This window comes from Phyllobates terribilis, unplaced genomic scaffold (genome assembly GCF_046119375.1).
Source record: "Phyllobates terribilis strain yellow unplaced genomic scaffold, ASM4611937v1 Scaffold_5__5_contigs__length_657084704, whole genome shotgun sequence".
Lineage (NCBI taxonomy): Eukaryota > Metazoa > Chordata > Amphibia > Anura > Dendrobatidae > Phyllobates > Phyllobates terribilis.
In genome coordinates, this window is record NW_027362765.1 from 549,389,987 (window position 1) to 549,678,344 (window position 288,358).

The 288,358-nt window shown below is 42.3% G+C and overlaps 1 protein-coding gene across 2 annotated transcripts; it reads right to left on the minus strand.

Annotated features, from left to right (window-relative positions):
- Positions 1-1,523: 1,523 nt before the first annotated feature.
- On the minus strand, positions 1,524-196,727 carry UNC5B (unc-5 netrin receptor B). Of its 2 annotated transcripts, XM_073685856.1 has the most exons (17): positions 196,501-196,727; positions 40,899-41,120; positions 39,254-39,397; positions 38,871-38,974; positions 36,126-36,306; positions 32,327-32,494; positions 32,038-32,202; positions 31,598-31,630; positions 24,225-24,419; positions 21,783-22,154; positions 20,101-20,188; positions 17,894-18,062; positions 16,492-16,725; positions 10,344-10,493; positions 8,455-8,619; positions 3,857-4,035; positions 1,524-3,087 (listed from the first exon to the last, which is right to left on the minus strand). In XM_073685856.1, the coding sequence occupies exons 1-17, from the start codon at positions 196,580-196,582 to the stop codon at positions 2,922-2,924; spliced, it is 2,817 nt and encodes a 938-aa protein (XP_073541957.1). In that variant the 5' UTR covers positions 196,583-196,727; the 3' UTR covers positions 1,524-2,921. The 2 variants fall into 2 exon arrangements, with proteins under 2 accessions (XP_073541957.1, XP_073541958.1); XM_073685857.1 differs by lacking the exon at positions 31,598-31,630.
- Positions 196,728-288,358: the final 91,631 nt, after the last annotated feature.

The following is a 288,358-nucleotide window of genomic DNA, read 5'->3' on the forward strand; positions in this document are numbered from 1 at the left end:
TTTCAAAAGAACAGGTTGTAAATTGCTAATTTTTTCTTATTTTTTTAATTACATTTTGGTTTTATGTAACTATTTTATTCTGCTAACCTTAAACCGAACCCTAGTACTAACACTAACTGAAGTCCTAACCCTAGTCATAAACCTAGTCAGTCAGAGTTAGAAAAAATACAGAGAGAACTTAGTTTCTACTTTTTCTTCAGGTCTCTGCCTTTTCTTTCACAAAGCTTCGAGCAAAGCTTTAGGTTAAGGGGAGCTTTGGGAGAGCACAGTGCAGCCTTTCTCATCTCTAGCGTGGCTATGAAGTGTGGAGCAGTCGAGGAGTCTAAGCTGGTGCGCTCTGAATAGGGTAACAGGCAGCAACTGAGATGACAGAGCAGAGTTCATCGCATTGAGAACTTTGTCACCTCGACAGCTACCTTTGTAGAGTGCAGCAGCCATTGACAAACTGCAGAATGACAAATTGATTTTTACTGCTGTACTCTGCATATGAACCTGTGGCACTGAACCACGTGGATTGCTCGCCATATCATTTTGCACCCTGGGTAACCACCTTGGTGGCCATCATACTCTATGCCACTGCTGATTGGTAAAAACGTTTATACTGACATCCAATCAGGCGCTATTAAAGTATAGATTAAACAAAGATCTATTGACATGATTCTTTTAACCACTAAAGTGCATAGTGTAAGATTAAGGGATATTAAGAAACCATCAGATTCTAGTTTAACTTCTTAAAACCGTAATAGAAGAACATTGGCTCCCCATAGTCTCTTAGTTGCTTGCAATTCTCCACATTGGCACCAAGGCATGACTCTCTAGAACTGGTTTATGACTGGACATTTGCGCTGATTATGCAATTTACAGTTTTACAAATCTTCTGGAAATGAAATCTATTGATTCGTCCTTAGTGGGCCAATAATATATATGGACCAAAATTCAATCACTTTCTAAAGTACTTCAGAATCCATCCAGCGATAAATGGTTTTACCTTATACTGCATGTCTCCAGTGTGGGCCATAGAGATAAGGAAAAGATCCTGATTTTTTTTTTTGTTTAAGAGAATATAATACATTATGCTACTGGTTACCTCCTTTCTACAACTGATCAACCATTTTTCAAGACTTAAATACAGCATGTAAAAAGAGGATACAAGGTGAATGAGAAATCCAACTTGAAGTATAAAAATAACACTTTTAATCCAATTCTCTTTACATTTTGTAGTGGTACATAAATGAGCATTTGCTACTTGAAAAATAGATTTCAAATCCAATAATGACATAGGTATGAGATTTTTTTTTTTTAAATAAAATGAAAACCAAAAGAGAAATACACAGAAGAAAATAAAGTGTATACTGAATTCCACAATTAAAATAAAAAAAAAGCTTGCTGTTGCTCCTAGGAGTCGGTTTTATTTAAAGACTTGTCCAAGATTTAAAAAAAAAGAAAAAAAAAAAAAAAAGGTCTCCGCATCGCTCTTGATCATGGGATGTGCTGGAAATTGCCGCTCACATTTTTTATTTAAAAAAAAATATATATCCATTGTTTCTAATTCTGGACAACCCCTTAATAATAGGTTTTCTAGGCTTAGAATAGAATGCACTCGTACACAGAGATATATTTTTTTTCCTACTTCGTATTATGACAGGGTTGAAGATTTGCCATTAAACAAGCAGCACAGAAAGAAAAAAGAAGCTTACATTCTCTTCCTGAGCTTGAGGGATGGACATAGTTACTATTGCTGGCCATGACTGTTACTGGAGCATTGAGTTTTGATGTTTCTGTATAGGAACAGATTCAATGGCATAATATGGCCTGGAAATGTGCTAAGTTGTACATCCAATTCTTTCATTGCTGTACTCTTTAATTGAACAAGCAATTTATCAATCAGAATATTTAGGAAACCAGACATAGAAGGAATACTTAGAAACGGCTGATCAGAAGGCTGGCCAACCAATGCCGCAACCTGGAACAAACTGATTTTCATCATTTAAAAGAAATTTGAATAAAACTGAAAAACTAAAAGTAACATTTCTAAGTGGCAGCCTTGGGTCACAGCATGTCGTATGCAACCACTGCTCTGTATCTGTTTTACACATCATTAATTAAATTGGAACTGGATTCATTTTCTCTGGTGGCCTCATATATTCCCTGAGCTGTGTGGGGTTTCTATTCAGATATCTAAAAAAAATAAAAGAATTATGGGACAACGAATATAGCAAGAAGTGGATGCGGAATATTTCCCAATGACATGTTGAACAATAATATACTGACAGTAGGCCCCATATGTTGATACAAGCCATTGAAACATATCTTGACTACAAGTTAGAAACTCCTACCAGAGCAAGATGCTGCGCCAGCCTCAGTCATACCCGCGGGTGCATACACTCAGAAATCTTACATATTAACATATAAAACAAAGACTCATCCAAAGATCTGGATAATAAATAAACTTGCGTTTCCTAAGAAACCTTTTGCCTCAGTAGTAAGGCTGTTCCAAGCTTGGACAGGATAGAAGCAGTTTGATCAGATTGTACATAACCTTTCAAGAAATACATATCATGTTTAAAGATGGAGGAAATGACAGCGCTTAAAACTACAAAGTCTTAAATGCGTAGAAAGGTAACATGAAAAGTGTCTGCCAGCAGTTATTATGGTAACGAAGATGATTTCCTTGTGTCTGCAATTTTGTAGGGTGTTATATGAAGGTATTTTGTTAGACACTTGGATGGCTTGTAAACAGTATGTAAGGATTTCTAAGGCTGGTTGTGATTAGACCATGAGAGTATTCAATCTCTCCAGTACACTGCTGCTGAGTCTTCCATCATAAACAAGGAAAGAAAATGTCTCTTGTTTTTTGACCAAAGACCTCTCGGCTGTTAACCAGTAATGACATCGCCAACAAATTGCAAGTCAAGAGATCATCAGCAATCACCCTCTGTTGCCATGACAAGCATCATCTCACTCTTGCCCATTTCTTCCAAGGCACTGGCAAGAGTGTTGAGATCACCATCGTCAAGGTGTAAGGCTTCCCATAAGTCCAGAATAACTCCTGTAGGACTGGCTTTGGTGGCAAAATAGTTTAGATATCTGGGGAGAAAAAAAAATACATGACAGGCCCATTTTTTTAAAAATGTTACCACTGTGCAATCAGAAACAGAAAATACGTGAAGTTTTGGTCAACAACCCAAAGGACTGTGGGAATCAGAAAAGAGAGTTGTAGATTTAAGTCTGAATTTTTCCAATTTACCACTACTAGTAAAGCGACCTCCAGTGTTCAGTGCTTGACCGAAATGTCATGCATGTTCTGTTTTCGACTGTACATGAATAAGCGATCTCATCTACTTCAAATAGTGCCTAGTTCCTTATCTTTGCTTTATCCATGGATCCCTACTCGAGCACCCAAATATCAGGAGTGCCGTATAACCACGTTTGGCATGCCCAATTATCTACAGGGTTCAATCTTATTTCCCATATATTAGACTTCCAACACAGCTTACAATATGGTCTCTTCTTACTTGCTGTGCAGAAGACATCTTCCCAGCTATATTGCCTTGCTACTGCACATACTCTGCTCCTTCCCTGACAAGCAGTGCAAAAAGCTATTTCTACTGGCTATGAGAAGAGAGACTAAACATACTTGTCCACCAGTAATGGGGACGGTGTATTTTTCTAATGGTAATCGATGAATGTGCACATTAGTTTACAATTTAAACACCATGTGGCATGAAACTATGTTACTAAATGGCATCACTCTTGGTGTAAATGGTACACAAGGTTTATATTTTATAACTATACAATATACCTGCAATGTAATGGTTGGACAACCCTTTAAAACCAAAAAGAATTGATGACATACCGATCCATGCTGAGTTTTTGTGCCAAAAGTCTCCAGTCGTTTCCTCTAGAGTTTGGAGCATCCAAACTGTTGCAGATTTTCTGTCTAATTGACATTGGGATTTTAAAGGCATATGGTCCAAGCTGGGTTGTTACATTACTTCCAGGATGTGAAAAAAAGGGATCAAATGATTTGGCATTCTGTTAAAATACAAACATGAAAGAAGCGATAAATATACAAACTTGTAAAATGTTTGGGCTATAACCATTCATTCAAGAGCAGAAAAAAATCCAGCTTCAAGGATCCTCTAAAAACATAACTTTATTGCATAAATATAAAAATGTGCGATAACAGCATAAATGTCACAATCCCCAGTGCGGGAGGAATATGGTCTAACAGATGAGTTTCAGACGGTAAGGTCTTTAGGCATTGCAACCATAGTGGATACAGGGTCATTTTCATCTTGAACATTTACAGCAAATGCCATACATGTCTGATAGATGTGGGTCACACCTTTGGGACCCTCATTCATCTCAAGAAGGAAGCATCGTCACATGCCAATGTCAGCAAAGAGGAGGCAGCGTATGCATGACTTTCTCCACTCAGATGTACAGAAGATTGACGAACCTAAATGAGCATGTTCGTGGGGGTTTTGGAGAAAGTGATCTTGATCTCCAATATCACCATTAGCATGCCAATTTAGATGGTTTGTCAAATAGACATGTAATTACTACATTGGCAGGAGGGATATGTGGTTTTTAAAGATACACTACATGGCATTCTAAGACACAATATTATCATGACTGATTCTCTTTCTCTTGTTGGCCGGTATAGACAAGAGACTGATGACAGATCTGTGCCAGCTTAAGTCAGGAATAGACTCCGAGCAGCCAAACTATTCTATCCACTACCGAGATGATCAATACATTTTGCAGCATGTGAAGATGATAAAAAGAACTCTCCACCTCCACAGTGATAGAAATAAGATAAATGTAGTCTATTGTGAGACATGATAGCTATATTCAGAATTCAAATGATTAAGTTCAATGATGCCCCTTATTTTAGCATAGGTCTTTCACTGAAGGTTCACGCACTGTCTTGCCAAAGTAATGATAGGTATAAAGTTTCAATGTTCAACAATAAGTTGTGTATTTTCTGTAACTACAGTATTTATTCCAAAAGCGCCTGTCCCTTAGTCTGCAGTGTACTCGGTTTAATGACAGGCAATCCACAGTCACTACATAATTGCTAGTCATTGAGAAACTTTACAACACTAATCTAAACCTGAATAATTAATGCTTTCTACAAATCACTATATTCAAAAAGACATTAAAAACTTATGGATGAAATTACCCTAAAGGAACACAGTTCAAAGCTAAGAATACAATCCAAGTAAATAAGCACGCACATAAATGAATAAAACAGAATAAAAATACCAAAACACGCATTTCTGTACGCAGCTTATTTATGGTTATTGCTACTGGCCCATACGGCAGCTGCATTTGTCGAAGAGTAAATGATAAACTCTTTCTCTATATAAGAATATTTCTAATCCCAGTAACTCCGAGTGTAAACCGCAGGTAAGCTCATAATACTACTGCAATAATATCACAAAGAAATATATACAAAGCACTGTATTTTTCTCAAGAACATTCACTTATTGAGCAGAAACAGTGTTGAGGTGTATAATGGTCGGGATAAGTAGGCCGATGTGGTCTTTTGGCCTGATGCACCATTCAGCCCAAATCAAACAAGAATTTAGAATTTAGGCCATAATGGAGCCTCACTTTTCAGTTATAGGCTCGACACCACACCTTCCTTTAGCTTTACCCAAGCTGACCCTCTTATGAGAAGCTATACGAGGATACCCTCTGCTCTATGGGTCCTGTATAAATGCCCAGGTTGTCTAGTGGATAATCGTATCACTGAATGATTTCACAATATACCGTAATTCTAGTAAGTTTTCCAATTCACACAACCACCACAGGCTATGGCTCTTACAATATGCAGACATCTGTTCTAATTAGGTGTTTCTTGGTAGTATGAAACTTTCTTAAAGGGAATCTGCAGACATCAAGTTAGGCTGGGTGCCCACGTAGCGTTTTTCAAGCGTTTATGCTGCGGAATTTCCGCAGCGGAAACGTTTGTAAAACGCTAGGTAATCCGCACCCCATGGTCCCCAAGGGGATTCCGCATGTTCTATGCACATGCTGCGGATTTTTCCGCAGCGTTTATGCTGCGTACAAAAATCCGCAGCATGTCATTTAATTTTGCGGAAGCGCAGCGGAACTCCCGCCATTGACTTGCATTGAGACGCATAGAAACCGCGACTCTACATTTGTACAAGCGGCTTCTATGCGTCTCTATGTGTGGATGGTACTCCGTTCTGGAGGAGAGAAGACTCTCATCCAGACCTGGGTACCATTGTACCTGTAAAAAAAGAATAAAATAACAAATAAAGTTATATTCACCTTTCCGAAGGCTTCTCTCTGAATGCCGGCATCGCTTGAGGACCTGCGGTGACGTCACAGTCATGTGACCGCAGGCCCTTCACCGCTCTGTCTCGCGATATGCCGGCAGCCAGGAACCAGCCAGGAAGCAGCGCTGCAGCCACGCCGGGGCCTCGGGGGTGAGTATAGCTTTATTTGTTTTAATTCTTACGGTTCACACTATATAAATCCATGCTGTTTGCATGGATTTATACAGTGTGACCTAGTTGTCAAGCACTTTCCAAGTGATGCTATCGCCTGGAAAGCGCTTGTCAATCTGCATGCGGAAACGCATGTGAATCCGCATGTGGATCCGCATGTATTCTGCAGGAAAAACGCATGTACAATCTGCATGTACAATCTGCATGCGTTTTTTCTGCCAGGGAGATGCAGAAATGCTGTAGAAATTTTCTGCTTCATTTCTGCATCGTGGGCACATAGCCTTATAGAGCAGGAGGAATGGGGTAGATTGTTATATAGTTTGGTAAGAAAAGATTCAGTATAACCTGTATCTATTTTCTTCATTTAATCCTCTGTTCTGTCTGGGATTTTCAGTCCAGTGGGCGATCTTATCAGTGACTGACAGCCTTGTATAAGTGTGGATACATAGATAGCGGTCAATCACTGATAGGAACGCCCACTGGACTGAAAATCTCAGACAGAGCAGAGGATTAAATGATTAAAACACAAGGTATACCGAGTCTTTTCTCACAGAACTAAGTATCAATTAATGCAGCTCCTTCTGAACTCCCCCCTACAAAAAAACAGAATACTCAAGAGAGCAACGGGAATAGGTGCAAAAACTGGACACTTGACATTTTGACAGGCTTTTTTAAACATTTAATGCTGCTTATTCGATAGTTTGGAAAAATGTCTAGAAAAGGGAGCACAGAGGAGAAGGTTAATAAAATGCACAAAATGTATTAACAGCATGCAACATGAAATGGCATAAGAAAGAGTAACTGGTCTAATGTGTAGCAAGATGTACTAAATCTATCGCACAGCATGTACCTATAAGATAAGTATGGAGCACTGTCATCCTGTCTGTTCCACTTTTATCTCTCCCTATTGTGCCTGTACAGTTGCAGTAACGCTTTTCCTTTACCCAAGTCAAACAATTATTTTGCTGATCCATCCTTGTATATGAATACTGTGACAAAGCAGAGGTTATTGTTGACACTCATCATCAGGAGCACATGACCAATCCATGTGCCCAGTACACCCTGAGTTATCTACTCTAACCAATCCATGTGCCCCGTTACACCCCTGACTTATGTACTCTGACCAATCCATGTGCCCAGTACACCCGAGTTATCTACTCTAACCAATCCATGTGCCCCGTTACACCCCTGACTTATGTACTTTGACCAATCCATGGCCCAGTACACCACTGAGTTATCTACTCTAACCAATCCATGTGCACCGTTACACCCCTGACTTATGTACTCTGACCAATCCATGTGCCCAGTACACCCGAGTTATTTACTCTAACCAATCCATGTGCACCGTTACACCCCTGACTTATGTACTTTGACCAATCCATGGCCCAGTACACCACTGAGTTATCTACTCTAACCAATCCATGTGCACCGTTACACCCCTGACTTATGTACTTTGACCAATCCATGTGCCCAGTACACCACTGAGTTATCTACTCTAACCAATCCATGTGCACCGTTACACCCCTGACTTATGTACTCTGACCAATCCATGTGCCCAGTACACCCTGAGTTATCTACTCTAACCAATCCATGTGCCCCATTACACCCCTGACTTATGTACTCTGACCAATCCATGTGCCCAGTACACCCGAGTTATCTACTCTAACCAATCCATGTGCACCGTTACACCCCTGACTTATGTACTCTGACCAATCCATGTGCCCAGTACACCCGAGTTATCTACTCTAACCAATCCATGTGCCCCGTTACACCCCTGACTTATGTACGCTAACCATTCCATGTGCCCAGTATACCCCTGAGTTATCTACTCTAACCTCCTATCCCACTTGTTACAGTGTATGTAGTGTAATTCATACCTGATACATGTTGACTTCTCAAGCTGATTCTTAGAAGAACACAGGAAAATAATATAAGAAATCATTATCAGACAGCAGTATCGTTTTCTCACCTCTTCCAGGTTAGTATGCAACTGGAATATTTGTCCTTCTCCTTCCACCTGCCTCACACAAATTTTGCATGTCAGCTCTGTGGAAGCCAAACTGTACCTTTCCAAAGTAAATGTACAATGCAACGACCGCTGACTTCCACTCCAAATGTGATAAAAGGGTATCTCCTGAAATAAGAAAACATGTTAGTTATACATACGATCTATATGGTAGATTCCTGACAATGCATTTTTCTAGATTCTAGCCATTGTGTGTCATGTCTTATGGCAGTTAAAAGATGACTATAATTAATTTCAGCATTAAAGATGTTGTCTCGCAAACAAAGTACATTTTAATTAATAGATCTTGGAATATTAATAAGTTCCACAATTGGATGTGTTAAAAAAAATATATTCCTGTGCTGAGTTAATCTTATAAACCTGCCCCTGCTATGTACTGTGTTATTTGCAGTGTCCGATGATGTGCAGCTGCTGCAGTTCTTGATCGCGCATACACAGCTCCCTAGATAGAGGAGGAAACAAAGTGAGTATACTCTCAGCAAGTATACTTTAAGGGACTCTCAACTGCATGTTTGCGTGAGGGAGCACATTTCCCGGCCTATTTTATTACAGGAGCGAGTGTTTCTTCTGTACCACCAGCCCTCTGAGCTCATCACAAAGCAAATCAGTGACAAAAGAGCTGAAGGAGTTCGTACGTCACTGGTTTGATTTCTAATGAGCTTACAGGACTGATGATGCAGCAAAACACTCCATTGACTCCTGTGATAAAACAAACACGAAGAGAAATGTGTTCCTTCACACAAACAAGCAGCTATGAATCCCTGCAGTGTTATCAATATACTCACATATGCTTCCTCCGCTTGTCAAGAAAGTGTATGTGCGATCATCAGCAGCAGCATCTCTATATGCTCAGACACAGCCATTAAACAGTACATAGTGGAGGCACATTTATAATATCATCTCCGCACAATATCATCTTTTAAACGCATCCAATTATGGAACTTTTTAACAATCCAAGATGTGTTAATTAAAGTTTACTTTCTTTGTGGAAAAACCTCTATAAGGGGTTGTCTAGGACTTGTATATTAATGACTATTCAAGTGAATTGAAGATAAAGTACACTACACTATTGCTCAATAAACAATACAGAGCTGCGGTGTTCCACTTTGTACATTACTTACATCTGACAACTATAAAAGCAGATATCAGCTGATTTGTGGGGGTGCCAAGTGTACGACCCCCACCGATTTGATATTGATGACCCATCTGATAGATGGGTCATTAATATGTACGTCCCAGAATACAGAGGATTTATGATACTGTGGGCATCACACAGTCACAATTTAACAATTTGCAGTCAAATTCAGTGACTGCAGACTTTTCTTTTGAGATCAGACAACCCCTTTATGAGCTGCCATGTATTAAAGCACCACTCCAGCGTTTTTTTTTTTTTTTTTTTACTAATTTTACCACTGGAATGGCGTCACTAATCTAAGTTCCCTGTCCTTAATAATAAACTTACCAGTCACTGTCTTTTTCTGTTATCAGCGCTGCTCCGGCCAGACTCCAGCAGTTTGTGAGCTGCCGAGTCCAATCCGGCAATCCAGAAGTCACAACTCAATGTAAGTCTATGTGAGCCAGAACGAGGTGCTCATAGACTGACGTTGAGAGCATGTGACCATTACTTCTGACTTCCGGTCAGTCAGAAGTAGCGGTCACAAGATGGCGGCGTTGGACTGGAGAGGCGCTGGGAAGAAGACAGCGGCTGGTAAATATAAGGTTAGGGTCAAGGAACTTCGTAGCAGCACTCCAGGGCTGAAATGAAAAATAACCCTGGAGTGGTGCTTTAACAGTTTTGGCCAATTATGCTTTATACCTTTACATCCACTTACCTGAAATTTTGCTAGTAATTTGCTTCTCCACAGTGAGTGAGGAATATCATGGATAGATAAACGCAAGTTGTGATAACTGTCTTTGAACATCAGTGGCTTTGGTTCCTCTACTAGATATCCTCCTAAGGTCTTCTCCAGCTCTAAAACCTCCTATACATGAACAAGGAATAGATTAAATGTCATTCAAAAATCCAAATACTGTACACTACCCCATAAATATTAGGTAATATTAATGGATGACAGTAGAAAAATAAGATTTCTACCTGGTCTGTACTTTTTATCTTATGTTTTTAACATTTCTAATGCATTTTTCTGTTTATAGAAACTCAGCAAACACAGAAATCATCAGTAAGGCTGTGTGCCCACGATGCGTTTTTTAAGCGTTTCCGCAGCGGCAATTCCGCTGCAGAAATGCTTAAAAAACGCTTGGTAGAAGGTCTGCCATGTTCCCCAATGATAATCTGCATGTGCTGTGCACATGATGCGGAAATTTCCGTTGCAGATTATCATTGTGGAAAAATACGCAGCACTACCAATTATTTTGTGTAAGTGCGGCGTTTTCGCCGCCATTGACTTGCATTGGAACGCATGGAATCTGCATCACTGCATCTACAGATTCCATGCGTTTCAATGTGCGGATGGTACCCGGGTTTGGAGAAGAGGAGACTCTCCTCTGGACCCGGGTACCATAGAATCTGTAAAAAAAAAAAGAAGAATAAAATAAAAAATATACATTATACTTACCTTCTGATGGCCCCCGGTATCTTTGTCTCGGCTTGCCGGTAGATTGTGGTGGACTCAAGGACCTGCCATGACGTCATTTAGTCATGTGACGGGTCACGCGACCGCTGACGTTGACAGGTCCTTTAGTCTACCGCGAGCTGCCGGCAAGCCGAGACGCATCGCATAAAGACACTGGGGGCCATCAGAAGGTAATATTTATTTTTTATTTTTAACCATTCTTTCGGTCACACTATATAAATTCATGCCGGTTGCATGGATTTATATAGTGTGACCAAGTTGTCAAGCACTTTCCAAGTGATGCTAAAATAGCTTGGAAAGCGCTTGACAACACACATGCGGAAATGCATGTGGAGAACGCTTCACATCCGCATGTCCCTGGCAGGAAAAACGCATGTACAATCCACATGTACAATCTCCATGCGTTTTTTCTGCCAGGGAGATGCAGAAACTCTCAGGAAAAATCCGGAGTATTTCCGCATCGTGGGCACATAGCTTAAATGACCATACATATTTTGGGCAAAAGTCTTTATTACATTTGTCTTTGTCATATGCCTGTTTTATTCTAAACCGTGAAACAAAGTCCTTTCCAGATAATTCCCTATGGTCCCAAAGTTCTCTAGTTTTTTAAGCTACTTAAAGGGGTTGTCCGTTTTAGCTTTGTTTTAACAAATTGTGCAACATTATTTTGCAGTCCTTAGTAATATGTTACAGGTTCTTCTCCTTTGTGAAGTGTTAGGGTATGTGCACACGTTCCTTTTTGGCAGCGCTTTGAAGGCAGCATACTTGTGTGTGTCCAAAGCGCTGCACGCCGGTGAATCCGCATGTGTTCATTGAACACATGTGGATTCACCGCGTTCTATACATTGCACTGGTAGAATTTCTCTTGCGGAGACTAGCAACTCTGCAAGAGAAATTAACATGTTGCGGTCTGTGAAGACGTGCCACATGTCCGTCTCCAGGGGTGAGCTGCAGGAGCACACAGACGCATAGTGGGCATGGGATTTCTTGAAATCCCATCCACTATGCTCTAACATCTGGCTGCAGCGGATTGCACGCAGCGCAAATGTGCTGCATCCAATACGCAGCGTTTACTGACCGTGTGCACATACCCTAATCCGCTTGTTAGTGCAGCTTTTCTAACAGACTGCTCAACACTCCTTTTCTTTTAATGGCAGTGAATGGAGGGGCATATGACCATACCTATCTGCTTCCTCCAAGTAACAAAATATCTTTCCCATGTCCAGTAATTTTCATTTTTCAGTTGAAGAAGCTCGTAAAAGCTTGGAAAAAAAACATGGAGTTGCACCTAAATTTGGTGTCTTGTCGCCTTCACGACAGTTTCTCCCAGCTCCATTAAAATGGGCAGTGCTGGGGTGGTAAGAAGGCATGACGCCACAGCTCATCTAATTCATGGCAAACTGTGGAGTCCCCTTTCCAGAAATCTCACTCCAGTACCGGACTCCAGTTCACCCCCTCATTAAGAGCAACGTCAGCAATGCTGGCCTTGATGAATTGGGCCCAAGGTCCTAAAGGCTTTATAGGATCCTTAAATGGAATCTGTCAGAAGTTTTTTTGCCACCTAATCTTAGAGCAGCAAATGTAGAAGCAGAGACACTGATTTCAACGATGTGTCAATTACTGAGCTGACTAAAGCAGTGATTTTTTGTCAAAACTACAGCAATCAGCAAGAGATGATCACTAAAAGACTAGTAAACCTGCCGCCATGTAGTCCTCTATATTCATGAGCTCTGTATAACCCCACCCCCTCCAATGATTGGCAGCTTTCTGCCTATGCACAGTGTACACAGAAAGCAGCCAATCAGTGGTTTGGGCAGCGTTATACAGAGCTCAGCATTCATAGAACTGCTAGCTCTGCAGCAGAGAAAACAGTTTTTTATCAAAACTGCAGCAAGTAGCCCTGTAAGTGGCACATCGCTGGAATCAAGGTTTCTGTCCCTTATGCTGCTCTCAGATGGGATAGCAACCTGGTGACAGATTCCCTTTAATTGATGGCCTTCCTTTAGGATTGGTGATCAATGTATGATCAGTGAAGGTCTGACCCCCAACAATCAGCGGAGATAAGGAACCATTGTACACATCAGTGTGGACTCATACAGAACCTCAAGTAAATGTAGTACCAGGTATGGAAATAAATAAAAAAAAAATCACTGTCAATGGGATTGACACTGCTTATTAACATACAAGTATATTTGTACACTTATTTAAAATAGAGTTATTTTATTAATTAAATATACATAAAATAAGTAGAATTCACATGATCTAAAAAATCATAGTGGGTTCAGCTGTATTAAATAGGGAATTCTCATTGGGGTTCAGGCTAAAATCCCTGCCTCAGGTATAGATTCATGCAAACAGCTAACTTGTCTATGGAGTGCAGTCTGTGTAATACTTAATAAGCGGACTACATACACAAATATTTTGGTACAAGCAGAGAGAAATGTTCCACTTAGACTTTGTTTTTTTCTCTTTAATTGAAACATCAAGGAATTGACCAACTTTAAGACCACCTTTTTATTTACTGCCCCCTGATTTTGCGACTCGAGAGTAGAGCGTGAAATGTTATTTCCAAAGTAATCAAAGTAAATACAAAGCTCCACTTCACATCAAAATAAATGACAAACAGAATAATTAAATATCATTTTCTTAACAAATATCAATTCAAAAAAATAAATTTGATAAAAAAAAAACAGTTTATTCCCTTAAAACGAGAACTGCAGAATATTATTAATCAGGATCTTAATTAGAAACCCTTAGAAGTAGCGCGCTCTACAGAGATGTCCTAGAATATGTAAAGAACAGACAACGCCAGCCGACTTTTACTTATTTATTCAAGTAATCTTTTCGTTAGTTTGTTTGCTTAAATTATCTGTTGAGATAATTAGGTCATTAGGAGGAAATTCACTTGCTTGTATGCAAAACTTGAGAAGTAGTAAAAATAATTACTTTTTTGCCCTTTAAACACTAAGGAAGGTAGCGGAGAACATTAATTACGGGGAAGCTACAAGGTTAGACAGCTATATGTTGCCTTAATACCAGACATTTGAATATTTAAAACTGTAAAATAAGGAAGGTTTTAATTACTGTGCTCTTTTTACTACTGAAAATAGTATTTGAGCTCAGCATTTCTAAAAGGTCCGCTAATTATCGTCCCAGTATCAGCCCATTCCTATGACTGATTTATACAGTTAATAACCAATTTTTGAGGTTACCAGAGTTTATTCCAAAGGCTATAAAAACATAAATGCTTTACATTATTAACCAGGACTGACTCCAGCTAATGTCACCTATTAATTTTCTAACTCATTCCCCATTAAGCCATTAAACATTTGTACTTTCCTCAGAACTGAAATACTTACGGGTAATTTTGATTGATCTTTAAAAAAAATTTGTCATCTTATTCTTAAAGTTATAGGGTTATTCCAATATTCAGAGCCGGATATTGTCAGTGAGTACTTAGAAAAACAAACACTTTTGCAATTTACAGCTCTGTTGCCTAGGAGACCGACCACTGCTGTTGTCTGGCTTGTAAGCACTGTGCTGAACTAGGGTGTAACAGCGCGCTCCAGCGATCCCGGCTAGCTCCAAAACAGTGTTTATAAGATCAAAAGAAAAGAGCTTGTAAGCACTGAGAATGTTTTGTTGTCTAGCAGCGGTGGTCGATCTCCAAGGCAACAAGCTGGAAACAAAAGAAAAGTGTTAATATCTGAAGAACGGCTAAAAATTTTAAAAAGCAGTAAATGTCAAAATTTCTTGTATTTACAAGAACTATGTGACAATCCCCATTTATGGAGATGAGAATAACCCTTTAATAAGACCTCCTTTCTGAAAAGACACTGGCGCAGCTGATTGCCAGAAGTTATAGATAACAGAACTCTGACGATCAGCTGAATCCGGTTATTTATTTAGCCTGCAGCTCCCACTGCAGGTGAAATAGCGCATTACCTGCTGCCTATTCCAGTGAATGTCTAAGCATGTAACGTATGGACATGTCCGGTGTGCTGGAGCTGCACTTATGGAGCCTTGGTTCAGGATAATGGGGCATATAACAGGAGATATCTCTATGAGACAATAGCTTAAAATAAACTGTGCACCTATTAACACAATTATTAGGGTACTGAATCACTAGCGTACACACAAATGATTTTAGGGGATTTTGGTAATCAGGAGACAGTGGCAAAGAGTGTCTCTCGCTGTGGTGAGCACACTGTGTGTGAATTACACAGGCAGTCTATGGATTTCCTTGGGATCGGTGTAATTCTTCATGTTCCAGGTGACAATGCAGTAGTGGAAAGACACAGGTTCTGTCGGGTCCCTAAAGTTTACAGCTGAGGTTCAAGTAATCTAACCGATGATCTTTTTTTTTTTGTGTTGGCACTTTCAAAAAGTGACAAAGCAGATAAACGCCTTTAAGGGAAACCTGTCAGCACATTTTGCTATTTAATGTGAGAGCAGCATAATGTAGAGAGCCTTATTCCAGGGATGTGTCAGTTACTGGGCTGCTTGATGTAGTTTCAATAAAATCAGTGTTTTATCAGCAGGAGATTATCACTAGAGGCCTAGTTGTCTCCTGCTCTGTGTAACCCAGCCCCCCACTAATTAACAGCTTTCTACCAATGTACAGAGAGCTGCCAATCAGTGGTGTGGGAGAGCTTAGCAGAAAAAAACGTGATTATTAACAAAGCTACACCAAGCCCAATAAGTGACTCATTGCTGGAATTGGGGTCTCTGCCCTTACATCATGCAGCTCTCAGATTACATAGGAAAAACCTGCTAACAGATTCCCTTTGGTCATTTTATGAATATTTGATTAAACATGTTGGGGACATGATTTTGTGGAACTCACTAATATATATCAGTATGACAGGTTCTCGCCCTATACTTGCCGCCTTCCATACAGACTGCACAGCTCTCCTGTCCATACAGTGGCTGCTAGCAGAGGAGCACGTGACCAGACCCGCCCACCTGTCTCCTCCAATTGTAAACCAGCTTTCAGATGAAGAGTTTTCTAATTGGAGGAGACTGGTGGGCGGGTCTGGTCACATGCTCCTCCGCTAGCAGCCACTGTATGGACAGGAGAGCTGTGCCATATGGGATGGAGGAGGAGAACCTGTAATACTTATATATTTGGAACTGGCACAAAATCATGTCCCCAAAACATTTACTAAAGATAAAGTGACAAAGCCGGGAAATGGAATCTGCTTCTCTAGAGCTACTGAATCATGGGGAAGGGACCATACAACATATTTGGCACATTTTAAAAAACTACGTTCACACAAACTAGAATGGATCAATAAATATTTTGAATAAATTTCTAGCTATAGCCAAAATAAATATTCCTAGTCAAGATAAAGAATGAAATCTGTAGCACAACACTGCAAGTTACCTTCAATGCATCTGGCGTGTCTTCTAAGCAGTACACCTTGAGATTGTATTCTAGAGACGTAGAGAGAATCGGTGCAAATATGGCCAGCTGGAGCCTCTTTATGGCAGATCTGGAATACGATTCTCCTACAAAGGCGTAGGTCCCCAACTGGTCTAGTAAGATGTGACAAGACTGGTTTTCCAGCTGACAATAACATGGAGTGTTCAGCGTCTCTTCATTTAACGTCACAACCTCCTGAAAAGAACAGTAATATGTTACTTATTTGTACACGGAAGGATTTGTTTCTTAAAAATCATCAGTTCAGCTGGTGAACATAAAAGCAATACAGAAAAAAACATTATTTCTTTCCACTGCTGTTTTTCAAAATGTATCACTAGAGGGCGCTATAGGATGCCACCATGCAGAAATAAGCCTATAAAGAAATCCTATGCCTATAGGGGAAGCACATTGGGAGAATTTATACATCGCAAACAACCTCTCGGCGTTAGTACAAGCAAATTACTGGAGAAGGAAATCAGATTAATATTAGGCTAAGCATGTATAGAATATGAACGTGCTCCTATGGATGAAGCACACACAGAGGATTACAGCACAATAGGTAAAAGGTTAAAGCCTGGATAAATCAATTCAGTTACATGATTCAACATGGACTAAATTCACAGCTTACAAAGCCGGGCAATGATCTCCCAGACAGGTTCACCAGGAGAGCTCATCTAATAGACCTTTCCAATCCGTAGCTCTCCAGCTGTTTCACGACCACGATTTCTAGCTATGGGGTCATGGTGGGACTTTTGTAACAGCTGGAGAGCCAGAGATCGGAGACAGCGAGCATAGGCCAAATGATTGAACATACAGTACGTACAGCTAACTGGCCTATTAGAGCTTAATGGGGCTGTCCGACAACAAAATACAACTTTTTTTAAGGCATCGATGGTTTTAAAATAATAAACAGAGGCATACTCAACGCAGGATGCTCTGGAGGTCTGCGCCTGTTCCAGAAGCAATGTTCAGAAGTTAGAAAGATTGGCTGCAGCGGTCAGGTGACTACAACAGTTTGTCATGTGAGAAATATCTAATGGTGCTCTCTTCTTGTCACTTGATCTGTGATTGGCTGCAGCAGTCCTGTGTGTTCCCGACTGAGCAGACATCACTTCCAGAAGTGGCACTAACTTCCGGAGTGTCTCGCACTGAATCTGCAGGGGCCCTGGATGGTATGCCTCGGTTTATTATTTTTTAAAAATTAATGCTTAAAAAAAAAATTGTGTGGGCCAGGCAACCCTCTTAACAGTGGTGGAATCTTAATGTATCTTTATTAGCAACTGTTTAGATTGAGAAATACGTAAAGCAAATGACAGACTCAAGTGTCCCCACACACCAAGGGTGGATGCCAAGACGTTCCTACCTCCCAGTTTCCTTGGTGAGACTGAGTCTTCAGCTGTAAGATCCAGTCTGATGTGGCTGTATCTGCACAATGAGGGATGGTCAGAATGACAGGTCGGCACAGCAGAAGTCCAGTGGGCCCGCAAGTCACTATAGGGCTTAGAACAGTCTGTGTCCCTTCCGAAGGCAGACTAGGAATAAAGAATGACCAATCAGAAGACTTTTTAAAAAAAAAAAACTTTCACATTAAAGGGATTGTCCACCACTGGACAGCCCCAGATTAATCAATTCAGGACCCCAATGAAAATAAAAACTGTCTATAGTCATCTCCCACAGTGGTGCCGTTCCAGCAATGTTGGCGCCGCTGTTCCCGGAGAGGTATGTGATATTGATGTGTGACGTACAGGTTGCAGCCAATCAGCGGCCTTTGTTTGGCTGCAGCTCATCAATATTCTAACAGAGTGGACGTATGCCCAGATGAAACAGTAAAGGCTGCAGCTAAACAGAGGCCACTGATTGGCTGCAGCCTGTACGTCACACATCAATATCACATACCTCTCCGGGAACAGCGGCGCCAACGTTGCTGGAACGGCACCACTGTGGGAGATGAGTATACACAGTTTTTATTTTATGTGAGATACTGAAATGATTGGGAAAAGCTTATTCAGTAGTAGACAATCCCTTTAAGTACCGCAGAATATTATCTTGCCGAAAATAATTGAATCTCAAAACAAAGACGAGTGCATGCATAGTGACTTAAAGGGGGAGGGGTCAGAACAAAGACGAGTGCATGCATAGTGACTTAAAGGGGGAGGGTCAGAACAAAGACGAGTGCATGCATAGTGACTTAAAGGGGGAGGGGTCAGAACAAAGACGAGTGCATGCATAGTGACTTAAAGGGGGAGGGGTCAGAACAAAGACGAGTGCATGCATAGTGACTTAAAGGGGGAGGGGTCAGAACAAAGACGAGTGCATGCATAGTGACTTAAAGGGGGAGGGGTCAGAACAAAGACGAGTGCATGCATAGTGACTTAAAGGGGGAGGGGTCAGAACAAAGACGAGTGCATGCATAGTGACTTAAAGGGGGAGGGTCAGAACAAAGACGAGTGCATGCATAGTGACTTAAAGGGGGAGGGTCAGAACAAAGACGAGTGCATGCATAGTGACTTAAAGGGGGAGGGGTCAGAACAAAGACGAGTGCATGCATAGTGACTTAAAGGGGGAGGGGTCAGAACAAAGACGAGTGCATGCATAGTGACTTAAAGGGGGAGGGGTCAGAACAAAGACGAGTGCATGCATAGTGACTTAAAGGGGGAGGGGTCAGAACAAAGACAAGTGCATGCATAGTGACTTAAAGGGGGAGGGGTCAGAACAAAGACGAGTGCATGCATAGTGACTTAAAGGGGGAGGGTCAGAACAAAGACGAGTGCATGCATAGTGACTTAAAGGGGGAGGGGTCAGAACAAAGACGAGTGCATGCATAGTGACTTAAAGGGGGAGGGGTCAGAACAAAGACGAGTGCATGCATAGTGACTTAAAGGGGGAGGGTCAGAACAAAGACGAGTGCATGCATAGTGACTTAAAGGGGGAGGGTCAGAACAAAGACGAGTGCATGCATAGTGACTTAAAGGGGGAGGGTCAGAACAAAGACGAGTGCATGCATAGTGACTTAAAGGGGGAGGGGTCAGAACAAAGACGAGTGCATGCATAGTGACTTAAAGGGGGAGGGTCAGAACAAAGACGAGTGCATGCATAGTGACTTAAAGGGGGAGGGGTCAGAACAAAGACGAGTGCATGCATAGTGACTTAAAGGGGGAGGGGTCAGAACAAAGACGAGTGCATGCATAGTGACTTAAAGGGGGAGGGGTCAGAACAAAGACGAGTGCATGCATAGTGACTTAAAGGAGGAGGGGTAAGTTTGGGTATCTGTGTAATACATGGACAGAAAGGGCCACAGCAAGAGCCACTTGCGAGAAAGCAAGGTATACGGCTGGGGATCAATAACATTTACTGAGCAAGCGGCCGTACAATTGTCACCTTCTGTAGGAATAAACAGAGCAGAATAATAAGTCCCAGACTGACTGCGGTTATACAGTGTGCAACTTCATGCAAAGCAAGAAATGTCCCTTGTAGGGATCCATGGAAATGTGTGTCAGCGATGGGTTGGATATTAGGGAACATTCATTTATATGTGGAGAAATAGATTTAAAAGGTAAAGTAAATACTTACACTGTGTTCTCTCTCTTATTAATCATTAAATACATTTCATAGTATTTTCCCTGTGGGATCGCTCCATGTGGAATCAGCAAGCTCACTCCTATCAAACAAGAAAAGCATTTATACAAAATATCCACGAGATGATAAAAATGCTAGAAAAGGGCAATTCATTGTGAACGCATGGACATTTACAGTTACCGTGGGCCAATCAACTTTTTGTTTTATGATATAGTTGTGTAAATTGCCTCTTCAGAGAGGAAGAGGACTTGAACTCTAGTGACACCTATTGGAAGTAGCAATCCTAGAAGTCAATATCGACCCTTTAACGAACCTTGCCATATGACTTCGGATAAAAGCCAAAGAATCAATTTTCAGACATGGTGTTTCGGGATACTGCCCCTCATCAGTGCAAAGTATGAGATCTGATTTGGCTAGGTGAGATCTTATAGGCATGCACAGCTATAAGCCCCCTCACACTGACATGCCAGGCCAGGAATGTCACTCTCCACAAGGAGAAACGTTACCCCTTAGATCTCATGACATAGATGTGAATGTTTAGGACAGACACTTGGTACATTTAGTTATTACGCACAGAAATGTCTTAAGACATCCCCAAATGTGTAGCCAAACTCCTTACCCAACAGAGTAAGGCTAAGTTCACATTACCATATTTTCAGTATGAATGATGTCCATGAAAAAAACTGACATGACATAGAAAGCACTAAGACCAATGTTCTCCAATGGGGCTGGTCAGATGAACGTTTTTTTTAACAGACTGAACCTGAGCAGTATGAACTATTCTCTTGCGTAAGTCGGTTGAGTCTCGATTATTCAAGTCTATGAGGGCGCAACAAAACAAAAAAAGCAGATCCCGTACACATCACCTGTATAGCATTCAGTTCATTCTAACATAGGAAACTGTATTTGCGTTTGTAAATGTTAATAACTGCAGATGTAAAAACCGGATGCTATTCAGATTGCAAATGAACCACCATAAGGATGAAAATTAGACGGCTTTTTTATACACTCGTGTGAACTCAGTCTAACGGTAAGGGTAGGTAAAGGTAAGTTCACACGAGCATATAAAAAACGGTTTTATCCAGAAAAATGGGACAATTTTTTTCTCACTTGTTATACATGAAAAAAAATCACTCATCTGTATGGCCCCCATTGAATAACATTATTGTCCGTTTTTTTCACTCGGATGGAAAACATGGTGGTGTGAACGAGCCCCAATAGTACTATATGCCATGTGCTTTTAAGACAGGCAGAGACTAAAAATACACAAGATCATGGAACAATATGGGCTATGCACATGCCACTGTTAGAAGCAGTAATTGCACATTTTATTCAACACAAGCGCCTTTCAGTGCCAATTATGTTGAAGTTCAATTTACACTAATGCCAATGTGCTGACATTTCTACAGCTTTTAAAGACCGTAATGGCACATACGTAAACAAGAAAAAAAACTTCCTGGATACGAGTGAAATTATCATGACAGGCGCCCGTTAGAAAACAATGTATTTTAAACAGGTGCTCCGCATGATCCGCAGAATAATGCCGTGCACTACAAATATGATTATTCACAATTCCCGCGACCTCCTGGGTCTTCAGCCGAATCAACCGCGTAACTTTAACAAACATTCAAAGCAGCTAAAAAATGCTTTAAATGTGCCTGAAAATGCCAACTTACCGGTGTTTGGGAAAGTCAGTCTACCCCCAAGGCTCCCAAATGTCCCCGTCACACTGTTACTAGAGTCACGCGGCAATGTCAGGAGATGTTGGCTACTGATAGTTTTATTCCTTGAGTTAATGATGTTGGTATCTGATGGGTATGTCCCGATGGGTTTAGGACCAAGCAAGTCATCGTGTATTCCAGGAGAAGTCCCAACCGGGGAAGAATTGAAGACTTTTATCTTTAGATTTGGTAGCGGATCTAACAAGGGAGAGTTGGTCATGGGAATTTTGTCGACAGAGTCTTGTAATGCGTACATATGGCCTCGATATATACCGGCGTTGGCCGTCAAATCTGGCTGCATTGACGGGTGTAATAAATGGGAGTTGTCTGCAAAAATAAATATTAGGCATCAGAATTGTGACAATTTTTGGTGTAGTATCACACTTGCATTTGCTCTTTTGTAGACAATATTGAATAATAAAAGATCTTTAGTCTATAGGTTTGCTGAATTTAGTAATACATGACAGTGATTGTGCAGAGTAAAGTAGGTAACATTATTTTGCCTACATTATGACTTAGAGCTCTCAAGCTGTATAGGTGTAATAGATTTTTATTATTTTTGGTCTCTTTAACCAAGGAGACAAGCAGGCTGTATCCATGAAGTCTAGACATGCTGTATGATACTATAAAATCTCGGATGAAGACCACACCGCTGTAAATGCAAACATTTCAGAGTTTTAGTTTTACAAACATCTAGTAAAACTTGCATAAGCCAATGCTATAATACTAGTAGTCTTACTTTTAATATAGTGGGGCCAATATAGTTTGTGCTTACTGCTGGATTGGCCATCAACATCCAAGCACACACATATATAACTACGTGTATACATAAGATTCTTCAACATTGAAATTGCAACCACAGGAAGGAAAAGTTGTTGAGTTATGACAATATAGGATGGATAGACACGTTACTGATATTAAAGAAAAAAAATGGAAGCATTTTCAAAGCATCTCAATTTATGCAGTACTGAGTATGAGCAGAAATCCCCGCATGTAGATGCCTTGGCTGCCATCAATGAGGTTATTAATGGTCATCTGAGGAATGTCCTGCTACACTGAATGCACTCTGGTAAATCATCAAAATCCCCTGCTAGCAGCTCCTTTTGCAAATTCCCGATCAATAACATCCTAGATCTGCTCCAGAGACGCTGCAGGCCATGGTAACATGTTTAGGCCACACAGTATGCTCACAGTAGCACGAGCAACATGTGGCCTGATACAATTTGAAGAAATGGCCAGACTGCTGTTTCCACCACCAAATCAGTGTAACACTGAGCTGTTCAAGTAACAGGAATTAAGACTAGAGGGGTCTGATTACCATACATTATGCTTTCACACACCATAATCCCAGAAGTAGGATGATGAAGGACTCTTCATTGACCTCACGCCACCACTCTCAAAGCCAATTTTTGTGCAGAACAAGATGGCAATGGTGGCTCGAATGGAGGTTTATCCTCTTTATCCTCTTCAGGTTTATCCTCTTCAGTGATGAGTTCCGCTTTTTTCTTGGATGCAATGATAGTTTGAGATTGGTCTGGAGAGCACATGTTAATGCCATGAAGATGCCTTCAAGGAACGTTACATCAGTCCTGCTCCCAGGATTATGGAGTGACGTGGCATAAATGCATGGTAGCTGGACCCTCTAGTATTCATTCCAGGTATTGTAACAGCTCGGTGTTAAATTAATTTGGAGGTGTAACTAATGGTAAATCCATTTTTTCAACATGACAACGCCAGGCCGCATGTTCCTCATGGTACTGTGAGCATCCTGGCTGAGACATGCTATCATGGCCTGCAGCATCTCTGGACTTGTCTCCCATCAAGCAGATCTGGGATGTCGTTGGTCTGAAATTTGCCAAGGGAGCTGCCAGCAGCAGATCTTGATGATTTGCCGAAGTGTATTCAGTGTAGCAGGACATTCTGCAAACAATCATTAATAATCTAATTGACAACATGCCAAGGTGTGCAAGTGTGGAGATTTCTGAATGTGGTGTTCATACTTTATGCTGTGTATAATCAAGATGTCTTGAAAATTTTATTTCCATTTTTTCAGCATTTGCATATCATTAATGTGTCTGTCTATCCGTACTATGACTCCCATAAGGCCACAACTTTTTCTTGCATATTGTTGCAACTTCAATGGTGAGGAGTGTATATGTATAATATAAATATAATTACACACACACATCAATATATATATATTGGAATGTCTCAGGGAGGTTCAGATGGTAATTACAGAAACATACAGTCAGTAATTACTATTCCCTGCATGGAATATTGCATTTATAAGCTTCATCTGTTTTGCTATTAAGACCATCTGCCAGCACCTCAGAATATGACGGTTAATGAGCATTCACAGTAGTGGATAGGTAATGGGGTCAAGTATATTAGCCATACCGTGCCTAGAAGTCTTGAAGTTCACGGGATGGAAGCCTCCTGTAAGAGCAGCCGAGGAATCTGTGATGTCTGTGTCAAAATCACGGCAGTTGCGCCTGTACACAACTATCCCGACAGCCATGAGGATAATAATGACGATGAAGATGGCAACGACCAGACCAGCATAGAGAGCTACATCTCCTGTCGAGTCCAACACTATTAAAGAGAAGAAAACATTGCTAAGCAATCTCTTAACTACAACTTATTAGATGTACAAGAGGCGACTGATTTTAACATTTGTGGTATAATATATCAAACTGTAAATAACAAAATCCTGCTTATTACTAATTTGTGGTCTACAATGTGATTTTGTAAGTTCCCTCTGGAACATTTATGAATGTGCAGGACCTTGAAACATCAGCATTTCGGTCTATTTACTAGGTAAAGACTTTGCAGTTAAAGGGGTTGTCTGGTAATGGACGGCAGTATGTGGGATGCTCAGTATCCACTGAATAAGCTTAGGGGTTAAGACAATAACTGAAAGTAAAAGTATACAATAATCTACTGTGCAAAAACCCAATAAAATCCTAAGTAGTTATTTGTACATGATTAATCAGCCATTACTTTTTATGTTTATTCATAGGCAACTTACAATTAGAAATTTAAAAGGGGCATATCAGCTCCTGATGGGGCTTTTATCTGTCCTACATAACTATAATGCCCTGGTCTCCCCAGCATCAGTTTTCAGTTCAGTTCTACCAACCATTTTCCTGAGCTAGTCCTTGTTCAAATGCTTTGTTATCTCCATATGAAAATATAGTGATTAACAGTGTTGACTTCAGAACAATGACAGCAGCAGAAGAATGGTCACTTAAGGTGATGTGCCCACCCCCCAACAACCAAGAAGTAAGGGGCCTGCAAAGCTGTGAGCTGCTTAACACACAACCTGAGAAAAACCCTTTAGCTAAGGCAAGTGAGGCCTATAGTTATTTAAATGTTAAGTTTGGTTATTTTGTGATATCCTGGATATGTATTTGATGCTCTCCTGGAGAAATTTTGGTAGGCCAGCCACTTCTTGGAAAGTGTTCCAAGTTTTTTGTGGTTAGTGGCTCTCAGTGTAGTTTGCTTGAGTCCCAGAGCCTAAGCAATGACTTGGTAACCAGACTGATTTCAATTTCAAGATTTCAATGACTGTTTTGCATCAGTAATTGAATCTCTTTAGAACGTGGCACGAGGTGCTATGTGTTAGAACTCTCCTGTTAGGTTTGTTCTATCTTGCTGGTCACATGACCTTTTTTGCCTATTTAATCCTGCTCCGCCCTCCTGGCCTTGCTGGACTTCATTGTAAATTCTACTCTTAAGTTAGCCTGGTGCTTAGTTACCTTTCTCAGTCAGTTTAGCTAGGTCTTCGGACCTTTATGTTCTATGTTGTGTGTTTGTCTTTTACTGCTACAATTTCTGCTAGGAGGTGTCCAACTTTATCCCAGTCCCTAGTTTTTGTAGGGATTCCTCCCTTGCATCTATAGGTCTTCGTTCAGACTAGCCGAGGACTTTAGAGGGTCTGATCACAGGATCAGGTTCCCCGTTACATCGTAGGGATCTAGCTTAGTTCAATTGTAGGGACAGATCTCTTTTCTTTCCTTAGTGCTTGTAGCAGATCATAACACTATGTTTTGAGACCTTCTAGTCTGCTTTACATTGTACTTTGTATCTATTGGGTTACCATTGTGTAATATTAAAAGTAGCTTGATGATCTGAAACATTCAAGTGTTACAAATATGCAAAAAAAAATAGAAGAAACTGTGAAGGGGCAAATATATCCCCCACCCCCAGCATTGTATGTTTCATAACATTTTTGTATATTACCCATTATTTCAACACAATTCAGTTCTATTACAGGAGAGAAAAGCACACAAGGCAGACGCAGACAATCCATCATGTGTGGAAGTCATCATATAGTGTCTTTCACAATATTCTCAGTTATCTGCATTCCCAACAAACACCCGTTGTCTTTTAGACATATTGAACATCCTTCTAGAATGTGTTTTAAGGACAATCATTCCTTCGGTAGATTTTATCAACATATAATCTGACTCATGCCTTGTTTTCTTCAGTGAGACACATTGCTGAATATTTCAATCACTTACTAGATTGAAACGGCAGCAGAGACTTATTCCATCGGCAATGCAGGTGAATTTTTTATTGTATATATGTTTATTGTACTATTTCCAAACCTCACTATCCTAGAGCAATGTATAATTGTTTTAAATAATTTATACAAGTGATTTAAATATTTTATGAAGTACTTTTAATTAATTGTTCCTCCGCAGACCCTGTTTATACAGCAATTTCATATAATGTTTGTAATAAACTGTGTACGGTGAGAAAGACGACGGGTAGCTTACATCATCCTGACAATGCAGTAACTAGTTTTATACCCCAAAAAGTTTTTCCGCTGTTGTTGCAATGCTCGACATGCAAGCTGCATTATGCTCATTAAACATACTGAACGTGCAAAATGATAATGTGATTTAAATTACACTTGCCCCTTATAATAATAGAGATGGCTATTTTTCTCAGCAAATGCAGTATTTTTATAGGAGATGTTAATCATGATTACTCATTGGAGAGCCCTTAATGTAAACCTGTCAGTGATCAGACTGATATAGTGTTGTTGGAAAATGTTCAGTATATGTTGTAACTTTGTAGTATACTATTGGAGGTGGTGACAGCCTTCATATTTGGCTGAGCACTCCTTCCATTAGCCTAAGGCTATTTTTAATTAGTCCTGGAACCTATATGCCAGTGATGGTGAACCTTTTAGAGACCGAGTGCCGAAACTGCAACCCAAAACCCACTTATTTATTACAAAGTGCCAACACGCAATTTAACTTGAATACTTAGTTTAGGAAAAACAACTCATACAGAGAGCAGGCAGGGGCAACAGAGAGCAAGGTGTATCAAATAATAATAATATTTTTTATTTATATAGCGCCAACATATTCCACAGCACTTTACAATTAAAGAGCAAGCAGGGGCAACAGCAAGCAGGCATATCAGAGAGCAAGCAAGGGCAACAAAGGGCAGGCAGGGGCAACAGAGAGCAAGCAAGTATATCAGAAAGCAGCCAGGGGAAACAGAACAGGCAGAGGCAACAGAAAGCAGGCAGGAGCAACAGACAGCCAGCAGGTGTATCAGAGAGCAATTAACCTACAGAGCGCACGGAGTACATTCCCACTCAAACAACAAAAAAATGTGTTGGTAATTAAAAACACATATTTATTCAATCATTTAAAATATACATGCAAAAAGGGGGTTTTACCAGGTAACTTACTACCTATAGTTATTTTTCTATGGGTGATTGTGTGACATTCATTGTCAAATTCTGTACACTTTATTATTCTCTATTTATTTGTTTGATACTACTTTATTTGCTTTATATATACCATTATACTGTGGGAACAAGGATTGAGTACTTTTGCGGCTCTGTTTTGTGATTTTCACCCCGAATGACCTACTATTTTTATATATGTATTTTTGTCCTTTTTGCATGTATATTTTAAATGATTGAATAAATATGTGTTTTTAATTACCAACACATTTTTTTGTTGTTTGAGTGGGAATGTACTCCGTGCTCTCTGTAGGTTAATTGATTCCATTTGGAGTTCCCAGTACACTATTTTCTAGATAGATTGTACAACACGGCCAGTTCGGTTCAATAGTTTATGTATCAGAGAGCAAGCAGGAGTATCAAAGAATGCAGGGGAAACAAAAAGCAGGCAGGGGTATCAGAGATCAGGTAGGGGAAACAGAGCAGGCAGGGACAACAGAAAGCAAAACGTGTATAGGAGAGCAGGCAGGGGCTACAGCAGGCAGGTAAAACAAAGTAGGCAAAGGCAAGGGAGAGCAGGCACGGGCAAGAGAACAAGCTGCGGCAACAGAGAGCAAGCAGGGGCAACAGAGAGCAATCAGGGGCAACAGAGAGCAGGCAGGGGCAACAGAGAGCAGGCAGGGGTATCTGTGAGTATGTGTATAGCACACAATGTATTTTCGTCAGTGTAGGAGGCGGATAGGATCAGAGGTCAGCCTGGAATAATCAGAGCAGCAGTAATAGGACACATTGTTATTAGTGATTATAAGCAGAGACTTAGACTATGTGCCCACGTAGCAGATTTGATGCAGAGCGTTTTTGCCTCTCTCTGGCAGAAAAAAAAGCATGCAGATTTACATGCGTTTTTTCTGCCAGAGAGAAGCGTTTTCGCATGCATTTTTTCAAGCATTTTGAGCATCACTTGGAAAGTGCTTGACAAGTTGGTCTCACAATATAAATCCATGCAACTGGCATGGATTTATAATGTGTGAACAACTGATGCTTTAAATGCAGCATCTATAGTAAAAAAAAAGAATTAAAACGTTAAAAATAAAAAAAAACCTGTATACTCAACTCTCCGGTCTCCTCCCGGCGGCGTCCTCTCTCCTTGGCGTCCCGCAGTGTACTGTCAGGACCTGCAATGACATCATTTAGTCAGCTGATGGTCACGCGACCATCACCTGACCGCCGAAGTCAGCGGTCGCATGACCATCAGGTGACTAAATGGCGTCACCGCAGGTCCTGACAGTACACTGCGGGACGCCAAGGAGAGAGGACGTGGCCGGGAGCAGACCGGGGGCCGCCGGAGAGGCGAATATACCGGTTTTGTTTATTTTTTACTTTTTTATTTCTTTTTTTCACCGCGTCGTAGCCGGGATGAAGAGGAGTTGTAGTCTCCTCTTCATCTCGGGTACCACACGCACCACGATTACGCTGCAAATTCGCGGCCATTGAATTTAATTGAAAAGCAGCAAATCCACATATACCTGCGGGTTTGCTGCGTTTCAATGTTCCTCAATGGCCGCGAATTTGCAGCGTAATCGCGGTAGAAATGGTCATGCTGCGTTTTGCAACGCAATGCGAATTCGGCGAGCAAATTAGCGCATCATGTGCACAGCACATCCGAATTCACATTGCTTTGCATGGCAGACTGTTTTACAAGCGTTTTCGCAGCCGTAAAAACGCTACGTGGGCACTTAACCTTAGTGTCTACTCTGAGCTGGCTGGTCGGTGCAGTGTGCGGATGAGAAATCTGATACTGCACCGATCAGTCAATGGAGCTTCAGACTCACTATTCACTAGCACTAGATCGCAGTTAGTAATCTCTAACAGGGCCGCTCCTGTCACTGCTGCTCTATGACACAAACAGCAGCTAATCTTGATGGTCCTTAGCTACTTGCTCCAGGAGATGAGTGTAGTTCCCAGCCCTGTGTGTGCTGACGTTCTTCTGCATCTGCAGCACAGGCTGAAAGCAAAGCAACTAACCGGGAGGAGGAGCAAGCAGAAGAGGGAATCTGTATCCGCACCACAGGGGAAGAGAAGGTAATGCTGCGTGCGTACACTGAGACGCAGGCACTGTACATTAAAAAAAAATAAACTTTCTTTAATAGAAACATGCAGCCCAAGAGATTTGATTCCCAGGCCCTGAATCAATGTGCCTACTGCTTAGTGATGCAGCTGGTGTACACTTCTCGCTGCACTCAGTGCACTGCCGAACTGCTCTGCTCCTTCAGCCCGGCGCAGAGCTCCCCCTGTAAGTGCTGAGGCGATGGAGCGTGTGCCCACAGGGAGGGCTCTGCGTGCCCTCTCTGGCACACGTGCCATAGGTTTGCCACCACTGCTATATGCCCTTTAAATTTACAGGCATTTAGCTCAGGGGAGGCATGTTTGATTATTATTAGGTTAGGGTCCCATTAAAGAAAGGTACGCCTTGTCATGGCTAGTGGGCTCTCAGGAATTGGCCAATGTGTGCACAAAGTACCCTCATTTTATAGAATATTCTATATAGCAGTAATGCAGTCCAAATGTCATATAATCAATGTCTGCATACATCTTAGCACTTACAGAGGCTGCTGTATTCTGTTGTGTGTATAGTGATCAGACTGATACATTGTTGTTGGAAAGATTCAATACAAATTGTAATTTGGTGACTTGTATGCACGGAGTTAGCTGCCATTTAAAGTGAATCTGTCAAGTCATTTTTGCGTACCATACTAATAGTATCCTGAACTAGGGCGTGGGCAGCCCTATCAGTATATATAACTTTCATTGCTGTATGTTGCCCCGTTGTGTTGCTGTAAGCTCTGGAAAATGTATAGTTGCGTGCCGGCATGTCAAGTGTAATTAAATGTGAAATGAATATTCACCCCTTCCACCGCCCATAATGCTGCCCATCCCTCTGCACCAGGTCAGGAGAGCCGATGGTCAGTCCAAGGATTGCGATACGATCCCCAGGCGAGTAATACGGCAGTCTGACTGAATCACTGTTGCGGCGCAGAGCGGTGGGTGGGATTATGGGTGGGGTGGAAGGGGTGAATATTCATTTCGCATGTACATACGGATGACTTGCCGACGTGCGACTATACAGTTTCCGGGGCTTACATCGACACAAAAGGGCAATGTACAACAATAGAAGTTACATATGCTGAAACGGCTGCTCAAGCCCTATTTCTGGATACTATTAGTATGGTACGCAAATGACCTGACACATTCCCTTTAAGTCCAATGGGTGGAGCGAGCATACAGAGAGCTGTCAATCACTGAGCGGGACCGCCCAATGGACTCAAACAGCGATCTATATAAATAAGAAGTTGCAGTAATAATATAGTAATATGCTAGCACTCTCTCCTCTGTATTACGCTGCTATACCTGTATACAGAGCAGCATGATCATCATGAAAGCTTTCCTTTATCGCAGCCTAAAGAATGTTTATATGCGCTCCATGGACTAGACATTTTACTGCCTATTATTGCACAAAGCAACAAAAATGCAGCAGCGGCAGATCTGCAGAATGGCGGTTGACCAAACAATTGTTCTGGAGGAGTGAGGCTATGTGGCTTTATTAGTTTTCCGGCTGCAGATGTGGCAGGTTTACACACAACATTTCAGAGACAGCAGCTGGTCACTCGAGCTAATGTCTGGAAAGTGAATTGAAATGACTGTCATTTGCTACAGCTCATCGTGATATCCTGTGTGATGGGTAGTTTTACGGAGGACTGCTGGAATCCTAAAATGGGACTGCATTACAAGGCATCAGCTACTGAGAATGAGATAACTGGCTGGCTTATTCTACATTTGTTCCTCTGGTTCCTACAACCTTGTTGAGTGCACTTTGATGAATATTGTTTTTCAGAACAGAATCACTGTTTCCTCTTGTGTTGTTGTGACAGATGTCCCCGACGGAGGAAAGCGTGAAATCACATGACCCCCAAATGTGGCGGATCCAACGAAGCCAAATCATGCAAAACAGGCAAAGCAAAATAAACAGGATGAGCAAAAATAAAAGTGATGAAATGAAACTTACAATGACTTTTTGGCTCACCTAACACTCTCTTGTCTGTGAGGAACAAAAAAACCAAAATGAAATTAGTGTTCGTGGTAAAAGATGGAGCGATTACAAAGGAAACAACGAGAAATGAGACAATTACAATAAAAATGGACACGATGATGGAACATCGAGAATGATTTTGACTGATTGAAATGATGCAAAAACTAAGGCAATATCCCATTTTGTCTTATATTAGCACATGATACAAGGCAAAAGCGGAATCATTATCTGAATAGTCAATAAGATGTTGTATAAACTCATTATAAACAGTATTAATGTACAGAATGGGTCATATTACTATTTATATGAGATTTGACAACTTACAAAATATTGGGGCATATATTGAGAGTAGAGATAAAAGATCACAACACCTGCTATATAATACATATGCCGATTATTATTTGTGGAACACTTACTCTGCATACACATGCCATCCGTGCAGTTTTTGGAGTCCAGCAGCATTCCACTGCAGTCTTTACCCCCATTCTTAGGAGTAGGCGCATTACATTCCCTGCTCCTCCAGTGAGTGCACTCAGTGCTGCAGGCTGACCACTTGCTCCACTCCGTCCATCCTCCGTCAACTGCAAACCACGCCATAGCAAAATATAGCAATAATTAAGTCTGGAGAAATGGATCCATAATATGCATGCATTTCGTATCATTATAGGTGGATGGCCACGTCACTATTACTTGAAGCACAAATACCTGGGCACATAGTGGTACAAGCCAATTTCTGGAATGGTTGACCGTCACAAAAAGCCCCGCCGTTTAAAGGGGTTGGATTTGTACACATTCTTGTCCTCTTTTGTATACCTCGTCCACAGGGGTTGTTGCATGGGGACCAATCTGACCAGGACGACCATCCTCCATTCACTAACGTAACAAAAAAAAAATCAGAGCTTTAACAGCAGCCATTTATACATCCAATTTTTAAGAGAGCTGAATAGTAGACTGATGGCTTATAAACATATCAACACGGATAACACGCAGAGGAGAACTCAGCAGAGAAAAATAATAGTCGTCTTAACTAATGACTTGAAAATATTTATAACCATCTGGTAAGCCAAGGTCCAGTCTAGAAAAATCTCTGCCACCCACCGTTGGCTGAGTAAAGTTGGCAGACAAAGCCTAATAACAGGTGCTATGGTTATTTAATTATAAGCAGATGTAATTAATTTACTACACTGAGAGATGCAAAGTGGTCTTTAGTTCTCTTTCCGCAGACATCTGCTACTTGAATTGCAAGCTTTTCTGTGCAGAAACATTAGCCATCAGTCAAATTATTATGATTTCCTTGGATAAAAAGTATGCATCTTGTCCCTAATTCATTTCAGCCTTGTCTCGTGTATTTTTCTGATTAATTTAACTATTACTGTTGTGGTTTTACATTTAATCACTAAGAAATATCTGTTTTCCAGCTCTTGCTGTCACTACAGCTAAAACCTACTGCAAACATCAATGCAAAACGATCAATTCTACATGTGATGACCGATATAAATGTAATGCAAGTCGCAGAATTAAACTTTTGCTCCAGTCAAATTGTGTATCTACTTTGCTCAATTAAAAGGAAGGAGGTGTCAAAAAAAGCTTGTTCATGTGCTCAATTGAACATCCAAATATAAAATAGTTGCCCTGATTATGAAAGAGGTTGCCCACTACTTTATCACTGATAACCTAGGATAGGTCATTAATGTCTGAGTGGCTGAGGTCCAACACCCGGCACCCCTGCCGATCAGCGGTTATCGGTGGCGTCTACCGGACGGAAGTTCTTACTTGAAGAGCAGCTCCGTCTACTTGTATTTGACAGGGCTTAGTACGGCACATCCGCCTCCTATTCAAATCAATAGGAGGCAGATGTGTAGGACCCTTCCGCGGCCACTACAAGTAAACAGGGCAGCTCGGCAAGTGATTACTTCTGGCCGGTAGACGCCACTAATATCAGCAGATCGGCAGGGCTGCCAGGTGTTGGACCCCAGCAGATCAGACATTGATGACCTATCATGAGGATAGGTCATCAATGTAAAAGTAGTGGACATTCTATTTAATGTCGATGTACACTGAAAAAATTATCGTGAACGAGCATTACATATAACTTTTGAAGAATTTATCAGGTGGGATTTGCCACGCCCCATCCATGCCATAATAATGATAATATTTTTATTTATATAGCGCCAACATATTCCGCAGCGCTTTACAATTAAGACAATATTGGCACTGTCCCCATTGGAGCTCACAATCTACATTCCCTTTTAGTATGTTTTTGGCGTGTGGGAGGAAACTAGAGAACCCGGAGGAAACCCACACAAACACGGGGAGAACATGCAAACGTCTTGCAGGAGTGTAGGAACAGTCAGAAGTTAAGGAGTATTTTTGGTAACTAATGTACCTCGAATGCACTTTGTGGAAGATATTGTCAAGCATCAACTCATACATGTGCAAAGCAAACATCCTCATATATTCTTATTCTAAAATAAGTCAATTTTAGGGGATATGGCTTCAGTAATGGTCATTGGAATTATTACATGTATTTGTACCATACATATGTATCACTGAAATAAAAGTAAAAAGTTGCTATACTGTGTGTCCAGCAATAAGTGTAATAAATAATGTTTTTCCTTCCAGAAAATTCACCTGAAGCACTGGAGATACTTATCTGCTGAGGAAATAGCCCCACCATGGCAGGTTGTTTTGGGTAATTGTTATATAAAATGAAACTGACTGCAGTTTTCAAGATTACGGACAAGGTGTATATCTGTGGCAGACATTTACAGATATTTATTAAGACATAAACCCCGGTTATACTGGAAACAAATCTGCTAAAAATGTCATACCTACTGAAAATCCTATACAAACCCGCTCAGCATTACACCATTCTTCTGTAAAATAGTCTATATAAGCGTTATCATTAGAATCCTCTTTCTGGTTCCCTAGCATACCTTCCAATTGTTCCTAATAGCAATTTCCTATTTTAGAAAGTGCTGGCATATTGCTAGTTTATGATCTGTGGGGGCCAACGTCTGTTTCTACCATCGATCCTACAAATGAAGGGAATGTAGTGCTGGATTTGCGATGAGTCCGCTGCACAGGCATATGGCCGAGAGTGCAGCTATGCAAGTTGAAATTAGATGGAGATGCAGCACTTTCTCCTGTTTATTCTCAGGATTGGTGGGGGTCAGACTGGTCAGACCCCCACTAATCGTGTAGTGATTGCATACCCTAACAATGTGCAACTACGTTATTAGATGAGAAAAAAAATATGGTGATGCACATTAATTTGTCCCGTAGACGTACATGGAAAAGCAGAGGGGCATATTGTGTGTCCAATGTACTACAACATGTTGCCTGAGCAAAGAGTCCCGGCTAGAAGAAAATGATATAAGGTCAATTATTTATTCTTCCAGCTCCAAGGTGAACACATGAATCACACTGTATGGATGTGGATGAGTAACTTGGAAACAGCGCAATAGGGTTTTATCAGACCATCACTGGTATAGGTAAATAGGATATGCTCACCTGCTTCAGTTGTGTGAGACACAATACAAACTGTATGTAGAACAACTTCTGCAGCCCCATGTCAAAATAACCAATAGTGGTCAATAGAGGAAGAATAGTTGGGATAATCTGCGCTACTGGTGAAGGTCCAATTGAAAATTTCACGAGCCTGATAAGGTGTAGAGAACTGGTTTTATTTTCCATGATTTTCGAAGTCATCCGACTTCAACAGGACAAAACCAGGGCAGGATACCCAGCAATCCTTTCTCTGCTGGCTGCACTGGATGTAGTATACAAGGATCTATAGGTGGACAGATGCCTTATCAAGTGAAACTGGGTTTCCACACATGAGTTGTGTCTGGACAGTTGTCTAATGCCTGAGCTGGACAAAACTGATGCTAAAGTTCCTGCCGGAGTTTCTTTAGCCAGGATAAAAAATGGCTGCATGCAACGTTTCTATTTGATGAGCTCAAGGACCAATTCTCCACAACGACTGATGTGCTGGGTAACTGAACGATCCCAGGTGGCTTCAGTATCCCTCTGATGTTTCTGCACCATGGTGGAGGGAAAAAACACTGGCAGCCTAATAGATAGAAAGGAGGCCTACGAGACAACCGATGGCCTAACTCCATACCTGTAATATTACTGCAGGTGACAATAGCCCTTCAGTTTTCTACGAATATCAGTCATAAATTGTCACTGGAAATCTCTTACAATGTTGTATCATCAGGAGATGCTATTGGGATGCTTTACCTTCCAAATATATTCTTCATTAGCATCTGTACACAATATTCAGGTACATTTCCATGAGTGTAGTACTACTCCATCTTACTTACCCCTGGGCTTCCCAAGTTCAGAAGGGTGGGTGCAAATGTGAACATAACTGTAGAATAACATGTTAATTGATTTTAATCAATAAGCAAAATCTGAAAAATAATTCCTACAAGTAGATGTCATGCTTACTATACACAATCACAATGACATTACCGCTGGGATTTTTCCCAGTACGTACCATAAACTATGACAGTTGCCGTGGTACTCCGCCGCTTAGCAACAATATTCTTAGCAACGCAGGTGTAGTTGGCAGTATCGGAAAGCCGGGCTTGCTTAATTATGAGGTTGTGGTCAATTGTTATGAGGAAATTAGTGTCTTGTGTAGGGTCAATAATGTCTTCATTTCTTAACCACTCCACCTAGTGAGAGAGAAGGGGAGGGGTGAGAAGATAAGAGATAGCGACATCCAAAGGACATATCATTAAAAAATGAACAACTTTCTGACCTCAGGATCAACAACAATTAGTCGTCTTTGAACCAGAATAGCAAGAAGATTATAGCAAATGCCTGAATACGTTACATTTCACAAAGCCATCCATATTAATCCGCTCTGGAAGCACCTCTGATCAGAGAAGCTAAGCATGATGATGTTGTGAGCAATAACACTAAAAACATAAAGCTGCCACAGAGATGGATGTTCATGGGGATGACGGCTATCCGTAAGCGGAAAAAGATGAAACCGGTAGGGAGGACGTGAAGCCAGAATCCCTAACCCCCAGCGAGGGTAACCCTAGACTCTCTTGGCCAGACATATCGGCCACTGCAGGGGAAATACTGCATTACATGGCGGCCAATCACGTGAAATAAAAGGAACCTATGGCATTGTACACACAGTGCGATCTGTGGACAGTACAGAATACAGGAGGAGAAGCGGAGAAGAAAGATATATAGGTTTGAAGGAGAAGACTCAGTTTAACTTTTTATTCATTGAAATCTCTGATGTATGTAGGAGCCCAGGGAGCTACTAGTGACTAACAGCTCTCTCTGCATGCACAGTCATACAAGGAAGACGGTCAATCACTTGTTGGACAGCCCACTTGACTCATATCCATACAAACACCAGGAATTTCAATAAAATAAATCAAGGTTTATTGAAACTTTTCCCACAATAATGTCTACCAATCCGATCAGCTCGGTCTGCTCTATAACATCCTGCCTGTATGTCAGATACCATTTTCAATATGACAGGTTCCCTTTAAAGCACCACTCTAGCACTTTTTTATTGCACCACCACAAATGTAATTCCCCTGCCTCATACTCACCTGCCGCCACCTTCATCGTTTTGCAGCATTGCTCCCGTTGGTCTTCGGCGAAAAGTGACCTGTCGGCAGCTCCAGTGTTTCAAGGAATAGCATGGGGGTCACTTTTCAATACAAGTCTACGAAAGCCTTGTTCGGGCCTCATTCTGGTTCTCAGACTTGCATTGAGAACTTGTAAGATAGCTTCCGGCCAATCAGAAGCTGCACTCACAAGATGGAGCCAAGGGACCAGAGTGTGGCCGAAAAACTTTGAAGACGCCGGAGGGCGACTATATAGCTAAGGGCAGGGGACTTACATTTAAAGCACCACTCCACCACTGGAAAAAAAAACGCAGGAGTGGTTGCTCTACGCAAGTTTACAGGGTGAAGTTTTCCACAGATTCTGTCATCTGATGATCACATTCAGATTCCTGCCATGATTTCCTCTGCAAATACACATCATATTTTACAACAGAAAAAAAACAAAACACCGTGTAACAATAAGTAAAATGCATGGATGGTCTGGATCCACTTGAGTGGCTTCCATTTTGGTAGGGGTCCCTGAAGAGAGGACACCTCCTATGACCTCTATCCATGTCTAATAGACATCCATGGTTCACTCTTTTAATTTGTATGGCAATTAGTACATTTCATTGGGCCCACAATCTAAATTCTCCATCAGTATGTATTTGGGATACTTATTCAGTATATATCATGACTTTCTTTAAAAATACACCTTAGACATTGAATCTAACGGTAGAAGGACATCCATTCCTGCCTTCATAACTGAACAGAAGAGGTCTGGTGTCACCGCCAAAGTTTGTCAAATATTAGGAAAAGAACAGGTGTGGAGGTTAAGTGTGTTATTAGCTGTCACATTAACAAATCCGAGACTCCATATAAACAAATCTGCTAAAAAGTAAAACCTGGCTCCCTTAATGTGTATGCATCCATCACACCACTAATGCATCCGCGAGGAAGGGACTAATTTATCTCCCTCCTTCTCTTGCCTGAAATCTACCTGCCAAAGCTTTGTAGGAGTTAGCCCCTGCTGGATACTAAAGCTGTCATGACTGTTTCTGGTGTGGCTGTTTTCGGTTCGACAGCTGAACATATTTTTCCTTTAGGAGATAATCAGTCTAAACTATCAGCAAATTATCTGCAAGTAGATTTAGAAACACTAGCAGTCTCAGATTTTCTAACTTGGTCGTCCGGTCACAAGATACCAATGACTTTTCCCTAGGGAATGTCATCATGATCAGATTGGTGAGGGTCCGACACTCGCCAATCCACTATTATAAGCTCCAGCAGTGGCCAAATGTAAGAACACAATGAAAGGAACAATGTGGCCAATACACACTGAATGAAGCTGTGCAGTGTATGAGCATATAATGAGCTGATTGGTGGGGTGCCAGGTGTTGGATGTCCACCGATCTGATCTTTATGACCTATTGTAAGGATAGGTCATCAATATCTTGTGTCTGGACCACCCTTTAAACATGATGCCATTCTGTACCTAGGATATAAATGCATGATTTCCAGTCAATCCAATCCAAAAATCAAGAAGTGGTCTCCAACCCTGGAGGTCAAGACCACTGACTGGGATTGAGTGATTATAGCTAAATGTCAGTACAATTGATCAAAATCATACAAAACTGCAGCATGTAACCCAAACGTAGACTTGCCTCAGCAGGTGGGATACCCTCCGGGGGACGGCACTGGAGTAACACCTCTTGTTCCAAGGGTACTTCTTTACCTAGAGGTTCTTGGTCAAAATTCTTTCTTAAGTCTGCGAACACAAAATGAAAAGTACAGTTATTAATAAAACAATACCAAAGATAATGTGAAGAAAAATATACATTTTCCTTTGAGAGAATATCACACTATACATTTCTACATGTCATCAGTAGAACTTACAAGTCACAGGCACTGCAGATAGAACTTACTATTAAAATGCACTTTTGCATAGCTCCACAAGATGGTGATCTTGTCATGACATCGGCAGAACACCAGTATTCCAGGGTAAGTCATTAACATTTATAGAAATCACTGTAGGGATGAAACTTACAGGCTATTCTGACGTAGGCTCTACGGCTCTTGGTAGTGCCTGCTGAACTCCATGCAACACATTGGCACCAGTAATCCTCCAAACCAAAGAGTTCTTCTACCTGCTGTCTGGAAACCTCGATCTGGACCTCCCGTACAACAAGGCCTGGTGATTAGAAAAACATATTAGAAATATCTGCTTACCGAAAAGGAAAACGTTCTCCTAAAAATACTACATTGCACAACATGAAGCGTCCAATATCTCAAACATTCAGATAAACAGTTGATAACAGCATAATTACAGAGGTCATGTGCATAGGTGATGTTCTAAAATTTGCCCAGGAGTAAGAAATCATCTGAAATAAAAAAAAAAATAGCTTTGAACTCCTCGCAGCTGTGGTGGTTCCGGACATTCCAGATGTGATGTTGTATATCAGTTATCTGAGCACTGCAGCCAATCACTTGCCTTTTGGGTCATGTGCTATGCATGCCAATGATTGGATGCAGCAGTCAGGTGAAAGATGGATTGTCTGGTAACAATGACGAACTGCTGCTCATGTTAGATTTATTTTACATTATTGCCTACTCTTGGGCAAATTTTAAAAAAATCCCAGAAAACCTCCCTTAAAGGGAATCTGTCACCCCCTATATCGCCGCCTATCAGCCTAGTTACCATTTTCACTCCCTCCGTGCGCTTTCCGTCCTCACCTCCCGATGCATGCGCAAAGCGTGGCTCTTATAGAGCACGCTTTGTTTCCTCCCAGCCGGGTTTGTGTGAGCACAGTGCCACAGTGCTCTATTGCGCAGGCGCCGGGGAGTCACTGTGACTTCCGCTCCAGTGACTTCCGGCGCATAACAAGAAGGTTTTCTGCGGCACTGTGCTCATACAAACCCGGCCGGGAGGAAACAAACCACGGTCTATAAGAGCCACGCTTTGCGCATGCGCCGGGAGGTGAGGAAGGAAAGCGCACATCACAGCGTCCTGTGACGTGCGGGGGAGGGACAGAAAATGGTAACTAGGCTGAAAGGCGGCGATTTAGGGGAATAATAATCAGATAGACGGGCATTGCTTGGCGTCCCTGTTGAAAACCAAAGAGATAAAACTTCTTTTCTCTGCAATCAGACCTCTACCATGGGCCATACAGGTATGTATAGATTTACTTTTCTATATCCTGTATCCCCATAGTAGCGGTCTGATATCTCCCAGAGGGTGACAGATTCCCTTTAAAGGTGGAGGATAAAATATGATTGTACTTCTTGGGTTTTCAGTCACCTGGGTACATATGCAAAAAGCCTAGTCAAAGAAGAGGACCGGACCTGTAGTATCAATCCTAAAAGTCAATATCGACCCCTGCACATGACTTAATAAGAAGCCAAATAAGACCCTCCATTTGCAGACATATGATTTGGGATATTTGCCCTTCATCAGTGCACAGCAGAAGAATTGATTTGGCTGTGTGAGAAATCAGTAAACAGTGGGACAAAGGGGCAAAGTTTCTACATGTGGAGAGTGCAAAGTCATCATAAAGAGGCTGATAGGTCATGCAATGCCCCCCTGGAGATTCTCACTACAACAAGTTAGCACTCTCTACCATAAGAAACTTTACCTTTTAGACCATCTGGGTGCATATGACACTTTGTATTCCAAAACGGTTGCTTAATGGTACCTGTTAACTCATCAACCCTTTCTTTAGTGATATGGTCATTTTGGTTCACCCACTCTCCATTGCACTTAAAGTAGATCTGTATGGCTGGGTTAGCTTTGCAGAGAAGTTCTACTGGCTTGTTCTTTACTATGTAGGCATCTTCTGGTTCCAAGAGAAAATGTGGTAACGATTCTGCAGGTGCTGACGGGAAAGAGTCTGGCAGTACATCACTATACTCAATTCCTGGAAGTAAAAGTAAATATGATTTAGAAAATAAATAATTTTCTAGCACACTAACCATGGCCTAGCCTCCTGAGATCATTGTATGTCACTTTAATGAGAAGCTATCATCAGAAAATGACCTATTATTTAAATCAGATTGTTGTGTTAAGTGTATTTTTTTATATCACAATCTTTATTTAAAAACAAAAACAAAATTAGTAACCATACAATTTTCCCAGTGGCCACTGGGGCTTTTTTAGACTTCTACTTCCTGTCCTTCCAGGAACAGTTTTCAGCAAGGACACGTTCACATGTAGTCATCCGTTAGAATGGATCCAGCAGGAATCGGTGCAGACAACTTTTTAGTCCATTTTTCAAAAACCGATCTTTGTTGGATCCGTTTTTTCTTAACACTTAAGTCTATGGACCACGGATCCATTAAATATCCATCTGTTGTCTTCCATTTCTAACGGATTCAGCAAGCAAAAACAAATTACTTCGAAATGGGAGAACAACGGAGAGCTTATTAATGCATCCGTCGTCCACAGACTTCAATTTTTTAAAAAATGGATCGATCAGAGATCAGGTTTTGAAAAACGTACAAAAAGTTGTGTCAGCGGATTCCAGCTCGATCCGTTCTAATGGATCATTACTGGACATGTGAACTTAGCCTGACACGGATTATACACAGCAGATAACACAGGATCCACCATCACAAAACGTACAATAGGTCATTTTTTGATGTTAGCTTCCCTTTTAGTGACAGCCCCACATTGTTCCCCAATAGAAAAAATGTAACAGACTTAACAAGCTAGAAATGATTGGATCATGTATTTTGTTTGTCTGAGCATGAGCAGAGACTTAAAGGGCATGTCCGGCTTAGGGTAAACTTTCAGTAATCAGTGCAGTTTGCCAAACCCGTAAATTACACAGTTAGGATTTTGCTTGCCAGTTTGAGTGGTCGTCTCGTCACCTGACTGCAAGTATGCCATTTGCAAACTTGCAGTCACATGCCTACTATATTCTCATCCACATTAACACCATATTGAGAAACAGATGAGAATGTAGTCGGCATTTAGCCGACAGTACGCAAATCCCATACTTTTGGTCACTGACGACAAATGCAACTTGCCGAATCCTATACACATAGTTAGGAGTCCGCAAGCTGCAGTGGCTGCCGGAAATTTCCCCAGGACTGGACAACTGCTTTGAAGAGGTTATGTGAGATTAGTAAAGAAAAAAGAAAGTTTCTTTCTATCAGTATTATTTGGAGTTGAGTTGCAATACCAGATACAACCCATTAAAAAAATGACTGCTTATTAATCTCTAATGCTTAGAAATTCAAGAGTCCCATCATCTTCAAATAATGCAGCAAGTATATGAAGTACTGATACCAACCAAGATACAAGGACAGAAAAACTATCTGAACTGATAAATAGTAAAAATAGTCAATATAAGTTAGATAGTAGGAAAAACAAGAAAACCAAGGCCAAATACCAAAATGGATTTTCTAGCCAAACACCATTCTCTTTCATGTCATTTTTAAGTCCAAAATCTTTAAGATGTTCAGCATAATTTTCTGCTCGATCTGACATTGGGCGTAGAAAGATGTAATGGCACAGTGGACGGCACTCTTATCAAGGCAACCTTTCGTCACTCCGCAAATATTGATGATCTATGCTTAGAATAAGCAGTAGCTTAATGTAAACCGTATACAGAGCAGAACACCACAGTGCCATCTCACTGTTTGTGGCTGCTCCCGGTACTGAAGATCAGCTCCACGTATTGACAGACGTGGTAACCCTTCAAGTAAAATAGTAGCCAAGTATGATTATTGAGGAGTGTCTGCCTGCAGGCCCATGTACAGGGAGGTTTACAAGTTTACCACAAACTGTTTTACTATTGTTCATCCACTGAACTCAATATAAAGAATTTTCAAACGATTTAAGTAAAAAAAAAAAAATTGTGTTGTGAGGTGATGCAGATTTTTTTTATTTTTAAGGCTTAATTTTCCATTTTTTAAAGACAATGAAAATAATAAAAACAACTAAAGAGTCATATCCATACATTCAGTACATACAGTACCACCTCGTACACAACAACTCACAATCATACCGGTCCCCATGCCCATCCTCCCTCCCCAAAATGTCATTAACACCTGAAGCAGACATATGATAGAACTACATATACAGAATTCTCTGCTGGGAATGCTATTGGACCGTTTCTGCTATTTCTATCCACCGTCCCCAGACCTTATTAAACTTCTAAGCACATCTCCTATTCATATAGAGGACTTTATGTAATGGAATATATTTATTGACTGATTGCAGCCAGTGGAGCATACAGGGGACGTCCATGGATTTCCATCCCATTAGAATTATTTTTCTAGCACAGAAAAACAAAAATATCATAGGACCCATCAATAAACTCATCTAGAATACCCAGCAGGCACACTTTAGGGGACAACACCCTAGAGAACTCAAAATATTCATGAATAAACAGAAGTAGCTTAGACTAGAATGGAAGAGTTTTGAACAGGACCAAATTGTGCAGAAAGAAGCTCACCACTTGACAATGAAAGCACAAATCATCCAGCGCCATCCCAAACCTCCTCAACCTTCCCGGAGTGTAGTAAACTCTGTTTAGAAACTTTGTCTGGATCAAACAGTCCCTAGCACTCACCACTGAAGAATAAAATGTGTCTTCCACCTGTCCCCGTGTCTCCACACTCAAGTCCGGTATATCCGCCACCTATTTCACATAATCCTTATCATAAAGCTTGACAACACAAGACTGGAGAAGAGAATATGCTTGTATTAGGGGTTTACGTAAAAGGTCCCCAAGAGCGCCTCCAATTTTGAAAAGCCTAGGGACACTGGCACTTTCCCAAACTGTGCATGCACTGCGTGATGACGTTGTATGTATAGGAACTTAGCCATATCAGGAAACCCATATCTAGTTTGGAGATCCTCAAAGGTAAGCAATTTGGAGGCATCTGAGAAAATATGAAAGACGAATTTGACACCATATCTTGCCCAGAGGACATCAGGCAAAGATTATAATGTGGAAGGGTGAGGATTAAACCAAAGCGGCACCCTAGGCGAAACTAGTGGTGTATCCGAGCCCCACAATATATTCTGTGCTTTTGCCCATATTCTATGTAGCATCGGCGTCTCTGCCTCCTGCCCGGCAGAGACGCCGTCCCCCTTACCGCCGCGGTCCTGCTCCGGCGTCTTCTGGCCTCCCTGCAGCTGCTGCTGGTGCACGCAGCTTCCCTGGCCCTGTGTTTAGGGCATGCTCTTGCCCTCTTAAAGGGGCCGCGCGCGCCGTCCTACAAAGTCCCCGGCCAATGGCCGGAGGACTTCCCCTATAAAAGGCACCTCCTCCAATATGGAGGTGCCCGTGCAAGGTTTTAGCTTTGTGTGTTAATCTCTGGTTCAGCCCTCAGGTCCCTTTGCCTGCCTGACTACCAGCCCAGTCTGCCAGTCTACTTCTGACTATCCGTCCAGCCAGACAGTCAGCTTACAGCTCCGTCTGCCAGTCTGTCTATGGGCTTGGCCAGTCCACTAATCCGGAGCCTTCACCTGCTACCTGTCTCCGCCAGCCAAGGACAGTCTCCAACCCGCCAGTCTGTCTATGGGCTAGGCTAGCCTGCCTACTTGGAGAACTTGCCTGTCACTTGCCGTGCCTGCCTGACAGCCTACCTAGAGGCTCCTGCCCGTCACTTGCCATGCCCGCCTGACAGCCTACCTAGAGAGTCCTGCCTGTCACTTGCCGTGACCGCCTGACAGCATACCTAGAGGCTCTTGCCTGTTACCTGCCGTGTCTACCTGTCAGCCTACCTGGAGGCTCCTGCTTGTTACCAGTCGTGTCTGCCAGTCCGTCTGTCCGGACCACCCGTCAGCCTGCTTGCCGTGCTCATCTGCTGTTCCGGTCAGTCCTTGCCATCTGACCCCGTGGGAGTCACCTGCTCTCTTACAAGGTCGTCCTCAGAGTAGCACCTGGTCCCTCTGCTCGGTCCCTCCCTGGTCATGGAGTCGATTGAGCCGTCGTACGACCTTGGTCGATCCGAGCTGATACCTAGTTACGCCCCTCTGGGTCCCTCCTTGCACCGCAGCACAGAGGTTACACCACTCGGATCCGTAACACTCTAGCTACTGTCTTTAGAGGGATTGGAGCTGATGACACTGCGTTATAGCTACAAAGTAGATTAGTTAACCCTTCAAAAGAACCCATCAACGCTCTTGCTAGTGCAGTGTTGGCATTGCTCATGTGAATGTCAATATCTATCCACCAATGGGAGTATACCAACTTAGCATCTAGGATGTAAAAGAATAAGTTAGGAGCAGCCAGGCCTCCATGATGCTTTGCGCTTGCAAACTAGATAACCTTATACTAGGGAACCACCCTTGCCTGTAAAAGCTACGCACCAAACTTTCCAAGATAACCGGGGAAGAATGAAATAAATATAAGAATTTCGGCAAATATATCATTTTAAAGAGATGTATGCACCCAGTAAGAGTTAGAGGTAGATGTTGCTTGGACTTGAGTTGCCTACCTGTCTCTGCTATTAGGGGATCAACGTTTAATGCATTAAATTGTTCTACTTTTTGATAATTTTTAATTATTTGGGGATTATTGCTTATCAGTCACTAGTACACAAACATCTTAAGTCTGGCTCAGACTACCGTATAAAAAATTATAGAGGGAAAAAAAACGATTTCTGCCAATTAACCTTCACGCCAGAAAATGACCCAAATTCATCCACCAGCCTTAGAAGGGAAGTCAGGAAATGACCGATAATACTAAGGTATTATCTGCATATAAGGAGACTTTCTGTTAAGGACACTCAGATTAAACCCTTGATGTCCCGAGCCTGCTGAATAGCCAGGGTCAATGGCCACTGAGAACAGCAGAGACAAGGGGCACTCCTGTCTAGTCCCTCTTCATAAAGGAAAAGGTTGCGATATATCCAAGTTAGTTTGATTTCTTACTCCTAGTAGAATAGTTTAATAGTTTAACCCAAGTACAAAAATTGGGACCAAACTGGAGGTGTGACAGTAGTGAATGCAAATATTGCCATTCAACAGAGTCAAAGGCTTTACATACATCCAAGGACATAACGAAACCGGGAATGGGATCATCACAGGCAGCTGCTATATTTAGGAATAACCGTTGAATATTAATGTCTGTCACTTTACCTGGAATTAATCCAGTTTGGTCAGGATGTATTAATGATGACAGAACCAGACTTAATCTCAAAGCAAGAATTTTAGCTAGAATTTTAATATCCTTGTTAAGCAACGAAATAAAGCGATAAGACATGGGGTCCTTCCCTGACTTCTCTGAGACCACTACCAGCACCTACCTCATAGTCAGGGAGCTCCTCTCACTTAAAAATTGTCTCATAGAGCTCAAACAAATGATCATATATTGTAAGCTTGTGAGCAGGACCCTCACTCCTTTTGGCATCTGTTGAGTTATGTGTTTTTCTGTAATGTCTTTAATATCTGTACAAGTCCCCTCTAAAATGTAAAGATAAGCGGATTATGTTGTCGCTATACAAATAAATTATGTTTAACCAAATCATAATCAGTCTTGTACCAATCCCCTACCAAACCATCAGTTCCAGGAGTTTTCCCAGAAGGTAGTGTTTTAATAGCATCCCCTGTCACTAATTGGGACCTCTAGTGCCTGTGATTGCTTATGAGACAAGCACCAAAGGGGAAGACCGGATAGAAAAGAGTTTACAACCTGGGAGACCAAGCGATGTTGTACGGCCCACAGAGCTGTCCAGAAGATGCAGCGCCATTCTTTCGATATTCAGATGTATTTGTGTCTTTCAGATGCAAATATATTTGAATCCTGTGGTGCTGAGACTGGGGCAGAACATCACGTGTCAGTCCCGGTGCGGACGTGCAGCAGCGTGATTTAGTCAGCACGCTGGTGACGTCATCACTCTGCTGCCGATGCTGCACAGGCTGAGGAGACGTCGGGCTGGTAAGCGCTCCATGGAGGAGCTGAAGAAACATGCTTTCATTTTAGATGAGGGGATCCGGGGGAGGGCACATAAAGGGGCAATGGAGGACATTTTGGGACAACTGGCAGATTGTGAAAGGGGGCATAGTATAGCGAGGGGCAGAGAGGACAATATGCAGAGAAGCACTGTTGGGGAGATAGGCAAAGGGGCAGATTGGGGTGATATTATGGAGAGGGGCAGTGTGGTGGTATATTATGGAGAAGGGCAGTGAGGGGGTATATTATGGAGATGGGGCAGTGAGGGGGTATATTATGGAGATGGGGCAGTGAGGGGATATATTATGAACATAGCCAGTGTGGTGTGTTTATTATGGAGAGGGGCAGTGTGGTGGGTATATTATGGAGAAGGGCAGTGAGGTAGCATATAATGGAAAGGGGCTGTGACGGTGAACATTGTGGACAGGGGCAGTTCGGGGGGTATATTATAGAGAGGGGCAGTACAGGGGAAACATTTTGTGCAGGAAGCACAATGAATGGCAATTTATTCAGCGGTGCAGCATAGGAAATATTTACATTTATGGGGCAGTATAATGATACTTTTATTTTTAAGGGCACAGTGTTGGGAAGTGCTGCTGAAGACAGAGAAGAGGGAAGTCTGCAGAGACGAGCTTTGAGCATGAAATCTCATCATGATGTCTGGAGAAGAAAAGAAGAGCGACTTCAATCAGAACAGATGTCACCTATAAGGTACCTGGATGTAAATATGTGCTACTGACTGTGTCTCGTCAGTACTGTGGTTCCTGTATTATGAGGATTTTGGCTGGTTTCTGCTCCAAAAACTCAGTTTAAGTTAGTGTGTGTTCACACGGTTTTCGTTTTTTTTTTTGCATAAACTCTAAAAATCCTTCTTAAATACTCAAATACTGCGGCCCTTGGGACTGATTCAGTATGGCAATTTGGCCCTTGGACCAAAAACTGTTGTGCACACCTGCTTTAACTACTAATGAGGTATGATCAGTAATTCCCATAGGCGTATAACTAACATCTTGAATTTAAGGTAAAAGATCGGGAGATGCATAGGCCAGATCTATCCTGGGAAAGGACTTATGTACAGTTAAATAATAAGAAAACATCTGTTTGTCTACATGCTTCCAACACTATAGTTCTGTTAATTGAAGAGCCAAACACCAGACATTTAAATGTATAGAAGCAGTGTCCGGACCACCTGTATGGTCTATAGTTGCATCAGGAATGGCATTAAAGTCACCCATTCATAACATAGGGCTAGCCGGAAGTGATGCAACCTTTTGGCTAGTGTGCAGTGTACCATAATATACCTTTCAAAATGATCCCATGCAACCTGTGTAATTTCAAATGGGAGGGATTTGGTCACTAGAACAGAAACACCACAAGCCACCCCCAACCCTGTCCCCTCCGTGAATAGTTACAACTGGCATGGTAACGTCTAGAAATCCAGGCTCGTTTTACTACTAGAATCTTCTGGACTGTGAGATGCATCTCCTCTAAGCAAATAATATGTGGCACTTGTTTCTTAACAAAATCCATTACAATGGCTGTTTTAACGTTGGAAGTAAGCTTTCTTATATTCCAGCTCAGCATTTTAAGAGTAGTCATCTCAAAACATCAAAAATGTATCTGACCCAGACATTACCACAGTCTGAGTGAAGGAAAGGAGGAAAACTGGAAAAGGACCAGAGGCCGAAACAATAACCATATACACAACCAAAACACATCAAACCATACAGAAAACCATATGTAATTATCAAAAATAACATCCCCCAACAAGTAACCTGGAATAACATTATTCCTGCTGTACTCTAACACTAATTAGCGTAGACCTAGACCCTAAACACTATCTGAGGAACTTGTCTTTAAGCAAAACCTGAGAACAAATATGAACTGAAAGTCCCAAATCTGTGACCTTAGAAATAAAGGTAAATAAGGTTAAAGTAGTTAGAATTTGGCAAGATAAACCTGATCAGTAAACCCACTGGAATACATAGTCCCGGCCAGTGGGCACGGCCTTGCTTCCATACACTTGTATTGAGCGAGGCCGTGCCCCATCCAGTGACGTGGATGGCCAGATGGCGCAGACTCGCTACATACAAATGTATGAAGCCGCAGCCACTGGCAGGGAGTGAGTATAACGCATACATACCCTCCGGTCCCGAGTCAGAAACTGGCGAATCCCCATAGCGCACAGTGCATGCGCTGGGGGGGATTCATAACTCTGGAGTCACATAGAGTGACTGCAGACTTATCAATTTGCACCAGACAACCCCTTTAAGTCTAATATATAGGCTGAGCTACTGTTAAACACGAGCAGGTGGCAGTGCTGCACAAGAATCCAGGAAATCCAACACAGAGAAAATGGCCTCTGAGAACTCTATAAACTCAGGACTGACAGTGAGGTCTTTTCTACTGTTCAAAACTCCACTGCAGCCCCTGGTCAGGAACACTCCCTGCAATGTTGAACCACTGAGGAATAGGGATTAGGGGAAGCACCAGGTCCTTCTTTAAACTGGGCTCCATGTGAGAGGCACTAATGGAGTCACTTCACCCAGCTTTTCCTGTGGATTCCTGACACCACACCTGGACTTCACCATCACCACCTTCCTTCACAATTCAGGGTAGCTCGGGAGCAGGGTAGGCCGCAGCACAAAAACACTGATCTGTGAGTAAGTATTAATCCAAAACTGATGCAGGATTTTGCTGAAGTTTAACTCTACTGATTCCTCAGTTCCAGTGAGAGATTACAGTCAGGATTGCAGGTTTCACTCAGGATGGAGGGTCAGGGAGATCAGGAGAGCAGAGAGATGCTTACTCTAAGGCAATTATCCGACCACACCCTGAGGTGATACTGATTTTTACACAATCAAATACCACACCCTTTCTGAGGAGGCTTGGTCCTTTTTTTATGTCTTGAAGACTTTATTTGGCTCTCCTCAGAAATATCTTTGGATTGTTAGTTCTCAGCACCATATCTCAGTCACATGGCCAATAATTACATGAGGCAATCTGGATATGATGACAGCTCTTTAAAAGGCAACCTAACAGGTTCTCTAGGTCTATCAAACTGCCCCATAATGATTTAGGGCCATGATCCAGCAATAAAATAATGGCCTTGATGAAACATACTGATACTTTTCCGGACTTATAAATAACAGTAACTGTTATTGTCATCACTCACACATGCATATTTTCCTGAACTAGTCGGATGGGACATTGATTTCACAATCTAGTCCTGCTCTAATCATGCTCCCAGGTTGAGATTTACATTTTCCCATCTGCAATCGCCTAAGACGACCATGTTGGAAATTTCAAGTATTCAAGTGACTGCACTTTCCCAAGGACAGACGCAGTGACGTTGGATGCATTCATGCGACTAAGCTCCTCCCTGGATATTCAGTGAACTGGATGATCTAGCTGATCGGCCTCATGCGCCTTCCCAAGGAGGAATGATGTTGCATGAATGTTCGAAATTGCCCACTTCATCTTCTTAGGCGATTACAGGTTGGAGAATGTCAATCATGACCTGGGGGCATGAATAGAGACTGTGAAGTCAATGCCCTGTTGGACTAATTGACGAGACTATGTATATGAGTGATGACAATAAAAGTCATTTTTGTGGAAATACAAAAAAAACTGTTTAGTTTACCACGATCATGGCGCAATTTGATAGTCCTGAACAACCTGCCACGTTCTCTCTAATTTTGACATAAAATAATTTTACTCAAATTTATTATAACAAGGTGCTCATACATAAAGCACATGTCCTTTTTCAATTCTTTGAAGGAGAAAATTGAGGCAAAAACAAAATAAACAATAACAGAATAAAAGAAATCCAAATAACATAAGATGGAAAATAAAAGCAATACTTGTTTAGATGTTCTACTAAAAAAAAGAATCATAATAAACGCAAAATCGCAAAAGGATGAGGGAGGCTTGCTGCCTCGTTTAAAATCCATTTAGGGAAAATTGACTTTTCATTTCCAGTTTTAACACTTCACTAAGAGAAAGCGGCAGGACATTTGTCATAATCCATTAACTGCTCTTTTGGAAACGATGAATTAAACTCCAGGCTAATTTCTTCATCTATCTGTGTCTTTCCTTCACTTGATGTCACCATATCTTGTACCATTGACTGGCGCAGAAATTTCATCCTGACTTCATTACAAGGACTATAATTTTCTCAGCAATCTCCCAATTGTATGGGGTCCCAAGGTAATTAGAATACAAAGTGAACTCCCACTGCCTTGGCTTAAGGGTAGTTGTTTCAGAATTGAAAATGAAGGGCATCCTGTGGCTGGGCATTTTAGGCTAGGTGGGTTACAAACAAGGAGGAAAAACGGTGGAAAATCAGTGGAAAAATCAGCCAGCAAACGTGCCAAGTTGCTGTTGGAAGTTGGCACGAAATTAAAGCAAATTACTAACCACATCTCTGTAAACGTTTGTGGAAAATGGGCTTCTGTTCCCCTCCACCTTTAAGTCGGATGAAATTCTTATTGCTTGCAGAAAATAAATCACAGGCCATTATGTATACCATGATTGTTACATTATTTATAAAGTGAACCTAATGTACTGAAACATAGGTGAAACGCTAACATCATTTGTATTGAGGAGCTACTAGATGCATAAAAAGTTGACACACTGAGACTACATTTGCAATGTTTGAGGTTGGTTGTACACCTCCTGCCATTTCATACACATTATGGCTGCAAATTATGGTCTGGTGAGGATGGCAGGAAAAATGACCATCAATTAAAATTAAATATAGTTTAAGGTATTATACATTTAGTACATGTACACAGCAGAATTGGATGGACCACTTATTTTATATTTTTTTTGCTACTGCTTCGTGTACTTGTGCTTTAGCCAGGGGCTACGCGATGAATAAGCGCTAGTTATCCAATGGCCATTTAAGTACATTTTCCTCTCATACAGAGATAATTTGTTTCCCTGATTTGGACACACAGGGACTGCTAAACAGATGGCAGTAATGCATTTGAAAATCTATTTAAGGCCCTAAGTAGGGGCTGCCTGCCTTGGAGACGCGGTTGGGTTTATTTAAACATTGGTTTTCAAGTCACAGCACTAAACACACACAATCAAAACTATTATATTGTCATTTTTACTTCTCTTACCATTAATGAAAATGATTTCTACACCAGTGACAGGACTTGTTTTTATGGTTATAATACAGTTTGATTAATATGCACAAACTCAGTAGTTAGTATTGTTGACATGCTGCGCTGGGGTCCGGAATATGAATCCAACCAAGGACAACAGTTGCAACGAGTGTGTAGGTTCTTCCCATGTTTGCCTGTCATCCCTATAGGTATTCTATCTTCCCAAGCTCCAAAAACATACTGATAGGTTACGGTAATTGTTTTCATCTGAAGTTTATACTTGTGAGTATGTTTGTATTTAAGGTCAGAGCACTCGATTGTAAACCCTATTCTTTACAACTCTGGATTATGTTGGGGCTAAACATGCAATAATAAATTAATAGAATTAAAAAAACTTCTGTTCAAGCAATAATTACTTTTGCACCCTAGGTTATTTCTTATTTCGATTTGGCCATAATGTAAGGAAGATTGATTCATATAAATATGGTACCGAACTAGTCAATTTACATAATTTAACTACAAAGCAATAATAATGTTTAAAAAAAAATCTTCCTTCTTATTAAAGTTTTATGCCGAACTGACAAGGTTTTTAATCTGTTAACATCAAAGATTTCATCAGTTTTTTTTCCAAACACGTGCCACTGGACAGGACTTTATTCACTGTAAAGCAAGGTTGTCAGCGCAATAGTTCTGATATTCAATATAACGTTTAGAGCAACCGGAATCATTCAATACCATTACAAGACAAGGCCTGCAAAGACTAACCGCTACCTGTGACCATAACATATTAAGAAACCTATTACAGCTACGTGGATGAATAGAAACCTATTAATACGCTCAATCAATGACCCAATCTAACTAATTTGACATTGCACATGTTTTATGAAAAATCCAAACCTACACGTGCTGAGAGTTCAGCTTACTTTGCTACTGTAATTCAGACAATAACGCCATCAACTTTGCCCCTTAGCTGCATACAAGAAGTTGGCATAATAAAGTATTATTCTGAAGGTTAGCTCAGCATAGCTTTTAATAATCGAACTTGGAAATCTACTGAGATGATCTCCAATAGTAATTCCTGATCGATGAAATTAAAATCACTGAATATGAATGAAATTCCCAATTTAAGGGAATTTTTGTCCACCTTTGTGTCTGCTGTTCCTGATGAGCTCAATCTCATCTGATTGGGTCTTTAAAGTGAGCTGGCAAATTCATCATTTATCTACTTGGCAAATCCTCGATCACTTAGCAATTTGACATCCACTATTTGTTACACTTAAAAAAAAGTAGAATCCTATCAGCCAAAACATACCTATGAGCTATTCACACAAAGCTGACCCACTGACAAATAAGCATTGAGTCTCTTACTAAAACACTTGTGGGGTCAGCATGCACGGTGTACTTAGAGTTTTATCTGTACTTCCTCTCTATTGGTCTTTAATTAATTCCATCTGTTAGTAGAAGGAGAAAGCTGCAAATTTCTCAAAACATCTCCATAATAAACTAAAAATCTGCTTATCTGCACTTGAAAAGATCTCAAGCTATAAATCTGCTTACAGGCTATAGAAGATACAAAACAGTGCTTAACTCGCCTCTGAATTCAGTCCAAACTGACAATATTTCTGTCCTTCACTGCTTAGCTTACCGTCATTATTGTTTTTCTAAGCTTACCATAGTATGCCAGATATTCACATCCAGATTTTGTGGTTGGATCCAAAGATTAAGAAAAAAAATGAAATATTTGACTTTGGCCATTCTCTCTCTTGCACATCCAAATTCTCATGTCACTTTTCTACACTATGGGGATGTTTGCATCTACAGTCACCTTTAGGGCTCGCTCTCTCATCAGATTTCCTAGTACGAATGCCATCTGTGGTTGTTCCGAGAATATCGGAGACATGTCCAATTTTTATATGACTGTCGGATCAAAATCGGCAACGCAAGTTTATGCGTCCATGAAAAACTGGACCACAGTCGGATAACATCTGAGTGCAGTTCAATTTTCACAAACTGTCAGAAAGGGGGTGGAGAAACTTTTTTTTTCCATCTGCGAGAGAAACTGATGACACAAGGACCAAACTCTGATCAAAATAATCAGTCTATTTTTCTTGTATGTGGAAAAATCAGAAGTGTGAATGAGCCCTTACAATAACTGTTCCAGTTATATTTTTAGGACTTGTATTCTTGGGTAACGTTGGTGGACTAATAAACCATTTCCTACACCGGCCACAGCGGTGCATCTTCGTTTCAATGTCATCACCCATCTGAAATTCACCGCTTTAAGAATTTACTTTCTAATTTTTTTTTGTCATGAAACAAAAAACAGATCCTAGTACATTTCCTAATTTTGGTATAGTTTTATATGTTTTGGTTGTCCCAAAAGAATAATAAACAATTCATGGGCCAACATTTACCCAATATATTATTTAGTTGGAGACTCCATTCAACTTTGTAAAAGTCTCTGGAGCGTTTCGGCAGCTTCTTTCACACTTTCTTCACTATATTGGTTTTTAGCAATTTTGTCCGTGAACTGCTGATGCTTCTAATACACTTTGAAACGTCAAGAGTTTGTAGCTTCATCCATCCATTCACTTTGCCTAAGAGGATTTCAATATAATAATGATAAGACTACTGGAAGAATTGTGCTCTTATAAGAACAGTTTAGGTGTCCTCTTTGGCGAAATATAGCAGTTTGCTCCCTTGCCATCAATGTATTTACCAGCATCTACGGTAACAATTCTTCAGCTATGAGGCTATGTCGACGCTAAGCCCCATCAAGATGAAAGCAATCCAGCCGGACACTCACCTGCTGAGCCCACAAGTGCTGATCATATGACAGATGCTTATGTGATTTCTATGTACAGAGATTTCTGTTCTGATAACCAAGAAATGCCTACAGTAGACTTCCGGTCATAATCGGACAGTGTTTTCTGCTGTTAGGACTGATCACCATTTATAAAAAACTCCTAAATATTTTCTTTTTTCTAACTTCTATTCGTGCTGGCATTATAGGATTTTTACTGTATTTGGCTTATAATGCAAGATACTCAATGGTTCCTATAATACTAGATACCCCATAGAGCAACGCTAATTATTTTCTTAGCATCCACCAGTCTACCGAATGGAACCGCACACTGATAAGTACCGGTTACGGTGCAGCTCCTCCCAAAATGTGGAGTACATCACTGTCAATCTATGTGCAATTCCCTCCATAGTACTGTGGTCTTCTCGAGTTTATTCATAACTTTTCCCATCTAGTGACACCCCAGCTATTTTTCAACCTCTGGCCATCTATCTCAGATGGACAATAGTTCCCGAAACCACTGTATCCATCTATCACTGTACACTGCAATTAAACGTACTTATAATTTTAGAAATATATCATACTATATAAATTCATAATATTTTAAGGCTTTTATGAACCATCAATAAGTCACTTTTGTTTCATTTTTTTCAATTACCGCAAAGTGTGAATTTTGACCCAAGGAAAGATTAGCACTGATACTTTTTTCCGCTACTGCCGTTGTAGATGTTACTTAATTGTGTATGACTGCTTGAAGAAAGACTCATTCCAAGACTGAAATGCGAGGTTTCAAACAAAACACAAAGAAAAAGAGAACTTTTTATGGAAGAAAGCCTCAGATGTAATTCCTGACGACAGCGCCATCTATAATCTATTTTGCCTATTAAATCAAGTTTGCTGTATTCAGGAACACCTGAAAGATTACAAACAGAAACACCATCCAACGCTTAGTGATAACTGAAAAAGCACCAACTCTATACTTATAAAATGTGTTTCTTTAGGAACACTAATTGAACTACACAAAAGTACTCCATTTCTGCTTCTTTTCCCAACGTTGTTTGTCTTTTTAGACAGGCACAGAAATGTAATATACATTTTTTCTGAGCTCGTCTGAAAAGACAGAGTGCTCCAAATAAGCCCAAAGTCAGCCCATTTGAACTCTATTTGTATCATTATAGATTTTAGGTATTTAAAATGTACTCCCAGATGTAATGCGCAAAAAGTGCCAATATATGGCAACCAATGAACAATATGGCAGTATGCACAGCCCCGGTAAAATGTATAATCATGTGAAATGGATCCCAAGCATACTTATGTGCACAAATCCTTGATCTAGTACATACCTTCATCTTTGGTCTAAACACAGCGGCAGGGACAGGGTGTGCTAATATTTTGATATAGTGCTGTAATTAGTTGGGAGTGTAATCGAGAAGCCATTGCTTGATAAACCGTTAAGGTGCAGAAAACTATTCGATCAACACAACTGATAAATAAGACCTGCTTTCCAAATGAATGAGCCATTTTTCATCTTCTTTGTTCTTTCCATAAATAAATACAAGTAAAAAAAAAAAATCGACCTCCTTGAATTACACCTAACTTTGCTTGACAAGACAGAACTGTTTAGATAAAATAGTGTGAGCTTTACGATTCTTCCCACTATGGATTTTTATTTTTCTTCCACATTAAGTGACAGACTAGCTTAGTTTGAAAAAAGGACCATAATTATTTTCCCTTGGCATATGGCCGAGGACGAATGTTCTACTAAATTAGTGTCAAGGTGAAGAGTAGCTGCAGCAGCTACATTTAGCTGAAGACAACACAGCTCCATCTCAGAACAAAACTGTCCTTTGGCATATTGGGGCTAGACTGCATTACACAATGACAATGATCACCACAAAGCTTTGTGCACCCATAAACAAGCTTTCTAGGTGTCTATCTTATTTCCAGAAATGAAATTGAACCTTGATGTACAATAGTGTTCAAAATAATAGCAGTCCAATATGACTAATCAGATTATTCACTGGGTTTGGTATAAATTATCTTACCACATGTCAAACAATTTACCAGTTGGTAATTCTATGGTAGATTCTAAGAAAACCAACAGACTCAGCATTCATGATCTGCATGTTTTTGCGTCTGTGTATTTGAATAATTAATTGAAAGGGGTGTGTTCAAGATAATAGAAATGTGGAGTTCAATTAATGGGGTCAATCCTTCTGTGAAGAAACAGGTGTGAATCAGGTAGCCCTTTTTTAAGGGTGAAGCCAGCACATGTTGTACATGCATTTACCCTTAAAAGCCTGAGAAATATGGGTTGTTCGAGACATTGTTCAAAAGAACAGCGTACTTTCATTAAAAAGTTTATTGGAGAGGGTAAAACTTATAAAGAAATGCAGACAATGATAGGCTGTTAAGCTAAAATCATCTCCAATGCTTTAAAATGGAAAGCAAAACCAGAGAGACTTGGTAGAAAACAGAAGACTACCATTCAAATGGATCGAAGAATAGCCAGAATGGCAAAGGCTCAGCCAATGATCAAAGACAGTTTCAAGTTACCTGTGAGTACTGAGACAGTTAGAAGATACCTGTGTGAAGCTAATCTCTTAGCAAGAAGTCCCCGCAAAAAAAAAAAAAAAAAAAAAGACATGTATTGAAGTGGATACAATTTGCCAACGAACACATCAACTGACCTAAAGAAAAATTTTGTGGACTGATGGAAGTAAAATTGTTCTTTTTGGGTCCAAGGGCCGCAGACAGTTTGTCAGATGACTGCCAAACTCTGCATTCAAGCCACAGTACACTCTGAAGCATGGTGGTGCAAGCATCAGGATATGGGCATGTTTCTTTTACTATGGTGCCGGACCTATTTACCGCATACCAGGGATCATGGACCAGTTTGCATATATTAAAATACTTGGAGATTATGGTGCCTTCTGCTGAAGAGGATATGTCCTTGAAATAAACACACCAGTAAACAAGTAAATTGCCTCTTCAGAGAAAGAGAGGACTTGTACTCTATAGCGCCACCTATTGGAAGTAGCAATCCTACTCATTTTTGCATATTAAATTTCCCAGAGGAGCATTGCATGGCGAATAAGCCTCCTTATCTTGACGTGCCAGAGCTGGTGTGTCACTCTCCATAAGGAGAAACGCTACCCCTTAGACCTCACTAAACAAGCAAAATATTGGTTCTAGTCCAACAAAATTTAGGTTATGGAGTGGCCAGCCCAATCCCCGGACCTTAATCCAATAGAACGCTTGTAGGGTGACAAGAAAAATGCCATTTCTGAGGCAAAACCAACAAATACCAAAAAATTGTGGGATGTAGTCAAAGCATCAACAGTTGACAGGTGCCAGAAGTTGGTTGACTCTATGCAACATATATGTGAAGCAAAAAAAAAACAACCTGTGGGTACACAACTAAATATTAGGTTAGTGATTCACAGGAATGCTAAATCTTCAAAAAAGAGAGTACATATTGTGAGTTTGTAAAGACAAATGCAAACACTGCTATTTTTTAGAACAGCCCAATGTTCATTTTTCTGTTATTCTCTGTAAATTAGTTAAACATTATATACATTTCTCTTCATGTTTTGAATTAGAAAACAGTGTGCAATGTTCCCAATGCTGGAAATAAATACTAGTATAAAGATTTTGTGTTTAAATCATGTTTTTGAACACACTGCTGTTATTTTGAACACTACTGTATGATTGTATCACATGATTAAATGGACAGGACATCACAATGTCCATACAGAGAAAGTAATCAGCAAGGGTATTCAGTATTAGATCTACTGTATGTAGCTTTAGTTTTGGGTTCCCAACATGAGGTATTGATCTTTGTAACAACCATTTCAGTTCTTTAGTAGGCTTTGCTGCATGGATTGATATGAATGAAAAATGGCGAAAAACAGGATGTACAGGCAACACCTTGAAGTATCAGTAGTATTGTAGCTAGTTGTGCCAAGTTAACTGTTTCTACCACAAAAATACATATATAATCTTGCTTTATTGCACTGCAAATTATGGAATGCAGAGTTCATATCTCAACTAAATTTGGTGCAAATTGTTTTGCAGGACCCAGTCCAGTAGCCTCGTCGTTAATCTGTGGTTGCTGGACCAGAGCCTTGAGAACCACCTCCTTCTTGATATCTCTTCTTTTGATTAGCAGACCTGGCGAGATGTCACATCTGTGTCATGCCACAACGAAGACATTGTGCCATGCCACCTAATGATAAGTAGAGTGAGGCTATGTGCCCACGATGCAGAAATGCTCCGGATTTTTCCTGAGCGTTTCTGCATCTCCCCTGGCAGAAAAAAACGCATGCAGATTGTACATGTGTTTTTCCTGCCAGGGAAATACGGATGTGAAGCGTTCTTCACATGCATTTCTGCATGCGGGTTGTCAAGAGCTTTCCAAGCGATTTTAGCATCACTTGGAAAGTGCTTGACAACTTGGTCACAAACGGCATGGATTTACAGTTATATGAAAAAGTTTGGGCACCCCTATTAATCTTAAGCTTAATGTTTTATAAAAATTGGTGTTTTTGCAGCAGCTATTTCAGTTTGATATATGTAATAACTGTTGGACACAGTAATGTTTCTGCCTTGAAATGAGGTTTATTGTACTAACAGAAAATGTGCAATCTGCATTCAAACAAAATTTGACAGGTGCATAAGTATGGGCACCTCACCAGAAAAGTGACATTAATATTTAATAGATCCTCCCTTTGCAAAAATAACAGCCTCTAGTCGCTTCCTGTAGCTTTTAATGATTTCCTGGATCCTGGATGAAGGTATTTTTCACCATTCCTCTTTACAAAACAATTCCAGTTCAGTTAAGTTTGATGGTCGCCGAGCATCGACAGCCCTCTTCAAATGATCCCACAGATGTCCAATGATATTCAGGTCTGGGGACTGGGATGGCCATTCCAGAACATTGTAATTGTTCCTCTGCATGAATGCCTGAGTAGATTTGGAGCGGTGTTTTGGATCATTGTCTTGCTGAAAGATCCATCCCCTGCGTAACTTCAACTTTGTCACTGATTCTTGAACATTATTGTCAAGAATCTGCTGATACTGAGTGGAATCCATGCGTCCCTCAACTTTAACAAGATTCCCCGTGCCGGCATTGGCCACACAGCCCCAAAGCATGATGGAACCTCCACCAAATTTTACTGTGGGTAGCAAGTGTTTTTCTTGGAATGCTGTGTTTTTTTGCCGCCATGCACAACGCCTTCTTGTATGACCAAACAACTCAATCTTGGTTTCATCAGTCCACAGGACCTTCTTCCAAAAAGTATTTGGCTTCTCCAAATGTGCTTTTGCATACCTCAGCCGACTCTGTTTGTGGCGTGCTTGCAGAAACGGCTTCTTTCGCATCACTCTCCCATACAGCTTCTCCTTGTGCAAAGTGCGTTGTATAGTTGACCGATGCACAGTGACACCATCTGCAGCAAGTTGATGCTGCAGCTCTCTAGAGGTGGTCTGAGGATTGCCCTTGACTGATCTCACCATTCTTCTTCTCTGCCTTTCTGATGTTTTTCTTGGCCTGCCACTTCTTGGCCTTAACAAGAACTGTCCCTGTGTTCTTCCATTTCTTTACTATGTTCCTCACAGTGGAAACTGACAGGTTAACCCCTTAAGCCCCGGAGCATTTTCCGTTTTTGCATTTTCGCTTTTGCTCCCCTTGTTCCCAGAGCCATAGCGTTTTTATTTTTTAGTCAATATGGCTGTGTGACGGCTTATTTTTTGTGGGACGAGTTGTACTTTTCAACGCCATTACAAGTTTTACCATATCCTGTACGGGAAAACGGGAAAAAAATTCCAAGTGCGGTAAAATTTCAAAAAAAGTGCAATACCACAGTTGTTTTTTATTTATTTTTTTTACCACGTTCACTGAATGCTAAAACTGACCTGCCCTTCTTATTCTACAGGTCATTACGAGTTCATAGACACCAAACATGTATAGGTTCTTTTATACTTAAGTGGTGAAAAAAAATTCCAAAATTTGGTAAAAAAAAATAGCGCCATTTTCTAAGACCCGTAGCGTCTCCATTTTTCGTGATCAGGGGCTGGTTGATGGCTTATTTTTTGCGCACCGGGCTGACGTTTTTATTGATAACATTTGGGGTAGATCCGATGTTTTGATCGCCCGTTATTGCATTTTATTGCAATTTTGCGGCGACCAAAAAACGTAATTCTGGCGTTTAGAATTTTTTTCTCGTTACGCCGTTTACCGATCGGATTAATTCTTTTTTTATATTGATAGATCGGGCGATTCTGAACGCGGCGATACCAAATATGTGTATGTAGGGGTTTTTTTTTTATATTTTATTTTGAATGGGGCGAAAGGGGGGTGATTTAAACTTTTATATTTTTTTATTTTTTTTTAAAAACTTTTTTTTTTTACTTTTTGCATGCTTCTATAGTCTCCATAGGAGACTAGAAGCAGCAACTATCCGATCGCCTCTGCTACATACAGGGGACGAGCAGGTCCCCTGCATGCAGCAGAAATGGTCCTGTGCTATGAGCGCCGACCACTAGGTGGCGCTCATAGCGACAAGATAATGACAACCACATGCGTCTGCTGCAGACCCTGGGTTGTCATGCCCACCCATCGGTGACCCGCGATCACGTGACGGGGTCGCCGGTGGGCGGGTCTTATGACGCGCTACCCGGAAGCGCGCGTTAAATGCCGCTGTTGGAGATTGACAGCGGCATTCAACATGTTAACAGCCGCGGGTGGATCGCGATTCCACCCGGGGCTGTTGCGGGCACATGTCAGCTGTAATGTGCTCGGTTCAGTGAGGGCTCAGCGCAGCAGCCCTCACTGAACGGGCAGTACGCAAATATGCGTACTAATACGGCACCAGTAGTTAAGGGGTTAAATCTCTGAGACAGCTTTTTGTATCCTTCCCCTGAACAACTATGTTGAATAATCTTTGTTTTCAGATCATTTGACAGTTGATTTGAGGAGCCCATGATGCCACTCTTCAGAGGAGATTCAAACAGGAGAACAACTTGCAAGTGGCCACTTTAAGTAGCTTTTCTCATGATTGCATACACCTGGCTATGAAGTTCAAAGCTCAATGAGGTTACAAAACCAAAAAAAGTGCTTTAATAAGTCAGTAAAAAGTAGGTAGGAGTATTTAAAACAAGAAAATGATAAGGGTGCCCATACTTATGCACCTGTCAAATTTTGTTTGAATGCAGATTGCACATTTTCTGTTAGTACAATAAACCTCATTTCAAGGCAGAAACATTACTGTGTCCAACAGGTATTACATATATCAAACTGAAATAGCTGTTGCAAAAACACCAATTTTTATAAAACATTAAGCTGAAGATTAATAGGGGTGCCCAAACTTTTTCATATAACTGTATATACTGTGACCTTAAAGAATGGTAAAAAATAAAAAAATAAATCTATACTTACCTTCCAATGGCCCCCACAGTCTTGCTTCGCTCCGTTCTCCCTTGCCGGCAGATCGCGGTACACTGAAGGACCTGCCGACGTCAGCATCGCGTGACCCGTCACATGACTATGACGCCAGCGCAGGTCCTTCAGTCCATCGCGAGCTGCCGGCAAGTGAAGACAAGGAGACCGGGGGAAGTCAGAAGGTAAATATAACATTTATTTTTTATTTTATTCTTTTTTTCACAGGTTCTATGGTACCCGGGTCCGGAGGAGAGTCTCTTCTCCTCCACACCCGGGTACCATCCGCACATTGAAACGCATGGAATGCGCATCTACATATACAGTGATGTGGAATCCATGCGTTCCAATTCAAGTCAATGGCGGCGAAAACGCAGCGCTTCCGCAAAATAATTGGTAGTGCTGCGTTTTTTTTCTGCAATGATAATCTGCAGTGGAAATTTCCGCAGCATGTGCACAGCACATGCAGATTATCATCGGGGAACATGGCAGGCCTTCCACCATGCGTTTTTTAAGCGTTTCTGCAGCGTTTTTGCCGCTGCGGAAACGCTTAAAAAACACATCGTGGGCACAAAGCCTTATGGATGCTAGAAAGTAGAAGGAGGTTCTAAGGGCTCCCGTCCAGTGGCCACAGATTAATTACATTGCAACTGGACTATTTCCTACGAATTGATTTGTGCCAACTCTAATCTCAACAGCTACAAAACAAATTACCGTAGGTTTATGTCTCATGCAGATGAGCACATAAATCGGAAGTGTGCTATCTGATTTTTGATCGTTGGATCGGATAGCACACGGACAACACACTGGCCCATGTTATTCAATAGAGAAGTTCAGATGAACGATTTTTCCCTCGTTCCGACTGTCCGTGAGGATATAGAATTGCAGCATGCACTATTCTCTTCCCACCTTAACATGAGACTCACCCATTCCAGTTTATGGATGTGTAAAAAAAAAAAATTTGGATTCCACATGGAACAGCCGTGTGTCATCCGATTTTTGCAGATACATTTCTATTAACCTAGGAAACTGTATTTTATCATGTTCATTTTTCTATGCAGAGGTGTGAAAACGGATGGCACACGGATATCTCACAGACGTAAAGAAATGGATGAATGGATGGCACACAGATGTGGCAGCACGGTGGTTCAGTGTTTAGCACTGCAGTCTTGCAGCACTGGGGTCCTGGGTTCAAATCCCACCAAGAGCAACATCTGCAATGAGTTTGTATGTCCTCCCCGTGTTTACATGGGTTTCCTCCGGGTTCTCCAGTTTCCTCCCACACACCAAAGACATACTGATAGGGAATTTAGATTTTGTGCCCCAATGGGGACAGTGATGATGATAACTGTAAAGTACTGCAAAATATGATGGCGCTATACAAGTAAGCATAATAAATAGTGAAAATTGTACGAATTTTCTGGATGAAACTTGGATGATTTTTTATACACTAGTCTGCAGCCGGCTTTAGCCAGTACCAGACTTGAATCATCATGGCCAATAAACATAAAATACTTCAGTAAGGCCGTTTTCACATGCTCAACACCAAGTATACACCAGAAGTCCCCTGACTCAGTTTGGGTCAGGAGACCCGCGGCTGATCTGGACATTGTGGTCTGTACTCGCACAGCGAATGTTAGACGTGTGAAACTGGCCTTAAGTTGTTATCATCAAGTGCCATTGTCATAAAAAGAGTGCCTGAACTTAAACCTGTTGGCCAAATGCAGTAGAACTATTTCTACACTGCAGAACTATGTTGCATGTATATAGGTATTGAATAGAGGCTACTACTACAAAGGGCAGATCATAAACTATCATCCAGCCATAACACTGGAGAATAGACGCCCTTTCCTACAGGTCACACTATAGACACAAGAGACAAGTTTTCCAATTGGGGGCAGCTAATGGCTAGATCCCAATGAATGAGGCCTTGTGCTAGTTCTTTCTGGAAAGGAATCCATTATTTCGCCAACAGAAAAAATGGAGGCTTGGCAGACATAATATATATCTAAGGTTATAGAACTAGAGCATAACACCGGTGACAAAAGAGCATTATTGTTTTACACAGATGTGGGAGAACACACATGTCATTTACCCACAGCGAGACCTCTACTATGAAACATTTAGGTCAATTTATCTAATATTAACTCTCTTATCGTAGGGGACTTTGGTTTTGTGATAGGCTTCCTTCCAACTTCATTAGCCGAGGCGTTCTATTTTAATCTAAAAATGAAAAGTAGAGATATTTCCCAGGATCCTTTGTGACCCACTGTCCCATTAATGAGATTGTGCGACCTCTGACATCTGACAGCCCGGTGACAGCGATGCTGCTCATTGTTCAGTCACACCTGGCTCTCTCTCTCCCTCCGTTCAGCATTTTCCAGCCTAATCTCAGTGCTGTTTAGGCTAGAGCTGACAGGCATCTCAGCCGATTACAGCCGCTTACATAGATAGACACAGATATATCGCTATGTTGAAGCTTGTTGTGACATCTGCCCCGGGTAAATTATTAAACTCATTTTTCCTGCACAATCTTATTTTTAACAATAATTATTTAGTAATCTCTATTTCAGCCGCAAGGCGCTGCAATTTGTTGTCCCGGAGTGTACACATGACCCTTCACGCAGAGTTACTCATGTTCCCATTGACAACAAATTACTCATAGTAAACCGATAAAGCCTTCCTGTATGCCGTAATACATAGCCAGCAAAACCAGCACACCCACCAGAACCAGTGTGGTGTGAGAGATGGAAAACAAGAGGCGCTCCCTATGTAACACCGGACAACGGGTGATGGTGAGCTGGAGGGTTGGTCGCTCGCCTGATCAGGTTGTGCGTGGCACAACTACGTAAAGAATGATGTATAGTCCAATCGTGGCAGCTCGTGGCTCCGGCCGCTGTACTCAAACCAAATGGAGAGAGGACATAAGTAAAGGAGGGAGGAGTGTGGTGGATACCAGGCGCTGCCTCTGACAAAGGTTAAGCCAGGTGATAAGTATCAAAAACTTCTAATTTATTGCAAAACGTTTCGGAGTAGAATCTACACCTGCCTCACGCCTGATGCATGCGTGTTGCAATAAATTGGTATCCACTGCACTCCTCTCTCCTTTACTTATATTGTTACACTTGTACTTGGCACGGCATGAAATATATTAGGACAGCAAGGGATCAGTCGGTTCTTAAAGCTGATATGCTGGAAACAGGAAAAATGGGCACTCCTAAGGTATTGAATGACTTTTCCAACTTGTGATGGCTAGACAACTGGATGAGAGGATCTCCAAAAGGGCTGCTATTGTGGTGTGCTCCAAAGGATGACAAATTGGTAAACTGGCGACAGGGCTCACTAATGCACATGGGGCATGAATGCTAACCCATCTGGTATGATTATACAAAAAAGCTACAGTAGTTAAATGGTCTATGACACAAAGGTGTCAGAAGACCCCATGCATCACAAATAATTGCATATGAGGCCGCATAGATGCAAACCAGGTTAAGTGCCCGTGTTGACCCTTATCTACTTCTGAAAGGGCCTACAATGGGGCATTTATAAGACACATTCTTCAATAGTCGAATGCCAAGAGATCAGCAAGTTTTCCCCTATTTGTGTGCTAACATCTTGGTGCAAAAACCTCAGGACACATTTGGAGGTCTTGGGAACTTTAAGCTCATGCTCCAATGGGCTACAGCAGTTTTGGTGGCCCCATGGCAGATTGTAATACTAGGAACAAACGCTATTTATAAATGACATACAGATCCATGAATAGGAGAGAAACATATGCATGTGTTCAATGTCACAAAAGACAGCAGACCAGTATTACTAGTATATACAAGTGTTTGTATAAGCTGGCCCAGCCAGGGGACGCCATAGATACAGTACTTATGTGAAACTTAAAAGAGGTTGTCGACTATTATAGAGAATGTCCCCATCGATTTAAAAGGTGGAAATAAGACTTTTTGTAAATACCTCCCGTGGTCATTGCTGCCTGTGAGCGGCACTATCGCTGACCGCTCTCCAGGCATCACGTGACCCTGGCTGCTGCCGGCTCTGACATCTGCTGATGTCATGTCAAGTTCCGGCTGCAGCCGGGTGTGACCCAGAGATGCGCTCCCCCTGATTGATGGGCTGCAGCCGGAATTTGACGTGACATCAGCGGATGTCAGAGTCGGCTGCAGCTGGGGTCACATGATGCCTGGAGAGAGGTCAGCGATAGCGCCGCTCACAGGAAGCAATGACCACGGGAGGTACTTACAAAAAGTCTTATTTCCACCTTTTAAATTGACGGGGGGCATTCTCTATAGTAGTGGACAACCTCTTTAATGTAACCATAAAGTCTATCACTGCTTTTTGATTGTGTACACCAAGGGTGGACATACCACTGGTGAAATTTGGGGTCCAGGGTGTAAGGGGGCCCACTTCTACCTCTAACGCAGGTTGAATTGCGAATTATGGTGAGCTATTGGACTTCCAAGTGATGACATTTTTGTCCTTGCACAGTGGCAGGAGATGCACAACAAGTAACATTTAATGTTGGGCTATATGACATTAATTTATAAAATGGCCAACCCTTTTAGCACATTGCTTTTTGAATGCACAATCATATTAGGTCATACACAGGGTCATAATAAGCAGTATTATGTTCCACTGTTCTATTTTCTGGTATCTACAGTTGAGCAGTTGATCGGCTTGAGTATTATTCTCCTACCAAGAAAACAAGAAAGACTTTATTATTTCTCATTTATGTTTAAAGAACAGGGACAAAAGATATAATAAATAACTGCTAGCAATCTTTGTTAGCGTCACCAACAGCAAGCTCACAAGCTTTGTATGTCCCTCTGGCTGGTGAAGGAGTAAATGAGTGCCATTAACCTATGCTCTCCAACGTTCACTGCCATAAATCTAATCAGCCTCTGTCCTGGCCCATGGCAGACACAGGGCTTCTCTATCCCTTATGCCTCATTATAGTATAAATAAATGACATACCTCTAAGACAAGAAAAGTCAGATTACTTTGTTAGTTTAGGTTCACGACCGCTAAACTATAGTAAGAGAAAAATGTCAACTATGACTGGTCATCAACCGCCACTTGTACAGGCGTAGTCGGAATATAATGCAATATGGCCAGAAATATATATGATTTTATGAAGCCATGAGGTCTCACAACAACCCGATGTCACAATGCTCCATTAGTAGAGGTGTGCTCACCATCACTGGCATGGCACTAGTGGAAACCGTAATTTCTTTGCCGATTCTGATCAAAAAGTGTGTATGGCAAAATATATATTTTAATTCTCCTACCAGGACACCAATATATGACTTAGACTAAACCTATCCTAACTCCCGTTACTTTAGGACAGCTGCAGGTCAGTGCAATTCTGCACATCATGTGCAAAAATGCTGAATTTTTTCCACTGCATTTTTTATGTAGTTGTCTGCACCAAAATATGCTTCTCTATTGCATTTTTGCTGCATTTCGATGGGTTTTCCTCCTCTACGATGTGTTTTTAGTGCAGATTTGACATAACATTTTTTTCAAGCGTTTTTAGTGGAGAATTGCTGGTATGCGTTACTTAAATTGCGTTTTCTACATTGTTTTCATCATGCTACCTCGAGAAAAAGCTACCAAAAAAACACAGTTTAACAGCATCTTTAGACGCAGACTGGTAAAGAGTTTTCATTAATTCACATCCATTTTGCCTGAACTGTTAAATGCTGAAGATTTTCTGCGCACAAAAAAAAACTCAGTGGAAAAACCGTGTTTGCACTATATGTGGGAACGTGGCTTTAGTGATCAAAGCCTAATGAACATATTTCCTAATCTGAAGGAAGTGATAAGCTGGATCTCTTAAAGGGGCTCTAGAGGAATGCATGAATAAAATGTAAAGTGCCTAAGCTCAGGATCTAATGTATTACAACGCAAAGCTCTCATCTAAGCCCCTGTTCACACTTAATTTCTGCAGTTCGCCCAGGGGATCAGTCCAAATCCCATTAAGTTAGTTAATTTGAACTCCGTTTGGGTCATTGCAGTTTATGGCTCAATCAATGGTGTGAACAGGCCCTTGCAGCAAACTCTACATGGGGTTGTCCAGCAGCCTGACACCCGTTCAGTCTGACACTGGCTGGGGAGATACGCTGCAGCATGCTGAACTGGCCAGATACACTGGCTCAACAAGTAGTGTGCATGTGTCCTATGAATTAGAAGTGAAAGAATGCAGAAATACCTGCCAGGTGTCCAACAGTTGCCTCAGCCCCTGGCCTGCCCACCACCAGCAGCCTTTCTATACACCCAAATGTCAGCTATGACATGAAAGTAGGCCACACCGCCCCTTACCTCATTCTAGACCATATATACCTGGAACCTAACACACTTGATCAGGGATGAGATGTAAATCGGTACTAATTTAAGTACACATTTGTAATTTCAATAGTCTCAATATGTTTCAAAGACTTGTCATACCTGAAGGAGGACTAATCAGCCTAAAATGTCTATTTTGATAAATTATTTGTATTCTTCTACTTATAAATCTAGTCATTTCTTTGTTATTCTAAAACATAAGATACAAAATTGAAACTTGGTGTTACTAGTTTGGGGTGTTTCCCTACACACTGTCCAATCAAGTGCAGATATTATCAGACATTGCAAGTGGACACCTCTTTATTAACTGGCCACACCCAGTTGTCATTTTGTTAAAAGTGTTGTCCAGGAGTATTATATTTTTTTTTAGTATGGGTTTAAAAACTAACAGAGGCAAGTACCTGCCTAGTCTACCCGGTGCCGGCTCAGATCAATCACTGATAGCTCCTGCCGGTGATTCAAATGCTCCACATCAACAGAGCAGCTCTTCTTCTTCCGGGCTGCTCTGTCGATCGGGCGTGACTGACGATGTCATGCTGATTGACAAACGGTTAGGCAACGGTTGCCTGCTGTCAATCAGCATCGGCAATCACACCCCATCAACAGAGCAGAGCAGAAGAGAAGCCTCTGTTGTGTCTGCATGACATCAGCGGAATCCACTGGATCACCGGCAGGAGCAGTCTGTGACCATTCTGTGCCGACAGAGATTGGTACCAGACACAACATGCAAGTTGTTAGAAGCTACCTGCCTTTTAGTTCTTAGACCAGTAGTAAAAAAAGTTATATAGTCCTGGATAACACATTTAATATTCTGGAGGAATAAGATAAGTACGTCACTATGCTGCGTTCTAAATTAAGATGCCCCAAATGTCTCATTTCATGGGGATCACAAGTTCTTAATAAAACTGAAATGTCGAGAGAGTGAACAAGTCTTCAATTAAAAAGGAATAAATAACTGAAGATGGACATATTGAATGACCAAACACCCTGAATGACCTCTTTATTAAAGAAGCTGAACAGTCCATTAACGGACAGATTAGAAGTGAAGGGCTCTTTGCTTCTAGACGTTTCTTAGATGTAACCTCCTCCATAGAGAGGATGAATAAGGAGGGATCATGGGGTGAACAAATAAAATTCAAATACAGACAAGTAAACAGAATAGAAGATTCATGCAGCTTTTTCTACTGTTCCAAGTGACTGGTACAATGTATGTTGTGCCAAGGGATAAGAAGTGGAGGCTGCTGGGTAAGCAGAGGCAATGGCTCACAACTAGCAGGGGAAGGCAACCACGCTGAGCACATTTATCATAAGCAATCAAAACATCCTTTCATACCGGTCCCAACACTTTCCAACTCCATGCCAGACAGGCCCACCCACTGCATGGGAACTAACTCGTATTGTCTCCTCTCAGCTGATAGTCCCAGTGGGGAGAAAGGAAAACGCCATTTATAGGAAGACCTCGTCTTTTATGCAGAAGCTCATTGTGAACACCAGGATTGATGGCGCTGGTTTTAAATAATGCCAGGTTATAGAATTCAAGGGAAGAAATGACAAAAGTTACACAGACTACTGGTTAAGTGGCATGTTTTATGGAGCATGAAGACAGAAAACTGGGACACAAAAAAAAGATGCAACATAATCTAGCATAGCTATAATACAGCAGACAAACATATCTTACCTGCTTTTCAGAAGATGTTATACTTATGTCTGTAGAAAATGTAGATTGGCTCATGTATAAAATATGGGAGAAGAATGGGACGATTTCCTATGCTAAATGCACTGAAAATTTGTTGGAATTTACAAAAACGATATTAAATGGTTTGTTCAATGTTTATTATGTGTTTTAGACACTTTGACAAGAGGACCTTGACCCATGGAAAATTGGTGCATATATGGCTCATGGTGTTGCATTTCATGCAACTATTGCTACAAATTTCTGGCAGAAAGTAAGCCAACTCATAGGTGGTGTGAACCTTGACATTGTACAGATGTGCCTAGTCTAAGTTTACACAGTCTACAAAGTAGACAATTTTCGTAAATCTCCCCCAATGTGCACGTTACCCAATCCAAGTAATGAATTTAGCGTGTATCAAACGTAGCATCTGTTCACACTAGCACCGTTGCTTCTGCTTGTAATATAAATTATAATACTGTGCCAGATTAGTCACACAATGATCCCCTCATCCAGCAGAACAATCACTGGGTTTGGGGAGCTGTACCCAGAGGGTGGCGGCATGCCTCACTTTCAACTGTATCTGTGTTTTCAGAACACAATGAAGTAGCGGGGGAGCGTTAGCTGTCTGAGGCTCCGCACATGACGTACGATGACATCACTACATTGTGCCTGCTGTGTCCAACCACAGACCAGAGCGGAGATCTGTTCCACTGATTGTGGAAACTGGGTTATATGAGCATTTTTCCTTATTTGCCAATGAGGTGAAGTGGATCCAAATTGATGGGAAAGGGAGCACTGTGGAGCATTATACTATGTTGGGAACATTCTGGGGCCATCATATTATGTGGAGGGCACTGTTGGAGAATCAATCTTTTTATGGATGATATACTGCAGGGACTGTGACGTGCAGGGGAGGTGGGGGGAGTATGAAAATAGGGCTAGTAGGCGGGCATTTCTTGGCGTCCGGGGACGCGAAGCTTAGCTTTTTTATTAAATTATTTCTGCTATTACACAGCAGCCAGACAACTAATATGGGCCATACAAGTAAGTATAGATTCACATTTCTATCACCTGTATGCCCATATTAGAGGTCTGAAAAGTCCCAGGGGGTGACAGATTCCCTTTAAACTGTGTGGGAGATCAAAGGGGCCTCAGTAGGGGCACTATATCTGAGTAGCGTACAAAAAGTAATTAACAGTGTTAAGAATATGGCTTAGCTTTAAAAAAAAATATTCTGTGCACTGTCACAATATCTGTCCCTATTTACCATCCTTCAAAGTTTGGAGATATGTTAGTCTAACAATAAGGGGGTTCGTGGAAGACCAATACTGGTGATGCAATTCAGTTGAGGACCTCCCTATTGCACACTGCTGTGTACAGGAGATGCACCAATATTGAAGCTGCTAATCAGGCCCGGCGCCAGCACCCGGGCAAGTGCCGGGGCCCTGAGCACTCGTCATCGGGCACCCCGACGCGCTATCAGACCCGTGAGCGGAGGAGGAGAGCGGTGTCAGTGCCCGCTCCCCCCCGCTTGCTCAGGGCCCCGGCAGCCGGCAAAATACTTACCTCTCCCCGTGCCTCCGCAGCAGCAGCAGCTCCGGTCTTTTCCGCGTCCTCTAACTGCGACGTCTCAGGTCAGAGGGCGCGGTGATGTCTTTCCACCACGCCCTCTCCTCAGTCGTCACAGCTCAGAGCGGGAAGTCGCCAACGACGCTGGAGTGCAGAGCTGAGCAGCGGCAGCAGGTGAGGAGAAGTGAGGGGAGTATTTGATTTTTTTTAACGTATGGAGGCATGGGGCATTAAAGGGGGGGGGGGTGACATACTTCATGGGGCATTAAAAGGGGTGGGGGGAGGTGACATCCTGCATGGTTGCATTAAAAAGGGGGGTGTGGCATCCTGTGCATGGGGAATTATAAGGGGGGTTGACATCCTGCATGGGGCATCATAAAGGGGGGGGTGACATCCTGCATAGGGCATTATAAGGGGGGTGACAATGCATATGGCATTATAAAGGGGGTGACATCCTGCATGGGCATTATAAGGGGGGTGGTGACATCTTGCATGGGGCATCATAAGGGAGGGGGGGGTGACATCCTGTATGGAGCATTATAAGGGAGGGGGGGTGACATCCTGCATAGGGCATTAAAAGGGGGGGGTGACATAATGCATGGGGCATTATAAGCAGGGGGGTGACATCCTGCATGGGCATTATAAGGGGGGGGGGTTGACATCCTGCAAGGGCACTATAAGGGGGGGGTGACATAATGCATGGGACATTATAAGGAGGGGTAGACATCCTGCATGGGGCATTATATGGGGGGGGACAGCCTGCGTGGGGCATTATGTGGGGGGAAAAGCCTGCATAAGGTATTATGTGGGGGGAGGGGGAACAGCCTGCATGAGGTACTATGTGGGGGGGGGGGACAGCCTGCATGTAGCATTAAATGGGGGCCAGTATTCTCTATGGAGCGTTATATGGGGGCCAGTATCCTGTATGGAGCATTATAAGGGGGCCAGTATCCTGTATGGAGCGATTCATCTGTTTCTGAGCTATTGTGGAATTTACAATAGATATCGGTCATGTAATGAAAGAAGTGAAACCCTTGGCCTTGTACTATATATATATTTCTCTGCAGTATCTGTGCATCATGAATCGTGGTGTGTGTTAAAGGGGCCCACTGAGGCTCTTTCGCCCAGGGCCCATGTGATGAAAGCCGGCCGGTGGGTGCAGCTCTCTGGCGCCCCCTTACCTCTCAGGTCAGTCAAGGTACTGCACCTAGAGAAAGTAGTGCCAGGTAGCTGCAACCAGCGCAGGGAACACGGTAGTGTGTTATCCCTTCAACGTCACTACACAGCACAACTCGCTAGCGCCCTCTTAGCCTCAGGTCAGTCAAGGAACTGCACCTAGGATAAGCGGTCGCCAGAGAGACTGTCCTGTAACCTACTGGGTATCGGGGCCCTCTGTAGTGAGGGCGGTATATATATCTTCCTTGGCCGCGCCAGGAATATATATATCTGAACCTCCGACCGTCACTACCAGCCTTCCCCAATCCCCAGTTGGTATGCTGCCACCAGTCCCTATTTTAGATATACGCCCAGTCCGTGAATGGGCCTATATCGGGTCAGGAACCAACCCTGGGTAGCGTTTTTGGCTTGAGCCGAGCTCACACGGACGTGCGTTCGTTATGCAGAATAAAAGGCAGGCCCACAATTACTTGAGGTAATTGATTATAATAATACACTAGATACACGATATACAACTAAATATACACAGGTATAAGGTCAGGCTAAACTATACAACAATGGAATACAACACACAGAATCACCACAGCATATCAGTTACCGGTTTCTTGATTTTCTTGTGACGCAGGGAGAGGATTCTGCGATCGCAGGCACGGTTCTTTGTTACAGGCTGAGGCCTACCACCGCATGGTCAAACTGCTCCTCCCCTTGGTGGCCTCAGCTGGTGCTCAGATGTTCAGCACACCACTCTTGGGTCAAGACTGACTTGTCTCTTGTCTGTCCTGCTATCTTACCTGCCCCGTCCCGCCCACTGCTGGTGAGGTCAGCTGGCTCAGTCTCCACCCTCAGGTCTAACTTCGATCAGAAGCCCAAATTCTATGGAACCCAATAACTTCTTCTGGGATGGTCTCATGATACCCCCAGGGGTTCCCATGGATTCGGGCCGCCGTAACCGACCTTTTGATATCAATTATGATACCATACGGTCCTCAGGAATGGCTCCGCGCTATATCTTGGCTTCCAGAGCACGTACAAACGTCTACCGCGGAGGCTTGTGTGCGCAATGGCTCCGGGACGCCGTGATATTTTTTTATTGGCCCATCCCACGCAACATGCGTGTACTTTTCATGTTTCTATATCTTATGCCTCCATGCTTGTGACAGACAAAGAAACTAGTCCTATGGGACAAATGGTCAGTTACAGATGGACGAAGCACCCCCCCCTGCTGGCTGTGTTTCCTCTCGAAGTCTTTGAAGCTCCTAGCATTCAAGTGTTAAGTAGGCTTCTTATCTTACAGGAGCCTGGATGGGGGGAAACTATCTAGTTGACGTTTTAACAGAAGGTCCCAAGGGTGGGGGCTGCTGAAGTGTGGCCATCCCTGGATATGATTTATCATTACCAAGATGGCGGCTACAGGTTCATCACACCTCCCCCTATACGAGGGCGCGAGGGGGTAGCACATTCCTGTGTTCCCCCGTGCGTCCTTCTGCACCCTCCCCTTGCCGGGATAACCCGTCAGCGTTACCGTGGTCACGGCCTCTTCTGTGGCGAATGGAGAAGTGGTACTGCTGGAGAGCGAGGCTCCAGCGTAGCAACCTGCCATTCGACCCAGAGACCGTGTGTAACCAGCTGAGGGGGTTGTGGTCCGTCTCCACGGTGAAATGGCTCCCGTACAAGTAGGGCTGCAGACGCTGCAGGGCCCATACAATTGCCAGGCATTCTTTTTCCACCGTGGAGTAAGCCACCTCCCGGGGCAGTAGCTTCCTGCTCAGGTACAAGACAGGATGTTCCTGGGCTGTCGTGTTGACCTGACTTAGCACAGCACCGAGGCCAAAGTCACTGGCGTCGGTCTGTACCACAAACAGCCGGTCGAAGTCGGCAGCTTGCAGTACAGGGGAGCTACTTAGGGCGGCCTTGAGTGCCCCGAAAGCTGTCTCGCAGGCGACTGTCCAGTCGACTGCGACGGGCAGCTTCTTCTTGGTGAGGTCCGTCAGGGGCTTGGCCAGGGTGCTATAGTGTGGGACGAACCTCCTATAGTACCCGGCGGTCCCCAAGAAGGACATCACCTGCTTTTTGGTCCTAGGAGTGGGCCAGGATGCGATGGCATCCACTTTCCCAGGTTCTGGCTTCAGAACCCCCCCGCCTACCCGGTGACCCAGGTAGAGGACCTCACTCATGCCCAGCTGGCATTTTTCCGGCTTGATGGTCAAGCCTGCCCGGTGGATCCGACCGAGCACCTGCCGCAGGTGCTCTAGGTGATCCTCCCAAGTGGGACTGAAGACTGCAATATCGTCCAAGTACGCAGCCGCGTACCCTTCAAGTCCCTCAAGCAGCGTATTGACCATCCGCTGAAAAGTGGCAGGGGCATTCTTCATGCCGAATGGCATCACTGTGGACTCGTACAGTCCAAAAGGGGTGATAAAGGCAGAGCGTTCCCTTGCCGCGGGGGTCAGAGGAATCTGCCAGTACCCCCGGCTCAGATCCATGATGGTCAGGTACTTAGCCCCGGCCATCCGATCGAGCAGGTCATCGATGCGTGGTATGGGGAACGCATCGGTGGCCGTTACAGCGTTGAGCCCCCGGTAGTCCACGCAGAACCGTGTAGTTCGGTCCTTCTTTGGTACGAGGACTACAGGCGAGGCCCACGCGCTGCTGGATGCCTGGATCACCCCCAGCTTCAGCATCTCGTCTATCTCTTGGCGCATGTTTCCCTGCACCTCGAAAGAGACCCGATATGCTGAACGCCGGATCGGCGGGTGATCGCCAGTGTCCACGTCGTGGACAGCCATCTCAGTCCTTCCGGGCAGGCTGCTGAACAGCCCCCGGAAGGGGTGCAGGGTGGTCCCCAGCTGGGACCGTTGGTCCTCCGTGAGCTGGTGGCCAACCCCCACATCCTCGATGGACCCACCCGCCTTGGCTTGGGTGAGCAGATCCAGGAGGGTTTCTACCTCTCCTTCCTCGGGAAGGTTGCACACTGGGTGGGCAGTCGCTTCCCGCTCATGATGAGCCTTCATCATGTTCACGTGGAAGGCCTTCCTCCTTCCACGGGCGTGATCCAGGGTGACCAGATAGGTGACGGCATTGAGTTTCTGGTGCACGAAGTAGGGACCTTCCCAGGCTGCCTGAAGCTTGTTCTGTGGTACGGGGACCAGTACCCACACCTTTTGACCCACCTGGTAGGTCCTCTCACAAGCATTCTGGTCGTACCACCGCTTCTGGTCGGCCTGGGCCTGGGCCATATTGTCCTGCACCAGCTTTGCCAAGGCCATCATCCTGTCCCGGTGGCGCACGACATACTCGATGACCGACACCTCGGGGGTGGCCAAATCCCCTTCCCATGCTTCCTTCACCAGAGCCAGGGGGCCCCGTACCCGTCGCCCGTACAGGAGCTCAAAGGGGGAGAACCCCGTTGAGGCCTGCGGAACCTCCCGGTAAGCAAATAGGAGGTGTGGGAGGTAACGCTCCCAGTCTCTCCCGTGGGAGTCGACCAACATCTTAAGCATCTGCTTTAAGGTGCCATTGAACCGCTCACACAGGCCATTAGTCTGTGGGTGATACGGGCTGGCCACCAGATGTTGCACCTGCATTTGCTTACAGAGGGACTCCATCAGCCGCGACATGAACTGGGTCCCTCGGTCGGTGAGCATTTCTTGGGGGAAACCCACTCTGGAGAAGATCTCCAGTAAGGCGGTAGCCACCTTGTCGGCCCGAATGGACGACAAAGCTACCGCTTCCGGGTACCGGGTGGCATAGTCCACTACCGTGAGTATGAAGCATTTCCCGGAGTGGCTGGGAGTGGACAGAGGTCCAATAAGATCCACAGCAACCCTCGAGAAAGGCTCTTCGATGATTGGCAGAGTTACCAGTGGGGCTTTGGGGCGCGGCCCCGCCTTCCCCACCCTCTGACAGGTGTCACACGAACGGCAGTAGGCACCCACCGCGGCTCCCATCCCAGGCCAGTAGAAATGCTGAGCTATCCTGGCCTTGGTTTTAGCGATCCCTAGGTGTCCGGCCATCGGAATCTCGTGTGCGATCCGCAACAATTCCGCCCTGAACAGATAGGGTACCACTAACTGTCGGTCCCTGGGCCACGCCTCCGGTGAGCCCTGCTGGACCGTTACCCGGTACAGCCGTCCCTGGTCCCAGACCACACGCTCGCAGTCTGACTCCATGGGAGGCTGTGCCGCCTGTTCCTTGAGAGCTTTCAGGCTGTCGTCTGCTTCCAACGCAGCCTGAAATTCCTGACTTGATGTGGCCAGAATCGACGAAACTGCCACATCCTCCGTCAGCCCCTCCGGGCATGTCACCTGGCCGCTGTCTGACCCGGCAGACACTTGGTCAGAAGTGGGGAAGCCGTCGGACCTCTGCAAGGCTCCTTGGGCTCCGGCGCTCCCACTCCTGGTGACAGCGGCTATGACCGCTGTGACCGTGGGTAGTGCCCGCTTCCCCTCTGTTTCTGACCAAGCCGCCCGATCAGGCAGGCTTCCTAGGCCTTTGGACATCTCGGATGTGGGGAACTCCTGCCCTGGGGTCTTACCTGGCGGCTCCTCTCTTGGGACACCCCCACCCCCCATGGCCTGTTCCTCCCCCTGCAGTGGGCCTATACTCAGCAGCCTGGATACCCCTGGGAGCCCTACACTGCCGGTAGCTGCCCCCCTCTCCATCCCTGAGCTTCCCTCTACAGAATCCTGCCCGCCCCCTCCCTCACCGGAGGACAAGAGGTCACGGCACGCCGGCTGAGCACCTCTGCGGGCATCCCCACACTCCCCACCTGCTTTCACTAACCCTGTTTGTGTTGTGTCTGTGCAGGTGTTACCCTCAGGTTTCACTCCCTCCTCCTCAGCAGGACGCACACTACATACAACATGGTTGGCATTAGCAGCAGACAAATCAATACACTCTTGGGGGGCCGAACTTGGGGGTTCAGAGGGTACATACTGCGATACTAGACGCCCCAAGTCGGTCCCTAATAAAACATTTGCGGGAATATTTGGCGTTACTCCCACCTCCCGCATCCCCCTCCCGGCACCCCAGTCCAAATACACCATGGCAACGGGAAGTGCCGGCTCCACGCCTCCAACCCCGGAGACGGAAAGAGTCTTTCCTGGTACCAAGTCCTGGGGGGACACCACCTCAGGCCGTACCAGTGTTCGTTCAGCGCCCGTGTCCCGCAGTCCCATGACCGCAGAACGGCCTATGGTGACGGGTTGGATGTTGTCCAGGGACCTACCACCACCCCCTCCCACACACAAAACATTGGGCGCTCTCTGGGACTGGGATGGGGTCTTTTGGCGCTGGGGACACTCAGCCCTAAAGTGTCCTGGTTTGTTGCATAGATGACAACGTCTTACGTCTGGTCCTTGCCTGGAGAGGGCAACAGGGGGATACACCCCTTGTGTTCTAGGGGCCGGGGAAACAGGGGCATGACTGGGCTTACCCCCTCTCCAGGTGCTGCTGGCAGACTTCTTCAGCTCAGGCGCCCTGTTATTGGCATACTCGTCTGCCAGGGCGGCTGTAGCAGAAGCCCCTGTTGGTTTTCGGTCACGGAGGAACTGTCGGAGGTCCTCTGGGCAGTTCCACAAGAACTGCTCCGTGACGAACAGTTCCTGGACCTCCTGGCGGGTAGTAAGCGCTAGACCCGAGGTCCAGTGCTCTGCGGCTCTCAACAGCGCCCGCATATGATCGGTCCAGGTGTCCTTGGGGCCACGCAGCAGGCTCCGGAACTTCTGGCGGTACGACTCGGGAGTGAGGTTGTACTGCCGGATCAGGGCCCGCTTGATGCAGTCGTAGTTCTGTACCTCCCCGGCAGGTAAGTCCCCCAAGGCATCCAGGGACTTACCCCTCAAACGGGGGGTCAGGTATCTGGCCCACTGATCCCGGGCCAGATGGTGCTGAAGACAGGTCCGTTCAAATGCCACCAGAAAGGAGTCCAGGTCCCCATCCTTCTCCAGTAGAGGGAAGTCCTCAGCTCGGACTTTGGACGACTTGGTCTCCTGATGGGTTGGTTGCTCTAGCGGAAGCCCCCGCTGGGCCAGGTCCAGTTGGTGCTGGCGCTCCGCAGCTCGCTCTGCACGCTCCGCAGCCTCCCGGCGCTCTGCAGCTTCACGCTCCGCAGCCTGCTCCGCAGCCCGCTCCGCAGCCCGCTCTGCACGCTCCTCCTCCGCTGCCTTCTCTGATGCTGCCAGGAGGGTTTTGTAGACGGCATCGCCATGAGACTGGAGACTTGCCATAGCCGCTTGTAAAAGGGCTTGTGATCTGGACAGGCTGGGCTGGGTAGGTGGTGGGCAGCCCACTGCGGGACCGTATACTGGGGACTGGCTCCCTGAGGTGCCCGGGCTGGACTCCTCCTCGCCATGAGTAACAATGTCCTCCCCTCCTGCCACACGGACCGTAGCATTAGCCTCTTGCAGGGTCTTGCTCCTGGTGCCGTCTGCCATCTTGGTAACCGACACCGCTGCAACCCTGAGTTTGCACACACCTTGTTATACTTTTAGCCTGACCGTCTAACGTTGGGCTGACCTTAAGACTCCAGCAGTGGAAGTTACCACTGGCAGTCTTTAGTGCCTGGGAGTAGGGGTCCCACAACACTATTATTCTGCAATCCCACCGCTCTGCCACCAATGTGATGAAAGCCGGCCGGTGGGTGCAGCTCTCTGGCGCCCCCTTACCTCTCAGGTCAGTCAAGGTACTGCACCTAGAGAAAGTAGTGCCAGGTAGCTGCAACCAGCGCAGGGAACACGGTAGTGTGTTATCCCTTCAACGTCACTACACAGCACAACTCGCTAGCGCCCTCTTAGCCTCAGGTCAGTCAAGGAACTGCACCTAGGATAAGCGGTCGCCAGAGAGACTGTCCTGTAACCTACTGGGTATCAGGGCCCTCTGTAGTGAGGGCGGTATATATATCTTCCTTGGCCGCGCCAGGAATATATATATCTGAACCTCCGACCGTCACTACCAGCCTTCCCCAATCCCCAGTTGGTATGCTGCCACCAGTCCCTATTTTAGATATACGCCCAGTCCGTGAATGGGCCTATATCGGGTCAGGAACCAACCCTGGGTAGCGTTTTTGGCTTGAGCCGAGCTCACACGGACGTGCGTTCGTTATGCAGAATAAAAGGCAGGCCCACAATTACTTGAGGTAATTGATTATAATAATACACTAGATACACGATATACAACTAAATATACACAGGTATAAGGTCAGGCTAAACTATACAACAATGGAATACAACACACAGAATCACCACAGCATATCAGTTACCGGTTTCTTGATTTTCTTGTGACGCAGGGAGAGGATTCTGCGATCGCAGGCACGGTTCTTTGTTACAGGCTGAGGCCTACCACCGCATGGTCAAACTGCTCCTCCCCTTGGTGGCCTCAGCTGGTGCTCAGATGTTCAGCACACCACTCTTGGGTCAAGACTGACTTGTCTCTTGTCTGTCCTGCTATCTTACCTGCCCCGTCCCGCCCACTGCTGGTGAGGTCAGCTGGCTCAGTCTCCACCCTCAGGTCTAACTTCGATCAGAAGCCCAAATTCTATGGAACCCTATAACTTCTTCTGGGATGGTCTCATGATACCCCCAGGGGTTCCCATGGATTCGGGCCGCCGTAACCGACCTTTTGATATCAATTATGATACCATACGGTCCTCAGGAATGGCTCCGCGCTATATCTTGGCTTCCAGAGCACGTACAAACGTCTACCGCGGAGGCTTGTGTGCGCAATGGCTCCGGGACGCCGTGATATTTTTTTATTGGCCCATCCCACGCAACATGCGTGTACTTTTCATGTTTCTATATCTTATGCCTCCATGCTTGTGACAGACAAAGAAACTAGTCCTATGGGACAAATGGTCAGTTACAGATGGACGAAGCACCCCCCCCTGCTGGCTGTGTTTCCTCTCGAAGTCTTTGAAGCTCCTAGCATTCAAGTGTTAAGTAGGCTTCTTATCTTACAGGAGCCTGGATGGGGGGAAACTATCTAGTTGACGTTTTAACAGAAGGTCCCAAGGGTGGGGGCTGCTGAAGTGTGGCCATCCCTGGATATGATTTATCATTACCAAGATGGCGGCTACAGGTTCATCACAGCCCACAAAAACCAGGAGCCGGCCCTGCTGCTAATTTACATTTCAGTAGGCAGTAAAAGAAAGAGGTGCATTCCTATAACATCTTACATCTCCCTAGGCTTCCCATCTTGGAAACCAGGTTGAAAGTCTGTTCAATTATAAGACCATTACTTATATTACTGAACCCATACTTCTAACCAAGCAGTTCATTATTATGCTGGTTTTCTATAAAGCAGCAACTTGTATTCCCTGCACAGCATATACTTAAATGAGAACATTAATATGAAAACAATCCTCTCTGAGTTGCAGTTTCTTATTGCAGATTTAAACATAATCCATCATTATAAGGAACAATCCCATTAAACGCAGCGTTCGGTGTGTGTGTTTTATAACAATCAGATTAGTGCCGCTGGGAAATAAGGTAGTGGAAAGGTAGAGACAGGGCAGGTCCTGATCATTAACTGTGAAAGTTATGCACAAACTAAACTAGGAGGAACTCCTTCTTAAACCATTTTTTTTTGCTGTAGGGGCTACAAAAACAGTTCTTCTGTCTGAGATCAGACAATGGAGCTGAAGTGAGCTCTTCAAACAAATTGGAGCTCTGAATGCCGTGTGACTTGGGGCTGTGCAAAGCCCATCCACATTTACAGATTTAATTTCACTGATAGTAAAAATGCAGTGCTTAAGAAATTCTCAATATCGTTTTCTTTATTAAATTTTCTAAACTTTTATTTTTAAACTTGAAGTTGGCACGCAGCGATTATGAAGACTAGTCTAAATGTAGGGTCATTTAGATGGTGCATTATATTACACTGTATATGAAAAGGATAGAAAAGAAATGCTCAAGGTTATACATCACTATCCCAATAATGCTGTCAAATAGATCATGACAGATACCTATGGCAAATAATAAGGTCCCCCAATTCTCCATCAGGTCTCCTGTACCTTCAGTGACAAGAATAAAGTGGTATCTCAGGAATATAAAAAATACTGGAACCCTTGAAGGAAAACTAAACCTGTAAGTGTGAATATTGCCCAATATGCTCCATAAAATGAACCAACACTTTTGGGTACAGTCCTCTTGGGGTGCCAACTGTGCTAATTTATTATTTCAGAGATGGGGAATTGATGAAATGCGTGCAAAGAAATAAATTAACTTTGCAAAAGGAAAAAATCAAAACGAGGAACCCAATCAGACTAGATCAAACTGACCTAAGTGTAGAGAATCAGAAGACTAAAGATGGTTATACATATTAAATGGATTATCCGAGCAGAAAGGAAAGTTTCCCAGGGGCTTGGATCTGTAAAAAATAAACTGATACTCTCCTACCGGCACCCACCTGGATCCAGTGCAGGCCACCCTGTGGTCTATCCTGAGACAAAAAGAGGTGTTGTCACCATTCCACCAGCAGCTTGATGCTGCAGCCTGCGATTGGTCGCAATAGTCATGTGCACAGGATTATTAGATTTTTTTCTGATGACAAGCTGTTCAAATCATTTGACCACTGCAGCCAATCACAGGCCACAGTAGTCATCTCTTCTTCTCAGTCCAGACCACAGATCAGACTGCGCTGGATCCAGGTGGGTGCCAGTACGCCCACAACTTTCAGACATCTGTCCTAATAGAAGCCATGAAGCTAGAGCAAAGGCATGGCACATTAAGACTTTGTAAGATCTTCAACACAAAGATCCCCTGTAGGGTTCTGCCAGAAATTACGCAACGTGAAAGTGTTCCCAAAATTACCCACCAGTATGTCCTTCGAATTCTGCTGAAGAATGATGAGCAACTGTCTGCCATTGACATCAATTGTTTTAAGTGTATACATGAAGACTAAAATCCAAGTCCATAATGCTGTTCTAAGCATACTCGTGTAGCTTTTTAAACGTAATTATATATGACACGCCATAATGCATTAGGGTCACAGAAAGTATTAATCTGCCTTGATGTTAAAAGGTGCTGTTAAATACTTTGGTTGTCGCTGGAAATGCAGAAACCCTGGCAGTGTATAAAAATTGCACACTATAATCTGCTCTGTCTGAATCCCGGATTACGGGAAACATCTGCTCTCCAGTGGCCTTTCTGCAGATGTTTACTGCCAGCGAAACACATCAAGGTAGACAACCTCAGAATAATGACTGCTTAATGATTCTTTCAGTGATAATTACGTGTAAAGTGGTTGAAAGTGATGGAGAAAAATAGCCCATGAGCGAGATCCCCGTTCAGCACTAACCATATGTCAGAGATATCTAGAGCTGATGCTTCAAGTAAAATCATTCTACTAAATGGAGGGATGTAGGTGCTATAAAGTAAACTAACAAAAATAACACATACTTTCTGCCCTGTTCATAGCCATAAAAGTAGTTTCTTCCTGAAAATAAATCATATTTGCAGATAGAGATGAATAACTTGCACCATTTCCTTTGAGGTGTACAACAGGACACAAGTCACATCTGACCTTACAGACTAGCTGCTCCATGTAGTCTTATTATTATTATTTTTTTTACATGGATAGTAATAATCTTTGCACCTGTTATGTTCACATTTTAAAAGTCCTTGTGAAATTCTACAAATATCTGCCTAAAAGCATTGATATGCTGAAAATACTCATCTGGGTTACACAAGGTCTCCGATGCTTACTGGGCCTTAACAAATAGAATGCATTACTCAAATGAAGCCATACATCGTAACTTCTCATTAATTTCCTGGAATTCATCTTGTAAATGTCATCTTTCTAGGTTCTTAAACAATTCATTACGTTTCTAACAATTGTTGGACTCAAAAGGACGTGACCTGCAAAATCTGTCCGTCGCTTTAATCTAAGCTTAGTACTTTAAGACTGTAGAACTGTAGAAGAGCAGCGAGAGTGAAATCCACGAGACGGCTCCAATATGCTGTTTGTACGGGAGAATGTGTCGAGGAATGATGACAAACAATTATCACACAGTCACAGACATTTCGTTGTGGTTTGTGTGGTTTTACCCCTCACAACAAATGTTAGGGACAGTTAGGCTGACCCCATCATCATTGGATTGTAGGCTTCAGCATGTTTATCTGACATACATCCAATGTATGTGGCCAGCTTTATGGGCTGATTGGATACTGTACTGAGGATAAGATTGAAAATAACAATCTTTTACTATCTCTACGAACATTCACTTTATCCACAAGGTTAAAAGGATTGTCAGGCATAAAATATCGATGACCTATTCCTATGATAGGTCATCAATGTCAAATCGGTAAGGTTTGACATCCGGAACCTGCACCCATCAGCTACTACTACTAGCTCCAGCGGTGGCTGATGGAAACATTAAATGGAGCATAACAGTACAGCTCTGTTCATTTTCTAGCTTGTGTTGCTAATAGCTGGAGATCAGCTCCTATTAACTGGAATGGGAGCTGTTCAGCAATACCCAGTAGTGGCCACCACACATTGGATGGAGCCGTACTGTTCAGTTCCATTCAATGTTTATATCTGACACCAGTGGAGCTAGTAATAACTGGTCATGGGGCTGGCGGGCGTCAGACCGCAACTGATCTAAGATTGAAAGTTCTTGTCCAGTTCATCCTAAGGGAAGAACTAGAATATAGATGGCAAACTAGGGTCAAAATATCTAACTGGTGGGGGGTCCTCGGTGTCGGACCACCACTGATCATATATATTTTTGACTTATCCAAAGCATGGTGATTCAGCATGTCACGGAGCATGTCATAGTTTTTCCAGTCTAAAGGTCACAGACCAACCAGCGGCATGATATGAATGCCGATCGGTAAACTATAACTGATCGGCGGCCGTTTGAAAGACTGTTTCCACAGGCAGACCAAAGTAAACGATGCGCACCAAGCGATCTATGCTAGATCTCTCAGGGGTTCTTGACAGCATGAGCCTTATTTATACAGGACAATGCACCTGCAAGATCTTTTATGATGCCCAAAAGATCATTTCAACCGATAAACAAGCCTTTTTCTCATTCATTGGGTTATCGGCAACATAATCATGAAATGGGAGCATTTTAAACAACACCCATTAAATCAGTTGACACAGTATGTGTTCTCAATCGTGGTTTCTTAGATTATGGATCATTAATACAGTGTGTGCAGAATTATTATGCAAGTAGGTATTTTGACCATATCATCATTTTTATACATATTTTCCAATTCCAAGCTGTATAATCTTGACTGCTTATTGGATGAAGCAGACCAGGTCATGTGTATTTGTGTAATGAGGGCCGGTGAGGTCTAAGATACAACATCCTTTATCGAGGTGTGCAGAATTATTAGGCTTGCTCTCCTCAGGGAAAATGGGCCAAAAAAGATTTAACTAACTCTCTTCCGGAGGTATGCAGGACTCTAGAAATTGCTAAGATATTGAGGCGTGATCACAGATCCAACAAAAGTTTTGTTGCAAATTGTCAACAAGGTCGCAAAAAACATGTTGAGATAAAAGGACACACATTAACGGTCAAAGATTTAAAAATAAAACCATGAAGTGCCCAGGAAGCCATTATCCTCCAGTGCTGTCATATTCTAGAACTGCAAGCTCCCTGGAATAACCAGAAGTACAAGGTGTTCAGTGCTCAGAGACATGGCCGAGGTAGGGAGGGCTGAAACCAGACCACCACTGAACAAGCTTTAGAAGGTGAAACGTTAAATATATGAAGACACGTTTTTCAAAGGTTTTATAGACTGAAGAGATGAGAATGACTCTTAATGGAACAGATAAGATAGGCCATTTCCTAGCCCAGTCTTAACATTTCAACTTATATGTCTTGTTCAGTGGTGGTCGGGTGGTGGACATTAGATAAAAGTCATCCGAACCCACCAATTTTGGCCAACCATTTTAATATATATGGGGTCCTCTCAACTCTTTTCCGACAGATGACGTCAAGAGAGAGATGTATTCGACCTGGTGAATTTCAATGCCCCAAACCTGTTTGGCACAGAGATAAGTGACTACAAGAAAAGCCATTCAGTGGCTTTCTCATAGAGAAAGCAGGAACGCTCGACCGAATTGGGTGTATAGGGAGGAGTCAGCAGAGATAGTTCTTGGCCATCAGTCATCTAATGTGTATTGTCAGCTTAAAGTGGGTCATAAAGGATATGGCAGGATAAAATCAAACCTGATCCATCCCATTCTCTACACCCAATCATAGGACCCTCAGACAGGTACAAGACATACAACTACCGTAATTATTCTATATATCCCAACAAATGGTTAACATATGTTGAGCTGCTGATATTAGAATGATCACAGCTACCAGCTCCAACCTCAGAACATGGGAATGTACAAAACCGCCAGGATTTTAATTACTTTGATACTAAATCCTAGGATGGGTGTCTCCAAAATAAACAGATTGGGGATGAAATCATATACAATGTGCATTATTGTTTCACCAAATATTTACACACCCTAAACAAGTAAAGACTCAGACTCATTGCTTTAGCACAATATACATGTTTTACACAAACAAAAATTTGTCATTATCGGTCCATAGTCCCATCATTATTTTCCTATCATTAAACATCCCGAAAACAAAGATTAGATAGAAAGCAGGTGTCGTCGGGCACTAGTGTATATTTGCACATTGCAGAATGTAGATATTGCAGAATATTGGTAAACATGAGAAGCGCTGTCTAGGAAGCACAGGTGTCACAGCATCTGTGTACATAAGCATTCACTAGTCTGAGGAAATATTACAATATTGTTGAGCAAGTATCTGTCAACATACAAGGCTTCAGACGTATGATATGTGTTATAGGCACCATCCTAATTAACATGTATTATATACGAATAATAAGGACAATGTCTCATAAGGAGACAATAGCAGCTTTTACAGGGTTTCCACCAATAGGTGGCAGTACAGAGGCAGTCTAACCATTTTCTCTGGTAATTTTGCCCTAAAGATTCCTTTCTTGCTGGACCTCCTCAAGAATAAACACAACCTTCAGGTGATGCTACTTTCTTTCCAGTGCATTTTTTCCGCAGGTGTCATCTGCACCAAACTGAACAATAGCAATTTTCTCTGATTATTGTGTTTTTTTCTGGATTTTCATCCATATTTTCCCCTTTTTAAGATGCATTTTTGATGCAGATTTGAAGCAGTGTTTTACATGTTTTTTTTTTTTGGGCAAGAACATTATAAAAGCAAATGCGTTTTTAAACGCATGTTTTTTTAGGATCCCCCATAGAAGTCTAGACAACTGTATATGCGCAGTGGGAACCATTTTTCATGAAATACACTTTGCTTAATACAATTAAACACAGTGGATTTTGTGCACACACAAAAAAAAAAAAAAACGCAGCAGATAAAACACAGATTTTAAGTGTAGGAACACGGTTGCAAAAAGCCGTTTCAACAGCTTTGAAAGTTATTTTACTTGTGCCACAATACAACAGCAAAAAACGTACAACAGTTAAAATTCCTAAAGGCATGACTACTGCCAGCACACACTAATATGGAAGTAAATGTCTGATTAAATCATAGGACTTTTAGAATCCTAAGTTCCTAACATTACTCAACCACATATATTCAAAAAAACTGTCTTTTCATTACAGAGGTTTTGCAGGCGGCTAGAAATGTTGTATCCGACTCATCTTGTATTATGACGAATCCTAATAGTGTGCAATATACATACTGTTAGGATTCCACTGCTTTCACTGGTCATCATGTGACCGTTCAGATGTGATTTGCTTATCTGTGATCACGTGCCAACTAACTCCTCTTCCAGCTTTTTTCAAGGTAAAGAAGTAAAAGAAGCATGAAGAGAAGCTAGACCACACATGATTACAAGTGTGCTCGTCCATGTGAGAATATACTGTATTAGGTTAGTGTTAGGCTTCTGTATGATGTAGTCCCTGTTGAAATATATACCCATAGTATTTTAGGTATTTTTCCATTTTCTGGATGCCACCATCATATCCATATGCCATCGTCCATTCCATTTAAGACTTCAAGTTTCCCAGATAACCTTTTGGTGGTGGTCATTGATGTATCTGTGTTGGTTTTCCATAACCCAATGGGTGTTGGATAGAAGAGCAGGAGAAGGCAGTGACTGACCAGTAGGGTCTTGCCATAGTTCTAACTGTAAGGGGAAAAGAAGGCACACATAGGGTATAACCTAATAAAGGAGGGTGATCTGACAACCAGTAGTTGGTTGTCACCTGGGAAGGTTGTGTAAGACACAACCACTGTAAGAATCTCAGATACCAGCTGCCGCGGCCCCATGGCTGGGGAACAAATCCACCAGAAGAACATTACCAAATAGAGTTAACAACACTTTGAAAGTTGGCTGCGCTGCTGGAAAAAAAAATCTGTTGCTACCGGAATTTTAAAGGTTCTTTATGCGTTTCGATGCTGTACTGGCAGCTTTCTCAAGTGAAAAAAAAAATAAGTGAAACCTACCGATACATTGAGGCATTTAAAGTCTAAAATGGAGGCCAAGAAGCATAAGGAACGCCCACTGAGGGGCTGATCGCTGATCTGGTTTGGTTCCAGCTATGCCTGACCATGGACAGCTCTAATTACACTTTTGACCTTTTAGCCCGTCCGGCCATTGCAACGCCACTTGAGTTTCTATGGATCCACTGTGCAACATGGGAGAGATGTGTGGCCAGGGCTACCTACAAGATAGGTCAGTGGCACTACTTGTGTCTGAATAATGGGAAAAAAGATGTACCATATTTTATTATTTTGTTTTGGTCACTTCTATGTTATCTTGGTCTGAAAGGCAATAGTAGCAGCCATTAGTGCATGGGGGCTGTCTCCTCAAAAGCATTCTCATACCCCTGCCCGTCTTTGCTCAGGCCCTTTAGTGGTTAATGCATGTACGAACCAGGAAGCTCAGAATAAAATGAGCTTATGCCTCTACCTACAATAAAAGATTCTTTATACCCTAGATTATATTTGTGTAGGAACCCTCCTATAGAAGTTAGAAAAGAAGCATTGTTCTAGTATGGATGCATTACCTAATCATGTATGCTGTGCAAACATTCAATGGTTTCAGCAGTAAAGCAGGCCAAGTTTGCAGCGTTGGCGTGTTATGGTGTGCGGCAGCTTTAAGGACATTATTTGTATTACTTGGGGGAATTCCTACAAGGATTTAACTCAGGAGCAATAGATACCTCCTTCTCGGCTCCCTGGATTACATGATCTCCACCCTTCTGAGGACTTCTCCAGGGAGCTCAGCAGCAGAGCCCTGAAGATGCTGGAGGAGATACCGGCAGCAGGATCTCAAAGTGGACGTAGAAACAGTGCAACACGTTGCTCAGCAATTACAGACCCAGGAAAAAAAATGTCAAGTCAATTTGCGCAGAATATCCTGGCATATGAAAGAGGATCTGAGAAATGCATAGACAGATGATGAACATCCTTTGACTCATCCTTTGGTTTTCAGATGCACAATGTAAACAAAGCCATTCTGTCATTAGCAACTTCCTGTTTGTGTCAGAGCCGGAATGAAACATTAGGGAAGTGGCATCATGTGACAACCATTAGTGGCTGCTGTCTTGTTTGCTGGAACACTGCCCTGTATCATTTCCATGTACTGTCTACAACCCACGTGTGATGAAGCTCTGAAAGCCGCAGAGGGATCAGAAAGGACAACTAGGTACTAATGGTAGTCAACTGCAGCTCTATGGTAGGCAAAAACTACAAGTCCCAGCATAAGTAATCAGCTGGAGGCTACTGCAAGCAGGAACTCTCTCTCCTCCCGGAGAAGACCGTGTTCGGACAGATGGGAGCCTTTTTATTTGGTGCTCACATTTAAAGGGGTTTTCCCACGAACAAAAGTTCATTTTAATCAATAGATCTTGGAATGATAATAACTTCCACAATTTGACGTGTTTAAATAAAATGTTCCTGTGCTGAGATAATCTTATAAATGTGTCCCTGCTGTGTACTGTGTAATGGCTGTGTCTGACCGTGCAGGAACATGGTCTGATCATGCCACATCTCCTGGGCAGGGGAGGAAGCAAAAGAGTATACAGACATTACAGCAGGGGATTGCAGATGATTCTTTTTGTGAGGTCAAACATTTCCCTGCCTATTTTTAAACAATGTTTTACCTCAAAGAAAGAATCATTTGTGATTCCATGATGTAATGTCTGTATAATCTCTTTTGCGTCCTTCCCTGCCCAGGAGCTGTGGTATGATCAGACCATGCTCCTGTACAGTCAGACACAGCCATTACACAGTACACAGCAGGGGCACATTTATAAGATTATCTCAGCACAGGAACATTTTATTTAAACACATCCAATTGTGGAACTTATTATCATTCCAAGATCTATTGATTAAAATGAACTTTTGTTTGTGAGAAAACCCTTTAAGGTCTTCACCAATGGGGCTTGACTCACGGAGTAATAATGCAGAGCAGCCTAAAGACACAGCCTCAGAGAATCCTTTGAGCAACGCCCCGTTGGTAAATACCATAAGAATTAGTACTACATAAAAAGGCCCATATCTATGTAACTCTATAGCGGATTAAAAAATAAATTGAATACTCAGGGGAGCATAGGAAAGAAAATAAGAGCACAAACTGGGTACTTTTGACTTGGTATTAGGTCCTCCTTAACTGGTGCTATTGGAAGCCATGATGACCTCCACACTCCTCTCAATGAGGGGAGTTTATTATTCCTACAAGGCCACGTTCAGTATTTGGTCAGTATTTTACATCAGTATTTGTAAGCCAAAACCAGGAGTGGAACAATCAGAGGAAAAGTATAATAGAAACACGTCACCACTTCTGTATTTATCACCCTCTCCTGGTTTTGGGATACAAATACTGATGGAAAATACTGACCAAATACTGAACATGTCAACATGGCCTGAAACGAAAAAATCTCACATTTAGGTCGAATTCAGATGGCAGAGATATTGGCCAGAGCCAAAAACAGGCTCAGTTTCATCAGTGTTTCTTTTATCAGAATTTCAGAGTTTGGACAGTGTGTCAGTTTTTGCCATAAAGTTTTGGCAGGTTCATCAGTTTTTTTTTGGATGAAAAAAAATGCTGAAGGTTTCTCAACCTTCTCCTAACAAAAAAAGTCCACGAAAAAAATGGATAGCACATGGATGGCATCTGAGTGCTGATTTTCTCATGAATCCATAGATTTTCTTTGGTGATTTTGATCTGAGAATCGGATCAGGATCGGACAGGTCTCTGGGATATTGCAGGGACCACTCAGTCCACAAAAATACATGGACATGTGAACAGCTCCATAGACTATAATAGGTAGGAGTTTTGTCTGTGAAGACAAGTGATACAACTTGTAAGAGAAAAACGGACGTCTGAATGAGCCCTAAAGCACACACCATGATTGTACAATAATTTGCCATTTTTTGGCCACTTAAACCTATCTTCTAAAAAAGTGACCCAGAGCTTGCCAAATGTTTAATATGCTCCAGAAATTGGAGTAAATTATAGAACAAATGTTGTTGCAAATTATTCTGGTGGAGTGTGATGGTGGCTTTCTTAATGAGTAAGGTGGCTTTTACTTCAGCTGACTTTTGATTAAAGGGAATCTGCCAGCACGTTTAAAATCAATGGAACTCCTGTGTAGCTGTCTTTCACTTTAATGGATCGCTCACACTGGCGAGTGGCATCCGATGATTCTGTCATGCGAGAGAATCGGATGCTATATACAAATGACCCTCGGCTCAAACTCTGCTGCGAGCGTGAGCCGACTGTCATTTACTGTGATCTGATTCTCTCACATGTGAAAATCAGGTACGGAGTAGATGGAGAACTTAATTGCTGGTGATTCTGCAGCTTCCGGTGAAATCATGTCGACAGAGTGGCTTCCTCTCTGCTGCTCTGCTCTGTTGACAGGGTGTCTCTGCGGATGTCATGCTGATTGACAGCCGGCTTCCTGCTGCATAACTGGATGAGCTGCTCTGCCGACCTGAAATGAAGCTGTTGACTCGCCGGCAGGAGCTGTCCGTGACTGCTCTGAGACGGCAGAGATCGTTGCTGGGCAGAACAGCGATGTTTTCAGTCCATTGACAATGCAGAGAACTGCCAACAGCCCCATTGACATCAATGGAACTGTGCAGAAAAAAAAAGTAACAGGACCCCCACTCATCATCTTGTGATGGTATTCCTTTTTTTTTTAAGCAAAATATATATTTTTTTAGAACAATTAATCCAAGATAAGTTATAACTTAAAGGTTCACCCGCTGGGTATCCTACCGATCATCACATGATATTTTCTAAGCAACAAAAGCATTTTTACAACAGCTATTCCAGGATAGGGGATAGCGTGCTATAATCAGAATACCCCTTTAACATACATGTCCATCCGTATAATATCAGCCATGCACATTGTTGCTCTGAAGCAGCTGCTTAGTTTGGGCTGGTTACTGGGAATAACTCTTATCTATGAAAAACAAGAGCGCAAATTATTGGAAAGCGAGGTTACAGATCATCACATTTACAGCTTTGTTCCGTTGCCAGGATAGTTTCATTAAAACTTTGTAACTCATTTCTGAGCTGTTCCTTAGAGGCAGAGAACAGCTCTGGCAAGTTCCAGTACTTATCAGCAGTGCTGCGAAGTTTTCCTCTCTTTTTATCTTGGTAAACATTTCCAGGTAATTAAATATGGTTTCAGCTCTGGAGTTTATTGACTCTCATGCAGGTTTTTGCTTACCTGGGGATCTACATAGCTTGGCGAATTTAACCAGAGGAAGATTACAATCAACTGAGTTCTGATACTATACTGGTCTTTTCAATATTCTAAGCATTTTCTACTTTTTAATTATACGTCATTTTGTTTTTATTAGATGGCCAATCTTAAACAATGGCATGCTCGTGTCCACTATTTACCACTTCATCCATTTTTAACCACTAGGTGTCTGAGTTAGACAACATTTATAAATGCATTTGAGGCTTTTTACGTTCGCCTTAAAGGGTTATTCTCATCTTCTTAAGTGGGTATAGTCAGATAGTGCTTGTAAATGCAAGCAATTTTTCAATTTACTACTATTTTAAGCTGTTCTTAACACTTTTCTGCAGAGCATGGACAGCACTTACAAGCTCTTTTCTAGCGAGCTTGTAAGCATTGTTTTGAAGCTGGCCAGGGTGACTGGAGCGATCTGCTCTCTAATTCTGGCCAGCTTCAGCACAGTGCTTACAGCAAGACAGCAGCGATGATCAATCTCTTATGCAATGAGCTGTAAATCAAAGAAAAATGTTAATATTTCAAGAACGACTGCAAATTTTAAGCAGTAAATTTCCAAAGTGCTTGTTTTTACAAGCACTATCAGACAACATCAATCTATGACGGTGAGAGTAATCATTTAACCACATTATGACAAGTTTTCACAATTGGGAAAGTAATCTGGGGACAAGATATGACCATATTCATATGTGTTAATCGAATGTATACTTGAATTTTAGAGAAAAAAGAATCAATTGAATAATCTCAATAGTAGGGATAACTAAGGCTCCTTTTACATGGGCAAATTTTCTAGCAGAAATGAACAATGATCAACAATGTAGCTGGGGACAGACCCGATAAAGTCTGTAAAGCGCTGTGGAATTAATGGTGCTATATAAGTGAGTAAAATACATAAATACAACACAAATACATAATTCAATCTGAGTTTGTTTAGCTCCATTTTCTTCGGCACTGTATGTGAACGATTAGTGTGCTTAATCGTTGGCATTCACTTCCTTTACTGTTGGCAGCACATCCCAGTTTCGAAGGAGTGATGCGCTACCAACAGACAATAAGTTTCATGTCCGCAAAAAGATGCCATCAAACAACAATTGTTTGGTTTGAGTAAAAGACATTTCTACATAGATCAATAGTCAGGAACAAACTCATCATGATTTATACACTTTGTCATGCTAGTGCAAGGCAAGAGGTCTTGGTGCATGATATTTCTCTATGGTGTGCCCTCTCAAGGGCTGCTGTAGATGTAACACCATAGCGGAGATTACCCTAGATTCTGTCACAATTTGTGCCCAAAAGCTGTTTTTCATGATTTGCTGCAAATTTATTATGTGTTTTAGGCATTTTCTGGACTTTGACAACGGTGGCATTGCTGAAATGGGGTCTCATCTAATGAAAAGAGTGACCTAAATGTGATACTGTACCCCCAAAAATGTGCCCAAATTTCGACACAAACATGCTAGGATCAGATGCTCAATTCATTCAGAGGTGCACGACCTTTATTGAATCAGGAGCATCCGACAAGTGGTGTGCGCCTTTCCACAAATCCTACTCTAGTCCCTGCTGGAGTAAAGTTTGTAGCGTAGCGAATGCCGCCACTTGTCATGAATTTGACGAGCGGAGGTTTGCTACGTCCCTGTTTCTCCCCAGCTCTGTCCACTTTGTTGGAGCTTGGTGAGTGAGAACGCCAAAAATTTTAGCTTCGAGTTGCGGCCAGTGCTGTGGAGTCAGAATCTGAGTCGTGGTGTCCATTTTGGTGGAGTTGGCATAAAATGGACTGACTCCTAAAATATATAATAAATTGGGTACAGCAGTTCAGTGCAGTATGTGCTGAATATGTATTCATAAGAATTTGGGAAAGTTATGAAATTGAAGGAATTGCTTCATCAGTCATTTACAGTGACTAAAAAATTACAAGCTGAGGATTTAACTACTGGCATTTTTATAAAGGAGTGGAAGAACTTGCAGTTTTGCCTGTCCCAAAGAGGAGGTTTAATCGCAGATGGCATTTCTGCTTCAATGAAACAGAGAGAAAATATTAGAAAATAAAATTCTTTTGGCAGCGATTTATGTGGACCCAATTCATCGTATATTGCTGGATGATCAACAGCTTACTAAAGGAAAAGAAGCTCTGATGGAGGTAGCAGCTACAGGACGGCCAAGAGCAAGAGGACTTGGGTCCTGCCAGTGCTACTTCTACCATGTCTTCAGTCTCATCAGAAGAGAAGTTTAATTGTGAAAAGTATTTGGACGACATGGAGCAGGCAAAACGTTGCCACAGGGGAAAAGATTCCACTCCCATAGGAAACAGATTGACCATATTTTGGCAAAATTTTTCACTTGCTCTCAAAGTAGAAGAGTTCAATCGTTCATCAAAACTGACTGTGCACGAGGTAATTCCTTCATACCCTGAAATTGTTAGAGATGTTACCCATGTGATTATTGCTTTGCCACCAACCCAAGTTAGTGTAGAGAGGTTGTTCTCCAGCCTTAAAATAATTAGGTCAGATTTGAGGTCATCTATGAAGGAGGATCTGATGGAGGCGATACCATTTCTCAGAACAAATTCATAGACTGCACAAATGTTATTCAGTATGTTTTTTATTGAAAACAGTTTTTTCACCACTTACTGCATAGTCTATTGCATATTTACAATTTATTAAACTTTTTTGTTCTAAAGTTGTATTTCATTAAATATATTTTATGTTCTATCTAAATAGCTTGATTATTGTATCACAAGGGTGATAAAAAGCCTGATGTTACCAGTTTACTACAGTAAATGTATCAGTTAAACATGAACCATGTATGAGGGAGTCGGAGTCAGGGAAATTGAGGAGTCGGAGTGGGAGGTTTGGCTTACCGACTCCACAGCGCCCTGGTTGCGGCAAAATATTGTGACTCTCCAGAGCTTTTTACGCCAGAATACTGAAAACTAGATAGTATTAATAACTACAAAACCAAATATTACAACCCTGGTTAGAGAAGGAAGTCCCAAAGCACAACCACAAAAAAAAAATAAAAAATACAAAACGTGCAAGGACCCAAAAATGCAAAAAATTTTTTTTTGCTTATTTTAACCATAAGTTAAAAAACTAAAAAGCGGAAATATATCACATCAAACACAAAGACGTATTGGTGGTTGAACTGACAAAGAAAGTCCCATAGTTTAAATGGCACGAATCACAGAAATAGAAAAGTTATATAAAGAATGCTTATAACAAAAAATAATAAATGATGATGAAAATATGTACAAAATCAGGTATGCATAGCATATAAATTGATTTGATTTGGAGTGCCACAGAAATGATAATCCCCTGGATAGAGGTCAGGAAGAGTACAAGCATTAGTAGCAGCAAAGCAGGAACGGCTCGGCCACCAAACACACCCGACACGCGTTTCGCAAATGCATCGTCTGTATTAATAAATATGCACAAGGGTATCTGTTTCTTTGAGTGTGTTCCTTTAGGGTTAGGAGCAGATTGTTATGCAGATCAAAAAAGCAATTCCCCAATATTCACAGTTGTCAACAACCTCTTTACAGGAATTATACACAGCAGAATATACGCAGTTTGCCCTGAAACGTGTTGGTGTAGTAATGATCAGGCAGCAGATGAGGCGACCACAGAATAAGAAACTAAATCCTTATTTAAAGTATTTAAAAAATGGCTATCGCTGAATATTATGACAGTAACTGTAATAAAACACATGGCCGCATTCAGGAATTAATAAAGTCTTGGTTGTATTTTCATTGACTACAAGGATCTTGCTTGGAACACTTGTGCCAATGTCAGCTGATTTTCTGTGTGGCCGGGATTGCTGTCTCAGCTTTTCATAGATATTGAAGTATTTTTTTAAGCCTTCGGGGATAAATGCCACATATTAAAAATAAAATATATATATAAAAGTCGTTAATATGAACAAGTAGCCGCTAAGAGAAGTATAACACATAAGACTGCTGTGGATTTCTAAGGTTATGCTCTCTTCTTCGCGCTGTAGTACTGCTCCCGGCCTAAGCCCATGGCCATTCTGTGATTAGCAGCCAGGTGCTGGCCTCTTTACTCCTCCTGAATTATAGATTGGGTGTAACGTTACTCTGCCACGGATGCCGACCTCCTCTGTCACTGGATAGTACTGAAGACATTGATGTGACAACAGATGCCACCTGTCACCCGTCGACAAAAGGAGAGATGTAAAGGAAAATGTTAAGATACAAAAACAGGCCCTTAGGGTATTCAGAGAGAGTAGACCTTTCAAGCAGCAGAATGCCTTCCGAAAGATCTGTCACAAGCACAAGGCAGCGTGTCATCTTCTGGCGTTCTTCAGCATGGTGAACATCTGATATTTCTGACGTAAGAGTAAGACTCCAGCAATGCACAGACAGCGCAGCTAAATGGAAGGCTCCCAATAGGTAAAATATTCACTATATATAGTGGAGAACTGACTAAATTACTATTTCCCAATCTCAAGAGATCATTAGAAAGCCTATTGAGCTTTGTACAACAGTCAAAAATAATCCGTTCCAATCCATTCATTTATACTGCAAGATTATCACGGATGAACGTTTCACAATAATGGTGCAGTCTAAATAGGCTGTTGTTCACCAGGTGAACGAGCAAAAGGCTTATTTATTGGGTGGAATGATCGTTTTGTGCCGCACAAAAGATGTTCGTTCTCGGCAGCACATTGTCCTGTGTAAACCTTGCTGCCGAGAACAATGAAAGCTCTATTACAGAGTGTGCATCTAAAGCAGGATCAGCTTGTTTAAACAGGTTATAAAATTAATTAATAACTGATCGATGGTCTTTTAGTGCCCCCTGGTCGGGTAATGTAAATGCACCTATAGTGCATAGTAGTGATACTCACTCCATTGTCGAGAATCTTAAAATAAACAGCAAAGACGCAATTAAGTAAGGAAGTAAGACCAAAGGTTAGTGCTCTGGATTTCCCGTCTAGTCACAAAGGGGACAATATTTTTAGAATTGTGTTTACTGTAGAAATATGTGGGGCACACTGACCACATTAGAGTGCCAGCTCATAGAGAACTCATTAAAGTAAGTTTAGGTGCAGGACCCTATGGAATAAATTGTATTAACCCACGCCAACCTTCATGGCTACATTGATTGGTAAGGGCCAAATCAGTTTATCCACAACCTATCTGAAGACATGTGCAAACTTAATACTTTCTCTTCCATCCTGATGAAATTAGATGAACAGGATTTCTCTACTCCAAAAAGTTAGTATTAGAAAAAGGAAATCTTCTGTCCGCTGATGACATGAGGGTGCAAAAAAAAAGCTGATGCAAGCTGGAAAGAGCCAGTGAAATAGAGCAGTAGAGATTATGGGAGCTAGCTCTTCTAGTCACTGGCTTCCCTTGAGAGCGATCGCTTCCTTCAGCGGACGGTGTGCAGGCTGCTGATGTAACGTAGAATCCTCATTAGATCAGTGGATGTATTCACTTTTGCAATATATACCATGCAAGGATGAGGCACTAAGGCAGAAGATAAGCAATTCTCCATATGGGTTATCTGGGAAACAGAACATCACTTTCCCTGCATTAGAGGAAGTGTCATATTTCCACCTTAAAAAAAATCCCCTGTATATAAATCCTTCAGTCATCATCAGCTAATAGAATCTGTCTTGGTATTACTGTTAGTCACCAAGCTGCCATTACAGATCCCATAGGCGTGGTCATCCGGCATACTGTGGTACTGCCCAGTTACACATCATTACACCCAGGGCTCACCTGCATGATTATCTATGCAGTATTAGGCAGTCTTCACGGGGCATATTAAAAGTCCCATTATCAAAATTTAGGCTGAGACTCTACAAATCAGTGCTGTGGAGTCAAAGTCAAACCTCCGACTCCTCAATTTCCATGACACCGACTCCAACTCAGACTCCCTCATACATGGCTCATGTTTAAGTGATAAATTTACTGTAGCACAGATTCATCTCAGCTAAAAGTCTAGACCCTTAGACCAGGAACAGGACAGACATTTATAGGACATTTCAGAACTTGCCCAAATTCTTATGAAAAAATGTTCCCCACAAACTGCATTGAACTACTGTACCCAATTTATTATATATTTTACGAGTCGGAGTTTGTCCATTTTATACCGACTGCGACTCCACGACTCCAACTCCACAGCCCTGTGCAAATACAAGTAGATCTCTCACCGGAGTCTTATAACATATAATCAATAATAAATTTACACATTGTGACAGAGTCAATGGTATGATCTATGAGAGGAGGTATGTGTCACACAGGTTGCTAGCCTATGTGAACTGAAACCAATGGACTTTCTGCCAGCATGTTATATGCTGGTGGGTTAACTCACTTAAAGGGCGTGGTTTTAGGGGAATGACATTGAGATGGGAGGGACGTCATTCCCGATACCTCCACCTCCGAGTGCGGCTGAGCAAAGTTTAAATGTTCAGTGCTGTTTTTTTTCTCTGAGTTGTGTTTGGAGAGGCAAGGTCTCCAGACTGGACAGCCATAGCTGAGGAGGGAGCTGAAGGCTGGACATAACTTGTGTTGGCGAACCGCACACACATATATAGACTGTGCTATAGTTTATCTTTTGTTTTGTTGTTTAGCCAAGTAAAGGCCCCGTCACACTTAGCGACGCTGCAACGATCCCGACAACGATACGACCTGTCAGGGATCGTTGCTGCATCGCTATGTGGTCGCTGGTGAGCTGTCAAACAGGCAGGCTCACCAACGATCAGGGGAGCAGCGACATCGTGGAAAGAATCTTTCCACGATGTCCAGCTCCTGGTTACCAGCCTGCTGAAGCAGGAGCAGGCTGGTAACCATGATAAACATCGGGTTACTAGGGGCACACGCGCACCTAGTAACCCGCTGTTTATCATGGTTACCACTCTGCTACGGTGAGCGGGAGGTTACCGCTCACTTTAGCAGGCTCGTAACCATGATAAACAAAGGGTTTCTAGGTGCGCGTGTGCCCCTAGTAACCCGATGTTTATCATGGTTACCAGCCTGATCGCTGCTCCCGCTGGTCACACACAGCGATGTGTGCTGACCAGCGGGAGGGCAACGACCAAAAAAATGGTCCAGGACACTTTGCAGCGATCAGCGACCTCACAGCAGGGGCCTGATCGCTGCAAAGTGTCACACATAGCGACATCTCTGGTGAGGTCGCTGTTGCGTCACCAAAACCGTGACACAGCAGCGATCTCGCTATGTGAGACGGGGGCTTATGGCCAAGCGTTTATTTTGCTGGACTGCAGAGCTTTATGCTGTTAATAAAGCCTGCAAAGAAAACCCGGGTTCCTGAGTCTACTTCTGGAAGTGGCCGAGCGAATCGTCCTACCACAACATCAAAAATATAACAGAAACAGATCACCAGCAAAGTTTTCAATAAGCTTTTAGAGGTTTACTGACTTTACAATTAAATGAAGTTTGGCTTTAAAATATGAATAATATGTCATCACTAATTCTGATAAAACGTGTAAAGTGTAACTGTGCTTTCCACTGACTTTACAGAATAGGCCATGGTAAGTTTGAACATGAGGGATGACTTATTGCAAAAAAATCATAAATTGTTGAAGTAAAGGAGTCATCTATGCAGCCAAGTGTCCATGTATGAAACTGTATGTGGAGAAGACAATACAAGAATATAGAAGGAGAATATCTAAACATCAGTTATCTTGCTGTTGGTGAAGATAAATCTTTGTGTTTGCCAAATCCATCTTGGAACCCAAGATGGTGATTTGGATAAAATATTACTCAGAATGCGAGCCAAGTGGATTTAACAATTAAATGCATTAAGCTAAAATGGTTTGAATGAGGACTTCACATTTATGGCAATCTTATAAATGTCCTGACAATATAACCATATACATGAGGGATAACACTATTTTTGGACACAGTTTTTCTCCCTACACTAGAAGCCTCAGCAGCTTCTCCTTTTCGCCTTGTTCCTTTCTGTTTTGTTTGCACCATCTTCTCATCTTTCCCCTCTCCATAGAATTTTATAGCAGCAGGTATAATTTGGTACATATAAACTGACAGAATTGTAGACAGATTTCAGCAGTTTTTGAGAGTGCAAAAGACAAAAAGTTATTGGCAAATGGGGTAGAGAGGAATTTTTTTCTCATACAATATGATACAAAAGTTTCTTATCTTCACTTGTACTAGTGATTTATGAAAAAAAAAGTATAGTTACTATTTCATTATTGATCACTGACACAACCCTTATTATATAGCAAGACAGCTACGATTTCAGAGAGCTATGATTCAGTAGAAACACACACATCTGATGGCAGACACATCTGTACTGCTTACCTGGAAGGAAACATTAGGAGAAGACATGGTCCCCAAAGAGGATCAGGATCAGATAAGAGATTTGAATGTTTATGGCCACAAATAGATTTAAGATGGCTATTTACAGGATAAGTGTCATCCAAGGGGGACATTTATCTTGCAAGTAACAAAGAGGGATCAGACATGTTTGTTCCTATTTTCCTTGACAACAGACAACTCCTTTGTGTATTAAAGCAGAAGACTTATGCTTGGTTTACATGGGCTGAATACGGCGGTTAAACGACTGCTGATCGGCAACATGCAAGCCACTTAGTGGCCTGTTTAGAGAGGCCCATCACACTTCCACGTGCACGGACGATTGCTGTTAGTGAGTGTATAAAACATCATGGCCTCGGCGCAATATGCCCTGTTCACACGACGGTGTGATGCTAAGAAAAAATTTTTTTAAGCTGGTTTAAAAATCATTTCACCCAATGAATGAGCACTCTGCTCGTTTGGCGGGTAACTTGGAACGTTTGCTCCAGGGTAAATGTGCCCGCTCACTTGACTGTGTGCCCCCAGCTACCACACAAGCCCAGTATAAGTGAATAATCTGATATTTTCTTGCTCCACAACAAAAGATTATAGGTGTCAGTGACATTTATGCCTTTTAATGACAAGACTTCAAACCTAAGCATTTTCCATTTTAATGTTAAATTTGAAATATTAATTAGATATTTTTGTCATGAGAAAGAAGTTCTTCATTTTACCCTTTAGTAGGCTACCTGTCATGTCCCAAAACTTGGGAATCAAAGTATTGTATTGTTGCTGTTGCATTGCTATGCATTAAGTTTGGCTTTTTAGCAGTTTGTCCTTCTTCTTTCCCTGTCTGCCTCCCTAGCTCTGATGTCAGTAACCTCCCCTTCTTCCTCATTCTCTGTAAGCCCAAAAAAGATTTTGATGGCACCTTCCCTTTAAGTCTTGCAGCTCTGGTTCAGAATAGTATTTTACCTACTGTAGCTGTTACAGCTACTGTAATTGTGCATACTACAATAATTCACTTAGAAAATAAACCTTCTGGAATCGTCATACATCCCTCTGCAGTCGAGTCAAGCTATCTGAAACGTTGGCAGGTGAATATAACACTGGTGAATGTGGACCCACTGTGCCACGGGCTGGGCTTACCCTGGAGGGGCGTGACTAGGTGCCTACCGGGTCTTCACATGAGCATCTCGTGGTGAGGTTAGGCTGGGCTGCTGGTACACACCCGGTGCAACCACAGTTCAGTCCCCGAGACTGCAGCAACTGACCAGAGGGTCAGAGGAACGGTTATGCGGTACAGGAGGACAGACAAAAACGTGACAATCAGAGGTCAGGGCAGGTAGCACAGGTTCAAGATACATGGCTGAGGTCAGGAGCAGAGAGGTCAAGTAAGACGGGTAGGAAAGCCGGTTCAGTAATGGGAGAAACGGAAACACACTAACGCAAACAAATGACTAGCAGGCTAGGAACAAACGTTCGTGCAGAGAGTGGTGGGTGGAGCTGCCTAATCTATTCAAAAAGGGGACAAAAAACGAACTTGGAAATTATAGGCCAGTAAGCTCAACCTCTACTGTGGGTAAAATCCTGGAGGGTTTCCTAAGAAATTCTATACTAGAGTATCTGAAGAAGAATAACCTCATGACCCAATATCAACATGGGTTTACGAGGGACCGTTCCTGTCAAACTAATCTGATCAGTTTTTATGAGGAGGCAAGTTCCGGACTGGACCAAGGAAATGCAGTGGATGTTGTGTATATGGACTTTTCAATAGCTTTTGATAAGGTTTCACACAAAAGGTTGATACATAAAATGAGAAGAATGGGGATAGGGGAAAATATATGTAAGTGGGTTAAGAACTGGCTCAGTGGTAGGAAACAAAGTGTGGTTATTAATGGAACACACTCAGACTGGGTCTCAGTTAACAGTGGGGTACCACAGGGGTCAGTATTGGGCCTGCTTCTTTTTAACATATTTATTAATGACCTTGTAGGGGGCATACAGAGTAGTATTTCAATATTTGCAGATGACACTAAACTCTGCAGGGTAATCAATACAGAGGAGAACAATTTTATATTACAGGAGGATCTATGTAAACTAGAAGCTTGGGCTGATAAATGGCAAATGAGCTTTAATGGGGATAAATGTAAGGTAATGCACTTGGGCAGAGGAAATAAAATGTATAATTATATGCTTAATTGTAAAACACTGGGCAAAACTGTCACTGAAAAAGACCTGGGTGTATTGGTGGACGAAAAGCTCACGTTTGGTGGCCAGCGTCAGGCAGCTGCTGCAAAGGCAAATAAAATAATGGGATGCATTAAAAGAGGCATAGATGCTCATGAGAAGAACATAATTTTACCTCTATACCAGTCACTAGTGCGACCACACTTAGAATACTGTGTACAGTTCTGATCTCCGGTGTATAAGAAAGACATAGCTGAACTAGAGAGGGTGCAGAGAAGAGCGACCAAGGTTATTAGAGGACTGGGGGGTCTGCAATACCAAGACAGGTTATTACACTTGGGGTTATTTACTTTGGAAAAAAGAAGGCTTAGGGGTGATCTTATTACTATGTACAAGTATATGAGGGGACAGTACAAAGACCTTTCTACTGATCTTTTTACTCTGAGGCCTGAGACGGGGACAAGGGGGCATCTTCTACGTCTGGAGGAAAGGAGGTTTAATCATAATCACAGACACGGATTCTTTACTGTAAGAGCAGTGAGACTATGGAACTCTCTGCCGCATGATGTTGTAATGAGTGATTCACTACTAAAATTTAAGAAGGGCATGGATGCCTTTCTTGAAAAGTAGAATATTACAGGTTATTTATACTAGATTCCTTGATAGGGTGTTGATCCAGGGAACTAGTCTGATTGTCGTATGGAGTCAGGAAGGAATTTTCTTCCCCAATGTGGAGCTTGGTGTTTGCCACATGGTTTTTTTTTGCCTTCCTCTGCATCAACATGTTAGGCTATGGGTTGAACTAGATGGACTTAGTCTTCCTTCAACCTTAAAAACTATGTTACTATGTTAATATGCTGACACAGGATAGGCCGGGGAATCTAATCTCTGCAGGACACAACAGGGCTAAATTCCTGCAGAGAACGTCCACGCACCCTAAGGCAATATGGAACCACCCTAAGATGCAGCAGTGCTGCAAGAGGCAAAACTCAGTGAGCCACGTGATGACCACATTGAGTAGGGCGACACCGAGGAGGCATACAGGTTAGCGGCGTGGCACTATCTGATGAGATCTTTTTGTGTGACTGCTGGTACATAGAGACAGCCATAGAAAGGGTTTCTCAAGTGCCCAACAGTCGCAGCCTAGTAATGGGGTCAAAATACTACTCTTTCTACATCAAATGAACTTAAAATGTCTATCTATCTAGATTTATAGATAGCATGCATACATACATATATATATATATATGTATGCATGCTATGTGTGTGTGTGTGTATATATATATATATATATATATATATATATATATATATATATATATATATATATATATATGCGCATATATATTTTTTTTAGGATTTCTTTTATTTTATTTCAAATATTAAAAAAAACAGTACCATGCTTCTGTAAAATAAAAAATATATATATTTAAAGTATATGCATCTTGGTATCAGTATCACAGACGCAATATGTGTTCTTGGAAAGATACATTCCACTTGGATGGACAACCTGTCAGACTTAGCAGGAGACCATATGTTTACCCCTTGGGGATTAGGCTGCTGTACAAGTCAGAATGATACAAAATAAGTGTACAGAGAAGGCAAAAAAATTACGTGTAGACCTTTACAATAACTTCCTCCTGTGAACAAAAGTTCCTGTTAAAAAAGAAAAGTAGTAGTCACATTCATGACATCATAGCCTCTAGCAGATGTGACAGGTTCCAGCACTATTCATCCAGCCAGCTGGCATGCTCAGTATGACTACAGAATATATTAGCAAGTAAAATGAGCTCCTTCTCACTTCCACGGTCTTACCACAATATGACTGGAGCAGTGCCGTGTGGATACAGGAAGGATTGAGTTTCCCATATGCATTTCGCAACCAAACTGTACAACAAAGAACACAATGGAATAATAAAGGAGACTGTCGTGAGTTTGTGAACACCATCCGTCTGAAAAGGTTGGAAGGTGAATGTGCTTTGTGTAAGGCCATGTGATGTATGCAATAGATCACACAGCCAAATTCAATGTCAATCTGTCTGGTAGTCGGCTCGCACTGTATTTAATCATTGTCTATGGGTTTTGTCTGAAACCATTTACATTAAGAGCTGAATGGAAGGAAACTTGAACAATTTCCAATTCTTAACCCATTCCCGACCCGTGTCACACAATTTGTGACATGGAAAACAGTTCGTTCCCGACCCATGTCACAGCGTCTGTGACATGGAGGGAAAGAGCCCCTGCAGCGCCTGCGAGCGGGGTCGCTCAGGTGTCACAGTTGCTACTGCAACTGGACATCCTGAAGTCGACCCCCCGGGGGGTGGATTAACCCCCCCGTGCCTGGGACCCCTCCGATTGGCTGTTTCATTTTCACTTTTAGTGAAACTGCCAATCGGTATGAATTAAATATTTCACCAATGAAAATTGGTGTAATATTTAAATCTGGGCATTGCCTGATGCTTACAGCATCAGCCATTGGCTGGGGGGAGTGTCACCTCTGTTCCCCCCCCCCCCCCAGATCTGATTGGGGGGCTAGCGTCACATGGATACTAGCCCCAATCAGATATGGAGGGATGGCTGAAACCTCCCAGCACCTTCCCAACCCTAGATCGTCTGCTGTGGACCCCCTGCTGTGGACCCCCTGCTGTGGACCCTGTGGATCGCGTCTGCCGCCGCCACCGCTGATCCCCGATGCTGCCGGCCTCCTACCCCCCCTTGCTGCTGCCGGCTCCTGCCCCAGTGATCACCCCCCTTGCTGCTGCTTCTGGCTCCTCCATCTCCTCAGCCCCCTCCTACGTCTGACCGCCCCATACGTCTGACCGCCCCCTACGTCTGACCGCCCCCTACGCCTGACCGCCCCCTACGCCTGACCCCCCCCTACGCCTGACCGCCCCCTACGCCTGACCGCCCCCTACTCCTGACCGGCCCCTACGCCTGACCGGCCCCTACGCCTGACCGCCCCCACACGTGACTGCAGAAGGTTACACCAAGCACACACACGTACACTCACACTATAAGGGCCCCGTCACACTAAGCGATGCAGCAGCGATCCCGACAACGATACGACCTGTCAGGGATCGTTGCTGCATCGCTAATACATCGCTGGTGAGCTGTCAAACAGGCAGGCTCACCAGCGATCAGGGGAGCAGCGATATCGTGGAAAGAATCGTTCCACGATGTCCTGCTCCCGTTACCAGCCTGCTGCAAGCAGGAGCAGGCTGGTAACTATGGTAAACATCGGGTTACTAAGTGCGCGTGTGCCCCTAGTAACCCGCTGTTTACCATGGATACCACTCTGCTACGGTGCGCGGGAGCCTCCGTGCACCGCAGCAGAGTGGTATCCATGGTAAACAGCGGGTTACTAAGTGCGCGCGTGCCCCTAGTAACCCGATGTTTACCATAGTTACCAGCCAGATCGTTGGTCCCGCTGGTCACACACAGCGATGTGTGCTGGCCAGCGGGAGGCCAACGACCAAAAAATGGTCCAGGACACTTTGCAACGATCAGCGACCTCACAGCAGGGGCCTGATCGTTGCAAAGTGTCACACACAGCGACATCGCTGGTGAGGTCGCTGGTGAGTCACCAAAACCGTGACTCAGCAGCGATATCGCTATGTGAGACGGGGGCTTAATAAAGTTTTGATTTTTTTTTTTTTTTTTTTACACACGCACAAAGCACACAAAATGTCCCGCCCGTCCCGCTCATCCCAGTCTAGGGCGTACTCAGCTGAGGAGGCTATGTCAGGTTGGTGTGTGTGTGTGTTGTAGTGTATGAGATTGTGTGTGTGTGTGTGTGTGGTGTATGCACTACAATATACCACACCGCACACCAACCTGACATGCACTACACAATGGTGTCCGCTAACAAATTGGAACCCTTTGCGTTTGGAGAGTCCCTGTGTGCCCAAACATTGGAGCTCACCAACAAGTGACCCCATTTTGGAAACTAGACCCCCCAAGGCACCTATCTAGATGCATAGTGAGCACTTGGAACCCCCAGGTGCTTCACAAATTGATTCATAAAAATGAAAAAGTGGAAAAAAAAACACTTTTTTGATTTTTACGGATTAATTTGTGAAGGATCTGGGGGTTCCAAGTGCTCACTATGCATCTAGATAGGTGCCTTGGGGGGTATAGTTTCCAAAATGGGGTCACTTGTAGGTGAGCTCCAATGTTTGGGCACACAGCTGCTCTCCAAACGGGACATGGTGTCCGCAAACAAATTGAATGGAAAATCGGCTCAAATTGTTAGCGGACACCATGTTGCGTTTGGAGAGCCCCTAATGTGCCTAAAAAGTGGAGCTCCCCCACAAGTGACCCCATTTTGGAAACTAGACCCCCCAAGGCACCTATCTAGATGCATAGTGAGCACTTGGAACCCCCAGGTGCTTCACAAAATGATCTGTGAAAACAAAAAAGCACTTTTTTTTTCACAAAAATTTTCTTTTAGCCTAAATTTTTTAATTTTCACATGGGTAACAGGATAAAATGCATCCTAAAATGTGTTGGTCAATTTCTCCTGAGTACACTGATACCTCATATGTGGTCATAAACCACTGTTTGGGCGCATGGCAGGGCTCAGAAAAGAAGGAGCGCAATTTGACTTTTGGAGCTAATTTTCCATTCAAAAAGTAAAATGGCGCTCCTTCCCTTCTGAGCCCTGCCGTGTGCCCAAACAGTGGTTTATGACCACATATGAGGTATCAGTGTACTCAGGAGAAATTGATCAACAAATTTTAGGATGCATTTTATCCTGTTACCCATGTGAAAATTAAACAATTTAGGCTAAAAGAAAATTTTTGTTAGAAAAATAAAAATGTTCATTTTTTTCTTCCATGTGGCTTTAGTTCCTGTGATGCACCTGAAGGGTTAATAATCTTCTTGAATGTAGTTTTGAGTAGCTTGAGGGGTGCAGTTTTTGGAATGGTGTCACTTTTGGGTGTTTTCTGTCATGTACACCCCTCAAAGGGACTTCAAATGTGATGTGGTCACTAAAAAAAATGGCTTTGCAAATTTTGCTGGAAAAAAGAAAATTTGCTGATGAACTTTGAACCCTTCTAACTTCCTACCAAAAATTTTTTTTTTTCCAAAATTGTGCTGATGTAAAGTAGACATGTGGGAAATGTTATTTATTAACTATTTTGTGTCACATCACTCTCTAGTTTAGCAGAATAAAAATTCAAAATTTGAAAATTGCAAAATTTTCAAAATTTTTCCCATATTTTTGATTTTTTCACAAATAAACGCAAATATTATCGACCTAAATTTAATACTAACATGAAGCGCAATATGTCACGAAAAAACAATCTCAGAATCGCTAGGATCCGTTGAAGTGTTCCAGAGTTTTTACTTCGTAAAGGGACACTGGTCAGAATTGACAAAAATGCCAAGGTCTTTAGGGTCAAAATAGGCTGGGTCCTGAAGGGGTTAACTTCTGCTTTTCTTCTTTTACCAAGCAATGCCAATACACACATGATCAAGCAATGTCAGGTATAGCTATCTACATGGTCAGAGGTGAACGCTCTCAATACATTATTTCTGGTGTTTTCTGAAAGTTCTACAGTAGGTGAGATGCAAGTCAGTTATCCTCAGTAACAGATCATTTACCAAATCGCTCACTATTTAGATAGTTGCTCAATTCTTCAACTCAACATTCTGCTAATGCACCAAAATTCTCCAGGGAACCATTTTTACATTTTTGTGACTGTCTGTAAATACGGAGAACACCACATGAAAGCACTAATGGAGTCCATTTAAACGCTATGTGTCACTGCAGTCTGTGGCTCCATCACAGGTTCTGTCTGATTCCCCGAAAACTCGCCTGGAATCACTGCATGAACTACATTATGGCCACAATTCCAGACCTAATTGCAGTTCTCATGACCTTAACTAACAGCACCAGACGCATATATGATGCCGTTAGTTCAGGTCACGAGACCCGAAGTTGGGCTGGGACTTATCGTTTGGATTGGAACATAGAGCCAATCTAACAGTGCTCACTGTTAAGCCTCCATATATGTATATACTTGATTTATTTTGCACTTATATGGCCAAACAACAAAATGCAGTAAAAATAAATATATATTACTTATGTGTATTTACACATATAAGAAACCTGTACCATGTACATGCCTACAGCACCATAAAGGCAACACATATCAAAAGAAAGAAGTGAAAGGCAAATATCAGAGATAAAACCACACCTTTATTACCACATCAAAAATGAAATACACAAAAAATATTAGTATAGAGACAACACATCGCAAGAATACAGCAAATGGGATGGGAGAACACCTGGATGAAAATGAACACCCTGCACTTTCAATGTCTACCACAAGATGGCATTACATAACCAAATATGCAAAAAAAAAAAAAACGCATCAAAATATTTGTGTTCTGTGAAGAGAAACTGTATAGCAAATAAAGTAAAGCCAAAGGGCACAAGTCAATGACTGAATCCACAAACATATGGATAAGATTCCCAAGAGCTGATAACACTAGTAAAAAAGATTGTAAACGCCCCTTGAAGCAGCCACATAAGCAAGTGTTACCACAGTTATACAGTCAATGTGACTGAGGTATCAGGAAACCACAGCACCCAATGTGTGTTTCGCTTGAAAACCTTCATCTGGGGGTGGTTGGATGCTGGTATGTAGGATATGTAACCAGCAGCTGACCAATGAGAGACAAAGTACAGAGGTGCCTGCAGGTGTGTGGGTTGTTAATACAACATTCTACACCCATGACAGCATGCTGACCTCAAACCTATATAAGTGTCAGTGATCAATAAGTGCTATAGTCTAGATGGAGCATAATCAAGGTAATAAATAAACTAATGCTCCAAAACAAAAGATGGAAAAATGAAGAGATACAAACCAGTGAAAATCATGTTAAAATGCTTGCTTACTACAGCTGGTGATTTAAGGGGTTATCCAGGACTTTTGTATATTTTTCTTATGGGGCAAAGAACATATAGGCAAGTAGATGCTAACTGCTCTGAGCTGGCAGAGTTCAGCGCCAGGAAGAACAGGCAGGTAGTCACAGACTGCTCCTGCCAGCCATTCTGCTGCTTCCTCTGACCTCACGTCAACAGAGGAGCTCTTCCTCTTCCAGTCTGCTCTGTTAACGGGGCGTCACTGCGGACGTCATTCTGATTGACAGCTGGCTCCCCGCAGTTAGGCAGTAGGGAGTCGGCTGTCAATCAGCATGACATCGGCAGAGGTGCCCTGTCAGAGATCGGAGCCAGGCAGAACAGGCAGGTAGTTAGCAGCTACCTGCCTTTAAGTTCTTAGCCCTGTAAGGAAAAAAAATACAAGAGTCCTTAATAGCTCCTTGAATTGTGGACTGAGCTGTCTGCAGGACCTAAAATGTCACGTGGCCTCCATCTACACACATCGTGGCCAGGAAGTCATACTTACACATGTATAATAAGTTACTATAGACAGGGATGTAACCCTTAACCAAAGAGTTTCATTGTTCTTCATTTCAACTGCATTTTGTAAATGGGGGCCGTGAACCCCAAACTACAAGGTTCATGCTGGTCACGCTGCCATAACAATCTGCAGTAGCCGCGATGGTCAGCAAAGGCTTTCAAACCCCGTATAGCACAAGATAAAGTCTGTCCAACTAGGTTGTGCTCCTGCAATATTCTCCAGCACATTATAGCAGGTCTGTCTATAACCATACAATATTTATAGTGCACTTTTGTAACCAGACAAAGGGAGAATTACGCTGACAGTTTAGCAAAGAGCCATGTCACAACACAAATTCGACATGTTCCATCATTTTAAATGTTTCTCTCCTTCGTCACCTGTAATGGGATTCATTAAGCTCCGCAGTCTGTAAAGCCAGAGGCCCGGCTGCGACTTCACAAGTGTCAGTCAATCCGTGTCGAAGAACTGGTTCTCAAGCTTCAAATGAGACTTAAGGATGGACAAGCATGCGTGCAAAAATGACAAATACCTCCACAATGAGCATTTCATCCAACAATAACATCTAAAGATTCGCGGCATGCTTGAGAGCACATAATGCAGAATAAGTTAGTTTTAACCTATTCCCGGCCAGTGCAGCCTGGGATGAGGTCGCTGGCACTTAGCTATAACGACTGAGCAGTTTTAAGCACATATTCCCATACAATCATTACACTCAGTTATTTCATTTATGGCCGTGGGTTACTTGTGAGCGCTCTTTTTCCAACAGTAAAGGATATATTGTATGACTGCATGAGAACAGGATGCCCGCAAACCACATTTCTGACTGTATGAAACACATGCCAGCCTACAAAACATTCAGCTATCCTTCCCATCTCACCTCACCGCAAATACCCGCCCTCTATAATTACACTTTTGGAAGACGCAGCATTCTTTCCAGTCACTGGTAATGAGAGGGTGCTGCAAGCCAAAAAGTAATTACAAACTTTAAAACAAGCAGGCGCCTTCTCGAAGCAAAATTAAAGGGCTGCTGTATGTCGGCCTCTTCTACTGTACACCTTATTAAAGAGAGATCCAGACAGAGGGAAAGACCTAAAGTACACATTACCAATAAAGACAGTGCGAGGAGGGGTCAAGGCAGATATGGGGCCTGTTATTTTCTCAGGGTTACAGTAATTCTCAAAATAGACCTCCAACATGTAACCCAAAAACAGAATGTACAAACAATGCACAGACTGTGCGGGAAGCTGGCACTATACCCACTATCAGTATAGGCACTGGCAAGTAAAAAGCAGTTTTCACTTTAACCCTTTTACTTATGTTAGCGACCACAGTGGTCTTTATTCATGTCCAGAAACCAAGCATCCAATAAATATGATTTAGGGGCTTCAACGTCAAAGTTCTTTTTCTCTTTAAGGGGCAGGGGGAAGATAAGGATCTTCAAATGTACATGTTAAAATGGTTTACTAACCAGCACAGATAAAAAGAAACGCCCTGGAAATATTTTTTTCAGTAATATATAATATACAGTATATTACTGAAGTGGTATTTTGGTAGCTTGGAACTGAGCAAACTCCGTAGTGTTTGCTGGAGCCAAGTCTGATAGTATCAATGAAGTTCCTCTTATTAGTACTGTTAGGCAATGTATAATTTTATAACTTCTCAAAACTGTCCTCAGGTGTCTTAAGGCTGGCAAAGGCAGAAAGATAAATGCCGGTCTTGCCTCCCTTATTAACAATTATGGGTTTTCAAATAGACAGTAGTCGCACATTTCTGCTACAACTTATCCAAGGGCAAATATATGAATTGGCCAAGAACGATCCACCCAGGTGAATTCTGATTGTCCTTGGTGACTAGAGATGAGCGGATCTTTTGAAATTCAAATTTGCCAAATTTTCCCCAAGTATTCGATTTGTGGGAAATAAATTTGTGTAGATCTCAATACCGGAGAGCTTGTAATTGCTAAAAAAAATACATGTGGAGGAGAGCATAAGAAAACCCTAATGGCCATAAGAGCTTACACTCTACAGAACAGAGACTTACCCAGTGACTCTGGAGATGGCAAACAACTCTGCTGTACAAACTGTGCTCTACTGGGAACCAGTGATCTGTGATGGACCAGGTACTGACCACCACTGAACAAACTGTGCTCCATTGGGAACCACTGATCTGTGATGGACCAGGTACTGACCACCACTGAACAAACTGTGCTCTACTGGGAACCACTGAACTGTGATGGACCAAGTACTGACCACCACTGAACAAACTGTGCTCTACTGGGAACCACGGAACTGTGATGGACCAAGTACTGACCACCACTGTACAAACTGTGCTCCACTGGGAACCAATGATCTGTGATGTACAGTATTGGTCAGTACCTGGGCCAAGTTATGATAATCCGTAACATGTCATAGCTGCAGAGCATTAAGGGGAGACCCACACGACAATGCAAAATGATGTTAGCCCACATCTATGGAGATGAGGCTTAAACTTTTTATATTAATTACTATTTTAATTAAACACATTGTTAAAGTTAAATGTCAGATTCAGTCTCCCCACAGAGACTTAGTGACAGAAACATCATTGGATCACAGTAACATGCAAATTTGAGCGAAAGGACAGATTTAATGGCAAAGTAACATCTTAACCTTTTTGTGGCAGTTCTGCTATTAACTGTAACTCATCTCAGTTTTCTCTAACTTTTCTTTTAGGCCAAGACAAATACTTTTTTTTATGTCATATTAACATTAATATTTCATCCTGGATGGCTAAGAAATTAAAAATGAGTGATATAATAATCTGGTAATGTTCCTTATCAATACAATAAGATAAATTTACATTCTGCAACAATGAAATTTCAACACCAAGAAGAAAAAGTCATGGAATTATGAAAATCATAGGATGTATAGACATGCTAATGGTATGTAAATGATGGAAAAATGTAAGCAACATTTTCAAAATATTTTGATTTATTCAGTATGGAGTATAAGAGCCACGTGCACAACAAATCTTCACACTTACAGCCTTGGCTGCCATTAATGGTCAAATGGACTTGGGCACAAATCATCAAGCTCCGTTGTTGGCAGCTCCCCTTACAATTGCCAACCAATGATGTCCTATATGAGTTCGATGGGAGACGAATGTAGAGATCCTGCAGGACATAGTAGCACTTTTCGATCACGCAGGCTGCTCACATTAGAACCAGCAAAACACGTCCTGGTGTAATTTTGAAAAAAAGTCTACTGACACACTTTGGAGAAATGGCCGTATCACTGGTTCCACCACCAAATCAATGTAACACTGAGCTGTTATTGTACCTAGAATTAAGACTAGAGGGGTCCCACTGCAGTACATTATGTCACTCTACACCATAATCCCGTGAGTAGATCAGGAGTGACGTTCCCTCATGAAGGCCTCATTATGGTGTTGTCCATATACTTGGTTGCATTAGCTCCTTAGTACCCTTCAAACTTGGACACCAGCCCAATTGTACAGGTACGTCTATTTGAGCTAAGGGGTTACATTATTCCTGAACAGAGGTTTAGCTTTATTCAATTAGGTAACACTGCTGCCATGAAGTCGTGTACTTGTTTTGCAATAATGTTTAATTAGGTAACATTCACATAAATGCCACAATCCAAAGTTTCCGAGAAGATCACAAAGAATCACATTGCCTCAACTTGTCTTCTAACCATGGGCATTTTGGTGGCATCTCTTTAGAAAGTAAAACGATGCATGTGCGCCCAGCAATCCAAATGATGTAAAAATAAGGTGTTTTTTCAGACCAGGTCACCTTCTTCCACTGCTCCATGGTACTGTTCTGACAATGTAGGGGCTACAAGTGGTAGACAAGGGCCATGATCAGGACTTTAAGTTTCTATTGCAAAGGGCTTGGTGGCAGATACCAATTGACATCTCAGAAGTCATATAGGAGTTCATTTCATGTCTTGATGGGGACACAGCTGTTTTTGGCAGCATGGGGAAGACCTTTGCAGTCATTCGCAGTTTGGGCAGCTTGAATCAGGTAACAGGTTCCCTTTTACCTGGCTGCAAAGGGGGATCTCAGCCTCACTTACATGAATGATTTTTTATTGCAGTCTATAGGTAGTTATATAAATAACCAGCATGGGTTATTACTTTAAATACAAAACAATTCAATATGTAGCTTTGATAAAGTTGACAAAGCGGAGCCTCCTTGTTACACTGACTGTCGCCTCATATGTGATTCATCAAGAATTACTACTTGCATCGATCAAGTCTGTTCAGTAGTTGCCCTTTGATTTCCATCTTCGCTTCGGATTCCCAAGTCATTACCCATTATTGCATTGGCCACAATACAATGTTCACAAGGAACAGACTATGCTGGGTCACCATTCATTCTGCAGCTTTCAGCAGCGTCCTACAAATCAAGTCTGGAAAAGGTTTACTGTTCATTTGTACATAATTTACCCTGGGTTAATCAATCAGCGAAGAAGGAGCGTTCAATACCAGGAATGACTGGAGAGTTTAAACAACTTGCACAGTTCTTTGGCCTTTAAACATTTGTGCAATATGGCTGACTGTGAAGAGTGATAGGTGTCTGCGGGTTAAGAATCTTTAATCAAAGCTTCTGTAGAAGTTTTTTTTGAGAAAGTTACCACAGCACTGCTGCAATCTGACAGATATAATTCAATCGGGAAGATGAAATGAAAAAATTTAACTTTACAAACATTGCAAAATGTAGTTTACATAGACATTTTTTTCATTCAGTTCTTGATCTGATACAGCAATGCAGTACAAGAACCATCAGAATCATTCAAAAAGCTTTAAAAGTATAAAGCTGACCATATAGGGTCATGTTTGGTCAGAAAGCAGTAGGTCAATCTTCTGTGCGATGGATCCAAAGACAAGCATGAAAGACTAACTGGCAGATCAGATACTGTAGAAAAAAAAAAGAGTTTGCATGCACAAAGTGGCAAATGATTGGTCGTATTTGGCCATACACATGTAGTTATAGAAAAAAAATCCAGAATAACAGATCACATTTTCGGCAAGCAAGTCTATCATTGGCCACCGATCGCACACCAGAAAAATTTTCAGAAAAAAGTCAACCAGAATGGTCAAAAATGTTGTATATGGCCAGCCATATTGCCAGTGATTGAACAGCAGATTTTGTACAGCTCTATAACCAATTAATGATGGCTCTGAAAGCAAACTAACACCAATATAAGGAATTGCAAATGAATATGGATCTGGGTAATGGATTTTTCACAAATAATCTGTGGACACGCTGCACACATGGCTGCATCAGTAAAAGTGGCCACAAAGTTGAACTTTTTTTGTAGGCAGAATTCGTTCACAACCTTAAGTTGTCATATACATTGGGCTTTCAGTTGGTTGATTCCTTGTTATAAGTCGCTAATTGAGAACAAACATATGGCTTGACTTCATGTACTGTATATAGGAAATTAGCAAGGTGTAGCTGTTGGATGCTCATGCAGATGTCCGAGAAGTTGTTGCAGATTGGTTTGACTTCAGCAGAAGTAACAGCAATCAGACATTTGTGGGAGAGACCATAGTTTACTTGTGACATGAAGGAACTGTACAAATCATCAACGGAGAGGAAAAACCTACATTTATCCTAAGATGGCTGCTATACTACAGAGTGACAATTTAAACAAGAGAAACCGATACACTACATATTATTAAGTATCAACAGATACAACAGCGCCATCTGCTGACACTGCAATGTAACTCCTCCAAAGTATCTATTGTTTCTTTCAACATAACGCTCTGTTAGCCCCGTCTTGCCATAGGAATAATCAACCTGATTGGATTGAAAGCCTGGAGTTGGCCAGTTAATAAGCTCTAGCATTACATGTTTATGGGAGCAGCAGTTACTCCACGTGTTCTGCGGAAATACATATAGTACATTGATCTAGTACACAGTGGCTTATTAAGGTTTACAAGGGGCATTTCTTCAGTGTGTACTTCTTTACCTTGTTGAAATAGCCCGCAATGTAAATGAAGATACATCTGAATGATCTTTATTCATGAAACATAGGACCTTTGTCCAGTCTCCTACAGCTGCCCTGGAAGTAGATCCTGTTATGAAACATTCTGCTTTCAAGAGGCCTTTGTGCCCCATCCCCAGGGTTTTCTTCTATTGGAACTGACAGTGAACTTTGGAGATATGATCTCAAAGTCAAATCGTCATGTTTACAAGAGCGGTTTCTGTTCAGATCCTGGAATGCTTTAAAGCAGACAGTAAACTAGCTTATCACATATTGTAGAAACAAGTCTTACTTTAAAAGACAAGAAGGGCTTTAAGGGTTTTATCGTGCATGCTTAAAAAAAGAAGAAAACTATTTAAAACTAAAATTGCTTCCATCCATCTCCATGTTCCTACATTATCAAACATTTTAGCCCTCTAGATGAAAATAATCACACAAATGACCGTTCATGAGACCCACAGTTCCCAATAATGGTGTACAGCATGGGTGCACAACCTTTTTTGGTACAACTGCCTCATGGTCAGATCGATCCAAACCACAATATTACTACAGTATTACCTCCTGAGACATTTATTGGGTATTACTGAATAAGGAATGTGGTGATTCAAAATCCGCACTGCCAAGCATCCAAAGTATGATCAAAGACAAAGATGAGGTAGGAATGCGGTTTATTCGTCAACGAGTTTCAAGGTTTTCAAGGATTGTGGTTTTGTCTTAATGAAGATGTTTGAAAACCTTGAAATGCATTGACAAAATCAATTCCTTACTCAATTGCATCAGACCCTATTGGTGATCCTGCAGCAGCCTTCACAGGCTTTCTATAGGATTTATGACTATCACAACCCTATCAGTTGAGTGGATTTCTTAACTTTTTATACTCTTAGCACCAGATAAGACCCTATTTTGCGATTTTTGTCTCTCCAGTTTCTCTAGTTTACTTATTTATTGGATATTGAAATTATGTGCCATAAATGTCCAAAAAGGTGCTGGTTCCATTTTTTGGGTTCCCACCTAAAAGAAGGGTTTGCAGTCCAAGAAGGAGAACATGCATCTAGTCCACCATTCTATATGCCAGACGCTAAAACAGTCGAGCGTTTTCCTTCTCCCATAGCCTGCAATGAATAAAGGAGCAGGCTATATGGCCACTTCTCCTCATCTACTCGTTTCTGTGGTATAGGAGTCACGAATCTCCCATTCTACCAAAATATGGCTGTCCCAGAAATCTCCACACAGCACAACATTCATAAATGCCTATCCTATGGTTCTACGCAACACGGGTAGTCAGAGACTATCAGGTCTGTGGACAGATGGTTGAGGAACATGCCCAGAAGGGCATCCTGGGCTGATCATGGCCCCTGTCCCACAGTTTGTGGTATAGAATACACATGGAGAGGCCAAATGTTCTTATCGCTTTTTCGGAAAGTCAGTCTCTGTATATTTATACCATGCACTTAAGATGGCCATGAAAAAGGTCCAGGGTGAACGAAACGTTGGCCAGGTTGGTTTGATTGGAGTAAATATTGGCTGACATTTTTATAAACCTTTCATATTAATGCACTTGCAGCCCCTATATTATATGATGGGACTATTCTCTACTACTACAAAGATAGCCCAGTGTGCCAACCATATCCCATAATACATTTCAGAGAGAATACATAGAAATGCTAGACAATCACCTTTGTGTCATTCAACAAAAACATACAATGGTCTTGCTGCTGAGTGTTCCCCTCAAACTCTGGGTCTGCTACGGCAATAGTTATGTCAATTAAACTATTACTAAACCTCTTCCCACTGGAGTAAATGGGCCATACACTATGTATACATGAGATTAGGTGGCGGCACTATACTGCTATAATCAGGCATGAGATAAAAATATCACTTCCATCAATTTCTACACGGTCCCTTAGTTGGGTCTATGTGCAAAGAACATGAGAGGGATTATTATTTCTTTTCAATTACATTTTTCATTTCTGCACCAAAAAAAAGGGCTCTTGGCAGGAAAAAGCGCTGCGTAAAATAAATTTGTTTTAGATGAGGTTTTTTTTAATGCGTTTTTTCTCTATTCATTAGAATGAGTGAAAAAAAGCAGCAAAAATGCTGAAAGTATTGACCTGCTGCAGGTTTGAGATTTCTTCAAATCCGCTAGGAAAAAATAAGCAACATGTGCATGAGATTTCAGGAATCATATTCACTTTCCTGGTACTATAAAACGCTGCGGTTTTATTTTTTCAGCAAAAACACGGTACAAACACAAAGTGTGAACAAGCCCTAAATCAGAATTGCTGAGATATTAGAACTTTTTTAGGTAAATTCTATAATATAAAAAGAAAAAACAGGAGAAACACTTATCAAAGCAAAATAAACCTAATAACTACGGAGAATCGTAGTGTGATACATGTGTACATTCACCGCAATGAAATGTATCAGGAAACAGAATTGCAAACAATTGTAAATACAATTTAATTATTTTGTTAGGAAATTAGTTCACATCCTGACTGTAGCCCAAGCATACCGTGTAAATCCTTAGTAAGTGCACCTGCTGAAAGCGCTCAGTCTACACATACTGCTAATCTATGAGAAATCAGGGGATAGATAGGTAACGGGCGGAAAGAGAACAATTAGACTCCGAAGAGTTTACAGAAAACCTTTCACTGCTTTTCCATTAATTGTATCCCGGCTCCAGACCGGTATCCTCCCCCTATTTTTATTAGTTATTAACTCGCCCCTCTATTTTCTCAACAGACTGTGCTAAGCGATTGTCCGCTTCCTCTGGGAGTTTCCATGAATTGTTTATGGAGGGGGTGGCAGAGTTGTAAACGGGCAGCTTTTCGTCTTTAGGGTACTTGGATTATTAATTCTGTAGGATGTATATACTGTCGAGTTAGAGCAAGAAGTCGGTGTAGTGTGAGCTATAAGGGGGCCAGATGCTTTCTATACCCTGGGTTATACATACAGGCCATTAAATTGTCCTATAGTACATGGAAGTGATCTGGACAATTCTGACCGTCATACGAGGCAATGGGAAGTTATTTTAGGCTCATGGGAAAGGAAGTAGTGAGACAACATAACCCACAATAATTCTTTACCCTCGCCGGCAGGTCCCACAGTAAATATCATAATGACCGTGATAGTGTGAGACTATGTATAAACATATACTGCTGCTTAGGACGAGATATTAGGACTTCAGAGCTATACAGATGCTTAAAAACTATTTATGCAATGCTGCAAAATTACTGTTTCTGCTATATAAAAAAATATTCTATTAATATGAAAATTAAAGGCTTTGAATATTGTTGCAATATGTATATGGTATACAATAAAACTAAGCAAGAAATAAAAATAATTAAAGAAGTTGTATACTACTTTATATTACCCCCCAATGTATCCCCCCGCGGCCCCTAAGCCTTTTTGTAATTACCTTCCGTTGCAGATAATGCCTGTGAGTGGTGCAATCACTGGTCGCTCACAAGCATCACGTGACCCCGTGCTGACATCATGACAAGTGAGGCGTGACTCAGCGCTGGGGTCCCTGCGGTGGCTGCTGGGTTGTGGGCGGGGTTACCCTCCCGCGTCACACCCGGCATCCACCGCGCAGTTTCCCAAGAGAGGCAGAGCGCGCCATGGATGCCGGGTGTGACGAGGGTCGGGGGGGGGGGTAACCCCTCGCACTGCCTGCCATCCACCTGGAACGTAGAAGACAAAGACCCCCGGCTGCTGCCAGAACTTGTCGTGCCATCAGCGGATGTCAGAGCCGGCTGCAGCCGGGGTCACGTGATGCCTGTGAGCGCCCAGTGATATCGTCGTCCACAGGCATTATCAGCAACACAAGGTATTTACAAAAAGTCTTAGGGGCCCCGGGGGGATACATTGGGGGTGGGGGGTAATATAAAGTAGTGGACAACCCCTTTAATAAAAAATTGTTTCTTGTATAGAATTTACAAAGCAAAAATAGCTCTTTGCAGATACTGAAGAAGACTGGATTATTATATCAGATTCCTGTACATCATATCCATCTATAAATTGCAAAATGGATATTTTATTTAAATGAACATAACACCTAGAAATTAATCAGGAAGGCGTCTAATTGGCTCCAGATTTATTCTACAGCAGAACAATGACCCCAAACATACAGCCAATGTCTTTAGGAATTATCTTCGGCATAAAGAAGAACAAGGAGTCCTGGAAGTGACAGGAGCCCTGATCTCAACATCACCGAGTCTGTTTGGGATTACATGAAGAGACCGAAGGATTTGTTTAAAGCGGTATTCCCATCTCCAAGATCCTATCCCGATATGTAGTAGGTGTAATAATAATAATATTAGCAATTACCTCCAATCAGAAATGTAGTATAGTTCTTCTGATTCGCTATGTTGCTTATCCCATGTGCAGGGCATTGCAGTTTGGGTATCCATGATTACGACCACGCATATAATGACAGGTAGTTAGTTGCTAGTGGTCATAAATCTAGATACATAAGCTACTGCAATGCCCTGCACATGAGGTAAGCGACATAGGTTATCAGAAGAACTATACTACATTTCTTATTGGAGGTATTTGCTAATATTATTAATGTCACACCTACTACATAGGATATGATGATGGAGATGGGAATACCCCTTTAAGTCTACAGCAGATCTGTGGTTCGTTCTCAAAGATGTTTGGAATAATCTCCCTACTGAGTTTTTTCAAAAACTGTGCGCAAGTAAAGTGTACCTAGAAGAACTGATGCTTTGAAGGGAAAGGAGGTTTCCACCAAATATAGATCTGATTTAGATTTCTCTGTTAATCACTTTATTTTTATCAATGAACAAAATGCAAACTATTACCACCTCTATTTTTGAAAGCATTCTTACTTTGCAGCAATTTTCCCTCACCTGCCTAAAACTTTTGCACAGTCCTGTACTTTCTCAATTATACTTTGGAATATAAAATTGTGAGCGCAAGATTGAAGGGAACATGTCACGTCACAAATGCCACCAACCTGCTGATACGGGGTCAATATGCAGGTTAATAGCGTTTTAAAGCTGTGTGCCCGCCACACTGAGAGCCCAGCTGCCAGAAGGAAATGAACTTTATGCCTCCCGGCTGCCTCCGGCTTTCAGTCATAGAGGTGTGGCCGCAGCAGCTTCATTCAGAGCTCAGTACACAATGAGCTGTAGCTGTAACCGCACTACGGTATTGACTGACAGCCGGCTCAACACTGATGTACACTGATGTACTGGAGAACTGGTTGTCAGTCAATGCCGGGGTGTGGTTACAGCCATCACTCACCAAGTACTGAGTGGTGACCGAAGCCGCGCCTCTATGACTGAAAGCCGGAGGCTGCTGAGAGGTATAAAGTTCATTTCCATCCGGTAGCTAGGCTTTCAGTGCAGCGGCCACACGGGTTTAGGAAGTATTAACCTGTAGATTAACCCCATGCGATTTTTCACATGACATGGAATTATTCTCTGTTTTTATTCCTTTTTTTTTTTTAGTTCCCTCAATCAAACCATTATTAATATACTTTAATATAAATACATTGAGAATATCATTTTATGAATAACAATTTGAATAAATGTAATGAAAAATAAATCTCGATCAATATCAGCTTTAAACACAAAACAAGACTCTATTCACACAATTACTTTCAGAATAATGCTACTTCCAGCAATTGATAGTAGCAGGCAATAGTAACAAACCCTGACAGCTGGGCCATTAGCAAGTCATAAAGGTCCTAGATTACCTTTGCATTATAAGAAAAGAGAAAAAAAAAGAAAAAAAAGAGTGACGTTTTTTATTATTTAACTTCACAGGTATTAGAGCATATTGGGAGAAGCTTATAATTGAGTTCCTGGGAATGCTCATTCCCTATGTCTAAAAAGTCTAGAAATCACTCCATGAACAAGTAAAATGCTCATTTGTCGGCTGAAGTTATTACTAAGCAAACCTAACCATCAGACTCGGCAGCACACTGTACTGGGTAATAGGAAATGTGCTGCCGAGAGCATGATAGATGCACAGTATGATGGTATTAATGATTGTTAGAATGCTTGTCTAAATAGGCCATTAAACGACTGCTAATTGGCTTGCATGTAGCCGGTCGTCAGTCGCTGAAGGCCAGTGTTTGGCCATGATGTCTCCTTGCCTCCACATCCAACAGCTGCTTCTGCAGCACACAAAAGTGACAGTCCCTCACAAACGAGCGATAATAGTTTAAAATGCATTTAAGTGCTTGGAATTGTTAAGTGGATGAAAAGTGAAAAATATTGTACCTGAAGGGAATTGAGTTTCTTAAGAAAACAAGCTTGAGATTTTTAACTTAATACATAAGGGATATTATTTCTCGAGGGGAATAGCAGGTGTTCAGCGGTGATATGAAGAGTGATATACAAGAAAATGGCTATTTTATTTCACATCTTTTTACACTGTTGATGTAATCGAGCAATTAAAGTAATCCTACTCACACTTCAGTTACGGTTTTGTACCAGTTCTTTTTACCTCATTTTAGTAATTTGTGTACACAGTGTTGAGTGGGCAAGAACATAAAAAATACCCATCACTGCACTTTTAGAAAATGAATGTTCAATTCAACTATTGTCCAAACCATCACCTTTACTTCCAAGTTAGGCTCCATTAATACGAATGGCCATCGGTGCAATACAACCGCCCACCTGTAAGCTTTTACCGATCGATTGAATACCTGTTGTGAGGCAGTGACCGGGATCGTATACGAGGGATGTTATATATCCCTCAGAATGTGTACAGAGACCTATTAAACCTGTTGTAGTGCTTGGCAGTCACAGACACACCTGCGGCTGCAATGCAGGAATGAAGGCGAGCATTGACCTGGTCAGGCTAGCTGGCTAAGGCAGACTAGTAAAACCCGGCAGGGCCTTCATTTCTTGGAGGAGGCTACAGGAAGGCAGTGGGGCGGTCTCCTCCTTCCAACCCGGGTTTTCCAGTGGCTCTTGCCACAGGTCATTTAAAAACCCTGCACTAAGGGTTAGTGTTGTTCAGTGTTGGGGCCTGCTAGGAGCATAGCAGGAAAGCTCATCAGGATTGAGTGTGGCTGAACCCACGCCAGGGAAGGCTCTGCACCTGTCAGGCTCTGAGCGGCCCGGCGCGGGGCTGTTGCCCCCCGCAACCGTTGTTATGGACTTGTGGTAACCCGGCTGCGAACCGGAGGACTTTTCGGTTTACCCGTGAGTCTGCTGAATAAAAGCTGCTTATGTTGGACTTGCTTGGGTCACTGCCTCAGTTACTGCACAGTGTGAACACCGCCGCCTTACATTGTTTACACAGGCAGACTAAAGTAAACAAGAGCACTTTGAGATGTATACGATCATTAAGTGCACGTAGGCTGCCATCGTTCTTGGCATTGTGAGTCCTGTTTATACAGGACGATGTACCGCAGAGAGTGATGATGTTTTACGCTACACAAAAGATCATTTCACCTGATGAACAAGTGTTTTGCTCATTCATTGAGCGATCGGCAGCCTATTTACACCACAAAACGATCATGAAACAAGCGTTTTTAACAATGGTCATTCATGATTATCTTGTAGGCTAAATGCCCCTTAACTTCTATTTTTAGGATTCATTTGCGCCCATCATTTTATGACCCTCAACACTGTGGTAACCACAAATCTGCTGATTCCTCTCATTAGGGCTCACTCACAGAAGCGATGATTCTCACTTCCGAGAGAATCGGATGGATTATGGTAATGTCACTTGGATCAATCTCTGATCTGAGTTTGAGCCGAGTGTCAGTTTACTGTGATCCAATTCTCTCGCATGCACAGGTGCAGAGAAGACTGAGAACTTAATTTCTCCATCTTCTCCATTGCCTGTATCTGCGTAAAAAGAACTGCAATCGGATAACATCTGAGTACAGTCCGATGTTTTACTCGTACCCATAGACTTGTATGGTGTGCATGATCCGACTTGTGAAGCCACTCATAGCATGTGGAGATTTTTTCTCATGCCGAATCAGCATGAGGAAAAAAACATGGATCTGCACTGCCCCATATTATAACATTGGTCCCAGTACTATCCGATAAAACATCAGAGCACTCGTCGAAGTTATACGCCCTTAGTCCAAGCAAGGAGAAATTTTGACATGTCTAAAGGTTATCATGAAATGAGCGTTATTGACAATGCTCGTTCACGATTATCTTGCAGTGTAAATGCTCCTTTAGTTCTTGGCCTCAGACCCATCAAAGACCTTAATCTGACATTATAGGCCAGTGAAAAGAAGTTACCACCTATCCACCGGATAGGCGATAACAAATTGTGGGGGGGGGGGGGTACAACCGCTGGGACTTGCACCGATCGGAAGAACAAGGCACTTTTATCCCTGTTAGAATGGAGCGGCAGTGCCTATTCCCAATCACCGCTGCATAGACAATGAGTGGAAGGGTGTTTTGGCATGAGTACTGCCGCTCGATTCTAACAGGGATAAAGGTTCCCCATCGGGGGTAAAAATTTCTTATTCCCTGGCGGTCGGTCCCTACTGATAATGGAGTTGTCCGGTGAAAACAAGTTAAGGAGTTAAATTTACCACAAGACAAAAGTTATTTCATTGAATTTCTTAAATCTAGCACTATAATGCATTTTAAATGATAAAAAATTTAACAGTTAACGTGCTATGCCGGTAACAGCAATTTGCAGGTTGTCAATAAGCAATTTATTCTTAAATTCTAGGATAACGCTTACGACGTTTGTGTTTTCTAAACACGGAATATGAGGGAACGCAGAATAGCAGCTATTCACCGATTGTCACCTGGAACTCAGCTCTCGCTATATATGCCTGGGCCTCAGAGACTAAAATAGTTAGCAAACCGCTGCCAACAGCTCGGATAGCCCTTAGGAGGGGTTCTGCCATTAGACTGTCATAAAGCATTGCAGAGAGTGTTAAAAAGCAGAGTCTAGCAGGCTGCAGCGAGGATCAGCAGCGCTCGCTCCTGTGGAGATCCTTACTGGAATGGAACGACAAAGCACCAGGGACCGTTCTCCTTCCAGGCTGCCTCTTCATCAGCAAGGAAAAACACTTTTGTGCACCATATGTGCCTCTAGGGCATAGGCAGATCTACGTGTATATTTGTACAAGATCGCACTCCTGAGAGCAAGACAGAATGAGAAATGCACACAGCAGCTCCCGCCTGGATGACTTATAATCAGCATCAGTAATGATAATAATATGGCTGGCCTATAAATCTCATGTAACTACAGCTTACAGTATATGATGGAGAGAGCAAAGCAGAAGCCCGTGAATTACTGGTAGCAGTCTCCATGGTGCTGAGTCTCTAGAAGCAACTTTTATTAAAGTGCAACTACCAGTCAATATAAAAAAACACAACATATTACATAGCAAATAGGAGAATTTAGGTGAATGCCTAAATCTGAAGGCAAAAAACTAAACTGACAAGCACCTTCTAGCAAGATGAACAGGTACAAAAATACAACAGAACTCGGAAAGGAATATATGTTTGCTTGTACTTACTGGTCTGTCCCCATTGGGGCTCACAATCCACATTCCCTGTCAGTATGTCTTTGGAGTGTGGGAGGAAACCGGAGAACCCGGAGGAAACCCACACAAACACAGGGAGAACATAATCTGAATGTTACACAGATATAACAGAGCTGAGTTTACCATTTGCATTTGTTTAGTTATTGTGGCTCATTGTGCCATCTATGGACTTTATGTAATCTGTTGTAAAAGTTATAAAACAGACTAATATTAACTAAGGTTGACATATGGTACTTCTTAGCCAAACAGCTAGAGTACCAGTAATAAGTCCCCATTTCCCAATAGTATTAACCGGACAGTAATAAGGGTTCATTTACCTTTCAAGATCATCGTAATCAAACATTCCTGGGCACGCTCATTTCACAGAAAGATTGCAGTCTGAAGAGGCTAGCGATCACTCGATCGTTAGTGGGAAATGATTTTTTATATTGTACAAAAAATCACCATTCTCGTCGCCACATCGTCCTGGGTAAACAGCAGCTTATGTGCTCTGAACAGACCATTAAAGGGAACCTGTCGGCAAGTTTTACTACGACAAATCAAACATATCTATGTTAGGGCGAAGTCAGACGGCCGTATAAATCGGGCCAAGATTTTAACACAGTGCATGGACTGGTCGGCGGCTCTCCCGATCCGAGCATGACAGCTTTACATATTTCTATGCAGCGGTCACACTTGGGTCAGCAGAGCTGCCGGCCAGTCCATGCACTGCGCTCCAATCTAAGTCGCTGCAATCTGGAATCAATCCATACCTCTGTTTCTTTGTGTTCCAAAGTAATCGTCTAATTATTTATGCTAATGAGACGCAGATACAGGGGACTTGGTCCTGCGCTTACAGTTCTTTGTCTCTCCATTTTTCCTTTACTTCTACCCATCTTTTGCTCCTTGATTGACAGGTCACTCTTGTCTGTGTGGTCTGCCTCCCCGCTGGAAATCTTGTGCATGTTCTGCGTCCCTGAGAAGACGACTGGCTCGTGGAGTGAAATCGCCTGTGCAAGATTTCTGGCGGAGGGAGCAGATTACTCAGATAAGAGTGATCTGGCAATTAGGGAGCAAAAAATGGCAGAGGGCAGAGGAAATTGGAAAGCGGATGGAGAGCTGCAAGTGTGGGGACAAGCGCCTGCACTTGTGGCTCAGTAACATAAAAATGTAATCACTGTGGAACACAAACAGGATTACAAAAACAAAACTATGGCTCGATTCAGGATTACAGCGACCCAACATAGATGTGTGTGGTTGTGGTAATAAAACACGTTCCCTTTAAGTGCACACCTGATGATCAGTCTGTCTGTGTAAACAGGCTACTGGATGACCGATGATTGGTATATATTACCGATCTGTGGTCGTTTAAATCAGTGTTCCCCAACTCCAGTCCTCAAGGCCCACCAACAGATCATGTTTTCAGGATTTCCTTACTATTACACAGGTGATGGAATTATTTCCTGTGCAGATGATGTAATTATCACCTGTGCAATATTAAGGAAATCCTGAAAACATGACCTGTTGGTGGACCTTGAGGACTGGAGTTGGGGAACACTGGTTTAATGCCACCGGTTGGTTTGTGTAAATGAACATTACGCCGCTGCCAGATCTCTCATGCCACTTAACTCTAGGTGAAACCAAAGGACTAAACAGGATCCCCACTTCCAGCCTTTAATCAGTGTCTGCAATGCCCAATAGAGAAGGCTAGCGGGTTAAAGGTGTCTTGTTCAATTCTGTTCAATAGGGGTTTGATTGACGACACACCCTATCACAATGAAAGGGATTTAGAAAAAAAATCAAATATCCATGTCGATGCATGATCTGATCTTTCAGCCCAATGTAGCCAATAACAGGTATGCAAACCAAGCCATATATGATGTACATGGTACGCGAAATAATGGAATACAACCAGACATGAGAGGCATTAGAAATACATTAGAAGTTACTCACAGAAGAAGAGAATGTGCTTACCCACAGAGAACAGCTAGGGAATACAAACAGAATTGGACTGCTGATCCATGACAAAATCATGATTTCTACTTTTGTGTGCCTTTAGGACGGTACGTTTCACACATGAGAAGCTCCAGTTCTTTGCAACTGTCCGATTCTCAATAAATCAGCCATAAGGAATTAATGAGAAAGGTCACTTACCTGCAAGAAAGACAAAAAAAGAGAAGGTCAAAATGATATTAAATGATAGTAAATCTATATTAGGCAACAAGTGTTACAGCTCAATATCACAGAGTATTGAAAATGACATTTCTGTCCACTTCTAGGAGCTCTGTCCCTCCCAGTACATGGAACAGCTTTCCTGGAGCATCGAGTGGAGACAACTAGAGGTCGTTCTACGACATAAACATGTTCCTGGAGTCATCAGGCAGCGTTAAATATTTTGCATCTGATGATTAGAGAATAATTTGAGACTCGTTGCTGATTACTTCATCAGTCTCATTTAAATATTTTTTGTGCACGCTCCAGGACGCTTTAGCTGTGGGGAACCATCCACTGGAGACTTTGTTCATAGTTGTCCATCACAGCTTCATATGTGGTGCCTGAAGAAAACACCTTGTACTTTCCTGCAGAAATTAATATTTGTACCATGACTAGATTAACAATCTTCATTTAAGTTATTTGCCCCAACAATTCAGGAGACATGAACACCTTTACTGGGAGCGCCTGGTAACAAGATAGCTTCTCATTTTATACACAGGCCTTATTCAAATCAGCCTCGTGTTATGGAGCCAGGAGCTTACAGACACCGTTCATTTACACCTTCTGAAAGCGCAAAAGTTTTAAATTCAAATTTGCCATGCAAATTATTGTCATGGCTGATTAAAGGAAATTTCCACCAGTGAATACCATTTTGTCTATTTTTTTTTACTAAACTAGATCCAAAACAATACAAGCAATAGAGAATAAAATACACTGTATATAAATAATTACATTATATTAAGGTTGTACATTGTATACACATACACACATTACTAGATAGCCAATTTAGACTTTATAAGTGTATTTACTTTGGAAATTCAGGTTAGATCGGCAGTATAATCCTTTATGAAAATATAATTTAATCTCCACCCACCTAGCCTGATTGACAGTTCCTCAACATATCTCCTGCTGAGATCTCACACTGCTCAGTATAAGCTGCAGCTGTCAGACTGGATGGGTGGAGGCTAAATACACTAGCTGGACTCATAAAATCCTCCCATTAACATGCACATTCAACAGGATTAATGGCTATGGATACGAGAAGAGCGAGTGCTCGTCAGACGTCTCTGGCACTACTACATTTGGAGTAAACAATATAAAGGCGAAACATGGTTGATCTACATTATATATCCTCACCATGCCTTTGTACATGGCGAATAGAGAAAAAAACAATGTCTGGAACATCCATTTAGTTATTTTTTTATATAATGTATTGTTGAATTGTTGTTCAGGTAACTTTTCAGAATAAAGCTGTCATGTCTGTGTACATGGAAAATATTACTATTTCTTGGTCATTATACCCTATTTTTTTCACGTTTTCCCTTTTCCAAGCTCTCTCTAATTTTCATCTCTCTGAGCTGGTGGGTGGAGAAAAGTTGCTATAATGTCTCCTATAGACAGCATGCACAGAGATGGGTTTGTTTTTCTCTGCAGGATGCAGACAGAAGCAGTAGACATTCATTATACAGAAGTACTGAGCTGTGTGGCTGTGAATCCAGCACTAAATTAAAATAATTTTACTAGAACTTTCAGAACAATCAGTCTGTGTCCGCCTGGTCTTTCACTGTGCCAAGTGCTCCTTACTCCTCTTCCCTATCTCCACTCTCCCCTCTGGTAAACTCAGAAGGCAAAAGTAGAAGAACAAAGGGCTCATAAGTAAAGAAAGAAGAAGATTTCTCTTCTAAGATATAATACTAAGCATCTTATAGTCACCTGTATTGTTGATTTATGCTAAGTTTGTTGAAATGTCAGTAACCATTTAAGACTAGAATAATGAGTAAGAGAATACAGAATGAAATTTCTAGCAAAGTGGAAAATCCTCCTTCCCAATATGGTAAGGAGTCCTTCAAAAACTACACAGGGAAATAAAGCCTTCATGCGCATTTACAACTCTACTTAGAAATCTATTAGTCTAAGGCCACATCCAGCAACAAATCCTCAGCACAAATCCAGGTTAGCTATTTGGCGTTTGCTTGCCTTTGATGATAAAGATTTGAATATTGAGATTACTTCTCTAATCTGCTCATAACATCGGCATAGACACAAACAAATACTGAAAACTCCAGCAGCTGAGACTTAGAAAACCCCAAGCAAATCACAAAAGCATCTGGAGATCTAGATCAGCAACAGAGTCTAAAAATCCAATTATAAGAGAAATATATTAGAGAAGTCCATTCACATATGGGACCTACAACCTGATGCAATTATCAAGAACGCTGCTACACTTTTTTCTTATTAATTACTCATTATATAGCATATACACGTTTTTACATAACAATTTGTTCATTACATCAGTATAACCTTAAAACGGCCTCGTGAAGATAACCCCAGTCCATGGCTTTGTAGTATGGTGAAGTAGGGACTTATGTGCCACAGTCTAGTCTCTGGACACAAGTGCATTGTAGCTTCATAATAAGAAGCCCATCAAGGTACATGAACCTGTACTGTACCCTATATTTTTCTACTTATATATTCAGGCATTCCATGCCAATCACAAAGAATTAAAACCATGTTCTCCATCACATTACTTATGTTTGGAGTTTTGCTTCTACAGGAGAATACTTTCTCTTACTTTGCACTGACGAGGGTCAACAGCGCGAAACACTGTCTGCAAAGTGAGATTCTGATTTGGCTTTTATCCTAAGTCATATTGCACGACTCGTTAAAGGGTCGATTGTGTCTTGTAGGATTGCTGCTTCCAACAGGTGGCGCTATACAGTTCAGGTTCTCTTCCTCTCTGAAGAGGCAATTTGCATATTACATACATATAGATCCAGGTAAGGTCAAGCCGGCAACACTGCCTATAACTGTAGTCGTGCTTGAGGAAAGGACAATGATCCTATAGACATAGTGATATTCTCTTTGTCAGTGCTGAGGTTAAGTTGGATTTGCTGCAAATTTGATTTTATTTTGATCCGGCACCAATGAAAAAACAGATATTGCCCAACGTTTCGACCAGTTTGTGGCCTTCATCAAAGACATCTGTGTAGGTAGTGGCCGGTTATATGGACTACTGACGTGGCCGTGGTTCCCGAGACTTTATTATCTCAAATATTTACCCGTGCCCTAATGAATAAGCCATTCCATTGAAAAAAAAATCTCTAATTTTTGCGCAACCCATTGCTCACGTTTCACCCTGTAAAGAACTCTCCGTAGTTGACAACCCTAAGTGACAGGTCAGATGATTCACGTCATTGCTGTCAAACTCACTAACTGCTGTGATCATAGACAAAATATCTATCCAATGGAAGTCTAGCTTTAATTATGAAAATCCATCAAGTCACTTACCTCACTGTTCTTTGTGGAGTTTGCAAATACGGAAAACACTTTTAAAATGTACTTATTTATGAGGAAAAATATCATCCAGTGCTTAATGGGAAAGCTATTAAAGCGCTATTAAATCACAAAGAGACATTGTGAAGTGACAGCCTTGACTTTGCAGAGAGGGTAACCTGGCTGATATCCCAGTGTTAGCTCCTTATGATCGCACGTCGCTTCACACAGAAACCACAACCAATACAGGGTCAGACATGGTTCCTGTAAATTGCTTTAAAAACATAGAATTGCACTATAAAATTAATCCAGATTACCGAAATGATTCATATTGTGCAGCGCCTGATCTTCTGGACATTAACTAACTGGTGACTCAGCCATAATTCCTATATTCAGGACATGCCTTATCCATGCTGAGAAATTTGTGATTACACTTTTCTGGGATTATGAAGGCCCTATGTAGTAAAAGACACGCTGATATATTCTTATTCATGGGTGCTGTGGTTTTTTTTTTTTGCTCTTTTTAAAGGTGTCCATACATCTTCATATGCAAATTGCCTCTTTGCATCTTGAACTCTAGTGCTACATACTGGAGGTACGCAATCTTTTAGCAATCCTAAATGTCAATATCATCCATTTAACAAGCCTTTCCACATGATTTAAGATAAAAACCAAACCAGACACGTGTTTCGATATGTTGCCCCTCCTCAGTGCAAAGCATGAGATCTGTTTGCCTAAATGAGAGGCCTCTGACTGTGGTCTAAGGGATATCGTTTCTCCTTGTGGAGCGTGACTTTACTGACATGTCACTCGTCACAAGGAGAAACATTCCTCCTTCAGTAGCTGTTCTCTGGACAGATGTCACCCCCCATACACACACAGTTCAGATGACCCTTAATGAGTTCTCAATAGGGAGAAGGGAATTGCAGACACACTTGGCAGCAGCTAATATGTTCTAAGAAAAGAGAATAGGCACATTAAAATTTGACATGCCGAATCCTTCTTTACACCTCCCACATCTGTTTAGGGTAGACGCCACACCCTCATAAGCAGGCTTTGTTCTTATTATGGGCACCTTTAGACAGATACAGTTATATGAAAAAGTTTGGGCACCCCTATTAATCTTAAGCTTAATGTTTTATAAAAATTGGTGTTTTTGCAACAGCTATTTCAGTTTGATATATGTAATAACTGTTGGACACAGTAATGTTTCTGCCTTGAAATGAGGTTTATTGTACTAACAGAAAATGTGCAATCTGCATTCAAACAAAAAAAAACACAGGGAAAAAAATTCCAAGTGCGGTGAAATTGCAAAAAAAAAGTGCAATTCCACAGGTTTTTTTTTTACCATGTTCACTAAATGCTAAAATTTACCACCATTATGATTTTTAAGGTCAATGCGAGCTCGTAGCTACAAAACATGTATAGGTTCATTTTTATTTAAGTGGTGAAAAAAAAAATCCAAAGTTTGTTAAAAAAAAAAAAAAAAAAAATCACCATTTTCTGAAACCCGTAGCATCTCTATTTTTCGGGATCTGGGGCTGGGAGAGAGCTTATTTTTTGCGCGCTGAGCGGACGTTTTTATTGATACCATTTTAGGGTAGATAAGATGTTTAGATCGGGCGATTCTGAACGCGGCAATACCAAATGTGTATATTTCATTTTTTTATTGTTTTATTTTGAATGTGACAAAAGGGGAGTTATTTAAACTTTTATTTTTTTTTTTTAATTATTTTAAAACTTTTTTTTTTTTTACATGCTTCAAATGGTCTCCCACTAGAAGCTGCGATCATCAGATCGCTTGTGTGTAGCAGAAATGCTCACTCACTATGAGCGCCGAATGCTGGGCGGCGCTCATAGTCTCCTGGCAATGACAACCGCAGGGGTCTCCTGCAGACCCCAGGTTGTCATGCCAACTTTTCGACGACCCGCGGTCATGTGACACGGGTGCCGATGGGTGGGACTAGTGGATGTCCTTTTGCCATGGCACTGACAGCAGCATTTAAAATGTTAACATCCGTGGGTGGATCAGGATTCGACCCGCGGCTGTTAGGGGCACATGACAGCTGATCAGATCAGCCGTCAAGTCCCCAAAAAGGTGCGGACTCATCGCCGGAGCCCGCGCCAAAGGGAGAAACACACCATGCGCTGTATATGTACGCCACATGTCGTGAATTGGTTAGGACATTGATGACCTATACTCAGAACAGTTCATGAATATCATATCGGTGCGGCCCAAGACCCCCACCAATCAGCTGTTTCCAGCTCTGGCAACAGTTAGATGAAAATAGTGAACACAGCCAAAATAGCTCCCTTTACGGTTTAGTGGTCGTGCTGAGAACTGCAGCTCAGATCCCATTAAATGTGGCAAAAGGAATAGCCGAAAATACAGACAGGTAGAGCCACAATGTCAACAGCCTATGTAGCATTATGAGCCAGTGGTAAGACATTGTTCACATCTCCAGTAGTATCAGTTTTTGTTTAGTGGTGTTCAGAGACGACTTAAAGCAGATCTGGTAAACTATTCTTCTTGGTATGGGTAGTGCTTAAAAAACTGATCTACAAACAGATCACATAACAGATAATCCTCCATTACGATCCGTTTTCTATAGACTTCAATGTAAAAGAAATAATCGGATCCAGTTGCTGTTCATTTTTTTCTTTTGCCTGGAAAAAAAAAAAATTGTGCAAACTATATTTTTAATCCAGCAAAAAAAAAAAACGATTGCACTCAAATAGAAGACATTTTATTACATATCATGTACTAGATTATATTATCTCCATTTTCGTCATCCCAAAACGGAACCAAAAACTTAAATATCTCCCTAATATGTGACCGTAACCCACGTATGTGGCTCAGGTCATGGCAGGCGTTCGGTATCGTACATATTTATTTCTCCACATACCCCATGTGTTACTACTAACTCAAATCAGACTTGTCTGAAATTATTTTGAATTATAATATTTTAAGGTTTCTTTTTTTAAAATACCACAATTCTCAATCATGCTCCTTAAGCTTCAACTAAGCTAAAAAAAAATATATCAATAGATATGTCTTGTAAAGGATTCCTTCCACATCTATGTATATACACAGATTTATTTCTAATATTCAGTATATTTAATAAGTGTTCATATACAGAATATATATTTATTTCTATATATTATATAGACATTGTACACACAAATCCCATTACGTATATACTGTCTTATCTGCAAATAGGCTGAAGACAGAATTTGCAGTCTCTCGGCAGACTTCTACCACTATAAATAGATATTTTGACAGATTAAGACAGATCTGTGAATAGAATTCATACAGTTCATTGATACTGTTGATAAATGAATAGATACTGCGCTGAGACTTATAAAAGAGCTTCTGTACTGGAAGACAGAAAACGCAGTAAAGAGACTCGAAAAATCAATTTTGCTGGCTCTATTATCAGCTATCAACTTCCCACAGGTGAGCCAGGGCACGTATTAATGGGCGGACTGGTGCAGCTCGCATTATGGATACTGGCCAAAGTGCCGCACTAATAAAAAGTAGATGAAGCAAAATTGTGTCATTTAACATCATTAATATAGGATAAGCCGGGCTGATTTTGTAGCATAGTTGTTAGACATTAAAACAGAAACCCAGTTGCTAGGTTGATGACTGCAATAATACCTGCTATGTCTTTATGTGATAACACAAAGTAAGGGTTCATGCACATGATGGCTGGATTATAGTCTGCACACCCTTAGAGTAGTACTGAGCTGATACATGGTGACGGGTAGCTGCATGACATTAAGATCACAATGATGTGCTACTACTAACAACAGTGAATATGGTCACATACTCACATGATGTAGACAGTCATCAAAAAACACTAGTGTGTAACGATTCCATCACTCAGTGCCGAGCTGTCTGTGCAATGATTGACAGCTCAGTTGTCCAGTCTGGTGCAGAGCCGTGCTGAGCGCTCTGTCTTTTGATTGACAGCTCGGCCGTCCAATCTGAGACCGAGAGGTGCTGAGCTCTCGTTGGGTGCTCTGCTCTCATCAGCTGCTCTCAGTTCTCATAATTACTCAGCTATTTAACTGAGCTGGCAGTCCCAGATAGCTGTCAGTCGTGGCTTCAGCTAAGTGTGGTTGGTTTACTCTGTGCTTTATATTTTGCTCATTGATCTATTGCTGCCTGACCTTGGATCTCGCTCTGACCATCCGTCTGTTTAACCCCTTTGCTCTAATCCGCTATTCTCCTGGTATTTTCACCTCGGACCATTACCTGACAACTAGTGATGATCGAGTATGTTTCAGTAACTCTTTGCAAGTATTTTGGCGTGCTCGTCATTTTTTATTGTCGCCGCGCCTGCAAGTGTCATGGCTGTTAGACAGCTGTGACACTTGCAGGCGCGGGGACAGTGAAATAAATGCCGAGCACGCCAAAATACTCAGCAAGCAAGAGTTAATGAAACATACTCGATCATCACTACTGACTATGCCTTCGTCTCTTCCCTCTGTTTATGATGTACCCTCCTGCCATTTGACCTCGGTCTCCTCGACTATCCCGATTCATGGCTTGTCCGTGAGAGGTGACTCAGCGTCACATAGTGGATGTGGGGCAACATTCACTGCCATTAGTCATAACTGACAGCAGACATTTAGAACTAATTTCCATACAGCTTTAGCTTAAAGGGGTTTTCTGGTTTCAGAAAACCTAAGTTTCCCGCAGCTGCAGTTTGTTTAAAAAAAAACAAAAAAAAAACTCTTCTATTCTCACCCTCCCCAGGTCTAGCGCTGAGTCTCCCCTGCTGCACCTGGTGTCTGTTGCTGTCTGCTTCACTGACGTCACGTCGACAGCACGGCAGCTAATCGGCAAACTCAGTGATTGTTTGATGGCATGAGCCGCTGAGAACACTGATTGGCTGCAGACATCAGGAGCAGAAGTGAAGACTCAGCACCACACCTGGGGAGGGTGATTAAAGTAGACTTTGATTTTTTTCTTAAAATAAACTGCAGCTGGTAGACAGGTGTTTTCTGAAACCAGAAGACCCATTTAATAATATTTTTGGAATTTAATGGGGTCATGCTGTATTTCCATAATTTTCCAATTTCATACAGAAGTGATACCATATTATTATGGAAGTATAAAAGAGTAACCTCGTCACCCGGCACTGCATTGCACTCCATGTTCTTCTATACAGCTAGAATCTGCTTTGTACAAGTGGCTTTATAATGACATTTATGGGCAATGCCATTATCAGCTAGATTCCTAATCATAATTTTCCCTTTAACTTTCGAATATAAGGAAATTACAATTTCAATTTTGGGTCTGGGTCTGACCGTGACAATATAGAAGGCAGTGCAATAAGTGAATGCCTTACAGTTGGGATAGGCACCGGTCTATCCAATGGCTCTCACATAAACGGCTACTTCCCATATACGCCATGCTGTACTAATAAATGGACTTTCCATTGGACTGACGATAATGCAGGCTTAATCCATAAAGAAGTTGGAAGCATATAGTTCAGTCTGGAACATTTAGATTGTAAAATATAAAGGAAAATTTGAATATTCCTGGAACATGTCATGCTTATGTGGATGTCTCAATTCCAAAGGGGGCTGTTAATATAATTGCATGTCCATTTAGCCAGCGGTATAAATTTCTAATGTAAATTAATGGATACACAACGTCCTTTGGCCCTAGATTCTTCAATTATTAAAGAAGCAATTATGAAGAGATGGTCGCAATGCAAAAGAGTGAATGACCAGGGCAGATCTGAATTCACAATGTTCTAGACGGGTCATCTGAATATGAGGGATTGTGTAATAGCACCATGACTGGCCGACAGTGTATACAAGTGGTCTACTTTTTCCAAGGTACATGGAAAGTTTGTTGAGATAGAACATAAATGGTAAAAAGTAGCGATTATTGATTCACAGAAAAAGACTTACAGTAATGAGCAATGTTACAAAGAAACAACCTTGTATGGAGGAATAGAGATCAAACCTCATCCATGGTCTGTAACCTCTCTATATCCGCACACATTCATTCTTCATACAGGACCCTCTCACTCTTGATATATTACATAAGATCCCTAATTAATGGAGCATTGTTGAATTTTCAACCCTTCTTCAACCTAAAAGGGCTGTTTATAATTATTTTTCCAACTATGGAAGCCATTATAAAGATCATTTACAAATTTGCATATTCAGTTAAGTAATAACATTTTGTGATTTAGTGCATTAGAGGGATTCTCTCAAGTGGACATCTTCAGGGGTACAACGCTCTCAGCCCCTGGCTTTCTGCTTTGCCACGAGAGGTGAACTCCGGAAGACTGACAGTTTGGCCAGCACCATAGTGGCGCCACTGGTTCAAACTGTGCGCTCTCGCGGGCTGCTAGCATTGGCAGCTTTGCTTCTGCATCTTAAGAGATGTACAGGCACATGGAGGATGGTCGGTGATCCAGCCAGCTTTAAAGCAGCCAGAGCCAGCTCACACCTCACCTTCCTTGCCAGGATAACCAGCCAGGCTGGGATTACAGGGTGGCCGGTAACCTAGGCAATGAACTTTAAATTAAATAATGAAAATCCTCTCCATTATCAAGAATGGAGGAATTTTTAATAAAGAGGTAAATTGCAGAGTTGCTTGTTTTTACAAGCATTTTGCAATTTTATCCATTTCTGAACTTTAGACAACCCCTTCAATTTCTTATGAACTAAACAAAAAAGTAATAGCGTAAAAAAAAAATATGCTTTTTTTTTACATGTTCAGCAAGCACAATGCAGAAGAAGATGCTCTCCATTCTGAAGAACCTGCTGAAGGACACTTGGATCTCAGCTTTTAGGGTCTACATGACTAAACTGAAGTTAGAGGTTGAACTTTCAGTCAAATCTGAATCGTCAAATATAGGTAGAATAAGGCTAGGTCTACACGGCGACATGTGTCACTAGACAGTAGCTCTCTGAAAAGTCACGCAACAAAAACATTTGTGAAGCTTGTCGGCGACTTGCTGTCGAGTGGCTATTTCTAGGTTCTGATTTTGACGTACATAAAAGAGCCAAGATGTATGTCCCATGCGACTTGCACTATTGTAAGTGTGTCCATGTGTCTTGTGACCAGTGACAGAAAATCCAACACATTTGGAAACATTTGGGACTCTGTATTGCAGACACAGTATACTGCAAGTCACAACATGACACCATAAGAAATCATTGCAGCTAATTTTATAATGTGTCGCTGGGACACATGTCACCATGTAGCCCTAGTCAGTCTTACACTAAAATGTTCATTCCGGCTTTAGTATCACCTCCTGCAAGTACTAAGCTTTAGGATATACAGAGGGATCAGTCGCACCCGAGCTCAGGATTTTGGGGGGACACACGGCGCTTCCATAATAAAATAAGATACCAGTATTCTATAGGTTAGTTGGGTGCCCAAGAGTCTCAATATGCAAATACCCCCTTTCAGAGAGGAAGAAAACTAGTGCCACCTACTATAAGTAGCAATCCTAAAAGTCAATATCGTCTCTTCAATGAGCCGTGCTACAAGACTTTGGATAAAAATCCAGACCAGGCCCTCCATTTGCAAACCCATATTTTGGGGAGTTTTCATCTAATCAGTGAAAAACAGGAGAAGTGATATGACTTTGTAAGAGGCCTCCGATAGGCGCTGTAAGGGGAAACATTTCTCCTTGTGGGGAGTGCCAAGCTGGCGTAAGGAGACTTAAAGACCATGAAATGTTCCTCTGAGAATTTATATATGTAAAACACCTCTTCAGAGAGGAAGAGGGCAGGTACTCTAGTGCCACCTACTGGGAGCAGAAATACCAAAAGTCAATATTGACCCTATAACGAGCCTTTCCACATGACTTGGACCCCATGTCAGACGCCTCTCACCTAACCAAATCAAACCTTCTGCTGTGCATTGATGAGTGGCAAACACCACGAAACACATTTTTAGCAGATGGAGTGTCTATCCTACATCATGTGGCAAGGCTTGTTAAAGGGTTGATATTGACTTCTAGCGTTACTACCCCAACAGCTGGCACTAGAGTTGCAGTCCTCTTCCTCTCTGAAGAAACTATTTGTATATTTAAATTCCCAAAGGAGCATTGCATGGCCTATAATCTCCTTACACTGGCTTGGCAATCCCATAGGGGGAAAAGAACCCCTTAGAGCTCCAAGAGTCACAAGTTAAACCTCTGATCCTGCACTTCAAACCATAACCCTGTGTCATGTGAGTTTACCAACTTAAAAATAAGACTTTGCATACATGTGTCTAATATTCATAAAGAATACACAGAAGAAAACTAATGATGATGGCTTGTATGGTAGGAAACCAGAATAGATTTTGAGTTTGCCAATCATTATAATTTTAGATATTTTACAAAGAATGTGTGTGGGGTGGGAGGGGGGAGTTTTATTTGAAATTTATTACAACTCTATTACTGATCCCTTTGGAATAATATAATCTTCCATTGTTTAGTGGAAAGTCATACATCAAAATATTATATTGTGCGCTCTATTATTAAGGAGCTGAGTAATCTCACACCAGTTGCCTAGGAAATTTACTAGTTTAATTACCAAAGTAAGTCGCTCTTCTCCCAAATATTAAAACAACACAGAGCTAAAAAGCAGTATGATTACTGCGTCTGCTGCTTCTATGCCGGCCTTCTGTGGATGACTGACAGGCTGCGGATTCCCCAAATCGGAAGGCATATTTGTGCCAAAGGCCGTTTTCAGACTTCAGTATTTTTTCTAATACATGGAAAACAGTGGGTTGTCTTTTTTTTCAGTGTGCTGGACACATTTTTGGTCTCGGTGTTAAATTTTACAATCCGTGTTGCAGATGCTTTTCTCGTACAAAGAGGGGAAAAAAAAAAAAAAACAGTAAAATATGGACAGAACACGGATGACATACATTTTTTTTCTCACAGGGCCATTCACTTGCACTGGCGAATTTGATCCACAACACAGATTAAAGTTGGACAGGTCAAGCTAATAAATGAACATGTGAATAGGCAGATTTATTATAGTGATCTATCATGGATAGAGCTATAACGGATAGCACAAGTACCAGAGTACCAATGAGTGAAATGAAAAAGGATTACAGCTCATTAAAGAACCATGTAAGGAGACAAAACACTGTGGAACCAGAACAGCGAAGAAACGTAGCAGAGGGGACGAGATTAATCAGGACTCCGGGTCGAGTGTCGTCAGGGAAACAAGCTTAGGAGATAAACAGCGCTTGCGCAAGGTCTGAGGTGATTTTGGCGCCAAGGAGAGAGACTAGAGAAGCCGCAGCAGCTCCCGGAGCTCCTGTCAGGAAGAGAAGTGTTGCGCATCCGCCCAGCTCAGACGTCAAGCGCCTAAGATCCGAGCGACGCCAGTCATGGTTCTCAGCTCAGACATCGATGGTCATGCCCTGAAGACCCGAGCGACGCCAGTCATGGTTCTCAGCTCAGACTTCGATGGTCAAGCCCTGAAGACCCAAGCGATGCCAGTCAAGGTTCTCAGCTCAGACGTCGATGGTCAAGCCCTAAAGACCCAAGCAACGCCAGTCAGGGTTCCTCACATTAGTTTGTTAAATAAAAGAAATATACTGTCGTTCCGCTGGAATGGTCCTTTAAATGTAAGTCCCCTGCCCCCTGTCAGATACTCTCCTTCCGGCGTTTTCATCCTTTTTCGCCGCCGCTCCTGTTAGTCTCCGACGAGAAGTGACCTGCCGGTTGCTCCAGTGTTTCATAGATCTGCACAGAGGTCACTTTACAATACATCTCTATGAGAGCCACGTTCTTGCTCTCATAGACTTGCATTCCGCTCTTGTAACGTAGCTTCTCACTTCCGGCCAGTCAAAAGCTGAGCTCACAAGATGGTGCAGGGGGAGAGGAGTGGTGCTGAAAACTGTGAAGATGCCAGAGGATGAGCATATGACCGGGAGCATGGGCTTTCATTTAAAGCGCCACTCCAGCACTAAGAAAAAAAACACACGCTGGAGTGGTGCATTAAAGCTCCCTTTAGTAAGATGTCCACTTTGTTGTGGGATCCAACAGTTTTCATGAAACAAAAAACTCATTGTAAAAAAAATGCAACCCAACTCAGGTAAATTGGGAGGGGATAGGGTAAAGCAACAGTCAATATTCACAGTAGTGTCTCTTTAAATATGCCTATCTGCTACAATAATTAAGCATCACAAACCCAGTTCTTATACTGCTCTATCACCACATAAAAAAACTAGGATAATTATATTATTGCTATTAACAATAACTCCCATCATTATGCTGTATACCCGCATTGCTTTCTCCAGGCATTAAACTCTAATACAAGTTATGCATTTGATTTAATAGAAACAATAGCGCTTCACATTAGGATATAATAGTTCACCTGAAAGCCATAAGAGCTGCAGGCCTACCCAGATAGCAGGGCCTTAAAATTGCTTTAGAAATATTCAGGCAATACCCAATACCTGGCTAATAGTAAAATTATGCACTTAACAAAATATTCAGCTTATGACATGAAACTTGTGTTACAACACATTCAAATCCCCCATTTATAATTTACTTGAAGCTTCCCGTCCAGTAAGGCATTTTATGTTAATCACCTTATTAGCCCAATTATCAGCAAGCAGTTTTTCAATTACCATTACAGTGCATAATGGTTATGACTGGGATTGTGAAGCTGTTGGCTGCAATGTAGGGAATATATTCTGGAAATGTATTATTGGCCCCACAAAAACAGCAGACGCAACTTTTACTTATTTTCTCTTATCGTCTTTAATTTAATGAATTGCCTATCGGTGGTCCTTTCCCAAGCACCGGATTATCCTGCCTACACGGCAGAGTTTTTCTAACTAATTACAACTTTAAATACCTCAACCAGCCAGCGATTATATATGTGCTGACACAAGGATTCACTTATCTCAAGAGGAAAACACTTAACATTCATGGGTTCCTTCCACCTAAACGGCGCAGGGCTTATTATGTCATAATCTATCCGATGGCTCAAGCCGCATTAGAATGCATTGATGTTTGCAACTGCGAATAAACTAGAGGGCTGGTATCTCAGTGCTTTCTTACTATGGGCAGCAAGCAGGAGATTGGAAATCATATTTACTAGAGTAAAAAATAACTGTATTTACTTGAGCAAAAGAAAATTTATATTCCCTTTAAATGGTGCATCTAAAGGAAAGTAAATTGTATCAACCGAACATGGGCCCGCCTCAGCTTTTCATCAAGTTAACAGAAGCCTAAGCATGACAATACAATGTTATTGGTGTGGATCCGTACACTACATACATATGGACCATACAAATTAGCTCTATCGGAGCAGTGCCTGTAAGACTCCAAACTCAGCTGGCCTCTTTAAGTAGTATCAGTATTTCCCTCACGTTACATACTGACCAAACTCTACAGGTCGGTTATCCCCAACTAATACCACTAATATGACATAGCAGCTTTGATGCACCCATCATACTGCTGTAGGCTTAGTCTGGATTCCATTAGAGGAAAAAAATCTTGTCTTGCTCTCCACTCATTGACGAGGACACTTGCAAGGAAGGGATTAACCTGCTGAGGAGGTGCTGTATGAGTAGCAACCATGTAATCCTTCGTGAGCTGTATGATCAATAAACACATAATCCAGAAAAGACACATTATTAAATTTAGCTAGACCACATAAAGACAGATCTTTAAACCAACTCCAAATTAATAGAAAGTCTACTGCCTCAGACTAGTGATGAAGACTATGCACCAACGATATCACAAAGAGTTACGATTAGACTGATAATATATATACACGAGAGGGCAGTTTTCTCAAACAGGTGATCTTTTCAGCACTTTCACTATACATATAAATAATAGAAATATTAAAAAAAAAATTACACACAATTAAATAAATTTACTAACTTTTCCTTAATTAAATGAATTTTCCCTTTTAAATGGTTGTTCTCATCACTCAATGTGAGGAGTTCCTGATAGGTTGCCAGTTCGGAGCAGCAGCATGGTCCAAACTGGGCACTCTCCCATACAAAAAGTAGGGGCAGCTCTGTCTCTGCATCATAAGGCACTGAAGCTTGGAGGATGTAGCGATCCAGCTTCAGAGCAGCGCTTACAAGCCCTATAGCAAAAAACTTGTAAGAGCTACGCTCCTTACCTAGAGGGCAAGCCACCACGAATTGATTTTTTTTAACCATCATCACGAGAATAACCCTCTAAATGTAATTATTTACTGGACCAAGAAAATATTATAAATTGGGAGAGGGGAATGGGCTCTTAAGTTTACCCATACTTTTATTCTTCACATTTTATACATTCCTCTCCATTTCTTTGCTGCTATGATAAAGAGGCAACATAAAGTAAAATGCCTAGCTCAAGATGCCAACATATTTTAAACCAGTGAAGCCTAACACTTCATTTATCTTCATATTACCTCCTGCTTTTTTATTTTCGGAAGACACCAGGGTTTAACCATAAACATCTGATCGCCATTATTAACAATCACCTACATCTCAACGCTCCCCCAGCCATATTAATAAACCTATTCTCAGACCATCAAACATCTGGATCTGGGCCGTTCGGTTGCTAATTCCACACATATGGAGGTAAATGTTCGAGCAGGATATCAGCTCCTGTGCGAGAAGGGAGCACTTAATAGACAAAACATCTTGCTGCTAAAAGTCGGGTGTATATTACAAGGAAGCCTCTTGAGAAGGAAAAGTGATCCTCTTGAAAGCAGTCTAAGTAAAGCCAAGAGATTCACCGATGAAGAAGGAAGAACTTCAAAAGGCAACAGTAATAGCCGGGTTCAGCTTTATGTCTTGTTCTCCTTTGACCTGTAGTCTTAATGAGTAGCTATGAAAAATGGAGCTTCATGATGGCTTTAATACCCAATAAAAAGCCACAAAAATTTACAACGCTGTCAGAGGAAAAATAAAAGCGACAACGAGAGCTGCCTTTATATGACGACCTTTCATAATCTAGAAAGGTTTGATAGGGCGTCCTCCCTGTAGGCGATACAGCAGAGTCCACCATCTCTATCGCAAAGACATTAGTGATACTTGTGAATACGTCCAGCATTACACAATTTCCTATTATACAATTTACTTTTCGCTATTATAATCAATAAATTAATGTTTGTATCACAAAATTTTAAGAAGGAGATTATCTTGTTCCAACCATCCCTGATACTAATTACCTAATATAATGTTCTAATTAAATCCTCCTTATAAATCTGCTCTTGATCTGGCTGGCATGGCCCATCCCAGTAATACACATGTAAAGCGCCACGCAATAAATGGCGCTATAATAATACACAGTTATTTTCATGGGTTGATTTTATTTAATAGTAGATCAATAGTACATTTTCACTACTGATACTACTGGTCAGAAATGTATGGCTGGCCGCATTGCTTAGAAATCTGCAATTGTTCTGGAACTTTTCATTTATAAAGGGGTTTCCACAAAACATCCGTTAAGTCCTAGCTTGCTGGTCTGGCACAGAACAGCTATGTCTTAGGTCTCCTTCTTCAGGGCAGATCGATACTTTTTCAAAAACTCTGTATGGGGATATTGAAGACCTACAAGTTATTAAAGGGTTATTCGGACATCGGCAATATTAAGAAGATTGCATCAGGCAATTGTGATCTAAAGGTGCCCATACACGCGAGAGAAAAGTTGGAGGAACCTATCAATTTTGGTGGAACTGGATGATTATGTTATCTTATGTGTATTTGTATTTTTAATTTCAACCTGTCCAATCCTTTGTTTTCATGGGAGATCCCACAGACCTGTTTGAGAACTGAGCTCATGTGTATAGAGAGTGGAAAAGTTCAGAGGAAATAGCTGTTTAATGAATGAGTATTCGGCTGAGTGTCTGAGCACAAACCGCGGGTCTCCTAAGCCAACCTCACCAACCTCATGGCCATAAATGAGACATTTAAGATCAGGCCAAGAAACCCACAGCCCGGTCAAGAGATCATGATATGTCCTCAGACCATGAATGTCAGATAGGCTAAAACCGGTCTAAGTATATCAGTAAATTTGCTTCCCAGAAGGTTTAACAAAGAGCAGACATTTGAAATGTGACTTTCCTTTAGATTTTTTGTTAAGAGTTTTAATATTCTACTAGCACCAAACCTGCTATTGTTAGTAAGCTGTTCCCATCATCATTTCCCACACAGTATATACGGTAAAAACAGATACACTGACCAAAAACTAATGAAAATCTAATGCAGCACACTGATGAAAATTGGTCTGTGTGAATGAGATCTTATGCAGAGTTATAATGGACATGAGTTAGTACATTAAAGAAATTTAGATCAAGTATTTAAACATGATGCATGGTTTTTTTCTAAATTAATAGTCTTGCTATTTTTCACAGTGGCCACTGGGGCTATTTTAGACCCTTACTTCCTGCCTTTTCAGCAGGCCCCTTATCAGCAGAGGCAGGATTATAATGATGGGTAACACCTCTATACATGGCTGATTAAGGATCCACCATTTAAAACAGGTGATGCACAGCTCCCCTGCTCCCCCTCCACTCACAATGCCTTTTGCACACACACATTAGATGCTTCATATCAAAGACACGGTCGAAGCCTGTTCATTGCTAATATGCATGTGGATTTCTGGAAATTATAGGAAGTTAAAAGTCTGAAAAAGCCCGAGTGGCCAGTGCAAAAATTACAAGATTATTAATTTTATTAGGATATGGAAAAAAAAAAAAATTGCCAATGTTTAAAAGAAAAATAAATGTAACACAAACTGATTTAAACAGGTCATTTTTTTATTATAGCTTCTATATAAGTAGGCCAGAAAAAAAATGTACACGACATAATTAAGTCACAAGATTTCGCCCAAGGTGAAACATTGTTTAAGAATTCTATAGTGATGTCCCATTTGTAGTGTTCAGATCTGATGGGCAGTAAGAACTATGCCACTAACTATTGCATTTCAGGTTTTTAAAATCTAAAACTTTTTTTTCCTTTCCAATTTTCCTCATCTCCTCACTGTTTTGCTTCTCACATGATATTAGCTCATACTTCAGCGATGGAATTTTACCCTTAGGTGTGCTTAGCGTAATACAGTTTTTGAAGCATAGAGAATATAGACTAATTATAAACGACTCTATAGGGGAACATTGGAGTGCAAACTCCCAGCAATAACGCAGTACAGTCAGATTGCACAGGTTGTCACTGTGGCGTCCCTGACAGCATGGCTGGCAAGATGATCCATCAGCTTCCCCACGTCCAGCCGGGCTCCTCGCCCCACTTCTGAAACCTTTATTCGCAGGAGCAGATTTCTGGGTTGACAGGTGATTTGAATTGTCTGTTAATTCTAAAGGAAGTAGATTAATCTCCAAGTGCCCCCCATGGGGATATTCAGGCTTCAGAGAACGCCGACTGAAACTTCTCGCTAACTGCGCAGACAAAAAACTAAATTGAACATTCTTTTCTAGAACAAAAGAAAGCTGTGGAAGAAGGCAGACGGCCGCATTCATACACAACGCCATTCCCTCACTGCCCAGGGGGGCAGCTGAAATGTAGGAGAGGTGACATTATCTCCGTGGCCTACAAATCCACCAGCTCTTTACAGAATGAGTGTTCAATCAAACACTACACAAGAAACCAATTAGAAATGGGCCAATCTTTCCAGGACACCCAGGATTATTAAACCAATACACACAATGATTAGCAATTTCAACAGGAAAACATTTCCGCAGGGGACTGCTGTCTGAACAGGATATAGATCACCAAAATTGGTGAACCATGTTTTATCAAAGAAATGATTACAGGTCTTAGCTGTCAGGTTGTCAAAAATCACATAAGTTGAAGATTAGTCCAAAAGTGCAGTCCAGTCCAGGACACCTATGTCCTACTCCTCGGGGCGCTTTATTCTGCTTTGTACCCTGGCATTTGGATATCGGTATGTATGCATCAATATGTCTACTAATTAAGGATGGTTTTACATATTTGTGAAAAGTGAACCAAAACTGGAATGAAGTATGAGGCCAGCTCCTCATGGGCACGGTCTGTGTTTCACAAAACCGGCCTAATAACGGGAAAATAACTAAAATCCAGGGTCTGCCCAAAACTAAAATACAATTCCCTATATGTGGTGGTGAAAGGTACAAATAAAACCTAAATATTAACCTGTTTAATATACTAATTATTTGGCTTCTTCTGTCTCTACAGACGTAATTGCTACTTGTCTTATGGTAGATTACCAGGGCTCCATAATGAACTCAAAGAATATTCTTAGCTTTTTCATTTACTCCTGTAGGCCCCCAACCTTGCTTTTGCCATTTTCCAAAGAGTGGTGACATATCATACCAGTCACATAGACAAGGTAGACATGTCAGAGGTGTGACAAAGAACTAGCATCCCTGGCTACAATAACTACATGGCATCATGTTTACCAGCCCTCTAGTGATAAAATCACTATTTAATCAGAAGGAGGTTATTAATCTCTTTCCGACATGTGCCGTACATGTACGGCACATGTCGGGTCTCTCCCTTTGGTGCGGGTTCTGGCGATGAGCCCACTCCTTTCCGGGGACTTGACAGCTGATTTGATCCACCCGAGCCAGTTAATATGTTAAATGCTGCTGTTAATCTCTGACAGCAGCATTTAACATCGCTGTGCCAACAGAACGTCGTTAGTCCCGCCCATCGGCGCCTGTGTCACATGACCACGGGCAGTCGATGGTTTGGCATGACAACCCGGGGTCTACAGGAGACCCCGGCGGTTGTCATTGCCAGGAGATTTATAGCCAGTGAGCATTTCTGCTAAACATAGGCGATCAGACAATCACAGCTTCTAGTCTCCCATGGAGACTATTGAAGCATGTGAAAAATAGAAGAAAAAAAATATTAAAAAAATAATAATTTAAATTCACCCCCCTTGTGCCCCATTCAAAAAATTATTATATTATATATATCTATATATATATATAATCAAATATACACATATTTGGTATCGCCGCGTTCATCGCCCGATCTATCAATATAAAAAAGAATTCATCCGAACAGTAAATGGCATAATAAGAAAAAAATCAAAACGCCAGAATTACGTTTTTTTTTCGTTGCCACAACATTGCAATAAAATACAATAACGGGCGATCAAAAGGCTGTATCTACCCCAAAATGGTATCAATAAAAACGTCAGCTCAGCGTACAGAAAATAAGCCCTCACCCGGCCCCAGATCCTGAAAAATGTGAGTCTTGGGAAAAAAAAAATATTTTTTTTAAAACAAACTTTGGATTTTTTTTCACCACTTAAAGAAAAAAGAACCTATACATGTTTGGTATCTACGAATTCATAATGACCTGGGAAATCATAATGGCAGGTCAGTTTTAGCATTTAGTGAACATGGTAAAAAAAAAAAAAAATACAACTGTGGAATTGCACTTTTTTTGCAAACTCACTGCACTTGAAATTTTTTTCCCATTTTCCAGTACACGATATGGTAAAACTAATGATGTCGTTCAAAAGTACAACTCGTCTCCCAAAAAAATAAGCCCTCACATGGCCATATTGACCGAAAAATAAAAAAGTTATGGCTGTGGGGAGAAGGGGAGCAAAAACTAAAACGCAAAAACGGTTCGGGGGTGAAGGGGTTAAAACTATAACAAGCAGCCCAGTAAGTGAAACATAGCTGGAATAAAGATCTCTGTGCTTACATTATGCTCTCAGATTTGGTGGCAAAAACCCGGAGACAGATTCCCATTAATAGAGAATCCCTTTAAATCTTTTTGAAAGAAGCAAACATCCTAGAGATAACCGAGCGCTCTTACAACCATCGCCTCTCTACTAGCTTGAAACACATACTGTAAGAGTCGTATAAAGTGTAGGATAAATGGTAGCAATTAGGAAAAAAAAGATATGTTCTCATAGTTTAGATCAAGAGTTTAGCAGACCGGGATAATAAAGCACCCTAAAAAAAGAACAGCAGAGGATCGGCACAGCTGTAAAAGAGTTTTGTTGAGACATCAGCTCCAGCAGAGCACAGCTTAAGCTTCAGAGAAGAAAGCTCCGACTCTGACATCTCCTGCAGTTAATGCTCTTTCATTTCCATGAAGCCAGAGGAGTGAGCTACTAACATAAGAACGCGCGCAATAAAGCGGCCTCCATAGGACACGCTGCACCTGTGACTGCGGTGATGAAACCAGCAAATCACTGTTCACATTAATCCAACTCCTGATGTTACGCTGTAAATTTCACACTGATGCGCATATAAGATCAAGCCTTAGCGAATGGCACATGTGGAAAGGTCTTCTGCAAACCATTACGATGTTGAGGAATTCTCCTAGACTATAGACATGAAAAAGAGCTGTGACAACAGCCAAATTACAGCTGAACAATAAAGCAAAGAAAAGAAAATTGTCTGTGTTAGACTAACCCTTTCATCATGTCATGATTAAAGAGTGTCACCAGGAGGGCAGCACAGTGGCTCAGTGGTTAGCACAGTGGCTCAGTGGTTAGCACGGTGGCTCAGTGGTTAGCACGGTGGCTCAGTGGTTAGCACGGTGACTCAGTGGTTAGCACGGTGACTCAGTGGTTAGCACGGTGACTCAGTGGTTAGCAGAGCTGGGGTCCTGGGTTGAAATCCAAGGACAACATTGCAAAGAGTCTGTATGTTCTCCCCGTGTTTGCGTGGGTTTCCTCCGGATTCTCCGGTTTCCTCCCACGTTCCAAAGACATACTGAAGTGGAATTTAGATTGTGAGTCCCAATGGGGACAGTGATGACGTACGTAAAGCGTTAAGGATTATGATGGTGCATTATAAGCAAGCATAATAAAGGAAATAAATATATCAAAAAGCAGACTGATTGCTTTCTAGTAGTAAAATATTCAAATCTATTGTTAAACATATTTGAGTTAAAGTGGTTGTTCCTTTACAATGTTCTGCCCCGGCTGCAGTATGCTAAAGCATAGACCATGCTGTACTCACCCTCGCCGTGTCCAGTGCGGAGTCTCCGCTATTGCTCCGGGTGCCTGGCATTGACTGTGGCGCTTATGTCACTGTGACCGTCAACCAGTGAGCTCAGCTACTTTGAAGGAGGCGTCCCGTCCACACGGGCAGAGCCACTGAGATCATAGATTGGCATTGACTGCGGCAATGACAGTACAGGAGCCAAATATCAGAAGTGGAGACACGCCAATAGACGCAGGAAAGTGGAGTACAGCGTGGTTTATGGTTTATTAAACTGCAGCCAGGGGTGACCGTTGTCTGAAAAGAAACATCCCCTTTAATGTTTTTTTGTAATAAGTAAATTAAATTGATTAATCCTAAATTTGGGGGTTTTTGTAAAGAAACTTTTTATCCTTATGGTATATATTTTTATAATTTACCGAATTGAACTCTGATTGGAAGTCTGAAGGGAACTTGCTCTCAGCACACGTTTGGTGTGGTAGAAATAGTGGGATCTTCAGCCTGCCCAAATAGGTGACATCACTTATGACAATAGGTGGCGCTAGAGTTCTAGTTCTCTTCAGCTCTGAAGAGACAATTTGCATATTTCCCAGAGGAGCACTGCAAGGCTTAAAAGTCTCCTCATCTTGGCATGTCAGGCTTGAGGAACGTTACACATTGGATCACTTATGACAGAACATATATTGGAGGAAGGCCTGAGGAAGGGAAAATCATGTACAACACATGACCAGACACATGTCCGGAAGGAGACTGGGTATCTTGAGAAGAGCAGATCTGTGAGTATATGGCTAATAAGGTAAATTACAAAAATACAAAACATTTGAATATAAAGTGATGACTAAAAAGATTCACTTGTAGGTCAGATCAATTACCAGTGACCTAAACATGTACAAAGGCAGCCAAAAATTGCCTGATGACGGGTATGGGCGCACAGAAGGATCAGTTATCTTGAATTTCAGCATGCTCTGTCATTTGTTCTCAAGGGATCAAAGGGGTATGTAACAAAGTAACTCCTCTCTCCCCATTGAGATAAACATGCATGTTTGGGTGATGTGAAAATTATGTAAAAAAAAAAAAAGTCCCTTTTCTACAATAAAGACCTTTTATCCATAACCTTTTCAAGCAGTTACACTTTTAACATCACTTCTACTTTAAAGTGATTTATGTACGGCCTTGGATCTACGACCTGTTACCCACCATAAACCACATTTTTCTGTTTCACTGAAATTGGCTAGGAACCCCACCTGTACCTGATTCAGATTTGCCTTTCCTGCTCTTCTGCCTGAGAGGTTTCAAGACATAAGGCTATTTGCAGTTAACTTAATGAGGTGACGAGGAGCTGGCTGCCTTGTCCTTGATGTTTTTTTTTTCTTTGCCATATCAAATGGAAAATGACCACTGTGTCTAATTATCTGGAAGTACTATAAACATCACCCTCATCTACCACCAAAATCAGGATCCCATTAACAGCGAGATCCTCCCTGCTTGCCCATAACTCTTCCAGAAGAGCTCATATAACTTTCCAACATCAATTAGAACATAGCTAATCTAATTTAGGAATTTCCTGCCCATGTCCTACCTCACAAAGGTTATTCTAACAAACCATTATAGGGCACACTACTCAGATGTTGGAGACTTCCTTATGACCAGGATACATTCAATTAGCCAACGGACAGCTATGTAATAAAAAATGCATACAAATGTAGCAAAATTCTACCGCTTTAGTGTTGAACGAGGCAGAAAAATGTCCTAAGGAGATCATAGCGTTTTCTATGGAAATTATCTGCAATCTGCGACTGTCCTCATGTAGTAGGAAGGCTTTCGATACAATCGGTAGTCAGGTTTGTTAGATACAGTAAAGCCATGGTTCAGTGGACTCATTTACTTTGGCCGTTCTCAGAATCTAATACAAAACTTGGAGACTGACTTTTATATTTTCTTCCTAACTGTAAGGGCTCCCTTGTGCCTAACCACCAAAGCCGTTTGAATTCATTCACCTTCACTGAATGTCGGAACAATTACTTTACATTAAAGGAATAGTCTCTCCTTCTTCCCAGAGTCAACTCCCGCCAGATTCAGGAAATGATCATGTTCTCCATAAAGTAATTCGCTTTATCATTTACATGCACTTCATTGTTAGCACTCATTACTGCTGTGCAAATATACATCCAAGTGTGATAATGCTAAAAGTCATCTACGGCTTCAATATTTGACATATATTCCTATATAGTGCACCCTATGCTGACGCTGTATGGTATACATTAAAATTGATTTTTAAGTAATTGTATTTAGAGCTTAGGGTAACAATGAAATAGGAGCTATGTGCTCACGATGCAGAAATGCTCCAGATTTTTCCTGAGCGTTTCTGCATCTCCCTGGCAGAAAAAACACAAGCGGATTGTACATGCGGATTGTACATGCGGATTGTACATGTGGATTGTACATGCGTTTTCCTGCCAGGGACATGCGGATGTGAAGCGTTCTTCACTTGCATTTCCGCATGCGGGTTGACAAGCGCTTTCCAAGTCATTTTAGCATCACTTGGAAAGTGCTCATCTACTTGGTCACACTATATAAATCCATGCAACCGGCATGAATTTATTTAGTGTGACCGAAAGAATGGTAAAAAATAAAAAATAAATATTATACTTACCTTCTGATGGCCCCCAGTCTCCTTATCCAATGCGTCCGGTGTGTTGGGCGGCTCGCGGTGGTGCGAAAGGACCTGTCAGGACGTCATTTAGTCATGTGACGGGTTACGCGACCGCCGACGTCAGCAGTCACGTGATCCGTCACATGACTAAATGACGTCATGGCAGGTTCTTTTTAGACCATCGCGAGCTGCCGGCAAGCCAGGACGCATCAGATAAAGACACCGGGGGCCATCAGAAGGTAAGTATAATATTTATTTTTTATTTTATTCTTTTTTTTACAGGTACTATGATACCCGGGTCCGGAAGAGAGTCTCCTCTTCTCCAAACCCAGGTACCATCCGCACATTGAACCGCATGATATCCGCATGTACAGATCCAGTGATGCGGATGTCATGCGTTCCAATGCAAGTCAATTGCGGTGAAAACGCCGTGATTCCACAAAATAATTGGTAGTGCTGCTGATTTTTCCGCAATGATAATCCGCAGTGGAAATTTCCGCAGCATGTGCACAGCACATGCGGATTATCATTGGGGAACATGGCAGACCTTCTACCAAGCTTTTTTTTTTTTTTTAAGCGTTTCTGCAGCAGAATTGCTATTGCGGAAATGCTTAAAAAACGCATAATGGGCACACAGCCTAAAATTTAGTTACTTCTGGCCACTGTGTTAGCACTTCCAACATTATTAGTTTTATGTACATGGATTGTTTTGTGTCTATCTAAAGGGTTTATCCAGGACTAGTGTTGAGCGAGCACGTGTCAACCCTTTTGGCGAGCACACTTGGGTGCTCGCCGAGTATTTGCAGCGTGCTTGGCATCTATGTTAGTGCCGCTGCGGCTGCATGTGTCACGGCTGTTAAACAGCTGTGACACATAAAGGGATTGCCTAACAAACAGGCAATCCCTCCATGTGTCACAGCAGTCTAATAGCCATGACACACTAAGCCGCAGCGGCTCAAACAGATGCCGAAACTACTAGGCGAGCACCCGAGCATGCTCGCTTAAAGTGTTAAACGAGCACGCTCGCTCAACACTATCCAGGACTTTTTTTAGGCCTAAAAACCACCTGGCAACTACCTGCCTGTTGTGCCCCCCGGCACTGAACTCTGCAGGCACAGAGCAGTCACAGACCACTCCTGCAGGTAATTCAGCGGCTTCTGCTGACGCAATGTCAACAGAGCACCTTGTTCTCTTCCGCTTTGCTCTATTGATGGGCGTGACTGCCGACGTCCTGCTGATTGATAGCCAGCTCCATGCTGTCTAAATGCGGCGAGCCGGATGTCAATCATCATGACTTCGGTAGTCACACCACGTCGAAAGAGCAGCCTGACCCCTCTCTGTGCCATTGCTGGAAAGCTAGTTAGCAACTACCCCATATATATATATATTTTTTTTTACTATAAGCCTAAAAACTAAGTCCAGGATAAACAGTAGAATTTTCCTAAGTATCCAAAATTTTCGTAAAAAAAGAAAAAAAAAAAAGTTTTTTACTAATAGCAATAGGCAAGTGAGTGAGTATCAGGCAGTTCATGTTTATTTAAAAAAAAGCACTAACAAAAGAAATGTAACAATTGTTAAAGCTATTGATATTCCGTAGTAATACATATTACACAAGTGAGTCAACATTAAGGGAACATTTAGACGTGCCAATAATAGACGAACGAGTGTTTGTAGATAGTCTGGTTCCTTAATATCCAAATAGGCCACTAAACACTCAGTAAACGAGCTAAACACTTGTTCATCGGGTGCGATGATTTTTAAGCAGGCTTAAAATGATAGTTGTCGGCAGCACATCGTGTAAACTGGTAATGTGCTGCCAATAACACTTAGAGAACAATCGTAATAATGAACTTTCTGGTCGCATTGGAGTCAGCCTGTCTAAATAGGCCATTAAGCAACAGACAATTAGTTTGCATGTAGCCAATTGGCGGTCGTCTAATGGCCGCGGATGGCACATTTAAACCCAGCTTAAGAAAGGTATATAAATGTCCAGCATAAGTTAATATGGGTTGAAGGTATATGTAAAAGGTATAGCATTGTGGGGTGTTATGCTCACGAATGCATGTTATTTTTATACTTTCTCGAATCAGCCATCAGCTTTTGCTGATAGACTATTGCACTGCTCAGTTAATGTGCGTTTTGCTTCAATTACAAGAATCTTAGTATCCAAATCCCAGCACCAGTGGTTAGGTAGAGAGTTGAAATGTCCGCTAATAGACATTGTTTTTTACGACCTATCCTGGAAGCATTCCGACGGATTTATGCCCTTTGCATTTTGAAGCTAATGGCTTTATATTTACGATCTGAAAGGGAAGAGATGGAGGCAGACAGCCATGGAGCTGGGCCCATGTTTTCTTGCACCTTCCACTTCAGTTTGGATACAAGAGCATCAGGAAGACATAAAAAGCAATCCTATTTCGTTTGTATTTTAATGCATACCCAAGGAATACATTAAATATTTATCAGATTTTCATCCCCAATGAAAAACTTTAAGGAGGGTAGCATAAAGAAAGCTTATTGCTTCATGGCTACTTGGTCTTATAGAGGCATCCAAAGAGCAGTGGCACTTACGCATCACAATTAAACGCTGAGATAGCCTTCAGAACTTTTGCTCTAAACAGCACTACAGTCCTGTAAAAAAAGGACTCTAGTTTGTCTTACCATCATCTTCATTCCTAGATTTTGACATGTTACGAGCTAAAACAACACCGAAGTAATTTGAAACTCCACAATCCCAGTACAAAACCTGTAACAAGGTCCTCAATTATGACGCCTCACTTATAATACCATCCAGAAGGACCATATGGTCTCAGTAATGATCCAAGGCCTTGGTGCAACCTCCAACACTCCTGTCACAGCCCAATACACAGTTAGGATTCTGACCACCAAGATGACTACCTCGGGTGATTTTGCAGTTCTCCAGGAGAGGAACGTTTTTTCACAATGCAGTCAACTGTGCACACAAGAAAATGGCATGAAAAAAATAAAATCTACTGACATAAGATATTTCAGCCGTAATAAATTATTTATAATTATGAAGAGCTAAAAATTAGGGTAAAAAGAAAATGAGCCAATCCCCTGCAGTAAGTAAATTAATAGTAATAGTATATGTAAATGTGGCGCCCCTGCGGGTTCAGTCGCCACAGAGGTACTGCATCTCACTCTCAGGTAAGGATAGAGTGCTGCCCAGAACCCTAACACCTGCATCCAACACTACACTACTCCAGACCGGCAGGAGGGGCAAGATGCGCTGCTCCCCTGCTGAGCCCTGTCCCTGGCTGGAGTGGGAGGAACCAAAGTAGGGGGAACCATGTAGTGGGTGTGGGTGGAGGAAGTAGTTCAGGGGAGCTCAGTAAGAAGCAATATAAAAAGAGAGGGTGGAACATTCTAGAGGGAGTCTGGGTCTGAGGAGATTGAGTCAGAGGAAGAGTTGGGAGCAGGAGCTCTGCAGGAGCTCTGCTCAGGGAAGCGCGGGCCTGAGTGAGGAGGCCCAGGAGAAGGAGAGGAGGAAGGAACGGGAGCAGAGGGAAGGCTCCAGGAGTAAATAAGGGATCCCAGGGGTACGGGCAGTGCTGGAGGCCACCCATACGCCCGAATCTACCAGGCGGTGGAGGGATCGAGCCACAGAGGGGACCGGCCCCTAACTAGTGAGAATTACAGAGTTCAACTAGAAACCGGAGGCTTCTGTACTTTCAGGGTGCAGTTGCCACATCCGCACTCAAGTCGCCAAAAAGGTAACCACATAGGATCCAGGGAACTCCAGGTTGCCCAGAAAGATCCGAGGATACCAGCTTGGGACACTGTTTGCGAGGCGCAGGAAAGAAGGGTGAGAGCCAGCGCAGGAAGATGGCTGAGAAGGGCATATAGAACGGGATCCTGTCAGGCACTCTTGAAATACCTGAGGGATTGCTGAACCCCTGCCCGGTGAACGCAGCACAACGTGGGAAGTTATGATCTGCAGTTGTAACCAGGAGCAAAGTGAGAACTGTGAGTAAATCCGGAAGACTGCACCCCACTGTCTCTGTGAATTATTACTGCTGCGCCATCACCCCCTGCACCACAACCACTACCTCAACATCTATAACATCTCAGCACAGCCCTGGAGCTTAGCTCTACCTGTGGAGAGCAGAACCAACTCTGCAAAATTAACAACAGCTCCAGAGGACCTGCTCCGCAGCGGCGGCTCCATATAGCCGCATACCACAGGTGGCGTCACGAACATTAAACATAAAAACTATAATCCTTTTCTATAAATCCCCTTTTATTGACCGCCCTGGCTCACGGACCAGGTCACCGCCACTGTGACATCTCCCCTAGCAACGACCGGCCAGGCACCAAGTACCCCACGGCCCAGGGGGCGCGTCATAAATAACACAGGGTACTTATTTAGCTGACACTTTTTTGATCAAAAGAGCGTAAAAGTCATCCCACCACTCCAAGTTGTACCCAATCAGAAAGGACCCTAACTCTTGTAGTTCCCCTCACTGTTTGTCAGTAGACCTCAAAATACACAGGGGCAGAGCAGGACCTAGACCTGACTGTCTTGCAACTGCCGAAGGAAAGCTATATAGGCAAGATGAACAGCCCCAAAAAAAGGAGCCATGCCCTGTATGTACAAAGTACAAAAAAACTAAAGCAACACCAAAGAAATGAGCCGGAACATATTTTGCTATAAGTGCAATGTGTAGGTGCACACTCACACTGTGGCCATTATCAAACAAAAAATCAATGAGCAAATACTATTTATTAACTTACTGAAGTGTAATAGTACATGTAAATAACATTTAGTTGAAAATAATACTGCGGCGTAATTGCTCATTGATTTTATTGTAGGTTTTGTCTGTTAAAAGGACTATCAGCACAGAATGACTGTTCAAACCAAGTACAGGTGCTTGGTGCATAGTGGCAGGGCCAATCATTTAAATACATCTTCCCACCTGCATTATTTTCCATCCATATCTGCCCTTCTTTGGCTCTATGAAGCCAAAGTTGTCAAAGAAGAGGGGGGATATTGAAGGAAAACAAGCAGGTGGGAAGGTGTGACTAAATGACTGGCCCCGCCATGAAGCACAGAGTTCCAGTACTTGGTTTGAACAGTCATTCTGTGCTGAGAATCCCTTTAAATGGCCACAGTGTGAATGGGCACCTACACATTGCGATCATACCAACGTGTTCCAGCTCATTTCTTTGGTTTTGCTATAATTGTGAAAAGCTAATATTTTAGGGCTGGACTGGACTCTAAAGATGCCCATAAACATTAGATAAAAGTAAGCTGGGCCCACTTCCCAGTTTCAGCAGGATTGGCTAAACATGTAATGGGTCTGGGGGTCTCCCGAGGATCGAACTGTTGTATTCAATTGGCTGATCATCGAGAGCCCAAAGTTCCTGTATATGTTGGAGTCAGGAGAGATAGCTGTCAGCCGAACGATACTGTGTAATGTGTATTGCTAGTTAACTTTTTTGAACAGCTATGAAAACATGCCCCGTTGATGTATTTCAAGCATAAGAGGTAAGATTACCTGAATGGTTAGCTTCACATCACATTTGCTGATTACACATTACAAACTTTAGCAACACTATGAAGAAATGTTCCAGACGTATGTGACCATACACCTAGACAGTTGCATGTCGGCTATCAACTATTTACTTTTTTTATACAGTTGTACAAAAAAGTGTCAACTTCATTTTTCAAAATAGTTGAGTCGATGGTTGATAGACATCTACTAGCCAATGTGTGCCAAAGAAACACTTTTGTTCACAGTGTTTTAGTAAAAATGTTCTGCATCTACCAGATATCATCTGCAAAGTTAGCACAGTATCTCGATTATTTTGTATGTATTGGTATCCAAATTCCATGCAGGCACCTAGGAAAAAAGATTCTTTGCAGAAATATGAAATTGAGTAGAAAAAAAAAAATTCCTATGTGGATGGAAAATAAAATAATAAAAAAAAAAAAAAATGAAATACATTTCAAGTACTTTATTGCGCATACACATATATACAGTGAACAATACCTTTCTGTCCAATGTAATTGCTGCTTTACAGCTTTATTTTAAAGGAATTAATAAATCAAAAAGGTGAATTTTCAACAACTAAAGCACTATGTTAAAGAAATAGGGATATAATTTCCAAAAAAATAAAAATAAAATAAAAAAATTTAAAGCTACGAGCATCAGCTTCATCCATCTCTACTAAAAGTATAAATATAGTTGAACTTTTCATCGTCCAATAAGTTGGAAAATAGTCTCAAATTCTGAGTTTCGACAGCAGTTTCCGGGATATATTGTAAGATAGACGTTTTTTGATGCAGTGCAGAGCCAGACTGGTCAGATCAAGGAGATGATTTGAGTATAGGAGCTAGCCATCATCCTGCACAGTACCTTCCTCCTCCTAGAGTAGCCTGAGGCGCTCATAACAGGGTGTCTGCTGATAATCAGGTAGCAGCTCCAGACCCAGGCGCCAGACGTGGATTCTTATCTGCCTGTCAGGAGGAATGTGGAATCAAAGCAAGAAGCACAACATTTTGAGAGAAAGAACTCACAATAAACAAAGAGAAATGAAAAGGCACAACGGGGGAGGAGAGGCAGGAGCCACAAGTACATGCTTTCTCCTGGAACACAAGGTTAAAATCATTCTGAACTGAGAAAATAAAGGTTGCCTCTAAAATTGGAAATTTGGATGACAGGGTGGCTTTAGCTTTAAACACAGACATTCGCACAGATAGCTCAGCGGGACAGTTATTTAGCTATACCATTATTATATTGTGGCTCCCAGCCCTCTAAACAGTGAAAACTGGGCTACTGGCACCAAATACATCACAAGGACACTACTCAACGGCAAAATAGTCATTCATGAAAAAAAATACTTCTAGATGTCGTTTATTACACACAATGAAGGACATGAAGACACAATGGGACATCTTTGTCAATACACATTAAACTAATGTTGGCCGCACCCAGCGATATGAATGGGTTTGGCCAACGCTAATGTTTTTGGGGGGGCGACAGTCAACTGATTCTCAGGGAAGATGTTGATCCGGCATATCCGAAGCGAATAGTAGGATTGTTACAAAATGTCATCCAGGTTACACTGTAGCAATGCATTCACATTTTTAAAGCAACAATCCAGGCCTACCCTTAATAAGATACAAAATTATATAGAGGTACAATCAGGGGTGGATTAAGAGTAGCAAGGGCCCCGGGCAGTTTAGAAGGCGCGGGCCCCCCCCCCCACACACACACACCCCTGTGATAGATCATGTGATAGTTCACGTGAAATTAATTTGGCACAATATTAATATATTATAGTAATTTTTTTTACATTAATTGTATGACTTAATATTGAGCACAATTAAGTATGCTGACATCCCCTATATACAGTATGAGACCCTAAACACAATATGAGCTGCCACAATCCTCCCATACACAGCAGGAGGCGGCACGGTGCCATCTATACACAGCCAGAGGCGGCACGGTGCCATCTATACACAGCCAGACGCCGCACAGTGCCATCTATACACAGCGGGAGGCCGCACGTAGCCATCTATACACAGCAGGAGGCCGCACGTAGCCATCTATACACAGCAGGAGGCCGCACGTAGCCATCTATACACAGCAGGAGGCCGCACGGTGCCATCTATACACAGCCGGAGGCCGCACGGTGCCATCTATACACAGCGGGAGGCCGCACGTAGCCATCTATACACAGCGGGAGGCTGCAAGGCGCCATCTATACACAGCAGGAGGCCGCACGGCGCCATCTATACACAGCAGGAGGCCGCACGGCGCCGTCTATACACAGCAGGAGGCCGCATGGCGTCGTCTATACACAGCAGGAGGCCGCACGGCGCCATCTATACACAGCAGGGGGCCGCACGACGCCATCTATACACAGCAGGGGGCCGCACGGCGCCATCTATACACAGCAGGGGGCGCACGGCGCCATCTATACACAGCAGGGGGCCGCACGGCGCCATCTATACACAGCAGGGGGCCGCACGGCGCCATCTATACACAGCAGGGGGCCGCACGGCGCCATCTATACACAGCAGGGGGCCGCACGGCGCCATCTATACACAGCGGGAGGCCGCACGGCGCCATCTATACACAGCGGGAGGCCGCACGGCGCCATCTATACACAGCGGGAGGCCGCACGGCGCCATCTATACACAGCGGGAGGCCGCACGGTGCCACCTATACACAGCGGTAGGCCGCACGGTGCGATCTATACACAACGGTAGGCCGCATGGCGCCATCTATACACAGCGGGAGGCCGCACGGCGCCCCCCAGAGGCAGCAGGAGGTGGCACAGCGCCCCCCCAGAGACAGCGGGAGGCCGCATGCAGTCAAGCACACACAGAAACATATACATACATACACGCATAAACACATTTGAAATACAAAAATACATATAAACAGACATCACACAATGATATCTGCACACACACACACTCACTCACTCATAATCCCCCGGCTCCCGTGGTCCAGCTCCTCTCCGGTGGTAAGTAGTAGTGCAGGGCGCGCACTGCGTGACGTCACACTAGCAGACACGGCCGCGCACATGGCCGTGCCTCCTAGCTGTGACGTGGCCGGGCCAGCACACAGGGAAGTTAACAGGTGCAGTGCTGGCCCGGCCGAAGAAGAAGCATCGGCAGTGCGCCGCTGCTGGGGGAGAGGTCCGGGGGCCCCCCGCCTCTGACTGCCGGTATGTGCCGAGGCGCCGCACATATTATAATGAGGGCAATCTGGCCATGAACCCCCCGGAGCCCGGGGCGGTAGCCCAGATTGCCCTCATTATAATCCGCCTATGGGTACAATGATTGTTAGGCCATGGCCTCACTATCAGTATTTGGTCAGTATTCGGCCAAAACCAGGAGTGGGTGATAAATGTAGAATTGGTGACTTGTTTCTATTATACCTTTTCTCTGATTGTTCCTCATCTGGTTTTGTCTCCCACTCCTGAGAAAAAATACTGACCGAATACTGATAGTGGGGCCGGGGCCTTATACAAATGATGTTTGGTGAATGATTGCCAGACCTGCACAGTTCTACACATTTTAGTGTATGCTGGCCATAACAGTACCCCAAAAGGAGCCATATATGTTCAATGAAAAAAAAGGATGAATAATCTTCTTGAAACTTTTTTTTCTAAAAAAAAAATTCTAGTAATTAATAACTAGCCACTGTTGTCCCCAAAATTTGGTTGGCTTCTTTCCAGATGCTATTCTGTCATGGGTTGACGAAAACAATTGCATTGAGTATAAGCAATCCTTATGATTCACCTTAGACGAATGCGTACGTGTACATAGTATATGTGTGGCGATTGTCTAAAGATCAGCTTTGGTTTAATAATCTGTAATTACAACTCTCCTGCCCTTAAACTAGGCATACATAAGATAGCTGTTGGCCAAACATTTTTTCCTCTGACAGTAATCTGCCCCAGACTCCCTTGTACACATAAGTAAACGTTCACGCGTTCTCTATAGGGAGGATGGAGGAAGTCGCTGTCAGGCACCTCTAGCAGTGGTCTACCTCCCCTGAAAACAAAAGGATCGATCATTGAAATTCCGACTCCCTGATCCTTCTCTCCCCAGAAATCTGTTAGGGGAAAGTCAGGAGGCCAACATGCACATCAGGTGGTCATACGGTCCTGACGAAATTGGGGAGGTTGACGACAACTTTTATTTAAGATGTAGGAGACGCTTTACTGTAATAAAAGTAGGCTCTCAGACTAAGAGCCAGACCGTCTGGGGGACACAACCCAAACTGGTAACACCCAACTTGCGATTAGGTTTCTAAATTCTCATTACGAATAACTGAGATCTAGGAAAATGTCAAGTTATATGAAAATCTGCTCCAGGATTATTATTTTATGGGGAACATTACTGTTTCCTAAAACAAACATGTCTAAAAGGCGACCAGTCTATTTGAAGTCATAGAGTCAAAGTTATTTTTGCTTTAATTATTGTTTTATCTTTAACTGTTACTTGTGACTGTTGTATATCAACCTCTAAATAGTAAAGGGCTGAAGAATAGGTTGGCCCTATATAAATAAAGATTATTAATATAAAGGGCAAGAAAATGCTTAGTTTTATCTCAAACATAAAAGTACTGATATCTCTAAGGGTGAATCCACAGCACAATCCACTTGCATCGTTTAAGTCCTATTTGTGCCCCATTTCCCTGCATGTTGCCCATCATCCTGTCCAATGTTTATGCCCCATGAGAGTTTAGCTTACAAATTGCGGCATGACATTGCACAGCCCCTTATCAGCCACAAATCCCATTACGTTGCCTCCCTTTAAACAAAAAGCTACGCTCTTTCTGGACCACTCAACATATTTTTTGTGTTTATTTTTTGACCTCCCTTAAAGGGCTGCATGATTATCTCACAGCAAGCAACTGTTTGACTGGGGCTCCATTAGAGAGGTATAATATGACATCCACAAGTAATCAGCAAAATAAACAGAAAAACCACTCACACATTTGCTAATGTGCTTTTTTGCTGCCAGTCTTTTGACCTGTAATGTAGAAATACATAAACTAAGGCTGAGATCAGGAGGAGTATTAAAATACCACAGGCATAGTTAAATTGCTGAGTGCTTTCCCCATCCATCCCGTATGGCCAAGACTAGCTGCCGATCTCTGAAACAGCTGCATTTTGAGATTCTGCAGACAGGGAAAACACAGTAAAACTTTTCAAGTGGAAGAAGCTGATTAAATGAGGTTTGCATGGCTGAGCTCATTGACTAAGAGTACATAAATAAGAGTTGAGAAAAAAAAATGTGTGTAGGATGTGTCTATCACTCTGCTTGTAAGGCACAGTCATGTGGTTATTCAATTTCTCCACAATATCCCTCAGGAAGTGTTATCAGTCTTTGCAGTCCGTATGCCATCAGCGTAATCACATTCAAGGCTGCCCTCACCAAGGCCTCCGCCAGAAAGAGAAAGAACATCCTTCTACCTTCACAATTTCTTACAGAATATCTGAGGAACGGCTTTATCCAATGGAAAAAAAAGAATCTTAAGGGACATAAAATGTGCCCATTTCTTAAATTATTTCATTCCAATGTCATGTGAGGTGGGTCTCTCACCGATGATTTTAGTTTTATTGGGCGGTTTAGGTCACAATATGTTCTTTGTCATGTTCTATAATTATACCAGCCAGAGATATATAAAAAAAAAAAAAGTTTGCTAAATATCAATTGAACGATAATCGCTCACTATCAAGTATATCAAAGTATTTTGGCGTGTTCGGCATTTCTTTTACTGTCTCCGTGGTTGCAAGTGTCACGGCTATTAGACAGCTGTGACACATTCAGGGATTGCCTGTTCAACAGTTAACCTCTGCATGTGTCACAGCTGTCTAATAGCCGTGACACTTGCAGTAAAAGAAACGCCGAGCACACCAAAATACTCGCCCGAAAGGATTAATAAAACCTACTCGCTCAACACTAGTCATTATGCATTACGGCAGTCTCTCCCTACTCTAGGTGACTACAGACTTCTGAATCCTCAGTGTACACACCGCACACTGTCAGGATTCTCCAGTGCCAGAGGAGAGTGCGTGCAGTCTTGTATGCGATTTCCACACTTACGGACACATTCTGACTAGACATGTGTACAAGTGAATTGTGAGAGGCTGAGCATGTCTAGTCGTCATGTGACCACATGTATGCAAATCACATACTTGCAGTCAGATGACCATCCAATCTCTCCACCACCCTAATCCTGACAGCATTCGGTGAAAGCTATGAGGATTCAGAAGTCTGCAGTCACATAGAATGACTACAAACTTTCATCCCAAACCTGGACAACCTCTTTAATAAGGGGCTCATAACCAATAAACCTGGAGCCCCTAACATTCATTCCGCTGTCTTCCAGAACTTTCAGAAGGTAGAGGATTTTGCTCCGGGGCTTAATCCAGGTTGCCAAACTGGGAAAATATAGTGCTGTGAGATGGGTAGAGTGGCTCTTTATTCCGAGTCACAGAAAAGAAAATATATATATATATAAAAATTTAAATGACAGAGTCTAAGGACTGGGTTGTCTTTCAGGATCAATCTCTTTGAATTACTATTTTAACCCCTTCTCCACCTTGGCTTTTTCCATTTTCATTTTTTGCTCCCCTTCACAGAGCCAGAACTTTTTTATTTTTATTTTTCCGTCAATATGGCCATCTAAGGGCTTTTTTTTCTTTTGGGCTGAGTTGTACTTTTGAATGACACCATTGGTTTTAAAATATCGTGTACTGGAAAACTATAAAAAAAAACTCCAAGTGCGGTGAAATTGCAAAAAAGTGCAATTACACAATTGTTTTTTTTTTTGTTTTTTTTACCATGTTCACTAAATACTAAAAACAGACCGGCCATTATGATTCTCCAGATCATTATGAGTTTGCAGATACCAAATATGTACAGGTTCTTTTTTATTTAAGTGGTGAAAAAAAAATCCAAAGTTTGTAATAAAAAATGTCGCCATTTTCTAAGACCCGTAGCGTCTCCATTTTTTGGGACAAGGGGCTGGATGTGAGCTTATTTTTTGCATGCCGAGCTGACATTTTTTATTGATACCATTTTGGGGTATATACAATGTTTTGATCGCCCGTTATTGCATTTTATTGCAATGTTGAGGTAACCAAAAAAAACATAAATCTGGCATTTTGATTTTTTTTTTTCTCGTTACGCTGTTTACCAATCGGATGAATTATTTTTGCATATTGATAGATCAGACGATTCTGAATGCGGCTATACCAAATACATGTATTTTTTTAAAAATTGTTTTTATTTTGAATGGGGCAAATGGGGGTGATTTGAACTTTTATATTTTTTTTACATTTTAATTTTTTTTTTTTTCACTTGCTTTAAATAGTCTCCATGGGAGAGTTGAAGCTACGATTTTCTGATCGCCTGTGCTACACATGGTAGGGCTTCAACCATGTTAAATGCCGCTGTCGGAGTTTGACAGCGGCATTTAACATGTTCACAGCCACAGGTGGACTGCGATTCCACCTGCGGCTGTTAGGTGCACATGACTGCGAGCTCAGCGCCAGAACTGGCATGGAGTACAGGGACACGATCCTGGACGTACCTATACGTCCAAGGTCGTAAAGGGGTTAAAGCATAGTAATAAAAAAAAAAAAAACATTTTCAGTCTGGAAGTCCATAAGACGTTTGCTCTATGAAATCCATTTTTACATTCAGATGGCCAGTTCCGTACAAAGACAGTACGAGTAATTCAATAGATAAGAAAAAACTTGTATTTAAAACCGGGTACAATATATAAATGTTGACGTTCACAAACTCATTTAGGATCAATGGAGGTCAACAGAAAGAATCAAGTGGCAATGAGAAGACAAAATCTGAAAATGATCTTTAATTCAGTCAGTGATTCGGAAGTGTACCAGTATACACTGGAAAAATAGGAAAGTTTTAGTTGGAAAAATCATTTTTTTTAATGTCGAAGAAAGCTTAAATTGACGCATAGCCTTGGGCTCCACAAGTCCTGTTCTCAGGAGCAAGCAGCAGGCAAAGCTTTCATTGTATCAGTAATTAACACTTAGCTCAAGTTACCAAGAAGAAATTGTCCTCAAGAGCTGAACTTGGTGAAGCATAAGTGTTCCTTTTGGCTAAAGCTTTTGCATGGGTTTAAGCAGACAACTAACTAAAGGCCCCGTCACACTAAGCGATATCGCTAGCGAGATCGCTGCTGTGTCACGGTTTTGGTGACTCACCAGCGATGTCGCTATGTGTGACACTTTGCAACGATCAGGCCCCTGCTGTGAGGTCGCTGATCGTTGCAAAGTGTCCTGGACCATTTTTTGGTCGTTGGCCTCCCGCTGGCCAGCACACATCGCTGTGTGTGACCAGCGGGACCAACGATCTGGCTGGTAACCATGGTAAATATCGGGTTACTAGGGGCACGCGCGCACTTAGTAACCCGCTGTTTACCATAGATACCACTCTGCTACGGTGAGCGGAGGCTCCAGCGCACCGTAGCAGAGTGGTATCCATGGTAAACAGCGGGTTACTAGGGGCACACGCGCACTTAGTAACCCGATATTTACCATGGTTACCAGCCTGCTCCTGCTTGCAGCAGGCTGGGAACGGGAGCAGGACATCGTGGAACGATTCTTTCCACGATATCGCTGCTCCCCTGATCGCTGGTGAGCCTGCCTGTTTGACATCTCACCAGCGATGTATTAGCGATGCAGCAACGATCCCTGACAGGTCGTATCGTTGTCGGGATCGCTGCTGCATCGCTTAGTGTGACGGGGCCTTTAGGCTACATTCACACAGAGCTTCTGTAAAAAAAAAAAAAAAAAAAAAAAGGCTTGGATTTTATTGCCTTTTTAAAGTTGTTCTTGTGTTACGTACAAAAAAAATGGTTTGTGGTCGAGCGTTTTTTTGTGGAGGAGGGACGGGTAGAGTGGTTTTATTTCAATTCTCCCGGTATGTTGTGTTTTTTTTCTGACAGTTTTCTAAAGACTTATCAATAGAACTTGAAAAATTGGCAAAAAGAAAACATTGGTTACAAGTGAAACACAATAAAAGACAAAAAAAAAGTAAAAAATGGCTTTGGAAAAAAAAAAAAAAAAAAAGAAATGTGGAAATTAAAAAGATGTGTATGAAAAAGCCCTATTGGGTCACACACATTTGGTTTTTGAAGCAGAAAAATCTGCTGCAAATAATGGCATGTTGGCAGGAAAAACGCTGAGAAAACTATGTGCATTTTTGCTGCGTTTGAGGTATTTTTACTTGTGATTTTTTTTCTCATTCATTTGAATGGGTGAAAATGCTGCTAAAGCGCTGAAAGAATTGACATACTGAAGATTTTAAAAAACGCTTTGAAGGTTCAAATACGCAATGAAACTGTAAGCAGCGAGTGCATGAGATTTCAGAAATCTCATTCTCTTTGCTGGTACTGTTAAAACACTGTGGTTTTGTTGTTTTCCATGTACTTGAGTAATAGCTTGCACCCTGAAAAGATGAGATTGGATTTTGTGTTTGCTGAGTATAAGGGGGTCACAGACTGAATAACAATGCCCATTAACTTAGTTTAAGGAAGAACAATACTCCCAGCAAGAATCAAACATGAGGTGTCATTACTTTATTAGAAATTATCAATATAATTAGCCAGCAAAGTTTGTCATCTTATATATGCATTAGAATGATTTACATTATCAAATAAGATGAAGATTCACCAGCCACTAGGAAATAAATGGGGAAAAGAAACTCATTATAAATCATCTAAAACTATGATCCATTACAAGGGTAGATCTAAAATAATGTACAAGTCTAATGCAATTCTAACAGTAATATTTTGTGTCCTTTTTATCTGTATGTTTAAACCCAACGTGGATAATCTGTAATTATTATAAGATTTTGTTTTCATTTTTAGGTGGAAACATTTCATAAAATACACTCCTCAAAAACAGAAATTACAATACCAAGAAGGAAAACTCAAGGAATTATGGAAATCACAGGATGGATAGGCATGTAAGTGATCTGCAAATGGTGAAGAAGTGGAAACAAAATCTTCAAAACATCTCAATTTATTCAGTATGGAGTATGAACGCAATGTGCAGAAATCCCTGCACTTACAGCCTTGCCTGTTATCAATGAGGTTATTAATGATTATCTGAGCGAGGGAAGTTCCGCCACGCTGGTTTAACATCGGCAAATCATCAAGATCTGCTGCTGGCAGCTCCCGATGCAATTGTCGACCAATGATGTCCCTGATGTGGTCAATGGGAGGAGACAAGTCTGGAGTTGCTGTAGGCCACGGTAGCACTTTTAGGCCATGCAGGCTGGTCACAGTAGCCTTTGTTGGAGGCCTCTTCTGACCTAAACCATGGCAGAAAAAAAAGTACTACCATATATAATGTGGATGCTGCTGCTATTCAATCTCATTTACCCAAGCAACTTATCATTTGCGGCTTGCTCTTTTGAGCAAAGTGCTCCTGCTGACCCGCCGCTAAGCTGGAATTATAGTAAGCACCTTACGTAGTAGCGAAACAGTATCTGTGCTCTATTAAAAGGTTCGCTGTCAAGAACCGAAAGCATAAATTAAAAAAAAAAAAAGTTCTGACTCCTGCTAATGTGAAGACTGCCTGCCACTTTGAGTAACGCACTATAGGGTTTTTCTAATTTCCTCCCTGCAAAGCTCAGACGGAGATATTACACAGCAGAGTTTATCTGCATAAATAATTCATATCCAGATGTGTGGTGGTGAAGTCGTCTCCAGTACCACAGCGCTACTCACGTGGGTTTATTCCTGAGCCATAACATTATCAGAACATTGTTTTGTTTGTGCTCTGAATGGGATTATATAACTTCTAGTGAGAACAACAGATGGCTGCTTTGTTCTAAGGCCATTAGCCTCATAGTCGCCTTGTAAAGGGTTCTGGCAGAAGAGCGCGGGACTCACAGTAGTCTTTGAGCTACACTAACAGGCGAAATGTGCAGCTCCACTCATCAACCCCAACATGCAGAACATTTCCAATATACAGTCATGGCCAAAAGTATTGAGAATGAGACAAATAGTAATTTTTCCAAAGTTTACTGCTTCATTTTTTGTAATGGCAATTTGCATATACTCCTGAATGTCAAAGAGTGATCAGCTTAACAGCAATTACTGTACTTGCAAAGTCAATATTTGCCCAGAAAATGAACTTTAACCCCCAAAACACATTTCAACATCATTGCAGTCCTGCCTTAAAAGGAGCAGCTAACATCGTTTTAGTGATTGATCCATTAACACAGGTGTGGGTGTTGATGAGGACAGGGCTGGCGATCAATCAGTCATGATTAAGTAAGAATGACATCACTGGACACTTTAAAAGGAGGCTGGTTCTTGGTATCATTGTTTCTCTTCAGTTAACCATGGTTATCTCTAAAGAAACACGTGCAGCCATCATTGCACTGCACAAAAATGGCCTAACAGGGAAGAGTATCGCAGCTACAAAGATTGCACCTCTGTCAACAATCTATCATTTCATCAAGAACTTCAAGGAGAGAGCTTCCATTGTTGTCAAAAAGGCTCCAGGGCGCCCAAGAAAGACCAGCAAGCGCCAGGACCAGCTGCGGGATCGGACTACCAGCAGTGCCGAGCTTGCTCAGGAATGGCAGCAGGCTGGTGTGAGTGCTTCTGCACGCACTGTGAGGCGGAGACTCTTTGAGCAAGGGCTGGTTTCAAGGAGGGCAGCAAAGAAGCCGCTTCTCTCCAGAAAAAACATCAGGGACCGACTGATCTTCAGCAAAAGGTACAGGGAGTGGACTGCTGAGGACTGGGGCAAAGTCATTTTCTCTGATGAATCCCCTTTTCGATTGTTTGGGACATCTGGAAAACAGCTTATTCCGAGAAGAAGAGGTGAGCGTTACCACCAGTCTTGTCTCATGCCAACTGTAAAGCATCCTGAAACCATTCATGTGTGGGGTTGCTTCTCAGGCAAGGGAATCGGCTCACTCACAGTCTTGCCTAAAAACACAGCCATGAATAAAGAATGGTACCAGAATGTCCTCCAAAGCAACTTCTCCCAACCGTTCAAGAGCAGTTTGGCGCCCAACAATGCCTTTTCCAGCATGATGGAGCACCTTGCCATAAAGCAAAGGTGATAACTAAATGGCTCATGGAACAAAACATAGAGATTTTGGGTCCATGGCCTGGAAACTCCCCAGATCTTAATCCCATTGAGAACTTGTGGTCAATCATCAAGAGACGGGTGGACAAACAAAAACCAACAAATTCTGGCAAAATGCAAGCATTGATTATGCAAGAATGGACTGCTATCAGTCAGGATTTGGTCCAAAAGTTGATTGAGAGCATGCCAGGGAGAATTACAGAGGTCTTGAAGAAGAAGGGGCAACACTGCAAATATTGACTTGCTGCATTAACTCATTCTAACTGTCAATATAACCTATTGGTACTCATAATATGATTGCAATTATATTTCTGTATGTGATATAAACATCAGACAAACACTAATAAAAACCAGAGGCCAGCAGATCATGTGAAAATATAATTTTGGTGTCATTCTCAAAACTTTTGGCCATGACTGTATGCTAATAAGCAAAGAACACCCTAGTGGCTGTACAGATACACCATGCAGAGGCGCTATAACCCATAGCATGACCAAACGTTGCTATCCAGGAGGCATAAGTCAGAAGATATCACACAGAACTTCAACAGTGATATTAGGGAACTCAATGATGTCTATTGTTCATTTTGAGAAAATGTTTTATAAGTGCTCATACACTAGACATTGTAGACAACCAAAAAGGTTGATTTAGAATATTTACCGACGGCCGTCTGCATCTTATCGTCCACAGAGTGGAGTATGGATTAAGTACAAAATCATATATCTTCTTTGGAATATGTACCCCGACTTGTGCAAACCCTCAGATAAGAGCAGTGCGTTTCTGCCTCCTGAGCAGCACACTTTTCAGTGGTCTTTTGTGAAATTCGGTGAGGTCTCGGGATCGGGACCCATGCCAGTGTGCAAGGAAGGGTTTAAAAAAAATACATATAAATTAAATTTCAAAACTTTTCCGAAGTTATGAATTCTAGGTCATGTAAAAAATAGGAATAACGGAGTTGTTTGTGTCATGAATTAGCATCACGACTTTATCAGTGCATTAGGTGTGCAAGAATCCAAGACTAATCATAAAGATAAGCACCCCCAGGCTTTGGAAGGAGATAAAGCCATATGCTTTGTTTTATAGGGGGTAGATGTCATCCTAAACACTAAGCAGATATTCATAGGGGATCTTTCTTCCCAAAACTCCTTCAAGAATTGGAGCAGATAAGGCTGAGTTCAAATGTCCAGTAATCATCGGTTTGAAAGGGATCCAGCAGCAATCCTTTATCTTCGGAAGACTTATGAGCCAGCTTGGTGCAACGCCATATGTGCATCACGCTGCAAGATGACCTCGTGCAATGCCAGCTAATCTACAAGGAAGCCTTCTCTCCTGTCCAGGGGCCAAAGATTACTGTGACCGATTCACACCAACCCTACTTTCTACATGTACCATGGTGTATGTATACAGATGATACCTTGGTCATTGGCTTGTATATAAAAAAAAAAAATGTACATCACAAGGAACACTTTTTTTTACCGTTTCTCTCTGTATAGGAAAGCTATGCAAACTAAACTTTACTAGACTGCTAAAAAGGGGAATTGCTGATGCTTAGCCCAGCATTTGCTAAAAGGACATGGTTCACAGAGGTCTATGGATGTTTTCCTAATCCATAGATTGAACAAAGTGAAAAAACATAAATCGGCCATAGACATCTTATACTGCTGCTCCTCCCTGCAGACTGCAAAGCGTGTGTACTGTGCTGACAGCAGCCCAAATACCCTGAGGCTTTCGTGGATGTTCATAATAGGCAGAAAAAAAATAAATAAATTGGCAATTCAGCTCATTTATGACAGCATTACACAAGTCCACTGGATACATATTTTTTACTGTATTTCCAGTCTCAACTTTGTAATTTCATATTTTCTCTCTTTTCCTTTGAAAGTTATATTGTTTACATGGCTACAGACTTAGAAATGTCTCATTTGGTGGTCTTTACAAGGTCTTTATCCCTGGAGGCAGATGGGTCTAAAACTCATTAAACTTCCAAAAATGTGATTCTCCATGGTTCTCTCAGTGTAACAATTCATCTGTCCTCTTCTCAACTTACGAGCCTTGCCTGTGTACTCAAACTAACAAAGAAGGTCTGGGTGGGGGTTAGAAGAGCTTTTCTAAAAACTACCCTGGTCACCATCTCACAGTAAGCAATGGCCCGAAAACCCGCTGATAGTCTCCTGCACGCTACCAGGGTGTTCATCATATTCTTAGCAGGGAAGACTCCAGAGAAATGCCTTTGATCTTAATAGCTTTATGTCACAGAGTAGAAACACAGCTTGAGGCAAAATATTTTCTTAAGTTTATTAACATGACAAGACTGATTGATGGGTTCAGACACATCAAAATATAACTATTAGTTTTAATGTACTAAAATTACAGATCCTTTCTAAAAAAAAAAACCCAAAAGTACAAATAAACCATTTTTATATGAATTTTTGGAGGGAGTATAGTAGAAAATGTTTGGATCAAAGGATGCACCAAAGTTATGCTTAAGGCATTAGCATCTTATGGGGATGGACTTGAATGTCAAGTAATTTTTCATGTCATTTTTACTGCATTACTCATTGTATCGGCAGACAGATGTTAATATGTTGCAGTTCGTACCAAACATTACAGAAAATCCTACATTTCTTAATGGTCCGATAAACCTCACAAGTCAACTATTTGAAGGGGTTGTCCACTAATCGAAAAACCACTTCTTAAATGCTGTAGTCATCAGTGTAAAGTAAAAGAAAACTAAAAAAATAATCTCATCATATTGGGTCTGGAGGCTGATGGGCTGCTTGGTTCACAATTCCACAAGATGTCCAAGTTTCGATCGAGGGAAGTTCGAGAGCTACAGCCCCTCAACCACCGTTGATTGGATGTAGTGACCACGTGGCATAATAATGTCACCTGAGCGCAGGGTGACCTGGAGCTGTCCAGAATTATTAAGGAACATAGGATTTTCTGTAATTTTTGCGGACAAACTGAAATATTTTAACATTTCTCTGCATGCCCCTATGAACAAAGCCTTTAAATGTTGGTGGAAAATGCAACCCCAATACTTATTGAATACTTTGTTGTTATTGTTGTGAGCCAAGTAATTACACTTTATATACTTTCTTTGGTTTGCCCAAGAAGAAAACCGACATACATTGACACCCGTTGATAACAAATTTGACAGACTGTTCTCTATATTGCTGATGCTGTAACCTACTAAGAATGCTGAAATAAAAAAAATGAATTTGTCCGAAAATTCCAATTATAACCTAGTTTGATGAAAAGGTAAGAGCTTTTAAACATTTAACATGGTTTTTTTTTTCCGAGAAGAAGAAATAATGGTTGTCTCCAGAAGTAGGGCTTAAAATTATAATAAGCACTTTTCCTGCCTACACCTAAAATTAATCATTTCTGTGCACATATGACTTTCCATTTTATGGAAGATATTACATTAAAAAAATTAAGAACGCAAGATAATTTTGCTATATTGGTGACAACTTGTTCCTCTGATTTGTTATCCATGTTCTGTATTATGAATTCCAGCTAATAGAATTTCATTATGTCAGTAATTGGCATGTTGTGTAATTGTTAGAAAGCCCCTGATGCCAATTATGTTTATATCCACATCATAACTGAAAGTTCCCATATACCTTCAATATCGGTGATCTCTTCCTACCCCTCTATATAAATGCATGTTCATATTGCTTTTTATGTCGGGAGAAAGGAGTAAGCCTCAGATATACACCTTTCGTGGTGGCTTATCTCCAAAGAAATGAAAAGGATTGGGCATGTAAAATTCAACATGTTTGATCATTCTTTCCTGACATCATCTGTTGGAGAGGAAATGGGAGGCCCCAGTACATATTAAATAATCATAAATGTTTGTCTAACATAATACATAGCACTTCAAAGAATACGTGAAAATCAAAAATCTGTGATACTATATGATTCCAAAAATAAAGAAGAGATCTATGACATAATAAAAACGTTAAAGTTTATTGGAAATATATATAAAAATTCAAGATAAAAACATATGAAACAAGGAATGCCTCTATAGGAATATCAGAACCTGTATATATAAAGCAGTTATATAGACCAAAAGAGGCTGAATTCTCATAGATGTATACTATACCATGCTAGTTGTAGATTGTGAGCCCTCGCGAGCAGGGTAATCTCTCCTCCTGTTCAAAATGAGTCAGCGACAAGTTCAAGATTATTGTAAGTTTTTTTGCTATGTATGCCCCCTTTTCTACATGTAAAGCGTCATGGAATAAATGGCGCTAATAATAAATAATAATAATAGTGCATGACATCTATTTAACAAATTGTTCAAGTTTGCCCTGGTCCTAAGACTACCATAATGATCCACAACTTGTTAGTTCTCCCATAGAATATATTTGGGTACCGGGAAGGAGGTTACCTGAATTCTGGGGGTAAAGCTGCCAATGTGGACCGATCCAAACGTAGCAGGCTTGATTTAACCCACTGCCCCGGAGGTCTGACTGCTGGGAGTATTTTTAGCCCAGACTCAATACTTTTATCTCAGAATGGAGTGGCAGTGTGCACCACTCCATTCATTCTCTATAGGAGTACTGAAAAAGTCTAGCACAGCCCTCAGCATGTCTAGAGAATGAATGGAGCAGCAGTGGAGCATGAACACTGCTGCTCCAGTCTAATGGGCATAAAAGTTCCCAATTCTGCCAATCAGTGCAGGTCCCAGCGGTTGGACTACTACTACTGATCCCGTGAATAAGTGATAACTTATTTTAACTGGAGAACCCCTTTAACGACCAATATACACAAAGAAATTGTTGATACAATTTCTCTCTCAAATTCTCTCATCATCACAGACTTGGCCCTATCCTGGATTTCCTCATACCTAATAGACCGGACATTCAGTGTCTCTCCCACTCACACACCAACTCCTCATCTCGCCCCCTATCTGTCGGTGTCCCCCAAGGTTCAGTTCTAGGACCACTACTCTTCTCCATCTATACCCTAGGCCTGGGACAGCTCATAGAGTCTCATGGCTTTCAGTATCACCTCTATGTTGATGACACACAGATCTACCTCTCCGGACCCCATATCTCCTCCCTACTAACCAGAATCCCACAATGTCTGTCCGCTATTTCATCCTTCTTCTCTGCTAGATTTCTAAAGCTTAACATGGACAAAACAGAATTCATCATCTTTCCGCCATCTGATTCAACCCCCCCAACTGACCTATCTATCAATGTCAATGGCTGTCCACTCTCCCCAGTCCATCAAGCTCGCAGCCTTGGGGCAACCCTGGACTCTGAACTCTCCTTCAAACCACATATCCAAGCCCTCTCCACTTCCTGCTGACTGAAACTCAAAAATATCTCCCGGATCTGCACATTCCTCAACCATGAATCTGCAAAAACCCTAGTGCACGCCCTCGTCATCTCCCGCCTTGACTACTGCAACCTCCTGCTCTGTGGCCTCCCTTCCAACACTCTCGCACCCCTCCAATCCATCCTACTCTCTGCTACCCGACTAATCCACCTGTCCCCCCGCTATTCCCCGACCTCTCCTCTCTGTTAATCTCTTCACTGGCTCCCCATTACCCAGAGACTGCAGTTCAAAACCCTAACCATGGCATACAAAGCCATCCACAACCTGTTTACTCCATATATCTCTGACCTAGTCTCCTGGTATATACCTGCACGCAACCTCCGATCCTCACAAGATCTCCTTCGCTACTCCCCTCTTATCTCCTCTTCCCACAATCGCATACAAGATTTCTCCCATGCATCCCCCCTACTCTGGAACTCTCTACATCAACACATCAGACTCTCACCAACCGTGGAAAACTTCAAAAGGAACCTGAAGACCCACCTCTTCCGACAAGCCTACAACCTGCATTAACCATCGCTTCAACATACCGCTCCACGACCAGCTCTACCCTCACCTACTGTATCCTCGCCCATCCCTTGTAGACTGTGAGCCCTCGCGGGCAGGATCCTTGCTCCTCCTGTATCAGTCGCCGTCACGTTTTTTTTCAAGTTTATTGTAATTGTTTTTGCTATGTATATCCCTTTTCACATGTAAAGCGCCATGGAATAAATGGCGCTATAATAATAATAATGCTGGCATTTCCAGTAGCCATATTCTAGTCTCTCTTAGTTACTTGCGAAGTCACTCCCTAAAAATAATTACAAGCAGAAGTGAGAGCTAGTTCACTGAATCTTTGCTCTTTCTTCCACACCAGTGCCAGGGTCAGGCACAGCAGGGCAGGGGGTCTCCGCTTTGACCAGTCTCTAGTAACAGGCTTTTGTTTCATTTAACACATCAGGGGGCAGTTCACAATGGCTTCTGCACACTGTCCCACCTTAACCATGTAGGCAGATATTAAAGGAATGAAAGATAACACATACAAAGACAAGGGATGAATGGGAACATCAACCAAGTAGTCTGACATATAGTGTGTGCTCAGCTTACTGAATATATCACACAGTTAAGAGGCACCACATGAATGCGTAGATATCAGACAGTTATGTATAACTATGAAAGCCATACAATAGTCCGTATAGTAGTTATATACACAGCCTCCAAAACAGTACAAATAGCTATGCAACTATAAGGTAAGCCACGACACAACCTTAATATTAATGACCAATTCAGGAACTCGAAGTGCCATCTACTTTTTGTAAAAATAAAATATATATTATATACACACACACATATGATACCAGACTATATAACTAAAAGATGACAAAAGGATGGAACATGGCAACAAACAAAAACAAAGTGGCAAAGAATAAAGGCAGCCTGCTGTGTACGAGACAAAGGGCAAGAACACCAGCAACTTTCCTTTCAATAGCGCAAGTGCATTACATCCACATAGGCTAAAAAGATGGTAATAGGGTCTCCATTGTTAAGCAGCATCACATAGGCGCTTCTATGGGCCCCAGAGTTAATAAAATGAAGTGTAGGGAGTGGAAGACAAAGAACAAGTCTAGAAAGAGGAGGCAAGGGGCCCAAGAGGACATAAGATAGTGGAGAAGGAGGCCATTGTGATTTACACCAGCATTTCAGCAAATGTTTTCACTCACTTTTACCACCGCAGTAAGAGGGAGGATGTGCGGGATGAAGAACAGCGGGGTCCTGGGACTTTACAGCTTTAACATATGCTGTAATGAACTCATCATGGTTGTAGTCTGCATTGTAACAAGCCTTAGAATCTTCTGCCTCACACAAATAGCAGATCTTCCCTATAAAAAAAGGCCAACCATAAAGTGATACTTTTCTTCAAAGTGGTCTTCAAGGCATTTGGAGCTACTCTCATGAGGGTTGTACAAGTTTTATGCCTGGTAGTTCATGTTATACCGAACAATCCAGGTCTTTTGTGAATGAAGAATGTAAATTAACTCTTAGGAGGAAGCAGGAATTACCAGAACAATTCTGCAGGGCCCATTGCTCCCAATCGTTAAGAAGGCCTCAAGAGTTCAAGCTGTTCAACCGCCGCCCTACCCCAAAAAAATACCAGATAGTCTTATTTTACATACAACACTTATTATGGACATATGCTTATGAGCAATACTAATGCTTTCCTTACTATTCCTTTGCTACATAACCTGGTAAATTGAGGATAAATACGGGCTGTTGGCAGAAACTTTCTGATCAGATTTATCAACTCTCTGCTTCAGAGACATTGTTGTAGATTACAGAAATTATTTTAAACACATACAACACTATACTTACCTGGTGTAACACAGATCTTAAAGGGAGTGTGTCATTAAAAATTACTTATTGTTTAAATCACTTTTTTTTTCTGCTTTTTTGGCAATGTTTTTACCCATATCATAATCTGTATTAAAAATAAAGAAATCTAGAAAATCTTGCAATTTTCACACTGGTCAATGAGGCTATTCTAAACTCAAACTTCTTATTTCAGAAACTCTGCAAGTTGTGGTAGATCGGCTCACTCAGCTGCACTTAGAGGTAGACACAGGAACACTGTCTCTTTAAATCTTTCGCTGGTTTATTAAGAGTACGGCATAAACCACAGAAATGTTAGCAAAACAAACACGGCTTTCCCGGCCTAACAGAGAAAACAAAACATAACATATGGCATAGTACTTGTTGCTACATGGAAAACCGCCTGCTTCAGGAACAAACAATCACAAGGTTTAGCTTTCCTTCACATGACAGTACAGCTCCAGAACTTTCACCTCCAGGTTCCCCCCCACACATTGCTCTAGAAAGCTTTGTATTTATCCTCTGGTCTCCTCCCACTCTACAGCTGTTCAATCATCCTAGCAATAAACATGGCTGATTAACCCCTCTCAGCACTTTGTGTGCTGAATCATTTTTCCTAGGTTTATATTACTGAAACCAACAACCTCTGTGTTACACATCTCCCCTCTAGTACTTTGCCACTGACTTCGTCACAATGTATATTAGCAGCAATAGACTAAGATGCAATTTCCTGTAATGAAGCATCTAATGAACGATTGCAGAAGTCATTGTGAAGGGACGGGAGACAGTGACATCATTTCATGTGATTCTGTGTGATCAGGAGTGCATAGAAATGTTACTTGTCATTATAATCCTGACTCTGATGAAAATGAGTCTGTTGAAAACCCTTTCTGAAAAAAACAGGTAGTACAAGTCTAAAATAGCAGCAGTGGGCAGTGTGAAAATTGCAAGATTACTGATTTGGTATCTCAATACAGATTTGTGATACAGAGAAAAAAAAACACCATCAAAAATTGAATGTAAACATTTAAACTTTAAAGAACAGTTGGTCATTTTTTGATGACAACTTCCCTCTAAGGAGTTTTCTCGGGATCACATCACTGATGGTCTATTCTTCGGATCATTGTTGGTCCAATCATCAGCAAAACTGCCAATAAGTTGCTTCAAATGAATGGAACAGAGCTGGAATATTCAGCACAGACACTGCAGATGGAGCAATGTAAATAATGAAGAGGCTGATCAGAGTAGACATGGAGGAGAACTGGACCCCATCAATCATATACATCAATATTGCGATCCAGGAAAACCCCTTTAAAAAGCTCTGACTTTTGCAAGACTGGTATGACCACCCATAAAGGTAAGGCTCAGCCTCCCAGCTATGAGAATTAGACCAAAGAAGAAAGGAAAGACAAAGACCTTAGGTCTGTAATAAATGATAATAGCAATTGAACCCAGAAAAAATTTTTTTAAAACAGTATCAAAGTATTAACTATGGGTTCGAGTAAGTCTCAGAGAGAGAAAGACCCAAAGGACTCTTTGTCCAAAGAAAAAAACGCGGGAACGGTTTAAATGTCAAAATAATTTTATTAAGGCAAGATAATAATACATACAGAGAAATCCACAAATGGTGAGAAAGAATATGTTGCTAAAATATTGACAGCAATGGTGTGCAAATAGAGACTCATAGAGACCCACAGAATTCCCTGCCCTTAATCAACGTAGGCAGAAATCCACCACCTTACATTATAAGCATGTATAGTAGCCTCTAGAACAGCAAAGACTTTAGATATAAATAAAGATCAAAGTGAGCTTGGCACAAAACGCCAAGCGGGTGTAATGCAGCATAATATAAAAAGTTAGATGCATGCTGTACCTGAGGACATAACAGCGTTATGGAGAGAGGGCAGGGGATCCACACAAGCGCCTCGACGCGCGTTTCTCCTTCCGGCTTCGTCAGGAGGCGTGTAAACATTTAAACTTTAAAGAACAGTTGGTCATTTTTTGATGACAACTTCCCTCTAAGGAGTTTTCTCGGGATCACATCACTGATGGTCTATTCTTCGGATCATTGTTGGTCCAATCATCAGCAAAACTGCCAATAAGTTGCTTCAAATGAATGGAACAGAGCTGGAATATTCAGCACAGACACTGCGGATGGAGCAATGTAAATAATGAAGAGGCTGATCAGAGTAGACATGGAGGAGAACTGGACCCCATCAATCATATACATCAATATTGCGATCCAGGAAAACCCCTTTAAAAAGCTCTGACTTTTGCAAGACTGGTATGACCACCCATAAAGGTAAGGCTCAGCCTCCCAGCTATGAGAAGTTTGGCTTGAATATGGATACAGGACAAGGCTGTGGCATTTTAGTCCATATGTACCATGCCATTATCTACAAACCTGGAGGATATATAAATAAAATTAACTACTTTCTACAATTTCCCAATTCTAGAACATATAAATCTACAACTGAGTTTTCCAGTCGGCCCAAACCCCAGCGTGTATTTATATAGACACTGAATGTCACTGGTACTTCTGACACTTGGTATTCTTCCGGTATAGATATGTCAGTCTGACGTGCGACTCCAGGCTTCTGTCTGCAATTCAATAAGAAGTCTGCTTACATTTTTGTGTCATGTCTCACATTTTTTTCCAAGGTACTGCAATTGAGTCAGCAGTAAAAATAGTCCCTACGATAAATCCATATACTCAAGGTGACCAAGTCTCAAAGTCATGTCAGCACGTACAAAGTCAGGAAAAAGAATATAGGAAATTTACGCCGTAAGGGACAGTTATCAACATGGATCCTGCCATAAAGCATCTATCACCACATGAACAGGGGCATTGTGATGTCAAAATAAAAGACAACCTTGTGTCCCTGTAGAACGGTGATGTGATTATGCCGCCTCTGAGCAACAGATATACTACGGCAGGCACTCCATCTATGGCATTTAATGTCATATGTGTGAAACCTTTTGTGTTTTTAATCGGAAAAAAAAGCTGTTGTGGGGTTCTCCTGCGAAGAGAGGAATAAAATGGGATTACATCAGGTTAGGTCACCGGGACTAACCATAGACCTAATCATGGTGCAGTGTTCTGCAACCTCATAAAACACTTCATCACGCTGCACCCTGCCACCCGTCGCCTTGCAATACTACGCACAACCTGAAAGCAGCAAAACAAGGTGGTTTTCCAATCCAGTTTGCAGCAGTTTAAAAGTAGTCAACGTATACTGCTGAGAGTCACTCTACCTCTGTTTCTAGGGGATTCGGAAAAGGCGGCTATGTGGAATAATACTTATTCACAAGTATGTTCCTAGTTTGACGACAAAACGTTTTAGTGACTGGTATGCGAAAATATTACAGTATGTTGCAAAAACACCTAATAAAAGGTCACTGTTCATAGTAGTAAAAATAATAGAACTAGACTTGATTAATTTCCTGATATTTATTTTCCTATTGGTTATGTAGCGCCAACATATTCTGAAGGGTCATACAGCGACTGGCACGATTCACATTCATTTCTAACTGAGACCCACAAACAGCTCTTCCCATATTTGATACAGAAAAAAATAGATATCTTTGTACCGTGTTAGCCAGTAGATAGAAAAATAATTTGATTTGAGAGTCCTCAGTCGTTGATACCTTTTAATGGCTAACTGAAAAGATGGTAACAAATTGCAAGCTTTCATGACTACTAGGGTCTCTTCATCAGGCTAGTATAACAAAATTTTGTGTTATTCTATACCTGATGAAGAGACCTGCGTAGTCTCGAAAGCTTGCAATTTGTTACGGTCTTTTCAGTTAGCCATTAAAAGGTATCAACCACTGAAAACTCTCAAATCAAATTATTTTTCTCCCGATATTTGCCATACACTTGGATCTTTTTTATAGGAAGCCAAATAAATTCTTGGTATATTTTTGAAGTGTTGGGGGAAATCGCAGTACCTGGAGGAAATCCACGCAAACACAGGCAGAATATACAAACTTTGTGCAGATGTTGTCCTTGGTGGGATTCGACCCGGGACCTGAGCGCTGCAAGAAAATAAAACGCAAACCACTGAGCCTAGTTATACTCTTGGTTACAAATTGTTTCCCAATTTATGAATTTTGGAACTGATCAACAGATTTGCATATATGAGTATTAAAGTTACATGTTACACTTTTTTAAAGTGTATTTTCTGATTTACAGTAGAGTTGAGATCAAGTTATATATTACACTCACATCAGTAGAAAATTCACATAGGAGCACAATAAATGCCCCACCCAAAAATAAAAATCAACTGATTTCAAGGGGAATTGCAGTTATCAATTCCTGCAGTAATGGAGGGTTGAGACCATCAGTGGTTTTGTTTCTACCACCTAAAATAGAGGCTCGGTGGATTCAACATTGGTTATTTCATCTATAGAAACAAACATTCTGTTGCTACCACCAATTGAAGGGTTACATTTTGAGACATCATTAAAACAATGAATTCATACATCATTTAGCTTGGTGAGAGCAGAAATGATTGAGTTGAGTAAACTGCATCAGGCCCAGCATCGCTAGCCCCCCAGGTAAGCCCTCAGAACCGCCAGAAGCACGATCCCTATACTTACAGCATTACCATATCATTATGTTATAAAAGGCACAGAGAGATCCTTGTGTCTCAGAGGAGCCCTTTAATGACACAGTGTGTTGTAAACCTTTTCTGGATATGTGCAAAATTCCCGTTCTATATTGGATGGAACAATGATGTATACACAACCTTCGCTGTTAGGGCAAAGATCAGGCCACAAGAGAACATACATAAGATATTCAGAAGTTGCAAAATATGGAACAAGAAGTGTTTTTTACAAACATATCGGCTTCCCTATTAAAGGATCGGGAACCAGGAACCAAGGTCTGAATGCTGAGAACATGTGAACTTGGTTTGACTGGGCGATGCCTGCAGTCTGGCAATAGATGCACATTTTATAGTTATTGCTGAGCTGTACAGAACATGGCATGCCAACCTTAGTTGTGGAAATGTGATGATGTAGTAAAGGAAGCTTACTGGCTCACTGACACCACTAAATTCATGTCTTTGATGGATTATAAATCTCTACTTACTAGTACAAGAACCAGCTTTGCAGTCTGGAAACTATTATGGCCTGGCTGCAGAACATACAGGAGAACACTCCGCTCAAACTGAGTATGAAGTGGAAAAGACACAGAGAATTGCTTTTTCAAAAGGGCAATCTCTACAAGAAAAAGAATAGATGCTGGAAGCCAGGGCTGTGGAGTCGGTAAGCCAAACCTTTGACTCCAACTCCGACTCCTCAATTTCCATGACACCGACTCCACGACTCCGACTCCCTCATACATGGCTCATGTTTAAGTGATAAGCTTACTGTAGAAACAGATTCATCTCAGCTAAAAGTCTAGACCCTTAGAACAGGAATAGGACATTTCAGAACTTTCCCAAATTATTATGAAAAAATTATTCCCCACAAACTGCATTGAATTACTGTACCCAATATAATATATATTTTAGGCGTCGGAGTCGGTCCATTTTATACCGACTTCGACTCCACCAAAATGGGCTCCGACTCCACAGCCCTGCTGGAAACGTCAAATGTGATCCAAATAAATAGAGTGCTAGTGTAAAGATATGATTTTTTTTTCCTATGGATAAATTAATCTGTTGTATGTTACTAGTGGAATCCTTAGCAGAAATACAAGACTGACCCTTGAATTGCTGCTGTGCAATGGCTCTTTGACGTGCCACATTAACCTGCCACTGTGTTCACATAGACATGTCATTTACTAAAGCAATACTTAAAAATGACCATATAACGACAATGCAAATTTACTATTGAAAACAACCGGAAGTGATTTTTTTGGTGGCTTTTACATGACTTTTCATGTTGAATTCAAGCCGAAATCCATGTAAAAAAAAACCTTTGTGTTAACTAGAAATGAGCAATTTGATCCAGGCTGCCCAGATTTGGTGCCATGTGGTCTATTAAGTGCCAGAGGCATCCAGGATTTAGGGTGCAGAAGTGAAGATTGGCTGAAACAGAGGACCGAACTGAATGCCGAACCAGGGTAGTGCAAACTGAATTGCTCATCTCTACTGTTACCATAGTCTACAACCAGTTCACATGGTAAAGTGCCTGCAGAAACCAGGGACAAATCTAAACCACAAGACAAACCCTTAAATGTCATCTCCACGAATTGATATAGTACAGCTATAGTCTTCCAAAACGTCAAATGTTCCAGATATTTAAGACATTATGAGCCAAAGACGTAAAATGTCTGATCTTCGCTTACCTCTTCTTCTTCACCAAGGCGGGATCATTAGTAAGTTCTAGGAGCTATTTTGAAAAGAAGAGTCAAAGAACTTTGCTGTGTCTCCAGCTAATATGCAAGTATTCTAAAAGCTAGCCTGAGTGTCATTCACATTTTCCTCTTCACATCTTTCATTAAATATTTAAAAGCTACCAAATTCTTAGGAAATTGTACTAAGATTTTATCAATTTTCCTGCTTGACCTCCTTTTAATATTTTTTTTTCAGGTCAGAAGTTGACAGTTCTAGGAGATTAGGACATCCTGTAACTATACTGTACACTTAAATTGTCTTCCTGTAGTTTTAGTAACTTGAATCTACTATATAAAACACAGTCCTGCTGATCTAAGTGACAAGAGGGTCTTGTTCTGCTGAGATCATGCATGTAGCTGTGTACTTGTAGCTGAATAATATGGTTTATGTCTACTGAAGTAAGGCTACCTTCCAAGTTGGGTAATCCGGTACCAAGTTCCCAACAACAGCAGACTTTGTATGTAACACTTTAAAGGGGTTTCCAGTCAATGAAAACTATTCTTAAATAATTTAACCGCTCCGAAACATTTTAAGTGATTATAAGGGTTACTCGTCCCTCAGCAAACCATGCAGATCCCATTACAATGCTCACTTGGTCGTCGCTGGTCTCTTCTGGAAATGATTTCTCAGCCAATCAATGGTGACCCACCTCAGACAATGGTCGTCTGTGCAGGTATTTCCAACCATTACTGGTGTGTGGATGATGAGACCAAGAAGCACAAAGTAGCAGAGGTACTGTAACTGGAGACGCATCTGTGAGGGATCACTGAAGGTCATCATTTTTTATTACTGGAAACCAATCCGATCATTGCACCTTTAAAAGGGAATCTGTCTATAATAGTACCCCCCTCCCTCTAAACCACATATATAGCCATGCAAATTACTTTAGATTGTAAATTCATGGACCCCTTTATATCTTCTATCTGTTGCTGTATTTGCATCTTTATTCATATGCAAATAATGAGTTAAGTACTCTAGGTGTGACAGGACACAAATAAGTTGTCTCCCCACCCAACACCAGCCTCTTTAACTTGATTTTTTAACTCACTTCACTGCTTGTATGATGTCAGGCAAGGAAATCAGACAGTAAACCATCAATCCAGAGGCTGGTGCAGAGTGGGGTAACAACTTTGGGGGACAGAGACTTGTTAGGTGACCTGTCACACCCAGAGCACTCAATGTCTCATTTGCATATGAATTAAAATACTAATTACTGTGGAAGATAGCAACAGATAGAAGATATAATGGGGGATTGATCTTACTGATAGAATCCCTTTAAGAATAATTTTAACCAGTTGGAAAAAAGATATATTTAGCTGCAATAAATTAAAAGTTATCACCTATGTTAATTTCTGACCTAACTGAAACATAATGTATAGACTATAAAAGTAGGTTACATCAGAATGACAGAATCATTTTATACCCCACAATGAGGCTACAAAGAAGTTACTGGAAAGCAGGAATCCCATCCATGGCTTGCAAAGTAACAGTGTCAAGATGAGTTATGCATAAGCCTGCATTAATTTTCCCTAACGTAATATTATCGACTCATCCAGTTACCCTGCGACTGATGATATAGGAACATTGTATAGCTGCTATTCCTCTACATCAGGCATGAGCATTATACAAATCACCAGCTCTCGTATATAGTCAGATACGACTGTCGTGAGAATGTGGTTATCATCTCATTATAAGGACGTGTGGATTATTACTTGATTACTAAATCTGACCACAGACTCGGCAAACCTGATCTGTGGTAGATCATGATAGCCCTGATGGGAAAACTCAACCTGAAACAGACACCAATTAAGAAATTAGCACATACTGAATAGATCACTGGTTTTACACTGTATTTAAGGGGTTTATATAGGATTACATAATAATGGTATATTCACAGATTTGTTGCAGAAATGTCTCGGAATTTCCAAGCAGCAGCCAACATCTGTCCAAGAGTTGGGTCTCATATTGCTTGTCATCCATAATAAATATAGATATATCTGTGTATACGTCAACCTGTAGATTTGAAATTAGGTATTTTAATGGGGGACCTGTCACTTGCTCAGAAAATGGAGTTAAATATCTTGTAAAAATCTCTAAGTTCCCCTGGCTATGCCGCTCTTTTGTGCTGCCTCACTTCATTGCAGATATTCACATTGAAATCTTCTGGAGCGCAGTTTGTAATATCTCTGCTTGAAGTGCAACTGGGCGTTTCTTCAGAGTCATCTGTGGGGGGCGTGCTGTCATTCCTCACTCCCAAAAGCTGTCAATCGCAGCTCAGCAGCGTCTGAGGCTGACTGACTACTGAATCAGCTGCTGAGCTGTGACTGGCAGGGTCTGGGAAGAATGACAGCGCACGCCCCCACAGATGACTCTGAAGAAACACCCAGTTGCACCTCAAGCAGAGAATTCACATACTGCACTCCAAAAAAACAAATGTGACCATCTCTGCAATGGAGCGAGAAAGTGCCAAAACTGAAAAGAGCGGCAGAATCAAGGGAGCTCAGAGACTTTTACAAGGCATTTAATTCACACAAACATAAATTATTAAAAGGGAACTTGTCACCAGGTTTTCCCAATATAAAGTACAGCCAGCATCTTTAAGCCCTCTGTTACAGCATTCTGGCGTGCTGTATATATTTCCCCAATCCCCTTTGCAAGGCACAAAAGAGGCCTTTTATCATAATCCCCGATGGAGCGGTCCGGTGGGCGTTTGTCCTTGATCTGGTGCCTTCTCTTCTTATGATCACCGTCCTCCTTCCCTGCCTCATGTGATGCATCCTATGTCATCCACACAGTGTCCTCCATCGCTCTCCTGCGCAGGCGCCCTTCTCTTTACCCTGCTGAGGGCATAGCAAAGTACTGTAGTGCACGTGTACCGAGAAAAGACAAAAAGCACCGATGACCCATAGGTAAAGCCAGCACATGTGCACTACGGTGCTTTACTCTGGCACAGAGAAGTACTCCTGCGCAGGAGCATGATGGAGAACACTGTGTGGATGATGTAGGATGCATCAGCCATATGAAGCAGGGAAGGAGGACGACGATTGTAAGAAGAGAAGAGGCACCAGATCAAGACCAAAGATGCCCATCGGACCGGACCCGCAATCTGCGGGTAAGATAAAAGCTTTTTTTCTGCCTTGCAGAGGGGATCGGGGACATATATACAGAATACCACAATGCTATAACACAGGGCTTAAGGATGCTAGCCATACTTTACATGGGGTAAACCTGGTGACAGGTTCCCTTTAATGGATACATCTCCAATATGGCTTCTTTCTAAATTATCATTCTATATCCATCACATTATTTTCAGCTATAAGCTACATCTTAATGGTGGAGACAATTTTTAGCAGACTGGCTGTATCCGTTTTTACGCGTCACTTTAACTAGTCAAAAATTGTTTGTGCATATATTAGCACTTCATTAGCAGCCTTGAATTCAATGCCCTAAGAAAAGGTAAAAATGGCAGTGTTCACTTTGTGGTATCACACCTTATCTGCCTTCTTACAGTTCTTGGTTTTCAAAGTATTTCCATGTAAGAAGGATATAATTACCATTTTGTCAGATTTTCACAGTTAAGGACAATTATAACAAATGTACAGTATATATACATACACAAACAAATATCAGACCAGTTCTTCAAAGTACCAGTAATGTAGAAGGAAAGTATATACCGGCCACACTGATTATTCGGCTTTATATATCTATTATTACATTAGAACAATCTTCTACATAAATTAGTCTTTCAGAGCCTCCAAATGCTGCGGTCACCAAAGGCCATCGAAAAAAATCCTCTAACAGCTTGAGACAGCAGAGGTGTGAAATCAATGTACTATTACGAAAAATGAAATTTGTTGGAGAATTCCATTTAAATTATTGTGTTCTTGCATTGTCTATGTGTCACGAAGTGTACTGAGGGCTGAACTAGTGAAGCAATGGAAACAGTTAAGATAGATTGGACAATATATTTCTCAAATTATAGGAAAATGAAGAATAAGTAGACCTGCCTGGGCATTAATCTGGGCATTGTAACTAATCTACTTGTACTCTCAGCATTGGGGTGGGGGCCTTACAAATTAAATGTCTGCTCTCCTTCGCATAAAGTGGTTTCTTTTCTTTAAATGACTATGCATATGAAAGAAAGGTTGTCAGAAGCTGCCAAACATCTTTAGCCAACAATATCATATGTATGGAGGCCTGACAACTGTGCTGTAAAGGAAGTTGTCAGAGACAAGAGAGACAGGGCATGTAGGAGTTCAACATGACAGCTCCTTTGTGTAGGACATAATTAGAAGATGCCACAGCCTCTATTGTCGGCTTCTAACAGATTCCTATGTCTCAAGTTGGTTACATCCTCCACAATATATAGGAGGGCAGGGTGGCACCTCAAAGTAGACAAGTGGCACCATAAGCACGTGTCGTTCACCCACCATTATAGTCAGGGAAAGTGCATCACTCTTCTACCAGCAATTTACGGTCCAACTGATTTGAAGGTTATTGTAAGTCAGTAAACCCCTTAAAGGAAAGGCATAATAAAAAAATGACCTATTGTTTTAATCAGGTATTTGTGTTTAAAAAAAAAAAAAAAATTTACATTTTTGGCAACTTTTTTTTTTTGCTTTGTTTTGTTTTTTTTTTTAAACATGTCAATTTGTATTTAAAAAAAATGAAAAATTAAATCTTGCAATTTTCACAATGGGTCCAGGTAGTTTTTATTTTTTTTTATTTTGCCTGGGACACTGTATTAATTAAAAAGGGGTTTTCCAGTAAACTCCTAATGAATGAGGGTCCCAACATTTGATGCTGTGGTTGAACCAGGACCCCTCCCCACCTATGCACATTTGTCAGTGGGTTGTGATGACATTTGCAGGTTTGACTGTTACATGAAATGTGAATGCTACACTTTACACATTGTGAACATTTTGCATTCAATCAGGACTGCACGGGAAAAAAAAGTGAAAAAAACTGAAAATAATAGCGACAGATCAGAATCAAAATAATGTCCTTTTATCAAGAAATAATATTAATGAAGAATCTTGTCTAAGGTCGAGACAACAGATATCACAAAGCACAGGGATAAGGGGCTAATATTGATTATTTCCTACAGGATTATCAGAGTTTTATGAAGTCCTAATACAGTTCTATCTCCCCTAACATATATGTTGACAAAAAAAGATCATATTTGGCTCTTTAGTACAAATCCTATACCTAAGAAAACAAAGTAACCAATTGTATAGAAAAAAAGGAAAAATAAATATTCCCAGAGGCATAGAAACAAACAAACAAGCCATAATAAAAGAAAAAATAGCTTCCAAATGACAATACAAGAAAGCTTCACCCCATTGAACAGATCCACAGGCCGGCCTATGCTGCGGCTATATAGTTTTTATTGGGCTCCAACCTTATTATATTCTCATGAATGTATCTTTGTTCTCAGTATGAGTAATCTTCATCTCTTGCTGCCAGATTTCTCCATTAAACTTGATTTGATGCTTAGTGTAACCAAAGTATCTCACAGGGGTGCAGCCACATAGGGGAGATTTAGGCTCACTGTTAAAGAGGACAAGGATTGTTTGTTTTCCAGTAGATGAAGAAAAAACAGCTGGGGGTCATTTAAGACGTCTCTAGTTTGATATAGGGCAGTGACTGAACGTGAATGATAATGAGAGGTTGTAAGAAAATCATCAACCCAAAATGGAACAGTCATCCATGTATGTATTAAGAGGTCTGCTTACACTATACAAGTAAAGCGGAAGTTTTGCAGAAACAATATATTTGCTTATTTTATTCATTATTTTCTTAATGGTAATTGCTTTGTGTTATAAGAAAAGCATTTTTTACAAAAACAGCGCCACTCTTCTTCTTGTCTGTGTGCGGTATTGCAGCTCAACCCCATCCCTGAGGTTTGACTCCACAAAGCACAAATTTGTGGGATATACTAGCAATATATCAGTATATATAAAACCCCTTTTAAAGCCGCCAGACTGCACAAACACAACCCCGAGCTGTTGTATCTTCTACCAACAATGGGACATTTTCACAAAAGAGTAAAGGAAACCCTTACTTTAGGAAAAGTTTATGCCCCAAAATACAAAAACATTCTAAGAATTATATACTTTTATCCTATAACCAGAAAAATTATTTGCAGCTTTCAGGGCCCAGAGGCTCCTTCATCAGGCCAGTTTACAAATGAATTACTGAAACAAGGGAAGGTTGTCACTCACATCTAATGGGAGAAAGGTGGTGTCATGTGAACATACACTAATTGTGTGAAACACATTTCTTCATATGTTTTGGGAAAGGCTTTTCTGATCTCATCTTTGGCTCTAAAACTGAGCCACGATAGGCGCGTGTGAAACTCGCCTCGGGCAACATTTATGGCCGCACATTTCCCTAGAACGGAGCCATATGGCCTCTGCATGTTTCTGTAGGGGGTCCGACGGGTTTCATACATGGAGCGCTAATCACATATGGCATGCAATTTTTTTTTTCTGATTGATATGGTATCTGACAGAAAAACCTTTTTAGGTCTTATATGATTTTGAAAGAATGCAGATACAGTAAAGAAGGGCTCGTACTTAGGCAGCCATATAAGATAATAATACAGCCTTATACTAACAACCAAAGCTACCAAAACCTATGCTAGGCCTGGTCTATGCCTACAGCTTTTAGGATTAGAGATACAATTTAAAAGGAGATTTCTAGAATTTAGGGAATTTTGATGGTAGAAACCCAAAATACCCAATATAGAGCGAGTCACTGGACTGCATTGTTACATGGACACCAAAATAACCAATACAGAAGCAATAAATGCAGGCATCTCCTTATACAAGTCCTTCCACCCATGTGTAAAATCCAAGTCAGCCCACACAATGTCCACAAAGAGCTGTGCTGCGGAAGGAAACAGCCCTATTATCTGGCCTGTCATGTTCATGGTGTGACAACCATCTCTGCCTGCAGATTACCCACTAAAGTAAACAGTCCCTGAATTTGGGAGATCTCAATCACAGGACATCCATTAATCTCTGGGACACACACCATAGCAGTACCTGTCCCTCATTTCTGCCCAGACATTGACTTAGTACCTGACCAGGTAGTTACACCAAGTGATCTGCAACTAAAGTCATTCATTTCTTAATAACATGCAGTTATCCTAAGTGACTCTACTGACTCCTACATTTGTCATGAGTCTTTATCCCAAACCCCTTCCAGTGGCTCAGGAGGATTATATGTGAGGGTAGATAATATTTCCAATCACAACTAGAAGAAGGGAAAAGCCAAGCAAATCATTGCTGGCCCATTCTTTCTAATAAATATTTACACAGATTCCAGCAAACTATGAAATAAAAAACACTTTTAAACATTTTTGCCTATTTTTCTTTTCCTGTCCTGGGAATTCACAGTAGCATTTCATAAGGTATACCTGTTAGCGTTTTTCGAGCGATAGCTGACATTACATTGGAGGTGACCAAAATGATTCACAAGACCTAGTCCTGCGCCTCGTTGGTAGCCTAGCGAGCTGCCTTCTACCTGCCAGAACCCCATGGCCTCTTCTGATTTGTAGACCTGATGCAACGTCATTGTTACGGCAAAACGCTGGCATGACATCAATCAAGGTTTACTAATAGGAAGAGGTGCCGAGGATTCCGGCAGGTAGGAGAAGGTCTGCTGGGCTCTGCTCTGGCGGTCACAGACTACGGACATGGCCGCTGGACTAGAGTCTTAGGAATCCTTAGATTATCTACTACCATACACCTCTCCCAGACTGCCTAATTTACACACCTGGTTTTTTCATACATAGACCAATTATGGCCTATAGCTCTTTTCACATCCTTTTCTTATGCGGACCAATCAACCACAAAAAAAGAAGCAGAGAAATGCCCAACTTTAGCCTGATTCACTATTTTATAAAGTTCTATGAATGATTCCATTATTGAACAAACAGCACACAGATGCCATCCATGTGCTGTCTGCTACAATCAAGGACATGTGAATTTGGCCTTAGGGCTCATGCAGACAAGCATATCAATTGAACGTGTGCTGGCTGATTTTTCATCGGGCAGCACACTAACCCATGTTATTCAATAGGGGAAAAAAATTGCAGTATTCACTACTTTCTTCCAAGTCTCAGATGATACTCCCCCCTATTCAAGTTTGTAGGTGCATAAAAAAGAAATAAATATGATCCCACACGGAACATCTAAGTGGCATCTGATTTTTAGGTACATTTCTATTATTGACCTAAGAAACTAATTTGATCAGGTATATTTTTTCATGTAGATGTATGAAAGTGGATCACACGGACATAAAAAAAAAAAAAAAAAAAACAGGCGCAAAGATGAAAATCGTTCCGAGTTTTCTAAATTGAAAGTGGACGACTTTTCATCCACTTGTCTGCAGGGGAGCTTAGAAAGCTGTGTGATAAGTCAAGAGGAAGTGAATAAGAAGTCCTCATGGCTGCCTCACAAGTGTTGGACCTTTATGGCCCCACAGGGAGCATTATCTGTTACAGAGGACAGGAGGGTTAGATTGGCCCTGATGGGGCATGGGCGCCTACATGATGCCCTGAAATAAAGTATATTCATCTATTTATCCACATCCCGGAAGTTACAATGTAAAGAAAATATTATATAAAATAATAATAAACAGTAACTATTAACTTATAGCAACTAAAGAGAAATACCAGTAGTGATGTGACGAGCACAGGACCAGACGCTGCCTTCATTAATGATCCCTAATACACCATGCCGCACTACATGACCTTTATATTACATTATTCTTTACCATTAAAACCTCAGTGTAATCATCTTTCTATTAGGAATCTTTACACCATTTTGCCGCTCAAAGGGCAAAGTAAGAAAACATCACAGAAGCACTTAGTACTTAGAACCATTATCTATTATTATTGAGGGAATCACGCAGGGCCAGATCTCCCCAGACTGCTATAAAACTTAAAAATGAGCAGGTTTTCAAGTCTTTTCAGAGATTTACATTGTTGGAACTTGCAGACATTTCCATAAGCTTATGAAAATGCTGCAGGATTACCGGAGCATAAGCCCAACGCGTTCCACCGTCAACAGTAACCATATGCATACAATAACTTCACGTGGGACCCTTTTCTTATTTGCATTTTATGCAAACAGCTAATTTTGCATGCAGAACGTAGACTTTGTTCTGTTTTCTTCAGCAGCGGAGATGGTATGAACTGGGCTTCCAGTACATTGGCATGCAAAAGACTAGGTTGGTAAGGGAGAGGCAAAAGGATATCCTCATCCTTAGCGCTTTACATGGGCGGTGGGTATGGATAGAGTCTAACCTCAGCGTCTCTCAGGGAGAGTGAGGATTATTGGGGGGCTTCCAGACTCCAGCCCTGCACTCTCTTGCACTATTCCTTGTGTTTCTATAAAGGACTCACTGTAAATACTTTTATGCCCAAAAATGACAAAAGTATTCTCGGAGTGATGCCTTTATTGGCTAACCAGAAAAAATATATAGATTTTTTTCTGGCTAACCAATAAAGGTATCACTGAGAGAATAATTTTGTCATTTTTTGGGCATCAAAGTATTTACATTGATTTTTCTGGCGATACCACAATATATATTTGAATTGTTCAATCATTATAAGGACTCACAAAGTGTAACAACATAAAGCGTTGTTGGTGCAAACTAGTGTCCACAACTTTGACCATTGTTATAAATGGCAGAACCTAAAAACCTAATATGTGCTGAAGTCACCATTGTATCGTGGTGTAGCACTGTTCGTATGGCTACTCTAATTACAGCGCACTTACACATCAGATCAGGCTAATTGTATGGTATAGCAGAGCCGACATTGTTTTCACTGGGGTATCATGTGTTAGACATCTCCCTCAGGTCTCGGGGTAAGCCTGCTGCATTATCTTAAGCGTCATCACAATGTACTAAACAAGGCAGCCCTAATGAGTTAATGACAGGCTCGGCTCTGCTGCATCTGAATCATTTTTACAGCATTCTGTCTATAGAATAGCCTTTATAAAGAGGTGGCAGCAGAGCAAGCACTTGTAGTACGTAGCGATGTCATGACAATAACCCACAGGCAAAAGGGACACATGTGGAGCCTGAGGGATAGCCAGACCTGACGTCCCCCAGCAGAACCACAGTGGGATCCCCATCAGCTCTTCTTTCCACATGAGCAGGCAGTACACAGCACTGCAGGAACCAGCAATGTGAAGGGCAAACAGCATAATTAGTTCAATTACTGTTTTCCCACCACATAGCAACTTTATTCATCCAGACATACTAAATGAAGTCTAATTAGAGTCTCTGCAGAGAAGAGTTTGTAAATCTAAGAAAACTGGATCGCACCTAAAGAAACCGCCATATATACTAAAAATTAACCCGTCCACTACCATTGATAGAACATTTCTTATTTTAGGACGCCTCACAGGCCAAATACAAGATTATAGAAACAGAGCTGCAGTATATGCTGATGCCATAAGGGTAATGGGAACTTTTAACCCTTGTGTGTCTGCATTCCTGTTCCTTAATGAAGCTTATCAGGGAGCTGGATCTCCCTCCTGTGTTATCACTATCTCTACTACTGACTGCTAAGCCCTAACTAAACAATATAAATCAGCAGAATGAAGAACTTTCCACCCCCTGGGCCCATTAAGGTAATGGTATAGAATAGAGGGTTCTTGTTTATACATAACAATGGGGTCTGGTCCCATCATGGTAGTTAGACTTCCTAAATGTTGGGTGGTAGAGGATGTTTAGGAGGGGGCCTTATCTCCTACATAGTAAGGAAGAATAAAAGCCTCAGATTTTGGGAGCTCAGGTGAGAGCTGGAGCCCTAGTAATAGAGACAACACATCTACATAGGAGATGCCCCTAGCATGGCGTACTCTCGGCTCTGCACATTGATGCCTATGGTAAATGTGCCATTATTTGGGAAGGATCTGCTCTTATTCTTATGTTTATGAACCCCACAGCCATCAGATTGTATCAGACCTGGATCTGCAGATAAATATCTCATATCACCAGCCTCAGAGGATAAAAGTTTATCAGCAGCCCTATGGAAAACCCCAGACAAAGTTATCTCTGCTGCCTTTGATAAATTCATCTCTGCTACATTTGTAATGCAAGAAGCTTTTTACCAATTAGAGGCAAACAAGGTAATGGTCAGGATAAAGGTCAGTTCAGTCCAATGCGTTTAACCCCTTGAATCCGTGCAGACCTTTATTGATCCCAGTACACACTGTTATTAGCAGATGACCAAGTGTTTGTCAAACTGTCCAAAGGTCTGAGAATAATCGCATCGGTCCTATCGATCACATTCCTCTGGGTAGAAGCCCTATTATTTATCATGGGGCTGCCCACCGTGCCCGGTGCCCAGGACAAGCCCGATCGTTACCTGCCAAGGATGAGCCAAAGTTGCCGCTGAGCAGCAGAGCCAGCGCCAGGACGGGAGCGCTGGGGATCCGGGCTGCAGTCATTGCTCCTCGGCCACACTCCAGGGCTTCTCCCCGCACACAGAACCAGTGCTCTGCCCCCTCCCCGGCTGGTAGGGGTGCGGGCAATGAGTGCCAGGCACAGTCCGCTACTTCACGTACAAATCCACTGCCAAGTAGTTTCCAAGCGGCCGGGAAAGTGCAGAGAGGCGCCGGGCATGTGGAGAGAAAGTTCCCGGGTGGCCGCCAGTCAGTGTCCGGCAGAGGTGCAGCTAGCACAGGGGTATGTGCGCATCTCCCCTGCCTACTGCCACAATGCCAAGGTGTCCTGCGAGCAGCAGCACTAGCACCAGAGACCCTGCAGGGGGGCGAGCGACAGCCGAGGCGTCTACTGGAGGGCGAGCGGAGCTGGGAGCGGAGGAGGCGGACACGGGGGAGTGAGGAGGCGGAGGAAGGATGGCGGCTGCGCTACCTGACACACCTCTCCAGTATGTGCTGCCACCATCAGTGACCCACCTCTCCAGTATGTGCTGCCACCATCAGTGACCCACCTCTCCAGTATGTGCTGCCGCCATCAGTGACCCACCTCTCCAGTATGTGCTGCCACCATCAGTGACCCACCTCTCCAGTATGTGCTGCCGCCATCAGTGACCCACCTCTCCAGTATGTGCTGCCGCCATCAGTGACCCACCTCTCCAGTATGTGCTGCCACCATCAGTGACCCACCTCTCCAGTATGTGCTGCCGCCATCAGTGACCCACCTCTCCAGTATGTGCTGCCACCATCAGTGACCCACCTCTCCAGTATGTGCTGCCACCATCAGCGACCCACCTCTCCAGTATGTGCTGCCACCATCAGCGACCCAGCTCTCCAGTATGTGCTGCCACCATCAGCGACCCAGCTCTCCAGTATGTGCTGCCACCATCAGCGACCCACCTCTCCAGTATGTGCTGCCACCATCAGCGACCCACCTCTCCAGTATGTGCTGCCACCATCAGCGACCCACCTCTCCAGTATGTGCTGCCGCCATCAGTGACCCACCTCTCCAGTATGTGCTGCCGCCATCAGTGACCCACCTCTCCAGTATGTGCTGCCACCATCAGCGACCCACCTCTCCAGTATGTGCTGCCACCATCAGCGACCCACCTCTCCAGTATGTGCTGCCACCATCAGCGACCCACCTCTCCAGTATGTGCTGCCACCATCAGCGACCCACCTCTCCAGTATGTGCTGCCACCATCAGCGACCCACCTCTCCAGTATGTGCTGCCGCCATCAGTGACCCACCTCTCCAGTATGTGCTGCCACCATCAGCGACCCACCTCTCCAGTATGTGCTGCCACCATCAGTGACCCACCTCTCCAGTATGTGCTGCCGCCATCAGTGACCCACCTCTCCAGTATGTGCTGCCGCCATCAGTGACCCACCTCTCCAGTATGTGCTGCCGCCATCAGTGACCCACCTCTCCAGTATGTGCTGCCGCCATCAGTGACCCACCTCTCCAGTATGTGCTGCCGCCATCAGTGACCCACCTCTCCAGTATGTGCTGCCGCCATCAGTGACCCACCTCTCCAGTATGTGCTGCCGCCATCAGTGACCCACCTCTCCAGTATGTGCTGCCGCCATCAGTGACCCACCTCTCCAGTATGTGCTGCCGCCATCAGTGACCCACCTCTCCAGTATGTGCTGCCGCCATCAGTGACCCACCTCTCCAGTATGTGCTGCCGCCATCAGTGACCCACCTCTACAGTATGTGCTGCCGCCATCAGTGACCCACCTCTCCAGTATGTGCTGCCGCCATCAGTGACCCACCTCTCCAGTATGTGCTGCCGCCATCAGTGACCCACCTCTCCAGTATGTGCTGCCGCCATCAGTGACCCACCTCTCCAGTATGTGCTGCCGCCATCAGTGACCCACCTCTCCAGTATGTGCTGCCGCCATCAGTGACCCACCTCTCCAGTATGTGCTGCCGCCATCAGTGACCCACCTCTCCAGTATGTGCTGCCGCCATCAGTGACCCACCTCTCCAGTATGTGCTGCCGCCATCAGTGACCCACCTCTCCAGTATGTGCTGCCGCCATCAGTGACCCACCTCTCCAGTATGTGCTGCCGCCATCAGTGACCCACCTCTCCAGTATGTGCTGCCGCCATCAGTGACCCACCTCTCCAGTATGTGCTGCCGCCATCAGTGACCCACCTCTCCAGTATGTGCTGCCGCCATCAGTGACCCACCTCTCCAGTATGTGCTGCCGCCATCAGTGACCCACCTCTCCAGTATGTGCTGCCATCATCAGTGACCCACCTCTCCAGTATGTGCTGCCACCATCAGTGACCCACCTCTCCAGTATGTGCTGCCGCCATCAGTGACCCATGTACAGCCCATAGTTCTGATCTGAAGACATCAGCTGCCTGAACGATGAGACTTACATCAAAATGATCTGTAGAAGTTTATTCAGCTTCAAAAATAATCACAGACACCTTGAATTTAAAAAATGCATCCCAACCACACATAGAGGCCAGTTCACACGCTCAGTGTTCGGTCAGTATTCGGTCAGTATGTTTTCTCAGGAGTGGGTGATAAATGCAGAATTGGTGACTTGTTTCTATTACACTGTGTTCCAAATTATTATGCAAATAACATTTTCTCAGATTTTCCCAAATTACCTATATGAATTGCCGTCATTGTAATTTTCCAGTCAAATAACTATTAGAGTACAATTGAAAGGTTTTGTACAAACTGCCTATGATAACAGTATATTTTAAAAAAAATAAAAAACTCAAACTGCACTCAAAATGCATGTTCCAAATTATTATGCACAGCAGAGTTTTCAACCTTTTCATTTTAATAAAGAACAAAAAAATGGTCATTTTTGAAATTATAAGCATTAGCAGGTTATTACAAACTGAAATCAAACAGTTTTCAACTCAAAACTTTATTCTAGGTGATGTTACATTTTCACATAGGACCCCTTGTTCGAAAGGAGCTTCTGAACTCTCTCGTCCATTGAATTTGTCAGGTTTTGGATGGTTTCTGCTTCAATTGTTTTGCATGAGGACAGAATACCCTCCCAGAGCTGTTGCTTAGATGTGAACTGCCTCCCGCCATCATAGACCCTCCTTTTAATGATGCTCCAGAGGTTCTCAATGGGGTTGAGGTCAGGGGAGCATGGGGTCCACACCATAAGTTTGTCCCCTTTTATGCCCATAGCAGCCAGAGATGCAGATGTGTTATGTTCTACTGACACAATTCTTTGTCCGGCTAAAGAAAACTGATTCCAGCTGGATCCGTTTTTTACCATTAAAGTCTATGGAAAACGTATCCGTTAAGTAGACATCCGTTGGCTTAACAGTTCACGTGTCCAGTAATCATCTGTTTGGAACTAATCCACCAAGCTAAAAATGGATCAGTTTCAAACGGGAAAAAATGGATGGATATTTAAGGGATGTTTTCCATAGACTTCAATGGTAAAAGAAGTGGATCCCCAGTTGCAATCAAGTTTTTTAGTTGGACAAAAAAGTTTTGTCTGAACTGCTAAGATACTTGATTGCTGCTGGACCCGTTTCTAATGGATGATTACTGGACTTGTGAATTTAGCCATACACTTGGACTGATAGTCTGTTAAAAAAATGGCTGCAGGCACTTCTCTGATCTGTGCATAAGGCCGGGTTCAGGTACACTTATGAAAACTATTCCAGTTTTCAGCCAGAAAAAACAAGCGGCTGTCATCTTTGTGCCTTCCGTGTGAACATTTTTTACATCTGTGTGACATCCGTATATATATATATATATATATCAATCAACATTTTAACCCCTTCACGACCTTTGTTTTCGGTCAATATGGCCGTATGAGGGCTTGCTTTTTGCGGGACGAGTTGTACTTTTGAATGTCACCATTTATTTTACCATATAGTGTACCGTAAAATGGGAACAAAATTCCAAGAGCGGTGAAATTGCAAAAAAGTGCAATTCCACAGTTGTTTTTTTTTTTTTTTTTTTTTATCACATTCACTAAATGCTAAAACTGACTTGCCATTGTTTCTCCAGGTCTACGAGTTCGTAGATACCAAATATGTATAGGTTCTTTTTTATTTAAGTGGTGAAAAAAAAATCAAAAGTTTTTAAAAACAAAAATGGCGCCATTTTCCGAGACCTGAAGTGTCTCCTTTTTTGGGATCTGGGGCCAGGTGAGGGTACTTCTGGCGTTTTGATTTTTTTCAAAGGCCGCGACACGACCTTTGACGTACCTATATTTCATAGGTCGTGAACGGGTTAATATGTACATGATGAAATACAGTTTCCTATGTTAACAATGGTGATGTATCCATACAAATCCGATGCTACATTGTTATGTGTATACCATATCTGTATGGGATCTGAGCACCTCTATCAAATAACTATGTGCTGTCCACGTGCTAATATATTTTATTACGGACAGCACACATCCATCTAATACGCTCGTCAGAATGAGGCCTTAAAAAAACATGCCATATAGACCATATCAGTACGACATCCTCTATCGTCTAACGCTTAGATATAAGACACGTTCAAGGATTTCAGTTAATCTGTTCCTAGGAAAAGTGGGGTGATAATGACCAATGTAGCCACAATTGCAGCCCCATCCAGGGGTCCCTAGTGATGTACTGTACATAACATTATTACATAAGAAGGTGATTTGCCATTCAGTCTTGTAGAAAAGCTGGGTGGCTCTGCAGACATATTAGTTTTCCCAGAAACAGATATGATTAAGAGATTTTTAAGAGATGTACGCTATTATTTTGCATAAAGTGACAAGTATGGATGAATGTTACATGGAATAAATGGCGCTATAATAATAATAATGTTACAATTTATTGTTAACAAAGAGGATTTTACTGCAGCTTTTTTTCTTCTATCATACTTCAGTTAGTCACCATAGTGGGTAATGTCCCCCATCTTGGGCTGCTTCCTGGTATATATGTCTCCCAACCTAGGTCTATCCTTGTATATGTGTCCCTCACCCTGGCCCCATACTGGTATATACAGTGCCTTCAACCCCCTGCAGATTTAGCTGGTTTGATAAGATGCAAATAAGTTAGAGCCTTCAAACTGCAAACGAGAGTAGGTTTTATGAACAGAAGCATAAATCTTACAAACCAAAAAGTTATGTTGCTCAGTTGAATTTTATTAAATTTTAAACATAAAAGTGTGGGTCAATTATTATACAACCCCTATGTTTAATATTTTGTGGAATAACCCTTGTTTGCAATTACAGCTAATAATCGTCTTTTATAAGACCTGATCAGGCCGGCACAGGTCTGTGGAGTTATCTTGGCCCACTCCTCCATGCAGATCTTCTCCAAGTTATCTAGGTTCCTTGGGTGTCTCATGTGGACTTTATTCTTGAGCTCCTTCCACAAGTTTTCAATTGGGTTAAGGTCAGGAGACTGACTAGGCCACTCCAACACCTTGACTTTTTCCCTCTTGAACCAGGCCTTGGTTTTCTTGGCTGTGTGCTTTGGGTCGTTGTCTTGTTGGAAGATGAAATTACGACCCATCTTAAGATCCTTGATGGAGGAGCGAAGGTTCTTGGCCAAAATCTCCAGGTAGGCCGTGCTATCCATCTTCCCATGGATGCGGACCAGATGGCCAGGCCCCTTGGCTGAGAAACAGCCCCACAGCATGATGCTGCCACCACCATGCTTGACTGTAGGGATGGTATTCTTGGGGTCGTATGCAGTGCCATCCAGTCTCCAAACGTCACGTGTGTGATTGGCACCAAAGATCTCGATCTTGGTCTCATCAGACCATAGAACCTTGAACCAGTCTGTCTCAGAGTCCTCCAAGTGATCATGAGCAAGCTGTAGGCGAGCCTTGACACGACGCTTTGAAAGTAAAGGTACCTTACGGGCTCGTCTGGAATGGAGACCATTGCGGTGGAGTACGTTACTTATGGTATTGACTGAAACCAATGTCCCCACTGCCATGAGATCTTCCCGGAGCTCCTTCCTTGTTGTCCTTGGGTTAGCCTTGACTCTTCGGACAAGCCTGGCCTCGGCACGGGAGGACACTTTCAAAGGCTGTCCAGGCCGTGGAAGGCTAACAGTAGTTCCATAAGCCTTCCACTTACGGATGATGCTCCCAACAGTGGAGACAGGTAGGCCCAACTCCTTGGAAAGGGTTTTGTACCCCTTGCCAGCCTTGTGACCCTCCACGATCTTGTCTCTGATGGCCTTGGAATGCTCCTTTGTCTTTCCCATGTTGACCATGTCTGAGTGCTGTTCACAAGTTTGGGGAGGGTCTTAAATAGTCAGAAAAGGCTGGCAAAAGAGATCTTTAATCCACACATGTGAAGCTCATTATTCTTGGTGCCTGAACTACTTCTTAATACTTTAGGGGGACCAAACAGAATTCTTTTGGTTTGAGGGGTTGAATAATAAATGACACTCTGAATTAACTTTTAACGTTTAAAAAAATAAAAAATAAAAAAAAAATAAATTTGCTGCAGTGCATTTCCCACTTCCAGGCTGATCTACAGTACAAATGTCACAATGCCAAGTTAATTCCGCATGTGTCAACCAGCTAAATCTGCAGGGGGTTGAATACTACTTGTAGGCACTGTATATAGAAGTAGTCATATATTCTATAGTCATTTAACAGCAAAAATGTAAAAGTACCCTTAGATAGAGATGCCTGAAGTCGCTGTATAATTCAGTCCTTACAGAGGATTTCCCACAGTATGCATTGAGAGTATATCTATCAGTGGGGTTTGAATGCTGGAGCGCCTTCTGATACCCAGAATGACGGGGTCTCACAGTTTTGTGAAGATGGTGCTACTCAGGATTACAACACAGACCCATTCATGTGAAGTAGGTTTTGTAACAATTAAAATACATCACTGGGTTGAGCCATAGATTATGGTCGCTTCCATACTTTGTGATTTCAGATGCAGTGTTGTTATGAATTCCATCATTGGACTATGGATCAGTGGAAAGGTGTTCTGTGTACTGATAAATCACATTTCTCGACCTGGCATCTGATGGATGATCCTGGATTTGATGAGTACCAGGAGAACGTTACCCACCTGACTACATTGTGCCAGCTGTACGGTTTGGTGGAGAAGGGATAATGCTTTGGGCTTGTTTTTCAGAAGTTTTGAGAAGGCCCTTTTTTGTTCTACCATTACCCCAGGAAGGTCCATTAAGGCATGGTTGGATGAGTTTGATGAGGAAGAACTTTACTGATCTGCGTAGCGCTTCAACCTCAACTTCATCCCATGGGATGAGCTAGAACATAGATTGTGAGCCCGGCCCTCTCCTCCAATATCATTGTCTGACCTCACAAATTCTCTTTTGGAGCAAAAACCCCTAAAAACACATTCAAAATCTTGCAGAAATCCTCTCAGAAGATGCTTTAGCTGCAAATGGAAACAAACTCCATATTACAGTCTATGGATTTAAAATGGGATGTCATAAAAGCCTCTATAGATATGACGTGTAGGTGCCCCAATACTTGTCTCCATACAGTGTATTTACCAGCAGCCCTGAGTTTTGTATAATTTGTATAATTTGTACTCAAGGTCCATCTCTAGTCAAGTCTGTTGGTGTTTTGTGAGTAGAAGAACAGCGAGGGGATATGTTCTCCAACTGCTTTGGTTTTGCAGATATAGCTTAAAGGTGTTTTCCACTACTGGACCCCCCCTTTTAATCACATTAAAAACAATCAATACTCCTCTCCTGCAGCAGCCCTGTTCCTGCGATGTCAGTGCCGCCATTCTCAGCGGGTCACTTGGCATTGCTGGAACACTGCAGCCAATCAGTGGAAAACCCCTTTAATATGCTGGAGCTGTGTTATATAGTTGTCGTTTTGATTGGGTAGCTTTTCTCGCCCATAGGAAAACATTATCCTTTTATGATATCAATGGACACCTTCACCAAGAATTAAAAACTCAGGTGAAAAGCAGATTTACGATGCAGCATGTGAACCTGTCTCTAATGTTTTCATGCAAATACAGAGTGCACAGGTTAATTGCTGATCACACACGGCTGCGCTCAGTGACGCTCCCAGAAGACACATTGGTCTATAGGGACAGTTCACTGCAACTACTATGCAAGCGGCAGGCACAGCCGCACTGATCGCACTCTGTGTTTTCTCTGTCCTCACTATTACAGACACCCACCAAGGGATTTCCACAGCTTATCTATTCAAGCAAGCATACCCTATACACATGCTAAGCTTAGGAGGCGGTCTGCTTGTCTGCTGATGACTCATGGAGACAACAGGCAGCAGAACTAGCCGCACATACACACGGCCTGTCACCACCACACCTCACCTGTCTGTTGTAGTCAATACTTGTATTTCCATGAAATAACAAATCTGGATCACACATAAGTGATTGGAAATACATGTGAATAATGGCATCTATCATATGTACATTATAATACCGCAATGTGTTATAAAGATTATGCATGTAGGACGAAGTCTAGTCTGCGCCTAAAGATGTGTTGAAGTGACCCCTATGGAAAATGATAAATAATATAAACCATGTAACTATAAAACATGTCAGATAACACTTCCACAGTATTTCATCTATGTATCAAAGCTGTCACCAAGTGCCATGGTCAGGGCTGCCACCAGGAATTTCGGGGCCCCATACTGGCAAAAATTTGGGCCCCCTTGAGACTCCGCCCAGGCTCCACCCCAGCTCCGCCTCCATCCCTCTAACCTTCCACAGTCCCACCGCCCACTCTTGGAAAAACTCTACTTTCTGCACTTTCGGACGCATGTTCACAGAAAAATGAACCGGCAGAATGCTGTCGCTGGGCCCAGTGAGCAGAAGAACGGGGGCCCGACTGCTCACCGGGCTCTATACGCCAGTAAGGGCAGTAATGCCCTGATGGCGGCCCTGGCCATGGTATAACTGGCTGCATTGTATCACCATTGGTACTTCTATGGCCTGATTAAGGCTAGAGCTATATGCTGACTGTGGCCGTGACACAGGTCTTGTAGTCATAGATCGCTATGTCTAGCTGCTACATTGAAACGCAATATCAGCGAATGGGGTCACATTGCAACCCGTAGGGTGCAGGTAAGAAATTTGCAAAACAACAAGGCAGTTTGATTTTTTTGATGCTGTCTCATCACCCTAGGAGTCGTAAAGTAACCCCATTCTATTGTACTACGCTGCAATATAACAGCTACACATAGTGATCTATGGCCATGTGACCTGTGTTGCGGCCAAAGTCGCTGTGTAGCGCCAGCCTTAGGGTGTCCATACACCTTCATTGACTTTCGGCATTATACTCATTCGGCTGACAGCTATTCTTCCTGACTCTCCCATACACATATATACGCTTTGCACTGATAAGACTGCACGTGTTTACAATGGGGATAAATGACTAATCCACATGCAACATGGACAATCCCTTTTCATCATCTCTGCCATTAATCAGCTGGTTCTGCAGATTTTGCTCTAATGTGTATGGTCACCTTAAAGGGAATCTGTCAAAAGGTTTTTGCTACTTGTGAGAGCAGCATGGTGTAGGGGCAGAGACACTGATTCCAATGTGTCACTTAGTGGGCTGCTTGCTGTAGTTTTGTTACAATCACTGTTTTATCAGCAGGAGATTATCACAAGAGGACTAGTAAAACAGCAGCATTGTAGTTCTCCATATTCATAAGCTCTGTATATTATCCAACCACACCACTGATTGGCAGATTTCTGCCTATGCACAGTATACACAGAAAGTTGCCAATCAGTGGTGGGGGTGGGGTTATACAGAGCTCGGCATTCTGAGAACTGGTAGACCTGCAGCAATAAATCAGTGATTTTTATCAAAACTACAGCAAGCAGCCCAATAAGTGACACATCACTGGAATCATAGTCTTGTGCTGATTTCTGATAGGGCTGCAAAAACCTGGTGACAGATTCCTTTTAAATCTTGCATTGTCATAGATGCTAAGCAGATGACTTTACATACATGCATACAGTGGTGTAAAAAAAGTGTTTGCCCCTTCCTGATTTCTTATTCTTAAATGTTTCAGATCACAAAACAAATTTAAATATTAGACAAAGATAACACAAATAAACAAAAAATGCAGTTTTTTAATAAAGGTCTTTATTATTAAGGGAAAAAGAAATCCAAACCTACAGTGCCCTGTGTGAAAAAGTGATTGCCCCCCAAACCTAATAATTGGTTGGGCCACCCTTACCAGCAACTGCAATCAAGAGTTTGCGATAACGGGCAATGAGTCTTTTACAATGCTCTGGAGGACTTTTGGCCCACTCATCTTTGCAAAATTGTTGCATTTCAGCCACATTGGAGGGTTTCCGAGCATGAACCGTCTTTTTAAGGTCATGCCACAGCATCTCATTTGGATTAAGGTCAGGACTTTGATTCGGTCACTCCAAAGTCTTAATTTTGTTTTTCTTGAGCCATTCAGAGTTGGACTTGCTGGTATGTTTTGGATCATTGTTCTGCTGCATAACCCAAGTGCGCTTCAGCTTGAGGTCACAAATAGATGGCCGGACATTTAGCTTCAGGATTTTTTGGTAGACTACAGAATTCATGGTTCCATTTACCACAGTAAGTCTTCCAGGTCCTGAAGCAGCAAAACAGCCCCAGACCATCACAATACCACCACCATATTTTACTGTTGGTATGATGTTCCTTTTCTGAAATGTTGTGTTACTTCTACACCCTATCTAATTGGACATACACTTTCCAAAAAGTTCAACTTTTGTCTCATCAGTCCACAGAGTATTCTCCTAAAAGGCTTGGCAATCATCAAGATGTTTTCTGGCAAAACTGAGATGAGCCTTTCTGTTCTTTTTGCTCAGCAGTGGTTTTCATCTTGGAACTGCCATGCATGCCCTTTTTGCCCAGTCTCTGTCTTGTGGTGGAGTCATGAACACTGACCTTAACTAAAGCAAGTGAGGCCTGCTTTTCTTTGGATGTTGTTGTGGGGTCTTTTGTGACCTCTTGGATGAGTCGTCGCTGCGCTCTTGGGGTAATTTTGGTTGGGAAGGTTCATAACTGTTCCTTGTTTTCGCCATTTGTGGAAAATTTGGGGACAATCACTTTTTCACACAGGGCCCTGTAGATTTGGATTTCGTTTTCCCTTAATAATAAAGACCTTCATTTAAAAACTGCACTTTGCGTTTACTTGTGTTATCTTTGTCTAATATTTAAATTTGTTTTGTGATCTGAAGCACTTAAGTGTGACAAACATGAAAAAGAATAAGAAATAAGGAAGGGTGCAAACACTTTTTCACACCCCTGTATATGCCTTAAAAGGGTTGTCCACTACTGGGACAATCACTTCACGATCCGAATGTTTGGCGCCAATAAAATAAAAACACTTATACTCACCTCTCGTGCCGGTGCCGTTCCAATGGTGTCGGCGCCGTTTCAATGGTGTCGGCAATCGCATTCCCGGGGCTGTCGTGCGGTTGTTATGACATGTGAGCCAAGCACTCAATCAGTGCTCACGTCGCTGTCCCCACCTCCAGACAAATTGAACATGAAGAGGAAGTCCGGGCTGCGGATCAAGAAGGGGTTGTCCACTACTAGTAATGCTACTTGGTAGACACAGTTTTCTGCTTCAATGGTTTCCCGTATGTAAAACTAAGATATCATTCCTTGATACACTTGCTATTTTAATACTTTTGGATTTCTTAAGAGGTGATGTAATAACATCATTGCATGCTGTTCCATGTCAGCCGATGCAGGAACTTCCGCTTTAAAACCAAACTCATGTTTTCAATCAAACTGCCGATAATGCCTTTTAAAACTTTCCATTTCCAACCCCCCAAAATCTTAATCCCCTAAAGGCACATGGGCTACTGTTCCTTTAACGACATGTGTCACATTGTCACTGAGAGAAAAACCATACATATTGCTAAGTGCATGACTGGTATTGATTTGTAAATTATACTCATAACTGCTACCGCCATACAGCCTTAATGCCAGTAATCAATACGTGCTGTATGTTGGCGCTCAACTTGATGCCTCTCCAGCCTTTGTACTTAGTCGTTTTTATGTCACCATGTCCCTAACAGCTTCTAATTGACTGAGCTGTATCTATATACATTACAGCTTCTGGGACTTTGCTATAAGTGACTGATCCATCCACTTCTGCACATTACTGGTGGCGTTTAGCTTGAAAGGGTGCTTTCTTCTATGCAATCTCTTCTTTACAAGCTGTGTATTTTAAGGAAAGTAAATGGATGTCTAGTGAAGTAGCAGGGGGCTGCATGCTTGTGGCCGGGGAAGTGACTGCGGGCTCTGTTTGCCTGGATGTGCGTGTCTGCCACAAATTTACTTGAGATCTACAGATCGCTGTCTTGAAAATGCAATGTCTGAAGCAGATTAACCAAATCCCAGCCCGAATCTTTACTTCTCTACCTAGAAAAGAAGTTTAACTAGTGAGCAATAGAAAGAAATGCGGTTGGAGCCTTATCTGTCAGAATGCAGATTATGTACAATATATATATATATATATATATATATATATACACACATTACGGGTGGAAGAAATGCGATTTCGGCAGTTAAACAGGAAAGGGTTCTTTACAGTTAGAGCAGCCAGACTGTGGAATGCCCTACCACAAGAGGTAGTAATGGCAGACACTATAACAGCTTTTTAAAAACGGCTGGATGACAGCCTGTGTAACTATGTAATGACTTTTGGCCCCACCATTGCCATACTCATAGCCATGTAACAAATATAGATTTTTAGATCATGAAGTGCCGTTAAGCTCGTGTGCGTCTTCTGTGTGCCTACAGGTCTGGAAATAACCACACCTGGCTACAAGGAACCATGGTTCATTGAACGGGATGTATTGAAATGGCTGTCTACGATCCTACTTAGTAGATAATTTCAATATGCCACACTCTTTGGTTTATTCTCTCCTTTAAAGAAATCATGTCATGTAAAAAAAATGCTATTTACCTGCAGATATGGGGTTAGTGTGCATGTTAACAACATTCTAACGCTGCCTGGCCGCCGCACTGAGGGCTGGGCTGCTGTGAGGACATTCATTTTACTCACTTATATAACGCCATTAATTTCACAGCACTTTACAGACATTATCATTGCTGTCCCCACTGGGGATCACAATCTACAGTAGATTCCCTATCAGTATGTCTTTGGAGTGTGGGAGGAGACCAGAGAACCCGGAGGAAACCCATGCAAACACAGGGAGAACATACAAACTCCTTGCAGGTGTTGTCCTTGGTGGGATTTGAACCCAGGACCCCAGTGCTGCAATACAACAGTGCTAACTACTGAGCCACCATGCTGGAAATGAATGGTAGCACGGTTTCAGTCACTGTTCAGTACACAGTGAGTGGCGTCTGACAGCCAGCTCAGCAGTGCATCAGTACAGAGCTGGATGTCAGTCAGTGAGGGGCGTGGTTACAACCGCCACTCACAATGTACTGAGCGGTGACTGAAGCCGCGCCTCTATAACTGAAAGCCAGTGACTGTTTGGAGGAAGAAAGTCCATTTAACCTGAAGATTATCCCCATATCTGCAGGTTAATAGCGTTTTTTACATGACAGGTTCCCTTTGACTCTTACACAGCTGACACTTGGGGGCTTCAGTATATGGGGACACGTTGTTCTGGTGTCGTGCGCCTGCTGGTATAACTTTTGCGTAAATTTCCTTGGCCTTCAAATAATTCCTTCCTGGATATCTGCAATAACAATGCCTGTCAAAACACAAGGTTATCCTCAGCAAACCATGTAGACTGCTTTTTGCTGGACTGGGAAGGACTGAAGATGAACCGGTAATCCTGTGTTTCTGTGAATGAGCCGATATGTTTGAAAAGCTGACTCCCAACACTATTGCCCACCCGGAGGGGTGTCACTCAGCTGTCAGGGAAGGAAATACGATTGGCCTCATATCTAAACCCATCGATGGCTTTAAGGACACTGGGCAATTACATAGGGTCACACTTTTCTAATGGATCATAAATAGGTTTTACCTTGATTATTACAGTGGCAAACTTATGGAATAAAAAAATCTGCAAAAACCTTTACGAATGGGAACCATAAAGTCTATGGGATAAACAGAAAAAAAAACCTTAACTAGAATCGCAAAAAAAACAAAAACCATTACTGACTCTAAAATGCCACAAATAAAAATGTGTACTATGTAGCCCATTGTGCAGGGCAGCACAGAATTAGGTTTGTCTGAACTGGCCCTAGGAAAGTAAAATCCGAGTTGTGCTTGCAGATATTCAAGACTAAACTTCCTTCACATAGATTTTTTTGTGATTTTTTTTCGGGCTTAGAAAAATGGCGTTATTTTAATCAGCTTTTCACAAGCGTTTTTTTGCTGTCTTTTTTTTTAAGATTGAATCAAACTTTTTGTTTCACGCAGCTTTTGAAGTTTTGCCCTATAAAGCAATCTATCCTGAAAGCTTAGGAAAAATGGCACCTCTTTGACTTACTGGGTTTTCAAACAATCAAAAAAAAAAGTCACTGACCCTAGAAATGTGCATAAAAACACCACAAAAGTTTCTATTCACTTACATCTATCTGCATCCTTAAAAAAAACTTACAATGTAAAACGCCAGTAAGCAAGGCAAAAATGGGTTGATTTGCAGTTATCCCTAAAAATTTGATGTGTAAAACCATATCAATCAATGCTGTGGCGGCTGACGGCTCTTGTTGCTACTATTGGAAACTTTTGGGGTATGTTCACATGCGGCATTATTGCAGTGTTTTTGTTGTATATTTTATGCAGCATATCTGGTACATAAAATACGCAGTGTTTTACAGTACTAGTATAATCACTGAGCTTTCCGAAATCTCACGCATTCGCTGCGTTTTTTCCGCCGGTATTTTGAGCCCTGGAAATAAATGGATGAAAAATGCAAATAAAAAAAGTAAAATCGACACAAAAACAGCAAAAGTATTATACGCAGCATATTTACTGTTTTTGGTGCAGGAAAAAACGCTGCCAAAACTCAATGTGTGAACATACCCTTACAATGATGTAGTGGTAAAATAGAGAAACCCAATATCATAAGGGTTTATTCTACTGCTTTTTCCTTCAGGTGGCAATACTCCTGAATTGTCGCTTTCCGAGGACACCTTAGTATCCGCCATTCTGCACATCGCCAGCAAGTCAGCGCTGACTATAAAGTTGTGAAATGACTGCAGTGATTTGTGTAACAGGAGCCTCAGTCAGATGAGTGGGATTATTCTCAGGAAAAGTCTTCTTTTTCCCTTTTTTGTCTGCCAGAGGGAAGATGAAAGGTAAAGCGAGAAGGATGGGAAGAAAGGGACAGTGGCAGACATCAGGGGCTGGCCAGTCTGCAGTTATGGCTGGGGCTGTAAACCTTAGCTGCAGCTTATCAGACATCAGTCCTGTCCCTTTTATTGTTTTACTGCAAGACACAGTGATAGGACTGGCGCCTGGGAGGCAGACAGAGGGGTGACAGCCACAACTAACCACCCAGACTGAACTCTGCCAGTCCCAGCAGGAGCCACAGGGGAGTAGACTGTGAATAGCAGCACTTTCCCCCAAGTCCTGGGCACAGAGGACCCTCCTGTGATCTCCCAGTGATCTGATCTGCAGGGGTCTAATATTACAGCACAGGAGGACATCTGCATACAATGCATTTATCAGCTTCTCCATTAACACTGCAGTTCAGCGCTTGCACAGTACAGCCTTGTCTGTCAGCACAGGTGCGCTCCTTGGCTGTACACTAGAGGGCGCTCCATAGCAGTTTTCAGAAAACTGTCAGCACAGAACCAAGATCCCTGATGATGCTCCCAGTGCTCAGTCATCAAGTGCTGCCTGGTTAACCCCCTGGTGCCCAGGTCACATTGGCTCTAGCCAAGAAGGGACACCAACCACTATACAGTGTGCTGTAACCTGCTTGTATTTTGCTGCACATTTCACAACATTTTTACACTTTATATAAGTATGTGCAGAATGCTGATGGATCACACTAACATAGGACTGCTGAAGCCAAAATGTTACAGTTTATGATATCGGGGTTCACACGATGATGTTGGCTGGGTTTACATCTATTAAGGGGTTGTCTCATCTTCATTGATGGGGTTGTCCTGGAAAAGCAAAATTTTGCCCAGATGATTAGATATGGAAAAATAAAATAAAACAACTTAGTCATAGTCACCTACCGGTATCCACCTGGATCCAGCGTAGGATGCTCCTTGGTCTGCACAGAGACAGGAAGCAGAGATGTCACTGATCCATCATCTGCTGAGACCTGTGATTGCTGTCAGGAGGCATGAGCAGTGTATCATCTGCTATTTTTTGATGAGACGCAGCTCACGAGTTACCTGAGCGCTGCAATCAATCACAGGGCGCAGCAGTCTGACGGATGGTGGAACAGTGATTCCTCTGTGAGCGGCCTGTGCTGGATCCAGGTGGTGCCAGTAGGTGAATATGACTGAGTTTATTATTCTTTGCATTCACTTTCACAAGTGTAAAGTGTTATTTTGCCCAGCAGACTGCCTCCTTGATGGGCAAAATTACAAAGTGCATGTAAAATAAGCAAATTTGCAATTCACCTCTTGTTAAAAATCCCTCCATTTCTCCAGAACACAGGAATTTTTAATCCTATTGTGTACAGCTTGTTGCCTAGGTTACCGGCCACCTCTTCATTCTTAGAGGTTGGTTACCTAGGGAATGAGCTCACTCCATTTGCAGGCACTGTGCTTTAGAGCCAGGGCAGGCGCAACGTCATCTGTGCATCACACTGCTATGATAACTTTGTGCCAGCCCTGGCTTCAGTGGGGATCCCAAAGGGTAAGAAATTCATGAGACCTCCTTTCAGTGGCCGGAGACTACTGACCTGGCCGAAGGACCGGAGTTCTGCGAATCAAACTGCCCATCTCTAGTCTTACCATACTTGTAGGCTCCAGATATAGCTGTAGTACTAAGAAGCCATTCCCATAGAAAGCTTCTTGTACTGCCCATTGGGTACTGTGTATGCTGCAATTGAAAAGGCAGAAGTAGTACAATACTTTCTTAGGTAGGTGTCTGGCATCCTAACTCTGATCTACACAGTCTCCCATTCAGCTGTTATTCTTGACGACTATAACAAACAAGCGCTGTGGAATAAGGTCTTGTAAAATATTGGTCGTCAAATGGTTAGCTTAAAGGGGCTTTCCATTTTCAAGTTTATCCTGCCCATAGGTTTCTAGCAGAGCCACTGAGACAGTGATTGACTGCAGCAGTTACATGCACTGTAGTTGTGACCACACCGCTGTTGCTATATGTAACCATAACACAATTGTTTGACAGAGAATTTCCATGCAAGGGCCTATTTAGAGAAGTCCATTGGTGGCATTAAATTGGCTACATTTAAGCAGAGCGAACGTCGTTTGACGGCCTGATTTGATAGGCCGATCGCATGTCTATGCGTACAGAATAATTGATTATACCATTATTCTGTATGCAGCACATTATGTTCTCATTATGTTCACACAGGACAATGTACATACGAGAGTGATGAGTGAAACCAACAAACAAGCATTTTGATTGTTTGTCGGGTGAGTGCCGGCCAATAATCGGGAATGAGCATTCCTAGGAACACTCATTCCTGATTATCACCTGGTCTGAACGAGGTTGGTGAACTACATTGCATGAAAAATGGACTTTAATCATATTTAAATAATGAAGATATTTTTAACTATGGATTGACCTGGACGATATTTACTCTGCTTTCACCCTTTAAAGTATACCTGTCATTTCAGGTGGCTTTTCATGTGTGTATATGTCATAAATGTAATGGTAAAAATGGACCTATAAAACCATCTCTTGAGAGGGGACGTGTCACCCTCATATTGAGCATAGAAGCATAGCTTCCTTATAAATTGTAGATGAAAAACAAGAGCTAGCTCTCTAAACTCTCCATCTGACCTTGATTTCTCTATGACCCCCTGCTGTGAACAGGTAATTGAAGTAAATTATCTTATGGAGAGTAGACATGAAATCTGGACACAGAGGCTTTCCTTTTACTGTCATTGTTCAGTGCTGGGAGTTCCATTTTAAATTGGAGAGCTCCCCTCCATAAAGATCCAGCACCATTTCCATGACATCTGGTCTAGTAATTTTCTTTTGTTATTCCCTTTTTATTTTATGATTGTATATACAGTAGCATAGTTACTGGGAGGGGTAGAGGCTCGGCCGCCTCGGGCCCCGCTCTCAGAGGGGCCACCTGGAGCTACGTTACTATTAACTACTATGGTGTGAAAAAGTGTTTTCCCCCTTCCTGATTTCTTATTCTTTTGCATGTTTGTCACAATTAAATGTTTCAGATCACAAAACAAATTTAAATATTAGACAAAAATAACACAAGTACACACAAAATGCAGTTTTTGAATGAAGCTCTTTATTATTAAATGAAAAAGAAATCCAAACCTACAGGGCCCTTTGTGAAAAAGTGATTGCCCCCTGAATCTAATAACTAGCAGTAATAACTGCAATCAAGTGTTTGCGATAACTGGCAAGGAGTCTTTCTAAGGGTTTTGAACTGCCTTTTTAAGGTCATGCCACAGCATCTCAATCAAATTAAGGTCAGGACTTAGACTAGGTCACTCCAAAGTCTTAATTTTGTTTTTCTTAAGCCATTCAGAGGTGGATTTACTGGTGTGTTTTGGATCATTGTCCTGCAAAATAACCCAAGTGTGCTTCAGCTTGAGGTCACAAACAGATGGCCGGACATTAACCTTCAGAATTTTTGGTAGATAGCAGAATTCATGGTTCCATTTACAGCAGCAAGTCTTAAAGTTCCTGAAGCAGCAAAACAGCCTCACACCATCACAGTACCACCACCATATTTTACTGTTGGTATGATGTTCCTTTTCTGAAATGCTGTGTTACGTCTACGCTTGATGTAATTGGACATACACCTTCCAAAATGTAAAATTTTTGTCTCGTCAGTCCACAGAGTATTGCCCCGAAAGTGTTGGCGATCATCAAGAGGTTTTCTGGCAAAATGAAGATGAGCCTTTATGTTCTTTTTGCTCAGCGGTGGTCTTCGTCTTGGAACTCTGCCATGCATGCCATTTTTGCCCAGTCTGTTTCTTATGGTGAAGTCATGAGCACTGACGTTAACTGAGGTAAGTGAGGCCTTCAGTTCTTTGGATGCTGTTGTGGGGACATTAGTGACCTCTTGGATGAGTTGTCGCTGCGGTTTTGGGGTAATTTTGGTTGGCCGGCCACTCCTGGGAAGGTTCATAACTGTTACATGTTTTCGCCATTTGTGGAAAATGGTTCTCACTGTGGTTCACTGGAGTCCCACAGCTTTAGAAATGGCTTTATAACCTTTTCTAGACTGATAGATCTCCATTACTTTGTTTCTCAATTGTTCCTGAATTTCTTTGGATTGCAGCATGATGTCTAGCTTTTGAGGATCTTTTGGTCTACTTCACTTTGTCAAGCGGGTCCTATTTAAGTGATTCCTTGATTGAGAGCAGGTGTAGCAGTAATCAGGCCTGTGTGTGGCTAGGGAAACTCGGCTTATACAGAGCCATTATACAGCGTGGGAGATAATGTCGGCCATTATATAGCATGGGAGCTAATGTGGGGCAATTATACAGTGTGGGAGCTAATGTGGGGCAATTATGCAGGGTGGGAGTTTATGCGGGGCAATTATATAGCATGGAAGCCAATATGGTGCAATTATACAGCTTGGAAGCCAATATGGAACAATTATACCGTGTGGGAGATAATGTGGGGCCATCATACAGTGTGGAAGCTAATGTGGAGCCATTATACAGCGTGGGAGATAATGTGGGTCCATTATACAGAGTAGGAACTAATGTAGGGCAATTATACAGCGTGGTAGCTAATGTGGGGCCATTATTTAATGTGGGGCCTACTGTGGGGACCATTATACTGTGTTTTGATGGAGCTGTGAGGACATCATTCTGTGTATAAGGGAGCTGTGGGCCCATTATATTTTGTATATGGGAGCTGTTGGTCTATCATACTGTGTATAACGGAGCTGTGGGTTCATTATACTGTGCAAAAGGAAGCTGTGGGCCAATCCTACTGTGTATAGGATAGCTGTGGGCCCATCATACAGTGTATAAGGGAGCTGTGGGTCTATCATACTGTGTATAGGAGAGCTGTGAACCCATCATACTATGTATACTGGAGCTGTGAGTCTACCATACTGTGTATAGGAGAGCTGTGGGCCCATCATACTGTGTATAGGGGAGTTGTACATGGGGGGACTCAGGGGACATTATTAAATGTTAAGTGGTCACTTAAGAAGTATTATTGTTATAGTGGCACACTGGGAACTATTACCATCAAAGGTGCACATGGGGCATAATTACTTTCTAGGGGCAAAATGTGAAAACTTGCACAGGATATTTTCTAGGGGGCAATTTTACAATCTAGAGGGCACAAAGGAGGCATTTTACTTTGTAAGGGGCACAGTGTTGGGCATTATTATGTGGGGCGGCAGTAAGAGGAGCACTGTTATTGTGCCACACAGGAGGTACAGTAATAGGGACACATACGGCAGTAGCTCAGTACTGGGGTATCAGCAGGATGAGGAGTTTGTGCAGGTTGGGAATAGGGGACTATGCTGGAAATGTGAGAAGTCAAATGTGTCTTTGTTGTAATCTCTTTAGACGAGCCGTGGCTGGAGAAGTTGTCATGTCGGTCTGGGCCAGATGGTAAAGATGGGAAAAGTGAACAACTCCATCAGAAAGAATATCAACTGTAAGTCACAATCTATAATTGTACTGTGATTTCTTATGAGTTATTTTCAGCAACAGCATTATCAACTGCTGAGATTCCCCTCTACCCACAGTTAGGGTGTGCCACCATATTTGTAATCAGGATTACCGGTTAGGGTAATGTTAATAAACACTCAGATGTTTCACCCCTCTCCCCTACTGAGCTGAACCCCTAGCTACGCCTCTGTATATACTGTATTGTTTTGTCCCCTTTTGTAATATCTTTTGTATATTTTTATAAACACTGTCTACTTTTCAGATTAAATGTATAAAATGTAATAGCTTCGTTCCTCTTGCTCTATAAACCGCATCCCTGAATCCTCGTGAAATGGGTGTTCATTCGGCCCGTATAAACGAATGGTGGTGGCAGCTAGATTTTCTTGGGTTTTTCGGCGCTTAACGGTGACCGTACGGATGTATATATACTATACTATACCATACCATACTGATTATCAGTTGTCTCTGAGCTAGTGGATAGAGACTAGCCACAATGATGTTTTCCAAAGAGAGATAAGGAATTTATGCATCCCTGTGTCTATGTACCACATTTAGGAAGCAGCAGCAGCAAGAGCAGTGTAGCTGTCACAGGGATACCGTGACAGAGAAGGGCCAGAAAATCGCAACGTCTGGTTACCAAAACTCCTGCACTGGTTAGAACTGTTTTACCATCATACTAAACAGTGCAGGTTTTCTTTGCTCTAGAATTGCTAGGGTTAGTCTGTTCAGTTGATCTCCTGGAGCTCGCCATCATGGATTGCCTCAGCTGTTCAGTGTTGGCCACTCCCCTCTGCTATATATGCTTACCACTGGTATTTGGGAATTGCTAGTGATAGTTTATTCAATATCCAATCAAGACAAGGAAGTATAAATGCAAATAAAATGTAAGTTTATTCAAAAATTGTTTTAAAAGAATTCTAGTAAAAATACATACAGGAGAAGTAAAATATGAAGGTACCCACAGTGACAATCAGTATATATAATAACACGGACATAAATATAGCCACATTCATGTATAACACATCAGATAGCCCAATATATAAAGTGACTTGTGCTTAGTGCTTTATTAATAAATCCAAAAAATGCAAAAAACAAACGGTGTATGCTTTTCTTATAAAACCAAGTGGTAAGACGCAGTTTTCTAGGGTACAGATGGTTATTTTAGTATTGCTTCCTTTGTGTATCTACTCTAATCCTTTCATTTCTTCATTTCTTCATGACTGACACTGGTCTTTATCGTTTGGCATCACTGCCGTGATTGATATACTCTTATTGTGATTAGTACTATTTAGGGCTTGGGGTTAATTTTGAAGCTTTCTTCTCTGGACTTACTATAGCCCTGTTCTAGTTATCTCCTTTTCCATTACTAAAATAACCATCTGTAGCCCTAGAAAACTGCGTTTTACCACTTGGTTTTATAAGAAAAGCATACACAGTTTGTTTTTTGCATTTTTTGGATTTATTAATAAAGCACTAAGCACAAGTCACTTTATATATTGGGCTATCTGATGTGTTATACATGAATGTGGCTATATTTATGTCCGTGTTATTATATATACTGATTGTCACTGTGGGCACCTTCATATTTTACTTCTCCTCTATGTATTTTTACTAGAATTCTTTTAAGACTATTTTTGAATAAACTTAAATTCTATTTGCATTTATACTTCCTTGTCTTGATTGGATATTGTTGAAATGAAGTAATGCGTTTGATAGGCCTCTTCCCTCTTTTTTTGGATTAGTGATAGTTTATTCAGCCTTGTATGGAGTTGGAGGAATTGTTAAGTGCTTGGAGAGTTGTTCTGGAGATTTCTGTGTGGAGTTTGTTTGCGTGTTCTTCCTCATCCTCTCCTATTTGGTTTTACCTACCTTACCCTCCCCTGTGTTCCACTCTGTTGTTTGTTGACTAAGTTTTGTATGATTTCAGTTTGCATTTATTCATGTCTGTCTTCCCTTGTCTATCTGGTTAGTGTAATCCTATACACTTTGGCCTCACACCTTGCCGGGTGGGGGAGGGAACAGATAAGGGTAAGTATAGCAAGGCACGTGACCTTGGCGTCTCCACCTTCCGGGGTAATCCGGGGACAGAGGTAGACTAGGGTGCCCCCAAATGTGAAGCATAGGGAAGGAGCCCCTTTCCCCAAGAAACCCTTCAACAGTACCATGACAGTAGCTGTCAATGCAGCGCTGGGGTGAGATAAAACACTTAGTAGAAATCAACTGCACCATCTCCCTCCCCATGCATTATTACAATGCACACATAATACATCCCAAAGACTTAAATGACAAATTCAGCTGTGCCTATGTGCAGATAGCATACGTACATTTCTTTAAACATTTTTATGACTGAAATTTGCTGCAAATTAGAGCAAATATATCACTTCTGACTAATAGGTGTCACAGATAAAGCACCTGTAAAGGAAATCTGCCCTGTGTATAAAGATCATACGTTTGGTAAGAAACGTTCTAGAGTTACATGAATAGTTGTTTAGTTACATAATACAATGTGACAATCTCTCCAGATCAATTAGATTGGGTAGTAACCTCCGGGTGTTTAATAAAAACACTGCATTTGTATGGAAGTACGGGCATATACATAGCAAAAGCACAATAGAGGAGGACAGACAGGGAATCAACCCTAGGTTCAGGCAAGGTGAATGTGAGATGTTTTCTTTTTAAGTATTTTCTCTCATCGCAGCGCTTGGTAAGCCGGCTTTCATATGTCTGTATTGTTGAAAAAATGGCTATAATTTTTGTCATGTTCGGCGACTGTAGAAACAACGCTTGACAGTAAAAACATTTCTTTCCTACACTGACAAGAAGAGCTGCGGAAATTGAAACAATTCTAATACAAAACAGAGTTCACTCAAATATTTTCTTTTTCTTTTTTTTACTGTAATTTGAGATTTTTTTTTTAACTTTAACCATTTTGGTTCTGAATCAAGGCTGTCAACCAATGAAATTCTTCCAGTAGTTTTCCACGTGGGATGTCTGTTAGGGGTATGTTCACATGCAGCAATATGACGTGAAATTTTCTGGCTGAAATGTCCACAACCAAAAAGAACTTATAAAAGACAACTTGTGTTTGGCGCAGTTTTATAAGAGCACACAATTTGTTGTGCTGTTTCTATGCGTTTTTTTATGCTCTTTTTAGTATGTTTTTTATTGTATTTTTAATTATAATATGGGGGTAGCAATAGAGTGAGTTTATTGGCACATTTTCTGATGCCAAAAAAGCATTAAACAGATTATAAAAACTGTGCAAAAAGCACATTTTACCACTATATGTGCATGTGGAAAACGCTCCAAAGAATTGATATGACTCTTTTTAAAAAAAAAAGCAAAACAAAACAAAAACTTGTTAAAAGAAAAGGGCAGACAAAAATGCAACATTTATACTTTGGCCTCAATTCATCATTTAAGTTTTCTTTATGTAACTTTATTTTTGACAATCTTCTTTTGGTTTTCGAAAAATGAATGAGATGATGTTAATGAAGGAACTCACCTCTACCACCAATAATTCCTATGAATGTTTCTACGAAAACCTGGTTTTATTGGCTGGAATTTACATCCTCCTCTGATTATCTTGCTCTTATCAGGGGAAACTGACCTTGTAATCTTTGGGCCCCACCTTTGAACACCCTTCCCCATCCCCGCCCCCCAATTTTCTTTGTGATTCTTCCGCTTTTCTCTATTTTCTTTGTTTATTTCTACGACTGTGTTATTCCACTGAGTGTATGCAGTTATGGCTGTGAAATTTTAAATCCTGTTTCTTAATGTACACATTTTTTTTATTTTGGCACGGTTAGAACCTTGTGATTGTATTATATTTTCTCTTTTATAAATATAATAAATATAGATTTTAAAAAATAAAATAAAAAAAATTAAAGTCACTTTCCTTTTTTTCTTGTGAAATTAGTTGCCAGTTTTAACGCCAAATTCTTCAAAACGCAATTCATGAATTTAGCTCATTCAAAAATGAACTTATTTTTTTCTTGAAATGTTTTTGTGACTTTTTGGCCTTTTGTGTTTGAGTAGATCTGAGTGCCGTAAGAATAGCACTATCACAGTACCTGCAGAAGGCAGTGGCAATTATAGTAACACAACTACTTGTGCTAACAAAGTTGCTTGATAAATACAAAAATCATATTGCCTCATCACCTGTTAATGACTGGGCCATTTTCTCCCTTTTCTGACCATGCCAATTGTTGTGTTTTATGGTACATGCGCTTTAATAATAATAATAATAATAATAATAATAATAATAATTTTATTTATAAAACACTAACATGTTCCGCAGCAATTTACAATTAAGGGGGACATGTACAGACAATAAATTATTGAGTAACATACAGTTCAACAGTAACAGGAGGAGTGAGGTTTCTCTTCACAAGCTTACAATCTACAAGGAGATGGGGGGCACAATCGGTAGAAGATGCTTGTCATGTATGGTCAAGCCATCATTACAATAAATAGTGGTTATGATTTTAAGCTGCATGATCCGGTCATCAGCCAGTATCTAAGTGCAGTTACCAAGTGCTATTGGATGCAAGGAGAATTTAGAGACAGATGAATAATTCTCTCTTGTTCGGATATTCAAACAACTTTTACCTCTTTTGTTTCCGCAACACATGGGGCTTAATTTTTATGTCATTTTTAAATGTCTTCTTTTTTCACTGATACTGAGGGAAAATGTAAAGAAAAATAGTAAATATGTATATTTTGCACATTTCTTTTTTGTTTTTTGTTTTACTACCACAAAGAACTGCAAAAAACATTTTAAATTGAGTTCCCCATTCTGATTTTTTTATGGTAAAAAAGCAGCAGCTCCTGTTCCCTTATTATTTCTAGTGATCACATGACCACAGGGTCCAGAGAAGGAAGCACTGACAGTGCTCCTTAATATATATATACAAGCATTGGTTCAGTGCTATATATACCCAGATTGAAAAGGAAAACATGGTAATAAACCATGTTTATCTTCTCTTTGGGGAGTCTGGTTGTGTCTGACAGCCAGCTCTCTGCCTCCATAGTTGCATACTCTCGTGCTAGCTGTTTACATTGCATTGAGACTATAGAATGTCAGTGCAGTGTAAAGTGTGGACTGTCCAGACGTATAATATTTATGGGTAGTCCAGAGATGGTGAACAATGCCAGCTGTATGCCCCCTAGAAACAGTACTAGAAATGTGTTCACTATAATAGTACTACTATAATGATCTTATAGTTGACCAATTACTAGTGCCAGAAAATTGACCCCCAAAAGCTCATGTAGTAAAAAAGTAACATGAGATAACAGGCACTGGAGGAAAATAACCATGTTCCACATGGTACATATTGTGATAGTAAATCAATATTTATTTCTAAAGGGAGAAAAAAGCTTTGAAGTTGATGTTTTTTCAAATGATTAGGCGTCTTGCTGATCAATCAGAAGGGACATTGTCATTATCCTTTTAATAGTTTCACAATTTATATGAGAGTTCATTGATTCATCGTGCGCAAATGTGTATGATGTAACTTCTGAAAAAATAAGACATCCTAACAAATATAGCAGATTGTTTACAGACATCTTCATCACTTGCTTGGATAAGTTGTCACGTAGTCATTTGCAGCGAAGGACTCCAATGTGGCATCGTTATAGAATGATAAGCCGCCTCACTGACTGACACTCTGTTTTCTTTAATAATTTGATGGTTAAAAAAATATTTACATTACCAACTCATCATCTTAACATATTTACTTCGCCTTCCTTTCCTTTGCTTATAGTTTATACTTTGTTGCCTTGGGCATTTAAAAAGAATGTCTCCAGTATTTCATTTTAGTTTCATTAATTTTAATTAAGTCTGTAGAAGAAAAACAATGTATTCGTATAGCATATATTTTTTTTTCCTAGAAAAAGAAGAGTGGATGACTGGACATGCTGCATTGCTTGTGTAGATAGTGCAGCAGGGTGTGTGCTTTACAGACAATTGTCAATAAACTAATGTGTTCTCCGGAATAAGATTATCCTTCCCTAAAGACTGGGAGTGGAATGCTGCATACATCTCTTGTCAATGTTGCTGCATTGCTTTATTTCGGTTTCTAGCAATACAATAGAGAAGTCATCTGTATTTAAATTCTCTTCCCTCTAAGATGATACTGCCCAAGTCTACACAGAAAATCTGTAACGTGAGCTGCGGAGAACAGGATAGCATATTGTGTGTGTGCAAGTGGCCAGTTTTACAATAAAATTGTTTTAGGGTATGTGCACACGATGCAGAAATGAAGCAGAAAATTTCTGCATCATTTCTGCATCTCCCTGGCAGAAAAACGCATGCGGATTGTATATGCGTTTTTCCTGCGGAATACATGCAGATTCACATGCGTTTACACATGCGTTTCTGCATGCGGATTGACAAGCGCTTTCCAGGCGATTTTAGCATCGCTTGGAAAGTGCTTGACAACTAGGTCACACTATATAAATCCATGCAAACAGCATGGATTTATATAGTGTGACCCGAGAGAATGGTAGAAATAAAAAATAAATGTATACTTTACCCTCTGATGGCCCGCGCTGTCCTGCTCACTCCCTTCTCCCTTGCCGGCAACATTGAATTGAAAGACCTGCCGACGTCCGCGTCACGTGACCCGTCACATGACTCTGACGTCAGCGCAGGTCCTTCAACTCACTGCAAAGTGCCGGGAACCAAGCAGGAGCGGTGCGCGGGCCGACAGAAGGTAAGAATACATTTATTTTTTATTTTATTCAGATTTTTTAATGGTACCTGGGTGTGGATGAGACTCTCCTCTCCTCCACACCCGGGTTCCATCCGCACATTAGAACGCGCCAATAACGCAAGTACAAATGCTGTCTTGCGGTATTGGCGCGTTCTTATGCAAGTCAATGGCAGCGAAAACGCCGCGTTTCCGCAAAATTAATGGACATGCTTCGGATTTTTGAGCGCAGCATAAACGCTGCGGAAAAATCCGCAGCATGGGCACAGCATATGCGTATTTCCATTGGGGAACATTGCTGCCCTTCTACCATGCGTTTTTAATGCGTTTCCGCAGCTTTTCTGCAGCTGCGGAAACGCATAAAAAACGCATCGTGTGCACACAGCCTTAGATCACAAAAAAACAGGAACAAAATGGATAAAAAGCTGAATTAAGTAGTATTGTAACATCTGTGCTGGTCTCTGCTTCTGCCGCTGAGCAGCGCCACACCATTGTTGAGGGTGATGCTTGATAGCATCAATCCTATTTTATTTCTGGGACTTGTGGCTCTGGCCTGTCCGGAAGCTATAGGGTAAATCTTGTTGATTTTGTTTCTGTCTGCTGTCAGCACTGGGTGGGGCTGTTGTATAGAAACCCCTGAGAACCAGCTCTCACTGCCAGTCAATAGTTCTGTTATCCTGGTTCAGACCTCTGTGATGCGCTTTTGTCCTGATTATTTCCATTCTTTGACCTCGGCTTGATATGTGACAACCCGCTTGTTTTATGATTCTGTTCCTGACGTGACCCCTTGGCTTTGACTACGTTTGGTGACAATTCCTACCTCTGATTTGCATTTCTGTATTGCAGCCTTTCCGTGGTAACAATCCACTAATAACAATAATAAATAATAATCCTGTTGTAAAACCAGATCCACTTTGAAAAACAGCTCAACGCCATCTTGCATAAGAAAAGACAGACTGCCAGCACAGTGAGGTGTCAAGTTACACCTGCTTTTATATACTTCATAGAGAGAAGAGGTGGAAGAGGAGTGGGGAGCTGGACTCACATGCACACTCCTTACTACTGCTGTATAATGTCACCCATGATGCAGCTACTTCTTTTTGTGTGATGAGTAAAGAAAGAAGAGAAAGAATTCATCTCTATGAGTTGATTTCTGTAGCTGACAGATCATAGCAGCTATTTTTTTACCCATCAGCTCAGAGTCAATTGGAAATTATGAGGTAGTGACGCGCCCAGGGGATGGGGACGAGTCGGCGCCCGGGCCTTGTTGTTGGTTTTGGGGGATGTCGCGGTGGCCGGCTCCCGGGCCTGTACCCTGGGGTCACTCTTAAAAGAAAGGAATGGGGGAAAGGTGTATGGGAAAGGGGAAATTGTTCGTGACGCCACCCGTGGTGTCTGGTGAGGATCACCAGCGCTGCGACAGTCCTCTGAGGCCGGTGTTCAGGCAGCTTAGTTGGTGCGGCTCCCCACAGGTGGAGCGAGGCCTCAGGGCAGTGTAGGAAGGAGAGAGGGTTGCAGAATAGAGCGTTGGCGGGTGCTGGGCCGCAGAGGAAAGAACAGACAGAGGCAGTAGTCAAAGTCATCCAAGTCTTTACTCACGGTAGCGTTTTCTCAGCTCAGAGCTTCTCTCTGCTGTCACACGGCGAGCTGCGGGCCCAAGGGTGGGGTTAAGCACACTCCAGGTAGTTCAGGAGTGCTTGACAGGACCCCTGCTCTAAAGTGTTCCTCTCCTGCTGTACTTCTCCCGCCTTGTGTCCCCCACTGAGTCCCGTACGGGTACTGCGATGTCTGTGATAGGTAGCGTGTAGCTCCCGGACCGACTGGGTGCCCTTCTTGGTGACTGGTGGTGAGAACATGGCGTAAGGCCGGGTCCCTCTGGATAAACTCAGATTAGGGCATACAGGTGGCGACTCCGCTCCGTCTGTATCCCCCTGGGATCCACATAAGCTTCCGGACTTTTCTGACAGAGATGTGAAGTGCAAAATCAGATAATCGGGGACCGGTACCCCCTCTTGCAGCAGGTTCTCTCTGGCAGTGCCAGAATAAGGTATGCAGGTGGCGACTCCGCTCCGTCCGCACCCCCTGAGATTCTTTTGCCTGTGGAGCCTAACTCCTCTGCTCCCCTCCTGGGCCTTCTTGGTTGGACTCTGACTGGGGACAGCGACGTTTTTTTAACTCTGCCCCAATCCCCCGTCTCGAAGCCTGACACCGGGAACCGTGGACCCTCCAGCCGGCAGCAGCTTTATTCTGACTTGCCGTCCCAAAGACTCACGACCAAAGACCCGGTTATAAAGATGGCCTCCTATTATATATGATTCTATTAAGTGCTAAACTAAAGTGCTTCCTCCACCCTCACTCACTACATGGTTCCCCCTAACTTTGGTTCCCTCCCAACTCCTCCATTCCGGCCCTGGGCAGCACTATGGTGCTATAGGCCCCCCTACAGAACTGGAGTGTTGTAGTGTTGAGTGTGTGGTTGGGGTCCTGTGTGGTACTCCATCCTTACCTGGGAGAGGAGATACCACACCTCTTCTGAGGTGCAGTACCCCTGTGGCGACTGAACCCTCAGGGGCGCAACAGTAGAGCCTGCAGAAAACAGGTGAGATACAAGTCAGATAATGGCCAGAAATTACATTATTCAGTGGTGGCCAAAAGTATTGGCACCCCTGCAATTCTGTCAGATAATACTCAGTTTCTTCCTGAAAATGATTGCAATCACAAATTCTTTGGTATTATTATCTTCATTTAATTTGTCTTCAATAAAAAAACACAAAAAGAATTGTCCTAAAGCCAAATTGGATATAATTCCACACCAAACCTAAAAAAGGGAGTGGACAAAAGTATTGGCACTGTTTGAAAAATCATGTGATGCTTCTCTAATTCGTGTAATTAACAGCACCTGTAACTTACCTGTGGCACCTAACAGGTGTTGGCAATAACTAAATCACACTTGCAGCCAGTTAACATGGATTAAAGTTGACTCAACCTCTGTCCTGTGTCCTTGTGTGTACCACATTGAGCATGGAGAAAAGAAAGAAGACCAAAGAACTGTCTGAGGACTTGAGAAACCAAATTGTGAGGAAGCATGAGCAATCTCAAGGCTACAAGTCCATCTCTAAAGACCTGAATGTTCCTGTGTCTTCCGTGCGCAGTGTCATCAAGAAGTTTAAAGCCCGTGGCACTGTGGCTAACCTCCCTAGATGTGGACGGAAAAGAAAAATTGACAAGAGATTTCAACGCAAGATTGTGCAGATGGTGGATAAAGAACCTCGACTAACATCCAAACAAGTTCAAGCTGCCCTGCACTCTGAGGGTACAACAGTGTCAACCCGTACTATCCATTGGCGTCTGAATGAAAAGGGACTGTATGGTAGGATACCCAGGAAGACCCCACTTCTTACCCCGGGACATAAAAAAGCCAGGCTGGAGTTTGACAAAACTTACCTGAGAAAGCCTAAAACGTTTTGGAAGAATGTTCTCTGGTCAGATGAGACAAAAGTGGAGGGTTTTTATGGAAAAAGCATCAACATAGAGTGTACAGGAAAAAAAAAGATGCATTCAAAGAAAAGAACACGATCCCTACAGTCAAACATGGCGGAGGTTCCCTGATGTTTTGGGGTTGCTTTGCTGCCTTTGGCACTGGACTTCTTGACCGTGTGCATGGCATTATGAAGTCTGAAGACTACCAACAAATTTTGCAGCATAATGTAGGGCCCAGTGTGAGAAAGCTGGGTCTCCCTCAGAGGTCATGGGTCTTCCAGCAGGACAATGACCCAAAACACACTTCCAAAAGCACTATAAAATGGTTTGAAAGAAAGCACTGGAGACTTCTAAGGTGGCCAGCAATGAGTCCAGACCTGAATCCCATAGAACACCTGTGGAGAGATCTCAAAATGGCAATTTGGAGAAGGCACCCTTCAAATATCAGGGACCTGGAGCAGTTTGCCAAAGAAGAATGGTCTACAATTCCAGCAGAGCATTGTAAGAAACTCATTGATGGTTACCGGAAGCGGTTGTTCGCAGGTATTTTGGCTAAAGGTTGTGCAACCAAGTATTAGGCTGAGGGTGCCAATACTTTTGTCTGGCCCATTTTTGGAGTTTTGTGTGAAATGATCAATGATTTGATTTTTGCTTCATTCTCTTTTGTGTTTTTTCCTTGCAAGCAAATTAAATGAAGATAATAATACCAAAGAATTTGTGATGGCAATCAATTTCAGGAAGAAACTGAGTATTATCTGACAGAATTGCAGGGGTGCCAATACTTTTGGCCACCACTGTACCTCATGTGTACACACAGTTTAACAGCGTATTCTGAAAAATTACTTGAAAGTACATTTACCCTTTTAAGGAAATCTGCCAGCAGTTCTGACCCTATATGACAGACTCATTTAAACAAATAATTAAATATAACTCTCTGTAAAGTTTTAGCTGCAGCACAAATGTGTGAGACCAAAAGGAGAGTCTAATCAAACTTACGTACAATGCAAACTTGAAGGCCATTGTTATGTGCCCGGCTGCCAATGCAACCAATTTGTGTAGACCAAGGCACTCCAAGTAGATGTAGCACTAGTAAGGTCCTAACCCTGCTGCTTCATTCAATAGCAACCCAAGTATATAAGGTACAGTATTTGACAGGGAAGGAAGATCCTTCTATCATCATAACCCCTCTGCCTGCAATTCGAATGTAGAGTATCGATGGGTATAATGGTAGACCTGAAGACCTTGGCACTCCATAAATACATTTATGTGATATTTATTTTCAATTCAATATGAAGATTGTATCAGTGAATAACTCAGACCTTGTACACAGGTACACAGATTGCATTTCTGAGAGGCTTGTTAGACAGAGAAGAACTAGTAGAAACATGGCCTGACTTCAGTAGAGATGCGCCTCACCACTCTCATCATGCATTGCATTTAGGAGAGGCATGTATGAGGTGCCAGTGGAAAGGCAGCGTGACCGCAATGGTGAGGCGCCTCTTCACTGTGGTCATGCCACCATTCTAGCTCTACTCTGTCATTCAAGCCTCTCCTAAATACAATCCACGTACCTGAAGAAGGTCTGAGTTGTTAACCAAAACTTTCTGCATATTGGATTGCTAATAAAGATCACCTCATTTTAACTGCAGAGTGACTTCAGATCCGCCATTACAACCTTCCATACCATGAATTGGCATTGCAGTGGGGGGGGGGGGGGGTGGTTGTGCTAATACTGACAGTGGGATCTTCTATCCCAGTTAAATGCCTTAGATGCTTGGTTTGCTTTAGAAATTTGCATGTAAGGGGGTTTAAGTGATGGGGATCAGTACTTTCTCCGGTCCTGGCCATTGCACTGAGAGCCTGAGTGTATTTTACAGTTGGTTTTGTCTGCAGATGGCATAGTCCTGTGCTCCTGAACCTGTGCCAGGTGAGCACCCCAATTGTACATGAATTTTATGTTTTATAACCTTGCTGCTAAGCTGTGTATATAATATATATACACTGTGTTCTAAATTATTTTGCAAATAATATTTTCTCAGATGTTCCCAAATTACCTATATGAATTGCCGTCATTGTAATTTTCCAGTCAAATAACTATTAGAGTACAATTGAAAGGTTTTTGTACAAACTGCCTATGATAACAGTATATTTTTTAAAAAATAAAAAAACTCAAACTGCACTCAAAATGCATGTTCCAAATTATTATGCACAGCAGAGTTTTCAACCTTTTCATTTTAATAAAGAACAAAAAAATGTTCATTTTTGAAATTATAAGCATTAGCAGGTTATTGCAAACTGAAATCAAACAGTTTTCAACTCAAAACTTTATTCTAGGTGATGTTACATTTGCACATAGGACCGCTTGTTCGAAAGGAGCTTCTGAACTCTCTCATCCATTGAATTTGTCAGGTTTTGGATGGTTTCTGCTTTAATTGTTTTGCATGAGGACAGAATACCCTCCCAGAGCTGTTGCTTAGATGTGAACTGCCTCCTGCCATCATAGACACTCCTCTTGATGATGCTCCAGAGGTTCTCAATGGGGTTGAGGTCAGGGGAGCATAGGTGCCACACCCTAAGTTTGTCCCCTTTTATGCCCATAGCAGCCAGAGATGCAGATGTGTTATGTGCAGCATGAGACGGGGCATTATCATGCATGAAAATGATCTTGCTGCGGAATGCATGGTTCTTCTTCTTGAACCATGGAAGGAAGTGCTGTTTGAGAAACTCAGCATACATTATGGAGTTCATCTTTACCCCTTCAGGTATCCTAAAAGGGCCGACAATCTCTCTCCCCATGATTCCAGCCCAAAACATTACTCCACCTCCTCCTTGTTGGCGCTGTAGCCGTGTTTGCATGGGGTGTCCATCAACCAGCCATCCTCCACTCCATCCATCTGGACCATCGAGATCATTTCATGCATGATAATGCCCCGTCTCATGCTGCACATAACACATCTGCATCTCTGGCTGCTATGGGCATAAAAGGGGACAAACTTAGGGTGTGGTATCCATGCTCCACTGACCTCAACCCCATTGAGAACCTCTGGAGCATCATCAAAAGGAGTGTCTATGATGGCGGGAGGCAGTTCACATCTAAGCAACAGCTCTGGGAGGGTATTCTGTCCTCATGCAAAACAATTAAAGCAGAAACCATCCAAATCCTGACAAATTCAATGGACGAGAGAGTTCAGAAGCTCCTTTCGAACAAGGAGTCCTATGTGCAAATGTAACATCACCTAGAATAAAGCTTTGAGTTGAAAACTGTTTGATTTCAGTTTGTAATAACCTGCTAATGCTTATAATTTCAAAAATGACCATTTTTTTGTTCTTTATTAAAATGAAAAGGTTGAAAACTCTGCTGTGCATAATAATTTGGAACATGCATTTTGAGTGCAGTTTGAGGTTTTTATTTTTTTTAAAATATACTGTTATCATAGGCAGTTTGTACAAAACCTTTCAATTGTACTCTAATAATTATTTGACTGGAAAATGACAATGACTGCAATTCATATAGGTAATTTGGGAAAATCTGAGAAAATATTATTTGCATAATAATTTGGAACACAGTGTATATTATACATACACACACTACACAAGTCAGTAAAGGATCCATCTAGTGGTGGCTGAAGACAGACATGTTTTCTTTGCAGTATTTGGATATTGTACGGTTATCTATGCAGGGGATTTGGAGCTTTGTATAAGAAAACCGTATTCTGACTGCTATTGAGGCGTACTACTCAGCACTGAATTTTGGCCCTAAAAAAGACATCATAATAAAAGTTAAAGATTTACTTTAAAGTGTTGCTCCTGTTGCAGCACATCATTTTAAGATATCAGTGGTAGTGTCCCTAGTCGTAAATCCTCATGAATGCCATCTGATGTTGTAATATATCAGTATTATCCCTTTAAGAATTGTATGCACTGGTACCTATGAAAGTGTGTATATTTTATCAGTTACAAACATTGTTTTACAAATGAGATAATTATTAATAGTCCAACTCCTTAGATCTCATTCTCACATCCAAGTTTCATGTGTGTGTTCTCTATGTGTTTTACATGGATAGAATACATATACACTGTGTGCAGAATTATTAGGCAAGTTGTATTTTAGAGGATTATTTTTATTATTGATCAACAACTATGTTCTCAATCAACCCAAAAGACTCATAAATATCCAAGCTTAATATTTTTGGAAGTTGGAGTGGGCTTTTTTTCGATTTGGCTATCTTAGGAGGATATCTGTTTGTGCAGGTAACTATTACTGTGCAGAATTATTAGGCAACTTAATAAAAACCAAATATAATCCCATCTCACTTGTTTATTTTCACCAGGTAAACCAATATCAGTGCACAAAATTTAGAAATAAACATTTCTGACATGCAAAAACAAAAACAAAAAAAATTAGTGATGAATATAGCCACCTTTCTTTACGAAGACACTCAACAGCCTTCCATCCATAGATTCTGTCAGTTGCTTGATCTGTTTTCAATCAACATTGCGTGCAGCAGCCACCACAGCCTCCCAGACACTGTTCCGAGAGGTGTACTGTTTTCCCTCCCTGTAGATCTCACATTTTATGATGGACCACAGGTTATCTACGGGGTTCAGATCAGGTGAACAATGGGGCCATGTCATTAGTTTTTCTTCTTTTAGACCTTTACTGGCCAGCCACGCTGCGGAGTAGTTGGATGCATGTGAAGGAGCATTGTCCTGCATGAAAATCACGTTTTTCTTCAACCATACCGACTTCTTCCTGTACCACTGCTTGAAGAAGTTGTCTTCCAGAAACTGGCAGTAGGTCTGGGAGTTGAGCTTCACTCCATCCTCAACCCGAAAAGGTCCCACAAGTTCATCTTTGTTGATACCAGCCCATACCAGTACCCCACCTCCACCTTGCTGGCATCTGAGTCGGAGTGGAGCTCTCTGCCCTTTACTGATCCAGCCTCTGGCCCATCCATCTGACCCATCAAGAGTCACTCTCATTTCATCAGTCCATAAAACCTTTGAAAAATCAGTCTTAAGATATTTCTTGTCCCATTCTTGACGTTTTATCTTATGTTTCTTATTCAAAGGTGGTCGTTTTTCAGCCTTCCTTACCTTGGCCATGCCCCTGAGTATCGCACACCTTGTGCTTTTTGATACTCCTCTAACGTTGCAGCTCTGAAATATGGCAAAACTGGTGGCGAATGGCATCTTGGCAGCTTCATGCTTGATTTTCCTCAATTCATGGGCAGTTATTTTGCGCCTTTTTTGGCCAACACGCTTCTTGCGACCCTGTTGGCTATTTGCCATGAAACGCTTGATTGTTCGGTGATCACTCTTCAAAAGTTTGGAAATTTCAAGACTGCTGCATCCCTCTGCAAGACATCTCACAATTTTGGACTTTTCAGAGCCCGTCAAATCTCTCTTCTGACCCATTTTGCCAAAGGAAAGAAAGTTGCCTAATAATTAAGCACACCTTATATAGGGTGTTGATGTCATTAGACAACACCCCTCCTCATTACAGAGATGCACATCACCATATTTACTTAATTGGTAGTTGGCTCTCAACCCTATGCAGCTTGGAGTAGGACAACATGTATAAAAAGTATCATGTGATCAAAATACTCATTTGCCTAATAATTCTGCACGTGGTGTAGTCTAATAGGCTGTTCATGTATCTGAATGTCCGCAAAAAAAGAAATGGAGACAAATCGTATTTTGATCTGAATCGTAATCTCACATTCAAGGCTATGGCGTCATGAAAAGATCAGGCAGCACACTGATGGCAACCTAAATACAACTTAGTGCTGTCTATTATTCACAGTTTGCCAGGAGGAGCTAATAAAACTTCAGTTTATTTTTTGCATACCAAAAAAACTCATGAAACACTGAAAAAATGAATACTCTGAGCAAATGCTGGTGAAAATCTCATTCGGCACACTGCCTGGTCCCTTTTTTTCACATACAAGATAAAAATGGATGTCTGAATGAGGCCTTTTTTTTGCAATGGGTTTTAAAGAGGAGCAGCTTGTACATGCAGTAATGCAAGCAATGCAATCTGCAATAGGGAAAAAAATCCATCTCTACATATAGTAAAGGAACAAGAAATCTCAGATCTCCCGTGCTTCACTTGATACGTTCCCTCAATAATTTATGACCCACAGAGTACAATAAGAATCAATAATTCATGGACAATAATATGTTATATATACACTTTTAAACTGACAGTTTGTTTTAATGCAGGAAATATTTTCATAGACGGTGTCTGATTTTGTGGAATGAAACCTAAACTGTATTTATTTTCTACAAACATGCTTTATGATAAAGGTCTTCAGCCCTATACATTGAGTACACAGCAGCCCCATATTGCCGCGCCGGTAAATACAAATGAAGCCAATGTCTCATGAAATTATTATTGGTTTTAAGTTGACCTTCTGCCTATCCATTTAAACTATGTAAGAACCTAGATGGAACCTAAGACACAAGCAAATATACACCCAGTGTAATAGTTTAATGTTAGAACAATACGCTGTTTATATCTCAGTCCGTTTCATCTATGACGGCTGCCGGGAGATGATGATAGAGAAGAACATAGGCAGTTTCATTCATCTAGTCTCATAATGCTGGGAATGGCAAGGTGGAGCCACTTCAAAGGATTTAAACGCTCACTACAGAATGGGACTTGACAAATGCTGTTGCAGCTTGTGCCTGCGTCTTTGAACCTCAAGTTTTATTACAGGGGTATTGTTTAAGATTTCCGATACAAAGATGAAGCTATGCAGAGTTATGGGAAATTTACTTTTTAGGTTTGAACGGAAACTAAGTCTAGGACGTGATTCAGTGTGGGCATGTGTCTTGTGCTATGTAATCCTAGTATAGAAGCTTCGATTGTTCACACGTAATGCAGGTTATGGAGTCATTATTTCCATTACTAATAATCGCAATTATTTCACATATCCAGTGGCCTGGACAATAAAAGAATTTTGTGTATGTGTCATAGCTTCTTCCATAACCTTGTCATAGTGACTGCGTTCACACTAATATTCTCAGAATCTTATACAGAGATGAATGCTCCATTAATTTCTGGAAAAGGTGACGTTTTAAAGTCTTGATTTCTTCTCTTGACTTCATTATCATACTACTTTGCTCAGCATGTATTGTGGCTAAGTGGTTTACAGAGAAGCTAGCAAAGCCTTTTTTGTATTAAAATCAACAAAACAGATATACTAATTCTACAAAAAAGAAGAAAAGAAGGCCCGCATATCTTTAGGCGCCCTTCAGATATCCGATTTTTGCATACAAGTACTATACGTGGTTTTCACGGATAGCACTCATACCTGTCATAGTCATTGGGGTCATGCACATGTCTGTAATTTTTCATGGACAGACAGATTCCCTAAAAATAGTGGAGACATGTCTGTTTTTGATCTGAGGGTCAGATCAAAATTGGAAATGCAAGTCTATGGGTCTGTGAACAAATCAAACTACACTGGGATGCCATTGGACTGTCACATAGGAAAAGGTGGAGAAACCTTTTTTTCCTCCATGTAAGAGAAAAATTGATGACACTGGGACCACACTATGATCAAAGTCTGATCAAAATAATCTGTCCTTTTTTCTCATACATGAGAAAATGTATGTGTGAATGAGGTATACACAGGTAGTGTTGAGCGAATTTGTTCGGCAATTCAAATTCAGGTTCATGTTCGGGGTTCCGGCTTGTTCGCGCTAATCAGGGATGTTCGTGGGCGGAGCCGATTTTTTGGCGCGAACAAGCCGGAACCCACGAACACGAACCCAAATTTGAAATGCCGAACAAATTCGCTCACCACTATACACAGGTGCAAAAAATCGTATGTAGCAAATATACAAAGCTATACATACACTATGTGCTAATTCTGTCTTGTTTTTGCACAGTGTAAACTGTGATTAGATAGTGTGAAAATGTACTGAATTGATCACAATGGTTTAAGTTGGATCATAAATTTGGTGCGAATTAGGGTATGTTCACTCCTTGCATTTTTGTCATGGTTTTACATGAGGTTGTTTTTACAGCGTTTTTACTAGAGATGAGCGTTGTTCGACTCGAACTGTTCGCCAATCTCAAATTCGAGCTGTTTTGGGCGGTGTTCGAGCCGTTCGGCGAACACAAACGATTTGAAAAAAATTCGGCTGTTCGAGGTTATGTTCGATAACTGTTCGTGCACCAAAATCATAACTGGATTTTTTCTCAGTAATGATGAAAATTAATGTTAATACGCAGTTTGAGTGTACAGCGGGGCGGGGGGAGGGGCAGGGGATGGATCTCTGCAGGAATAATGAAGATCTCCATTTTTTTTTCTCTTTCCTGCATTTACAGGGGGGAGGTGCAATCTGTCAGCCTATCAGCAGCGCACACACGGAGCGAAGTGGTTTTTTTCACACAAGCAAGGGCATGTGTCATTGGCAGTGTATGTCACATGTCCTTGCCCTATAAGACCCAGCCATTTTCCCCGTCGCCACCATTTTCTCACTGCTGCAGCTGCGTGTTAGACGGCACCGCTGTTGCTGTGTGCGCTATACCTTGTTAATTTCAAGCCAATTTTTGCACAAATCTACAAATAGCTTGGGAGTAGGGAATAGTTGCGATTGCAGTCCTTTTCAGGACTAAGTTACATCAGTTCCTATCAGTTTTTGCCAGACAGGTCTGTGCCAGTGCTGTGCAAGTTTTTTTTCACAGCATTTGGCTAAATCTAGCAAAGCTAATCCTTTTTGGCCTATTGCAGAGTGTGTTAGTCAGTGGAGTAGCCTATCTGTGTTGCAAGCTACACCACCTGTGTATAGAATACCAATTTTTTTACTGCACCTAGTGAAGTAAAACCTTTTGGGCATAGCATCATCCTATTAGTCCATCTACACTGACCTCCATAAGGTTGCAAATTGAATATATATTTTTTCTGCATCTAGCTCTGAAAAAATATTTGGCCTTCTAGCTGTGTGTGGGACTTGTTCTATTAGTCCATCTATACTGACCTCCATCAGGTTGCAAATTGAATATATTTTTTTTCTGCATCTAGCTCTGAAAAAATATTTGGCCTTCTAGCTGTGTGTGGGATTTGTTCTATTAGTCCATCTATACTGACCTCCATCAGGTTGCAAACTGAATATAATTTTTTTCTGCATCTAGCTCTGAAAAAATATTTGGCCTTCTAGCAGTGTGTGGTACTTGTTCTATTAGTTCATCTATACTGACCTCCATCAGGTTGCAAATTAAAAATTATTTTTTGTCTGCATCTAGCTCTGAAAAAATATTTGGCCTTCTAGCAGTGTGTGGGACTTGTTCTATTAGTCCATCTATACTGACCTCCATCAGGTTGCAAACTGAATATAATTTTTTTCTGCATCTAGCTCTGAAAAAATATTTGGCCTTCTAGCAGTGTGTGGGACTTTCTCTATTAGTCCATCTATACTGACCTCCATCAGGTTGCAAATTAAAAATAATTTTTATCTGCATCTAGCTCTGAAAAAATATTTGGCCTTCTAGCAGTTTGTGGGGCTTGTTCTATTAGTCCATCTATACTGACCTCCATCAGGTTGCAAATTAAAAATAATTTTTATCTGCATCTAGCTCTGAAAAAAATATTTGGCCTTCTAGCAGTGTGTGGGACTTGTTCTATTAGTCCATCTATACTGACCTCCATCAGGTTGCAAATTAAAAATATTTTTTTTCTGCATCTAGCTCTGAAAAAATATTTGGCCTTCTAACAGTGTGTGGGACTTGTTCTATTAGTCCATCTATACTGACCTCCATCAGGTTGCAAATTAAAAATAATTTTTATCTGCTTCTAGCTCTGAAAAAATATTTGGCCTTCTAGCAGTGTGTGGGACTTGTTCTATTAGTCCATCTATACTGACCTCCATCAGGTTGCAAACTGAATATAATTTTTTTCTGCATCTACCTCTGAAAAAATATTTGGGCTTCTAGCTGTGTGTGGGACTTGTTCTATTAGTCCATCTATACTGTCCTCCATCAGGTTGCAAATTGAATATAATTTTTTTCTGCATCTAGCTCTGAAAAAATATTTGGCCGTCTAGCAGTGTGTGGGACTTGTTCTATTAGTCCATCTATACTGACCTCCATCAGGTTGCAAACTGAATATAATTTTTTTCTGCATCTGCCTCTGAAAAAATATTTGGCCTTCTAGCAGTGTGTGGGACTCATTGTATTAGGCCATCTATACCAAGCTCCACCAGCTTTAAAATTAATAATAATTTTTAGCTGCATCTAGCCCTGAAAATAATTTTTCTTCCCAATAGTGGTAGCAGTAGAAATATGGGGCGCGCTCCTGGCTTACAAAAATATACGCTTCATAACAAAAAACACCAGCCTAGCGCACTGCATTAATAAAATGGCATCATCGTCTCTCCCAGTGCTAGGCCTACTACCCAGGCTAGCATTCCTGTGCCTAAAACACAATGTATGGGTCTGCGCTAGCCACTATGCTGAGGGGTCTAAAGCTGCTGCTAACGCTTTATAACAATTCAATTGGCAGATTTTCACAGAGCTCTTCCACAACGCCCACCCATCGGGCAACAGTTGCCCACCTTCCCTATGGGATCTAGTGGCGAATAGTTGATGCCATTAATCAGAGCGTCAGTTGCCCCGTCGACGTGGCAAGCATACGGTAAGGCATGGGAAGAGTGGACACGACTAGTAGCAGGCAGACGGGTTGACCAATGTGAACAAGCCAGATCACAAGTCACCATAGAATTTCTCCACCAGCTAATGATGAGGGGCATATCAGGGGCGTCAGCGCAGCGGTGTCTGACACTTCCAACTACCGAATTGGGGAGATGTGACAAAGATTCATCATCAGACAATCCATAAAAGGGTGGAAAAGGGGTCAGCTAAGTCAGGGGTGTAGACGTCCCGTCCCGTGTCACTAAAACTGATTTCTCACATCATATCCCTAACACCATTAACATGACACTCACAATTTGAAGCAACACCACTGTCTACTGCATTTGTGATCGCCTTCTTCGGGGCGCTATGCATAAGCGAATTAGTCCCTCAATCCAAAATTACCACCAGTGGAGGCTTATTACACCAGGACGTAGTCATAGCCAATAATGCAATACGTCTACGCATACAGAAATCGAAAACGGTTCCAGCGGGCAGGGGCACTTGGGTACTTCTACAACCCACAAACGGTACACTGAGTCGGGTAACAATAGTAAAAATATATCTAACCATCAGATCACAAAGTAATTTCTTCCTATCACACATTGATGGAGCGCCATTATCAAGATACCAGTTCCAAGCTATATTTAATAAATGCATAACATCGGCAGGGAACCACCCCAAAGATTACGGGACACACTCATTCCGCATAGGCGCGGCCACGGAAGCAGCAAGAGCAGGACTGTCAGAAACGGAAGTTCAGAGGATAGGGAGATGGCGATCCACGTGTTTGGCAAGATACATAAGACCGGACTTGTTATCCTAACGTGGTTTGTTTCTTTTACAGGTGACGCTAAGCCAACAGTGTGGGTGATAGGCCACTAGTATATATATTGGGCAGAAAAAAGGGCGAAAGTCCACCCAGGCGGGAGGAAATTAGAGTTTCATAACACATATTTCAACTGGAGAGGTATTAGAGGCCTGCTATGGCCACAGGTACTAATGGAGGTAATCAAGGTAGGGAGAGAGGCAAGATGTCCGGTCATCTTAGTTATACATGCCGGGGGAAACAACCTAGGTCATCACAAGAGCACATAACTAATGGCAATAATGAAACTAGACGCTGAGCGCTTCAGAGAATTTTTCACAAAACTAGCTATAGTATGGTCAGAGATTGTGCCGATAGCGGTATGGCAAGGTGCGCGAGACATCACGGCCATCGAACGGACAAGGCGGGTAATAAATATTCGGATGGCAAAATTTAGAAGAGACAGAGGCGGTGTAGTGGTACGACACCGACAACTGGAAGGAGATAAAGCAGGCCTTATACGGCCCGACGGTGTTCACTTAATGGATATTGGACTGGACATATTCCTGTCAGGACTCCAGGACGGAGTGGAACAAGCGTTAAGAGTGATGGGTGGGGGTCAGAGTCCTGCATACGAGTACGCAGGATCCTCCGTGGCCTGGAAATAGAAAGGACATGTTGGAGAGTTACACTTGTTGGCCAAGTTGCGGGAGTGGAGACCCAGGGCATGCTGCAACAAGCTGAATTATTTTAGAAGTAAAATGCCTTTCTAATGGAATGAGTATAAAGAGTTAATAAAGCTGTGACCGATCCTCACCCATCCAGTTGTAAGAGTTACATTATTGTATTGTCAAGGAAAGGGGGGCGGTAGGGGGGCTGAGCGTCTGGGTTTGGTTGGGGGTCCCCACAGTCTGCCTAGGCTAGATGCATTTAAAAATTCTTATTAGATACACAGGCGGTGCAGCTTGCTTCGCAGCTGGGCTACTACTCCCAAAGTATTGCATAGGCTAGATGCAGTTAAAAATTCTACGCTGACTAGCAGACACTGAAGATTTGGAGCAGACCTCTGAGTAAACAGCTCTTCAGACTCAACCATCTGTGTTACCCCAAGCCATAGTGTATGTAGTTTCTTACAGTTAAAAAGGGGGGGGGGGGCGACCCAACCCACCTGGAATTGACGATGCCAACGTCACGTAAGACACAGCAAGGGGACTCCAAAAAGAGTCTCCATTTTTTCCCAAAATTGTGGCACAGACACCACTTAACCCTAGAACGCATACCTGGGGCCTCGCAGTCCCGCCCTGTTAATTGTTTTCTATTTTCTGCAAGATTACTTTAGTTAGAATTTTGAAACTCTAGGTATTCTTCATGTATATAGTTGTTTGTCATTTGAGTTTGAGTTATTCCATGTTATTTGCACATGGGCCTAAAAGGCCCCAGGTATATGAAAGTGTAGATTTTTAAGGTCATGCGTTCTAGGGTTAAGTGGCATCAATTGCCCCAGAGTTGCTTAAAACGGTTGGTGAGGTGATATTACCAAATCCTCAAGCTTTTAGTCTCCCAAGGATAACACAGGGTTAGAAAAGTCCTTGCGAATCCATGATTTGTTCATCTTTATGAACTTGAGTCTGTCTACATTCTCAGTGGACAGCCGCGTGCGCTTATCTGTCAGCACACCATCAGCAGCGCTGAACACACCTTCAGAGAGAACACTGGCTGCAGGGCATGACAAGATCTCCAAAGCGGGAGTGGTGAGCTCTGGCCATTTTTCCAGATTGGAATACCAAAATGAGCAAGGGTCCAGTGACACAGTCATGGCTTCGATGTTCACTTGGAGATACTCCTGCACCATCCTCTCTAGGCATTGACTATGTGTCAGACTTCTTGTCTCCTGTGGCCTTGCAAAGGATGGTCTAAAAAAGTGGTGAAACGATTCCACAAAATTGCTGTTACCAGCAGATACTGTGTTACTGTTACGGTTTGAGTGATGAAGACTCGACAGTCCCACGGTTGGCAAGTTAGAACTGTGAGATTCACTTCGTGCACCACTGGTGTTTTGTGGTAAAGCACATGTAAGATTCTGCAACAGCGTCTGCAGATACTCCTGCATGCGTCAATCCCTTTTTATGGCAGGAATTATTTAGGCAAATTTACTTTTGTACCGGGGATCTAAGAGTGTGGCAACCCAGTAGTTGGGATTACTTCGAATTCTGACAATCTGAGGGTCATGTTGCAGGTAGTGCAGCAAGAAGGCACTCATGTGTCTTGCGCATCCAGGAGGACCAAGTCCTTGTTGTGTTGGTAGCGAGGTAAGAATCATGCTTCCTTCCTCTGCCCTCTCCCCCCAACCTCGCACAACAGAAATGTGATCAAGGTCTCCCTCATCTGATGAGTCTTCCATGCCCATCGCCAGTTCATCCTCCACTTCTTCCTCGGCTCCTGCACCTTCCTCAACAGTTTGGCTGCTACCATGCGCCCTGGTTAATCCCTCTCCCCCACCCTCCCATACCTGCCGCCTTGGTGCTGCCAACCGTCTGGACCTTGGAGATGTTATCCCTTCCGCATACGACTCCTCCTCTACTTCCTCCACCTCCTCTTGTCCCACCACCTGACTCTGAATTCTGTTTAATGTGTGCTCCAGCATGTAAATCACCGGAATAATCATGCTGATAATGGCATCGTCGTCAGCACTAAACATCTTCGTCGCCATTTCAAAACTGTGCAGAAGGGTTCAGTCGCCACAGAGTTACTGCATCTCACCCAGAGGTGTGGTATCTCACCCTCAGGTAAGGAAGGCGTATGGCTCGGGACCCTAACACCTGCATCCAACACATACCCGCAGTGGGGGTAGGGCGAGATTGCTCCTAAGGGAGAGCACAGTCCCAGGTCCCTAGCTGGTGGGAGGGTCCTATGTAGTGGGTGCTTAGGGGAGCAGCTTAGGGGAGGACATGACAGGGAGAGTATAAATAGGAAGCCATCTTAGAAAGAGCAAGCCAGTCAGAGGAGGAAAATTGACAGGAGCAGAGGCTCAGCATGAGCTCTGCTCCGGAGGCGGGCCTAGCCTGGGAGGCCCAGGACTGAAGGAGAGAAGAGAGAAGTGGGAGCAGGAAGGCTCCAGGAACCGAAGGGACCCTAGAGCTGCGGGCCGTGCAAAAGGCCACCCGTACTCCCGCTGCTACCAGGAGGTAGAGGGGTCAGGCCAGATAAGGGGAATCGGTCCCTCAACTAGAGGAGAAACAGCAAGGCTCAACTAGAAACCGGAGGCTGCAGCATTTCATGTACTGCAGGCAAAAGTCCACACCAGTCTCACTAAGAAGGTAGCCACATAGGACCCAGGGGACGGAACACAAGTCGCCCGCCAAGGCCCGAGGATACCGGATAGAAGTGTCACTGGGTGTGAGGTGCAGGGAGAAGGCCAGAGAAAGGACACACAGAAGGGGGTCCTGCTAAGTACTCCGGAGCTATCTGGGGGTGGACTGTGCCCCTCACTGAGTACGCACAGCACGACCGGTGAGATTGCTCTGGTACCTGTAATCTGGACTGCAACAACTGTGAGTAAAGATCTTGGGACTGCATCACACGGACTCTGTGTTCATTACTGACTCCCTGCACTACAACCACCATCATCCACCCACACTGCCCTGAAGCTACACTCTTCCTGTGGTGAGTAATAATACCATTGCTGCAAAACCACCAGCTTCAGAGGACTGTTCCGCAGCGGCGGCCCCTTTGGCCGCACTCCACAGGTGGCGTAGTCGGACATTATAAAATCCATATATACAAATTACCGTTGGATTGACCGCCCTGGGTCACGGACCGGGTCACCGCCACAGTGACTACAACCCCCAGCGTCTACCGGCCCGGCTCAGGGTACCCACGGCCCAGGGGGCGCGTCAACTTCATAGGTCCCTGATCTGAGACCACTCCTGCAGCGTGATTTGCCCCACCTCTGGATCTCGTTGGCCCAGGCTATACGTCAGAACGTATTGCACCAGGGCTTGTCGGTGCTGCCACAGTCGCTGCAACATGTGCAGAGTTGAATTCCACCGTGTCGGCACATCATATTTCAGCTGGTGAACTGGCAGGCCCAACGACTTCTGTAGAGATGTAAGTCGTTGAGCTGCGGGATGCGAACGGCAGAAGTGAGCACACAGCGACCGTGCCCTCTGCAGAAGGCCATCTAGTCCGGGATAGTGGACAACCAGGTTCAACATGTGAGCCATACAAGGCACGTGTGTGACATTGCCCCGGCGAAGGGCCGCACCCAGGTTTGCAGCATTGTCGCACACAGCCTTCCCTGGTTGCAGGTCCAGTGGAGACAACCATTCATGAAACTGGGTCTCCAGAGCTGACCACAAGTCCTCAGCTGTGTGACTCACATTTCCCAGACATTTCAAAGTAAACACTGATGCCTTTGAGCCCTGCTGCCAGCAAAGTAAGGAGGTGTGCAGGATTCCTTCTGCGCAGTTAGAAAGCAGGTGGCTTTACCAGACAGGCTTTGGGTGCAGGTGGAGGACCGAGAGGAGGTTGAGGAGGCAGAAGCAGTGGAGGAACTTTGAGATAAAGAGGATTGACGCAAAACTCGTGGGGACGGTAAGACTTGGACAGCAGCCCCTTGTCCTGCTGTCACCATAGTTACCCAGTGCCCAGTCAGCGACACGTAACGCCCCTGTCCATGCCTACTCATCCAAGTGTCTGTGGTGAAATGCACCCTGTCACACACAGAGTTTCTCAAAGAAGCGGTGATGTTGTGTGCGACATGCTGGTGGAGCGCAGGCACACCTTTCAGTGAGAAGTAGTGCCTACTGGGCATCTGGTACTGGGGCACTGCGACGGACATAAGGTCTCGAAAATCCACTGTGTCCTCCAGGCAGAAAGGCAGCATTTCTGTAGCCAACAGCTTGCAGATGGTGAAATTCAACCTCTTAGCTTTCTCATGGCTAGGAGGAAATGGTCTTTTACTTTTCCACATCTGAGGGACCGAGGGCTGGCTGTTGTGCTTTGACGGGGTTGAGTAGGGTGTCCCCGGCAAACTGCCGGTCTGTGAGGAAGATGCACGCGGACATGTTAGGTTGCCTTGATCCAAAGGTGGTGCTCTCGATGTCAGAGAGCGCTCAACACCAGCAGGTGTTTCCACTTCCCAATGAACTAACGACCTGCCAATCACACTGGCTGTTGCAGGTAAAGAGGTGGCAGGTCTGCGTCCAAAAACATGTGTGACTGCTGTCCCCCCAGTCACAGAGGATGAAGAGGCCGCGGATGCACAAGATGGGGCAGACGGTGGTTGGCCCAGCCTGCTAGGCCGCATTGTAGCACAGTGAGCTTCCCACTGCAACTTATGCTTCATATCCATGTGACGGTACATGCATGAAGTACTCAAACTATGGATTTTTTGGCCTCTACTTAGCTTTTGGTGACAAATATTACAGATAACACGAGTTGGATCATCCTTATCGATCTGAATAAATGCCCAGGCTATGCAACGCTTAGAGCCCATGCGACCTGAAGAGCCACTACGACTTGTGGTCAGAGGCAGAGTTGTGGTTGAGGATGCAGTTGTTGACGTGCTTCCAGTACTCCGTCTCTGTCCAGGAAGGCGCAACCTAACCTCGTCGTCAATAGCATCTGTGACGCCCCGCTGCGTTTGGTATCACAAATCCTTGAAGAGTGTATTGATGGAATCCTCCACAAGAGGCCCCCATAAACATTCACACATCTCCACCTTCCACCTCAGACCAGCAGAGGGAGCCCGTTAGGGATATAAATAGGGAAGGTGGAGCTAGGCAGTTCAGTTCCTCTGAAGAGTTCCTGCAGTAGAGAAGCCTAAGAGAGGTCAGTCTGCAGTGTAGCTCAGTCTAGTCTAGAGAACTCAGTTAATAGTTCAGCAGTGGAGCATGAGGCTCCTGCTAGCTAGATTCAGGGAGCCCAGATAGAGCTTAAGGTGTGCCGGCGCCATAAGATCGGTGAAGCGCGGCAAGCTTCCATTAGTGTGTATAGCCTAGTGAGGGCCCGAGTAGGCCGAAGGCGAGTGGCGAGTTTGTACATAAGGGGCAGAGAAGCTTAACCAGCTCACCCCGAAGCATTTACCGGACACCGGATCCGAGCTTACCGGGATCTCTATGACCCAGTAAGGCATAACCGGAATCCCTGGAGAACTACAAGTCCCAGGATCGCTAAGGTGCTGATACGTATCAGAGCCAGGAGACGCTTAGGCCCCGCATACTTGGAGCATGAACTCCAAGAGAAGGCCCTACCACACGGTCAGCCAGCGCAGGACAGAGACAAAGTTAGGCCTAGCTCCAGGCAGGTCAGAAACTTACTACGCAGAGGCAAGAAACAGGAGGCCCTACACCCGCTCATTGGGGAGGATCCTGATATGCACCCTTCACCCTACAGTGCTCCGGGATGTGCCTGAATTTCCTCCAGTAAAAGGTACTGAAGTGACTACCGTGTCCGTTCCCGTTCTTGCTCTGACCCAGCTGGGTCTCGCCTGTCCTGCATTCCCCCTGCATACGCTGCCCTGAGACCTAGCCCCACCTGTGGGGAGCTATACCATCGAGCTGCCTTATCACGGGCCTCAGTGGACTGCTGCAGCGCTGGTGCTTCTCACCAGATACCACAGGTGGCGTCACGAACTCTTATAAAATTAACAATTATCCACCCTTTTAAAGAGTGACCCCAGGGTACGGGCCAGGGAGCCGACCACCGCAACATCCCCAAGGCCAGGCAAAGGCCCGGGTGACCTCATCGACTGGCTGACTGTGGGTTGACAGTAAGTGGGATCTCCAACCTTGTCATCATCACCCTGTGTGTTATCACACTCGTCGTCCTCAAAGCCAACCTCTTCCTGCCCTGACCGAAAAGTCAAGTTGTCGCTCCAATCAGGTATTTGAGTCTCATCATCGTCTTCATCATTGTCTCCACCAACAGGAGTTACAGTTTGGGAACGAGGGTCTACATTATGCTCAGAACCTTCTTCATCTGGTCCTAGATCCGACTTATAAAGATTCTGGGCATCAGTGCAGATCATTTCCTCATCTGGATTAACAGAAGCTCTGGAGCAGACCTCCGTTTCCCAGGCTATAGTATGAGTAAACAGCTCTGCAGACTCAACCATCTGTGTTACCCCATACTCAGACGGGCAGCTGGAGACTTGGGAGCTGTGAGGAAGCAAGTGCGATTGGGGTGACACCTCTGAGGACTGGAGTATTTGTTATGTTGAAATTGAGGTGGAGGAGAGCCCACTTGAAGGAGCACTTGATATCCGCTGAAGCACCTGCTGTTTTTGTGCCTCATCTGGAATTTGCAGCGATGGGCGTGTCCGTAACAAAGGGATCGTATCACATTGTCCACGAAAAGAAGTCGACATGTTAGTTTGGCTGGAAGATGGTCTTTCTTCTGCAGATGTTACTCCCCCCCCACCGCGGGGGGGCTCGACCCACCAGCGGACAGGCACCAGTATTGGGAGAGGGGAGCTGGCCGTCAGGGTCCACCGTGGCTCTGGCACAAACCCGGCGACACGGAGGTGGCACGGGAAGGAACGGACTGGCCGTGTCGGCTTCTCACTTTTTGGATTTTTGAAGGGCATGACATGCCTATATCTGTGTCTCCCCCTCCTTTTACTCCTCCACCTCTTTTCTTTTCGCATGACTATATGTACTTGTCACTTTTCCATGTGTTAGTTATGTCTTCTGAGCAGTTTGTCAGCTTTTGGACACCTTTTGAAGGTGTTTTCTATGTGTTTCTATGTGTTTTTGTTTGCCTGCCATTGGTTTTAACGGTGTTCGACGAACAGTTCGGCGAACACAAGGGTGTTCGACGAACCGAACCGAACTCGAACACTACGGGGGTGGCTCAACACTAGTTTTTACTTGTATTTTTCACCCATTCATGAAAAGCGATGGAAAACCGCTGAAAGAATTGACATGCTGCATCTTGGCAAAAGCACAACCGAGCTCAAAATGCTCATAGGAAAAAAAAAACAAGCATGTGCACGAGATTTCAGAAATCTCATTGATTATACTGGTACCGTAAAACACTGCGTATTTTACACCCCAAATACGCTACTTAAAATATGCTGCAAAAGCACCATAAGTGATCATATCCTTAGACTATCTAGTCACAATTTTATTGCAGTGTCACATTTTATATTACACCTCTTTCACGATAAACCACACCTTCCACACAATGCCATATCTCCTTATAGAGCAATTGTCTAAGTATTGGAAAAAAGGTCTAAAACATGAAACATTTAGTGGAAATAGTATGCCAACTAATAAGTAGTATAAATGACTCGCCCCCTGGGCCGTGGGGCACGCGGATCCGGGCGATAAGGGAACGATGGGGGTAGTAGTGGCGGCCCGGTCCCGCGGCTCAGGGTGGTCAGACCAATGGTAGTCTGCTACGTGCTTCAAATAATGTCCGACTACACCACCCGTGGATTGCGGTTATTAGGAACCGCCGCTGCATGCAGACCGCTGGGGCTGATGAGGTGTGCAGCTAGGGTAGTGTGACTCCCCACGGGAAGAGTGCGGCCCCAGGGCAGTGTAGTGGATGGTGGGAGTAATGGTGGTGAAGGTCCCAGTACCGGTAGTGCCGGAGGAGCGAAGGAGCACACGGACAACAAGTTACAGTCCAGGGTCTTTACTCACAGTTCGTTTGTTCCGGGTCACTTCCGTCGGCAGTGACTGCCCGAGCCGTGCTGCGTCCACCAGGTGCGGCGCTCGGTCAACTCCCAAGCAGTCAAGAGCATGGCACAGGACCCCCTTTAATCCTTTCTCTGGCCTGCCTCACCAGTGACCCACTTTTGTCCGGCTGCCGCGGACTTGTGCGGTTAAACGTGGGCCCCGTCCTCCGCTGTCCTATATGGTGCCTTCCTAGCAGGTTTGATGAGGTGTCGCACCAATAGATGATCACGACGACCGGTCTTTGGCTGAGGGTTGTTTCTCCTCCACCAACTTGGGATCCGGTACCCTTAATCTGCCTGACCCTGCTCCCTGGATTCTCGTGGGTTCTTAGGGTCCCTTCCACCTTCTTGTTCCTGAGCCCTTCTGTTTCTCTGTCTCTCCTTCTCTTTCTCTGTTCCTTTGTGTTCCTTTCTGTTCCGTTCTCTTGGAGCTGAGATGAGCCAGAATCTCAGCTCCCCTTCACCTCCTCCTCGCCTCTCACTAGGCCCTCCTGGAGTAGAGCTCCTACAGAGCCTCTACTCCCTGTCTTCTCCTCTGGCTGAACTGACCCAGAACTAAGATGGTGCCCACCTTTTATACCTCCCTCTGACCATGAGCCCAGGTGACCAGCAACCAATGGGCTCCTTCCTACGCTCAGGAACCAACCCCTATCTGCCCCTACAGCACTGGGTGTTCCACCCCCCTCCCCACTCCAGACAGGGACATAGTCGGTCGTGCCTGCACTTCTGTCTAGTGGGAGCACCGTTGAGCTGTCCCTCGGAAATGGGGTGTGTCTGCTGTATGCAGCTAACTGAGCCCTGGTCCATACTCCATCCTTACCCGGGAGTGGAATATCACACCTCTGGACTGAGGTGCAATACCCCTGTAGCGGCCGAACCCTCGGGGCGCTACATAAACCTATACTAGTCAGTCTAAAGATACACCAAATTCACCCAGTATGAGCCACTCTGATAAATTTGGCAAATTTTAAGTCTAGTCTAGATTAACACTTCTTAAAATTAGACAGTTTTAGTACATCTGCCCCATTCTTCATGACTTTTACATATAATACTGTTTATGACACTAGCAGACACAGAGAGCCTGTGTAAGATCAATATATGAGCCCTGTGTAGTCCAATAGCTCATCATAATTCACAATTCTGCCTACTGTACTTTGGAGATCAAAATAGGTCCCATTACCTCTTGGGCCCCTGTGCGGTTGCACCAATAATGTGTTTGCCCCTAATTTATGACTTGACTCTATTTATATGTGTTGTCCCAGTTTTTGTACAAGCAGACACTACAATTTGCAATTTTCATTCAATGCCAACACTTAATGTTTTACAACTGCTGGAAAACAACAGGTTTCTGCACCGCAATTGTTAAAATGGCCACTGGCCTATCAGAGGCCAGTGTAAAGGAGGTGGAGGTGTTGCCCACATTCCCCCTTGAAGACCTGTATATTGTTGCAATGTGTCATGACGTTTGAATGCTTACTAATCTGTATTGGTAGTGATAGGTTGTGTTCTGCCCAGCACTAGGAATCCTACAGGGATAATAGCTGGGATTAGCCCAGGGGGAGAAGCTTAACGTGGGCATAATGGGGAGTTTCCTGTCAGGAAATCAGACAGGGCCTCGCTTGCAGCTAGAACAGACCTTTGGTTTGATTAGTCAGCAGAGCTACATGAATTGGGGGCCCTTAAAGTGAGCAGAGACCGAAGGAAAAAGATAGCGTGATCCAGAATGGGGACAAGGGAAACAGTTAGAAGGGGTTGAACAATCGGACTCTCTCTTTTGAGACATGGAAAAGTGTTAGATGCATTGAGTGATTCTCTGGGGACGAGGCCTGAGGCAGGAAGCATAAGGGTCAGTACCAAGTTATCTGACAGTCAAATGACAGAGCAGTGCTGAGAAGTAAAGCGAGATTAAGAGAGAGTGCCCTGTGTGGTAGTTTCACGGTGTCGGTAAACAGAAAAGTTGAGTAACAGCCATAGTAGCACAAGTGGCACCCCTAAGGGAAAAAGGATGCAGAACCACGGGTAGAACAATTGGACTCTTGCTTACTGGTTAGAGATGCTGTTGTTGGACACTAGGGAAGCTCACGCAGTGCTGTTGTGGGTAGTGGTGAAACTAGAGAGAGAGGCTATAGGACAGAGAGAGGGAAGCAAGCTCAGGACAAAGCGAAATGTGTATGAAAACGTCATATACACAAAGTTTTTCACGTGCTATCTATTGTACATAATTCTCCCTATGTTATTGTTCAGTAAAGGCAGTATGTTTTTGAGTGGGGATCTCCCTCATTGAACTCTACAACATCTGGTAATAATGTGTGCAAGTGGGTAAATAGCTGGCTGAGTGATAGAAAGCAGAGGGTGGTTATCAATGGAGTAAGCTCAGGGTGTGTCAGGGTTACTAGCGGGGTGTCTCAAGGGTCTGTCTTGGGCTCTATAGTATTTAATATATTTATTAATGATCTAGTGGAAGGGTTGCATAGTAAAATAGCAATATTTGCAGATGATACTAAACTTTGTAAAGTAGTTAATACAGATGAGGATAGGGCACAGCTACAGGAGGATTTAGATAAATTGGGGAGTTGGGCCAAAAAATGGCAAATGGGGTTCAATGCCGATAAATGTAAGGTCATGCACATGGGAAAGAAAAACAGCAGTCACCCATACATATTAAATGGGAAACCGTTGGGGAAATCTGACATGGAGAAGGACCTGGGCGTCTTGGTTAATAGCAAATTAAATTGGAGTGCCCAGTGTCAGGCAGCAGCTGCGAAGGCAAATAGAGTCATGGCATGCATCAGAAGAGGAATAGGGGCATATGATGAGAACATTGTTCTTCCTCTGTATAAAGCGCTGGTAAGGCCGCACTTAGAATATTGTGCACAGTTCTGGGCTCCGGTGCTCAGGAAAGACATATTGGAGCTAGAGAGGGTACAAAGGAGGGCGACTAAGGTAATAAAGGGAATGGAGGGACTAGAATACCCAGAGAGGTTGTCAAAATTAGGCCTATTTACGTTGGAAAAGAGAAGGCTTAGGGGAGACCTCATAAACATGTATAAATACATCAGGGGGCAGTACAGAGATCTCTCCCATGACCTGTTTATACCAAGGATGGTGACAAAGACGAGGGGGCACACTATGCGTCTGGAGGAAAGGAGGTTCCTGCACCAGCATAGAAGGGGATTCTTTACGGTCAGAGCCGTGAGACTCTGGAACTCTCTGGGAGAGGAAGTGGTGATGTCCAACTCACTTAATGAGTTCAAGAGAGGCCTGGACGCCTTTCTTGAGAACAATAAAATTACATCTTATGCTTAGTGATAGTTAATTAATCCAGGGATTTAATCTGACTGCCAGATTGGAGTCGGGAAGTGAATTTTTCCTCAATGATGTAAATTGGCCTATACCGCATGTTTTTTTTTTCCCTTCCCCTGGATCAACGCTGCGGAATAGCTGCAGTGCGCAAGAAATAGGCTGAACTCGATGGACGCTTGTCTTTTTTCGGCCTTATAAACTATGTAACTATGTAACTATGTAACTATGGTTCTGGCCAGCCAAAGTTACCTGCATTATGCTTTCTGCAAGGGCTTAGTGCCCCTATAGCTAAAGTCTACACATCCAGCCAGGCCCCCATTTTTATGTTGCGTACCGGGGCGTGGAAGACGAGTACCTCGCTCACAGCTACTGCCCCAGACCACATTACACTTGGCGCAGTTGGCAGGATAGAATCTTGCATTAGGAAGAACAAAATATTGCTGGGAAGACTAGAGTTACATAGAAGATAGTAACTATGATGCAGTTTAAGATGGAGCAGAGTACGGACTCTAAAACGGCGGTTAGTGGCGCAGTACGTGAAGGAGAACCTGCTCATCGTGGGCATAAAGAACACGAAAGGGCGCAAAGGACCGTCCAGCCCTCCAGAGGTTCTGCCTCCAGAAGGGTGTATCCTGCAGAAGGTGTTCAGCCCATTGTGGGAAATGCCTGTCAAGAGAAAGTGAGATGGAAGGAGAAGGCTCGTCCACCAAGATGTAGCGAGAGAAAATGAGAGGAGGCTCCAGAGAAATGGGATGGAGCACCAAACAAAGTCACACCCAGCAAAAGGCATCTGAAAGTGACAAGCGCAGAGCCGGTGTGCGCTACTGGGGGTCCGAGGTCTGGACCACTCTGGGGAGAAGATGGAGGTAGGCCCATCACCTTGTATCGGAGAAGGATGCGGTCACTTGCGTCAGTTGATGGAGTGCGAGTTACAGCAGGAGACGATGGCTCGCATAGCAGGCAGTATGCTGATGCCGCTGGGGAAGGTACCATGCACGAAGGTGTCACCCCATGTTCTGTATGGTTCTGAGGATGGAAAGGCCCGAGGCCTGCAGCCTAATGGTGAAGTGCGGTTGGGTGGTCTGGCAGAAAAGACCACTTGGGTCACAGATAGAGAGAAAATAGCAGGACCAGAAACTGAAAAGGAGCCCCTCACATCAGCCTGATTTGTGACCTGAGGAAGGGCCTAGAAGGACTTGGGTCTGAAGAATGTCTGAGATATGCAACAAGAGAGCCGAAAGCTGGAGGAGCTAAAGTTGTGCCTGTTGCACCCTAGAATGGTTTAGTAGTTCAAGACTCCCACGTAGCAAAAATACAGAGGACATATGGTCCAATAATCTGGGATTCTGAAAGTAAAAGGAAAGGACTGCCTAGCCTATGGCTGATTCAGCCACCTGTTAGTCTAATGGACTGTTTATGCTTTTGATGGATTGTGCCTTTGTCGTATGGGCTACCTTCAGATGGATGGACTTTTCTGTTTGTTCCAAGAAATTTGCCAAGAAGGGCCAGATAAACCCAATGGACTGGTTCTGGGTTAAAGAACTTGGTCTCTAGCTGTTCTGGGGTTCTTATTGAAGAGAACCGGGTCGACGTTATTCTACGAGAGGAAGAGGTTCCAGCATTGGTTAATATCTGTGTTTGATGGCAAGACTATTTAGTGTTTTGCAGCTTCTGGATGGGTTAGGACGGCCATCACTAAAAGAGGGAGAAATGTAAGGAAGTGAAGGTGTCGTACACGTTGCCCCTTGAAGACATGTATATTGTTGCAGTGCATTATGATGTTTGAATGCTTGATAAGCTGTATTGGTAGAGATAGGTTGTGTTCTGCCGAACACTAGGTAGCCTACAGGGTTAATAGCTGAGACTAAGCCATGGGGACATGGGGAGGAGTTTAGCATGGGCACAATGGGGCGTTTCCTGTCAGGAAGTCATATAGGGCCTAGCTTGCAGCTAGAACAGGCCTTTGGATTTATTTGTTAGCAGAGCTGCATGAATTGGGTGCCCCTAATGTGAACAGAGACCAAGGCAACAGATAGTGTGATCCAGAGTGGGGACAAGGCAAAGTGTTAGAAGGGGTTGAACAATAGGACTCTTGCTTACTGGTTAGTGGTGCTGTTGTTGGAGACTGTTCTAGGTGGTGGTGAAGCTAGAGAGACAGGCTATAGGACAGAGAGAGAGGAGCAAGCTCAGGAAGAAACAGACTGTGTATGAAAATGTCATATGTTCTAAGAGAAATGTCCACAAAGTTTTGCACCTGCTGTCCACTATACATACTTCTCCCTACATTATTGTTCAGTGAAAGACAGTTTATTTTTGAGTGGTGGTCTCCCTCATTGAACTCTACTGGCATCATGCTTTCTGCAAGTGTGTAGTGACCCTATAGTTGAAGTCCACACACTCAGCCAGAACCCCTATTTCCATGTAGCGTGCCGGACATGGAAGACGAGTACCTCGCCCACAGCTACCGCCCCATGCCACGTTAAGCCAGCAGTGAGCCTATCGCAGTCAGCGCATGGCAGCAACATCATAGACTGCCTGCAGAGTGCTTGCTTACATCAGTTGCACATCTCTGATAGGCCAGCGGCCATTTTAATGATTGCGCTGTATATGAGGCAGCAAGAGGACACCACTCTGCGTGGAAGCGTCGAATTCCACCAATCAATAGGTAATCACCTATCCATCCTGCAGATCCTGTGGATCAATGAGAACTTGTTGTCACGAAAGAATTCCTTTAATACAAACTACTACTATAATTGTACATCCCAGTTATGGTGTGTGCACATTAGATGTGCAGAAACCTCCTGTGTTTTACAGTCGATGCACCACTATTACAGGAATAATGGCTAACAGGTATTTGCATATAGTTGTAGTGTGGGCCCCTAGAGTCAATTCCTCCTGTGGGCCCCAGACACCCCAGTCTGACCCTGTATATAAGCTTCAAGATCACATAACCATGACATCTACAGTTGTATTCATTCATTTGGTCATATGTGTCTCTGCACAGTTAGAGAAATCTCAGAACCACTGAATTCTGTGTCGGGAGATGAATTCCAGGCATGATTGTGAGGAAAACAGGGATCGGGCAGGCTTGGACTCGCCCACAGGAGAACAGGAGAATATTCTGGTGGCCCCTTTGCTAGAATGGGCCACCACCCTCTTATATGAGCAGTACTTGGCATTATATTCTTGCGTCACGATGTACAGATAAATGCAGCATCTTATTCATTTAACAGTCTACCCAGTTCATTATTATATACATTTGTGATTGAGGATAATGTCACATTTGCGTGTAGTTGAAAAGTGGGTCCCTGGAGTTGGTTACTGGTTGGCACCCCAGTCCGACACTATGTTGAAATCCAATATGCCCAAACCATTCTTTAACACAGAATCTGTCATGGAGAGAGTCGCTACACCCTTACAAACATTGGATGGTTTGCCAGTCATGCTGAAGTTAAAGGGAACCTGTCACCAGAAAAAAACAATATTAACCTGCAGATATGGGGTTAATCTGCAGGCCAATAGCGTTATTATACTGGCCATCGCCTGAACGTAGCAAAAACGCTGTGGAAGAAAATGAACTTTATTCCCCCTGCAGTGTTTCCGTTTCAGCCACATGGGCGGCGCCGGCGATGGTTCAGTCAGCGCTCTGAGCATCTAACAGCTGAAAAAGCTCGGTTTGCAAGAGAAAAAGTATAGAACAATTACTACATATCATTATTCAGAAGTACTGTCAAGTTATTATGTGGCTGATGCATACCTTTAGAACTTTGATTAAAAAAAGACACACTGGATTTGTATGCAGAAGTATCAACTTACAGAAATGTGTCAAAATGTTGATATTATTTCTACATTGGACAGTGCATAAAATGGTAGCTTAAAATGTTTTTTTCTAAACTAGAATTCCACTTTAAGGAAAGTGCACGCAATGTCCTTTTTAGGCGGATCCGGTCGCCAAACTATATAAAAAAGTGCTGCAAAACCACCGCACAGTAATGGAAAAACGACATTGTTGTGCACATTTTCAGTCTTTTCTTACTTTTAACCAGTTCAGGGATTGGGAACCATGAAGTGGTTAAAAGAAGTAACATGTTCATTCTTTGGGTGGCTTCGTTTGGAAGCTGTCCATTCTCTATAGTTAAAAGCACAGGGAAAAGACGTCATTGGCAGAGCCACTTCAAAAATCAACGCCAATATCGTCAGCAAAGCTACTTCTGGAAAAAGACCTCTGGCTTCTTCTTAAAAAGCAGCTTCACCTAGGGAAAACGTCAACGGCTCCACCGGCATCTTAAAGGCAACATGTGCACATACCAAAAAGCTAGATCCAAATACACTGCTAAAAAAAATAAAGGGAACACTTAAACAACAGAATATAACTTCAAGTAAATCAAACTTTTGTGAAATCAAACTGTCCAACACTGATTGACAATCAATTTCACATGCTGTTGTGCAAATGGAATAGACAATAGATGGAAATTATTATCAATTATCAAAACACCCTCAATAAAGGAGTGGTCCTGCAGATGGAGACCACAGACCACATCTCAGTACCAATGCTTTCTGGCTGATGTTTTGGTCACTTTTGAATGTTGGTTGTGCTTTCACACTCGTGGTAGCATGAGACGGACTCTACAACTCACAGAAGTTGCTCAGATAGTGCAGCTCATCCAGGATGGCACATCAATACAAGCTGGTGGCAAGAAGGTTTCCTGTGTCTGTCAGCGTAATGTCCAGAGGCTGGAGGCGCTACCAGGAGACAGGCCAGTACACCAGGAGACGTGGAGCGGGCCGTAGGAGGGCAACAACCAATCAGCAGGACCACTACCTCCGCCTTTGTGCAAGGAGGAGCAGGAGGAGCACTGCCAGAGCCCTGCAAAATGACCTCCAGCAGGCGACAAATGTGCATGTGTCTGCACAAACGGTTAGAAACCGACTCCATGAAGGTGGTATGAGGGCCCGAAGTCCACAGATGGGGGTTGTGCTCACAGCCCAACACCGTGTAGGACGCTTGGCATTTGCTACAGAACACCAGGATTGGCAAAGGCTCCACTGGCACCCTGTGCTCTTCACAGATGAAAGCAGGTTCACATTGAGCACATGAGACAGGCATGACAGAGTCTGGAGACGCCATGGAGAGCGATCTGTTGCCTGCAACATCCTTCAGCATGACAGTTTTGGCAGTGGGTCAGTAATGGTGTGGGGTGGCACTTCTTTGGAGGGCCGCACAGCCCTCCATGTGCTCGCCAGAGGTAGCCTGACTGCCATTAGGTATCGAGATGAGATCCTCAGACCCCTTATGAGACCATATGCTGGTGCGGTTGGCCCTGGGTTCCTCCTAATGCAGGACAATGCCAGACCTCATGTGGCTGGAGTGTGTCAGAAGTTCCTGCAAGATGAAGGCATTGAAGCTATGGACTGGCCCGCCCATTCCCCAGACTTGAATCCGATTGAGCACATCTGGGACATCATGTCTCGCTCCATCCACCAACGTCACGTTGCACCACAGACTGTCCAGGAGGTGGCGGATGCTTTAGTCCAGGTCTGGGAGGAGATCCCACAGGAGACCATTCGCAACCTCATCAGGAGCATGCCCAGGCGTTGTAGGGAGGTCATACAGGCACGTGGAGGCCACACACAATACTGAGCCTCATTTTGACTTGTTTTAATGACATTACATCAAAGTTGGATCAGCCTGTAGTGTGTTTTTCCACTTTAAATTTGGGGGTGACTCCAAATCCAGGTCTCTATTGGTTAATAAAGTTGATTTCCATTGATGATTTTTGTGTGATTTTGTTGTCAGCACATTCAACTTTGTACAGAACAAAGTATTCAATGAGAATATTTCATTCATTCAGATCTAGGATGTGTTATTTGAGTGTTCCCATTTTTTTGAGCAGTGTATATGAACACCACAAATGCCTGATATGGCATCTAATGTCACTCTAAGACTGGTGGAGATTGCTGACAGCAGGGTATTGAGGTTGCTTGATTTTTATGTGAATAATGTACTGTTTTGAAAAAAAAGGGACCAGGGCAGGTGAAGGTACAAGGTCCTTTGCTTGCCCAGGTGAAGTTGGTCTATGTATATGTGAATAGGCTTAGTATTATTGTCATAAGTGACTTATTTGCATTTTAGCATTAAATGGCTTTTAAACCTTTTTATCCTATTCCTATCTCTAGCATTGAGGTTTCAGACCTTTTCCATATCGCAATAAATGCTATTGAAAATATACAATGATTCACTTTTATCTGTCTTTTATCTGAATTTATAATGAATGCTGACTTATGCTTACAATTAGGATGTTTGATGTAAATATCCTCCAAACTGCCACATGTTCTGACTTATCTCCACTCCATAGAAAACATATAGATCAAGATAAAGCTCTAATTGCCTGCCATCATCCTTTGTCTCTGATGTCAACAAAAGAGAAAATGCAATTTAATAAAATGCTGGCTAAAGACAGCAGTTTTATCACACATTACTCTAAGCTATGTATAAGTAGGATGGATTTTATGTGCAGGTTTTAAATGGTCAAATGTATTAGGCTACAAGTTGAAATAATGCACTTTAAATTACTAGTTTTTGACTTACAAATACTGATGTAAAATACTGACCAAATACTGATAGTGAAATCGCAGCCTAAAGCTAATATCCAGTATGTACAGCATTCAACCCAGCCATTGCCACTTTGGTAAATCCTGGTTCTGTGTCCAAGTTTGAATTAAAATAAGGCTGAGTTCACACGATGCGTTTTTCATGCGTTTCCGCGGCGTTTTTGCAGTTGCGTAAACGCCGCGGAAACGCATGAAAAACGCATGGTAGAAGGGCAGCAATGTTCCCCAATGGAAATCCGCATGTGCTGTGCCCATGATGCGGATTTTTCCGCAGCGTAAACGCTGCGGTCAAAAATCCGCAGCATGTCAATTAATTTTGCGGAAACGCTGCTCTTTTGCCGCCATTGACTTGCATTAGACCGCATGGAATCCGCATCACTGTATATGTTGATGCGCTTTTCATGCGGTCTAATGTGCGGATGGTACCCGGGTGTGGATGAGAGGACTCTCATCCAGACCCAGGTAATATTAAAAAAAAAAGAATAAAATAAAAAAATATATATATTCTCACCTTCTGACGGGCCACGCTGCGTCCTGCCGGCTTCCCGGGCACTTCGCGGTTGAATGAAGGACCTTCGCTGACGTCAGAGTCATGTGACGGGTCACGTGACGCTGACGTCGGAAGGTCCTACAGTCTTCACTGCCGGCAGCCGGGACCGATGAAGCAGGACACCGGGGGCCATCAGAGGGTAACGTATAGATTTATTTTTTATTTTTTGACATCACACACTATATAAATCCATGCCGGCTGCATGGATTTATATAGTGTTGACAAGCACTTTCCAAGTGATGCTAAAATCGCTTGGGAAGCGCTTGTCAACCCGCATGCGGAAATGCAAGTGAAGACCGCTTCATTTCCGCATGTCCCTGGCAGGAAACCGCATGTACAATCCGCATGCGTTTTTTCCTGCCAGAGAGATGCAGAAACGCTCAGGAAAAAATCCTGAGCATTTCTGCATCGTGTGCACATACCCTAAATCTACTGTATAATCAGAAAATTACTTATTGCTAAAATATGTTTTTTGTGTTACATATATTTTTTTTAAATATTTTGGCAATTTCTTTTCATATCACCATCTTTCTAACAAAAAAAGTAATCTTGCAATTTGCACAATGGTCACTGGGGATTTGTTCTTTCAGGAAGAGTTTTCAGCAGTCACATTATCATCATAGACAGGCTTACAATGACGGGTAACACCTTTATGCACAGATGTTGCTATGCTTCCTTCACCTCTGTGCGCTTCCCTCTTTTGTGCTTCACGTCCGGCTTTACAGGTTGCCCGGTGTGACTCAGTTATTTTATTTCCCTAATCCTACTTAAGGCCCATTAGGACACAAATCTTTGTTTTAGGATTGAGACTTAAGACTTTGGTTTGGTGTACTACATCTTCTGTGCACATCGGGCTTTAATTTGCTTCAGTTCTTATTGAGTCCCACTTGATCTGTCCCTAAGCTTCCAAAATTCCCGAGTCTGCCAAGTCCCCTCTTCACACATGCCATTCTGCTTGCTGCACCTACGCCCAGGGTCCATGTCCCCACCCTCATCTCACCTCACCAACCTCAACTGGTCAGCCTAAACAACAGCTAATAACCGGATCAACCATTCACAATAGGTGAGGTCTCAGGTATTCCCGATCTTCACAGTGACGTTTGAACACGCATATTAGATGCCTAGATACTATTGTACATGTGGATTTCCTAAAAGAACAGGCTTTATGGGTCTATAATAGTCCCAGTAACCTGTGTGAGAATTGCAAGATTTCAATTTTTAAAAAAATTTAGATCATGATTTGAAAAATAAGAAAGCATTACCAACATGAATCACAGTCTAGTATATTTTTCTTAGAAAAGCGTCTGCGTTCAGAGAAAATATAGTTTCAAGATCTGGCCAGGGACCATAGCCAGAGATAAGACCATAGTGAGAGATGGTGAGACCCTTGGCCGTCTTTTCCCAGCGCCGCTGTAGCTGATTGACAGGTTTCTCCATATTTACAAATAAGAGATACCTGTCAATCACCTAGATTAGTGCTATGAGAAACGTGCTTTGGGCAGCATGAATCACGTGACAGGTCCCTTTAATGCTGATTGATACCACTTAAGCCAGTCATGAAAGGTGTACTTACTTTTTCAATTATGCAAAAGATAGAGGTTAGATATCTTTGTTCATTAAATAAGTGCAATATTAATTTAAATAGTGTGTTACATGGTTACCATGATGCAGTACCCCACACAACCTGCGGACAAGTGTGGCACTGTTTTTGGAAGAAAGCAGCCATGTTTTCCCAATTCTGGACAACCTCTGTATTTACTGTTACATGGTCACTAATGTGCTTTATAAAAATACATTTTGCGTGAAGATGGTGATAACAGTCCAGTGTTAGAGACATGGGACACATTATTTTTCCCAGCAGCACTCTACGCCATTGTACACACAGTTATAGGTTTTTTTATGCTGTATTGCATGCTGTAAATCTTGACTGGCAGGACAAGGGTCTAACCATCCTCCACAGAATGTAATGCATGTTGTGTAAGACTTGTTATTTTTCCCTCGGAGAGCTAGGCTCACTTGTTATTGCAAATCACAGTAAACTTATTTTTAGAGGGAAATGAGAGTTCTCCGCTGTATGATAATCCTAGGGGTCATATATTGGACACAGTGGCACCTGGCTAATATTTCTAAAGCCATCCAAAAAGGCAACTCAGCACTGGCCCAGAATAAATGAGGGTACATGATTTTTCATGTGACCTCTTCTGAAATATTCATTATGCGCATTAATATTTCATAAATTTCCGATCACATATCACCCAGAGAATGGCTACAGTTTTTTTGGCCGTGATCATGAAAAATAGATATGTTCTTGTAATATCTCACCAGGCTTGTAATGTAATACAAATCACCCAGTTAATCTGCTTTGTTCACCACGGTAAGAGCCGTTGGCACATCTGTTGCTGTGATGTCTTATAAGAGTTTTTTGTGCTGATCCTTCGCTTAGTGCAGCTTAAGCAACCGCTTCACATGTCAGTAACAAAAAAAGTAGTAATATGTGAACATGACACCACAATGAGCTAGTATGGCAAATAAAATATGCATGCATCTATCTCTAGAGCTGTCATTTTGTACACTGACCAGCCCCTGATGGGTAAATGGAATAATACTAACAGTGGTGGGACATATTGGGCAGTAAGTGTACCGTCAGCTAATGAAGCTAATGTGGGCTAAACAAGCTTTAACATCTTCAAAATGGCAGGACTTGTAGGGTGTTCCAGATATGTAGTGGTCAGTGGCTAACAATAGTGACAACATGGTCAAGGGTACCCAAGATTTATTGAGAGAACGAAGGCTAATCTGTCTAGGACAAAGTAGAAAATGATCTAATTACAGGACTTAAAAGATCTGTTTCTAATATCGGTACCATATACTACTGGACACCTTCAGATGTCTTGTACAGTGTCTGGATCTGAGTTGCTTTGGCAGCACAAGGGGCACTTCACCAATGTACGGAAGGTTGTTTTAATGCCATGTCTGATGGGTATATATATAACAATGCCATGCCAGGCATTTATGATTATTTGAAGGTGTTTATATACACAGACCATGTGTCATGGAGTCATTGCGGCCCAAAGACAGCATAAGAAGAAGACTCCAGTAATATAATTGGGACTTATTAACAACTATGGAAAAGGGGAGTATCAATGCAATTAATCTAATGAATGTAGTCAGCCAGACATAGCTCTATCGTAGAAACACCTATATACAGTATGTCGTCCAGCACATGACCAGAAGTTCATACTATTAAAATATTCGAAATAATATTTTAATAGTATGAACTTCTGCGCGTGTGCTGGAGTTATATAGGTGTTTCTATAATTAGGACTTTTTTAGTTGTGGATGTACTGTACAGACCAAAAGTTTGGACACACCTTCTCATTTAAAGATTTTTCTGTATTTTCATGACTATGAAAATTGTACATTCACACTGAAGGCATCCAAACTATGAATTAACACATGTGGAATTATATACTTAACAAAAAAGTGTGAAACAACTGAAAATATGTCTTATATTCAAGGTTCTTCAAAGTAGCCACCTTTTGCTTTGATGACTGCTTTGCACACTCTTGGCATTCTCTTGATGAGCTTCAAGAGGTAGTCACCGGAAATGGTTTTCACTTCACAGGTGTGCCCTGTTAGGTTTAATAAGTGGGATTTCTTGCCTTATAAATGGGGTTGGGACCATCAGTTGTGTTGTGCAGAAGTCTGGTGGATACACTGCTCATGGTCCTACTGAATAGACTGTTAGAATTTGTATTATGGCAAGAAAAAAGCAGCTAAGTAAAGAAAAAAGAGTGGCCATCATTACTTTAAGAAATGAAGGTCAGTCAGTGTGAAAAATTGGGAAAACTTTGAAAGTGTCCCCAAGTGCAGTTGCAAAAACCATCAAGCGCTACAAAGAAACTGGCTCACATGAGGACCGCCCCAGGAAAGGAAGACCAAGAGTCACCTCTGCTTCTGAGGATAAGTTTATCCGAGTCACCAGCCTCAGAAATCGCAGGTTAACAGCAGCTCAGATTAGAGGCCAGGTCAATACCACACAGAGTTCTAGCAGCAGACACATCTCTTCAACAACTGTTAAGAGGAGACTTTGTGCAGCAGGCCATCATGGTAAAATAGCTGCTAGGAAACCACTGCTAAGGACAGGCAACAAGCAGAAGAGACTTGTTTGGGCTAAAGAACACAAGGAATGGACATTAGACCAGTGGAAATCTGTGATTTGGTCTGATGAGTCCAAATTTGAGATCTTTGGTTCCAACCACCGTGTCTTTGTGCGACGCAGAAAAGGTGAACGGATAGACTCTACATGCCTGGTTCCCACCGTTAAGCATGGAGGAGGAGGTGTGATGGTGTGGGGGTGCTTTGCTGGTGGCACTGTTGGGGATTTATTCAAAATTGAAGGCATACTGAACCAGCATGGCTACCACAGCATCTTGCAGCGGCATGCTATTCCATCCGGTTTTCTTTTAGTTGGACCATCATTTATTTTTCAACAGGATAATGACCCCAAACACATCTCCAGGCTGTGCAAAGGGCTATTTGACCAAGAATAAGAGTGATTGGGTGCTACGCCAGATGACCTGACCTCCACAGTCACCAGACCTGAACCCAATCAAGATGGTTTGAGGTGAGCTCGACCGCAGAGTGAAGGCAAAAGGGCCAACAAGTGCTAAGCATCTCTGGGAACTCCTTCAAGATTGTTGGAAGACCATTTCCGGTGACTACCTCTTGAAGCTCATTAAGAGAAAGCCAAGAGTGTGCAAAGCAGTCATCAAAGCCAAAGGTGGCTACTTTGAAGAACCTAGAATATAAGACATATTTTCAGTTGTTTCACACTTTTTTGTTAAGTATATAATTCCACATGTGTTAATTCATAGTTTTGATGCCTTCAGTGTGAATGTGCAATTTTCATAGTCATGAAAATACAGAAAAATCTTTAAATGAGAAGGTGTGTCCAAACTTTTGGTTTGTACTGTAGATACAGAGGTAGCAGTCACGCCTGTGTCCTGGTGGATCATAGCAACCCAAACACAGTATAAGAAGACACCAGTAATATAATTGCTAATTAGTAGCTGGGGACTTGGGTATAGAGGATACAGATGTAGTAGTTGCACATCAATTTTAGTGTTTAGGCTGAGGTCACACGATTGTTGATTGTCTCGTGTGAACCAGGCCGATTATGCTAAAGTTACTCGGATCAAACTCAGTCAGATCTGAGTTTGTGGGTTAACCATGCAACGATTTTTTATTCCTTATGTCCATGGTATTACAGCAACTTTGGGTAGATGCCCAAAATGCTATGCTCCCAGTCCACAAGATCCCAACTCGGGGCCGGTAGTTCCACTGCCCCCATACCAGGCGACACCCACTGTCTCCCAACTTTTGGTTGGCCCACAGCTTTTTCATCTCTCACCAGAATAGTCTGTAGTCACATGCTCCTCCAGATGATGTATACCACGACTGTAGCACATGTATCCAGTTCCAGCCAGGATCAACCCCCCATTTCCTCGTCAGTGTATTAAATACCCAAAACTGCCCTCCGGGAATGGGCCCAGCCCTTGGGAAACACTCCCCAAAAGCTAGCTATGCATGGGTGGAGGTATTTTCCTTATGCCAAGCCCATCACCTGGGACTGCATGTGGGTCTACTATCCCCGTCCACATAATGGGACCAGTGACTGGGAGAGCAATGTCTTAATTGGGGCCCCTGAGACACTAGCAAGAGTAATGGAATGATTGCTGTACCTGATTACCAATCTCGTGTCTGGCCTTATGTATGCATAAGATCCAGCCCGCACGTCTTCCTCTGCTTACTGTCACTGAATGGAAACATTGATTCATGAGGCTGAACACTTTCTATGAGAGATTTGTGCACCTTAAACTAACTAACAAGCTAATCTCTAATACAACACAACAATAAGATCGACATAACCGGTGCTGGAAAAAGTCTGCATCCCTTAGAGCCGTGGATTTCGCTCTACATCCATTGGTCCAGTAGTCTTTAGTCGTTGACCAGCTCCTCACAAGGAGTTTTATCTGAATCATGTCATCCAGAGATTTAGATGGAAACCCCATTGTAGGTGCTCAGTGTAGAGCTCAGAATAAATGTGATCCAAAATGTAATGTAAAATGTTCCCAATAAAAGCTTCAACTCAATCCACAAAGCAAGCAAGTCCCCACTCAGGTCCATCATCTGGTAACAGAAATATAGGGGGCTTCCACGTTACTGGTAATACAAAGGCTCTGAAAGACTCTGAAAAAGCTAAATGGCTCCTTGCACCCCCCAAAAAATCCAGCAAATTCTGCGTTTCCAAATCCAATTGCCATCCTCCCTTCTGAGCCCCAGTGTGCAAAAACCACATTTAGTGTCTATATGTTTGTCAGTACTGTAGCTATGAGAGCCCGCTTAATTTTTGGGGTGCGTGTCTCAAGAAGCACAAGCTGGGCACAATGTATGTGCACTACAATGTACGTGCACTGCAATGTACTGGGCACTACAAAGATCTAGGCACTACAATGGCAGATTTGAAATTTTCACTCAGCAACATCTATTGCTGCTTGTTTCAGTTGAAGTCGAAATCGTCACTACACCCAGAAAATTTCCCAGAGGGGTTTAATTTCTAAAATGGGGTCACTTGAGGGGTAATTCTGCTGTTCTGGAACTTAGGGGCTCTGTATGTACAAACTATTCTACGAAAATCTGTCAAATAGTACTTTCCTTCCCAAGTCTCGTCGTGTGGCTAAGCAGTACTGTACAGACACATATGTGGTATTGCTGTGTTTTACAAATTTTGCTGCCATTTGTACAGATTTTTCCATCTAAAAATGGGGCTAAAACTGATTTTTTATGGTAATAATTAGTGTTGAGCCACCCCCGTAGTGTTCGAGTTCGGTTCGGTTCGTCGAACACCCGTGTGTTCGCCGAACTGTTCGCCGAACTGTTCGTCGAACTGTTCGTCGAACACCTTTGAACACCGTTAAAACCAATGGCAGGCAAACAAAAACACATAGAAACACATAGAAAACACCTTCAAAGGTGTCCAAAAGCTGACAAACTGCTCAGAAGACACAACTAACACATGGAAAAGTGACAAGTACATATAGTCATGCGAAAAGAAAAGAGGTGGAGGAGTAAAAGGAGGGGGAGACACAGATATAGGCATGTCATGCCCTTCTAAAATCCAAAAAGTGAGAAGCCGACACGTTCAGTCCGCTCCTGCCCGTGCCACCTCCGCGTCGCCGGGTTTGTGCCAGAGCCGCGGTGAACCCTGACGGCCAGCCCCCCTCTCCCAATACTGGTGCCTGTCCGCTGGTGGGTCGAGCGAGCCCCCCTGTGGTGGAGGCAGCTCTAAGCTTTTTAATTTAAATTGTCTCTCTAATTTGAATGAATACACTTTAAATCCATTTACAAGGATCTATTGGAGGGCAAGTCTCATGCCAGCAGCCGCGTAATTCCAGCTCCAGTAGCGTCCACTAAAGCTGCTGCAGTTAAAAAGCTTTTATAAGGATCGAGCTCGGCTGTCCACCGCAAGGCATCCTACTGCCAGTCCCAGCCCCTATGCCTTGGGGTGCCTCCTGATGCTCTTCACTGAGTATCCCGTGGTCCCGAAGCATTTCCTTTGAAAAAATTAAGTGTCCAAACTACAGGTGGTGTAGCTTGCTTAACAGCCGGGATAATCCGCTGACTAGCAGACACTGCTACTAGGCACAAAGTATTTCCTGGGCTAGATGCAGTTAAAAATTTGTAATTAGATACTCTCGTTGGATGCTGAGAAAGCATTCCATAGAGTCTCCTGGCACGCCATATATGATTCTCTTAAAAAGCTTGGGGTAGGGGTCTAGGGGACCCTTTTATAGCCAAAATCACAGCCCTGTATCGCAATACGTCACGTAGGCTGAAGATAAATGGAACTGTAGCACCCTGAGGGCTCGGTTGCTACAGAGGTATTGCACCTCACCCAGAGGTGTGATATCTCACTCTCAGGTAAGGATGTAGTGTGGATCAGGACCCGACACCTGCATGCATTACACCACATTGCCGTGGGGCAGGGCGACCAATATGCCCCTGAGATGGGCACGACAGTCCCTGTCCCTGGCTGGAGTGGGGGGAGGGAACACTGAGGAAGGGGAACCCTGTAGTGCAGGAGCAGGGAGGAAGCAGTTCCTGGGTGCATTGAGAAGGGAGTATAAAAGGTGGGCACCATCTTAGTTCAGTGCAGAGAAGTCTGAGCAGAAGTGGCAGGGAGCAGGGGCTCTGCATGAGCTCTGCTCCGGAGGCGGGCCTAGTAACAGAGGCCCAGGCCTGGAAGAGGGAGAAGGAAGGAAGAGGAGCGGAGAAGGCTCCAGGAACGAGGAACGAAGGGATCCCAGGGGTGCGGACGGGCGAGTCGCCACCGCACGCCCGAATCCACCTGCGTGGAGGGGTCAGGCCAAAGGGGGAGACCGGTCCCCGAAACTAGTGGAGGCAGGAAACGACCCTCAGCTAGAAACAGGAGGCTGTGACATTTTATGTGGCGCAGCCCCTCGCTACACCTGCTAGGAAGGCACCACATAGGGTCAGGGAAACTGGCGCCAAGTTTACCAAGAGGAGGCCCGAGGCAGCCGGACAGAAGGGTTGGTAAGAAAGGCCAGACAAAGGACACACAAAGGGGGTCCTGTGAAGCGCTCCAAAGTTATCTGGGAGTTGTCTGAGCCCCTCACCTGGTGAGCACAGTACGACGTGGGCAGCCGTTACCTGCAGACGTGGTCTGGATAATAAGAACTGTGAGTAAAGGCCCTGGACTGCATCACTGACTCCGTGTCATTACTGCTGCTGCCCTGCACCATCACCCCCATCCTCCGCATACACTGCCCTGAGGCTATACTCCTCCCGTGGGGAGTTATGCTACGCTCTGCTGCACCCACAACACCAGCCTCAGCGGTCTGCCCTGGAGCGGCGGTTCACTCTGACCGCAATCTACAGGTGGCGTAGTCGGACATTTAAACATCAAAACCACATAAATAGTTCCGCCACTGGTTTGACCGCCCTGAGCCACGGAACCGGGTCGCCGCCACGGAGACTACAACCACCAGCATCCACCAAAAAGGGTCCGGCTCCGGGTGTCCCAAGGCCCAGGGGGCGCGTCAGAACATTTTCATCACCTTTCACAATCACCAATGGGACAAGGCAGGGATGTTCTCTGTCCCCTCTCTTATACATCCTAGTGACGGAGCACCTGCTCTCATCAATTCGCCATAACCCCAATATTAGGTGGATTGAGGTGGGAGGCACCGAGTACAAGTGCTCTCTATTTGCTGATGATTTCCTAGTATATATCACTCAATCATATATATCCATCCATGCTGTTATGGCTGAAATAGATCACTTTGTTACATGGTCAAATTTTAAAATCAATGCAGCGAAGTCTGAGGCCCTCGATGTCTCCCTCCCCAAATCCATATAGGATTCCATCCAGTCCAAGTTTCCCTTTGCCTGGCCCTCACAGGGTATCAAATACTTAGTAATTCCTATTCATAGAGACCTCTCCCATCTATGTTATCTTAATTTTGGGCCCTTTATTGAACAACTCCATACAGACCACGGTTGGCAAGTTAGAACTGTAAGATTCACTACGTGAACCACTGGTGTTTTGTGGAAAAGCACATGTACACTGTGTTCCAAATTATTATGCAAAAAGTGTTTAGGAGTGATAAGGGAAGAATTTGTTTGTTTGTCAGTTAAACTCATTGATGGTGATGTGTGTCAGGGCTCTTTATATCACTGTAAGCAATTGCAGACACCTGTGCTAATTAGTTTGGCAGGTGTGTCCAATGAAAGGCAAGACTACTTAAGAAGGCTGTCTCACATTATTAAGCAGCCTACATTTTCTGCCAAAATGGGAAAGAAAAAGGATGTGTCGGCTGCTGAGAAGCAACAAATTGTGGAGTGTTTAGGTCAAGGCATGACTACAATCAACATTGTGCGATGATCAGGATGAAGTGTCTTGGCAATCAAGAAGTATGTAGCTGATTCACAGTACACACGTGTGCGTGCTGATAAGGGCAAATTGAGGACTCTTTCCTACAGGCAATTACGTCAGGTTGAAAGAGCAGCGGCAAAAAAGCCTTGTCATAGCAGCAGACAAGTTTTTGAAGCTGCTGGTGCCTCCAACGTCCCCCGAACAACAAGATGCAGGGTCCTTCAGAGGTTTGCAGCTGTGCATACGCCATCCTGTCGACCTCCTCTATCCACTTCACACAAGCAGAAACGGCTCCAGTGGGCCAAACATTACATGAAGACTGATTTCAAAACTGTTTTGTTCACGGATGAGTGCCATGCAGCGCTCGATGGTCCAGATGGATGGAGTGGAGGATGGCTGGTTGATGGACACCCCACGCAAACACGGCTACAGCGCCAACAAGGAGGACGTGGAGTAATGTTTTGGGCTGGAATCATGGGGAGAGAGATTGTCGGCCCCTTTAGGATCCCTGAAGGCGCTAAAGATGAACTCCATAATGTATGTGGATTTTCTCAAACAGCACTTCCTGCCATGGTTCAAGAAGAAGAACCGTGTATTTCACAGCAAGATCATTTTTTTGCATGATAATGCACCATCTCATGCTGCACATAAAACATCTGCATCTCTGGCTGATATGGGCATAAAAGGGGACAAACTTATGGTGTGACCCCCATGCTCCCCTGACCTCTACCCCATTCAGAACCTTTGGAGCATCATTAAAAGGAGTGTCTATGATGGCGGGAGGCAGTTCACATCTAAGCAACAGCTCTGGGAGGGTATTCTGTCCTCATGCAAAACAATTGAAGCAGAAACCATCCAAAACCTGACAAATTCAATGGACGAGAGAGTTCAGAAGCTCCTTTCGAACAAGGGGTCCTATGTGAAAATGTAACATCACCTAGAATAAAGTTTTGAGTTGAAAACTGTTTGATTTCAGTTTCTAACAACCTGTTAATGCTTATAATTTCAAAAATGACCATTTTTTTGGTCTTTATTAAAATGAAAAGGTTGATCGAAAAGTTTGGGGGATCTAAGAGTGTGGCAACCCAGTAGTCATGATTACTTCGAATTCTGACAATATGAGGGTCATGCTGCAGGTAGTGCAGCAAGAAGGCACTTATGTGTCTTGCGCATCTCAGAGCCCCAAAATTATTTTCCGGGCTAGATGCAGCTAAAAATTATTATTAATTTTAAATCTGGTGAAGCTTTAGTATAGATGGCCTAATAGGATCAGTGCTGCACACTGCTACAAAGCCCAAATTATTTTCCAGTCAAGATACAGATAAACATGATTAGTAATTTTAAATCTGGTGGAGCTTATTATAGATGGCCTAATAGAATCAGTGCTGCACACTGCTACAAAGCCCAAATTATTTTCCAGCCAAGATACAGATAAACATGATTAGTAATTTGAAAGCTTAAAACGGTTGGTAGGGTGATTTTAACCAATCATCAAGCTTTTACTCTCCCCAGGATGACACAGGGGTAGAAAAGTCGTTTCGGATCCATGATTTGTTCATCTTTATGAACGTGAGTCTGTCTACATTATCAGTGAAGAGCCGCGTGCGCTTATCTGTCAGCACACCACCAGCAGCGCTGAACACACGTTCAGACAGAACGCTGGCTGCGGGGCATGACAAGATCTCCAAGGCGTAAGTGGCTAGCTCCGGCCATTTATCCAGAGTGGAAGCCCAAAAAGAACAAGGGTCCAGTGACACAGTCATGGCTTCAATGTTTACTTGGAGATACTCCTGTACCATCGTCTCTAGGCGTTGACTATGTGTCAGACTTCTTGTCTCCTGTGGCCTTGCAAAGGATGGGCTAAAAAAGTGGTGAAATGATTCCGCAAAATTGATGTTACCAGCAGATACTGTGGTTCTGTTACGGTTTGAGTGCTGAACACTTGACGGTCCCACGGTTGGCAAGTTGGAACTGTGAGATTCACTTTGTGCACCACTGGTATTTTGTGGAAAAGCACATGTAAGATTCTGCAACAGTCTCTGCTGATACTCCTGCATGCGTGCATCCCTTTCTATGGCAGGAATAATTTCTACAAATTTACTTTTGTACCGGGGATCTAACAGTGTGGCAACCCAGTAGTCAGGATTATTTCTAATTCTCACAATTCGAGGGTCATGTTGCAGGTAGTGCAGCAAGAAGGCACTCATGTGTGTTGCGCATCCAGGAGCACCAAGACCCTGTTGTGTTGGTGGCGAGGTAACAATCATGCTTCCTTCCTCTGTCCTCTCCCCCCAACCTCGCACAACAGAAATGTGATCAAGGTCTCCCTCATCTGATGAGTCTTCCATCAGTTCGTCCTCCACTTCTTCCTGGGCTCCTGCACCTTCCTCACTAGTTTGGCTGCTACCATGTGCCCTGGTAAAACCATCTCCCCCACCCTCACATGCCTGCCGCCTTGGTACTGCCGACCGTCTGGACCTTGCAGATGTTAGCCCTTCCGCATACAACTCCTCCTCCTCTACTTCCTCCACCTCCTCTTGTGCCACCACCTGACTCCGAATTCTGTTTAACATGTGCTCCAGCATGTAAATCACCGGAATAGTCATGCTGATAATGGCATCGTCAGCACTAAACATCTTCGTCGCCATTTCAAAACTATGCAGAAGGGTGCATAGGTCCCTGATCTGAGACCACTCCTCCAGCGTGATTTGCCCCACCTCTGGATCTCGTTGGCCCAGGCTATACGTCAGAACGTATTGCACCAGGGCTTGTCGGTGCTGCCACAGTCGCTGCAACATGTGCAGAGTTGAATTCCACCGGGTAGGCACATCGCATTTTAGCCGGTGAAGTGGCATGCCCAACGACTTCTGTAGAGATGTAAGTCGCTGAGCTGCGGGATGCGAACGGCGGAAGTGAGCACACAGCGACCGTGCCCTCTGCAGAAGGCCATCTAGTCTGGGATAGTGGGCTAAAAATTGCTGGACAACCAGGTTCAACACGTGAGCCATACAAGGCACGTGTGTGACATTGCCCCGGCGAAGGGCCGCACCCAGGTTTGCAGCATTGTCGCACACTGCCTTCCCTGGTTTCAGGTCCAGTGGAGACAACCATTCATGAAATTGGTTCTCCAGAGCTGACCACAACTCCTCAGCTGTGTGACTCACATTTCCCAGACATTTCAATGTAAAAACCGCCTGATGACGTTGAGCCCTACTGCCAGCATAGTAAGGAGGTGTGCATGATCCCTTCTGCGCAGTTAGAAAGCTTGTGGCATGACCAGACAGGCTTTGGGTGCAGGTGGAAGACCGAGAGGAGGTTGAGGAGGCAGAAGCAGTGGAGGAACTTTGACATAAAGAGGATTGACGCACAACTCGTGGGGACGGCAAGACTTGGACAGCAGCCCCTTGTCCTGCTGTCACCATAGTTACCCAGTGCCCAGTCAGCGACATGTAATGCCCCTGTCCATGCCTACTCGTCCAAGTGTCTGTGGTGAAATGCACCCTGTCACACACAGAGTTTCTCAAATAAGCGGTGATGTTGTGTGCGACATGCTGGTGGAGCGCAGGCACACCTTTCTTTGAGAAGTAGTGCTGACTGGGCATCTGGTACTGGGGCACTGCGACGGACATAAGGTCTCGAAAATCCTCTGTGTCCACCAGGCGGAAAGGCAGCATTTCTGTAGCCAAGAGCTTGCAGATGGTGAAATTCAACCTCTTAGCTTTCTCATGGCTAGGAGGAAATGGTCTTTTACTTGTCCACATCTGAGGGACCGAGGGCTGGCTATTGTGCTTAGACGGGGTTGATAAGGGTGTCCCCGGCAAACTGCCGGTCTGTGAGGAAGATGCAGGCGAACATGTTAGGTTTCCTTGATTCAAAGGTGGTGCTATCGATGTCGGACAGCGCTCAACACCAGCTGGTGTTACCACCTCCAAAGAAAATGATGACCTGCCAATCACGCTGGCTGTTGCGGGTAAAGAGGTGGCAGGTCTGCGCCCCAAAACAGTTGTGACTGCTGTCCCCCCAGTCACAGAGGATGAAGAGGCCGCGGATGCACAAGATATGGCAGACGGTGGTTGGCCCGGCCGGCTAGGCCGCATTGTAGCACACTGAGCTTCCCACTGCAACTTATGCTTCATGTCCATGTGCCGGTTCATGCATGAAGTACTCAAACTATGTATTTTTTGGCCTCTACTTAGCTTTTGCTGACAAATGTTACAGATAACACGAGTTGGGTCATCTTTATCGATCTGAAAAAATGCCCAGGCTATGCAAGGCTTAGCACCCATGCGACCTGAAGAGCCACCACGACTTGTGGTGAGAGGCAGAGTTGTGTTTGAGGATGCAGTTGTTGACGTGCTTCCAGTACTACGTCTCTGTCCAGGAAGGCGCAACCTGACCTCGTCGTCACTAGCATCTTCCTCCACCTCCTCTGTTGACCTCATCTCTTGGCTGACTGTGGGTTGACAGTAAGTGGGATCTCCAACCTCATCATCATCACCCTGTGCGTTATCACACCCGTCGTCCTCAGAGCCAACCTGTTCCTGCCCTGACAAAAAACTAAAGTTGTCGCTCCAATCAGGTATTTGAGTCTTATCATCATCTTCCTCATTGTCTCCACCAACAGGAGTTACAGTTTGGGAATGAGGGTCTACATTATGGTCAGAACCTTCTGCGTCTGGTCCTGGATCCGACTCATAAAGATTCTGGGCATCAGTGCAGATCATTTCCTCGTCTGGATTCACAGAAGCGCTGGAGTCGACCTCTGATTCCCAGGCTATAGTATGAGTAAACAGCTCTGCAGACTCAACCATCTGTTCTACCTCATACTCAGACGGGCAGCTGGAGATTTGGGAGCTGTGAGGAAGCAAGTGCGATTGGGGCGACACCTTTGAGGACTGGAGTATTTGTGATGTTGAAGTTGATGTGGAGGAGAGCCCACTTAAAGGAGCACTTGCTATCCGTTGAAGCACCTGCTGTTTTTGTGCCTCATCTGGAATTTGTAGCGATTGGCGTGGCCGTAAGAAAGGGATCTTATCACATTGTCCGCTAAAAGATGTAGACATTTTAGTTTGGCTGGAAGATGGTCTTTCTTCTGCAGATGTTACTGTTGCTTTAACACCTACCCCACGGACACAACCTTTTTTCCCCTTCCCAACACGCCTATTCCCCTTTCCACCAGCAGCAGGCCTTTTTCCACTCACTTTGGTGGTTAACTAATTCACAACTCTGGAGTTGTTTGCACAAAAAAACAATGGATGGGAACCGAGCAGAGCTGAGTGGCCAAACTGTGGTATTAGGCCAAAACTATTGGCTGGGTTAGATGCAGAAAAAAATTATATTCAATTTGCAACCTGATGGAGGTCAGTATAGATGGACTAATAGAACAAGTCCCACACACAGCTAGAAGCCCAAATATTTTTTCAGAGGTAGATGCAGAAATTTTTTTTATTCAGTTTGCAACCTGATGGAGGTCTGTATAGATGGATTAATAGAACAAGTCCGACACACAGCTACAAGCCCAATATTTTTTCAGAGGTAGATGCAGAAAAAAAATATATTCAGTTTGCAACCTGATGGAGGTCAGTATAGATGGACTAATAGAGAAAGTCCCACACACTGCTAGAAGGCCAAATATTTTTTCAGAGCTAGATGCAGACAAAAAATTATTTTGACTTTGCAACCTGATGGAGGTCAGTATAGGTGGACTAATAGAACAAGTCCCACACACTGCTAGAAGGCCAAATATTTTTTCAGAGCTAGATGCAGAAAAAAATTATATTCAGTTTGCAACCTGATGGAGGTCTGTATAGATGGATTAATAGAACAAGTCCCACACACAGCTAGAAGCCCAAATATTTTTTCAGAGGTAGATGCAGATAAAAATTATTTTTAATTTGCAACCTGATGGAGGTCAGTATAGATGGACTAATAGAGAAAGTCCCACACACTGCTAGAAGGCCAAATATTTTTTCAGAGCTAGATGCAGATAAAAATTATTTTGAATTTGCAACCTGATGGAGGTCAGTATAGGTGGACTAATAGAACAAGTCCCACACACTGCTAGAAGGCCAAATATTTTTTCAGAGCTAGATGCAGAAAAAAATTATATTCAATTTGCAACCTGATGGAGGTCAGTATAGATGGACTAATAGAACAAGTCCCACACACAGCTAGAAGCCCAAATATTTTTTCAGAGGTACTGTAGATGCAGATAAAAATTATTTTTAATTTGCAACCTGATGGAGGTCAGTATAGATGGACTAATAGAGAAAGTCCCACACACTGCTAGAAGGCCAAATATTTTTTTCAGAGCTAGATGCAGAAAAAAATTATATTCAGTTTGCAACCTGATGGAGGTCAGTATAGATGGACTAATAGAGAAAGTCCCACACACTGCTAGAAGGCCACATATTTTTTCAGAGGTAGATGCAGAAAAAAATATATTCAGTTTGCAACCTGATGGAGGTCTGTATAGATGGATTAATAGAACAAGTCCCACACACAGCTAGAAGCCCAATATTTTTTCAGCGGTAGATGCAGAAAAAAATATATTTAGTTTGCAACCTGATGGAGGTCAGTATAGATGGACTAATAGAACAAGTTCCACACACAGCTAGAAGCCCAAATATTTTTTCAGAGGTAGATGCAGATAAAAATTATTTTTAATTTGCAACCTGATGGAGGTCAGTATAGATGGACTAATAGAGAAAGTCCCACACACTGCTAGAAGGCCAAATATTTTTTCAGAGCTAGATGCAGATAAAAATTATTTTTAATTTGCAACCTGATGGAGGTCAGTGTAGATGGACTAATAGAGAAAGTCCCACACACTGCTAGAAGGCCAAATATTTTTTCAGAGCTAGATGCAGATAAAAATTATATTCAATTTGCAACCTGATGGAGGTCAGTATAGATGGACTAATAGAACAAGTCCCACACACAGCTAGAAGCCCAAATATTTTTTCAGAGGTACTGTAGATGCAGATAAAAATTATTTTTAATTTGCAACCTGATGGAGGTCAGTATAGATGGACTAATACAACAAGTCCCACACATAGGTAGAAGCCCAATATTTTTTCAGAGGTAGATGCAGAAAAAAATATATTCAGTTTGCAACCTGATGGAGGTCAGTATAGATGGAGTAATAGAACAAGTCCCACACACAGCTAGAAGCCCAAATATTTTTTCAGAGATAGATGCAGATAAAAATTATTTTTCATTTGCAACCTGATGGAGGTCAGTATAGATGGACTAATAGAGAAAGTCCCACACACTGCTAGAAGGCCAAATATTTTTTCAGAGCTAGATGCAGATAAAAATTATATTCAATTTGCAACCTGATGGAGGTCAGTATAGATGGACTAATAGAGAAAGTCCCACACACTGCTAGAAGGCCAAATATTTTTTCAGAGCTAGATGCAGATAAAACTTATATTCAATTTGCAACCTGATGGAGGTCAGTATAGATGGACTAATAGAACAAGTCCCACAGACAGCTAGAAGCCCAAATATTTTTTCAGAGGTACTGTAGATGCAGATAAAAATTATTTTTAATTTGCAACCTAATGGAGGTCAGTATAGATGGACTAATAGAGAAAGTCCCACACACTGCTAGAAGGCCAAATATTTTTTCAGAGCTAGATGCAGATAAAAATTATTTTTAATTTGTAACCTGATGGAGGTCAGTATGGATGGACTAATAGAGAAAGTCCCACACACTGCTAGAAGGCCAAATATTTTTTCAGAGCTAGATGCAGATAAAAATTATATTCAATTTGCAACCTGATGGAGGTCAGTATAGATGGACTAATAGAACAAGTCCCACACACAGCTAGAAGCCCAAATATTTTTTCAGAGGTACTGTAGATGCAGATAAAAATTATTTTTAATTTGCAACCTGATGGAGGTCAGTATAGATGGACTAATACAACAAGTCCCACACACAGCTAGAAGCCCAATATTTTTTCAGAGCTAGATGCAGACAAAAAATTATTTTGAATCTGCAACCTGATGGAGGTCAGTATAGGTGGACTAATAGAACAAGTCCCACACACTGCTAGAAGGCCAAATATTTTTTCAGAGCTAGATGCAGAAAAAAATTATATTCAGTTTGCAACCTGATGGAGGTCTGTATAGATGGATTAATAGAACAAGTCCCACACACAGCTAGAAGCCCAAATATTTTTTCAGAGGTAGATGCAGATAAAAATTATTTTTAATTTGCAACCTGATGGAGGTCAGTATAGATGGACTAATAGAGAAAGTCCCACACACTGCTAGAAGGCCAAATATTTTTTCAGAGCTAGATGCAGATAAAAATTATTTTGAATTTGCAACCTGATGGAGGTCAGTATAGGTGGACTAATAGAACAAGTCCCACACACTGCTAGAAGGCCAAATATTTTTTCAGAGCTAGATGCAGAAAAAAATTATATTCAATTTGCAACCTGATGGAGGTCAGTATAGATGGACTAATAGAACAAGTCCCACACACAGCTAGAAGCCCAAATATTTTTTCAGAGGTACTGTAGATGCAGATAAAAATTATTTTTAATTTGCAACCTGATGGAGGTCAGTATAGATGGACTAATACAACAAGTCCCACACATAGGTAGAAGCCCAATATTTTTTCAGAGGTAGATGCAGAAAAAAATATATTCAGTTTGCAACCTGATGGAGGTCAGTATAGATGGAGTAATAGAACAAGTCCCACACACAGCTAGAAGCCCAAATATTTTTTCAGAGGCAGATGCAGATAAAAATTATTTTTAATTTGCAACCTGATGGAGGTCAGTATAGATGGACTAATAGAGAAAGTCCCACACACTGCTAGAAGGCCAAATATTTTTTCAGAGCTAGATGCAGATAAAAATTATTTTTAATTTGCAACGTGATGGAGGTCAGTATAGATGGACTAATAGAGAAAGTCCCACACACTGCTAGAAGGCCAAATATTTTTTCAGAGCTAGATGCAGATAAAAATTATATTCAATTTGCAACCTGATGGAGGTCAGTATAGATGGACTAATAGAACAAGTCCCACACACAGCTAGAAGCCCAAATATTTTTTCAGAGGTACTGTAGATGCAGATAAAAATTATTTTTAATTTGCAACCTGATGGAGGTCAGTATAGATGGACTAATACAACAAGTCCCACACATAGGTAGAAGCCCAATATTTTTTCAGAGGTAGATGCAGAAAAAAATATATTCAGTTTGCAACCTGATGGAGGTCAGTATAGATGGAGTAATAGAACAAGTCCCACACACAGCTAGAAGCCCAAATATTTTTTCAGAGGTAGATGCAGATAAAAATTATTTTTCATTTGCAACCTGATGGAGGTCAGTATAGATGGACTAATAGAGAAAGTCCCACACACTGCTAGAAGGCCAAATATTTTTTCAGAGCTAGATGCAGATAAAAATTATATTCAATTTGCAACCTGATGGAGGTCAGTATAGATGGACTAATAGAGAAAGTCCCACACACTGCTAGAAGGCCAAATATTTTTTCAGGGCTAGATGCAGATAAAAATTATATTCAATTTGCAAAGTGATGGAGGTCAGTATAGATGGACTAATAGAACAAGTCCCACACACAGCTAGAAGCCCAAATATTTTTTCAGAGGTACTGTAGATGCAGATAAAAATTATTTTTAATTTGCAACCTGATGGAGGTCAGTATAGATGGACTAATAGAGAAAGTCCCACACACTGCTAGAAGGCCAAATATTTTTTTCAGAGCTAGATGCAGAAAAAAATTATATTCAGTTTGCAACCTGATGGAGGTCAGTATAGATGGACTAATAGAGAAAGTCCCACACACTGCTAGAAGGCCACATATTTTTTCAGAGGTAGATGCAGAAAAAAATATATTCAGTTTGCAACCTGATGGAGGTCTGTATAGATGGATTAATAGAACAAGTCCCACACACAGCTAGAAGCCCAATATTTTTTCAGAGGTAGATGCAGAAAAAAATATATTTAGTTTGCAACCTGATGGAGGTCAGTATAGATGGACTAATAGAACAAGTCCCACACACAGCTAGAAGCCCAAATATTTTTTCAGAGGTAGATGCAGATAAAAATTATTTTTAATTTGCAACCTGATGGAGGTCAGTATAGATGGACTAATACAACAAGTCCCACACATAGGTAGAAGCCCAATATTTTTTCAGAGGTAGATGCAGAAAAAAATATATTCAGTTTGCAACCTGATGGAGGTCAGTATAGATGGAGTAATAGAACAAGTCCCACACATAGCTAGAAGCCCAAATATTTTTTCAGAGGTAGATGCAGATAAAAATTATTTTTAATTTGCAACCTGATGGAGGTCGGTATAGATGGACTAATAGAGAAAGTCCCACACACTGCTAGAAGTCCAAATATTTTTTCAGAGCTAGATGCAGATAAAAATTATATTCAATTTGCAACCTGATGGAGGTCAGTATAGATGGACTAATAGAACAAGTCCCACACACAGCTAGAAGCCCAAATATTTTTTCAGAGGTACTGTAGATTCAGATAAAAATTATTTTTAATTTGCAACCTGATGGAGGTCAGTATAGATGGACTAATACAACAAGTCCCACACATAGGTAGAAGCCCAATATTTTTTCAGAGGTAGATGCAGAAAAAAATATATTCAGTTTGCAACCTGATGGAGGTCAGTATAGATGGAGTAATAGAACAAGTCCCACACACAGCTAGAAGCCCAAATATTTTTTCAGAGGTAGATGCAGATAAAAATTATTTTTCATTTGCAACCTGATGGAGGTCAGTATAGATGGACTAATAGAGAAAGTCCCACACACTGCTAGAAGGCCAAATATTTTTTCAGAGCTAGATGCAGATAAAAATTATATTCAATTTGCAACCTGATGGAGGTCAGTATAGATGGACTAATAGAGAAAGTCCCACACACTGCTAGAAGGCCAAATATTTTTTCAGAGCTAGATGCAGATAAAAATTATATTCAATTTGCAACCTGATGGAGGTCAGTATAGATGGACTAATAGAACAAGTCCCACACACAGCTAGAAGCCCAAATATTTTTTCAGAGGTACTGTAGATGCAGATAAAAATTATTTTTAATTTGCAACCTAATGGAGGTCAGTATAGGTGGACTAATAGAGACAGTCCCACACACTGCTAGAAGGCCAAATATTTTTTCAGAGCTAGATGCAGATAAAAATTATTTTTAATTTGCAACCTGATGGAGGTCAGTATAGATGGACTAATAGAGAAAGTCCTACACACTGCTAGAAGGCCAAATATTTTTTCAGAGCTAGATGCAGATAAAAATTATATTCAATTTGCAACCTGATGGAGGTCAGTATAGATGGACTAATAGAACAAGTCCCACACACAGCTAGAAGCCCAAATATTTTTTCAGAGGTACTGTAGATGCAGATAAAAATTATTTTTAATTTGCAACCTGATGGAGGTCAGTATAGATGGACTAATACAACAAGTCCCACACACAGCTAGAAGTCCAATATTTTTTCAGAGGTAGATGCAGAAAAAAATATATTCAGTTTGCAACCTGATGGAGGTCAGTATAGATGGAGTAATAGAACAAGTCCCACACACAGCTAGAAGCCCAAATATTTTTTCAGAGGTAGATGCAGATTAAAATTATTTTTAATTTGCAACCTGATGGAGGTCAGTATAGATGGACTAATAGAGAAAGTCCCACACACTGCTAGAAGGCCAAATATTTTTTCAGAGCTAGATGCAGATAAAAATTATATTCAATTTGCAACCTGATGGAGGTCAGTATAGATGGACTAATAGAGAAAGTCCCACACACTACTAGAAGGCCAAATATTTTTTCAGAGCTGGATGCAGATAAAAATTATATTCAATTTGCAACCTGATGGAGGTCAGTATAGATGGACTAATAGAACAAGTCCCACACACAGCTAGAAGCCCAAATATTTTTTCAGAGGTACTGTAGATGCAGATAAAAATTATTTTTAATTTGCAACCTGATGGAGGTCAGTATAGATGGACTAATAGAGAAAGTCCCACACACTGCTAGAAGGCCAAATATTTTTTCAGAGCTAGATGCAGAAAAAAATTATATTCAGTTTGCAACCTGATGGAGGTCAGTATAGATGGACTAATAGAGAAAGTCCCACACACTGCTAGAAGGCCACATATTTTTTCAGAGGTAGATGCAGAAAAAAATATATTCAGTTTGCAACCTGATGGAGGTCTGTATAGATGGATTAATAGAACAAGTCCCACACACAGCTAGAAGCCCAATATTTTTTCAGAGGTAGATGCAGAAAAAAATATATTCAGTTTGCAACCTGATGGAGGTCAGTATAGATGGAGTAATAGAACAAGTCCCACACACAGCTAGAAGCCCAAATATTTTTTCAGAGGTAGATGCAGATAAAAATTATTTTGAATTTGCAACCTGATGGAGGTCAGTATAGATGGACTAATAGAGAAAGTCCCACACACTGCTAGAAGGCCAAATATTTTTTCAGAGCTAGATGCAGATAAAAATTATATTCAATTTGCAACCTGATGGAGGTCAGTATAGATGGACTAATAGAGAAAGTCCCACACACTGCTAGAAGGCCAAATATTTTTTCAGAGCTAGATGCAGATAAAAATTATATTCAATTTGCAACCTGATGGAGGTCAGTATAGATGGACTAATAGAACAAGTCCCACACACAGCTAGAAGCCCAAATATTTTTTCAGAGGTACTGTAGATGCAGATAAAAATTATTTTTAATTTGCAACCTGATGGAGGTCAGTATAGATGGACTAATACAACAAGTCCCACACATAGGTAGAAGCCCAATATTTTTTCAGAGGTAGATGCAGAAAAAAATATATTCAGTTTGCAACCTGATGGAGGTCAGTATAGATGGAGTAATAGAACAAGTCCCACACACAGCTAGAAGCCCAAATATTTTTTCAGAGGTAGATGCAGATAAAAATTATTTTTCATTTGCAACCTGATGGACGTCAGTATAGATGGACTAATAGAGAAAGTCCCACACACTGCTAGAAGGCCAAATATTTTTTCAGAGCTAGATGCAGATAAAAATTATATTCAATTTGCAACCTGATGGAGGTCAGTATAGATGGACTAATAGAGAAAGTCCCACACACTGCTAGAAGGCCAAATATTTTTTCAGGGCTAGATGCAGATAAAAATTATATTCAATTTGCAAAGTGATGGAGGTCAGTATAGATGGACTAATAGAACAAGTCCCACACACAGCTAGAAGCCCAAATATTTTTTCAGAGGTACTGTAGATGCAGATAAAAATTATTTTTAATTTGCAACCTGATGGAGGTCAGTATAGATGGACTAATAGAGAAAGTCCCACACACTGCTAGAAGGCCAAATATTTTTTTCAGAGCTAGATGCAGAAAAAAATTATATTCAGTTTGCAACCTGATGGAGGTCAGTATAGATGGACTAATAGAGAAAGTCCCACACACTGCTAGAAGGCCACATATTTTTTCAGAGGTAGATGCAGAAAAAAATATATTCAGTTTGCAACCTGATGGAGGTCTGTATAGATGGATTAATAGAACAAGTCCCACACACAGCTAGAAGCCCAATATTTTTTCAGAGGTAGATGCAGAAAAAAATATATTTAGTTTGCAACCTGATGGAGGTCAGTATAGATGGACTAATAGAACAAGTCCCACACACAGCTAGAAGCCCAAATATTTTTTCAGAGGTAGATGCAGATAAAAATTATTTTTAATTTGCAACCTGATGGAGGTCAGTATAGATGGACTAATAGAGAAAGTCCCACACACTGCTAGAAGGCCAAATATTTTTTCAGAGCTAGATGCAGATAAAAATTATTTTTAATTTGCAACATGATGGAGGTCAGTATAGATGGACTAATAGAGAAAGTCCCACACACTGCTAGAAGGCCAAATATTTTTTCAGAGCTAGATGCAGATAAAAATTATATTCAATTTGCAACCTGATGGAGGTCAGTATAGATGGACTAATAGAACAAGTCCCACACACAGCTAGAAGCCCAAATATTTTTTCAGAGGTACTGTAGATGCAGATAAAAATTATTTTTAATTTGCAACCTGATGGAGGTCAGTATAGATGGACTAATACAACAAGTCCCACACATAGGTAGAAGCCCAATATTTTTTCAGAGGTAGATGCAGAAAAAAATATATTCAGTTTGCAACCTGATGGAGGTCAGTATAGATGGAGTAATAGAACAAGTCCCACACATAGCTAGAAGCCCAAATATTTTTTCAGAGGTAGATGCAGATAAAAATTATTTTTAATTTGCAACCTGATGGAGGTCGGTATAGATGGACTAATAGAGAAAGTCCCACACACTGCTAGAAGTCCAAATATTTTTTCAGAGCTAGATGCAGATAAAAATTATATTCAATTTGCAACCTGATGGAGGTCAGTATAGATGGACTAATAGAACAAGTCCCACACACAGCTAGAAGCCCAAATATTTTTTCAGAGGTACTGTAGATGCAGATAAAAATTATTTTTAATTTGCAACCTGATGGAGGTCAGTATAGATGGACTAATACAACAAGTCCCACACATAGGTAGAAGCCCAATATTTTTTCAGAGGTAGATGCAGAAAAAAATATATTCAGTTTGCAACCTGATGGAGGTCAGTATAGATGGAGTAATAGAACAAGTCCCACACACAGCTAGAAGCCCAAATATTTTTTCAGAGGTAGATGCAGATAAAAATTATTTTTCATTTGCAACCTGATGGAGGTCAGTATAGATGGACTAATAGAGAAAGTCCCACACACTGCTAGAAGGCCAAATATTTTTTCAGAGCTAGATGCAGATAAAAATTATATTCAATTTGCAACCTGATGGAGGTCAGTATAGATGGACTAATAGAGAAAGTCCCACACACTGCTAGAAGGCCAAATATTTTTTCAGAGCTAGATGCAGATAAAAATTATATTCAATTTGCAACCTGATGGAGGTCAGTATAGATGGACTAATAGAACAAGTCCCACACACAGCTAGAAGCCCAAATATTTTTTCAGAGGTACTGTAGATGCAGATAAAAATTATTTTTAATTTGCAACCTAATGGAGGTCAGTATAGATGGACTAATAGAGAAAGTCCCACACACTGCTAGAAGGCCAAATATTTTTTCAGAGCTAGATGCAGATAAAAATTATTTTTAATTTGCAACCTGATGGAGGTCAGTATAGATGGACTAATAGAGAAAGTCCCACACACTGCTAGAAGGCCAAATATTTTTTCAGAGCTAGATGCAGATAAAAATTATATTCAATTTGCAACCTGATGGAGGTCAGTATAGATGGACTAATAGAGAAAGTCCCACACACTGCTAGAAGGCCAAATATTTTTTCAGAGCTAGATGCAGATAAAAATTATATTCAATTTGCAACCTGATGGAGGTCAGTATAGATGGACTAATAGAACAAGTCCCACACACAGCTAGAAGCCCAAATATTTTGTCAGAGGTACTGTAGATGCAGATAAAAATTATTTTTAATTTTCAACCTAATGGAGGTCAGTATAGATGGACTAATAGAGAAAGTCCCACACACTGCTAGAAGGCCAAATATTTTTTCAGAGCTAGATGCAGATAAAAATTATTTTTAATTTGCAACCTGATGGAGGTCAGTATAGATGGACTAATAGAGAAAGTCCCACACACTGCTAGAAGGCCAAATATTTTTTCAGAGCTAGATGCAGATAACAATTATATTCAATTTGCAACCTGATGGAGGTCAGTATAGATGGACTAATAGAACAAGTCCCACACACAGCTAGAAGCCCAAATATTTTTTCAGAGGTACTGTAGATGCAGATAAAATTATTTTTAATTTGCAACCTGATGGAGGTCAGTATAGATGGACTAATACAACAAGTCCCACACACAGCTAGAAGCCCAATATTTTTTCAGAGGTAGATGCAGAAAAAAACATATTCAGTTTGCAACCTGATGGAGGTCAGTATAGATGGAGTAATAGAACAAGTCCCACACACAGCTAGAAGCCCAAATATTTTTTCAGAGGTAGATGCAGATTAAAATTATTTTTAATTTGCAACCTGATGGAGGTCAGTATAGATGGACTAATACAACAAGTCCCACACATAGGTAGAAGCCCAATATTTTTTCAGAGGTAGATGTAGAAAAAAATATATTCAGTTTGCAACCTGATGGAGGTCAGTATAGATGGAGTAATAGAACAAGTCCCACACACAGCTAGAAGCCCAAATATTTTTTCAGAGGTAGATGCAGATAAAAATTATTTTTCATTTGCAACCTGATGGAGGTCAGTATAGATGGACTAATAGAGAAAGTCCCACACACTGCTAGAAGGCCAAATATTTTTTCAGAGCTAGATGCAGATAAAAATTATATTCAATTTGCAACCTGATGGAGGTCAGTATAGATGGACTAATAGAGAAAGTCCCACACACTGCTAGAAGGCCAAATATTTTTTCAGAGCTAGATGCAGATAAAAATTATATTCAATTTGCAACCTGATGGAGGTCAGTATAGATGGACTAATAGAACAAGTCCCACACACAGCTAGAAGCCCAAATATTTTTTCAGAGGTACTGTAGATGCAGATAAAAATTATTTTTAATTTGCAACCTAATGGAGGTCAGTATAGATGGACTAATAGAGAAAGTCCCACACACTGCTAGAAGGCCAAATATTTTTTCAGAGCTAGATGCAGATAAAAATTATTTTTAATTTGCAACCTGATGGAGGTCAGTATAGATGGACTAATAGAGAAAGTCCCACACACTGCTAGAAGGCCAAATATTTTTTCAGAGCTAGATGCAGATAAAAATTATATTCAATTTGCAACCTGATGGAGGTCAGTATAGATGGACTAATAGAACAAGTCCCACACACAGCTAGAAGCCCAAATATTTTTTCAGAGGTACTGTAGATGCAGATAAAAATTATTTTTAATTTGCAACCTGATGGAGGTCAGTATAGATGGACTAATACAACAAGTCCCACACACAGCTAGAAGCCCAATATTTTTTCAGAGGTAGATGCAGAAAAAAATATATTCAGTTTGCAACCTGATGGAGGTCAGTATAGATGGAGTAATAGAACAAGTCCCACACACAGCTAGAAGCCCAAATATTTTTTCAGAGGTAGATGCAGATTAAAATTATTTTTAATTTGCAACCTGATGGAGGTCAGTATAGATGGACTAATAGAGAAAGTCCCACACACTGCTAGAAGGCCAAATATTTTTTCAGAGCTAGATGCAGATAAAAATTATATTCAATTTGCACCCTGATGGAGGTCAGTATAGATGGACTAATAGAGAAAGTCCCACACACTACTAGAAGGCCAAATATTTTTTCAGAGCTGGATGCAGATAAAAATTATATTCAATTTGCAACCTGATGGAGGTCAGTATAGATGGACTAATAGAACAAGTCCCACACACAGCTAGAAGCCCAAATATTTTTTCAGAGGTACTGTAGATGCAGATAAAAATTATTTTTAATTTGCAACCTGATGGAGGTCAGTATAGATGGACTAATAGAGAAAGTCCCACACACTGCTAGAAGGCCAAATATTTTTTCAGAGCTAGATGCAGAAAAAAATTATATTCAGTTTGCAACCTGATGGAGGTCAGTATAGATGGACTAATAGAGAAAGTCCCACACACTGCTAGAAGGCCACATATTTTTTCAGAGGTAGATGCAGAAAAAAATATATTCAGTTTGCAACCTGATGGAGGTCTGTATAGATGGATTAATAGAACAAGTCCCACACACAGCTAGAAGCCCAATATTTTTTCAGAGGTAGATGCAGAAAAAAATATATTCAGTTTGCAACCTGATGGAGGTCAGTATAGATGGAGTAATAGAACAAGTCCCACACACAGCTAGAAGCCCAAATATTTTTTCAGAGGTAGATGCAGATAAAAATTATTTTGAATTTGCAACCTGATGGAGGTCAGTATAGATGGACTAATAGAGAAAGTCCCACACACTGCTAGAAGGCCAAATATTTTTTCAGAGCTAGATGCAGATAAAAATTATATTCAATTTGCAACCTGATGGAGGTCAGTATAGATGGACTAATAGAGAAAGTCCCACACACTGCTAGAAGGCCAAATATTTTTTCAGAGCTAGATGCAGATAAAAATTATATTCAATTTGCAACCTGATGGAGGTCAGTATAGATGGACTAATAGAACAAGTCCCACACACAGCTAGAAGCCCAAATATTTTTTCAGAGGTACTGTAGATGCAGATAAAAATTATTTTTAATTTGCAACCTGATGTAGGTTAGTATAGATGGACTAATAGAGAAAGTCCCACACTCTGCTAGAAGGCCAAATATTTTTTCAGAGCTAGATGCAGAAAAAAATTATATTCAGTTTGCAACCTGATGGAGGTCAGTATAGATGGACTAATAGAGAAAGTCCCACACACTGCTAGAAGGCCACATATTTTTTCAGAGGTAGATGCAGAAAAAAATATATTCAGTTTGCAACCTGATGGAGGTCTGTATAGATGGATTAATAGAACAAGTCCCACACACAGCTAGAAGCCCAATATTTTTTCAGAGGTAGATGCAGAAAAAAATATATTCAGTTTGCAACCTGATGGAGGTCAGTATAGATGGAGTAATAGAACAAGTCCCACACACAGCTAGAAGCCCAAATATTTTTTCAGAGGTAGATGCAGATAAAAATTATATTCAATTTGCAACCTGATGGAGGTCAGTATAGATGGACTAATAGAGAAAGTCCCACACACTGCTAGAAGGCCAAATATTTTTTCAGAGCTAGATGCAGATAAAAATTATATTCAATTTGCAACCTGATGGAGGTCAGTATAGATGGACTAATAGAACAAGTCCCACACACAGCTAGAAGCCCAAATATTTTTTCAGAGGTACTGTAGATGCAGATAAAAATTATTTTTAATTTGCAACCTGATGGAGGTTAGTATAGATGGACTAATAGAGAAAGTCCCACACTCTGCTAGAAGGCCAAATATTTTTTCAGAGCTAGATGCAGAAAAAAATTATATTCAGTTTGCAACCTGATGGAGGTCAGTATAGATGGACTAATAGAGAAAGTCCCACACACTGCTAGAAGGCCACATATTTTTTCAGAGGTAGATGCAGAAAAAAATATATTCAGTTTGCAACCTGATGGAGGTCTGTATAGATGGATTAATAGAACAAGTCCCACACACAGCTAGAAGCCCAATATTTTTTCAGAGGTAGATGCAGAAAAAAATATATTCAGTTTGCAACCTGATGGAGGTCAGTATAGATGGAGTAATAGAACAAGTCCCACACACAGCTAGAAGCCCAAATATTTTTTCAGAGGTAGATGCAGATAAAAATTATTTTTAATTTGCAACCTGATGGAGGTCAGTATAGATGGACTAATAGAGAAAGTCCCACACACTGCTTGAAGGCCAAATATTTTTTCAGAGCTAGATGCAGATAAAAATTATATTCAATTTGCAACCTGATGGAGGTCAGTATAGATGGACTAATAGAGAAAGTCCCACACACTGCTAGAAGGCCAAATATTTTTTCAGAGCTAGATGCAGATAAAAATTATATTCAATTTGCAACCTGATGGAGGTCAGTATAGATGGACTAATAGAACAAGTCCCACACACAGCTAGAAGCCCAAATATTTTTTCAGAGGTACTGTAGATGCAGATAAAAATTATTTTTAATTTGCAACCTGATGGAGGTCAGTATAGATGGACTAATAGAGAAAGTCCCACACACTGCTAGAAGGCCAAATATTTTTTCAGAGCTAGATGCAGAAAAAAATTATATTCAGTTTGCAACCTGATGGAGGTCAGTATAGATGGACTGATAGAGAAAGTCCCACACACTGCTAGAAGGCCACATATTTTTTCAGAGGTAGATGCAGAAAAAAATATATTCAGTTTGCAACCTGATGGAGGTCTGTATAGATGGATTAATAGAACAAGTCCCACACACAGCTAGAAGCCCAATATTTTTTCAGAGGTAGATGCAGAAAAAACTATATTCAGTTTGCAACCTGATGGAGGTCAGTATTAGTGTTGAGCCACCCCCGTAGTGTTCGCGTTCGGTTCGGTTCGTCGAACACCGGGATGTTCGAGGAACTGTTCGTCGAACACCTTAGAACACCGTCGAACACCGTTAAAACCAATGGCAGGCAAACAAAAACACATAGAAACACATAGAAAACACCTGCAAAGGTGTCCAAAAGCTGACAAACTGCTCAGAAGACACTCTCTTTAAAAAAGCCAGCCGGCAAATTCAGCAGCGGCATACACCGGTACCCGACAATTTAGACAAGAAGGAATAGAGCATCACA

Bases quoted from the DNA above. Each gene is read 5' to 3' on its own strand.
- UNC5B (XM_073685856.1), bottom strand. From the start codon at position 196,582: ATGACTGCAGCCCGGATCCCCAGCGCTCCCGTCCTGGCGCTGGCTCTG. The intron at 38,975-39,253 runs GTAAGTTTCATC...TTGTGTTCGCAG, and splicing joins AGCCTACGTCAGAATAGCCT to ACTTAAGAAAGAATTTTGAC. The intron at 3,088-3,856 runs GTATGTCATCAA...TTTTCTCCCCAG, and splicing joins CAAAAACTCAGCATGGATCG to ATATCTAAACTATTTTGCCA.